The sequence below is a fragment of the Ammospiza nelsoni genome, chromosome 11, assembly GCF_027579445.1.
Source record: "Ammospiza nelsoni isolate bAmmNel1 chromosome 11, bAmmNel1.pri, whole genome shotgun sequence".
Taxonomy (NCBI): domain Eukaryota; kingdom Metazoa; phylum Chordata; class Aves; order Passeriformes; family Passerellidae; genus Ammospiza; species Ammospiza nelsoni.
In genome coordinates this window covers 10876486-11125916 of record NC_080643.1, presented here as the reverse complement: position 1 = coordinate 11125916, position 249431 = coordinate 10876486, and the positions used below count along the sequence as shown (strand labels likewise).

The following is a 249431-nucleotide window of genomic DNA, read 5'->3' as shown; positions in this document are numbered from 1 at the left end:
AGAGTGGGGCTGGGCCAAAGAGCAGCCTCAAGGTCCCCTCCTGCTCTCCCCTCTATTCACATTTCAGGACAATTGACTTTGTAAGGCTCCCCAGCCACTCACACTCCACACCCTGTGACAGCTGCTGCAGCAGGGCACAGACAGGACAGGCTGCTCCCGTGCCGGCCCTCTGGGCAGAGCCATCAGCAGCACCAGACCCAACCTGCAACCTTCATCAACTCATTTCATCTTCCTTATGCCTCAAGACCCTAAATCATGAGAAGAGTATTTGCCTTCTGCAGTCCTGTGCAGGCTCTGTGTCTGATCACACATTAGCTCTGGCCAAGGGCTTTGATGCCCATCAACACAGACAACAGGGGCTTTTCACCAAGCCAGCAGGCACACTATGCAAGTAAGGAACATCATTAGTAACAACATTTGCTTCATTTCAGGCAAGTGCACAGCTCTTTCTTCTGATATTTTGGTGGCTTGTTAAGCTCAGCACAGTTTTGAGGGTCACTGGAGGGTGCTCACCGTGGTGCTGGGACAGGGACTGAGCACAGGAGGGAGGGGACAGTCCCTCACAGGGCTGGGAACAGCAGCAGCCCAAAGGAGCCCTTTTGGTAGTGTGCACTTCTCCCAGTGTCACCAGCTGATGGCTGTTGAGCTGTCACATAGGTGGCCTTCCTGTTTTTAGCCTGTGCTTCTACTGTGATCCTGCAGGAACCTTGAAGCTTTTGCCTTTTTCTCCTCCCTCAGCCTGGTGTTATCCAAGGCTGGCTCTGGGGGTAGCTCCCAGCTGGGGATCAGCCAGGGAATGGTAAAGCAGGAGCCAGAGCAGGGTCAGGGTGTGGGGAGAGCTCCTTGGGAGTCCTTTCCAGCAAGGACAGAGCCTGCATCACCACTGGCACGTAAGACAAGAGGTGCCATACTCAGTCACAGAGCAGCAGGGACCAGGCCTCTGGCACCACCCAGGCCAGGCTCAGGCCCTGAGCAGGCAAAGGCTGCAGTTCCAGGGAATGGTGAAGAATTTCCATTCAGATCTGCTCAGCACATAACCCACAGTGCTTCACCTCCATTTGCTGCTGGTTGAGCATCACAGGAGGGAGCAGTGGGGCTGCACCCACTGCAGAGCTGCTGCTGGGGGTGAGCACGGACCTCTCCACCCTGCCTGGCGTCAGGCAGAATTCCAGCACAGGAAAAGGGAGATGGAGCTGAAGGGCTGTGCAGGTGCCAGCACACCACCAGAGACAGGGGTGCCACACACACTGCAGCCTGGCACCTGCTACACTCCTTTGCACACAGAAACAGGGTCATGCCCTCCCAACTTATCCATCTGGGATGCTCTTTCTCCTTCTGAGGGGGAAGCTGCTGATGTGGAGCTGCCACTCACCTCCCTGCTGCTCTCCAAACTGCTGCCTGATTTAGCCACAACTGAGCAAACACTGCAGAACCCACATCTATCTCCCAACAGGCACAAGCCAAACAAAAGCCTTCCCATGGCCACCACTCCTGCAGGGGAGTGGCACAGGATTCATTTCCCTTCTCTCTGGAGGAAACTCCTCAGTGGATGGAAACATTCCAGGAATTTAGATGAAAAACAATTCCTAAGAGATCAATTAAGAGCTTGGATAGTGCATGATATGTGCTATTCAAAGGGAACTTGGCAAAGAAAGCTACTTGGCCTGGGGGGGAGCTGATGGGAGGGCAAGATGTCAAGCATGGAAAACACTTGTCTTCTAAGAAAACACAGAGACAAGAATGGCAGAGGGGAAGGAATGGCAGCTCAGGGGCAAAGGACAAATGGTACCTTAGGAAAGTCCATGACCAAAGGCAAGCAAATATCTGCCAGGGCACAGTAAACCTTGGTGTGAGACAGAGCCCCAGGAAAAGCTGGGCTTCCCAGACCTCCCAAAGTCAGCAGCCTTTGTGTCAGCATCTTGTCTTCATTTACATTTAAAAAAAATAGATGGCAACACCAGCAAAGCTCTCTGCAGGCTGACACAGTGAACCCTGGAGCAGATTTTTTTTAGCAAATAAACAACCCACAGTTCCCCATACAGAGAAAAATAAAAAAAAAGCAGCTTTTCCCTCTGGCTGGACTGCAGGGTCAGCCTCATGCTGAAATGACAGTGAGCAGTGAGCATTCTCCCCGTGGGCTGCACAGGGCAGCCCTTGTCTTTGTCACATCAAAGCTTCCAGGGTTCACCCCATGCACTTTTAACACCAAGTCCTCTCCTCCCATGCTGAGCTGGTGCACATCCCATGCTGAGGCTGGTCTGTGCCAAACCCAGCCCTGAGGCCCTGGTGTGACTGGAGAGTGCTGGATCCCCAGTAAATGCCTGATGTGCCCCTCACTGCAGCACCACGAGCACTGTGCTCAGCAGAGACAGAAGCACTGACCCCTGTGTGCCTTCAGACTGGGAAGATTGATGTTTATGTGCATGCCTGATTGGAAAAGGTCACAAAACCAGGAAACAAGAAATACCATGTTCCCTGCCCCCAGCAAGAGAAGGTGCAGCCACCCCAGGAGCAGCATGGCCAGAACCTTGAACAGCTTTGGAGATGCTGTGCCTGACTGGCACTCAGGCCAGAGAACAGCACAGAAGAAAACAACTCACCTGAAGCATTTTCAGCTTCTCAAGAAGAGCTTTTCAAAACAGGGAGGAGATTGAACTTGCCACTAGCAAACTCCTTTTGAAACTCCTGGATAATTTTTAGTTTTAGATCCATGGAGAAAGGGGATGGAAGGAGCTCTGGAGAGCAGATTGCTGCCTCCTGTTACGGAAGCAAGCTTAAGAAAATTAATAGAAATATTGGTAGTTCTGCTATGCTGTGCCAAGAATGTGTTAAAATAAAACCTTCTGAGCACACAGGAGAGATACAATGTCAACTCAGCCTTGATATGAAAGATCAGCCTGCATCTCCTAAAGCACATCCCAAGGAGCAGTAACTAACACGCCAGCTTTCCTTCCCTTTCAGAGCAGGTCTGCACAGCCTGTCTCACACAGTTCATCACTGTCACAGCCTTGTACAAAGAGTACTGGGATGACTCTGGCTCACAAAGTTGTTATAAAAGAATAAAGAGGGAGGCATTTTTCCTTCCTGGAGTTTTAATGCTATCACAGTGCAACACAGGCCAGCTTGGTTTCCTCCATGGGAAAGCTACATCAAGTTATTTTGGGCCAAATCTTCCCTGAGCCCTTGAACAGAAGCATCTGGCCACACCACAGCACTTCCTTCAGCTCCTTTTCTCAACCCAACACACCAAAGCAACAGCCTTGCCTTCTGCCATACAGCAAACAGAGCAGGCAGACTGCTGCTGCCATGAGCCAGCAAATCCCACTTTCTAATCCTGCTCTTCCCCCTTGAGCTTGCTCTGCTGCTAACAGGAGGAGGGAGAGGCAAGCTCTCACACTCATTTTTAGAGCTTATTTTGGGAACTGGCAGCCAGACCCTTGGGACTGGAGCTAGTTGTTTGCATGGTACTGACTCTCTTCCAAGGTTTTCTTTAATCTGCTGAAATGCCCTTCAAAGCTTGTCCTGCACTTTTATGCTTACAAAGTTAACCACAACCAGGAAAAGCAAAGGGCATGTGTGTGCTCGTCCCCTTTGCCCCACATGCTGATCACATGTATCTGGAAGTGCACAGCTTGACTTTGCCTGAAGGATCTGCATGTCCATATCAGCACCCAAATGTGGCTGCCTAATTAAGTGCCCCTCTGCAGCCCTTGCCTTGGCTATTGCCAATAACCCACCTCCAATTTCCAACATAAAACCCTTGAAACCATTTGCAGCCTACAAAAGGGTTCTCTGTCCTTCTCCCTCAGCACTTCCTCAAGGCAGGCAGCAGTCCCAGCAGAGCCAGCACTTTTATTCAAAACAGGCCCCAACTATAATAAATGGTTTGCTGGTGTGGCCTCTCAATAAATTTGTTCTGTCAAATCTATTTTAGCTTAGAAGGTAAAACAAAAACCTGCTTCTCAACACACCATGAGCAGAGAACCACACCAAGCCATGGTTTGCCATCACCTGCTCCAGGGATGGCTCATCCCTGGGAGCTGGGCACAGACACATTCCAGCTCCCAAAGCTGTGATGGCTTTACCAGGCTGTCCACAGCAAGAGAGGAGAACAATGTCACCCTGAGCAGACGAGTCTGTCAACTCACACTGACTGCAAACTGCTGTGTGGGAAGTGCCATCTCCACTTTGACCATGACTGTACAACATGAGCAGCTCCAGCCTCTTGCAGAAGCTCATCCTTGACTCTCACAGCACAATGCTGCTCCTTGTGTGCACTGTTTGTCGAGTCCCAAAAACCTGATTAAGCCTTGAACTTTTCCAAGCCCTCCCTTCAACAGCATTAGTCATTTAGATGTTATTAGTATCTCCTCTCTGGAAATTTCATGTTCCTACACAGACCAACAAGGACAAGACGGATGCTCATTCCCTGAATGCCAGTCATGCTCTGAAGTCAACAGGGGCTGCACAGACAGCTCAGCTATTGCCTTCACCCAAAAGATTGTAGCCACCCAGGCATACAAGAAAGCAGACAAAAAACAAGGTTCCTGTGTCCTCAGAGAGGAAGGACTGCCAGACACTTCAGCAGAGTCACAGTTTGGGAGAAAACACAGGCTTCCAACCCCAGGAGTGAGCTGAACAAGTCAGAGTAGTTAAACACAAAGGCTGAAAAATCTCCATCCTTGCATACAACAGACAGCCATCAATGACAGGGGCACGAGGTGGCAAGAAAAAGGGAAAGACAACTTACCTGTTAGCAACAGCCCACAGCAATTTTCTGAGACAAACATCACCTCCCTGACAACAACCATGGCAATGACCAAGCCTGTGCCATGGTGCTGCTAAAGAAGGGGAAAAATCCTTGGAGAAAGGAGACAGTAAAAATGAGTTAGTGCTTTACTCACCTGTTCTATCAGGACTGTACACACTGCTTGGGAGCCACAGAGTGCAGAGCCAGTCCTTGGCCTGGGTAAGGGAAAATGAAGGAGCCCACAGAGCCCTTTCAAAACAAAACCCATGCTGATGTTGTCAGTCAGTAACAAAGACACCACAGCCAGAGCAGATATAGTGAAATAGACTATTTTATTGCTGCACACGTGCTTACACATTTCTTCTTAAATATAACCTCGCTCTAGTAAATTTTACAATCTTCTTGATTCAGCAAGTGGGTAGTAGTAAATAAAAAGGACAGAGGCAACAAAACACAGAAAGGACACTGGCAACAGAAGAAAAATCAGAAGGTTTTTATTTTGTGATAAAATTATTTGCAGCAAGAATAAAGTGAATTCAAATCTAAGATTTGTCCTGGCTCATCTTAATTAGAGAGCTTGCCTGCATGCTGACCATCTGCTTATGCATGCTTTTGGATAGCCCTATTTTGCCAAAAGGGATGGGGGGGAGCTAAAGGATCCCGAGTAATTGGACAATCTGACAGGCCTCACAGATGTGACCACTAAGTGCACACAGACAGATGAGGCATTTGCCTGGAAGCCCACGTGGACTTGCACTGCTGGGGAGGCAGATCAAAAGGCCAGGCTGACCTTTTCTCCCACACACACAACAGCAGCCTCACTCGCTCCACACTTAAGGAGGCAGGAATGGAATTATTCAAGAGCAGCCATATGGAAAATGCTTCCCAGCACTGCTGCTCCCCCTCTGCCTTCCTCCTGCTTTGCCCACTGCCAGTGTCCATTTGCTTTAGCAGCTGAGGCATCTGCAGAGAAAAGCATTAGCACATTCCTTGATAATCCTGCTCCTGCATCTCGCTCAGTACGAGCAGAAGGCAAAGGCCACGTCCTGTTCTCTGGTGGCTCTGTGCAAGCCCCACGGGCTGTCACAACCACTGCTGTGCAAAGCCAACTGCTAAGATGTCAGAAGCGGAATTTCTGCTGGAGGAGGAGAAGAGATATGATAAACTAAACATCCTGCTTATGTTCAGTGTTATCTTCAGCCATATACAGAGGAGAAACATAGGGGAACTGAACCAACTGAGTTAAGCTGCTGGTTTCTGTAGCAGATTTTCATGAGCCTGACACTCCACTCAGCAAGAAAACAAGCAGTTCTCCTTTCACCCTTCTCTCTCCAAAATATATGGGACTTCATATTAAAGCTTCCTTGATAGCCCTTCACCCTCCCCAAGTCCATGGGGATATCTTCATCAGTTGTGCTGGGCTCTTTGGTGGTCCTGTCAAAGACACACTGAGCTTAGAGGTGGACATGGAGGTACATTCCACAAATCACACAGGAAATGCACAGCTCCTCTCCATGTCACTGTCCCAAACAGAAGCACACTCCTGCTACTTCCTGCTTCCATACAGCAACCACTCCTGTGGAGGGACACATCGTCCATCCTCACCCTCATATGACTGCCGGAAGCAAACCACAACAACTCCTTGCACTTCTTCTCAAGGGTTTTCAAACAGAATTGAAGCCCACACTGCTTGATAGCTCTGCCACCACCATCCCCTACCCCAGAGACCTGATCTGCAAGAGACACCACTTAAACCCAGATGACAAAGTGCACAAGCATCTGGGGTTCAATCATATCAATGAACCTCATCCCTGCTCCCCCCACCCCAGCTCTATCCACAGCTTAAGTGCAACTCAATCGTGACACATGATTTTGCCAAAGCCTGGCTTTCCAGACTTTGTCCAGAGTCCCCTCCTCACAACTGAGTGCAGCCTGCCTGGTGCAGGTGGTGCCCAGAGCCTGCCCATGCACCTGCCAACAGCTTCAGTGCAGGAGAGGAGCAGCCAGTGAGGCTGCAGCCCCACTCTCACTTGCTGTGGGGTATCAGTCTCTCACCTGGTGAGATTAGCAAAGAAAAACCCATCCTCCCAATACATCCACACCTGAAGCAAGTCTCCTAACCCCTTAGCCATGAGAGGCACCCCCACCATTACAGAAAACAACACCCCAAAGCTGCAGGGGATCCTTGCCCAGCTCCCACATCACATAATAAAAGCACCTCTGGCACAGGTTATTCAAGCTCCTGGCTCAGGAATTGACCAAAATGATTGTATGAGGTGGTCACAGCAGCCCAGTGCCTGTGCTTCACTCAGTGCTGCTTCTCCCTCCCCGCAAAGCACAGCATGGGAAGGTACACCCAGCCTGCACCCTGGAGACTCTCCCAACACCATTCCAGAGATGCACAGCTCCAAGGGCAGCCTATCTGGCAAGGCAAGGCTATGCAGGGTTATCACCTGCTGATTAGTGCCAAGGACAGGGAACACCATTGCCCTCATTAAGAATCCAGGCAGACAACATGAGATAACATGACCTACTGCAAAATACAGATTCAAAAACATTCATAGGTACAGACAGTGAATTTCCTGGAGAACAATGAAGCTACGAGGCTCAAGGCTGAGCAAAGCCAGAAGGTCACAGAGTGGGACAGCAGCCCTATGAGAGCTCCAAAAGGGCCCTTTCCTTTTGAAAGAGATTTCCAGTGACCCCTCTTCCCAGACCCACCAGCAAGTCAGCCTTGCCCTACCACAGTGGACAAAAATAAAGGGAAAAGTGCTGTTTCCAAGAAGAAGGTGTTTCCATTCCCTCTTTAAGAGCTCTGCTCTTCCTTCTTTTGTGCATTGAAAGCTACTGCTTTCTAAGAATGGAAGGATTCTGGTCTCTACTGTATTCCCAAAGATGCTTGTTCAGAAAGCAAAGCTTTTAAATTCTGAGCACTTCAAAGCAATGAAAAGCTAGGGAAGACCTGGAAATCACTTTTTTTTTGTTGTTTTTTTTCCATCTAAGTACTAAAATAGCAGGTGAAGACAGTGCCTTCCCCATAGCCAAGTACCTCTCTGTCCCATTAGGGAAGCACTGCCCAGTTCTGCCAGTCCTATAATACTGACAGTGACAGTGCTGACCTCCTTTCCCATATACTTATTAAGACTTTAATCCAGTTTTCTTCCTCTGCTGCTGGCATAAGCCAGTTTCAGAAGTATGTTGTATTGAACCACAGAATGGGATGGGTTCTAACCCCAGGCAGTAGGAAGTCCCCAGAACAGCTCCTTCACCATTCCCAACAGCTCACAGTCTCCTCTCCACAGTGTATTGTACAAAGGAGCAGCTACTGACTTAGGCTGAGCTTTGGGAGTTACTTCTGAAAGGAGAAACAAAAAAAACAAAGTAAAACCAAACACAAACCAGAAATGCAAATGTCCAGACACAAATAAATTAAAAAGAAACCATGCCTGAAGGTGGATGGGAAGGAGGACAAAGAATGGGAGTGGGACATTCAGACTCAGATGTTCTTGCACTCCGAGCCAACGCAGTGAGGGCTGTGCAGGCTGCATATGACAGGCAGGGTTTGCACACATCAGCACTCGAGCCCTATGCTGGCCAGGAGGTTCTCTAGAGCTTCAAGTTTCTGGTTGGCTTCCTCAATGGCACTGTAAGTCTGCACGTTGCTGGTGATGTGGAAGCGGATGTCATCGACCAGGGGGATGGAGTCAGTCTCTTGCCGCTCCTCCACGGCCTCTGCGTTCTCCTTCACAGCAGCTGCAAACTCCTCCAGCTCCACCAGCTGCACCAGAAGGACAAGAGAACCATTAGGAATACAAGAGGACAGGTAAAGAGATGCAAAGGGTTGGGATAAAGGTCTCACACTGTTAAAGGATCCCACAGAAAAGAAAGGAAAGCTGGGATACAGAGACCCAAATCTTCCACTTGGAGATGCATCCTGCCATCCATCCAAAGGAGACAGTAATGCTCCAACAAGAAACAGTCTCAGCTGAAGGCAATCTGCACCTGCAACACTGTCCTGTAATACCCTCTAACTGAGCATCCCTGGTTCTGATATTGAGGCACATGCACATACACAATATTCCCCCCAAAAAGGCTCCCCAGCAGGAACCAGGAGATGCTGTCAGACACCTGGGCAATGTCTTCTAGCACAGAAGCCAGTGGATGCTTCTGCCCAATTCAGGACTGGGAGCCACATGTTACAGTTCTCCCTTGACTCAGGCCCATCACCACCAGCAAGGCAGCTGCTCTGCTCTGCACTCAACCTGACAGAATCGGGTCACCCATGAATGATTCTGCACCAGGTTCCCCAGGAATGTGTGGAGAGCTGAGGGGTGAGAGGCAGCTTCCATCTGTCTGTGCTGCTGAACTGTGTCTGGGCACAGCAGGTTGCTGAGCTCTGATCTGCTACCACACTGCCAAAATCTCTCCCTGCTGCCATCAGTGCATCTCCACAGGATGCTGGCAACCACTGATGTCTGAACATTAGCTGGGGTGGCTCTGTCTGTGCCAACACCCTTAAGAAGATACCCTGCCAGTGCTAAGTTCAAGGACTCCCACTCGAGCTAGAGAATGAGGAACACACAAGCAAAGTCCTCTCCTGATCACTACTTGGGATATTCAACATCGTTTAAATCCCTTTTCAGAACCCAGAATCTGGGTACATGCTGATGTCATTCCCAAGCTATACACTGAACAAAGTAACAGCCCCAGAACCATTTCCTTCGTTGTTTTCTCACACCAAAAATAATTTCACACCTTTTGAGCTGCAGGTGAAAATGTTACATTCCCATGTGAACTGCACAAGCCATTTATAAAGATGTCTCAGCATAAAAACCCTTCATAGGTTCTAGTTTATCCTCCATATGGTAACTTTCTCCACGAGTCCTGAGTCTAAACTATAAGCACTCAGGATAACACTTAAATTGAGCTCCATAAAGAAAACTTCAGTGTTAAATTCATTACTACTTGCTGATCATCAGCAAATTATCCACTGAGCAAACCCCTACTATTTGATTTGTCATCCTGGAGGAGATTAGAGTTTACATTGATTTTTCCTATTTAGAGCATTATGCCAGGAAGAATTTCCCCAGCAAACACTGAAAAACAAAGGAGAAACTCTATTTCCTGCACAGAGCTCTCCTACTCACCCCTTTGGTTTCTCCAGGCTGCAGCTGGTGTATTCAGGCAACACCACGGCTACTTGGGCACAGTGGCTGAAAGTTCAGTGAAAATCACCTGCTCCTGGTACCTGCAAAGCTTTCTGGGCAACTTTTTCAACCCATATTCCACAGGGATGTGCTAGCCAGGGACCAAAATCTGGCTTATTGTGGTGACATCAGGTACTCCCACACTCCTCCTCCTCTGCCCTAACTCACCATGTGCCTTGTTTAACTGCTGCTCATTTCCTGGAAGCACATTAACCCAGAGAGGACAACCATTAACTACAGACCAAAGTACAACCATTCAATCTGTTGTCTCTACGGCTCAGATACACAGACACAGGTGTATCTGCCACGGGGAGTGTTTCAGTACCTTCTCAATGATCTTAGCCATGTACTCAGTGCACTGGTCCTCGAGTCTGGTCAGCTGGAAGAGCTTTGCAATCCTCCAGATGCTGATGATGTTGTCCTCGTCGAGGATCTGTGCCAGGGTCCTGCCGCAGAGGCGCTTGAGCCCGGGCAGCAGGTACATGTCAGCCACACACAGCACGTCGTAGGCGTTCTCTGGGGACAGCTGCAGTGACAGGGGAGTTACTGCCAGTCCCCAGCATGCTGCCTCTCACTGCCAAACTAAGGAGCTGTTTGGCCATTACTGGAGCTCCTTCAGCCTGCATCTCCCACTCAGTTACCACAGAGGAATTTAAAGTGCAAGCAGAGAGTTTCTCATGCTGCAGGTAACCCCAAGGCAATGCTGAAACATCCAAGTGCACCTGGCTGCTAAAAAATGTTCAGTGTGACAGTGGTGGGTCACTTTTACCAGACATACTTCCAAGAGACAAACAGAAGAGGCTGGCAGGACAAAGAACCTTGTCCCCACATTTTCCCTCTCATTTTATACTGCTGGACTCACATTTTGTGAAAAATATGCAAAATTTTCTTAAGAACCAGCACATCCCTGGCATGGGGGGTACACTCAAGGACAGAAAACTGAACACAAACTGTAGGTGAGGCCCAGATGGATAAGAACATATTCTGCACTTCAAACACTAGTGGAGTTCTAACATGCGTTCAGAATGGACTAAATTAATGGATGAAAAAACTTAAACTGTTGTGAGCAGCCTTTAACATTTTAAGCCTCTTGAGCAAGAGAACCACCTTCCCATTTCCCTCTTGGATACTTGGAAGTGATCTGAGGATTTAAAAAACCCTGTAGACAAAGTTGGAGACACCATCTCCAGCTTCACTCAGTCTCTTCCCCTTGGCCGGGCAAATCCTATTTTTGTCACTAACCTGGAACGAGAGTTCTCTCTGTTCCTGCTGATGTGAACTGCAAAGAGCTCACTTACCCACATCCATTGTAACGGTGGATCTGCAGGACACTGCATGCCCTGGCTGTGGAGGAGGCAAGGGCCCTTGCATTTAGAGACAAAAGCCACTCTGGTCTGGATGGAGGAATGATAACTGGTGCAGCCTGGTCCACTCTCCTGATACCCAGTGAGCAGCAAGCACACTGCTGTGCACATCTACATGTGTGGTTTTCACTCTGACAACTGCAAACAACTGATTTTTTTCTTCCCCCACAGCTGTGTGCACCTGTGTTTGGAGAGACAGCTCCCAGCAAGTGACCCAGCTGTGTAACACCCTGCAGCAGCTGGGCAGAAGAATGCAAGATGCAGGAGAGCCATGCCACGAGGGCTGTGTATGCACATGGGGTAACAAAGCCCTTGGGATTATTAATCAAGTGCTGCTTTGTCCCCTCATAAGCTGTGGAAACCTCAGGAGTTGGAAGTGTTTCAACCAGTAGTATTGATGGCTACAGCTCCCAACTGCTTCATCAAGGACAAACCTGGCAAATGCTCCTCCAAGAACTGCCCTGGAGCCTACACAAGTATTCTCATCAGCAACTTGTCTTTGTGCCTGGAACCCTATAGGTCCTCTTCCCCACAACTGCAAACACTGTCACTACTGCATGGCAGAGAGACACCATAAATCCTTTGCAAAGAAAAACATGGAACTGAGAGTGCTGATACTTGGCTGGAGAAACACAGGCCAGGGAGAACACTCCACGTGTAAATGTAGAACTTGAGCTATATTCCTGTCTTCCTAACCATTTTTTCTGGTAGTTTCTCATGACAGGTGAACTCTCTGCAGAAGCTCACATCTTGGCTGCTTGGTTTGAAACCCAAGCCATGCACCATTCTGCACATGAAAATGCGAGTAAAATCCTTTTAACTCCTACACATTGTTGTTGGTCTGTCCTCCTGACCCAAGCCCAGACAGCAGCTGAGGCACCCCTTGGAAAGGAATAGCTGCTTGGGAAACATCTTTCCTGTGAGTCATCACGAGGAGAGCAGGCAGACTGGAGACATGCAAAGGAACAAGGTCAGGCTGCAGTGCAAGGGAACAAGGTCAGGAGATCTTCAAGCAGCTTCTTTCCCTCTCTGCCTGCCCTTGAAGAATCAGCTCTCTGGCATACCAGTATCAATCCTGCTCTTGCTGCCTGCCAAACATCTCTCCTCACTGCTACCCACAGGTGAACAGATCAGCAGAAACAAGGTCACAGCTGTATGCACTCTCTGCATGTGGCACCTAACCCAGAGCACAAACACTGCTTGGGGGAAGTGACACTGGCAGGTGCAGCAGCATCTCCAGTCACTGCCCTGATGCCAGAATGTGTTCTGGGATCTTGTAGAGAGGCCTGCTGAAAGCATTTGCCAGAAAACCAAAGCAGGAAGCTAATTAAACACTGGCATTTGCTGCATCTTCCATTAGGCTGAAAAGTGGGTTAGGGCTGTTTTCTTACTGCCTGCAATACTGAGCACAGCAAGGAACTGGTCTCACAGTGGAACCTTTGCTCACTCCAATAATAAATAACAGTAGAAATAATAACTTGCTACAAATAGAAAAGTCAGCTATGAGTATGGTTATTTGCCAAGAGTAAATAAGTAGAATCTCTCAACCTATCCAGATCTCCAAATGTGTTCAATCTGCCATCTACTGGCAGATGCTTCCCTCATCTTTCCACAGAGCCCAAGAGGGAAAGCTGCAAAGATCCTGTATTTATCATGGCAATAAACAGCATGCAACCTAATTTCCAGATTTTTATTGTGGGACAAAAGACTATGATTTGCTTCCTGAACATCATGCACATGAACTACAACCCTGCCTGGCTAACAGCATACCCCAGTATGTGGATTCCTGAGCCAAAAGTGAAGTAGCAGAGTAGTCAGTAAAATTTAGGAATATACACACACACCCTGCTCCAGATTTAGAAAAACACTGCTGAAAACACCTCAGAGCTCACCAGCACTGAAGGAAGGACCAATGGCTCACCTCTGTATCATCACTGTAGATGTAGTAGAGGACCCGGATGAAGATGTCTTCTGAGATGTTGTGCAGAGTCACCACAGGGATGCTGGGCTGTGTCTGTAGCTCCTCACTCTCACTGAAATGATCTTCAAGAAGAGCTTTGAAATAATCACTGCGACCACAGAAAAATGCCTGGAGAGGAATGAAAAACCAAAACACTGACACCTTGCTCACTGCACCAAACCAAAGGGCACTACCAACCAGCTGTCAGAGCAGCTCAAAGGTATTTCAAAGTTCAGACTCTGTAACTTTGACTTTCCCTACATTCTGAAGCTGTATCTCCAATATTTTTTCAAATCTTATTTTATCCATGCCTACCCTCAGAACCACAAATACAAATGGTGAACTCAAGAGATTCTAAATTAGCATGGCACAAGAGCAGGACCTTGAGTTGAGGTTGGATCTCAAAATTCATTCTTACTGCTGTTCATCTGCAGATCAAACATTCCTCTCTCCAGACACTGAACTCATAAGCCAGCAGCAGCAGATTCTGCAGCTGTGAATGCCATAGCTGAATTTATAAATTTATCTCCACACCTCTGCAAGAAAGGCAGGCTCTGCTGCTTTGTTAAATGTTTTAATGCAGTTTTCCAGCTGAATCAAAGCTGCTTCTGCAGAGTGTATCCAGCACAGAAGGAGTGGGGGACACAAGCAGACTAGCTTCATGGCAAAAAGGGAGGAGAAGGAAATACAGCACAAAGCACATACCTTATGGCACAAGAAGTTGTAATCTTCCACACGGAAACACACGTCAGGACAGCTGTTGAAGTTGTCAGTGCTGTCAAAGGGCAACTCCCCAAAACCAACCTGGGAACAGACACCAGAAAACCCTTCCTTTAATATTCCTGCTTTAGACACACTCAGGGTCCCAAGTTCAGACTCCTATGTTTTCCCAGAAAATGTCCATTCCCTCAGCACAGTGCAGAGCACCAGAGATGCTCTGAACACAGATTCCAATGTCAGGAAATGAAGAACTCCACTGCTTCTCAGAGATATTCCTGGTACAAGTTACAGCTGCCTCCTTTATCCATGGTAACTTCCTGACTCTCCATACACCTTTGGAAAGTGTTTCTCTGCCATCTAACAAGGCAGATAACTAGGTGGAGGTGAAGTTTACTTCATGCAGTAGGTATCATAAGCATACTGGATCTTAGGACCAGCCTTTTACTGGGTACATGTAATAACATATATATGACATCCATATATACACCAGTTTGAAATGGTTTGGCTACAATTATTGCCTCTCTTGAATAATCCAACATTGCTAGAGCACATTTTAGATTTTTTTTATTTGATTTGCAGCCAAAGATAATGTTGTTGCAGTATTAATACTCAAGTGAATTATTTTAACAACACACCTCCACCCAATCCCACATGGCAACAATGACAGCACACACCAAAAAAAAAAAGCCTGTTTGCCTTATGTTATTTTAAAGTGACACTTCCAAATATTTTCCCTTTCACCTTATTCTATATACAGTGTAATTCAATTGCAAAAAATAAAAAGTTTACATTCACAGTCATGTAGCCAGGACAATCTCTGAAAACAAAAGTTTCCCCTGGTTCTTGCCTTCCATAAACATGTGCCTGAGGTACCTAGGATAAGCAGCTTATTCCTGCTGTCTTTCATCCCAAGTTTGCACGCAGGAAAGCCCTGGCCTGACAATAAAGACTGGACTCACAACAGCAGACTGTCCATTTCCAAGCCACCTGCCTCCAACAGGGCTTCCAGCTCCACTGAGGAGCCAGATGCCTCCACCCTGCTGAGCTGAACAAAGACACAGACTGGAACACACTGGGTGGGAGCTCTCAGCCAGGCTCAGTGAGATTTCTCACAAAACACATTTTTGGATGTGGCAAGGCACCAAGCTGGCAAAAGCTCACACCACCACTGACCATGGCAATCTGGACCCATCCACCATGCTCTTTGTCCACAGCAACACTTGGCAGCTTCTGGTTCCTGATCACAAGAGAAGCCCAGTGTTGTAAATCATGCACAAGGCTGTTGCAGTAATGCTGGCTTCCATAGCACCTCTCTCCTGCAGTCCTGCTCCACTGGGCAACTCCTGTTCCAGAAGAGATGCAGCAATTCAAGGAATGTTGCCCACCAGATCTATCACCTCTTTTTCATATAGCTGCAATACAAAGGGCAACAGCTGCAATACAAAGGGCAGCACCTCATCAAAATGAGATGAAGTTGTCCCATTTGTAGATTCCCCAGGCTGCTATTTTACTGTTATCGATGTCTCATATTTCAAGGCTTTGGCTCTTTTCCATGGCCTGGGGATCTGCAGCCTGGCTCTGTGGCAGTGTGTTACAAACTCCAGTATCATGATGGAACTGCCTGCTCTGTCTGCCTTGCTGCTCTCCCCACCCTATGCCACAGCTTCCATGTCCTCTGCTACAAATTCTGACAGATATCTGAAGGCTACACATTTGCAGGCACATCGCAGGTAAAGCAAACCTAGAAACAAACTTTGACAAGATGACACTCTGTGGCATAGGAATTTTAATTGAGATAAATGCCACATCTCCTGTGTGTATCCTTTCTTTGCTCTCCTTTCATTGCCCAAAGGTAAATCTCTAAAATAAGTCCATCCCTCTGGAATGGATATGGGAGTTTTATTTGTCTCAGAGTTTATCTCCTGAATTATAAATTTCTCTGGGCTCAATTTCCTGCTTGTAGCCTTGCCTGGTCCCCACTCTGCTGCTCAGGTTTACAAGGTTGTTTTCAATTCCTACTACAAAAGCAGGTTCACGTCTTTGTTTCTCCTGTTCAGCATCAAGTGGTTTTGCAGAATTTCCCCTTTTAAGTCTCTACTACTTCTACTCTCCTCCCTTCTCATGCTTGAGGAATCTACTCTCCTTTCCAGGATCTTCCTGCAGAAAATTGGCTTATTCCTCCCACCACCCCTATTCATACAACCTCCTTCATGGGCCTCTGTCCAGGCAAAGCACAGCTGCCAAAGTCAAGTATTCTGCCCAAGGATCACAACACAGTCCAGCCTGCAAGGTCCAAACACATTCACAATAACTCAATCACTATACAGAAATACTCTGAATACTCTCCACCATCACACATGGAAGACCAAGTCTTTGCTGCTGCAAATTTCCTATTAGAGCTTAAATAGAAATGTTGCTGGAGGCAAAAACATAGAAAACAAATCAGTGGCAGCAATTTGTACCTTGGCCAGATTACCTCAGCAAGAAAATTGTAAATAAATTACAACACAAAATACAGGGGTTGGTGATCTAAGAGATTAGCAGCTCACAACCAGATGCAAGTGGATTGGATACAAAAAAAACCCTAAATTGGAAACATGTTGTAAATATTTCAGTTCATCTGCCTCTGCCAAACGGGCAAAGCAAAGCACACGAGTCACTGCCTTGGACAAGCACAGTACACAGGTGCAGACAGACAAGATGAACTCATCTACTTGTTTCAAACTGTTCTTCCTATGCATGACAAGATCTAGTTTTACCCCAAAATGGCAAATGGTCTCTTTTTTGCAGCCACACCACGTGTCAATATGGATGGAAAGAACAGTACTTATTTCATGGCAAACTCTGATCCTTTAAGTCTGATTTCATCTTGGTTTGGAACATAAGATCTCGGTTAAAAGGTAACTGGAAAACAGTTACAAGGAAACCCTGGAGTCTGTAAATCAGAGGTCACCTGGCAGACCTGAAGAACCAGGCAGACAGTGGGAAGCCACATGGTTTTTTACAGTTGCCTGGCTTTTCATGGTATTTCACTTAAATCTGTCACTGCTAACTTTTATTGCAACAAACTGAGGAAGCAGCTGTTGTGGACAGAGAAATCCTGGCCATTACTACTTTAAAACAAAGCAGAGACAACAACTACACTTGTAAGAGGAGACATTGGGGGAAAAAAAGGCTTTCAAGCACAAACAGGAAAGAGAAACAAGGTACCAGAATTATAAATGTGTTTGAGATTTCAAAGAATAGATAGTTCTCAGTCTAGAAAATAATAATGAGCTGTAACTGGATATCAAACATTCATTATATTTTTTAGTTGTGCAAGATACCACTAACCATGAAATTGAAATGCACAAAGTTTCATACATCATCCAAGTATCAAAGACATTACATGCAAATTATTTGTTTATACTGAAACAGAAAGCTGAACACATTCCCATTTCATGTAATATGGCATTACATGACATGCAGCAGCTCAAAATGTTTCTCGCCAAATTCTGGAAATGCAAGCTTTTATCCAGAATACAAATATCTATTTTGTTCTGCATAGGCTGGAAAAAAAATAATGTATGCTTCTCCTCAAAACACAGATGTCTGTGTGTGACTACTCACTTGTTCCTGACATTTTAGGTTACATAGTTTGTATCCTATTCCATGAATGGCAGCAAACCCTGCAAGAATGAGGATGTGCAATGCCTCTGTCCCAGAACAAAGATGCCCAATTCAAAGAATTTAACAATTTGAAAACATTAGAGTAACAGATAAATCGCAAACAAACAAAAAGGAACAAACAAAAAGTACCTAGAGAGAGAAAAATGGGAATCTTTTAGAATTTTTTTCAGGCTTAAACAAAGCACCCACACATGTGCATGGCACACAAATTCCCTAGTGAGCAGGTAAGCAGGCCCACAGCCTCTTCACTTGTACAGCTGTAATAACTCTAATGCTGCCTTCATTCCAATCTATGAACACAGCAAGAACACCACAGCTCACAACTCACAGCACTGTCAGATGATTACACCATTCCAATTTCCCCCTTTCCTTACAGCTCCTATTCTACATGAAAGAATTAAGAAGGAAAGTGTTTCTACCTCTAGAAGAACAGCTTAATAGGAGTATGCCATCAAGGTCTGGAATCAAGCAATCAAACAGTAAGTATTCTTTTTATTTGTGAAGCGACTTAAAATATATGTAAATGTCACTATTTTGGGGTCCATGATCCTTTTTTTTTAGTTCCTGGGGAGGTAATCTGAAGCTTACTCATAGTACCACCTCCCTTTAAAGCCTGAAAACACATTAAAAGTTACAAAAAAAATGTACAGTTATTTGGAGGAGGCAGGTTACACAGGAAAGATTTCTGAACTGGTAGTTGTAAACTTGATGGAGAATAAAAACTCCCTCTATAGTGAAATATATCTGAAAACAGCCAGCACAAAACATGTTGGCTTATGAATGTAAGAAACCTTATCTATGTACACACACAGACACACACACTCTGCACCAGGCAGGTGTATTTGGCAGGGGACAGAAAGAGAAAAGGCAATAAACCTTTGCTGTATTACTCAGTCATACAACCTCTGGGCACAGCAGCCACTTAAAATGAGTCCACATTATTAAATACAGTGGTTGGTATAAAAAAAGAGGACACAAAAAGGACATACATAAGACCAAAATCAATCTGCTAATATTACAGAAAGCACCAGATGCAGAAAGAGTGAAGATAACTAACAGTTATCGTGTTCTGAAAACGGGAGGAAGATCCACATATGTGATCCTAATTAATAATATGGATTTTTCCCAACTATGCCCCCAGGTTGATGATGACTGTGTTAAAATAAAAATATGTATTTTAACACAGTCATCATCAACCTGGGGGCATAGTTGGGAAAAGCATATCTACTGCCAGTCAATTAAATTCTCTTCAGAGGGTCTCACATTTCTGCTGGAAATATTTTCAGGATTTGGAAGCATTTCTTCATTGCAGTGTGTCAGTTCCTAGCAAGCAAGCCCAGTAAGCCATCCTTCACCTATATCTCTCTTTGGATACCAATGCCTGCTGCTACAACATTCCTAATTCTCAAGAAGGATGGCAAAGAGAAGAGCTGGGGGCCTTGTCCCATTGTATTCGATGGGGAAATCCCCACCAACCACATGGAAAGGCTTTTATTTACCAAGATCCCTGCTGGGGGAAACATCCAAGGGGAAAGACCAGCACCGACAGCCTCATTACACAATTTTACAGCACTTCCAAGTGATAAAAGCCTTTCAGCACTTGGAGCACCAGGAAACAAGCCAGCACTAAAGTCTGTACAGCAAAGATGTGACTGGACACAAGAGAGCAGACATCCCAGCCCCAGAGAGCCCAGGAGGAGTAGAAGTGCTCCCTACCCGCAGTTCAGCTGGCAGGGCGCAGTCTGCCAGGAGAGCCAGATCTTCCTGCAGCCGGCAGTTACCTGTGGGCTCAATGGTCAGCACTTTCACACAGGTCCCTGGCTTGGAAGAGACTGCAAGAAGCAAAAAAACAAAAGAGCAGAGATTCCTGAATTCCTCTACAAAACTTCTCTCTCATTTAGATAAAAGACGTGCCAGGAAAACCAGTATTATTGCTGTTCAGCTTTTACTGCAAAACACACACAACTCTTCTATGCACACACACATTCAGCACCCCTCAGCCCAACTTGCTCCTTGGAATCCATGTCATCAATTACAGTTAAGGACCATGGATCAGGCTGCCCTGATCCCTGTAGAGGCCACTCACACACTGCCTTCCCCAACTACTCCTAGAGCTGACAGTGTCACCTAGGGTAAAGCCCATGCCAGGGAGTTTTTAAAACTAATCTGCTTCCATGCCTTTCTGCTCTGACACGTGCTTTCACTGGCTCCCACTTCAGCTGCGCCATCCTGACTTCACTGCAAGGAACAAAGGGGTTTATTCTTGTTTAGCCAGTAAATTCAGTAGGTATGAGTCTGTCCTCTACTCTACATCCATGATCCCCAAGGCACAAAGACCCCAAAGTACCCAGACATGGCATGTGCCTGACCTAAGCACCACTACCACCAAAGAGCTCAAACAAACCATTCCGAAACAGCAACTTCATTTGCTTTTTTCAGACCTAGTGTGTCTTCCCATCTTGTCTTATCAGCCATCACAATAGAACAGCTCATTAAAGGGAAAGCAAAATACATGATCATACTTTAGAGGTCTTGCTATGACCAAAATTGTTGTGGAGCTCATAGAAGCCAACCCTAACTTCAAACAAGTGGCAGCCCAAAGCAGACCCACTATGATATGATGCCACGCTTGGCACAGTGTCTCTTGTTCTGGCTACTTTGCTCCACCACCTGAGGTTTGCTCCCAGGTCAGCAAGGTTTGGGGTGAGGACTGGAGCATGTAAGACATTCAAGAGTCCCTGGCATACAAGGAAGCATGTGAAAAAAGATAGCACACCACTGGAAAATGCAAAGTTGCGGTGAGGAAGCCTTAAGATACTGTTGGGAGCCAGAGCGACACAGAGTTAACTCCAAAGCATTCAGAAGAATTTCTGACAGGTATGATTCACCACATTAAAACCCCTCACAGGTGAATCACGCCACCTTGAGACCTCATTTCTCCTGACATTTCGCACAGCATTACATGAGCTCCATCAGATGACTCCATTGGGTCGTGGGCGAAACGAGACCACGATGTGCCACAAAACAAGATCTCCACCCCCTCCTCCACATCACTGCTGCACCCTTCAAATATCCCACCACTGTGCCTCTCCATAGGCTGCATATCCCAGAAAGATTGCTGGAAAGGGAAGGATAATCTACCAGTACAAAATAGTCAGGTACCATGATGGTTACACACAAAGCTCACCAGCAAGGAGACAGGCTGCCCTATTAGCACAAAATGCTACCCTCAGATAGATGACTTCCAGGGTAAATAAGCTAAGAGGAGGCCTGGCAACAACACAAACCAGACTGAGTGCATTTTCTCAAAAAGCCCTGATCACTTACACAACAGTATGAGAGAAGGAAATTCCTTACTTTGCAATTAGAAATTCTTCATGGTAGAGAGAAACATTTGTATTTCTGTAGTACTTATTGTAACAGTCACCAGGTCAGGCTCTCTAAGTGCTAATGGACTCAGCAAGTTTTAAGTCAAGGCAAAGAGCCCTTCTCTTGGGATCCACAGAGCATCTGTGAACTTCCCCAGTGACACAAAAGAACAGTGATTTTTCTGAGAAGCGAATCTATTCAGACACTGCATCTCAAATCCAAGGGCACAGCTTTTTGGTATCACTCAGAAATCTTTCCTAACAGAGACAACAAAAATCAAAGTTGTGAAATAGGAGTAAGTTGCTGGCTGCCAGCAAGGAGCAGGGACCATGAGAGAGGAATACAAGAATGGAACAGTGTCTGAAAAAAGCAACATAAACAATGCAAGGAGCTGAAGGGAATAACCAAACTGTTGAGATTCAGACTGGATTTCTTCCCAGTCTAGCACAGCTGTACAGCACTGAGCATCACCTAAAAATGAATCAGCTGCCTTGGTTTCCTGCTCAATATTTTTTTGCAGTCTTCTAGTTAAATTGAGCCAATGTACCACAAAACATAAGAGCCACAAATAAACCACACTAAACTCCCAAAACCTTCAAAATGTTCACACTCAGATGCATCTTCTTCCCTATGGCATAATTAGCTATAACCACAGATTCTGAATATCCAATGTCTTTTCTACAATGGTAAGCATCTCAAACCTTGCTCTCATCCTTTTTGAGCCAAAACTTGCTGAAGTAACTGCAGAATATTTATTTTTTTAATAGATGCATTTTTACAGGAAGGATTATGGCTTAATCTGGACAAACCGAGCTCTTCCAAACACTGCAATAATTTTTCCTTTTATAGCCACAATATACACACAGGGGAAAATAGGCAAGCATTCACACCCAAATCTATCTCAGGTGCAACAGAAGGCACTGGGTCATCCTCTTCCTGTACTACTGCCTGTGCATGCCAAGATAGTAAGTGCTTTTGAAATACTGATTAACTCTAGATAATGAGATTGCAGACACTGCAATTATGCAGTGGAGCTGCAGAGGCTTGAGTTCATCTTGTTTTCTTGTTTCAACTTCATAATACAGATGCAATACATGACCCTGCTCTGCAAACCTGAATCAGATGTCTGTTCCCCAGCACGCACTTGGAACAGGTTTCTAAAACACTCAATGAAACAAACACGCTTTGTCAAGTGCCAGACATGATGTGATCTAAGATCTTTCCAGAATGAAGTTTTCCTGGCTTCCACATGAGATTTAAGAAACAAACTTTTAACAGTTGTTCTATTTGTTTGAATCCAACCTGTCATAAATAAAAATCAAGACTAGACCTTCCATCAGTGCTTTAAACCACCCACTGATAGTCTTCTGTCAGGCCTCAAAATTGAAAAACTAGTCCCTCCCCAAAGAACAAAGAAGTTAAATTATTTGTCCAGTGTCATTGTATTTCCAAGCGGTGCTTTTATTTAAAACTTCCAACTAACCTGAAACTTTACTTCATTACTTTCCATCTGAAAACCCACCAAGAAATCAGCTTTTTTGCAGTTCATAGATTTAAGCACCTTCTTTTCCTTCCACAATATAATATGAGATTTTAAATAAATTAATTTAATGGAATGTCTCAGCTAGACCCTGGGAGAAAAAGATAAAAAGAAAAAAACAGATCTATGGCATCTTACTGAATTACTTTGAGATCAAAAGATGACACAAAATAATTTTGTTACCTGATTTCTGAGTAGCTTTTATTTTATATTCATTCACCACTCCCCTTTTCTGCCACTTACTTAATACAAACTGATACCTTAAAGTTTTTGTAGATACCAAGAAATGCATTTCTAATCTCTTTGGGTCCATGTTTACATTTGTGTTTACAATGCAGAAGTCAGACCTGTGACACAGCTTCCTTAAGGACTAGCACCCTGGTCTACATGGGAACAGCTGTAGCATGGTAATCTTGTACCCCACCACCTCCAAACTACTGCATATGTGTAAAGGGAGACCTGCACATGGTAATATCTTCCATGTGATTTGCAGATGAGGAATTTCTTGAGCCAGAAGTATTCTATCAATTATGTCCTGCAGCTTCAGGAGGCTGAATGAATAAAACTCGTGTTCAAAAGGAAAAGGTGGAACAGCTACACCCCTGCCTTTTAGATGAGGGAAGAAGATGCTATTGCCTCTAAACTTTAGAACGGAGTATCTTCTCAGAAAAAAATTAACTTGATTAAAGTAAAGAAGTTAACTCAGAGCACGGAATGAGAATCAGCAGCTTTCAGCCTGAAGGTTTTGTTATCCAGTAATTTTTTCTGCTTCGTGACTAACAGCACTTGTGCTGCTCTGATTGCTCTTCACGTGTGCATTAGCTCCAGCTAAGGAGATGAATGATCAACTCCAACTGCTGGTCTTCATGAAATAAGCTTTGGATAACAAAAAGTCCTTAAATAGAGGATTGCTTCACTTCAGGCTTGGCACATCCATGTGTTACTAATATACACATGCTTTCAGAAATACTTTGCTTTTAAAAAAGAGTTCTATCTCCCTCTGCACCCTTTTTGGGCCAATTATCAAATATTTTACTTTGGTAAGGGGTCAGATAAATGCAGAAAATTACCTCTAACTGTTTATATTTTATCTTTCTGGGGATTTAAATAAATTCCATGTTGGAAGGCACTTCCCAATATATGTTCCACTATGCTCAATTGAATGTCTGGCAACCATGGCAAAATCCTGCTTTCATATTCCTTTCTCTATATTCAAATTATATTGAATGCTTTTTTCCTACTATAAAGAAAGCATTCAATATAAATTAAACATGCATGTGTCAAAAACTACTAGAGCTACCCTACAGAAGGGCCATGACTGACAACTGTCATGCAAATGTGAAAATCCCACAACAGCATCATTTTCCAGAAGCCCCAAGGACACCATAAAACATCCACCATCACACTTTGCTGTTTCTCCGTGGAAGGGCACACAGGCACAGCAGAGACAACAGCAAGCCAAATGCTTACCAAATTCATAGACTTTTTTACATTTGGTCTCCAAATCATCAATGAGGTCCTGCAGCCGACACTGCTTGGCCAACCTCTTGCAATCACTGACATATTCTACATCGATATCCAGACGACCTGTCAAGAAGAAATGCAGTCAGCTCACTTAATCCACAGGATTTAGGTGTAAAAATGGCAAAAATAAGGATGAAAGACTTCACAGCACAGAAATTCAGTAATTAGATACACTGCCCCACTTTTCAGCATCCACTTACAACTCAGTCCCAGAAGTTAAGACTTGGTACTCCACCACAATCCACCACTTAAATCAATAACAGTTTGGCATTTAACTCACATTTCCACTCTCCAGGGTTTACCCTAATATCTTCATTCAAGAGTCCAAAGACCAAACAGGCTATACAAAACATGTCTAATTCCCTCAGAAAATCAAAAAACAGCAACACAACAGCAGCAGGCAGGACTGCCACTATTGAATATCTGGCTTTGGGTAAGAATAGACTTTAGGCTCACAAGTTTTCTTCCCAGGATCTTTCACAATCACTGAAAATGTGGCAAGGGACATTTCTGAACACGCTGTATTGGAAAAGAAGAGCCTTGAAGACAATGTTAATTTCTGGCACCACCTCCTGGCCTGAGATAGTTCAGCACTTAGCATGCCTACAATACAACACTGGGTATTTTCATAGAAGGTTTAGGATCAACTTCTGTTCAAAAAAATACTAGAAAGTAGTCAAAACATTCAGCACACACTGCTCAGGTCTGCCAAACTGAAAATGTCCTATATGAGAAACTGGCTTTTCACCACCTTATGAGGCTGTTACACCAGATGACACATTTTTCTTCCTTAAGTCAAAAATACAGTCTCCAAATCCATTCAATCAACCAACCTAAGCTGATTTTGGTTTTAATTGACTGTGTAATTACTGGCAGGACAACAACTGGCAAAAGGTACAAACATCTTGGAAGAGCTCGTGATTGTTCATATTTTCCCTTTCTGCCAGCAGAGAGGATTTGTTGGCAACTCAAGCACCCAAACACTGCTGAGTGCAAGGCTGTGCCACTCAGTGCAGAGGCACAGACAGCTGCCCACCAGCCACGTAAACAAACACCAGAGGGCAAGGTCATTTACCTGTGTATAGATACTGCAGAAGAGCTCCAAAGGCTGCTGGGTTAATCTAAAATAAAACAAGAGAAAGTTACATTTGGAATCACCATGGATTTAAAAATGAGTTAGAAACATGATCCTGAACAAGTAAGAAAAAAACACCCTTTAGTAAGAAATCACACATGATGATTTACTTGCTCCTCACATAACTAATGCTGCCACTCCACCTGGCTTACACAGCTCTTTAATGTTTCAACTGATACTAATCCCTCAGGTACCTCAGGGGACAGGACCTGACTAATGGAGGAACTCAAAAGACACAGTTGTAATACAGGTTCTGCAAAATCCAGCTTTTTACTGATCATAAACATTTCCACATCTTCCTAATTCCAGAGGAAAGACGTTCTTGTACAAAGAGAGAGGAGAGCAGTGTTCTGAGAAACTGGAATTATGTTTGTCACAAGAGGATTTGCACTGCCAGAGTCAAGTTACAGAAATGTGTGCCAGAGTATTGATGGTTAATGGATGGAATGCACTTATGGACTACTTAGTTCTTGCTGGACAGGCAACAAAAGGGACTCAATTAGTGGCAATTATGGAGGTGATGTCTTCACCACAGACCACCTGTCCACCAGGAATTAGACACACTCAACTCATCCCAGAGAGGGGTCATGATGCAGCTGGCAGATGGTAACAGCTACATGCTACTGCAATTAATTAAGATATGTTTGAGTCCATGACAGAGGGAACAAAGGGAAGGAATGCAATCTGCAGCTTTTTGTTATCTGAAAAAGATGCAATTTTACTGCATAAAGTGCGTCCACAAGCCCCTCTCCACAACTAGGGTCATTCTGAGCCCCAGGAGCTATTCACTGTGGAAGTTAACCCTCAAACTCACATTCCTCACCCAGCTGGAACAGCAAAAGAAAGAACTGGAAGCACAGCCTTGCTCACCAGTGGGTGCTTCAACACTATCATGTTTTTCCCCTTCCATTTGGTCTCAAACATCTCTGCAAAGTAGGCGCTGCGGGCACTGAGGATGCAGCGGTGGGCACAGAAGGATTTGCCATGGACGATGAAAACAATGTCACTCTGGTAACCCTGCTCCAGCAGCCTGTGAGGAACAGACACAAGGGAAACTCATTGCAGGATGAAAAAGGAAAGAATGGAGTAATGCTAGTGGGGAACAGGGTACAATTAGGGCTAAATGAACATTGGGCACTGCAGTCTCTCCTGCCCAACAGCAAGGCCAGCACGGGGGCTGGTGCTTCACAAGGAGTGGGGTCCCACTGCCTTCCATAACTCAAACAAGTTTTGTTAGGGCAACAGGGAGACTGCAGAATGAAATCTTCCTGTCTTAGGTGAACATCTGAACACAAGATTTTAAAGTGGAACTAGTTGCCACCAAGCACATCTTCAAAAGTTAATACGGCTTTTAAATTGTCAGATGTAAAAAAAAAAAAAAGCCCTGCAAAATGACACGCTTTCAAAAAGTAAGATGCAACTTTCCTGCTCTCTGGGCACTGTCGGTGTGCACGCTTTAACCATGTAACAAATAGGAGAAGACTTGATGTCCCCCACCCTCAGAAGAAGGAAGGATGTGACAGGCATGAAATACAGGCAATTACCACATCAGAGGTGAAGGCTTGTTTATGCCTGCATGCTCATACCTTCATTCTTCAAAAGGAAAAAAAAAACTGCTACTTCTACAGTTTACAGCAACCACCACCAGCATTTTCGAATGCTCATCAGTCCTTCCATATATATCCTCACAAACATCCTCAAAAGGTTAAATCATGTGGTCATCAAGCATCATACTCCTTCTAGAGAGCTGGACTGGTGCACAGAAAGGTGTGGAGTCACACAGAGATGTTGTCTGGGTCTTCAATGCCACTAGCACACCTTTCCTTCTAAGTGTCTTGCTCCAAACCAAACAGAAGCATGGGGTTTTTACTTTTTCCCCCCAACTGTTGCCCTTTGTTTCAATTTTAACACAAGCTCTATTTGAATGAGAAGCAGAAACCAGCACATTTAGGCTTTCATGTATGCTAAACCCTGCACATCTGAGCCACAGTCACCAGGGCAGTAATAAATCACCCTGCAAAATTCTGCTTCCCTGAACACAGAATTTGATTTTACTCAGATAAATGAGTTTCCTTCCTTCCCTTGCTTCCTATAGCTTCAGAAATTAGGGCACTGTAGTACTGGCAAGATTGTCAGATTTTTCTAGGACTTATTAACACTCCACTTTCAAAGACAAAAAAAATCCCGATGTTTTAACATTTGTAAGTCAGTCCAGTGGGAAATAAAAAGGAAAAAAAAACAACCAGCAAGTTTGTAATAACATCAGAGTTACCAAGGTAGAGAAACAGCAAGAAGAAAAGCTTGCAACTATTCCTCTACTCTGAGCAAGTTAGTCTGCCACTCAAGCTCTAGTACAATGTGGGACAGGCAATTTTCAGAAGTATCTTAACAAATTTTAATAATCAAAACTAAAGAACTGGACAATGTCACTGTGAATCAGTTTGAGGCTTGTTAAAGTGCTCTGTTTCACAAATGAAAAACATTTGATCAGTGTTGAAAATTTCAGCTTGCAAGCTATAGTACCTTCAGGCCTGAAACTTTAATTTCAGTTGACATACTATCCTAAATTGTTGATGTGGTTTTAGTGATCAGATTTTAGTTTGACAGTCAAGGATGACCGTCAAGGATGACAGTTTAGAACTTCTGCATTATAAAGACCAGCTTTCTGTGGACTCAAGTGTGTACCCAACTCACTGGAGGCTATGCACACACCTGGAGATCATCCCTTAGGGCACAGAGGAACATCCCCTAGGAAGCTCTACATGCCCAGGAACAAGAGAGGGTAGTGCTCAGCTGCCTTTCAATGGCAGCTGGCAACCCTGGCCAGTATTGCATTACATTCAGCTGCCTGAACAGAGAGCTGGAGCATGCAGAGGAGCTCAGGCAGGCTGCTGGCTGCTCTGCCCATGCCCATGTCCTCACCTCTGCAGGAACACATCATAGTAGTCCCTCCTCATGCACTTGGCTGTGATCTGCTTGTACTCCTTCAGCAGCCGGCGGATGGCGTCGCTCAGAGCTCCGTACAAACAGCGCTCCCCATCAAAAGTGTTCGCCTCACACTTTGCTCCTGTTAAACAGCCACAGGCCAGCAGGCACAGTTAGATCCTTCTCCAGTGTCCCCAAATGGCCACTAAACAGGTATGATTTCTGTATGCTGACATGATTTACTATGGTCCCCTCTGCTGACAAGCGTTTTGACAAAAACTGAGCTTCCCTCACATGTGTACAATCTAAAGCTGCTCTCCCACAGACAAATCCCTTTCTGAGGAAGTCGTGACTTGTTTAAACTGACCTGTGCAAAAGCCTCTCAGCAGGGCTCCAGCAGTGTTCTGGGAAGCCAAATCTCCCTGAACAGAGTGCAATCATTTCTTGGACTGTTAAGAACTCCTCCTAGTGAGTATTTCGGCTTTGTATAACTTCTTTAGGTTAGAACCTGCTAGAATTTTGGAGGGCATTTGCATTTTCCTATCTAGAATTACACAAGTGGTTGATTTAGATGCTGGGAATGAAGTAGAAAACCAAACCTTTTGAGATGTGACTCTGCACTCTGGTTCCTCTGGCAGAACACTACCAGTGCCTAAGGGAATCTGGGTGCTCAGAGCCCAATTGGCAGGCACTTGGCCTGAAGAACTGGTCTTGCTTTGTTTGAGATTAGCAAAATCCCTTTTAAGTCCTGCTTACAAAGCCAGGCTATCAGTAGAGTACAAGCAAGTTTTACACAGACAATCCTTCCTATGAGGTACAACTCTTAGATCAGCATATTCCCCACACCACTGCATCCTCACAAAGCATCTGCTGTGATTTCAGAAAGTTATGCTGCCTTGAGCCATCACAGACAGCTTTCTTTCTGTGCATTTTCAAGATTTCAAGCAAATCAAGAAATTTTAGGTGATTTCAAGAAGCAAATTCAAGCAGCAAATGGCCTGCAAAAGCGACCATAAAGGTGTGTGCAGGGCTCCCTCTGTAGCCTGAGATCACTGATCAGATGGTTGGTTGTAACAGAAGAAGTTTCCACAGGGGACAGCTAGAAGGACATACAATCCCAACAGACCAGAGGAAGATACTGCATCCTTATCAGGACACTTTGCTCACCATTGGCTAGAAGATAACGTACAAGCTCCTCATGTCCACACAGACAGGCGTAATACCTGACAATAACAATAGAACGAAAATTAGAGATGCTGTAGGAAGCAAAATTCAGTGTTTTGGCACATCACCACAAACAGATCACAGCACTGAGCCTCCCTGAGGAGCTTGGGAGACGACTCCTGATAGGAGTGAGGAATTGCTACCAAATAGCACAGAAGCCTGATCCCAGCAACAGACTAAGCAGGATCTGTTCCCAGCAATCCCAGGCACTGCAAGGAGATCTCAAGGTCCCAGTTTGGGTTCAGCATCTTCTGTTGCACCACCAGCTGCCAAATCCATCCTCATTTTAATGGAGATCATTTCATGGGCACTCAGCAGTCCACTGAATTCTCAAAAACACTCTGCTCCTTCTGTTGTCAGGCTGACTGCTGCATGCTGTGCCAAGGAGGGAACAGCACCCACACTGGGTGTACAGCAAATCCACCCCCTGAAAGTAGAACTTCTACTTCAATGAGTTTTGTTTTCTCTTTCACAGTCTAAGCCTTTCATGATTCTCCTTCACAGGGACTTCAAATTATCCTACAAATTAGAGGAGAATCCTGTAAAATGCATTGCAGCAGCCAAATGTTAGTCTACCTTTACTTTGGGAAGTTATTCTGTACTCTAAATATAATGCACATGTCTAAATGTCCTTTGGAATTGTGGGGAGGTAACAGCACATCCAGCTCACAGCTCACAGCACATCCCTCAGCACCCCCAGGGGGTTTCCTCATGACCTACTGCCAGACATACTGTGATCCCATTGTCAGCTGGCATTTCACCAGGCCAAGCTTTCACCCAAAAAGACATGCTGGAATGCCATAGACTTTGGTGAGGGAAAAGCCTCATCCAGCCAAGAGCAGAGTGCTTAATCCAGGTAATTTGGCCACAAAACCCCACTTGTCAGCATCACTACAGCAAGTCCCAGACAATTTGGGAGACAAAGACATTTAGCACAGCACCCACAGGGAAGAGAAGCAGAACTACATAGCCAAAGCTCCAAAAAAGCAGAACCTGAGACATCTTGTAACAGTGCTCATGGCTGCTGATGCAGAGAGAGTAAAGGAGCTCCGAGGCCCTACCCCCCGCCCAGCCAGTGCTCCAGGCTGCAGCACTCACAGGGGTGTACTGTCCCACTTATCACGGACATTGATTTCCACATCTCGCTGCTCAAGAAGGTATCTGCAAAAAAGGGGAGAGAGCAAAGTTATAACTTCATGCAGCTATTCACTCAGTCACATTCTCCTCTTTCAGAAGATGTAACTTCAAGTTCATAGAGTAACTTCCAAAGGTATGACAGGATCTTGCACTGGACTTGGGGAACTGTCAGCTGTGGCTGAAGGGGCATCAGCCAAATCTTCAACCCAAAGAGTGGTGTTCTACAGCATGGCCTGGAGCTCCCTTCAATTTTAAGTGGTACACATGGGGAAAGAGGGTGATCAAATGCATCTCTAACAGGGCAGCAATCTCAAAAAAAGCCTGAGTACTTCTGCAGCACCTTCACATTCCCCAGCAATGCTCCCAGCCTGGGTGCTTACAAATATGTGGCCAATTTTATGAAGCCAAGGCTGGACTCCCCTCCTGCTCGTTGTTTTTCCTGACAAAAACAACATCAGTGGCACTCCAGACTGCTCTTAAATCCTGCCACTTCCTTGTCCTGCATGTTTAGGCTGGATCCACTACTGCCAACACTCCCTCTCTTACACCTCTAGAAAGCAGACTTTGCCTTGCAGACCAATCTCCTGCACAGCCTGGCTCTTCTTAGAGCCTGTACTGCAAGAGCCACATGTAAAAGTCCCTCTCAGCCTTCACCAAGCCTTCTTTCACTCACTCCACCTTTGTTGTCTCAAACTTCAGGTTCCTCTGAACATGTTCAGCACACCAAGCAACTCAGCTCCTTCTGCTCAGTCCTGTGTGGTCAATTTGTCCCCCTGCTCTGACAGCACTCTCAGACTCTCATTTCTCCACCACTACTTCTATACAGGTCATCTTAAACCTCTGTAAGACCATCTCTCAGATCCCTCCTTCTGCAGTAAACCTGGAATTTAATGATTTAAACTAACACAATCACAACAAATAATAAGGTTCTCCAAACCTTATCTATCTGCACACTTACCCTTCACTAGCAGCACCTTGAAACAGAGGTTGCTTTGATTATCTGGCATATCACACATTAAGAGATGGAAGAATCAAACAGGATAAAGGGATGAAGAACAGTTTTAGATTCAAACCATGAGATGCAGGAAAAAAGCTTGTTGTAAATTCTGAACTTTGCATTCACCCTGCAGACAAGCCCATCTGTCTCCTGATCCGAAATCACTGCAGTTAAGCTGTGCTGCTCTGATACGAGCGAGGAAACTTGACCTGAAATTTCAGTACCCCATATTTCTCAAACATACTCCCGCAGCCTACAGCACAAAGCGTCTAAACATTTCCATGACGATTGCGTCCCAGGGATCCAGCTTCCTACCAACGCAAATACCATTTCCAACGGGAAAGAAGAGCAGCTGGAGAAGAGCCTTGTGCAAGGACACTTCCACCGGCAGCATCCACACCCAGGGGCACGCAGTGACCGTGTGACACTCAGACACCTGCCGGAACCGGGCACACCTCACCCCACCCTAACCCCGGCAAAGCCCCGCTGCACATCCAGCTCCTCGGGGGGCAAACAAGCGGCATTTCTGTGCTAGAAACAAACTGTGACAGCCGCCCTGGGAAGGCCTGGGACGAGCTTCAGGTGAACACGCCCCGACAGGCCCGGCCCCGCTCGCCCCGGTGACCGGGGCGGTTAAAGCAGCGGCGGGTGCGAGGGACCCGCTCCCCGGCCCGGCTCACCGCACGCGGCTCACGTCGCCCTTCTTGCAGCTGGTGAACAAGTCGCTGGTGTCCATGGCCGGGCCAGGCCGCGGGGCGGCGGCGCCGCATTGACGCAGAGAACGGAAAAGCGGCCGCGGAGCCGGGCCGGGCCGAGGGGCAGCGGCGGCGGGGCGGGCACGGCGGGCGCTGTAAACACGGCAGCGGCTCCGCCCGCCCGGCCCGGCGCCGGCCCTCCCGCAGCGCCCCCTGCGACCCGGAGGAACAACGGCCGGCCGCGCTGCGTGCGGACCCGCGGGCCGGAGCTCGGGGAAAGGGAACCGGCCCTGAACAGACCGGGGAACCGGGGCTCGGGAAAAGGGAGCCGGCCCTGAACAAATCGGGCTGGAACCGGGGCTCGGGTAAAGGGAACCGGCCCTGAACAAACCGGGAAACCGGGGCTCGGGTAAAGGGAACGGGCCCTGAACAAACCGGAAAACTGGGCTGGAACCGGGGCTCGGGGAAAGGGAACCAGCCCTGAACAAACCGGGGGAACCGGGGCTCGGGAAAAGGGAACCGGCCATGAACAAAGTGGGCTGGAACCGGGGCTCGGGAAAAGGGAACCGGCCATGAACAAAGTGGGCTGGAACCGGGGCTCGGGAAAAGGGAACCGGCCCTGAACAAACCTGGAAACTGGGCTGGAACCGGGCTCGGGAAAAGGGAACGGGCTCTGAACAAACCGGGGACACCGGGCTGGAACCAGGGCTCGGGAAAAGAGAACCGGGCCTGAACAAACCGAGCTGGTTGGGAAAAGGGAACCAGGCCTGAATAAACTGGGGGAACCGGGGTGGAACACCCCTGAGGAGGGAGCTGGCCCAGAATGTGGTTGGGATGGGGTCTGGAACATGTGGCAGGGCTCTCTCTGTGCTCCATGACTTGCGACAAGAGGGGTCTCATTAATCCATTCAAAGATAGCTGCCAAGAGGATGGTGCCAGACTCTTTTTGGTGGTGCCCAGCAAAAGGACAAGGAGCAAAGGCCATAAATCAAAACTCAAGAAATTCCACCTCAACATGAGAAAGAATTTCTTTAGGTTGAGGGTTGCAGAGCCCTGGAACAGCTGCCCAGGGAGGGCGTGGAGTCTCAGTAGATATTCAGGTCCCACCTGGACGTGTTCCTGTGTCACCTGCTCTGGGTGACCCAGCCTTGGCAGGGGCTGGGCTGGGTCATCTCCAGAGGTCCCTTCCAACCTGATAATTGTGTGATTCTGTGGGGGTCCAGGTGTGGAGCAGGTGTGGGATGGTGAAGAGTGGCATGGGACACACGTGGCACAGGGCACACAGGCAGGACTCTGCTGTGGAACAGAGGCTTGTGCTAAGCCACTCTAGCAGGAAAGGCATCCTGGGCTGGTCCTGTGGATACTGGAGGGGAAGAATACTCCATGGAAGAAGCCTGTTTCCATAGCCTGGGCACCTGGCAAGGCTCAGGACTTCCACAGAAATCTGTGAATTAAGGAGTGTACTGTGGGTAAGGGAGGTCAGGCTGACCCCCATCCTGGCAGAGAAACCCTGGCCAGTACTGCATTACGAGATGCAGACATGAATTTAGGCAGATCTAAGCAAGCAAAGCACTGCACTCAGGTCAGTGTTCAGACACCCAGAAGGTGTGTTTTATTGCAAAGAAAACAAAACCACAACCCTGCTATTTCCAGGGCCAGACACAAGTGTTTCTAAGTGTTCTCCGCAGCAATCCCGAGCAGCAGCCAGGGCTTGCAGTTTGTGTCCAGCAGGAATGAAGGTGTTGAGAACGGCTCAAAGCCCGGCTGTCAGCTTAGATGGGCCCATGAGGCTCTCATGAGCCAGCACAGATGAAGGTGCTTGTTGTGTCTGACTGTTGGAGCTGTCCCAAACCTGCTGAGAAGGACAGATGTGCTCCTGCATGGCTGCAAAGGCAGATGGGAACAGACAAGTTGCTGATGGCAGTGGCTGCAGTGGGACCCTGCTGCAATGCTCTAAGGTAATGCTGCAATAGTCCTTAGGATAGTGTTCCTTCATTTCACACCATATCCTCTGCCAGAGGGATCCTTAAAGTGTCTCTTGAACTGTACCCTCAAGCTGCATTACATCCTTCACAGCACAATTACTGGGTCACTCCTCATTGTTTCTTTCCACTCTACATACCCCAAGGCAGTGTGCAGGGTGCAGAGTCCCAAGACACGTTAGACTCCATGTTACAGGCACAGTTCCAGATCTCTGGGTGACACCTTGGAGTAATCTGCAGCTTGGCCATCCCAGATCCCACCTGGCCATGATCCCCCAGAGATGGAGAGCCTCTCTGTTCTTGGCCGTGCATCCAGACGATGCTATCGCCGGTGCTCCCCGAGGCACTGCACTCCTCACAACAGCACCTGTTGCTCTCTCTGAAGAACCATTTCCATTCCAGGGCAGAGTCTCTGCATTCTAGCTGTGGTCCCAAGGAGCAGAGGGAGCAAGTGGCAGACAAAGCAGGAAGATGGAGCTGAGACCCTGTGTTGCTACCCAGGGCCTCTATACTGGTGACTCCAAGGAATGTCCCATCTCACTACTTTGCAGACAAGGATGTCCTCACACAAACCATCCTTGACATGCCTGGTACAAGCCTCTCTGCTCACAGTCGAGTCCTGCAGCCCCTCATGAATAAAGCAGGTTATCCTAGGCAAGTCACAGGAAACAAATACCCAAAGCTAAGAGAAAAGTTCTCTTTTTTTTTCTTTTTTTTTTTTTTTAATTTTTTGTTTCCAATCCCAACCGCCACCAGGTGTCAGTGTGATCAAGCATTTGGTAGGTGGAATTATGGCGATGTCCGAGTTAGTTTTCCAGGAATTGCTTTGTCTCCTCCATCTGCTCTGTCACCTGGCACACTGCTCTGAGAAGTCCAGCTTTCACAGTTTTTATTAAAAAGAAGTTTAACTACATTAGGGTGATAGAAAAGCTTCCTGTTACAAATGCTAAGACAAAGGTTTTCTTCCTCTTTACATCCTCCCTGTGCAGAGCTGGAAATGCAAGCACTGGACAGAGTTAAGTGGGCTACCAACAGCCTCTCTACAGTGCTTCCCAGCCTGCAGGTCCCCAGAGATGACCCATCTCTGCAGGGCTGGCAGGAGAGGGACAACAGTGCAATCGACTTGACAAGATCAGCCTAGTGCAAAAAATGATACAGAGAAAAAACAAACTGTAAGAGGATAAAAAGTACCACCAGACTAAAGTGAAATTCTACCAACCAGTAGATTTCTGAAGCTAAACTGGGATCATACAGCCAGGTGCACCCTGTAAGAGACAGCAGAAAAGTGTCCTCAGCCTCAACAGCCACCCTTAAAGTGTCTCTCAGACTACCTGGATACTCCAGACAGAGAAGAGCATCTCTGGAAAATCCTCCAGGCCATGAGAGGCCAGAAGAGCAAATTAGGAGAACTTGCTAGCTGATTATTGAACCCATATAGCCCCTTGGTTTCTTTAAAGTTTGAAGACTTTACACGAGATTGGGAGGTGCTGAGCCCAGCCAGAAGCATTGCTTTATCAGTGCCTTGTTGTTTCTCTGAATTAGGATAGTGGGGAGAAAACAGGGCAGCAAAGCAGCTCTTAGCAGGGATATGCACCAAGGAAGCCATTTGTGGGTGAAATGATTCACATCTGATTGGTGGCATTATCTTTTAACAGCCACTGGGCATTCAAAACAAATTTGAGGAGGATTATTGGACTTGGAAAGATTTACACGGTGCAGCTGCCTAAAGGCCACGGGCATGCCAGGGCCCATTATGCTAAGTGCTATAAAATCTCAAATTTTAACTCCATGCTTTAATTTACTCACCATAACAACAATTTGCATTTAATCCTTTGAGCCCCAAAGTGCCTTCAACACAGCCAATGGACTTGTGCAGTTTTACTGCACAGACGCATCAAACTCAGCAGGAGCCACCCAGGGAGGGGTGGTCAGAGAGGGCCGTGTATGGCTGTCTGCATCCATGGACTGTCCCCCACTACCAACTGCTGGGGCAGGAGAAGGAACTCTGAGCATCTCTGCAACCCTACCAAGGTACAAAAAGAGCTGATGATCACTGTGTCCTACATAACACCAGGAAAGATATGGAGGCAGGCAAAAACCACTGAAAATTGGAATCTGGATAGGAAACCAAAGGTTATCACCTTTCTTGAATCCTTAATAAACTGGTATCAGAGTGGCCCTCCATCGAGGTGATCTGTGATGCAGTTTGCATGCAAAGCGCTACACAAACTGCAACAACAGACTCTGGCACCTTGACTTCAGGCACACCCACCGGGGGGAACATGCTAGAGGTCTCTATACCTACAGTGACAGATTTACAGGCTGCACATCTGGGGCCTCTGTGTACAAAGGTTCCCTTCAAGACCAAGTGTGAAGCTGCATCTCGCAGGAAGCAAGCATGCAGATCACCACCACTAGGGAGAGAAGTTCTGCCTCTGACCGAAGCAAGTTCCTCAGTCCCTCACTGACAGAAGAAACAAATGTTCTGGGATTTCAGGCTTGACAGTAGTTTAGGCAGGGCTCAGAGAACAATTACACATATTCACGTGCCTTGAGCACACATCTTCAGGGAGCTGGAGCCTCAAAGTTGCCTGAGGCATGCCTGAGAAACATCCATTGGGGAGCTCTTACATCCGATTCTCATCTCATCAGAACTGGCTCTTACATTGTTTAAATGCAGTGATTTTAAAGATGTTACCCCAATTTACACCTGTGGGGTATTAAACACTTCCACCCTTCCCTCAGGGCAAGATGCTGAAATTGAAACAAAAGGATGAGAACATTACTTGTTTCCCTATTTTAAAAGTTTCACATAGTCTTTATATTTACTGCAAAATGACCAACTGAAACGAAACTAACCTGTGAAATAGAACTCGAGTGGAAAAGGCCAGCCAGTGTTAAACTTACACAAGACAAGGGATATTTTCCTGCTATTTCCCAGGCTATTGTGAAAGAGGCATGTAAACACCATTTTGGAGCAACGCTCCAACCTAAAGCACATTTCCATCTAGAATGCTGCACCATGGCACTGAATTCTCTGCAATCAGTCAAGCAAGGGTAAAGTGCTCAAACTTTGCAAGCTCAGCTTGGAGTTGTGGAGCTGAAAAAAGGAGTGGGGCTGTTAGTGGTACCAGGGGTGAAATGAGATGACAGCAGGGAGTGGTGGGAGGGGTATTTTCCCCAAATGTAAACATCAGCTCTCATACAATTAGTAGCTGAATGCTAGAGCACTAAAAAACCTGTTTTTCACATGGAGAATGCAAACTCTGCCCAGAACATTGACAGAATCTTGGCTCCCCTCCATCCAGAATGCACAGGTTTTACTGCACCTGCATGGACTGAATGTGGTCTCAAGGTCAGTATTTGGAAAGTGAATTTACTCCCCAAATCTGGACTCTTGGTGGCAGGCAGCCCCACCATCTTGTTTCTCCAATCCAGACAGTCTCAGCCACTACCACAGAGCTACAGTAAGTGCATTTAAAGGTGATGAAAGCATTGGTGCTAGTGATAGGAACACACACACAGAGATCTATAAACCCACCCCTCCCGCTTCCCTCTGTTCCGTGATCCTCCTGGCTCCAAGCCTCAGATGCAGGCTCAGGACTTCCATAGGGAAAACTTGCCCAAAGACACGTTCAAAGGTTTTATGAAGTTCCTGAGAAGCCACCTGATCCCATGGTCCATCAGTCAAGATAGGAGAAAAACAAGTGTGTTTAAGAGGATGGTTCCCTCCTTTCTTTTTCTAAAGATGCGTGTCTTCCTCAAACACATCCACATCCTCGCTTGCCTGCTTATTGATCAGGACATCCCAGCTGTCAGGGCCATTGATGGTGTTCCCCCCGTTCACGCTCGGCTTCTTCTCCTGCATTTCCGACTGGCTGTCACTGGCCACATCCAGGGTGGGGTTGTCATGGCAGCCGTTCTCAACAAAGCGCAGCTCCTCGCCGTGCGACTGCCAGGGACGAGAGGACACAAAGGGAGACAGAGGGTGACAGCTCTTAATGCTGCTGAAAAGCACAATCACACCAGGCTATGAGGGTCACTGAGACCTTTGTGGAGTCAGTGGGAAGAGGTGGATTTATTCCCAGCCCAACCCTCAGAGTGGAAATGAGCTGTCCTAAGCACATTTGCATCTCTCTTACACCTGAATGAACTCCACTGCTGCTCCAGCAGTGTACCCACCTATGTCCCATAATTGGACAGGGGAAAACAATTGCCCTCCTATCTTCCCAATCTCCTCCATCCCAAGGCTAAGAGTCTGGCCACCTTCTCCACCCATCCCATGCTCACCATGTTCTTCATCTTGGGCAGGCGTCTCTGCCAGCAGTTGTAGATGAGCCCCAGGACGATGATGATGGCGCAGATGGAGCCGATGATCACCAACACCACAAAGAGCTTCCCATAATCACTGCGTGTCTGGTTAGGGTGAGACTGGCAGCTCGTGGTGGTCGAGTAGTTCTGGATACCAATCTGGAAGGAAGGAAGCAGTACATTAAAAGTCCTGACCTACAGGCAGATAGAATCCTGTTCAGACTTTCCTGGGTACAAGTACAGGACCATGAATGTGGGCAGAAGAACTGAAAGCCAGGGTTGGAGACTCAGGTTGTACACAGTCTTACATTACTAGAAAGCTCATAACTATACATAACACCATTTTCCATGAAAGCTGATGCATCAGCAAATGGGGCAGTAGGCAAAATTTTATTTTGCTCACCTGCACAAGGATATCACACCTTTGTGTAGGAGGCTTTCAAAGGAGAAACTGTCCAAGACTGAGAGTCCCCAAAACAAACTAGAGACCACTGACGTGTGCTTAGGCTTTGGTAACTGCTTGGCAGAGAATGTAACCCTAATAAATAGGTTTCCAGGAAAGCTCAGGTCCTAAGAGGGCATAGTGGTCTTTACAAGGTCTTGAAAGTGGACAGCTGCCCGCTGAGCCTAAAAGCTTAGGAATAGCTGCCCTAGAAACTGGCCCCCTGTGGCTGTCAGCAAACAGCCCAGGATGGTCCCAGAGACTTGGCAGATTTGAAGCAGGTTATGTATCAATTCAGTAGTAAATGTGACAGGTAAGAGAATATCCTCCCTCCTCCTTGCAATCTCATGCTGGTGCAAGGGCAGCACTGTGAGCAGAGTTTCATTACTGACAGAGCCAGAGAGCATGAGGCATGGGGCAAGGAGGCCCTGGTAGAACTCACATTAACACATGGCCACATTTGCAAAGTCAAACCTTGCATCCACACAAATCCTTCTTTCTGGACAGCTCTAGCTGCTGATACTTCAGTCACACAATTTCTACAGGGTTTGCTTTTTGCACTTTCTCTGGTGTAAGCCAATCAATACACCACTGAGCAGTTAATTTGCTTTGTCTAACTGCGCCAGTTTGTTAGGTCAGGGAAAAACCTGAGAGCAGACAGCCAGCAAGACAGTGGCTCAATCCTGCTGCTAAATTCAGCAAAATTAATCCAGTGGCTGGCACAAAAAACTCAAACAGAATAGGTCCTCAGTGCCTACATACCCTGTAGGACAAAGGGGCAAAGCCAAAGATTGTGGGACTGATTTGTCCTCATCTCTATCCTCTTCCAAGCTGCCCAGGGTTAGAAGGGAATATCTGAGGCCTAGAGGAAGATGGCAGAGGAGTCTGGCATCCACTGACCCAGGTCCTCTGCCTGTCCTTGTGAAGGCAGTTGTTTAAGGAGTGAAATGCAGACCCTGGAATCATAGAAGGTGTGTGAACATGTCAAGAGAAGCCAATGTGTGTAAAACAACTGGAGGGTGAGCAGGGCCAAATGTGGGGGCCTGCAGCACCCACACTGTATGGACAATAGTATGGAAGGGGTGACACTGAGAATCCCAACAAAACGAATGTGTGAAAAGCAGTCTCATAACCAAGCCAGAAAAGCAGGGAGGGAATAACCCATAGTCACTCTCTTAAAAAGAGCAGAAATTTGATGGCCTGGCTACTACCAGTGAGGGGAGAAAGGGGGTTTGCCAAGCATCTGACTCATCTGTTTGCCTGCTCTGGGTTCAGCACTTGGTTAGACTGAGAAAAGCAACTTGAAAAGTGGGAGCATATTTTAATTGTATAACTGGTCTTAACAAACGGATGCAGGCAGACAGGCTCTTACCTCAGCTAAGCTCCTCTTAACATCCCCCAGTGCCATGAGAACATCTTTTGTAGGGATAACACCTGTAAAGTAGAGGAAGAGATCAGTGCTGCTCTCAGCTCAGGTTACTCAGTCAGATGTATTCATCAGTATAAAATCCCCAACAGGATGGAGGCAGGGAAACACACATTTTGTTCATTGGTGTTTTATGTCAGGAGGCTGAAAGAACACAGGATCACAGACAAGGGTACCTCCAAATACTCTTTAAAGGAGTAAAAAAAAATCAGGGATGAACTGATAGCAGAGCAACCTAGCTACCCTCCCCAGCACCACAGAAGCTCTCAGGATCTGTGTCTGCTCTGGGAGCAAGCAGCAGCACTCAAAAACTCATGGAGACAGGTTCACAAAGGTCATAGAGGCCATAATGTCAACATTAGAAACATCTGTCACTAAGCAGGCAGGAAAAGGACCCCTGTACCAAAATGGGAATAAAGACATGGTAAAATGTTCCAGTCCAGCCCATGTCACTGTCAGCTTTTGTTTCTTTGGGGATGAAGGAGGGCACTATGAGGACCATCCTAGTTCAGACAGGACTTCAGAATTGATAGGTTAGGAAGTGAACCAAGAGCAGGCTGTCATATCATACCATGATGGGGAGTACATAAGGAGAAACCTGACAGATGCTCAGGGAAAGGCAATCCAGAGAGGCAGCAAAGCTGAAGGCAATGTGCAGAAGTGCAAAGTGCAGTGCTTTGTGCAAGCAGTGAGGGACAACCCAGAAAGCAGATGTGAAGAAAGTCTCAGTCTCTCTCCATACCTCAAGTCCAGTGAACACAGAACTGATGGGATTGCAATGGACTGGAAAGCAAAAGCTCCTTCCAACATTGCTGTGTACCTCCATTTAAACACACTCCCCATCACAGGAAGGCTCCTTCTGCCAGCACTTACCCTGTTCCCCTGCCAGTGTCATTAGCAAGTGCTTGTCATTCTCATTGGGTTTGCTCAGAGAGATGAGCCAGCGGTCCTGCAGCCCCTCTGCCTGCCTGGAGAAGGCATCCTCCACCAGTGCCAACAGCTGGGGACCCCTCTCCAAACGAAACTCCTCCTGCCACAAGAAAGGAACCTTGGTGAGTGCATGGTGGGGACAAGGCAGCTGTAGCACTGCAGGGCTGGCACAGCTGAGACCTCACACATGCCCAAAAACCAGCAGTGATAAACCTGGTGCCACACTCTGCTGCACAGTTCCTCAGGCTGGAGCCACAAACACCTCCTGATGCACCAAACTTCCTCCTCAGCTCCTGTGGCTGCCAAATGCCCCACACCAGGCTCTCCTGGCACACAGGGATCCTGAAGGAACATGATGGTGTGAGAAGGAAGCAGCCAGGCTCCTGGCCACAGGAGCCAGCGCTGGGTCAGGGGGTGCCGCTCAGCCTGACGTGCTCCGGCCATCCCTCAGCAGGCGCCTTTGCTGCTTTCTCACTCTTGTGTTTCTATTCTCATCTCCAGTTGCCATGCCAACCTGAAGGCCACACAGATGATTAATAAAATGGAGAGTTCTTGTTGCCATGGCAATTTGAAGCGCTCAGGGCAGGCACAGGCCTGTGCCAAAAATGGCCTAATTGGAGAAGACATCGATGACTGGAGCCTGAATCACAAGAGCCTGGCAGTGCCTCCTCTCATGAAATGATGGGTTTTGGTATGGGGAGGCAGGAAGAGCTGCATGAGGAAGCAGCACTGATGCAGCACCACGATGCTCAGCTGCAGCTCCAGCTCATGGTCCCACTGCCAGTCTGAGGCTCTCTGTTGGGGCATGCAGAGGAAAGGGGAGCAGCTGAGCCAGAAGCAGGAGGACAGAAGTGAGATGTTTCTGGTGATGGGGAAAGCAGAGGTTGCAGAGCACTGATCAATTCTCCATGGTGGAGAGGAGGGAGCAGTGAAGGAGCCTGAATGCACCTGTGCCAAGGTGGAGGTCACCTTGCATAGCCAGGTACCACTGCTGGGTCAGATCCTGCAGTCCTCACTTGGGTAAACTTTCCAGGTATGTTGAGTGAGAGATTTGCCCAGAGAGAGACTGAAGTGATTCCCTTACCTGGAGCCCACTGGGAAGACAAACAGGCTTCCAGCTAAACCCAGAAACACAGATATGATTCCTGCAGCAGGTAAAAGCCTGGTGCTATGAAGTGTAATGAAGCTCAAAGTGCAACCTTCTGGAAGGAGCTAAGCACACTCCTTGTCCCTCAGCTTTTCAGTGGGACTCAATACACACTAGATCATGGCACCAAAACATTGAAATATGTGAGGAATACCCACTCACACTAATTTAAACAACAGCACTTGCAACACAGGTTCTCCCTCAAAACCCCAGAAAACCAAACACCACAGAGTTCTGTTACAGACACCAAAAAACAAAAGAGACAGGCAGACAGTAGGTGAGGTGCACAAAGTGAGCAAATTAACAAGGGTAGGAAACAAACTGCATCATCTCCAGCGGAAAGATGAAGATCTTGATTCCAGCTTCACTCATGCAAAGTGGTAATGGGAGGCAGGGAATGATGAGATGCTCATGTTAAATATGTATGTCGACAAATGTCCCTTTGAATAAGGGGTAGTACAGCACAAATCATTCACTGGGAAATATGTTTTGAAACATGAAATCAAGTAGAAAAACAGCTCAGTCCTGCCTATCCCAGGGCACCATCTTCCTCCAGCAAGGCAGAACTGAGGATTCAACAGCAAAGACATAATTTGATCAAGAGACATCTGCACATCTGCTTTTCAGTTCTTCCCCTTACAGAGGTTTAAACAACACAAGTGACCACAGAAAGGAACTTACTACATATTACAAAATTAATTAGCATTTGAAGTCCACAGAGATGGGAGGGAGAGTGATGGGGGCATGAAGGAAACAGGGCAGAAGGACTCTGGTTTTCAAGGACTCCTTTTCTGCATTACGGTTGTGAACCATAGCAGAGATACTTAAAGCGGTCTGCACTGGTTTGCCTAAATTAGGAGGAGAAAGACTGACTTTTTATCTATTCTTAGAGCAATCAGCATGCTTCAGTGTGTATAGGAATTTCCCCATTTTCCCTGTCCCTAAAAAAGGTCACCTTTAAAAAAAAGCAAAACAAACCAACCAAGAACTCACCAGTAGTGGCAAGAGGTCAGTGCCAGAGAGCAACCCTGCAGTAACAGAAGCAGCTGGCTGTGCCCACAGCAGGAGCCCCACAAAGCAGGAGTGCAGATGCACGAGGCCAGAACACAATTCCTCAATGAAACATTTCAGTCTCAGGTTGTCAGGCTTATAATAATTTCTTAGAATTATGAAAGGCACCTTGACCCCAGGCCTTTCACAACTGGTTTTTAAGTGCCTGATTAAAGGCCCAGCAGAAGTGAACAAGCCCTTTTATCAGGGACTCACAACGGATTCTGGGGTCATGAATTAACTGCAGCTTTATGAGGATGGATGGACAGGCATTGGATTAGCAGAGCATGGCTGGTTAACAGACACAGATAACACACAAGATAATAGGGTTGGAAGAAGAGACCCTTAAGGAAGATTTAGTGATAACTGCTTGATACTTATCCATGCACAGTCCAAATGGGAGTCCCTATTCCTCTGAGCCATCAGAGGATTGTTACTATATGCTGGAAGGAATGGAAGGAAAATGAAGAGAAGGAAGGAGAACTGCATTCAATCCTGTAAGAGGTGCAATGTTAAAAGTTCTCATGTCTCATGACAATCCAGGTACTGACTGGCACAGACTAGCAGCCAGAAGTTAGTAAAAAATCCAATATGGAACTGACATGTGCTAGACTTGGAGCAAAATCATCTCCCTCCACCCACTCTTTTTCCCTTTTGGAGAACAGAAATATTTCTGTCCTCCCCTTCTCTTCACAGCCTCTATATGTTGAGATTTCGTGCTTTTAAAATGTTTTGTGGTGAAAGCAGACAGGAGGAGCTGTGCCTGCCTTCACTTTCCCAAACACCATTGCCCCTGTGCCATGAAATCTGTCTGGACTGACTTACACAGTCAATGTTATCCGACATATTCAGGATGATGTAGTTCTTTCCTGCAAGGTTGCTCCAGTCTTTACAGATCACCTGGAGAGACAAGACAAAGACAGCTGGGTTCAGGTGTGAATGTAATTCTGCTGCTGAAAGCACAGGGTACACAAGGGACAGGAGCAGGGCACTGTGCCATACTCGCAGAAGCACTTCTCAAAGGATGTGACTGTCCTTTAACTCTCCGTTCTAAGGAGCAATCACCATTTCAGTGCTGACATAAAACGGGGACAAAGCTGCTCTGCCAGCTTGCCACAGCTCAGCTTGACCTTCCACTTCTATCTAGACTCAAGGAGGACACAGTTTCTCAGTGGAAAACTCTCTAGCCTGCAGCCTTATCAGCACTTAACACAAAACCTAACCAGGAGCCTCTGTGGTCCTTAAACAAACTGGTGAGAGGGGGCAGCACTTTGCAGGCAGGATAGGATGCACAGAGGGACTAAGTCACTAAGTTCAGGCTCCTGAGTACCATGGGGCAAAAAGCAAAATTAAAAGCTTTGCTTGCCTTTCTCACCAGTCAGCTCCCGCTACACATTTTCTCTTAACCAGCTGCCAGTTTGCTGGATTCGGGAACTGCAGTTCACCCCTCCTCTTCACATCCTCACATATAACTGTACTCTGCTCCACCCGCTCTGCATCTGGTCCCTGCAGGCAGCAGTAGTAAAAACAGCACTTTCTTCTCACTCCCCTTCCAGAAATCCTTGGGGACATGTTTGTCCTGACACTTCCAATAATGCAGGCTGAGGAAACAAGGAGCTTTCTCTGCTGTTCATGCCCCAGAAGAAAGGTGTTCAGCTTCTGTTTAAGAAGCAGGATTTTGTGCAGCTAGGAAGATGTGAAGGGCCAGGGATGATGGATACCCTTAAGAACTACTGTGAATAACTCCCTGAAAATTCAGCTTTGACTGGGTGAAAAGAAAAACATACTCCCAGCAATCAGACTCAGGGATGGGCTTAAACACTCCCCAGGAGTGAGGACCCAAACATCCCCACTGCAACCTCCCAGCCCAGCCCCTGCTCCCAGTGCAACCTGTGCAGAGTCCCAGGGCAGCTCCGTGGGCAGCATGGCCATGCGGGCGTCCCCAGGCGGGGCTGACGAGCTCCTCCCTGCTGCTGCAGTCTCAGTGGCTGGCTCTGTGTCATTCCAAAGGGGATCCAGCTCAGGCTCATCAGCTCTGTCCCACAGAGACACAGAAGAGGGCTGCTGCTCACTACCAGGAGGAGTCTGGGTGCCTGGGGAGCTGCCTGCAGGAGAGGGTGTCCCCACAGGCGTTTCCACTGTCTGCTCCATTTCGGTCAGCACCGTGGGCTCCAGCATCTCCCACCCCACCGTGGGCTCTGACACCTCCTCCCTGGCTGAATGCTCTTCTCCACCAGCCTCCACTGTGGTCTCTGCAGGCTCTGCTCCTGTTGTAGCCACAGCCAGCTCTGAATCTGCTCCCCCAACAGCCCAAGTGTCTCCAGTTGTCACCTCAAGGAGTTCTTCTGAATCAGTGGGAGATCTTGCAGCAACTGTAGTAGAAAAAGTAGAGGGCACAGGTAGGAGACCTGGTCCCATGCTGCTCCCAAGGTCTAAGCCTGGAGAAACAGAGTCCTCTTCTTGCCCTCCTATGGCTGCCTCAGTCACAACACCTGGCCTGGCAGAGGCTGTGGAAAACAGAAGGGAGAAGGAGTCCTCTTGGTCCACTGGTTCAGAAGACGTAACCTCTGGCCCAGAGGTCTGGAGGCTCTCCATTCCTCCTCTTGAGTGGTCAATAGGGAGCAGCCCCTCTTCTTCCTCTAGTGTGGAGAAAGGAGTGTGTAAGTCAGGCTCCACAAATTCCGCTGGTGGCTGGACAGTGGCCATTTCCCAGTTGTCTGCTTGTGTCCCATTTTGTTTCGGCAATGCCTTCTGAGATGAAGCAGGAAAGGTATAATCTAAAAAGAGATCCAAAAGACTTCATGTTACATCTGAACTAAGAACTCTGAGAGGCAGAGAATATCCCATTATGTGTCCAGCCACAGGTGGGGGTCAAATGGCAGAGACCCTCCAAGGGCAGGTAGCCTGCCAGAGCAAACAACCATCCCATCCAATACGTGCATTTCTCCATCTACCTATCCCATCCCAGTAAACCCATATTCCCAAGGGATAATTTCCATCTTTGTTCTCTCCACACCTGTCTGTCCATAGGCACTTTCACAGACAATATTAAATAACAGTTTTGACACTTGGCATCTTTAAGTTGAGGTTATGAGCGTTATAATCAGCTAGAACCCACAGATTCATTTCAGATGGGACTGAGAAAGATATGGGGTGGTAGCAGCAGTCAGACACAAGCTAAATGGGAAATATTACAGGAGAGAAACTAAAGCACCAGAAAACCAAGTCCTCCTTCCTGGCACAGCTAAGTAATACCACCAAACCCTGAATCGACCTGGGCATATTTGAAATGCAGAATTTTAGTTTGTACAGCACTTCAGAGCAGAAAAGTCATCCCACAAACATCTGAATTAGTTTTGCTTTGCTACAGCATCTGAATCTAACTCCCCTCCCTCCAACTACAGTCCCTGTTATTCTGTGGCTCTGATCACGAATGAAAGTGTTGTTGCTAGACAAACACAGATGCTGAAGGAGATGCAGCTCACAAATATAAGGTCAGAGCAGGCTGGGGTTTCTTCTGGAAGCTAACAAGGAGCTGGGGACCCAGGAAAAGGAACTTATCTGTAAGTTCAGATATGTTTAGCTCAGGGTGGCAGGCACAAATCCAGAAAGCATAAATCAACCTTCATCTTTCTTGAGAAACTGCTCATACCCATGGAGTTCTGTTTCAGGAGTCTGCATCCCAATTAACTCCCTTTCTCCCCAAGCCAAGCATTTTCCCTGGGAGAGGTGAACATGAGCACATTCTCACTGAGGAGGGAAGGAAGACAATCCCTTCACAGCCAGAAATCAACCCCCTGCTCTGTCTATGGTTATTAAGTAAATGACTGTCTGAAATTCCCAAGGCTCCCGTCTCCTCTCCTGCCTGCCAAAGCAGATGCTCCACTGAGCACAGTGGGCAGCAGCTGTCTGGATGCCTTACAGAGATCTGCACAAAAAAACTCCACATATCCCTTGCTCGCTGCTGCCAGAGTGGGTGCAGGCTCCCAGGCAGAGAGGCCATGTCAGCATGCACACCCACTGCCCTGGGCATCCCCTGGCAATCAGGACTGCCCTGCTACTCCTGCCCAGCCCTCCTCAGCAGAAACCACGCTGTTCCATCCACCCCAGGCAGGAGGTGTGAAGATCCTCCTGTTCAGCTGGCCAGTGGCTTTCCTAACCCACAGCTCATTCCCTTTAAGGTGTCAGCAACTCCTCCCAGATGTTGCCCAAAGATGAGTGTTACCCAGCTGCTGACCTTCAGAGCCATGGTGTGGAGACTGGCTCCCAGTTCTGTCTGCAAAGAGGCCACTGGGATTCACTGCCCAGGGCAGGCGGAATTCATGTTGCTTTGCTGCTGTGTGTCACTAGAGAGCACCCCCAATTGACACCCCACCCAAAGACTCTGAGGATTAAAAGACTTTTGCTTCCCAACAGCCAGATGCTGATGCTTCCTCATAGGCCGAGGAGGCTGGCAAGAGCAATCAGCAGCAGCACAGACCAAAAAAACCCCATCTCTCCTCCACTGCCTGGCACTGATCTTCCCAACAGGTAACATCCCAGTGTCTGCAGACATGGTCACTGCCTTGCTTCATGGACGGCAGGAACAGCCACAGGCCATGGGATTGAGGAGGTTTGGGTGGGACTGTCTCAGACAGATAGTAAAGCTTAGTGCAGCTCCCAGGGCTCTGCTGCTCCTGCTGCTGCAGGGATAACTCAGGGTTTGCACCAAGAGCCCCCTCTGCCCTGACATGCTGGGGATGAAAAGTGAGGAGTTTACCCTTCAAAACAAGGCCCTGTCAGATATGATGTTGTTTTCAAGGATCAGTGATTCAATCTGCCATCTCCTTTGCCTAAAGACATTCTAAGATATTCTCAAGTCCTTTACACCTTCCTCTCTTTACATCTTCCTCTTTCCACCTGGAGCAGAGCACAAACTGACAGGCAGATGGGCACAGCAAAAAAACAAACCACAAAAAAGCAGTGTGAGGTTCATCCCACAGGACCAGAAATGCCCCCAGCCTGTCAGCTCTCCTTTGCAGTCACACACTCAACCTTTCCTTAGAGTGCTCTGCCACAGATTCATTGGCTCCCATAGGGGAAAGCCCCACATGGTGCAGCTGTGCTGCCTTTCCACCAACAAGATCTAAAGATCTCAGAGGAACTGCCGCCTCTGCCATCTCTTCTGGGCAAAGAAAGTTTAGCACCCATCCCACTCTCTCCCAGTAGACTTCTATCTTACAAGGCAGCCAAAGATTGAAACCTGAGCTGCTTCTCTAGGCCAACAAATCAACAGGGTAGAAGCAGACACAGGAATCCTCACACTTGCTACTAACTGGCTTAACATTCCCACTTGTCATCGTTTTCCCCACTACCCTGCATGTTAAGCTGGAAACATCCTTCTGTCTGGTTCTTAAGACCCCACTGATTAGAAACTCAACTCCTCTCAAACCCCGAGAGGGCTATTTCTCAGATTCAAGTAGGGAACCCGTTGAGGCACAGGGGTGCTGGATTGTGCTCCTTAAAACGAGAATCTCTCCATATAACCCCATTACCAAAGGGGTTCATCCCTTTCCCAGTTTAGGAAGGATCACAGAATCATCAAGGTTGGGAGAGACCTTCAAGATCTAGTCCAACCATCAACCCAGCAGCACTGTTATCATCCCTAAACCATATCCCCAAGTGCCACATCCAGATGCCAACTATGATGAGTCAATCCTTCCTTCCAGACTCTTCAGCTAGACAGTTCCTGTCTGGAATCAGCTCCTCCTGTCTCACTAACAAGGGCATCTGCCAACTTCTCAAAATCAGATTTAAGGCACTTTAAGGCACTCATATTTCTTTTCATTTACGCCCCTGTTCTTTGATTTGAAGGAAGTTTTGCACCCTGTCCATCTCCCTGGTATGATCCCAGCCCCTAAGCTGGTCCCAGCATATTCTTCCCAAGCCCCTATCCAGACCAGCTGGCCTGTCACTCATCTGTGTAATGCAGAGCTTGCCCATTTGAAGAGTCTTCTCAGCATTTCCCTTGATTCCTCTTCCCTCCAACCCTCAGGGGACTCAAAGGGCATCTCCCACTTTTAGCATCTCTTCCAGCATTCAGGTAGCAGCTCCCCTTCAGCTAGTGGTTTGCAACCCCCTTGGCTCACCTGGCTGTGCTCTGCCTTCAGCAGACCCAGCACACCTGGTTCCCATGCTCTGGGCACGTGGCAGTGCACCCACAGCCCTTCCCACCCTACAGTGCCAGTGCCACCCACTTCCCTCCTCACCACTTTTGTGGGGAGAAACAGCAACCATGGAGCAGAGAGGCAGAGAGACACAGCAGCCTGTGCTCCTGCTGCAGGAATGGGACAGTCCTCTGCTAAAGGAGACAGGTATCCTGGAGCTGGCTGCAATGCCAGATTTGCCTGGCTCCTTTATCAGCTCATCTAATCTCAGGAAGGAAGCAGAGCTCTGCCAAGGCCAAGGATGCCCAAGGAGGGAGGAGGCAGTAGCTGCACACACCATCAGCTCCTTCCCTGACAGGGTCTGCTGTCCCCCACCAAGATCAGCAGTAGGTTGGAGCACAAGAGGAGCTTGTGGCCACACACAGACATGGCAACATGTCCCTTTCCCACCAAAAACAAGAGCAGCCAGGCCACAACAGAGCCAGCCTGATCACAGAGGGGACAGCTCAGGAGAACCAACCACTGGAGTGATGAAACTGTCCCAGCACCTCTGGCAGACAGTCTAGCAGGGATGGACCAGAGGAGTGTAACAGTCAGACACAGCTCTACATCATGTACCCTCCCAGAGCTTCTCAGCCACACCATCCCCCTGGGAGTCTGGCCACTGATATGAAATTACACACCTCTGTCTCACCTCTTTACCACCACATCCTTAGCTTCACCCCTTAATGGCTTCCATCAGTGGTGATATTATGCATATTGCAGCATCCAGCTGCCCCCCACAATCACCCAGCTTTTCCTTTCCAAGCTCTCTTACAAAACCCCTCAGGCAGTATTTTTTAAATAAACCATCTTTCACAGCCTTTCCAAGTCTTGCCCTTTGCATCTCCAAGCAGACCCAGGTCTGGGTCACACAGATCCATTTTCTTTGCCAGGGGAGATGATTTTCCCTGGGAGAGGTGAACATGAGCTTCAAACCTCTGCAGAAGCCACCATTCAGGCAATGCCCTGCTTTCTCCAAAATCAATATCAAAACTTCCCTGACACCAGATGGACCAAGACATGGCACTGTGCCAAAGCACAATTCCCCAGCCAGAATTTAATTCATTAGATTTCTGCTTCTCTGCCATTCAGAAGAGCTGCTCTCAGTTACTGCCCCACAAGGTTCCCTGTATTTGCTATTAACTGTTTAAAGTAACTGTGACAACTCAGGAAGAGGGTGATCCTCATTTTTTTTAGTACATATAACCTGACCATAAGGTGTTTATTGGATTAAACTGGGAGATCATGTTAACCAGTGATTGCATTACTGATAACTAGAAGGTCCTGTAATAAAGACAAGACCATTCCTGGGTTCCAAACACGACACATAGCATCATTCACACTAAAACATCTGCCAACTTTGGGAATCACATGGTGCACTCCACTGAAAATGCAGCCAGGTCTGAAACTGTATCTGCTCTCTTTTTTTGAAGTACAGAACAATAAGGCTTACTGCAAAAAAGTCATACTCCAGCTGATTGAAACCACAGGGGGATTTCAAAGAGGCAAAATACAATTACTGGTGCTGGAATTAAGCCAGTTGGGGCTAATATACTAATCTTCCAGAAGTACTAGAAGAGGTTATTATCTGAGACTCTGAGACAAGTCCACACACACAAAAGAGATCACAGTCAAAAGAGAGACCCAAAGTAGCAAAGTGCTTAGGCCACATTATGGTTGAATTTGCTTGAGGTACAGACTGGGCACCAAGGACTGCTGTTCCCAAATAGCCTCATCCCTTATCCCAGCTCAGCACAGAGACCACAATAAAGGCAGAATAAGCCATCCTCACCCAAACACAGTCAGAGATAGCTGCACCAGAGTAACACCCTGCCCTGAAACCCTCTGTCACAGGTCAGCCTTTGGCAGCAATGTCTTCAGAGAGCTGGCTGGTCCCAAGATAGATCACCCCTGTCCCTGTACACTAAACCAGGGCATAAACAAGAGGCATCCCAGGAGCTGAGCTAGGGCAGGAGGCTGCTCAGCACTAAGCTGCTTATGGAGACAGTCTTTACCAGGTGCTTCATTTCATTAATGATTGGCTTGAAGATGGTATTAAGAACTGCAGATCTGCTGTCAGTCTGGATGAAGAGGCAGTAGATTTCAGTAAGGCTGAGAGATACCAGGATCTCTCTTGCCAGAGGCAAGTAATTCATCATGGAATGAAGTGAATCTCACTATCAGATAAGATGGAACATATTTTATTCCATTATCTGGTCAGAAAACTTACTTCTTCTTGAATATAGTCTAACATATCTGTCCCACTATCCCTCGTCCTAACTCCCCTGGGAATCCCTTCTGCTAATTGCTATGAATAATTAAAAGATTACAATTTGCTCCCCCATCCCACAAAGCACCACATGCTGTCCTAGGAAATCACCAATCTAAAAAACTAGATTGGATAGCTCCCAGTACAGTCATCCCTTGGTTTTCAACCACCTTGGAGCTAGAAGAGCAGTCCCTGGCTGTAATGAAGTGAGATTCATGCCAGCCCACAGTAACACTGGGAAATGGGATGGTGCCCTCCAACCCTTGAGCGCTCATCTGTTGGGCAGGGCAGGAGAGGGACTAAGTGCCCTCAAGCACGAGGCATTCACAAGTCTTGTGTCCATTTTCAGGAGCCCACACTTCCCAGCAATTCATGATTAGGCTGCCTCACACTCAAGCCTTCACTGGAAGAGAGGAACATGTGGGACAGTGAATCCTGACTGAGCCAAAGGAGAACTCTGAGAGCTGCAAACAGGGAGAACTCCAGGGTGGATACACCACCATGAACTCCTTCACCAAAAACAAGGGATTCAAAGAGACCTACAACCCTAGTGACTCCCATCTTCTAAAGCTGGATGAGATGTTTTACCTGCTGCCAAGAGCACCTGTGTAACAGCAGGAAACACAGGGGACTGGAAGCCTCCAGGCAAAACAAGATGGAGAAATGGGAAGAAAGCAAAGGAGAAGAGGAAGGGCCAGATGCAAGACCCTGCAGGTCCACTGAGCTGATCTGTGGCTCAGGCCAATTTGCTAAAGGTGAAGCAAAGCAGCCAAACCCAAACTACAACCAGAAGCTTCTGGGTTCCCTGGAAGCCTGGAGGAATGCAGAAGTAATAAGTTCACAGCTCCACTGAGTTGCTTTTTAGCAGCAGTACAAATCACACACTGCTTCTTTCCATAAGGATATAGCATCCACATTCCCACCAGACCCCTAATCCATCTCCTCCACATGTGGCTCCACTGGGTAGCAGCTGTGCATGGGGTGACACACATGCAAATGCACACTTCTGTGCACCCTCAGACAGACTGAGACAAATGTCAGGACCCTTCCAAAGGTTAGTGCTCACTGATGTCAATATAGAATCACTCTTCTGTAACATAAATCAGCAAAAGCACATTATTCAGGAGAACCAGAGCCCTAGTCTGAGCTGTGCTCTTCCACTGGGAGTTTGTTCTCACTTTTAATGGACTAACAGGTGGCCCTAGAAATGTTTTCTATAAATATTTTTAAAGGATGTTTTTTGTGCACTTAACAAAAAAAAAAAAAAAAAAAAAGCAGCAGCTGCAGATTGTTATTGCTTTTTAGCTCTTGCAGCCTTGAAGTCACACAAAGGCAGGGCAGTCTCCCCACCCAGAGTTCAGACAGACATAAAAAAAGGAGAGATGGAGATAACTCATACAGCTTTTGAATAGCAGGAGATATGGTCTATCTGCAAGATCCTGTACCTGGACCAGGTTCAGGCCCAATATCTTTGTGTAAAGACAAAAAGAAGCCAGCACAGGTCTCCTTTCATAGTAGGTAATTTTCTGTCTTTAGGAGTACAATAACCCTGTTCTGTGTCTTGATTGATGCAGTGTTTCTTGTGTGTGCCTGGGACAGAGCTATCAACTATGCTGCGTTACACTTCACTGAATGAAATCTCACATAAGGAAAACTTACACTATAAACTTTTTTTCCTTAAACAGCAGCTGTTTGAAACTGTTTAATGGGTTTATACGTTGAAAACAACCCAACAGATGTCATCACACAGATCCACAACGTATCACATGGCATCTGTCACACATGCAGCATGTAAGTTCCATCAGTTGGGTGCATCTCTCATACAGAGGCTTTGCATGACAGGAGAAGACTGCCCAATTTAGGGATGCTATTACAATATCCTTTATTGTAAAATGACACACGGCAGGTTTCTAATTAAATTTTAAGTAGAAATGTGCTCCCAGCTCTTGAATAATTCAAACTGTTCTATTAACCAAGGTTCTGAAATGCCATTGAGACATGAGCTCTGGACACAGCAACTGTCAGGGGAAGAAACAGCGCTTGGAAGCAGAGCAGTGGTTAGCTGGGCAGCGGATAGGGCAGGGTATGCATAAAGGACAGCTGAAAGAGCACATCTGCTCCTGCAGGAAAGAACTGCAGGCGAGAACGGAAGGAGAGAGCGGCGTGTTCCGCATGCAAATGGGGCGAGGCACGTGCAGGAGGCAAGGCTGGGTTCAGTACCAGCCATCTCTCCCTCAATGCACAAGCACACGCTGTTCTCCAAGTCACGTCCCGATCTGTGAGGACACGCAGGTGCCTGCTGGCACACCAAGAAAAGCAGCGCTGAGCGCTGCCAGCGCGCGGGAGCAGCTGAGCCACAGCGCGTCCCTGGGATGCACGGCAGGAACGGCGCCATCCCAATAACGGTGCCTTCCCAATGGCACATCCCAACGGCACATCCCAGAAACAGTGCCATCCCAACAGCACATCCCAAAAACGGTGCCTTCCCAACAACACCATCCCAACGGCACATCCCAAAAACAGTGCCTTCCCAACGGCACATCCCAAAAACAGTGCCATCCCAACGGCACATCCCAGAAACAGTGCCATCCCAACGGCACATCCCAAAAACGGTGCCTTCCCAACAACACCATCCCAACGGCACATCCCAAAAACAGTGCCATCCCAACGGTACATCCCAAAAACAGTGCCATCCCAACAGCACATCCCAAAAACAGTGCCATCCCAACGGTACATCCCAAAAACAGTGCCATCCCAACAGCACATCCCAAAAACAGTGCCATCCCAACAGCACCATCCCAACAGCACATCCCAAAAACGGTGCCTTCCCAAAAGTGCTATCCCAACAGCTCCATCCCAAAAACGGTGCCTTCCCAGCAGGTGCCATCCCAACAGCTCCATCCCAAAAACGGCGCCTTCCCAACAGGGCCATCCCAACAGTGCCATCCCAAAAACAGTGCCCTCCCAACAGGGCCATCCCAATGACACATCCCAAAAATGGTGCCTTCCCAACAGCACCATCCCAAACGGCACCATCCCAAAAACAGTGCCCTTCCAACAATGGCACTATCCCAATGGCCCCGTCCCAACAAAGGCCCCATCCCAACAGCGCCATCGTAACAACGGCCCCATCCTAACAGCCACATCCCAACGGATCCATCCCAACAATGGCCCCGTCCCAACAACTCCATCCCAACAAGGTCCCCATGCACCCCAGCACCACTGCATGGCACAGCTGCCCCACAGCCAGGCCTGCAAGTGCCCCCCGGCAGCCAGAGCACAGGCAGACAGGTTTAGCAGCACTGTCAGTGAGCGAAGGGCTTTGGAGACCTAAGCTGGCCTTGCCCTTGCCCCACATCGCGTGCGCTGTGCCCCAGTGGGCAACCCAAGCCACAGCTCTGCAGCTCTCAGCCCTGTGTGAGCACAGGTGTTTTTTAAGGTCACAGAAATAGGAGAGGAGATAAAACAAGACTTGTGCTTTCTAATTGCAGACCTCAGTCAGATGTGCTGAGAGCGATACTGCATAAGGGAGGAGGGATAAGGCTGAAGCCTGGCCCTTGGATAACACTTAATACATGCCCCACATGACACTTAAGAGAGGAGCATGTGAAATAATCTCCTAAGCTACTGGAAACCCTGCAATGCACCTCCTCCTTCCTGCCATCCCTCTCTTTGAGAGCATCTCAAAGCCAATGAGGGGCTTGGGGAGAGACTAGTGAGGGGACTCAGTGGTCTCAGAAAAACACTCCAGAGAGGAAAGCAAACTCAAATGCCGATGAAACCCATTTTGGTCATTACTTCTCAGGAAATAGCAGGACAGGATAGGCAACAGGACAGCTGCCCAAGGGACAAAACCTGCTATTTTCTCTTGAATGAAATCCCCACTGAAGTCACAGAGTGAGGAATCCAGAATTTGACCCAGGGAACTCAGTTCTGACTCAAATGCTAAGATGGCCTTTATCTCAGTCGGGCTCTTGAGACCTTAAAGTTGGGCTTAATAGACAGCAACAGAAAAAAACAAGAGAGAAGAGAGCATAAAGGGGACAAAGTGAAAGGAGGGCATGAGGCAATGGGAAACTAGATGGAGACAGTGCTTTTCCCAGCTCATAGCACCTCAGGAATAAAAAGCTCAGCTGTAACTTGGTTTCTAAAGCTTGTGCTTGCTCAGGGCTCATTGGGGACACATCAGGCACTGAGGTGAGAAAACAGAGCTGACATTTAACCTCAGGCCCTCTTAGCAAGAGTTGTGTCAAAGCAGGAAGATAGATCCCTGCATCCCTCCACTTCCCCAGAGTCCTTGCAGAGTGAGAGGAAGAATGGGGTAAAAAGAACTTACCTGTTGCTGGTCCCAAATCCAGGCTGGAGTCGTTGAGCTCTCCCCCATCTTCCCAGAAGTACTGTGGGGGCTGCAAGATCTTGGACTCCTCATTCTCCTCACTGGCAAAGCCTGACCCTGGAGCAGCATGCAGGGAGCCAGGGGCAAGGTCTGGCTCTGCAGCCTCTGGTCGGGTTTGCTCGTGGGAATTCATGGCCTCCAGGTGGGACATCATAGCAAATTCCAGCAGGGAGGTTGATGTGAGGCCATCGGCAGTTGGGTCCTCCGAGGAGGCGAGGCAGAGGCACACGGTCCCTGTATGATGACAGAAAACACACATCAGAGAGAGGAATGACACCCACTGGGCTTGCCTTCCCCTTGGAACCTATTCCTGCCAAGCCAACCTGCCCTGGAGATGGGCTGTGCTCTCAGCTGAGGAGGAAAATTAGGGTATTTTGGGAAATGTCCACAGGCATGCAGAGTGGCGTTCACATCCAGGGGGAGTCAGTGCCAAGCAATCATCCAGTGTGAGGCACCTCTTTCTGGGGTGATGATTCACCCTCTCTGAGGTGTTTTTGCCTCTGTTAAAGGATGAGGTGCCTTGTTAATCATGGAGAGGAGGTGGAATGTCATATAGTTCAGCCATGAAACTCTGGCCTTGTGAAAGCAATGACAGTTTCTATCAGGCTGTCCTGATCTACAGCTTTATTATATGCAGGGAGGCTGATTCAAACCAATATTATCTACAACGAGTATTGATCATGTTTTAAATCTGTAGGGTGAAAATCTATTTTTTGGTTTGAACTTCAGTGCAGTCACATTGTAGGTTTCCATAAGGAAGGGCTGACAGTTACAGGTAACAATCATATTGTGACAACAGCAAACATCCACCTAACACTAAGCAGGAGAGCAAGCTGCATTTTGCACTTTTCTATCATTATTATTTCCATTTTAACTATTAGAAGGATTGACTGACACTTCTTGATTCCTAGATGAGCCTTTAATTGTGATTTGTGTCAAGGTACATTCACATGCATATTGAACTCCAATCAAAATGCAAGAAAACAGCACCTGGGATTTGGCTTTATTCAGCTACTAAATACTATTATAAATATGGAGGCATAAGGAAAAAAATAAAATTACCAAAAGCTGTTTTATATTTACAACAGTTTTGTTAAGCAAGTGAAGTAACTAATTTGGGTGAACTGAACCATTTCTATCATTCAGCACATCAAAACTAAAAGAACTCATCCTCTCACAGCTGATTTTTATTCATAGATTAGAAGGAAAAAGGACAAGTTTTCTTGCTTTCTCAGCTCAGACTCAGTTCCTCAATTGTTAATGAAGTAGTCACTGAACTGAACTAATTGAATAAGCTGAAATGAAGACTAATTTGGTATTTTTCTTTGATAACTGATTTTCTAGACAACAGAAATGCAGCAGCTCTAATCCATCTGGACTTCAGTCAAACATCTGATACAGTGCCTCATGAGGAATTACAAGAGACACAAGAAAAAACACCTATTAGCAGAAAAACTGCAAGGCATTGGCTGTACAAAAAAATTACAGAGGCTTGTGCTGGAGGGAGGCTACCAGTGAAATTCCTCATGGTTTGTCTTTGGATCTGCTGTTCTATCACATTTTCCTAAGTGACCTTGCAACAAAAAGTAGGAAGGTGATAATGAAATTAGCCAAGGACAGAAAGCAAGGAGACATCCTCGCTGCACAGAAAAACCACAGGTACAGCTAGGTGATCTTGAGAATGGGAATAACAGAAATATTATGAAAAGAAATAGCATAAAGTGATAAGCCCCCTTGAGAACTAGCACAAAACATTTCTGATACAAGCTGGGAAAACATCCATCAGAAATGTCTTAAGAGGAGAAACTCCTGTATTAGGAACAGCTCTGAGATATCACTGGAATGCAGATGTGAAAATCCTTGCAGAGTAGTGAAGTATTAGAAGCAGAGATTTTACAAAGCACTGCTGAGGCATCACCTGGGAGCTGCACACAGATCTGGATGCACAAGGCCTGAAATGATTTAAGCAGAGCTGAACTGCCTTCAGGCAAGGGCACAGACGAGGCAACCTCCTGATGTTGCTACCCAGCACTGTGCCCTACAGCTCCACATCCCAGGAGCACAAATCCCAACCAGGACAAGTGCTATGATGAGCTGTGGGGCAATGGCACATGGGCTGGCCCTGGTGTGATCATTTTAGACATTGGCAAGTTGGCACAGAAAATTTGGGAGTCACTGCTCACCTGACAACAGATTACCAAACCTGTCCTGGGAATATAGGAAGCCAGAAATGCAATTGGAAGTCTTCTGCCTGCTCTGACCCTCTCCACCTTCCTCCACTATTCTCTGAACTCATCAAAATCAAATATTGGCTACCCTTTTGCATGCACACTTGGGCCAGGCTTCAGCACTTCTCAATCTTGTTTGTTTTGCCCTATTGACCCAATGCAAGATCAGCTGAGGCCTGAACAGCAACAAAAAGGGAATGGCAAAAGAGGCAGAGTATCAAAGGGGAAGGAAGCCACTGCAGCATCACAGAGCCAACCAAAACACCTCATGGCATCTCTAGGGATGTGCCAACTCCTGAGCCATGCAGGAACAGTGAAGTCCACAGCTGGAATGAAGAGCCTGCACACCCCCTGAGTGTGAGCACAGACCCAGGACAGCCCTGTGCTGGTTCTGGGGTGCTCAGCAGGCTCCAGTGTGAGCTTCCCCAGCTGACAGACAGCACCTGCATCCCTGATGGAGCACCAGAGAGAGCACTTGTCTTGAGGAGTTTGCAGCTTAAGCAAACATGACAGAGAGCAGCAAGGAAGAGGAAAAAAAACATTATTCTCAAAGCTATCCAGCAAAGGAGAGCAGGATAGGAAGAGACCATGGCAGGCCCAAGGCCACATGGAATATTTGGTTTATATGTGACTGCAACTGATTGCCTGGATCCTGAGCAAGCTCTTTATCCACCCCAATGCCTCAGTTTCCCCTGACTCCCATTCACAGAGACATGGCTGATGTGGCACCTCAGCTTTCCAGCCACACAACAAAGCACATCCTGGGTCTCCCCAGCAGCAAGGCAGTCTCAAAATGCACCTCTGTGCCAGCATCTACATTGCCTCAAACCTCTTCTCCACCAGCTACACTCTGTTAGGGCTGCCTACAGAGCTCAGCCAGAGCCCACGCCACCCCTTCTACAACACACATCTCATGGCAGGTGAACCTGGTAATCCAGAGAGCTATTTCCATCCATGTGGGAAGCTCAGATGCTGGGAATTTGTTTACCCTCCTTTAACTCTGAAGTGTTTACTCAGTTAAAACCCCCTAAGCTGCATTATCTGGTTTACTGGGCTGCTTTCCTCAGCCCAAGATAAAACTACACCACCTCATCCCTAGGAATGAGTCATGCACAGCCTGAGCAAGACAGGTGTCTTGTCCCTGGGCTGGATGTGAGTAACACTTTGGGGTCTGATCTACAGGCACGGGATGCAGAGACTGGTCTGGGGGATCCCTCTGTGCCAGCACCAGCCTGAATGCCCCAGGGCTTAAAGAGTCACCACACCAGGGTACAAATCAGTACCTCTCCAGACACTATCCTGACACTACTTCATTCATGCCTTCTGCACAGGCAGCAAAACCCCAAAGGTTTGGGGAGCCAAAAAGCAGCACGAAGATTTGCCATCTTCCCCCTCTCTTTCAAGCCTCTCATAAAGGAGCTCCACGCAGCTGTCAACTCCAAGGCAAAGAAAGAATCAAAGCATGAGCTGAGCTGGGAGGCAGGGGAGCACAGCCGAGAAAGGAAATCTAATGCCCAAGACCTCAGTTGCAGGCCATTTTCCTCCCAGGACGGGTAACAGGGATTAGACAACTTCTACCAGCCATCAGCCTCCCGATTTTGTATTCTAAAACGCAGATGAAGTGACAGGAATAAAGAAACAAATGAATAAAGACCTGCAACTGTAGATGGGAGGGAGCAGGGAACGGAGCCAGGGCTCACCAGCTGCTTCAATGGGGCGTTTGTCTCTCATTTCTATTTTTGCGGCACCTCTGCGTAACCTGGAGGAGACGAGGCTCTGCATGCTAAAAAGGGCAGGCAGCCTTCGGGGAAACAGCAGGGCTTAGAGCACGGGAGGGAAAACCCTCCCAGAGCAGACAGAGGAGGGGCCAGAAAGCAGAGAAAGTGGGAGAGGTAGATTGAGAGGGGAGAGGGAACAAAGGCGGGACGGGACGGGAGCTCCTGCGCTGGCTGCGCGCTGTCCTGCCGCCAGCAGCCACAGAGGTGATGCTGGAGCCAGTGCAAAAGGTGTTTCATCTCTGTTAGGAGCAGAGTGGGGCAATTCCAACAGCAGGGAATAATGCTGCAGTGCTACCTTTCTGAGGCCACTGAAGAAAAGCCAGCCAGGAGGATACAGATGAAAAGAGTTTGCTGACCCCATGACCGCTCAGAAAACAGCTCTGAGTCAAAGTGGTGAAGCTCGCTCTGTTCAGCTCAGCAGAGGATTCACAACAGCTCCAGACAAGGAGATGAGGGAGTTTCGCTCAACAACAGAAAAAAAAAAAAAATCTGAAGAAAGGCTATCTGCCATCTTTCTCACAAAGTGCTGTGAACAAAAGCAGTTTCCCAATTCTAAATAATTCTAAAAGAACCCCAAAGTGTTTTCTACATTGGCTGACCAAAAATCACTTCATCGCTTTGCCACAAAGCAAGTCACCTCTCCATGGGACAGGGCAGCTATTTAAAAGCTCCCAATTGACCTATTGAACAGGACTAGAAATTAAAGAGGAAATAAGTAATTTTTGTGTCCAGCTGAAATGAGAATAGGGATTTGGGGAGATGAAATGGAATCTAGCTGTTGAAGCTGTGACTGTGTTAAATAGCCTTTAAAATTTTTTTGCTTTTTAATTAGTAACAAGCAAACCTCAATTTCTCTCCAAGGAAACACACAATCATCCCTTAAGATGTCACCACCTCAGCTTGATCTCTAGAGGGGCTGGAGTGCTCATCAGTTTACCCAACAGAAGGTTGGTTTTACCTCTCCTTCCTGAGTGTTGTGGCTACACCACAGTGTCAAGCAGGCAGGATCAGCCTGATGATGAGAAGAACATTTGCCTGGGGCACACTCTGACTTACCAGTCACCACCAACTGGCAGAGCCAAGCACACTTGCACAGGGAGGGAGGTCAGAGCATGGTGGCACTGCCAATGAAGCAGCCACAAGAATGTCCATCTGGCCCTGCTACCGTTGACCTTCCTTTCAAGCCCACCCCACAGCCAGGAGCTACCCAACAATGTTATTTCCTAGGAGAGCTGGGTCAGGAATGGGTCATTTACTGATAATCAGTTAGGACAGAAGCACAATGACCAGATGAGGGAAGCATCTGCCAGGGATATTCCCTCCCCCAGGCCACTGTGCCTGGAAAGGCCCAGAGCAAGGCCCAAGGGCAGAGAGGAGAGAGGCCCCAGGGCAGAACGGTCAGGGCACAACCACTTCCAGAACATAACAGAATGCAGGGTAATTTAAATAACAAAAAGGGATCCCAACCATGGCCAGTGGAGGAAGAGGCAGAAATGTTGTTTGACTGAGGGATGTCCAAGCTGATTCCCACACAGTCACCTGGAGCCTCTGCACTGCAAACCCTCAACACCTTGCACAGGGAAGTATATGTGATGACCGAGTATGAAACCAAGTTCTTCTGGTGCTCATTCAGAGTTGCAGACCATAGCTGTTCTGGGACACACGACCAGGAGAACTCTCCCACTGCAGCTCCCACACTGCACTAGACTACTTACACACCCAGCCATGACCCTAATCTCAGAGATCATTTCCAATTAGGGCTTCAGAAAACAAGATCAGACTGCCATCCTCCTCTGGTACTGCCAGCAACCAGGTCCCTCAATGAGTGTCTCTCTAAAACCATCCACCTTCCCGTATCTCCAGCATGTTTTAGAAAGCAATGGGAAAAGCACTTGGTCTGCAGGGAGCACATACATACCCACCTACACCAAGAAGAGCAATAAGGCACTATGGAAGAAGCCCTTGCAATGGGACAGCTCTTTAGAGGATATTGTGCCAGCATCTTTAAGCTTTTACAGCTCCTTACAGCAAGCATTAATGAGAGCTCCAGCTCCACCCAGCTGCAGGGAGTGCGTGTCTGCACGAACTGGGTGGGCACCACCTCACAAAGAACGGCCAACATCTGCTCCCTGGGCACTTCAGCAGAGAACACCCACGGCAGGCAGGGCCAGGTACACCCATGGGAAACAGCACAGCACTGCCAGGGATGCACCTGCTTTTGCAGACAATTGCAGATGTGCCCTTGATCAGCATTGGGGCTGGTGTCCAGGACTGCTGGGCACCCTCACCCCAACGCCAAGATGTGTCAGGTCTCCTGTCCTTAGGATCTGTAGCACCCAGACTGCTCTGAACACCTCCACCCATTCCCACACCAGAGACTCCCTGCAAGCAGGAGACACTTCACCATGCCGGCCTGTCCTTCCCCCTCTGCTCAACCATTCATGCCTGGAGCCACAATCTCACTTGGTTGCAGTCTCCCAGACTGTTTGCCTTCACTCCCTCCCTCCCTGGATTGTCTCGTAGCCTTCACACCTCCCTCCTCTGCTGCCACCACGTCTGCTCTCCTCCTCAATTCCTGCTATTGACAATGGCAGCTCCCAGCTTGGGGCCAGGGGAGATGCAGCCCCTGGGAAAACAGCATTGGGTAGACATTTCTACACAGTACAAGTGAATTTTCTATCCTAGTTATCTTTCATAGCCAAATCTTTCATAGGCATATGAAGAGGCATATCATGCCCCTTCAAACAGCCCACAGGCCCCCAGGAGTTAACAGACCATGGGATGAAAGCCACTGATCTAAGAGAAAAACCACAGCCCACAGACTTCTTTGCCCTCTTGCAGGCCCAAAGCATTTCATCTGTCCCCTTGAGGTCTTAAGTGCCTCAAGTCCCCTTGAGGGCTTAATGTGGTTATTTCTGCCCCTGAAGCCTGTGCTTCCTCTTCTCACTCTGGCCCAGCCTGGGCTATGCACCCCACAATGCTCACTCTCATTTCCAGCACACCCAATAAAGGCACTTGCCTGCTTCTACTGCAGAGCCTTCCTGCCCAGGCAGAGCAAGCAATACCTCAGGTGCCTGAGGGACTTTCCTTGAGACATGGTCACCTATCAAAATGTAACTGAAACCTTTTACACCCCTTTTAAATCCCCTGGCATAACATTGAGCACAAAACACTCCAATCCAGCCCCTGCAGCAGAGCAATGACAACCACCCTGCCACACACTGCATCCCCCAGAGGCTCCACTCTCCAAACAGCCTCAGGTATACTAGGCAAAAAAAAAGCTCATGCAAAGGTTTGGTGGTCCCAGGGCACATATAAGGGTTCTGAGTACCTTCACAACACCAGGCAGGGCAAGAGGAGCCATGGCTGCAGCTGGCATATAGAGGGAGGGCTGCAAAGCTGCTTTCCCAGCACAAACAAATTGACCCCAACCAAGAATGTACATCCAAAGCCTGGTAACCACAACAGGGCTTCACCAGGCACAGGGACAGTCAGGCACTGCTCTGAGCCCCAGCAGGGTGCACCTTCCTTGCCAGCATCCCTGGCCCTCTGAATACACCAACACACGTGTTTTCTTGGCCTCGGTGCAGGCTGTGCTCGTGTGGCTGACAAAGAGCCTCTCTCCATTCTTTTGGGATTACGTGGTTCAGTAGTGCCCTGGTTTCCACAAGCAGCCAGCAGGAATGAGGAGCCAGTTCCCCAAGCACCAGCTGGGAGATTGGTGCACCTTCCTGCAGCCCCAGCCCTGCAGTGGGGCTGTCAGTGCTGCTGCTCCCCCAGGTACCCACACTGCTTCTTCCCAGGCAGAGTGAGTGGGAAAACTTCTGTGCACTCTGATCTGCAGCTCGTCGCCGGCAGCTTCCCCTTGAGGGCTTAATGTGGTTATTTCTACCCCTGATGCCTGTAATTAAATGAACATTTCCTTATGGCAGCGAGGCGGCCAAGGAAAAACTGACTACAGGGAATTTTCATTCATCCTGATCTATACTCCCTCATCTCTGCCTTGTTCACACAATGCTAACAAGACATCTTCTAAGCAGGCAGAAAGAAAAAAAAAGCCCTTAAACAGCCCACATGCAGACAGCCACCTGGGGAGACAAAAAGAGGAAGGAGACCAACTCCCTCCTTCTCCCTCTGCATCATTTTTACACTTGCAAAACCAAAGGGGCTCGGATACCCTAGAGCCTGGAGAGATGTTTGCAAACTCTGCCAACAGACTTGTGCTGCCCAGCAGTCTGATGGGACCCTGATGAGGGACATGTCCCATTTCAGCACATCCTGCAGGTCCATGGAGGCTCCCAGCCCAGGGAAACGTGGGGAACTGCACACAGTCAATCCAGCTCCCTTTCAGATATTAACTGTTCCTGTCCTGTGGGACTGGAGAAGTGAGGCCAGGGTGCACTGAATTATTGCAGATTGGAACTGATCCTGAACCACCAAGCAAAGCTACTACCCAGAACAGAGCCTGAGCTACAAATTCCCAGCAGTCTGCATCTCCACTCCTGACCTCCCATCTGGGTAGGAGCCCACTGGTCTGGGGAGACCTGGCCAGCCAAGTCCAGCCCCACAGTACTGCCACAGCCCACCAGGATTGCAAATTTCACTGGATTAGGAACTGAGCTGTCCCTGGGAGCTGCTCCTCACCTCCCATCCCTGTGCCTCTCCTGCTAGGACAGCAGGGAGGATCACAGGGAAAGCCAAGCACCCAAATCCTCTGTATCACAACCAGCTGGACAACACCACTAGAAAGTTTCCAGCAGCCTCAGCAAAATAAGAAGCATTTCCTCCCCTCAGCACAGCAGTACCAGTGGTGGTCCTTTTGGCTGCCACATTTTAAAACCACCATGTGGTCCCTCTCCTTCCTGTGCAAAGCAAACATAGATTTCCAGCTATGGGGATGGGGTCAACCCTTGCTGGCAGATTGGCAGGGTGGGATTGTGGCAGCTCCCCCCTCACATCTTACACTCTTCTCTGGAGGAGGCGGAGGCTTGGCTGAATTTGGGGACAGGGTTTCCTGCTGAGACATGGCTGAAGAACCCTTGCCAGCTGTGCCCAAGGTATTCCCTCAGTGTGGACAACCTTCCTGGAGGAAACCACAGAACTGGCTCCCTCCTCAGCTCCAGAGAGACTTATTGCTTCCTTGCCACAGAGTATTGGCACAAAACCCCAACAGGTTTTCAGATCCATTTTGCTCTTTAAGCTCACTATTGTTTGCAAACCCAAAAGGCTTTATCTCTTCTCTTTCAGGAGCCTCAGATGACAGAGACTAACAGCCCATAGACAGAGCGGCTCTACAGATGACACATTCCCCCATGAATATTTTCAGGAGATTGGGGTAATAAAGGAGATGTGCCAGGGGACTGGATGTCACTGTATCACAGCTTGGTCGTGCTGGAAGACAGTGACTGGTTGGTAAGTCAGCCCTTCCTTCCCTGTCAGAATGACTCAAGACAAAGACTCCCCCACACTTCAAATGTCCCCGTTCAGAACTCCTGTTCCACACTAACCAGATTTCTGTACAAAGGGATGCATTAAGGAGGAAGAGGACAATCTCAGCCTCATGGGTCTTTGGGGGATCCCTTTGTTGGGAAATTTCCCCAGACTATTTAAAAATAGAAGCAGAGCATTCATAACTATTCCGACTATAATTATTCCTGCACTTAACTGCCTTTTCCTGGCACCCTACCTCTCCTCCAAATTTCAAGAGGAGGCTCTTGGGGAATCGTGCAGCAATTCGCGGTGGCCCGTTCTTTGTATCAGTTTCACGGTAGTTCGCAAAATCACCACGACGCCAGACGAAGGCAGCGACACCCGAGCGGGCGGTGCGGGGCAGCGCTGCCGCAGCCGAGACCGCCCGGGCCGGGCCGAACCGGGACCGCCCGGTGCCCGCGGCTCCGTGCCGGGCGCCCCCTCTCCGGGGCGGGAGAGCCGGGAGAGCAGCCCACGTGCAGCCAGCCCGCCGTGCCGGGAGCGCAGGGGGTCCCGGGGCAGGCAGCGCTGCCCCAGAGGGCTCTGATGCCCGGGTAGAGGGCAGTGCCATTCACAGGGGGAGAGCTCCGGGGTGGGAGATGGGAGCCGCCGCAAGTCCCGGTACCCGGGTCGGTGGTACCTGCGGGGAACGGCGGGGTGATGGAGACCAGCCCGCCGCAGAGGTCCCGGCGCCCCGGGGCTTTGGAGCCGCGGCGCAGCGCTGTTCCCCGGGATGGGGGTGAGCAGAGCCGCCTCCCCCCGGAGGTCCCGGTGCCCGCGGAGGGAATGGACACCCACCCGCCGCCCAGCCCGTAGGGATGGCAGCGGCTCCCGCCGCGCCAGCCTCACTCACTCACCGGCGGCCAGAAGCAGCAGCAGCAGCAACGCCGGGGCCCGGTGCAAGGGCTGCATGGCGGCGGCCGCTGCCCTGCCGCACCGCCTCTTCACGGGGAGCGGGGCCGCCCCGCCGCCCGCCGGGCTCTGCCCCTCGCCGCCGCGCCCGCCCGCCGCCCGGCCCCGCTCCGCATCCCGCCGCCCGGCGCCGCCTCCTCCCGTCCTCCCGCCGCCGCCGCCGCTCCGGGGGCGGGGAGCCGCCAGGGGGGTCCGCACTGCCCGCCGAGCGCCGGCCCGGGGGCGGAGCGCTGCCCTCCGTCCGCTCCTAATTCCTGCCTGCGGAGCCGCCGCCCACCCGGCCGGCGCCCCCGGCCCCGGTCCCCGCACGCCGGCCCCGGTGCCCACAACGAGTGCCGGCGGCGCGGCTGCCTGCGCTGGGCGCGGGTGATCAGCCCCCGGGAGGGCAGCGGGGATGCGCCGGAACCCGCCCGGCAGCACGGGCAGAGCCCCGGGAGGGCAGAGCCCCGCCAGCCGCAACTCTGGGGCAGCGACAGCCCCCAAAGCAGAGACCCTCCGCATCGCCCGCTGACCTCTCTTTAGCTGTCCATGGGTAACGGAGCCACCGCTTCTCCCTCACCCCTCAGTTCCCACCTACTTCATCACCTAGAAGAACTTCTCCCCCTGGGCAAATTCGTTTCCCCCCTGTGGAGGCCATCTAGTCCGAGCCCCTGGTCAGGTGGGTCACCTACAGGCAGTTTCCCAGGACCATGACCAGATGGCTTTTGAGTATCCCCGAAGTTGGAGACCCCACACCTTCTCTGGACAACTTGTGCCACTGCTCAACATCACAGTAAAATGTGTTTCCTGATGTTCAGAAAGAACCTCCAGTGTTTCGGTTTGTGCCTATTGCCCCTGGCCCTGTTACTGGGCACCACTGGAAGGAAATGTGGCCCTGGATACCATCAGTACCTTTATGGTAAGGGCACATCACTGGCTCACATTTTATTTGGTGTTGCCACAACCCCCAGGTCCTTTCCTGTCAAGCTGGTTCCCAGCTGGGTGGCCCCAGCATATTTTGGTGTGTGAAATTGTTCCTCCCCAAGTGCATCCCTTTGAAACCTTGCTGGGCTGCAGGAGGTTCCTTTTAGCCCACTTCTCCAGCCTGTCGAGGTCCCTCTGGATGGAAGCTTGACTCTCTGGTTTATCAGCCAAATAAAGATATGCAGATCTGGAGCTCTTCCCAGTTTTATGTTGGGATCCTGAACTCCACCATCTCGTGGTCACGGCAGCCAAGGCTGCCTTTGACCTTCACAGCCCCAATGAGCCTCTCATTGCTGCTTAGAATGAGATCCAGCAGAAAATCTCTTCTTGTCTTTTATCACTCACTGCATCCTGAGGCTTGGGGTGTTGGCATCTGTTTCTGAAGCTGGGTCTGTGTTGGAGCCTCTGCCCTAGCAGGGACAGCTGCTTTGACACCTGCTGGGAAAACCATTCCATGGTGTGTCACCACCATACCCAAGGCTGTCACATTGATACTAATTCAGCTGACGTCCCCTCTTTGATGCCCTTCTGTGCAAACTGCTGTGTGCTCTATTAAAATTAAAAAAAAAAAAAAATCTCTATTGCAGCAGTTCTTGGGTTTGTAGCTCTTGGAGCAGTTGTGGTGGATAGCACAGCAGAGGAACATGCTGAATATCCTGCCGAAAATCATTATTACAGCAACCAGACCAACTGCTCCAATTACACTAAATTTCAAATTAAACACATCTTTAGTGGCCTCAGGGCACAACATTACAGCAAATGACTCAAGCAAGGGCTTTGTCAGACAGGTGTCCAAGAAACAAGGCTCGAGAGGTCCTGCATACCAGAGCAGTTGTGAGGGAACACATGCCAGCTCCCTGCTTCACCCCTCTTGCCAGCTGGATGAACTGCAGCCATCCCACTCCCGTCCTGCAGCTTGTGGCCCCTCAGAAAAGCTGTGCAACTCTTGGTTCAAGGCCACAAATATAACATGACTCCAAACCAAAGGACCCAAAAGGACCCAAAAGCATCCTGGTCCCTTCTCACTGGGCACTCTGCTCATGATTTCAAGTTTTCCTCAGCAGTGGCTAGGAACCTTTCTCTTTGGTTTCAAAGCAGCTTTCACACATTCTAGGAGGGCAGGGGATGCTAAAATCCAACATTGCAAGTTCCAACTGAGGAAACAGCTGTACTGTCATGGTCTCACCAAATGTCCTTGTGCTTGCAGGGCTTGTACCATGTGCCTGGTACTCTGCCTCTCCCACACAGCATGTCACTGAGACAGCAGGACATAGCTCTGAGGGTGATCAGGATTTTAAATTCAAGCATTCTTATCCCTTAAGGAATTGTTCATTAAAAACACCCCAGAGTCTTTATTTTCCTGTAAATAAATTGATTGTTTTGTTGTTGTTGTTTGAAGAGTGAATCTCCCGAAAGAAAAATTTATGGTATTTTTTTTTTCTGTCATGAACTTGCTGGTTTTCAACAACTAGAGAAAGGTGTCAACGTGCCATAAGCTGCTGAACTCTGTAATGAATCAAACAGCCACCTGAGAGTACTTGCTATTATTGATACTGACCTTAGCAGTTCCTAGCAGGCTGGCCCTGGCACATGTCACCCATTTGTGCAGTTGCCAGCCTCCTTTTGCCAGCTCTTTCTTTCCATCATCTGCCCCAGTGCTGCAACTTCCCCCAGCACAACCAGGGCAGGTAACAGACTGGCTGCACCCCTTCCCCAGCCTGGCAAGGAAAAGCTGACAGGCTTGGACCAAAGTTCTTGCTTTTGGCTTCTTTTAGACCACATCCATGCAGGGCTCTGAAAGTCCTTTTTATCCCAGAATCAATGCAGCCCTCAGCCCCCACCAAGCAGGAATTGCAGCAGGAACTACCGAGCTGTCGTTTACCCATTAGATGAGATAAAAACACTTTAGTGCACTGAGATTCTAGCCCAGGCATGGCATTTAATGAATGCTCTTGTCATTTTTCACTTTGTTGCTGGTAATTTGGCTGTCTTTGCATGCAGGTGGCTCACTACAAGTGGGTAACTAAAAGCCTTTCAGATCTCCTGACCCTGCCACATCCAGCTCCCAAATCTCAGAAGCTCATGGCGCTCCCTGGATTTATTTTGACATTATACATCAATCTCAGGCTGAGCAACAAAGGGGGAGTATGAAAGGAGAAGATACATCTTAGGCAAGAAAATTAAATAAAATTAGTGGCAACATCGATCAGCCAGGTCAGCGCTGCCAGTGGAGCAGAAAACAGCCAGCAGAGATGGGCAGCACCAGCTCTCTTTAAACAGCAGCAGCAACTTCCACCCAGCACAGCCCCTGCAATAGGTGCAGCTGGCTTGGCTCTCTTCTGAGGCATTGACAGCTTTATGGTCAAAGGCTTGTCATTTCGCATTTGATCTCCCTCCAGCCTCCCTACCTGGTGTATATCCTCATCCGATGTTCAGAGCACTGGTAAAAGAGGCTTTACAATTGCACTAAATGCTTTTTTTATAGCTGCTTCAAAGCTGTTCAGAAATTTTTCTTGGTATTACCATTATCTGTGCTTTTCTGTTCTTCTCCAAAATTGTTCAATTTCACAGTTACGTCTGTTAGGCAGAATCAGAAAGCAAGTGTGTATTTTAGGCTGGCAAAACTGAAAATCCTTCTGCTGTCTCCCCCTGTGAGTTACTGTAAAGGCTTTTGCCTTCAGGAAATTCAGCCAGCTTTCCCATTTCAGTGGAAGGGTCACATTTTGTTCCAAGATGCCTGCAAACAAATACTACAGAGGTAGAGGAATGAGGTGATAGCTAAGGGAAAGAATTTGGTGATTAAGGCTTGTCAATTAAAAAGAAATCAACCACAAATTCTAATCTCAGGGGAATTTAACTTATTTTGAAACTCCACATGAAAAAAAAAGCAGCAACTCATTAACTTGAAATATGCTGGTGAGATGTTTTATTGTCCTAAATACAGCAAAACTGAGTTCAGCTGCAAAGGTGAAAGTGATCTATTGCCTGTGCTCAGCAGAGCATAAAGTAAACAATAAGCAAAACAAATAAACAGTCAGATGTTAAGTTCTGGCAGTGTTACAAAATGCAAGATGTCACTAGCACCAAGGAAAGGGTTTAACCCTTCCTTCTTTGCCCACTGACATTTGTCAGGGCAACAAAAGGTGATCTGTGCCCATTCTTAGATCAGAAGGAAAAAATGGGCTGTTTCAATTACCTTGATTGCCTGCTCTTTGGGGCAGAGGCTGGGTGACACAGCAGGCTAGTGGCACACCATGCAATTTAACACAATCTTCTATACAGCCTTTTGGCATCTCATCCCTCCAGAAGAGGAAAATTCCCTGCCCTGTCCAGCCCCTCCTTCCTTAGGCACAAGGAAAGATTTAACCTCTCCCTTTTTCCAGAATATGTGAATTTTACTTCAGAGCCTCCGAAAAGCTTTGTATAAGCTCATTTGCTGACTTAGCCTTTTTAATTCTGGGACACCATGAAACCTTTTGACTGTACCAAGCAGGGGCAGGTACCTGCTCTATTCCTGCACTGGCCAGGCATGCAGCCATTCTCTGGGCAAAACACACAGGTCCTGCTCTCATCCAAAATCCTGCTGGGGAATATCTATAATAAACACTTCAAGAGGAGTGACTGGAGTAACTAATGCCTTCCAGAATAGGCTGTAATTAGAAGAGATTCTGCTCTGTTTAGAGCCCCAGCAAGATTTTCTCTATCAGTTTGGGACTTTCTTTATCTCTGCATCAGTTTGTTCCCCTTAAGGGACAGCACACTGCCCACCTGGGACACAGTGCTGCTGCCAGCCCTGCTTCTTTCCCATCCCTGGTGTCAAGTGCAGGGCAGAACAACCACAAGTTGTGCTTTACTTCCCCATTTCCACATGCCCCTGCTGCCTCCCACCCCTAAAGGTTCGTGTTTCTCTCCTCACTGAAGTGGAGCTGATTGCTGCATTAATAGCCACTCTGACAGCAAACCTCAGCGGATTCTTGGAGGGCAGAGCAAAGCAGAGCTCTACTGAATTTGATTAAGGGGCCAGAATAACCTTTAACAGAGTCACATGGGGCAAGGAGGCAGACAGCTCTCCAGCTGAAATCTCACCCAGGTTTCCTCACAGCCCAGGGGACAGGGCTCCTCACTTGAGGGGAATGGCAGCCAGCTCACACTGCTCTGTCACAGCTGGCACAGCCCTCCATTTACACAAGTCAGGAAGGAGAAAGGAGTACATCTCTTTGGGGCCTTTCACATCATCTAATCTGGACCTCTGCGCAGCTTAGAGAACCCCTTTATCTCTATGTTGAGCTTATCAACTCAGAGAGTAAACAAATTACTTTCTGGAAGGGATGAAAAATCTGCAGAAATGAAGATGTCATGAGGGCAGCAAGCCTCAGATCTTCTAAAGCTTTTAGCTGGGGCAGGACAAGCAAGATAAAGCCCAGTAAAGCCAAGAGGTTGATGACAAGGCACAAGAGGTTTAGTCTTAGCTCTGCTGTTTTAGAGATATGACCAGAGCCTGAAGAAGTTACTGTCAAAGCCTCATTGTACCAGGTTTGAGGAGCTTTAGAGATATGACCAGAGCCTGAAGAATTTACTGTCAAACTCTCATTGTACCAGGTTTGAGGAGCACACAGCGGGGAGCTGAACACAGCAGCCAGCAGGACAACCCCAACAGTACCCACGACAGATGCGCAGCTCAGAGATGAGACCCAGATTCAACCACAAGTCCAGATCCTCAGAGAAGGATGAGATGAAGCTAAACCAACACCAAAGCAGTCAGTCCCTAGGTCAGAGTCAAGGTCTGTAATGGCAGCCATCATCCAGGAATCACTTGGCAGTTCCACAGTAGTAGAAGATGACCAAGATCAGGAAGGCAGTCTATGGATCACAGCCCAAAGCAATAGGTGCTTTGAGCAGGCACAGGGAGACATACACCAATATTTCCCCTCTCAAAGCTCACAAAACCCCAGGCTGAGCTTAAATAGAGCACCAGGCCATAGGTGTAGATAGAGGCCCAGGAGAGCCTGGTCAGGCTTATTAGTACCCTCAGAGCCCAGATATAAACCTCTCTCCTTGAACAGTGACCTAAGAAGGTAAGGGGGAGTTCCTATCTTTTAATGGGCAAAGTATCTTCACTGGGTAGAACCCAGAGGTGGTTTATAACTTTTCTTACTAAACTGCAAAGGCTAATTTCATCTTCAGAAAAACTATTATAATAGCTGACTAAGCTGAAATGTGGGTATGTATTTTCAGAGTGGAGGGATCAGCCTGTACCTGAAGAGGGCTGGTAACTCTTGCCTCTGAGGAGAGCAAGTCACTGACTCACAGGCTCTACTGGTACTCCTACATATGTGCTTCTGTGGGATTTAATGGGACTGAAGCTCTTCAGCATCTCTTACACAGGACAGTTACTGTCAGATCGCCCTGAGCACTGGATCACCCAGAGAAGAAACCTGGCACTTCCTCTGGGTTCCTCTAACAGCTTTACCTCTCCTTTAGAGAGAAGTGACTTGCAAAATGAGCAGAAGGGAGCACAAGCCTTTCCAAGGTGCTTTTGCTGTAAAAATGCAGAGCTCAGCAGCCCCTTAAGGCTGCTCACAAATGTTTAGTAAGGCCGAGGGGCATGCTGGATGGCTGGAATCCTTGGCAGACCAGTGCTCCATGATAATGGAGACATTAAATCAGTGATGGCAGCAAGAACAGCATAATAGATGCAAAATACAGCAGAAGCCTGATCCAATTTTGGCTCTGCTTTGTTAAGTAGAAAAATATTTTAGGAGATGGAAAAATACTAGGAAGTTCAGAGTGCATCCTTGCTGCAGCACAGCAGGAGATGTAGCTGTTTGCAGTGACTCACCTGTATCTGTGGATACACATCTGCTGTAAACATATTCCCATACTGTCTTCACATGTTGAAATTCAGGTGAGTTGAGGTCAACAAGGGCAGAGCTGTAAGCACCTGAAACAGCCCTCCTGGCTGAACTAGACTGGGATGTCCAGCCCTCCTGGCTGGACTGCACTAGGGTGGGAAGATGCCACGAACCAACACAATGGCTGCATCCTCAGCACTGTAGCACTGGGAAAGCTCTTGTCACCCAGTTTTCAGACAGCTCTTTAGTAAACACAGTGGAGATGGACAGAGAAGCTTCCAGCCAAGGTCTGGCATGGGAGAAAGTGAAACACTGTGGGTCCAGAAATGCTGGATATGCTAATTTTTCCAAGAGGTTTTGGCATTAATTTGGGGAAAACCACACATTACTGAATGTAGACTTCACCTGTACAAGGGGCATCTGCCACTTGACAGGCAAACTCAGAAACAACCACTGCACACTGGATGAGCCCATGACTTGCAGATGTAGTGTGTTGCTTTATGATCACAGTAAAGGCATAAGCTAAACTCTGCTAGTATGAATGGAAAGCCCTTTCCTGCAAGCTCTGTCTCTCCCTTTTTCCCAGCTCACACATGCTGATTGATTAGCTGGTATCTGCAGCACTTGCTCATACAGCCCCAGCAGGTGCACTGTTTGTGTGTTTGTTCTGTGCTCAGCTCAAGTCAAACTGTTTATTATGAGATGCAGAGAGCCCTGCTGCTCTCTCAGGAGTTTGCACACAGCATGTTCAAACTAAACTGCATCAGGATCTGGCCCATCATGCCCTTTTCAAATCCAGATGCTCTTTCAAGCCTTTGCCAACAACCACAGTCCTAAGGGGAAGATGACCACAAGAAGGGACACCACTTGTCTCCATAAAGCCCTCTCCTTTACAGGGAGCACCTGTATTATCCTCCATGTGAGCCCAGGCACAGCCTGCTGTGAACAGACCTCACCTCCCCCAGACTCTTGCCTTTGCCCCTGGCTGCCAGGGGCACTGTGCAGTTTGAATCACAGCAGCAAGAAGCCAAGTGCACAAGCTTGGCTCAGCTCAAGGTTGTCAGGGGAGCAACTCCTCATTCCATGAGTGGGGCTTGGCTTGCTGAGCTCCAGAGCCCTGCAGCAAAACCCTCCCTACCTTCAGCAGGAACATGGCTCCTGGCAAGGCAGCCCCTGCTCAGAGCAGCATGTTTTCACCCATCTGCACCCCTGTCCAGACCAGACACCTGATGCTGTCAACAGTCAAAGCTTGCTCCAGGGAAGCTGAAAAGCTCAGTGGCCGTGAGAGGAGGAACATGCCTTCAGACTGGCATTAACACTCCAGTGAGCAGCTGATGCCAGCAGGAGTGAGGGCGCAGCTGCAGAAATTCATTGCACTGCTGGGTGCTGGCAGCACAATGGTGGGAGGGCACACTGCCTTTGTGCTGAGATGGGAGGCAGAGTGAGCAAAATGACAAACAACTGACTCCAGCAACGGCATCTCTCTTGTTGCCACTGCTCACTTCATGTGCCAAGTGAGGTGGGACCAGAGCACAGGAGGCAGGAGAAAGCTGTAGGGTAAAACTAATGGTGCAGTCCAACAGCAGGGCAAAGAGTTGGGAAAATCAGGAGTCCTGCCCCACTCCTGTGTATCTCTCATGGTTTGCAGTGACATGTTTGGCCACCTCTTTAACTGCAGGTCACTACAGGCATAGCAGAGGCTTCACAAGGTTGCAAAGGTTTAGGAAGTATTTTCTATTTCTCCAGTATGACACAAAGCCTATTCCCCCTCTTGCACCCGACATTAATTGACACAAACACACCAGTTTGCTTGACAAGCTTTGTTTCATCCCTTGCTGTTTCTGGTTTTGCTATCTCAAGGCCAGACCTTCCCCAGCAAGGTAGGTGGGGTCCCACAGAGCTGGGCACAGTGTGCAAGCACTTGCAGCTGCTGTCCCCAGGGACAGTCTCTGTGGCCTCTCGCACTGGGGCTTTGGGTGGTCCCCAGGTCAGGGCAGTGGAGCTGTGTCCTTGGGAGCAGGATGAGGGCTGGGCCCACAGCCATGCCCAGCACCATGGCTACTGAATGGGTAACCCCAAATCGAGGGCACACTGAGCTATTCTGGGCTGCCTGCTGGCCTGAGAGCATCTCCCATGCTGGGGATTTGGGGCTACAGCCCCCAAGATGGGGTCTCTTGCCATCCCCACACCTGGAACCAGGTGTGCAGCCCCTGAGAGCACTGCTGCCTGCACCCTTCCTGCTCTGCACCCTTTCTGCCTGCTTGTCACATGTCTGTGTGGGCAGGTTTGGCAGGATGCACCCCCTTTCCTTCATTGCCCTGGCTCTTTGTGTGGGACAAACTGCAAATTTGGGCTCTGGGGGTGTGGGGCACGAGCCAGAGTCCAGGATGGTGGAAAGGGCAGGGACAGGCACTGGCCCCACAGGCAGCATGGCAAAGGCTCTGTGGGTAGCCCAATGAGTGCTGGGGGGAGTCACAGCTGTCCTGGGCTGTTTGGGAGCAGGGGAACACTGCACATCCTCCCAGACTCCAAGCTGGGGGTGATGATTTATTTCTAGAAATGCTGGCTCAGCTCCTCTCCCTGCAGAGGGGACGGGGTGTTTGTCTCAGTTTATCCCTCTGGTTCAGCCTGGATGGCTTTGTTTCAGCTCACATTCCAAAATGATTGAAGAAAACAGCTCTAAGGCATTTCTAAAATAAAAAGATGTCAGCAAATTAACAGTGGTTTTAAGGCCCTTGTATTTCTGGGAGGATGAAACCTCTGTGCTAAACCCTCTGGGATCATCACTTGGGCTTCCTGTGTTTCTCAATCTCTCAAAGTAAAACTGACCCACCAAACTCGTATTTGTCTCAATCTTAATCCCTGCATCATCCTTCAAGTGTATTTCCTCACAATGAAATTGGAGTAGAAAATGCTTTAGGAAATGCTTTGCAGCCTCTTCTTCCCCAAAGGCCCAAACTGCTTTAATTAGGAATGCTCTTCAAGCACAAGGTTTGGATGCAGCCAGTGAGACTCACATTGCAGAAGGACCATCAATGGTCTGATAAAGACACAGCACTTTCAAGCAGGCTGCTGGGACTGAGGAGGATATTTGAAACCTGTTGACATGCAGTTCTAGCAGAAGTGCAAAATGAAATGAAACACAGAACTGGAAAATGAAATACTGTTAGACAATGCTGCTCCCCAAATTGGCTCTGCCTCGATCCAGCTGCCCTGCAGCACAGCCTTTATCCTCACTGCCCTCTGCTCAGGACCAACCCAAACCTGGGGCATTCAAACTCCTGTAAGACACAGAGCAGCTTATGGGCAGCAAATGCAGCCTTCCCAAAATGGCTGTTCATGGCCTGGTCTGCACGGCAGAGCTCTGGGAGGAGATGGCAGTCTGTCCTCAGTGGCTTTTCATGTGCTTTCTCTGCCATGCAGACACTGGCATGTATGGCATGGCTCTGTTTTGGCAGCCAGTCCCTTGGCAGGGCTGTGTGAGCACAGGGTGAACACAGGGTGAGCTCTCTCCTCCTTGCTGTGACACCTGGGCTGGCAGGGATGACACGATGACCTCAGCCAATGCTGCCTGTGCCATCACCTGGCACTGACATGTTTGATGAAGAAGCCTCAGAAAAGAAATGTAAACAATAACTATCTGCTGGCTGTGGAGTGTGCTCTGAACATGGATTACCAAAAGAGGCATCTTGGATTGGTCTCCTGTGGATTGTTTCTACTTGATGACCAATCATGGTCACACTGTACCAAGGCTGTGAGCAGTCACTGATTTTTATTATTTATTGCTTTCCAGCTTTCTGATGTCTCATTTTCTTGTAACAGAACAGATATCATAAAATAATATGATATCTTCCAAAAGGCGGAGCCAAAATTCTCATCTCTTCGCTTGTCCTGGGGACCCACAAAGAGCACCACACAAAATTAAATAAAAATTTTTTAAAATATAAAAGTTTAAAATAAAAATTAAATTCAAAATAACTTAAATTAAAAAACTAAATTAACTGAAAATAAATTTTTAAAAAAGGGAAAAACTGTAAAGTGCTATGAGGAGCTGTAAAGTGCCATAAAAGTTCTGTAAATTGCAGTAAAGCGCCATAAAGTGGCGCAAAGCAAAACTGTGGTAAAGTGCCGTAAAGCACGACTGTCGTAAAATCGACCGTAAAGCGCGACTGTCATAAAAGGTGCCGTAAATTGCAACTGTCGTAAAGTCGGCCGTAAAGCAGAACTGTCGTGAAATCGGCCATAAAGCGAAACTGTCGTAAAAGGTGTCACGAAGCGCGACTGTCATGAAAGGAGCAGTAAAGCGAAACTGTCGCAAAAGGTTTCGTGACGCACGACTGTCGCAAAAGGTGCCGTAAAGCGCGACTGACGCGAAGTCAGCCGTAAATCGCGACTGCCATAAAAGGTGCCGTAAAGTGTGACTGCCGTAAAGAGACTTTTGGACACAGGTGGATTGAGAACTTTAATAGTATGTCCCGCCAGGATCTGGCTGCCGCGGGGCTGGTTCCAGCTTGCAGGGCGCTGGTTGCTGCTAGGGGGTGCCTGCAGCAGCTGCCCTGCCTAGCTTCTACTACGGCCGGGAGTCTCGAATGGGACACCCCTCCACACCCCTCGTCGGACTTTACGGCTTTGCCACCCGCAGTCTTGCTCACTCCTGCCGCTTCACCCCATCGTCCCCAGCCATGCGCCCGGACCTCGCGACCCCTCCCATTGCTTTCGGCATGCCAGTCTTTGCCATCCCGTTGGTCCGTGCGGTCCTGGCTATGGCTGTTCCCGGCCCCCAGCGTCACCGCGGCCCCACCCCCTCCTGCCCCCGCTGCTTCCGCCCCCTACCCGCGAGTGCGGCCCCCCCCCAGTCACCCTCGCTCCCTTTGCCGCCCCAGCGCCGGTGGTGGCCCAGTCCCGTCCGCGTCCGTCGCTGCCGCCTCCAGCACCGCCTGCGCGCGTTGCCGCGGGAAGTCCCGCCCCCCGCCCTGCCGTTCAAGCGCAAGCAGCACGCCCCGAGCTGCCCGCGGGCCCCGCCGCAGGGCACACGCCCATGGTTAACCCTGCCGCCGTTTCGGCGCGATCCTCCGGTCCCGGCACGGCGCCGCTTGCGCGGGGACCCGGGTGCACCAATCCCCCAGGCCCCCCCCGTGCCGGCGCCTGCCGCGGCTCCAGCGCCGCCCCTGCCCGCGGGGCCGGCAGCCACCCCAGCCCAGGTTACGGGCTCCCGGCGGCTGCACGCCGCGCTCCAGCCGCCGCCCCGCCGCTCCCCCTGCCTCCCGGGTTTATCTCCCGCTGACGAGCCCGCCCCGCCGCCGCCCGTGGCCGCTTTCCCGCTCCTGCCCCCGCCGCCGCCCGCCGCCGCGGCCGGCCCCGGGCCGAGCCGTGCCTCTCCCCGCAGCCTCCCGCTTCCGAGCTGCCGGATGGCGCGGCTCCGCCGCCTCCTGCATGCACGGCCGGCCCGTCGTTCCCTCCCGCAGCCGCAGCCTCGTCTCGCGTTTCCGCAGCCGCCCGCCATGCGGCCGCCCGCGCTGACCAGGTGATATAAGCCACGCATGCGCAATTGCTACAACCCACGCACCACCAGCGATATCACTCCGCGTCCCCTCATCCAACCACAGCGCTGCTTCCGGGATGAGCCGCACGCCTGCGCAGTTCTATCTCAACGGTCCCGCCGCCGCCCTCCCGCCCCCCCCCCCCCCCCCCACTGCTTTCGCCGCAGCTTTGGTGCAGCCCGGTCCCGGTTCCGAGGCGCTGCGTGCCGCTGTCCGGCCACAGCCGGCACCCCCATGCCCGGGCACGCCGCTTCCGCCTCCACCGGGTCTACAAACGGCAGCACAGCAGGCTGACTTCGCAGCGTCCGCATGTATCCTTCCGCGTCTCTGCGTCTGCCGGACCTTGAGAGCCGAGCACCTTCGCATCACTGAGAGATCCCTCCGCAGCGCGGAGCCCTGCGCAACTGATGCCTGATGTGCCGCCGCTGCCACGTTCTGCACCCCCGCCCCTGCTTCCCTGCCTCCGCCACCGCATCCCGCAGCCGACCCGAGCAGCGCCGGATCACTCCCGCATCTCCTCCAACACCCAACCGCGTTTTCGCCTTCCACACTCCCGGCACCGAATGGGACTACTTTGTATCCCGATTCGTCCGCGCAGCCACATCCGTGCACACAAAGCGTGCGGCGAGGAGGGGGAGGGTGGGATATGACAGCTGCTTTAATAAATACAGCACAGACAGAGAAGTATTTTGCCCCTGCAAATGCCAACCCTTTGATCCCAACACAAAAGAATTCCGAAAAAGAACAACCCAAAATGAGACACTAAACCCTGAAAATCCGCCAGCATTAATCCAAAAATTAGAAAACTCACAAAAATCTTTTGACAATTTTCAGCTGACAGACTGGCATGAAATGAGATGCCAGATTTGCAAAGAAGAAAATCTAAATCCTTTAGCTATGCCTGTGCTATTCAGCCAGCAAGCCGGTGGTCCCAGAACATGGGCAGCTATCCCACCTCATGAGATAAAAAAATTGTAAAAAGCAATAAGGGACAGTGGTATCTGTTCCCCATGTTTTAAGCAACTGCTGAAAAGTACCCTGGAAGGACACAGACTCACATCAAATGACTGTAAAAATCTTGCTAGTATAATTCTCACAGACTCACAATATATGCTATGGGAACTCAAATGGAAAAGACTGCTTACAGGGGTACTTACAGCACGTCTGAACTCCCATTTTGCCCATCATTTACCCCAAAATACACAGACAGCAAAGGAGATGGCCAGATGGGCAAATAAAAAGGAAGCCTTACTCAGCTTTTCTGAGTATTTTCTCGCTGAATTCAGTGGACTTGGTGAAAGGAGGCAGCAAAGACCAAAAGGCAGGAGGGAAGCAAGATCAACAGCCACTGTCCCCAGAGCTGGAGGACTTTTCATCTCCAGGTCTAAAGGTCCTGAAGAACATGCAGGCTGAATTTGAGTCTGATGCTGCAGCTTATTTCTCAGCCGTGCTTGTCTCTAGCTCAGACACTGTATATTGCAATGGCATTACTCATTGTTACAAAGGCTGGTTTTCCCTCCAAGTACAGAGTAATGACGATTTGATTATTAGACAGCAGCATCATTCCCTCATTACTGTTTATGAAAGCAGCTGGAGAGAGACATGGATTCTGCAGTGTGGCTGACAGAATGGGCTGTAAACCTTCAGAGGGAAGGGAATCTTTCACTGTTTAGGGTGTCAGAGTCCAGACCTTAACTCTTCCTGGGCCTCAGCAGGGAGACCTAAGATCTGGAGCACATGTCTTTTGATATGAGCCTTAAGACTTAAAAAATTCCTTTTTGCACACCACCCATGGGGTGTTCCCCCAGGGTTAGGGTGCAAAAACTCCTTTTTGCACACCCCCCAGGGATGTTCCAACCAGGAATGTTCAGGAATTCCAACAAGGAATGAGCTGCCAGAAAAAGTCAAGGAATGAGTGCACAGCAAAAGCAATAAACCCTCCTGGCCAGGAGGAACACCTCTGCCTCTTCCCAAAGCTCTGCCTGCTCTCCTGGAATGGAAAATGCCATTTTCCATCCCTATCCCAAAGGCTTTTACGTTCTGTGTTTGTGTCCCACTGGCTCTCCCCCTTTCTACAAAAAGCATTCAATTAATCAGTGGTTCTGAAAGCTGCAGAGGATTTTGGCAGAGAGTTCTTGCACAATCCTCACACAGCAGGAAACCACACTTGGAACCACTGGAAATATGATTCTAGAGGAAGAAAGGGTGAATGTTGGACAGCACTGCAATGTGTGCAGAACCAGAAAATTCAGGCAGGCTCCAATTCCAAGATTTCCTTGGCTGCAGGCACGTCTCTTGGGATGAGTTTTGGATGTGGAGTTTTGGATGCTGGGAGTGTGATGATGCCTCACATCCAGCTCAGGTACGGTGCTAACAGCTGTGTCCCTGAGGAACCACACTGGAGCTCACCAGGCAGGTGCAGGCACACATCCCCAACCCAGAACTGATCCAGGCCCACGTTCAGGGCCAAAGGCTTTCTCGGGCAGGGAAGGAATACCAGCAAGTGTCTCTAAGGGCTGCCTGCAGAAAGCCCTGGTAGACAGAGAGCAGTGGGAAGGGGGAAAACCAGCCAAAACAGTTAAACAAATACACAGGAAGGAGCTGGCAGACCCACAGAGGCAGTTTCAGGCTGAGTCATGTGCTCAGCCCCCAGCAGGGCTCAGGCAGGGCTGGCTCCAGGCTGGGAGGACACACACACACACACATCACTGTGACAAACCCCACGGTGCCAGTGCTGGCAGCCAGGGACACCTCTGCTTGGCCAGCACACACACAGCTGCAGCAGCCAGCTCACAAATCCTCAGCTCAGGCTGGAGATGCCACAAGGTCCCACAGCTCCAGCCAGGGAAAAGCACATTCACTGCAGAGCTCAGCTGGGTCCTGCAGAGGCGTTACTGCTTCTCCCAGACTGGAATCCAAGTGGCAGCCAAGGCAAATCAAGGCTGTCTGGCCCAAGTGTGTGAAGGAAGGGAGGTGGGAAATACTGTGATGGGACAGTCACAATGGGATACAAACATAAACAGGGAAGGAACCACTGCAGGCAGGGCCTTGGTGGGCAAGGCAGCATTCACAGCATGGGCCAGGGCAAGTGTGTCCTGCTATCAGTCCACAGATGTGTCAGCTACAGCTGACAGCCAGCACTGGCCCTTCCTACTAACCTAAAGAGCAAACATGAGATGTGATTGTACCCAAACCTAACCCCACAAACTGCTGAGCAGTTCACACAGCATCCAGGTTGCTCACTTAAGCTCTTACTTCCACTCTGGGTGGCAGGAGTTATCAAAAGAGGAAATGCAGAAGTATTGAAAACAAATTTATTTAAAACACACACACAAAGAAAATTGCATGTGAACACTGAGCCCATCTTGTCCTCCCTGAACACATCCAGCTCAGGCCTCCTCCACTGCCATGCCCAAAACCAGCACCATGGGAACTTCACCCTCAACAAATGGGTGTGAGAAAGGGTGTTCAGTTTAGGTGTCAAAGGCAGCACATGGATTGAGCTGTAAATTCACACCTGCTGACAGCTACACAGAGGTAACATCCACTAAGGCAAGGGAAGCCTCTCCACTCTGGATTCTGGCTGGAGATTCCCCAGCAGGTACTGAAGGAGTTTCCAGTGCCCAAACAGATCATCATTAAGATCAGAAAGAGCTGTTTTGTTTCAGTTCTTATCTTTCCCTGTCTCCCCTTCCTCCCCTGCAGAAACCAAGCACAGGGTCAACCCATGTGGGCACCTGGGGAAATGTCAAGTGCCAGGCACAAAGGCCTGGAGCAGAGGCTGGCTGCTGGTTCATGGAGAGTTGAAAGCAGTTTCAATTATCACCCATCAGGCTGTACAGTCAGCAGAGATGGGAACAGAGAATCCCTGAGGGTGCTTGCAATCCAAAGCTTTCCAAATGCTCCCACTTGGTCCCTCCTGCAGAGGAGCCCATAACAACTAGTGACAAACAAACAGAAAACATGTCATGTAGAGGGCCAGCAATTCTCTCCCTGCTGTGCTTACCTACAAGGCAAAATAGTGAACAAAGTTGCTAAACAGATTTGACAGGGCATTTAACTACTTAATTCTGTTCTATTTACAAGGTCTTCAGCAGCTCAGCACTCCCTTAATCCATAAGGCACGAAGCAAGCAAGAGGATGTACAACCTAGTCCTTGTGGCTCAGGATCTCTGCAGCATCCTGGAGGGCTGGAAGATGGAGGTCTCATCTCACAGGAGCATGTGGCAGGCTCTGCTCCAGCTCAGAACTGCTGGACAATCAGCTTCCTCTTCACATCCCGGCTGAACCGATTCATCCTGAACACTTCACTGTCATAGAAGGCTGAGAGGTTGTGGATGTTGATCTGCCGAGCCTGGGAGGAGGAAGAGGGGAGAGGTAAATGTTTATTTAATCAAAGTAAGAACCATGTGGTTTCCCACAGCAGAGGCTGCATAAAATTTGACAGTCAGCAATCTCTGCTCTGCTCAGCAGGAACCAGAGCTGCAGTAGCAGGGCAGACTGCAGGTCAGGAGGAAGGAGCATTGGCAGTGCTGAGCTGAGCCAAGAGAGGATGCTGGCTCAGCATCTGCCTGCTCTCAGCTCGTCCTTTTACTTCCAGCAGAGACAGAATGTAACTCCTATCCAAAAGTCCCCAAAACCTCATCCAGCAGGAGAGTTTTGCAAGGGAGACATCTGACTGGGAGTGGTCACCCTGGCAACACTAAGATTTGGCTTTGGAAGCATTTACTGTGCACATCTGATGCAAAGAGCAGAAGAGCACTAAACCACACTGCTCTAGTGCCAAGCAAGGTCAATATTTTGCACAGAATGGCCAAGTCAGAAGTGCAACCTTTGGACGAGCATGAAGATGCATTAAGAAGGCAAGTAGCCTCAGGAGGGATTGGAAGGTTCATACACATCTGCTTTTTGCTTCTTCAAATGCAGATACCAGGGAACTTAAGTTCTCATTCATCTGCAAAAGGATTTACCATTCCAATCCCAAAGCTTTATGGGGGTGAATGAGAACAGAGAGGGAAGAATACAGAACTTCCAAACAAGAGGAGCAGATGCAGAGGAGACAATCCTGAATCTGGGTTATATTGATTAACACCAGTCTTTTTTATAGTATCACAATGCAGGAAGGGAAGTCAGAAGCCTCAGAATGCCTCTGGTTCTGAGGCTGCAGAGAGCACGAAGCAGTCCCAGAGGCAGCTGGCTCTAAGCCCATACCTTGTCCACCAGGTCCTTCTCGGGGACCTCGATGGTGTCCTGCTGGGCTCCGTAGCGGTTCCTCTGGTACATCACCTGCTCTGCAATCAGCTGCTTCAGGATGAACAGCAGCAGCTCGTTGTTGTCTCGCTTGAACGAGAGGTAGCGGGAGAAAGTCTGGGAGGGAGGGTGAGATGAGCCATGAGGATCAGAGCAGTGACACACTGCAGTGCCCAGCACCAGCCAGCCCCCTCCTGCCACAGAGCACACAGTGACACTGCTGTCACCTGTGCCCTTAGTGTATCTCAAGTGACTGTGTGCCAAGCTGCCACCTGCACATGCAGTGCCAGCCCTGTGACAGCCACAACTCCCCTGCTGGCTGCTTTTATTCCCATCTGGAATCTCTGTAGGGGAGCTGGTGCCTCTTGGGGGCTAGCAGTGCACTGCAGTGGAGCTGTGCTGCCCACAGGGACACAGCCATGGGAGGGCTGGCCCTGGGCAAGGCACAGAGCAGTTTCCCTTGACCCAGACTGCCCTGTGCCTCCCCAGCAGACGCTCATACTTGGCTGCCTGTTGGAGGCCAAAGAGAGAGGCCACGAGTCGTCCAGACAGAGGGCAGACACTCAACAGTGGATAAATGCCAGCGTGGAGCCAGCCAAGAGCTGTTCAGAGCCAGGCTCTGCTACTCAGAGAGCAGGGCAGACTGCACACTAACCCACAGTGAGTGCTGTCCTGTGGTTAACTGTACCCTGAGAGCCCAATAAAAACGTGAAGAAACAAACTGCCTGCTTGGCTTGATCACCTGGCAGCAGCAGCAGGTGCCCTGTGCCAAAATAGCAGGGAAGGTGTCAAAAAAGAATAGACATGGCAGTGCTTTTGAGTCAGAAGCTCAAGGTACACTTCCTTCTCAGACCCAACAAAGCCATTGCCTCAGCACACACTAATGAGGGGCAGTCACAGAACAGTGCCTTGTTTGGGGTCCCTCCTCAAAGGCACCCAGCTTGAGCTGTTATTGCACAATGATTGAATTATTTTAAGTATCCAGATGTTTGAGACTTTGCTATGGGAAAACCTGGGGTCAAGCTGGTAAGGAAACCTTGTCTGACTGTGAGTGTGGTGTGTGTAGGTCTGAAGTGGCCTTGGTCCCAGGTGGTGTTAGTGTGACTGCCAGAGGGGCCCCTGGATGGTCAGACAGGGAACTTCCTTGACACTTCAGACCCACAGTACTTACACAGGCTCAGTGCCTGTCTCCACAGGACAGAGCCCTGCAGAGCACGAAGTCTCTTCCCACAGCCAGGGCAGTACAAGGAGCTGCAGCTGAACCTCTGGGCCCTGGGTGGAGCTCCAGCCCCCAGCTCAGGTGGTGCCCAACTTGTGTAGGGGGATAAAATATAAGAAAATAAAGACAGTGTAGGAAGTAATCTTACCCCTAAGGAGTTGCAGTTATCAAAGATTAGGAACAGGCCAGACTTAACCAGGCCACAGCTGTAAGCAATGACAAGAAGAGTGCTATAAAAGAGTGGGGTGGTGTTGAGAAGGGAACTGGAGTCTGTTGGCTACTGTGACAAGAAAGAGTCAGTGCTCTGAGCAGCTGCCCATGAGAAACCCCAAGAAGGTGTGAAACCTTTGTGATGAGGAGACACCAGTATGGAGCCCCTGCGATAAGATGACACCAACCTTGCGCATGCTGCGCGTGACGCTGAACTTCTGCGTGTCGATGAAGCTCTCCAGCATCACCCTGATGGCCATGTTGACATCATCCTCCACCACGTAATCGCGCAGGTGCATGCGGGCGTGCGCCTCGGCCATGCGGATCATGGACTCGATGTGCCGCACCGTGATGGGGATGCTGCCCGTGGCCTGCGGGACGAGAAACACGGCACTGAAGGGACAAGACAGGGGCCTTGTGCCCAGCTCCTTTCACACTGCACACACTGCTCCTTTCTCTCTGCACCTCTGAGGGAGACTCAGGATAAGGAGGCTCTGCCACCTGCTGGCACGGCCACACAGCCTGGCACAGCTTCCCGGCTCATCTGAATTCAGCACAGTGCAAGGGGATGTTGTGGGGTTGCTCTGTGACACTGTTTAGGGCTTCTCCAAGACTACCAATCTAGTTTCCTCTAGTAAATTTTAGGAGTTAAAGAATCAAAAGGCCAACCAAAACAGGTATAGTTTTCCCAAGCTCCAAAAAATCTCCCTCACACCTCAACAAATTCCTCTCACCTTGAGAGCCTGAAACATCCCACTGACAAAAGAGAAGGGCATTTCTACAGATAATGGCTCCTTGTAATGTATCAGGAGCATGAGGATCTGAGAGAATGCAAACATCTCCTGTGGGCCTGCCAGACTGGGTGATCACAAAAGGACTTTGCCATGGCAGGCACTGTACATGTGTCCCACCCAACAGTCCAGAATCATCAACAGGCGAGACTCTGTACTTAGAGGAAGAATCATCTGTTCAGCAGACACTGCAGGATCTGCCTGTCTCTCACAGAACAGCAGCACAGACTTCTGTGATGGGAATGGCAAGAATGTGTCAACATATGCTGGAACAGTCTCAGGCTGATCTGCAGTCTAGATACATACAGTTCTTCCCTCCTTTCCTCAGTATTCTCACCATAGACTCCTTCCTGAGGTCACTGTACATCCTGGCCACCTTGTCCTGGTCCATCTGGTTGAGTTTGGGGTGGACCTTCTCTTTGGCATAGACAATATATTTCCTCAGGATCTCTTGAGGAATGGGCTCAACCCCATAGGTGTTGGGAAGGATGACCTCATTAGTGTCCCCATTCACTGCCTCCTTGCTGCCTGGGTGGTGCTTGACATGGCTGCCAACAACGAACCGGGCAAGCATTTCATCCTGCAAGAGAGCAGAGCACCGACAGACACTGAGCACAGCCAGTGGACAGAAAAACCTCAATGGGCAGCTGCAGCTGAGCATGCCAACAGCAGCACTAAGGCCCAGCACACACTCAGGGTTCCTGGTTCAGCCCCTACCTGCACTGGGTCCACCGTGTCCCTCACCACACACAGGATATCAAACCGGGAGATGATGGGCTCCGTCAGGTCCACGTTCTCTGAGAACGTCAGCGACGGGTCGTATCGCCCACCTGGGTCACAGGTCAATAATAATAAAAATAATAATTAATCCAGGTCAAACAGGCCCCAAGGCTGGAGCTCTGCAGGAAGGACAGACCTCCAGTAGGTTACTGAAGACTTTCCTGCTTGCTTGATCTCTGCTCCAGACTTGAATGAACTAGGCAGAGGGAGGGAAGCTGTGCCACAGCTCTCATGGCCGTGGAGTTATGCTGAGATGGTCCTGTAGTCTCTCAGCACTTACCTATGGGATTGGCAGCAGCCACAATGGTGCAGCGAGCTTGCAAGGATGTGACAATGCCTGCTTTGGAGATGGAAATGCTTTGCTGTTCCATGGCTTCGTGGATGCTGGTCCTATCTTGATCATTCATCTACAGGAAAGCAGGAATGATTTAGAGTGAAAATTTGTCTGTACCCCACTGCCAAACACACCAAAGAAAATCAGCTCCAGAAGTTCTGAAAAGGCAGCAAACTGCACTATGGACCAGCAAGGGCCTAAGCAAACTGCAGGTACTTGGGTCATCTGGGAGATGCCACCATGAGTTACAGTGTGTCCTCAGAGGACAGAGGCACAGCTGGTCATTTCACAGCTAATCTTTCACAGAGAGATGAAGCTGGGCTCACCTTGTCAAATTCATCAATAAGGCAGACACCTCTGTCAGCCAGCACGAGGGCTCCTGCCTCCAAAGTCCACTCCTTGCTGACTGGGTGCCTCTGCACGTAGGCTGTGAGGCCCACAGCAGAAGCACCCTGGCCAGTGGTGAAAATTGCTCTGCTTGACACCTTCTCTATATATTTAAGAAACTGTGATTTTGCTGTACCAGGGTCTCCACACAGAAGCACGTTGATGTCACCACGAACTTTGTGTTTGCCACCTATAAAAGCAATGGGAAAACCCTGTGGCAGCAGAGTGCATGGCTTGGCAGCAACCCTGCCCTGAGCACCACAAAGCTGAAGAAAAGACAACCAGCAGGCATGGCAACCAGCTTACAGGAAAGTTGAGGGGGAAAGCAAGTCAGTTATCTTTGTAAAACAGACTTTCTAACCTGGCTGACACATCCTTCTAAAGAGATGATAACAAATCAGGGTGCCAGAAGGTCAAACCTCTGAAGGAGCATTAAACATGACCTCCTAGAGGAGGGATAAAAACTTGCCTGGGTTTGCAACAGGAGCTGTTTCCAGTCATAGCATTTCTACTGTCACATCAGTTTTCAGTGTGATAGAAGAACCACTCACCTGGGTTTTTGGGCTCTCCACCAAAGAGAGCTAAAGCCAAGCCCCTCTTGATATCTTCATGTCCATAAATAGATGGGGCAATGCTGGCAAAAATCTGAAAGGGAAACCAGAGGAGTTGTCCAGGGAATACCAGTTTCCATTCTGAAGAGAATCTTGCATGAACATCAGCAAAGTGCCATATCTAAAGCTACTCTTAAGATATTGCTGTCTCCAAAGAGTGTTTTATTATCCAGTGTGAGGCCTTTTTCAAAGGTGATGACCCACCCACTGTTACCTAAAGGAGCTTCACAAAAATGGTGCTTTTGGGGCATGGCAGATTATTTAGTCTGGTGCTGGAAGCTGCTGCCACTGCCTCCACAACCCTGTTCTACACAAGGAACATCACAGTGCCTGTTATCAGCTCTTGTAAAGCTGGGGACCTTGATCAGAGGCTGACTCCCTGCATGTGATAGTACTTGAATGGGCTGTGCCACACATGAATTGTTGTCATAGTCCAATATTACAAACAACTGGCTTATTTTCTCAAGGGTATTCTGAAAATAACCTGATGCTGGAGACTACTCATGTTAAAACACTCCTGGTCCAACTGAAGCTGCTGCATCCACTGCAACAGCAGTCACTGTAACTACAGCACAGCCAAGGCAATGGAGCAAAGTCCCTCATTACAGAAGTTAAATCTGACCCAAGTGAGGTTGAACATACACCAGTCCAGGAGTTTGTTCTTTCAAGTACTGGATTCAGGTCTTAGCATAGAGGAAGCAAAGCTAAAATCTTAAAATCTCTACCACAACTTAAGCTAAGCAATAATATCGCCTTTAGGGGACTGGAGATGCAGTCAACTGGCCTCACAGAACACTTCTGCCACTTGGCTTTTAAAACACAGAGAGAGAAAACTGATCAGATGTAAGCACTGTCTGAGTGTGTCTCATCTGTCTTCTAGCCCTGTTGGGATGTAGAAGGATCAGAGAAGGAAAGGGAGAAGCAGAAAATTTTACCTCCAAAGGTACAAGGGAAGTTCCTTATTTACTTCCCTCCTATAACTGACTCTCACCAACAGCTGTCTGAGAGCTACAGAAGACCATTCAGAGAGAACTGGGATTTCTGGGTTCCTTTAACCACTGTTTGGCCAGCTGACCCATTTCATCACATTCTGATCCAGCTGCCAGGTGGCAAACTATCCACATGAAAAGAAGGGATATCTGAGGCTGACCCACCTTCTCCCCAATTTGCTCATCCTTGGACAGACCCACAATCACTTTCACATCTTCATCAGTCAGCTCCCCAACAGCCAGCTTGTTGTCCTTCTTGGCAATGTGGTTGGCCAGGATCACAGTTGCAAACACTGGGAACCCATTGGCAGTGTTCAGGGAGCCATCATAGTTGTTGTGGTAGATCCCTGTCAGCTCCTGGGAAGAAGGAAATGCTGTCAGTGCCTGCAGAGTCCCAAACAGCCCCTTCTCCATTCTAAGGTAAGGCTCAAATGCATCTGAGGACAACACCTCCATCCCCACAGATGTTCCTGTGAAGTCACTGTCAGAATTTAAAAATTTAATACCCTGTGCTCTCCTGAGACTTGAGCAATGTACTCACAATCTCATCTCCTGGCTTGCAGCTGTCCACCAGGTCAGCCAGGAGAATGGCATCCTTGGAGCGGGGCAGCCTGCCCGCCGCCACCTTCCCTGGGCTCTCCTGGATCTTGATGCGCTGGTAGTTCTGATACACGGTCTGCAGCAACAAAATCAGAGTTACCCAGCTGGTCCAGCAGGCACCAGCATGGCTCTTCAACCCAGCTGGTCCAGCAGGCACCTCAAGAAAAGGGCCACTCCAAGATTTCAGTTAGAGAATTATAGACATGGGAGGATGTGGGCTGTGAGGAGCAATTCCAGGGTGTGATAGGCAATAATGGGGACAGAAAAGCACTTTGCTGCATCTCACCACTGTGGTTTAGCCTCCACAGTGTTTGCCCATCCAAATACCAGACTAGTTCCTGAGAGAAGAATGCTCCACTTGTGATGGTTAAAGGTATCAAAGCAAAGAATGAAAGTCAGAAGTTCCACATCAATGATTTTGCTCTCTGGCTTATTTAGCTGACAGATCAGGACAGACTGACCTAACTGGGAAGGAGATCTGGACAGCGTGTGTCTGCATTTCTAAAATAGGGATAAGTAACTGTGTACCACAAAAATGATTGTGGCAAAAGATTCAATCCAAACACCTACAGTGTGGCAATAAATTACTTTTGGTTGATAAACTGAGTCAAGAGCAGGTCAAGAGCTCAAACACTCCTATCTTCACAGCTCCCTGGATATAGAAGACCTTTCTAGCCACAGCAAGCTGTTCAAAGGGCGGGAGTCAAAGCAGGGCTGTGAGGAACAGGCAGTGCAGCAGGATGAGCAGCCACTCTCACCCAGGCAAGCACACAGTCTCTTACCTCTTCCATGTTGATGTCAAAGGGGCCAAGAGACTGACACTCTGGACAGGAACCAGGTTTCACCTCCTGGTTCTGTGACTGGAAAAAGGGTCCTAGGATGAAGTTGCACTTGCTGCAGTTGTATTTGACCATGCTGAGCTGAGGCAGGACCCCTGTGCAGCTTGTCACCACTCCACTGGTCCGGATCAACTGATTCAAGTGCAGCTGCCTGGGAAAAGACAGAGATATGCTGGATGCCTGCAGGCACCAGAAGGCAAAAAACCCTCCAGAAATATTCCTGCTGCAAGGCACAAGTTTACCTCAGGGAGCTGAAAGCGCATCCTTAGTACGATTTCTCCCTGTGCTAAGCTCAGTTATCCTGTTAGACTTACCCAGAGGTTTAGCTCACAGGTGAGTCCTGAGCACCCCAAAGCCTAAAGCAAGCCCCAGAGCCACTGCTGGTAGCTCTGCTCTCACCTGAGTGACCGCAGCTCTTCCACCAGAGGGAGGTGGGAGATACGGACATGGATCTCCTGAGCAATGCGGTCGTACTTGGGGTACATGGCCAGCACCACTTCCTTGGCTGCTTCATCAAAGATCTTCAGCATCTCTGCTGGGGCCTCAGGCAGAAAGTAGGCAAGGACATGCTCCTGGGCTGCCAGATCCTCGTAGTTCACCACCAGACTCTCTCTGTTCTCTTAAGAAAAAGATGGGGTGAATTGTAATTAAAGCCTGTTCATTCCTCAAGGAGTTTGCAAAGGATAGCCAGAACATACAAGCCTGTATCTTGCAGGCTGCAGCTAACAGAACTCTGCACCTTCCCCAAAGTTTAGAGATTAACAATTTGAAAATGGGTGGAAAACTCTTTTAAATTTATTTCTCTAACAAATTCTTTATCAGTACCAAGCTTATGATTGTTCCTCTCCAGTTCTGCACAGATACTCCCCAGGCTCACTGTTCCTGAAATTCAAAAGCCTCAGCCCAATATACAATTTTCTCAGAGACCTCCAGGAAACAGAAGTTAATAGGAGAGACATTATGTGTGCTGAATGGTTGGCAAAAATCCTCCTGTGTCTTATGTTCGTGGAAATGGATGAGACAAATGCCTTTTATTTCCTAGCTTTACAAAATTGATCCTGTTCCACTGCTGAAGCTTCTGCTAACTATAAAGAATAAATACAACAAGCACAGCTACATGAGCTGTTCCTAGATGTGACAATTTCTGCTTTTAAAACTCATCAATGACAGCCTTAATGACCGTTTCTTCTGGCAGTGCCTAGTCAGAATACAAGGCTACAACACTGACACAGTTTCCAAAGTCACAAGGTCTATTTGTGTCCCCTTGCTGGATAATGCAGTTTCCAGTGTGAGAAAGTAACTGGTGCAGACAGCAAGCAATTGTTGTCTCTTTCAGATCACAAACTTGCAGACCACTGTCTGCTGCCCCACATATTCTTCTGCTAGCATTTCTACGAAATGAATATTAATGAGGAGCAGACACCAGGGGCCTTCTAATTAGTCAGCCAGAATCAAAGAAGACACTAGACATGTTTCCATTATTCATTTATCTCCATCAGCATCAGTCGTTCTTAAAGTGCTGATTCAATGTCTGGAACAAAGAGGGCAGGCAGCAAATACCCACCTCTGTACTGGATCACCACAAAGAACCATGACCCACATAAAGAGTGAGAGAGCCTCCAGTGACCCAGCCCTACCTTTGCACATGTCACTGATCCTCTCCTTGAAGACATTGTGCCCATGGTCATCCACATGGGTCTTCAGGAAGTTCTTGAAGCGGTGATAGATCTCAAGCCGGGGCGCTGCCATGGAAACCCACTCCCTCACAGAATGCCCTTTCATGTCCTCCAGGTTCTCAATGCTCTCAATCATGTCCTCATCCTCCTCCTCCAAGCCTTCGGCAGCCCGCTCCGCCAGCCGCCTCTTCCGGGCAGGGCGGTCTTCATCCTCATCGTCACTGTCTGGGGGTGGGAGGAAAAACTGCTCAGCATCTGGGACTCCCATTCCCACCCTATGGATTAGTCACAGTGGGATTGCAGAGGCTGTGCAAGTACAGAGGTCACAGCCTGGGATACAAACCAAGAGACATCCCAGGTCCACCTTAAATCCAGTTCTACACTTGCTCCTACATCTTCCACAATGCAGCCAAGACTTTAAGGGCGTTAATTTGAAGATTTGTATGCAACAGCACACATTCAAGTCTATTAATGCCCTGCCCAAGGAATGAGCTTGAAAGTGCAGCAAAGGCCCTTCCACCCTGTGACAGTGTTCACCAGGGTTCTTGAATGAGGGGAGAGATGAGAATGTTGACTCCATGTTCAGAAGGCTTGATTTATTATTTTATGATATATATAGATTACATTATAACTATACTAAAAAGAAATAGAAGTAAAGGTTTCCTCAGAAGACTAGCTAAGAATAGAAAAGAATGAATAACAAAGATCTGTGGCTCAGAGAGTCCAAGCTATCTGGTCTGTGGTTGGCCATTAATTGTAAACATTCAAGATGGCCCAATCACAGACAAACCTGATGCATTCCACAGCAGCAGATAACCATTGTTTACATTATGTTTCTGAGGCCTCAGCTTCTCAGAAGGGAAAAAATCCTAAAGAAAAGGATTTTCACAAAAGATGTCTGCAACACCACCCAGCCCACAAAAGTCTGTACAGGAGCACCAACACCAAGAAACTTGACAGCACAGCTTGGCAGAATCCCAACCCTTTGATACAGGTCCAGGATCCTTAATTTGTTTCAGCAGTGACCAAGACACCAAATGAACTCCCAGGAAACCCAAAGGAAAGGGAACCTGCATTGGGGAATCCAGCCAAGCCCACAGCCAGTGATTTCATTAAGAGCCCAGGCACACTGGAGCTCTAGAGACCTCCCTACTGACCTGAGAGTAGAGAGCCCAGCTCCCCCCAAGGGTGAGGTTTCTATCAATCCCCAGGGTGGCACAGCTCACTGCACCTACCGTAGAGCAGCCCCCTCCTCATGCGGCCCATGCCCTGCTCCAGCTCGCGGTCCCGCTGCCTCATCACTCGCTCGGCAGCTTCCCTCTGGCTGGCAGTCAGCTCCTCCACATCTTCATCATCCAGGGCCAGGCCCTCTGCCTCGTACACATCCAGCTCTGGGATGGGCCGGTAGTCCCTACACACACACACAGAGCAGGGAGTCAGGCCAGGAAAGCAACTCTGCAGCCCTTCTGCAGCTACTGCTGGGCAGGTGTCAGGACAGTTCTGCACAGATAGAATGGTGTTGAGCAGGAAGGCACGTCCAGGGGAAGATGCCCTGCAGTAAAAGGGCTCCAAGCACCACAGTTAGGAATGCAAAGAGCTCCAAAAGCATGATTGGGAATGCCAGCATTCAAGCCTTTGTGTTATAAAGTTCAGTTTGCCAGCAGACCTTGCTGAGTAAAACAACATCAAAATTCATGCCTGGAGAAGCAGAGCTGGGCTGAATGCACATCACACATCCAGGCAGATCCTGTGGGATCATGATGGCACTTTGCTCAGTTCTCCCAGGACTCAAATGACACCATGCTCTGACCTTTTTTTCCCCATTGCCCAGCAGCTCTTCAGCCCTGTCACCCCAGCTGCCAGCAGAGCAGAGGGATCACATAATGCCTGAGAGCTCCCTCCATGTCTCTGGCTGCCTGACATCCCCAGCACCCCATCGCCAGACACAGCGCCCCAGAACGATTTTCTTACCTTTCCATCCCTTCCCCAATGAGCTCTTCCCCTTCTTCCTCCTCTTCGGGGAGCCCCTCGGTCCCCAGGAGCCCTTCGGACTCATCCTCGAAGGGAGGGAGGTCCCGACCGGGGCTGGACGTGAGGGCATCGCCGCGGCGGGAGCTCCGCACGGGGCTGGTCACCGCTGCCTGCGACTCGGAGGAGTCCTGCGGGGACAGGAGGGCAGTGAGGGCAGGGGAGAGGGGGAGAGGGGGCTAGTGCCTGCAGGGGCCTGTGCCCGTCAGTAGGGGGGTATATGGATCACCCGTGAATTATAATAATTAACCCTCCTTGCAAAAGACAATGGAAACATATGGGGTGGGGGGATAGGGTGGGAGATACGGGGGTAAATCCACCCTGGCAGCACAGCCGGAGCGGAGGGAAAGGGTCCGATCGTGCCCCGGCCCGGCTCTCTGCTCCCAGCGCCGGGAACGCGGGAAAATTCCCCCGGCGTTCCGGGAGCACGGCCGGGCGCGCCCCCAGTGTCCCCCCCACCCCAAAATCCCCTCTGGACCCCGCAGCGCCAAGTGGCCGGCAGCGGGGAGAACCCGGGACCCGCACCCATGAGGATGGGACCCCAAATGATCGGCTCCCCCTGCCCGGCACAGCCTGGCACGGCCACTCACCGCCATCACCGCCGCTTCCTGCCCCGGGAATTCCGCGCGAAAACCAGACCACGTGGTCACGAAAGCGCGCGAAACCTCATGAATAATGGACAGTGGGCCCCCGCCTCCTTATGAATATGCATGAGGGGGCGGGACCCAGGGCCATCCCCCGGCCACGGGGGCTCGAGAGGCTGGTGAGTGGCAGGAGCAAACTTTCACAAACTTTAGCAAACATTTCCCTCTGGGCTTGAGAGGTTTCCTCCTCTCGGGAACCCGAGGCACAGGAGAGATCCCGCTGTGAATTCCCGTGCTCGCGGTGGCCTCTTTGGGAGCTAAAATCAAGCCTTGCTTGACCGGGTTTGCCCCTGACCCAGTTCAATCGTCTTTGTTCTGATTCTCGCTGAAACTACAAGAGATGGGAAGGAGGTTCTGGCATTTTATGGGGTTCTTTCTGGGGGGAGGTTGTTTGCTTTAGGGGTTTTTCTAGGTTTTTGGTGGGGTTTTTTTTGTTTGGTTGGTTCTTTTTGTTGTTGTTGTTTGGGAGGGGTTTTTTTTGTTTTTTTTTTGTTTTTTTTTTTTTTTTAATGCAAGCCTGTATGTGCTGCAAGTAACAGGGGGCTGATCAGAGCTATTCTGGAGAACAGACATATCTGTCTCTCCAGCTGTTCAGTGCAGTGAGCAAATGCCATTTGTGAGAGGAACCAAAGAAGAGCACCTGTCCCATAGAGACTGGAAGAGGAATTTAGAGAGACAAACAAGCAATGGGGCTGATGTTTGGCAAAGAGATGGAATGCTTCCTTCCAGGCCACAGGGTCTGTGGTTTGGATTTTGGAGGTCTGCATTCTCTGAAGAGTTTCTGACCACTATTTAGTATCAGGCTATTTCTGCTTTTGGCTGGACTGGGATGTGAGACAATGACCCTGAAACAGGAGACACCAGAAGCAAAAGTGCCTGAAGAGGCAGCTGACAATCTGAAATGGATCTTTAGGAGCCCAGCTGGATGATTCAGGCTGGTACTAATATAGCAAAGCAGGAGCATCATGATATAAATAGGAGAGTGGCTCAGCCTCTTCTCTATGGCATGTGGCAGGGAGCTGGCTGGTGCTCAGAGTGAAACAGACACAGGGACACCCCCAAGATGCTCCCACTTGTAGGTTCCTAGAGACCACCATGGGCTTGGTGATCTTAGAGGTCACAGAATCACAGAGCCACGAAGGTTGGAAAAGATCCTCAGGATTGTGGAGTCCAGCTGTTAAACCAGCCCTGCCAAGCCCACCACTAAAACATATCTCTAATCACCACATCTCCATGGTTTGGGAACACTTCCAGGGATGGTGAATCCACCACCTCACTGGGAAGCCTGTTCAATGCTTGAGCACCGTTCCAATTTCTTTCCTAATGTTCAGTGCTTGAGCACCGTTCTAATTTCTTTCCTAATGAAGAATTCTTTCCTAATGTTCAGTCTTCCAACCCAAGTGATTCTATGGCTTAAGGGAAGGCAGCCCAGGACCTGTCTGACAAGGCCCAGATGACACACTGTGATAAGCCTGTGTCACCACAGGGTGCCACTGTCTCTCCAGGCACCAGACAGCTGGATGGACAGACAGATTTTCTGTTTGTCCTTCCTGGAAGATCACACACTTGTCCATGTTTTTTCACTGCTAACTTTGAGTGCCACCTACAAGTGGTCCTATGCTTGAGCTGGGGTGCTTTGTCTCTTTGACAAGAGCTGAGCTTGGGCAGCTGAAACCACCCCTAAAATCAGGCTGCTGCCATGCATGGAATTCCTTCTGCTACACTAGAGACATGGACTGGGGATGTGAGAGGGCTGAGATGCAGATGGGGCCCAGACTGCTTGCTGGGCTGACCTCACCTGAGCACCAAACTCCTGAATATCCAACCATACCACTAGGATTTTGCAGAATTGTGGCTTCCTGCAGCACAGGAAGAGCCCTAGTGAGTGAATTCCCCTTGAAAAAAAAGGGCAGAGACACAGGAGTGCAGTCCAGGTTGTATCCTGTAGTGCAAATTTATGCCCAGCACTAGAAATCAGCAGGCTGGTAGAACAACTCTGAAACAAGACAGGCACATCTGTCCCTGCAGCTGCTCAGCACCTGAACAGCAAAGCAGTTTCAGATCAGAGGTAATATCCTGTTCAGTCAACTGATTTAATAAAAACTGAAAGAGTATTTGAGAGAGATAAAATGTCTCAGAAGAGTGCAATTTGGTGATTACATGAAGGTGTAATGCTGGACACCATGTCTGCATCTTCCACCTCTGGCACCTGCAAGGCAGGTGAGATTGCCACAGCACAACAGGCTGCAGCAGGTACAGCAACAAGTGCCAGCTTTCCATGGGGCCCCCAAGGTTGTATCAAGGCTGCTGAACATCACCTCTTGTCCTGCTTCAGCCCAGCAACACCAAGAGACACAGCAAGGACAGAGGGAGTGAGCCCTGCCATGTTTAGGTGCTGGCTGGAGATGAGGCACAGAGCAGCAGTGCTCAGCTGAAGTGGAAGGATGTGTGCAGGTGAGGACATGGAGCAGTCCTTGGAGGTGGGAAGAGGGGGGTTATGTTTGCCCACACCATGTGGCAGGGCTGGTTAATTCAAAGGAACTCCTGCTTCATACAAGCAGTGAGGAAGGCAGAGCTAAAGGTGTCACAGTCCTTGCAGTGACAACCAGCAGTCTCCTGACCATGAAACAGCTTTTGGATCTGGTGTCCCAAATACTGGGCTCTAGCCTCAAGCTGAATCAGATGGCAAAAGCAGGTGGATTGGAAAGCAAAATCTCTCCTTGTGACACAGTTATGTGGGAGGTAACACATTCAACTAGTTAGTGCCTGAGGCTACAAGTGAGAAGACATGGATTTTACTTGTCTGTTACCAAGGCACTTCTTAGGCAGAAACACTCCACCTCTCTCTAAACAGAAGTGTCCCTTCTATAACTCAGAGATCTTGGAGTCAGACAAGCCTTTGAGCTTGGATCCATAAATGGAACATGTCAAAATATTGCAACATATCATTAACCTGAGCGACAGTGTGAGATGATACAAGCTAAGGACTGGCTTCTCCAGATGTCATTCCAAAGGCATGACACCAGCATGAAAACCTGTTTCAACCCAGTGGAAAATCAGAAGAATAGGGCTGAGGCAGGCAAGTCTCCAGGTATAACTTCTTCATGAGGCTGGCTGAGGAAAGCTAGCTGGAAAATTTGACCTAAGAAGAGGATGAAGCACTATCTGTGTGTGAGCAGGGCCTGGAACCCTCTGTGTATGGTTTGCTAGAGCAGAACCTGCAAACTTGGCCAAGGTAGGGATCTTCTAAAGAGGTGTAGGCTCTGTAGAGCAAACTTCAGCATGGCAAAAGCCTTTCATTCCTACAGAAGCAAACCCTGCAGCCACAGGTGAGCCACAGGTAGAAACCCGTGCCACAATGAGTCCTGCTGTCCTTGCAGTGACTCAGATAAAAACCATTCTCCTTGAAACTTCTCTGTCACTCAGCTCTTACTGCTGAGAATAACGTACTGGTGCTTAGCTGGTTATTTCCTTTAATTTCCTAAATAAATCTTAGCTCATTTGTCCCAGTTGCTTCCTTGTTTACAATACCGACCGTCTCTTTTGTCCGTCTGGTATTCGCACCTTGAAATCCTGCTAATTATTGATTGCATTTCCCCTTAGCAGCTGCTGTCCAAGCTACGCCGAGTTTCTTTAGTCAGCTTTGAACTCTCCTCACAAGCCAAACTCCCAGGTTGTTAATCATTCTCCCCTGCAGGAATTATTATCGGATCTCCCTCAATTATTAACTGCCCTGCCTCGCATCCTGAGGCCGTACAGAGGAGTTGTACTGTGCTGGCTGCCCGGAGCAGCGTGACGGTGAGTGCAGGACAGCAGAGCACGGGTTCTGGGGTGGGATCGGGCTGGAAAGGACAGAGACTGCCCGGGATGGGACGAACCAAGACCGCCGGACCCGACCCGCCGAGCCCCGGGGTCACCGCCCTGCCCGCCACCACCGCTCCCACCCGGCTAGCGACCCACAGGTGTGTGAGGGACGGGGCGCCTTTAAAGCGTGGCGGACCCGCCCCCTTAGTCCCGCCTCCCGGCCCTTCCTATTGGCTGGCTCCGCTATTTCTGTCGGGCCCTTTGACAGCACCCGCTCTCTGATTGGCCCAGCCGCGGACCTCTCGGGGACCGTCTCTCAATAGCGCCCCTGGGCTCAGCCGATAAGCCCCGGCTGTGGCGGCCGCGTCTCCCCCTGGCTGCGCGGCGCTGCGCTCCGGCCTCTCTTCAGCGACGCTCCCCGGCTGAGGGGAGCGGCAGGGCCGGGGCTGGGATGGCGGGGCCGGGACCCCGGGACTGAGCAGAGCGGCGACGGCGGCGGGAGCGGGGCTGGGTACGAACGAGGCCTGGTGGGGACGGGCGGAGCGGGGCCGCGGGAGGGGGGCAGTGGAGAAGGAGGGAGAGAGCGACACTGCGGCGCCTCAGAGCGGGGCGGCGGGGCCGCGGGCCTCCGAGGGCCTCCTAGAGCCTCCTGGAGCCCCATGGCCGGAGCTCCGGGGCAGCCCTGGGCAGCTGCAGGCTGGGCTGGAACTGCAGCGGGGCTCGGCTGTGCCTGTGGCACCGGCGGCGCCTCCTCGGCAGCTGGAACCGAGTGACCGCGCTCTGCTACTTTCCTTGCGTGTTGTGCCCCCGCCTTCCACAGGAATCAAAACCAAAACAGAAAAAACCCCGGGATACGTATTTCTGAAATCCACCTCTGGGCCATGGTTCTCCCTCTCTGAGGGTTTAGGCTTAGTGTTTATACTTCTGCTTTCCGTATTTCTCTTTTTTTCCCCCCTCGTTGCAGTTCCTTTCTTTTTAAGCTTAGTTCAGAAGGAGATGTGAGAGAGAAGGTGGAAGGGAGCGCCTTAATTACTGAGGGAAAATCCCCGTCTTAAATTCTCAGAGTGAAATGAAAAATGCAACTGTTGTGACCAGAAGGGAGGGTTGAGGTTATTTCTTAAAAAGGAAGAGAGAGAACCGAAAGAAAAAAAAAAGCTATTTTTTTTTTGTGGTGTTTTTTTTTTTTGTTTTTTTTTTTTTTTTTTGTTTTTTGTTTTTTTTTTTGTTGGTTGTTGTTTTTTTACTTCTAGTGTTCTGGGGTATTTTTAAGCGTTTAAGTTACTGAAGTAGCAGTTATATTATTTGAGTAGGGATCTGGTCAGTGCAGTTTTTATTGCACAAATACAGTATCATAAGAAGCAGTCTTAAACATATCAAGATCTGTACTTAAGAGACTTTCTGATGCTGCTTGCAGAAAGACAGAAAAGTTTTGATTTTTTTATTACAGGTGCAACTTGTGCAGTTTGTAATTCATCTTTCTGTAGGTGGGCTTGGAAGGAACAGACACAATTGCCAATGATGTGAAGTCTGAATTTCATTGAGCTCTGATATTGTTACAGTGCCATGATTCAAGGACCAATAACATTTCCCTGAAGGTGCAGCAGAGCCCTGCCCAGTGCTCTGTCACTGCAGCCCAGGAATCATGCCCATGTTCTTAGTCTGAATGCAGGGTCTGGACTGAGGAATTGGCCTTCACCAAATCAGCCTGACTTCATCTGGAGTGCAGGAGAACATGTTATTTTGTGTTCTGGTGTACAGAGCTGCCTGCTGGATGAAAAGGGGAGACCATGATAGCAGCACTGGTTTCTTTCCCCGTGGCTCTGGGGTGATTTTACCCCCGATGGGCTGGGCTGGTTGAAGCAGGCAGGGTGTGGTGAGTGAACTCTTGGATATGCTCAGCTGACTGGATTTATTTAGGACCAGACAGGGCAAGGACCGTGTGCTGAAAGGAGCAGCATTGCTGATCCCTAGTTGGATCCTTTCCCTCAATTCTTGGTCTTGCTGCTGTGGGATTTTTTGCTGTTGATTTGGACAGGAGTGTTCCAGTTCTCAACATCTGTGCTGTAGACCTTAGCTTTTAGAAAAGCATGACCACAGTGCTGTCTGGTGGCCTTGGCTGCCCTCTCTTATCACCTTGGCTGTTCTGTTGCTCTGCTTTGTGTACACTTTATGTGGGGAGGAAGAATACAAGTACCAGGCTGTAGTGAGCAGCCTGGCTGAGAGGTGAGCTTGATTCTGCTTTGCCCTTTGAAACCTCATGACTTCTGTTCCATGTGGCCAACTCCTCTCCTTATCAGCAGCTGCTGTTGTGTGATAGTGGTGGCTTCTGGTGAAAAACAATGGAGCCTGCTTGCTCTTTCCATAAGAAATTGCTTTGCTAATGTAAATCTCTCACAGCTTTATACTTGAGCTCTTTTCAGTGTGGCAGGCAGATGGAATTATTTGTCTCAGAAGAGCTACTAGGAGGTTGTGATGGTTCACAGTTGATAATGTTATTCTGCCCATGGTCTGTGAGGTTCTTCTTAACTTTTCCCCAGCTTTTTAAAAAATCATGTGGAATTTTTTCTGTGCTGGCAAATGTGACTGTTCTTGACCTCAGCTCTACTGACATGTAGTGGTGTTACAGAGGAAAAGAATGGAGCAAAATTATTCAGAGAAAATTCTTCTCTTGGCTGTTCAGAGAAATGAGTAGCTGGAGGGAAGAGAGGACATTTCCAGAGAAGAGTTTGGAATGTGAAGGTCGTTTGCTGGAACCTCTACTTAGAATTTTTTGGCCCAGACTTCGCCATCTTGGCACAAAGCTGCTCCTTCCAGATCTTTGTGTTTATTTACTGTGATGCCTCTCATGCAGCACTGCATACAGCAGTCACAAAAGACAATCCCAGCTCAGGGAATATCTGTCAGGTTTGTTGGCTGAGGATGGGATGATTCCCTTGCCCCTTAGAGAACCTGGGAAGAGTGTCAGCCTCTGAAGAAAGAGAAAGAAGAGCCTATGACTGACAGTCTCAAGCAAGTCTCTGAAGAAGGTGCTACTGAACTCTGAAAGCTCAGCAGATGACACAGGGCTGTGCTGTTGCTTTCCAGCTGGTGACTCACTCAGAACCTCTAAGGGAAAATACCTTCTGAGCCCTGTCATGGGGCTGTCAGTTTGCACCACGCAAGTCAGGGCTGGAGTCAAACAGGGAGAATTTTTTAAAATAAATCCTGGATTAGCTATAACACACAGACTGCTCGAGTGCTGTCCCTGGCAATGTGCATCTTTAAGATGTTGGCTGTCAGAGATTTATCATTTCTGCATCTGTGGGTTGTCTGTGATCTCTCTTTTGGGGATTGTCACAAGGGGTGATTGGACCCTGTGTTTGTATTCAGCTTGTAGCTACTGAAGTACCTTAACAGTCAGGGTTCTGCTTTAGGGTGGGAAGAGAGTTGCTCAAAAATAGAATTGTTCTGGTGTCTTGCAGAGGGTTAGAAAAAGAAAGCTGCATGTTGGTTTTTGCCGGTGTTGGGTTTGAAAGGTAAAGACTGTACAGTCCCTTTAGGTGGGCCTATGTGAGGCTCCCCCTACTCTCAGACTTCAGAGCTGGTAACAGCAATGGGGTTTTAGGAGGGACCTTCATCTTTTCTTTGCACTATGAAATCAAATTACTGACTATCACTTCTTGATCTTGGGACCAAGAATAAATGTCCTGGTAAAGTAGGGGTTTTGTCTCTATCTGATGATGCCATGTATTGCTGTTAAGTCTTGATTTCTTCTAGGAATCTGCTGAAGCTCCAAGAATGACAAAATTTAATCCACATAGCACCATTTGAAGGTGCTTGTTACTCTGATATCAAAGTGTGGTTTTGTACTGACCACCCTAATGGCTGTACAGAGTTAGGGCAGGTGGCATTTCATTGTGTCATACAGTCTTTGACATGGTGATAATTGGCTGTAGCAGGCAGGAAGCTGTTGTGCAGGGGCTTAATGGCAAGGATGTGTTTTTTAGCTGTGACTCACAACTGATTTAATATTGCTTTTTTCCTCTGCTGTGGTTGTCTTGCTCTGTTTGATCTGGACCAGAAGGAGGACAGGATGTTCCAGTCCATGATGTCTGTGATGACATTCTCTGTGTCTGACAACATCACACATTCGACTGCGCTGGTGACAGCGCTGGATAATGTGACAACTCTGTCCCCAATGACAACGCACGTGACCAACGACACCAACATCACAGTGCCACACAAGTGCCTGCTGCTGCTCTATGAAGACATTGGGAAGTCCAGGTGAGCTGGAGGAAATGGTCTGACCCTAGACCAAGGGAAAGAGCTTTGTTTCTCATTTTGCTTGAGAAGGGATCAGGGCTGGTGCTTTCCTTTCTAGAGGCTGAAGATCAGGGATAAAACCTGTTTTATTTACTTTTTGCAGAGTCCGCTACTGGGATCTTCTGCTCCTGGTTCCCAATGTGCTTTTCTTTATGTTTCTCCTCTGGAAGCTGCCCTCTGCCAGGGCCAAAATCCGGGTCACTTCCAGCCCAATCTTCACTACATTCTACATACTAGTGAGTACCACTACAGCCTTTGAACTAATGAGCAATTTTTATTACCACTCTTGAACAATATCACTGAACTAGTGGAGAGAGCCTAGACCAGCTCTTGCAGGGATAAAACCTGCTTTCCCTGCTTTCAGTCTGCTAGTTGAAGGTGTACTACAAGAAGTAGACATTTTTTTCAGTGATTTAATTCAGCTTTTAATAGGTTCTGTGGCCAGATCTGCTGGATTTTGTTCTCCTGTGGTGATTTCACTTTTTCCTCTCCCTTTTTTCTTCTTTTCTTACTTTGATGTCTTGGAATGTAGTGTCTTAATCTTTCTTTGCTCCTTGCAGTAAGTAGCATGGGACACAAACCCAGCTTTCCATTGAGGTAGTGAAAGAAGAATAATTTGTGTCAAATTGTTGAAAAGCTTGGTCATCTGCTAGGGAAAATGGTTATGTGACAGAGTTCTGGTTAGTCTGGGAATGTAGAAACCCAACCCTCTTAGTTTCTTTCACATCATGTCAAAGTGGCCCTGACTTGATATTCTTTATCATTCCTTAGGTGGAAACAGAATATTCAGTACAGTTACAGTTCACAAACATCAAAGATCTTGCTGTTCTCCTCTCACCAGTCCCGTGGTGCCCTTTGATACTGCTTACAGGACATCATAAATGCAGCTAAGGACCTACCTGAATTTGTTTAAAAATACCATTCAGAAGCTTTTTGATATCCTGGCTTGCCCTAGTAGCCTCACCTGAATCTTTGTTGGCCCTTTCAAGCCAGGAGTTGGGGTTTTGGGCTTCTGCACAGTTTTGAATAACCAGGTATATGCACAAATGTTTCAACCTTTTAAAAATATTATCATCCCTTTCCAGTCTGGATTTAAACCTTCCTACATGTTTCCAGTAATGCACATGGTCTGTAGAGGTTTGTGCCAAAGGCTTTGCAAAACAAAACTATTGATAAATCAAAGGGAGGAAAGTGAACTGACTTCATGCTCTGGATGGCAGCTCAGCCCCACACAGCTGCTCTCTCATTCCCCCTCACTGGAACAGGAGAGAGAATCAGAAGAATAAAAGTGAGAAAACTTGTGGGTAGAGATAAAGACAGTTTAATAAGCCAAAGCAAAAGCTGTGCACACAGAGAAAGCAAAGCAAGGCATTCACTTATCACTTTCCGTGGGCAGGCAGGTGTTTTGCTGTTTCCAGGAAAGCAGGGTTCCATCACATGTAATGGTTACTGGGGAAGACAAACACCATTACTCTGAAAGTCTTTTCCTTCCTCCTTCTTCCTGTCTTTATGTGCTGAGCATGATGCCACATGGGATATTCCTTGGGTCAGCTGTCCCCTCTTAACTTGTGCACCTCCAGCCAACTCATTGCTTTAGTGGGATGAGAGGCAAAAATGTCTTGCATTCTGTGTAAGTGCAGTGCAGCAGTAATGAAAACATTTGTGTTATCAGCACGGTTTTGAGCATAAAAATCCTAAACACAGCCTCATACCAGCTGCTGTGAAGGAAATTTCCTCTATCCCAGCCAAATCCAGTTCACAGTGTTAGAGGAAAATGCTTTAACTCAGTTTCATACTCGTTTCTTGAGTATGTTTTGGGAAATGAGGATGGAAGTGTGTTCTGTGAGGTCTGTTTGTCATGTTCTAGAGGAATGCTTTCTGTGGACTTGGTGATTAATGTGGAGGTAACAGATTGGGAAGAGTCTACCTGCTTAGAGAGGAAACAAAAAGATGTGTGTTCCTCTCCAGTGAGCTGTTGCAGCTCTACAACACCATTATATATCTGCAGGCACCCATCTTTTTTGTCTTTGTTTTGTCATGGAGTTTTCCACCCCAGGAGGGATTATTGTAATCTTCTTTCTTGCCATTGCTGTCTCTTCTTCCTCTAAGAAAGAGAAACTCATCTGTGGGTCACTTATTGGTCATTTCCATTCTGCAACCACCTTAGAATCAGCTTGGTTCTCTGATAGGTTTGGCTGTCTCCTACCTCCACCATTAGGATCAAAGTGACATTTAGAGAATTTTATCTGGAAAACTCCACTTTCTTAGAGTGTAAGTCTGCACAGTGGAGTGTAGATACATCCAACTGAGCTCTTAATTGCATAGTGTGGCTGTGACAGCACAGGGAAACTAAACCTCACTGAGCTGTCATGCTTCAATGGTATGTGAAGTGAGTTGGGGATCTCTGTGTTGCACTCTGCAGCAGGGCAAGATGTTTTAAAGCTGGTGGCTGCAGGTGACTTTTCCTCTGCATTCCTGAGCATTGTCAGTATGGAGTGAGAGAGCTGCAGGTTTAGTTTTGCCACAATTGTATAGTTGGTATTTAGTGGTTTCTGTTATCTGATGTGATTGGTTTAGTCAGGCATACCAACCATTTGGTTTTGTAATTCAGAGGTTTTGTAATGTTTTTTCTGTCTGTTTCTTTTTCTCCTCCCCTGCCCCAGTGGAATGAAGGGAAGACTAAAGATACTGTTGTAAAGATTGGGTGAAGAACTCTTCAGAGCTTAATCTGAGACAATTGTTCCTTCCCAAATTCCAAGGCACTTCTCCTATCTAATGGGTCTGAGGAATCTTTTGGAGGAAATTAACTCTAGTCTGCTACAGGAAATTCTTAGTACACATTATCAGCCTGGAAAGCTGACCTGAAAGTGGTGTTCCAGAAGGGTTTCTGATCACTACTGCATGTGTGCCTTTTGACACAAGCTCATTTTTGCTCATTTTTGCAGGTATTTGTGGTGGCTTTAGTTGGCATTGCCCGAGCTGTTGTCTCCATGACTGTGAGTGCCTCTGATGCTGCCATGGTTGCTGACAAGGTAGGTGCAACACTGACTTTAGAGGCTGTACTTTGTAAACTTCTGATCACAGCAATCTGCTCTGGCTTCCCTCTTACATGTGTACAAGAAGAATGTGCTTTTTTTGCAGTAGGTATGTGTACTGTGGAATCCTGTTTTGATAGCTGGATCTAAATCATCACAACATCCAGGATGGTAAAACAATGGATTTCCTAAAATAGACACACAAATAGTAGCAGCAAAAGTTTCCTGTTACAGGGATTAAATGGGTCCCTTTTGCAAGAGGTGAACATTCAGATACCTTTAATGGATAGGCAAGACCTGGCCTTTGTTACTCTTGCAGTATTCCAGTGGCTTTTGAAAATGTTAAAATTTTTGTATTGAATGCAAATAAAACCAACTTCCCCTTTGAAGCTGACACCTGAATGTCCTTGCAACCACTCTGAGCACAGGGTGAACCTTTAGCAACGAGGAAATATCTTTGTATGTGCTGTTCCTTTGCATTAATTTGACTTGTAGCAAAATATTACTTAAAACAAAAAGCTCTGCAGTGCTTGAGCTGCTAGAGAAAGAGGAGTCACCTACAGAGTGTAGGTCTTTGGGCATTATTCTCTGGGATCAGTGTTCAGAGTAAAGGGTTAATAAGCCAGAATCTGGGTGCTTGTTCTAGGTTTGGCACTGATTTATTGCATGACTCCCTGAAAAATTGCCTTACCTGCTTTTTATGGGTCTTGTTTCACCAAATAAAACATGAGGTTGCAACTGACAGCTGGAACAGGGGGTGCTTTTTACTTGAATATGCTTTAGATGTAAGGACCAGTGGCTTTGGAAGAGGGCAGAATACAGAGTTTGTTCAGGCAGATCTACTGCTTTGAGAACTGGCCTTGTTTAGTATTTTACTTTTGAGGTCATCATGGGCTTGTGCTCTTCAGGAGCACAGCAGCAAGAACACATCTGAAACAAGTGACAAATCCTCAACTGAGGCAAACCATGGCCACTTCCTCTCTGCAGAGCTGCTATTTGCTCCTTCCCTCACAACTGTTCTGTTCCACAGGCAGGAACAGGGCTTGGAACCAGCATGTGATCAGTACCCCTACAAAGCATGAGAAGGGTTTGTGGAAATGACCAGGCATTCAGAGGCTGCCATCCCCTGGAGTTTTGCTTTATTAACTTCAAACTGGTTCCTTCAAACACCTAATCATGTTTATCTGGTCTCTGTTATCTCTCAGATCCTGTGGGAGATCACAAGGTTCTTCCTTCTGGCGATTGAACTGAGCGTGGTGATCCTAGGCCTTGCCTTTGGTATGTGTCAGGAGTGCTTTGATTATTTCCTGTTGCCTTTCCTTTCACAGAGGTTGCTTTTGTAAGTTTGTGGTGATGCTGATGCTATAAAGTGAAAAGACCATAGAATAAATACAAAGGGTAAATTGTGGAGATTTAGTTAGAAGTGGCTGAAGGCCTCGTTACACTTACAGATCTATGGTTTGTGTGATATAAGGGTTTATATGTGCTTGGTTTGTCCTGCACCCATACAATAGAGTGTACAGCTTAAGTAAGATTTTTATGCCAAGATCAACAGTCTGATCTTTGTTTTAAGCTCATTTTATTTGAGATAGTCCTGTTGGGGGCCCTTCAATCCCCTTCATTCCATCCTTAATTGGTTTGATCCATCCTGGTTGCATTCAAATGCTTTATCTTCAGTTTTTCATTTATATAAGTGAAAATGCCTCTCCCTGTGGATCAGAGGTAGAGGAAAGGGTGGGTGTCACTGTTGCACATGTCAGTGGGGCATGTGAGCACTGCATTTTTCATCTTTTGAGGGCTCGTAGAATAATTTAGATTGGAAGGAGTTTCTGGAAATTGCCTACTTCAGTATATTCCAGTACAGATTTCTCTACCCCAGCCTCCCATAAACTCTTCTTCCTGAGGAGCAGCTTTATAATATCTCAGTGTACTTGATGCTGGAGTAATTACTTTTTTTTTTCTTTTCTGCAGAAGGACTTAGTTGTTTTCTCTTACTGTGGACAGGAGGAAAGCAAGTTAAAATTTGTTGTTTCATAAATAGGATTTTTGCCTGTGAAAGGCTCAACTCTCCAAACAGGGTTTAGTGAGCTTTAACCTTTCCTTGAAGGCTTCTGGAAATAAAAGTGTTTTCCTTTATTGCTTCTGGAAGGAACTGTTTTTAACCAGTGCTGGGATTACATCCCGAGTCACTTGCATTCCCCATAATTGCAGGTCACCTGGAGAGCAAGTCGAGTGTGAAACGTGTGCTGGCAATCACCACTGTGCTGTCTCTGGCATATTCTGTCACCCAGGTGAGTACCCTGAAGCAGAATTTGCAAAAGAAGGAACTTTGCTTGAAGTTAAGCAATCAAGTGTCTGACTCCTCTCTGAAAGTGGCAGCTTTGCTCTTTAAATGAGGTTTTGGAGGAAAACTGAATGTTTGTGGCAGTGTATAAGCAGATAGTATCTGCTTATCTTCTTTGCTGCATAAACACCTCAGGTAAGGTGAAGAAATGAGGTTTGGGTGGATTGCATTGTTTAGTAAATCTGGGAACAAGAGTGAGGTTTTCCACACCTGAACACAAGTTCTGGATCTGGCCTCAAGGGCCATGAAAACCATGTGCTTGCCAAGTAAGGGCACTGCAGTGCCATTGTCTGCTGAGTCTTTGAGAGCTGGGAGCTCCTGCTTCTCTTCAGATGAGCAGCTGGCTTGCTGGCTCAGTTTATTAGGCATGTCTTCATGTCCCTGAACAATGCAATCTGTGTCTGGGTTCATTCTCCTCCTCAGCATGTCAGTGGTCAGCCCATGTCTCTGTACTCAGGGCAGCGCCAGAATAACACACACAGCTTTGTTCTGGGACCAGGCTCTTGGCTGCAGAGGCAGTGAGCTGATCACTACCACATGATAAAGCTGGAGGAGCCTCATAAAATATCAAGTGTTGGAGCTATATCTGGGTTCAGTAGTGCTTACAAGCACTTTGCTCTCCACTGTCTGTATGAGTAGCTCCTAAACAAGACAGTGTCCTTTCCCAAGCTAATTATATTCTGGATGTTTCAGCAGAAAGGTCTACTTTAAAGATGGAAATGATGCTCTTGGTCTATTTTAGACAGGAAAGTGCTTGCATCCTCTGTCCACCTCAGTCTCTCTTCTGTAATGTCACTGGTGCCAGTTTCCTTCAGATGTAGATTCCTGTCACTCTTTCTCTCCTCACTTCTTGTCTTTAGCTTCTTCCTCTTCTATGTGAGTGTAACTTGGTCTAAGTAGGGCAGGGCTTGGTTGGGTTGGGGGTGGGGGGCAAGCCAGCTGCTTTCTGAACTTCTTTAAACATGGTGTCCCTTGTCCAAATATGCATTTAAGTGGGGATACTGCTTGTAACAGAGTCATATTGGTGCCACTTCTCTCCTAGGGCACCCTGGAAATCCTGTACCCTGATGCCCACCTCTCAGCAGAAGACTTCAATATCTATGGCCATGGTGGGAGACACTTTTGGCTTGCCAGCTCCTGTTTCTTCTTCCTGGTAAGTACTGAGAATATGTTATGCACTCTGATAGCTTCTTTGTATTTTCTAATTGGAGCAAGGAGGATGATCTGAGTACAATAATGCCCCAATCCCCCTCCTGCAGCACAATAGTGATGCTTCTCATGTGGTGGGGAAGCTGAAGCAGTCAAGGTGCAGTGGGAGTGCTGAAGCTGTATTCCAGCTGAGCTCAGATGTTCCTCCCTCCTGTGTTTCTCAGCTGTTTTTTGCTGATGGGGGAGTTGTGGGGCTTTCATTCTGTAGTGTGTTTAATGTTAAGGGTTTGTGCCTCTGCCCTGAGACATGTAGGGAGTGTATAATACCACACACCATCCCTGCAAAGATGGTCGAGTTGAGTTGCCAAGCAGCCATGGAACTGTTGGTTCTTTGTCTCAACAGGTCTATTCCTTGGTGGTGATTCTGCCAAAAACTCCTCTGAAAGACCGGATTTCTTTGCCCTGTAGGTAACTGTAGTGTTTTCCATAGCAGCAGGATAAAGCATAGATGGGAGTAGAAGGTTCCTGTGTGTGTTTGTGCTGCCAGTGCATTCCACATCTCAGAGTTTAGATAACAAGGCAAAGGACTTATCCCTAGAAAAATTAGTATGTTGTGTCTTTTGGAGAGCAGAGTAAGACCAGTTATACTGCTACTTTAGTAGCTAAACAATTACATTAGGAAAACAAGACCTACTGCTCAGATAATGATACAGGTATAATGTAATGTGTAATCTTCTGAGAGCCTTAAGAAATGGCTTCTTAATAACAGCTTCCTTTGAAATGCACACATAATGTTAAAGTGTGTGTGCTAGTCATCCCCTGGGAAGGGAAGGCTAAGTGGGAGATGCTCAAAAATTTTTATCTGGGCTTTTACTTTTGTAAGTAAATGCTTCTGTTAGTTTGGTTTTTGCTGTTGTTGCAGAATATCTGCAGCTCCTGAATAAAGAGAAGCTGTTATTAAGGTGTTTGTAAGCTCTTATTAAGCTTATTATTGTTATTAAGTCTTCTCTAACCAGTGTTGGCATTGCTGTGTGGGTATCCTGAGGGAGGGGATATGGATGTCACATGTCACAGGTCCTGTGATCTGCTTGCTGTCCAGCATACCCTGCTGCTCCTGTTGAGGTCTCCTGAGCAGTTTTCTTAGTGCTGTACATTGGAAGGGCACAGCTTCTGGTTCAGCTGGGTTGGTTTTGTTCAGTTTTCCTTGCAGTCAGTTATGTGACTGACACGGTTCCAGATGCTTGCAAATTAAATCTTTGCATGTATTGCTGTAACATTGCTCTCAAAACCCATCTTGTGTGTGCACATACACATGCAGGAGGGTCTGGTTTAGTCCATTTTACCACCATCAGTCCTGCCAGCATGGTGGTTAAATAAAAAATAAATCTTAATTCTTCAGCAGTTCTTAGAGGCAAGGTGGTGAGAAGCTTCTGTTGGATTTGGCATCTCCATCAAACAGATTTCCATGGGTCTGGTGTTTGAGGTTGAGCTTCATGTGTATCCATGTCTTTCCCACAGCCAGGAAGAGTTTTTATATCTATGCTGGCATTCTGGCACTGCTGAACCTGGTGCAGGGCCTGGGCAGTGCCCTCCTCTGTGTGGATATCATTGAAGGACTGTGGTATGTACACTGGGGGAGGAGGTCTGCAGCCCTGGGTCTTGTGTTGTATTTGAGTGTCCTTTAACACTGCCCCTCCCAAGAAAACTAACCTATGCTGTATTCCTGAGAAGGAATAAACCTTCTGGTGGTTCTGGTTTGTGCCAAATGACCTCTTAAGTAATCAGGAAACTCCCCAGTGGAGAGGTTGTGGAGCTGTGTGTGCTGTAGTTGTCTTGATGTGGTGAGTGAGAGTAGTAGTGTGAATCCACTGATGACTGGCCATTAGTAGGTAATAAGAGAGGAAATTGTCTGTTTGTTAGAAATATGGAGACACCCTTATACCTGGAGTCTCATTCTGCAGGGATCAGTGTCACATCTGTGAGTCAAAATTGGGAGTACTGAGACTATGCTCTTGGTCAGACCTTGTGTTTTGGCACAGTTCCCCTGAGTGTCTAGAAGCAGTGACACATGTTGATGACAATGACTGTAACTTTGCACCAGTTTAAATTTGTTTAGCATGATTTTCCTTGATCTCTGAACACTTTGGAGGGAAATTGGATTCTTTGGGAGGGTGTGAGGGGTGTTATTCAGCTGTATTGTAATGGAGTACTAAATCCCTTCATGTTCCCTTTTGTTCTTGACAGCTGTGTTGATGCTACCACGTTCCTTTACTTCAGCTTCTTTGCACCTCTCATCTATGTGGCATTCCTGAAAGGCTTCTTTGGGTGAGTAGCCAGGAACAGGAGTTTAGAGGGGTATATATTGTCATTTAAGTGTTTTGTGCTCAGGTTCTCTCCATCTACAACTACACCAGTTAGAGAACCAGTCTTAATTTCTGCCCTTGAAGAATTTCTGTGACCCGTGGCTGCTCACTTCTGTGTAGGGCTCCCTTTGTGTGCAGAGCTGATGCTGGATTCCTCACACGTTTCAGAGGATCACTTCTTCAGCATCAGCATCATATACAAAATTTTTCTGCTGAAGTTGATAGCTGAATGCTTAATGAGGAATTGAGTCCTGGGGGCTTAAATGGCCTTCTGGGTGGGTTTTGGGGTAAATTTGTGGAAAGGATGAGGGAGTTCGGTAACTCTTCAGCCGAGGGCTCTGCCATGGGCCCAGAGCTCGCTAGTGAAGAGCTCTGGGAAGGTCGATTCTCAGGCCGGGGTCGCCGCCGTGTGGCCATTCACAGGAACTGCACCTTGGTGGGAAAACGAGTGGTTTAGTGTGGGCTTTAGTGTTTGTTGGTCATTAGCGAGAAACAGCAGGCTTCAAAATAAGAAGATAAAGTGCTTTTAAAATATAAAAATATACCTCTGCATCCCTTTGGAATTAGAAGGATACATTGTCTGGAGTTAAAGATGAAAACTGCTGATCTAAAAGTATATTTTGGTTTTCATGAGGTGCACAGGTAGAACTTGAAGTGTACTCCTGTTCTGACTCATTTTTGTGTCAGCAAAAGCTCATTTAAAGAGTGTTTGAGGTCTAAATGCACAACTTGTTAACACTGATGAGTTTCAGTTAAGGATAGGTAGCTGTGATACCCCATTGGTAAAACATGCATCTTAAATCTTTCATCTCTCCAGGTCTGAACCGAAGATCCTTTTCTCCTACAAGTGTCAGGTGGATGAACCTGAGGATGTGGATGTGCACCTACCCCACCCTTATGCTGTTGCTAAGAAGGAAGGGATGGATGCTGGGTTCTACTCAAGCACTCAGATTGACACCACAGCCTATCTGGATGATGTGGCCTCTATGCCATACCATGTGGGCAGCATCAACAGCATAGACAGTGACCGCTGGAAATCCATCAATGCCTGAGGCAGGGCACCTCAATCACATGAGGCCTCACTTCTTTCCTTCCAAACTTCCTGATACCACAGCTCTTAGGATGTTCACTGGAAATCTGTCCTTGGCTACCTGCTGTGGCTTTCCTCTTGTCCTTAGGATTTCCAACACCTATTGTGGAACTAAGTTGGCACCCCAAACCCTTTTGGGAAGAACACTTTCTGTTGCTACATGAGAACATTGTAGAGTGGTTTTGTTCATAAACCTTTAAACACTGAACTTTCCTGATCCTCCATGTTCCAGATGTGAATATGACCCAGAAGATAGCCCTGGCTGGCACCTTTCTTATCAGTGGCTGAAAGCACTTGTTTCTTACTTAGAGCAGTGGTGTTTAGGGATGGTTTGACTGCTGTATTGTACATAATTAGAAAGATTTTGGTGGTTGAAACCAAAGATAATCTTCCTGGGCTAAGCAGCATGGCTGCCTGCATCTTGCCAGAATGCAACAGCACAGGTGGTGATAGTGTCTGATGAGGGAAGCTGGTCACTGGGGCTCACTCTTGGTTTCAGCTAACACTGTTGAAAATTGGGAGTTGGAGTTGTTAGTGGTTAAAAGGAATGTTCTCAGTGTATGGGGAAAAAGAGGTATGAAGTGGAATGAAGTGTTCTCTTGCCCAGAGAACATTTGGGGAAGGCTGGTAGCCCACAGCATGGATGTGAAGTGACTGAACAGTAGGGAGACAGAAGGACAAACAGTGCTGCTGTCTAGCTGAGCTGAAGGAGCTGTGAAGCAGTCTCTGGGGGCTGTAGTGCTGTGCATTTGAGCTCACAGGAAAATCTAAGTAACAGCACTGAATCAGGGCTGAGTTTCAGGAGTAAAACCTGTGAGGTAGGTGTGTTTTCCATCTGCACCCTGCTTCATGGCTTTGGCAGGGGCTCGGAGAGTGCTGGAGGAGGAAGGTGACTCTGTAGATGAAGGCTCCAGAGATATTCAGGTGCTTGAGGCAGAGCAGAAGCCTATGATGAGTCTGAGCTGTCAGAATTTAGTGACTGGAAACTCAAACACCTTAGGTGTGCTAGAACCAAGCTGGCTGGTGTGTGGTGTGCTGCAGTGGGAGGTGGGTGTGTATCTCTGGCACTGTCCTTCCCTTACATTGCAGTTCAGATCCCCAGACTGCTGCTGGTCTGTGTAGGTTTTATGGCTCAATATGTTGAAAATGCTGATGTGCATGTGGGGAGCAGTCCTTTTAAAGACTTCCTGGAACTTCTTATTAACCTCTTCCCTGCTGGAAAAGGGACTCCTGTTGCCTGAGCTGTCTGGCATGCAGGTTCAAAACGAGGTGTTCCAATCCAGCAACTGTTCCTATAAAGGCTGCATCAGTCTGGTTTCTGGGATATCCTGTGCTTTCCAAGGGTGAAGGTGTGTATTCCTCTAAATTTGGGGATGCTTTCCTACCTGAGTCCTCCAGGTAGGTGGAGATCTGCTGTAAGCAGCTTTCCACTAGGGATGGTAGAAAGAGGGAATTTGCAATGTTTGGGGATTGTGTGAATCTTTTGCCCCAACTTACTGCTGTTCCTGAAGAGTAAAGTAAAAGGTAGCAAGGTGCAGTGTGGAGGGGTTGGTTTGGATCATTAGGTGGAGGATGGTGTTTGCTACCAGGTGTTCCCACCACAGGGAAAGAAAATGTGGGTAAGAACATGAAGTTCATATTGGTTGCCAAAACTATGCAGGCCTTTGCTTATCTTATTTTGCTAATGAGCAATGCAGCTTCTCTGTCTGCCTGGGTACTTTGCCCTGCAGGCCTCTAACTAGCACTGGCACCTTGAAAACAGTGCCCCAACCCACCCAACCCCTCACCCCACTTTTTTATTTTTATTTTATTTACTTCTGGGGGGAAAAAAGGTTTCCATCTGTCTGTGTGCTAGAGGTGAATAGTTTCTTGTAGGTCACAGCCTGTCACATTTCCATTTCATGCAATGACTGCAAGGGCTGGATGAGGAGCTGGCCAAGTCAGCCCTTGTCACGTTAGAGAAGTGTTCCATGCTGCTGTGTCACTGCTGTCAGTCAGCCTGAGCCACACTGGACTGCTTGCTGTAAAAGGGATGGATGATGAGCTGCCTGAATTGCTGTGCTGCTGCTCCTGGTGCTGCTTACAACTCTGATCTGAGCTGCTGTTGGTTAGAAAGGGTGGGAGAGCCACCAAAGCTTCCCTGGGCCTTGGACAGAGTCGAGAGAGATGAAGATTTCAAAGCAGTTGAGAACTAAAGGAGCAACTGCTTTTCCATCCTAAGGAGTATTTGTTGATTTCCAACACCCTGAGTGAAAGGAATTACTTGCCCTCCTTGGTGATGTGAAGAGCCTGTTATGAATTTGCCTTTTTTACCATCTGAATTCAGTGCTGAAGGATCACCTGTGCAGGTTGTCAACATCCATCCTGTCTTTTCCTGGCAGGACTCCAGTATTTCTGTCCCATGTTCTGCTGCTGAGGAGCTTCTGCACTAGGTCATGGACTGACCTTCCTCCTGTTATGTATTTATGTATATAAATCTTTGGGCCATCTTAAAGTGGTCCTTGAGCAAAATGTGTTATGTGGGGGGGGTGGTAAAAAGAGAGAAAATACAGAATAAATGTATATTTTTGTCTGTAAAATAAATAAAATTAAGTTTGGCATAAATAGTCATGCTTTATTTCTCAAATGAGACATATTAGGGAGGAAAAATGACTTTTTCTTAAATCCTAAAAAATGAAGATTTAAAAAAAGAATTGCAGAAATGCATGGGCACAGGTGTGATGTGGTTTTGTTTGCCTTTGCCAGCTGTCCTTCCTGGATCTTTGCAGGTGATGTCTGCCACCTGGCTGGGAGTGTGCACCTGGAAAGGCCTAGGGAAGGATGACAGGAATGATCACAGTTATGGAAACACTTCTGGAGGAGTAATCTCATGGTTGAGAACTCACCAGCCTGGAAAAGCAATGGTGTGAGCCTGTGAAACCCTTGGGGAGGACAGAAGAGGGTGAGTAAGGAATATCTGTTCATGGGCTCTTTTCAGCCCAAAAATCAGGTGCCATCAAGTGAAGTGAGCAGGTGGCAGATGAGAAATGAGCAGGAGGCAGGTGAGTGCTCTGGGAGGGAGCTTCAGGTACCCTGTGCTCTGCCTGGCTGGTGCAGACAGCTCAGGGTGCACAGTGCAGTGCCCTTGTCTTGAGAGCTCAGGCAATGGGCTGACTGTTCAGCACACAAGGTGCTGCACAATTAACCAAATATTCCCTGCTTCCAGGAATGTGCTCTAGAAGAGCTCTGAATATCCAGGAAGGATCTGGGGGTGCAGAGTCCCAGATAGTCCCTTAATGCTGGCCCAAGTCCTACTAAGAGGCAAAGTTCTGGTTACCACATTAACTGCTGTGAGGAATCAGCATTAAACAGTTAAAACTGCTCCCATGCACTGCTGAGCAGCAGTGGGCCAAGTAGATAAGTAACAAATTGATACCAACTGGCCCTTATTTCTGGGAATGCAGAAAGCTTGTTTGAGGAAGATTCTCCAAAGCTGTTATTTCTTCCTTCAACAGCCTGTGTGTTGCATTATCTCATTCCTTCGCTTTAGGCTGTTGGATCAGCCATGCTTGGTAACAGGGGCTGTATCAGCCATGGCCTGAGTTGTGCAGAACCCCCCGTGTGTGTCAGGGCAGGTGGCGGCACCGTCTGGTTTGAGCAGCGCCACTGGAAAGAGCGGACCTGAATTCTGCTCCCAGCGCAGCTGCTGTGTCTGACGGGAGCTCATCCTCCCTCAGCTTGGGAAAGCCCCGTGACTTAACGTGTAGCAGTGGAAGTTGTAGGGGCAGTTTTGATGCCGCGTTCGCTGCCGGGGCGGTGTGGAGGGCGGGCTCACCGGACAGGAGCGCGACTCTCCGCTATTCCGGTGCCCTGCGCTACCCCGGTGCCGGGCCGCCGGCCCGCTCCCCGCACAGACTACATCCCCCAGCGTGCACCGCGCCCGGCCGCCAGCACCGCGCCGCGCTATTGGCCGCTCTGCGGGCGCCGCCAATGGGGAGCGGACATATTGGCAGGCGCTGGCAGGGCAGAGGCGCTGCCGGCAGCCGGTACGGGAGAGAGTGAGCGACGAGGATAAGGCGACCCCCGACGGCATGGGCAGCTGCGAGAGCAGCCCGGCGCGCAGGAAGGTGTCCTTCGGGCTGGACGAGCAGGACCGAGTCCGGGTGCTGCAGGGCATCAAGGTGAGGCGGCCCGGGCTGCCGTGGCGCCGGCTGTTGGGGGCCGGGGCGCAGGGAGCGGGGCTGGGGACGGCTCTGGCCGGGAGCTCAGGGGAGCGAGGCTGGGAGGGACGGGTGGGGCAAGCAAGGAGGAGGGGAGGGACACCTGGGCGGCTGAAGGAGGAGGGGGCTGGAGAAACGATGGGGTGAATGGTGAAAAGGAGGGCAGGGGGCCTGGGCATGGCTGTTATCCAGCGGGGCACACCAGCACCAGCTCTTTATTTTCACTTCCAAACTCTGCTCCCAGCCCTCTCTCTGTCTCTCCTCGCTGCTCAGTGACCTCGTTGCGCCCCTGCCTTGTGCTCTGCAAGCGGTTTGATGCTAACGGCGCTGCCGGGCTCGGAGGGCGTTCAGGAGGGCGCAGCTCTGCCCTTGCTCACGGTGCCAGGAGCCTGGGCAGAGTAAGCAGGGACGATGAGAGCTGGAAACAGGGAGCTGTTCCTGGCAGGGACACTGGGAAACTGCTGCTCGACCTTGGCTCGGAAATTGACAAGTGTGTGTTGCGGAAACAGGCCCTGGACAGTGGTGGTGCTACCGTTAAGGATTTCCCCCGTTAAAGTTTTTCTTTGTTTTTTTACATGTTAGTTTTGGGTTTTTTTATTACTACCATAATTTTCATTGCTCTTGCTTCTAGTTCTTGATTTCCTCCTAAAATTCTTCTTGATTTGCCCCTAAAATCGGACAGAATTAAATCTGCCACTTAACATTTTGGCTCACACAGAGTGTGTGTTGCTGTGGATACTTATTTTTCATCCCATTTTGACTAATTATTTTACAAAAGTTAGCTGACATTGTGCCTATCTCCTTGTTGTGTTTTGATGGAGATAAAATTGTCTTTGCCTAATTTCTCTTAAAAGGATATAGACAAGGATTTGTGTCTTTAAAATCAGGAATTGGGCATGATAACAATGTAAAATGATGGTATTAAAAATGCTGTTAAGTTGGGTAGTAGTGGTATAACTGAAAATATGTCTTGTACTGTGGCAAGTCTAGGTGGGGAGCAGCCTCATTTTTTGTTCTGCAGCCAGACCCTCTGACCTTGGCAGGAGAAAGGGGTCAATTTTAACAGTGCTGTGAGAAGCCTTTTGGACTGAATTGTCAGAAAACTTCAAGTTAACTTTTCTTTCTTTTTCATGGGTTTGAACCCAAGTCAGGTAGTGAAAATGAAGTTGAGATTGTAGAAGTGTTTGCAGCCTTATGAGGGTGGGAGGCTGCTCTCTGTCATATGGGTTGCAGCATGTCTGCCATGCTGAGCTGGGTTAGCAGGTGTGGAGCAAGAAGAGGAAAAGATGGACTTAAAACCTGTTTAATTAATTTCCTTCCACTTCTGGTAGGTTTCTCCCTGTACAAAGGGTTGACTTGTTTAGGGGTGCCCTCCACCTTTGGTGTTTGTGGAAGATTGTCTAGTGAAGCTTTTAGGGTCAGGCAGCAGATTGGAGGTTTTGTCATTTAGTGATAGGGTTTGGGTTTTAAAAATGGCATGTCAACATACGAGTGCTGACTGCCTGGACTGGAGGGACATTGCAGTGAGGTAACTGACAATACTATCATAAAAACTAACAAATGGGGAGGTTCACAGTGAAATACACAGCAGAAACTGACGTGGCTGGTTCTGTGTTTCAGCTCACTGAAGATGTAGTGAACCGGATGAAAGGATCCTCTCCAAGCAGAAGGGAGATCCAGAGGTCTCCCCGTGCCTCCAATGGCACAGCTCCCTCCTCCCTGGCTGCAGAAGGGAAACCCAGACCTACAGGTACGCAGGGATGCTGCTACCACTCCATGTTACAGGGTAGTTTACAGTGCTATCCCCTTGTGAGAGGAGCTCTTTGCTTACCCTGTGTCACTCTGGGATCATTTATAGCATTTCAGATCAACGTGCAATAAACAAGGCAGAGATATTTTGCTTTTCATTTCTGGCAAGCTGCCTTGTTGTCTGCTGTACATGCACAGGGTGTATATTGTGCATGGGTGAGGGAAGTGCTGCTTTTTATTCTTTGGAAAGAAGCTCCAAGGGAAAGATAACCTGTCCAAGCACAGCTGGCTAAGTGGATGATGATAACTTGGTTTCTGAACTTGTCTTTATTTACATGTCAGAAAACTGTTTGATTTCTGTTGGTTCCCAAATAGGTTTTGTTGATGTATATCAGCAGTGTGGGTTTGTTTAAGGCATCCACACTAAAATGAAGTTGGGGAACTAGGCCTTTGCTTTTAGGGATTTGTTTGCTGTCAGCCTATGTCTTTCCTGAATGTAGATGTAGCTTTATGGGTGGCCTGAACTCCATCAAATAATTTCATCTTCACTTCTGGAATCCCTTTTAATTACAAGGAGAGAAGGAGGTCAAGAGGAAGACTTGCTGGAACTAGAGGAAGGAAATGGAAAGTAGGTCTACAACCATGCTCATATTTCATTATATATGAGGGTTTGAGGAGTTAATATCCTCACAGAGTTTTCTGTAGCATGGTTTATTCAGTGTGCCTGTTTGAAAATGATGCTGTTGGTGTGTCTATTTCATAAATTCAAACTCTATCCATCAAACTTAAATTTTCTTGACTTTTGTTTTTCTCTTGATGAATAATATGAAATTTTCCTAAAATAATCTATGATGTGATGAAGGACTACATTTGTAGTACTATTAGTTGTCACGGGTTTTTCTTTTCCTTTCTAGGAATTCAGGCACCAAAGGAAAGTGACTCTTCTGCAGAGCAGGAACTCTACAGGAGGTGAGGTGAAGCTCTTGAAAAAGACAATAATTTAGCTCACTTGGGAATATATCTATGTATGCATATGTTTGTGTTTTACCTCAGCATAATGAGTGTGTGTTTGACAGCAGCTGAGCATGAGCCCAGGTGGCCAAGAAGGCCAGTGGCAGCCTGGCAGTATCAGTGACAGTGTGGCCAGCAGGACCAGGGCAGTGATTGTCCCCCTGTACTGGGCACTGCTGAGGCCACAGCTCAAATCCTGGGATCAGTTTTGGGCCCCTCACCACACAAAGACATTGAGGGGCTGGAGTGTGTCCAGAGAAGGGCAAGGGAGCTGGGAAGGGGCTGGAGCACAAACCTCCTTGGGACTGGCTGGGGTGTTTAGCCTGGAGAAAAGGAGGCTCAGGGGGACCTTATGGCTCTACAGCACCTGAAAGAGATTGTAGCCAGGTGGGGTCAGTCTCTTCTCCCAGGTGTAACAAGTGACAGGACAAGAGAGGAAGCAGCCTCAAGTTACACCTGGGCAGGTTTAGGTTGGGGGAAAATTTCTTCACTGAGAAGGTGGTCAGGCATTGGAACAGGCTGCCCAGGGAAGTGGTGGAATCACCATTCCTGGAAGTATTCAAAAGGCCTTGGATGAGTGGATGTGGCATTTGGGGACATGGTTAAGTGGTGAACATGGTGGCATTGGGTTAATGGTTGGACTTGATCTTTTCCAACCTTAACAATTCTATGATTCTGTTTTATGATTATGTTTTAATACCTGAGAATCCCCTTTGAAGCCTTTTTCAGTTCAGGGCTGCTTCTCTTAGTGTTGTTACTGCATGCATTTTGTGATTTTTCTTTCCTGTGTAAGAGCCAAAGAGCAGCATTGTCAGCCTGGCTGACTCCTTTTGTTGTTGTATGTCCCTTGATCTTTTCCAGAGCAGTGTCTATTTGTATGGCTAACTGCTTCCTATTTTCACTGTTTTCAGGTGATCATTAAGTACTTAATAGAGCTAAATATAGCTCAAGTATAAGCTTATGTGGTGCTATGCCTGCTGTTGCTGCCAGAGCTGTACCTCACTGGAACTGCAGGTCATATTTAAAGTTTGGTGGGCTTTTGAATTCCTGCTGATGATGGGATTGTGAGCAGATTCTGTGTCAAATTCTGGATTTGTGTTTTGGCTCTAAGCAGGGATACTCCATGACCAGCCATGACCCTGCTGCTGCTGACCTTCCCTCTGCCTTGGTGCTCTCACAGGTACTTGGCAGAGCAGTCACTGGTCCAAGAGGAGTTGGTCCGGCTGGTCAAGAGAGAAAGGGAAGCAGCCTGTGAGGCCAAGGAGAGGTCTGGCATTATTGAGGAGAGGCAGAGAGCAGCCCAGCTGGTGAGTAACAAACCCCTTGCTATGTTTCCAACCTGCTAAAATGGCTCTGCTTGAGGGCATTCATTTAATGTCATTTGTGTGATGAGTTTAGAAACTTGTGTTTGGGCTGAAACATTCCTCATCTCACTCATCACTTAACTTTTGGCTCACAGTGCAGCTGCAAGCTCCATGTCACTCCATGCTGCCAAGGCATGAACAATGGCTGTGCTGGGGACAGCTTTACCAGTGGCAGGGAATATGGTCTGTGTGTGTATGTGGTCCTTGTCTGGCTACAGAGAACTCTCTTGAGCTCTCAAGTGTATGAAATAAATGTTCCAATATAAACAGGATCAAATTCTGCTGACCTGATATATCCTGAGACTTTGCTCTGTTTTTTTCTAGAGTATAATAGTGCATGCACACAAATTAATAAAAAGTAATAATGTCTTCATTTGTTTGAGTCTTTTATAAATCTGGTAACAGAAGAACTCTTATAAAACTGTCAAATATTGTAACCTTTTGAAGAAGGTTTAGGATTGATTTTTAGGGACCAGGAAGCATAAACCGTTTTTTGACACACCGCTGACTCCCAAACCAATTTGTTCTTGCCCAGCAGGCAGACTTACTTTTGGGGGCTTCTTGCTGCAGCTTTTACTATTAGTCAGGCACCTTGGTGTTATGATGACCCATTAGGTTGCTGTCATACCAGTGCTGAGAAGAGCAGTGCTGGAGGCAGAAGTACAGCGGGATGAGGCTGAGTGGAGCAAAAGGCTTTTATCAATCACTGCAGTACACTGGGATTGTCATTGGTGCTTAATATTAAATGACATTATTTTATATTGTTTTCTTTTGCACACTGCCATTCCTATGGTGTACTGTCTGTAACCAGTGCAGAGTCTTACTGGAGCTGCCCCTTTTTCCTGACCTGCAGTGGTGTCAGGGTGTGACAGCCAGGTGGGGCCATGCTTGCCCCACTGAGATCAAACTGCCCATTCATTTAGACTGTGCTGTTAAAACTTTATTGGGAGAACTAGACCAAGAGAATTCTCCTTGCCTGGTGCATGCTGAAAGGATGGTTTAGGGAAAGGACAGACTGGAGTATGGATAGTCTTTTTTTGTGGTTCTTTCATCCTTCTGTTCTCTAGCTTAACCAGTGTGTGCTTGATTTAAGCAAAGAATCCAATGAGGTTTGAGGTTTTTTTCTGTATGTTGGATGCTAACAGCCCTGGTTTACCCAGGGAAAATGTGAAGCATTTAGAGGTTATTATACAAAGATGTTTTTGGGGACCAAATAAATAAAATTTATGTAAGAATGGTGACAGTGGTTCAAGGAAAAGGTCTTTGTAGCTGCAATCCATCTCTGACAGTGATCCCTAGCAGCTGCTGTGGAGAGCATGAGAGCAGAGCAGGTATAAAACAGTATTTCCCACCTATACCCTTGCAAATTCTGATGTTCTAAGAGGTAGAGGCTTTGAAAGCAAGAGGTTGTATTTTCACTTTGATGGTTAACGATCTTTAAGGAAATTCTTTTCTGTGAATTAGTCTGTTTGTGGTTTTGGACCCAACTGTACTTTGTCTCCATGATAAAATTTGTGTAGGATTGGGTTGGTAGGTGGCTGAGATTGCTCTCCTGGATAGATACAGCTTGTGAATGGCTGCTGTGTGGCAGGAAATTTCCTCTTGGCAGATTGGATCCTGACCATGGGGTGCTGGATGATTGCTCAGCTTCAGAGCAGTGATGTCTGAGGCAGGGGACTGTTAGTCCTCTGCAAAGGACATCTGCAGTATTAACACTCTTTTCACTAGAGAGAGAATATTCTCTTTATGAATGCAATTAACTGACTTCTGTAAGAGCAAAGGAAAGAAGTTGGTGGATTTGTTGTCCAGTCTAAAGATGTGAATTTGCTTAAAGTAGAACTCTGCCCTCCTACAATGAGGTGGAGTGTAATCCTGAAAAAATATGGCTAGCAGAGTCCTGCAATATTTGTGAAATGCAAAGAGGACACCTCTAAAATGAGTTGGAATCTGGCTGCTCACATACAAAAGCTGTTTTATTATCTGAATTAGCTTTCAATCCTGTAGTGTTGCATACCCAGATATTATGTACTTGATGCTCTGTAAAAATCTGAGTAGGGTCCCCTTGTGGTAAATAGTGACCATGGTGTGTTGGCCCAGAATGTGGTGAAAGAATGAGGAACTTTTAAATTTCATTGCTCTTTAACTATCTCTAGATTAGTCATAAATTTAGGATCCTTAAGAAATGGGATAGTCTAGTCTGTCATTGCAAAGATGAGGACAGAGCTGTTGTCAGCTTCTAGATACCTTCCTAAAAAGGAGCTCTTGTGGCCAGGCTTAAATTATTGGGATCCCTATCAGACTTGCTTTATCTCAGCTACTGTTTCCCTTTGGGCATGGTTACCTTGTTGTATTGTATTGACTCAATCCTACTCAGACCATGTCTGTCCCTTGTCTTCTGTTATTCTCCTTTATTATGAACAGGCTTGAGTGTTTCTTGCTCTTCTGCTTTTTAGCCCCAGCAAATGGGGAACATACTGGGTATGAGCTGCTCATCCATGTCTTGTGTCAATCTTCTCTTTCAGGTAGAAGAGAGTAGTGGAACTCAAGGTATCGAGGGGTATTCCAGGTACAGATAGCAATGGAAGTTATCCCTTACATTTATAAGGGAGAAACTTCCAGGGTTGTTTTTGTTGCTGTTGTGACCTATTAGGGAAATGAGATTAAAAATGGGGCAAGTCCCATGAAAGCAATAACAAATTAATAATTTGCTTCTTAAGCAGCACTTAATTTGGTAAGAATTGAAAGCCATGCCATATATAATTAGAAAGTTTTATTCATTTTTCTAGTATTTGCATTAAGATCTTGAGCTGCCCTGTGCTCTTAACATATCAATAGTTCAGTGATTAGTAGCTCTTTTTTGTACTGTTGTCTGCAGCAGTGCTGGAACATTCCCCTGTAACCATACCACTTGTATAAATCCAAGTACCATAGCTGTATTTTGAAGTGATTTCATTGTGGTTGTGCTGAACGTTGCATGTCATTTAATCTGTTCTCTATGGCTTTCACTCACTGACTTTTATTATTGGAAATATTGCTGTAAGCACTTCAGTGTTATTGTATGGTGCACACAAAGAGAGGGTGGACTAGAATTAACCTTTGATATGGAACTTGCTGTCAGCTTCTGGGGCCAGTTACTTGATTGTTTATGGGGCAGGGTACAGATTAAAACTTATTTTATTGTGGTTTGTATATTTTGTTTAGCTGATTTTTTTCTCCTTGAAGTGTTCTGGTTTCAAGAGGGATTTAGAGTTAAGTACCTGGGTCCTTTTCTACATTTTTGTCGTGACCTTTCTTTTTCTTTTAATGACTTTGAAGAAGGTACTTAGCTTCTAGATACCTTAGGTTTTGTGTAAAACTCCTTACAGCTTTAGTTTAAGAAGCAAAACAGCTCTGTAAGTAATAGTGCAGCATTCACTTTCCTCTTTGAGTGAATATGGCTTTTTCATTAACCCTGGGGACTGGCTCAAATGGAAGTAGTCTGCTAAGCTGCTGTAGAAGAACTCTCCCCAATTTGTATTAGAGATAAAATGTTTTATTTGTTTGTGCAGCACTGCAGGATCATGGTGCTGAGTGGACTCTTTGAATAATTTAATGCTGTGGGTACTTACAGCACAACAAGGATTATGTGTACAGTGTTTCAGAGCAAGGCCTAGGGTGTTTAACTAATGCTGGTGCCATGCCTTAAGTCTCATGTGAAATACCCAAGAATTAACACAGCTATCTTTAAATCCTTTTCTATTTCTAGCATGAGGAACTTGCAAAGTTGTCAGTCAAGTTATTTAATTGCTTGACTATGTTGTGAATAGTCTCACCATTCCCCTATGCGAGCAATCTTTCTTTTTTTCATTCCCAATTAATCAAAATGTCTTCTCTTAACTTCTCAATTCTTTCAGGTTTCTTTCTTCCCCCTCCTTCCTTCCAATAAAGGAAACTTTGCAAACAAAGCTGCTCTTTTTCCTCCTTTTTGCTTTTGTAATCTCTGAAGGTTGAGCAGCATGTGCAGCATATGCATCAGGAGCCTCTTGGAGCCAGTGACTGTGTGCCTGATGGTTTTCACTGAGACCTTTAAGACAAATCAATGTGGAATGGGGATGGATAAAAGCAGAAGCTGGGGGGGAATAAATGTGATTAAGCAAAGACATCTCATTACTACTCTAGAAAGGGAGGATTATAACTTATAAAATAGGAGGATCTCATTTAGAGGCCATGTGCACTTGTGTTATCAGGACAGAGGGAGAGCAAATAGAATAAATGAAATTAATACTTTGAAAAGAAGCATTACCCGGATTTGAGCATTGAACTAATATGATTTGTTCAAAGCCCTGAAGTTCTTATCTCCCCATTAAATACCCCAAGGATAATGGCTTTGTCAGAGTTATTGACCAAAAGTTGTCATTTTCCCTCTCACTTTGAAAGAGGGAGTTCAGAAATGGGGTGATGGTAGGACAGACCTTGCACTATGACCAGCTCTTTCAGGCAAGACTGACGGGCACTGGCTGCTGTGCGAGAACAGGGCAGAGAATTCATAATTGCTGCAAAGTTTATCCTGCAGTCCATGATGGATGACTGGCTATTCCCAGTATTTCTGATCATGCCTGCTCACTCGCTTGCTGGATGGGAACCTTTACTTTCTGGTGGTTTCAGCATTGGACTGTTGTGGCTAGCATGGCTCAAATGGGTGTGAAGGGAAATACAAGAATATGAGTTTGTTTCAGGTTGTTCCAGTAGTTCATTATAATTGGTCATAGGCTGTTGAATTCTTTCAGATGATTTCTTGCCAGATATAATCTCTTTGTTTTTCAGAGCCTCTCATCTTCTCTTCTTGATTCAGGAAAGATGGGATGAAGGAAGAATGCATGATTGGGAATGCCTTTGGTCAAGCGTGGGTTTGGATAATGGTGTCACCTTGTGAATGTGACATTATGAACCCTTGGGCTTTGCTGTGGCATACTTTGGATACTTCCACCCTTGATTTAGTGTATATTGGGCTGCTGACATTTTAACTGGTATGTTTTCTTCTCCATTTCAAAGATTGTGGAAGTAAAACTGCTTAAAATTGCTGTAAACAGCATAAATAGCCAGTTCATAGATTGGTACAATGGAAGAGAATTTTGGTGTTGAGGGAGTGATCAAATACTTTCTTTTTCACTTTGTAGGGATGGAAGAATGATCAAGTCAGCCCATTTGTGGAAAGTTTCCTTTATATTCCTGATAATTGATAAAGCTTTAAGTGAATCTCGTGGGCTTTTTGCTGTGAATTGCCCACTGTTGTTGATTAGTGTCAGCAATAGATGCAGCTGAGCTGGTACTGAAGATTGCTTTAGAAACTGTGCTGAACATGATTTAGTATGTGAAGGCTTTCATTTACTTTGTGATAAGCTGGGGATCAGCTTCATCCTGGCTGATTAGCCATAGGTAAGCATTCCTAGATTAACTGGGGTTTTGTTGTGTGTAATGTCCTGCCATTGTGACAAGCTCTAGTGACCGGATGAGGCCCAGCAGTAGCATGGTGTTTGTTGGAACTGTGACAGTGTGGAGCCATCAGTGAAGTGACTCTGCTGCTTTCAAGGTCAGGTCTCTATTGTCAAAACTTGCCCTTTTTTTTGTCCCTGTTTATCTGAGTTGATGTAATGAAAGGTATTGTCTCTTTGCAGTATGGTTTGGAAACTGCTCACCTCAGGGACAGTTTATTTGGTCCTGTTGGCTCTACAGCTAAAACACAGCACACTGAGCTGAACCCTTCCCTTTGTAAAGTTGTAAACCTGTGTGTAGAAAATAGGTTGGTTCTGGGAGGTGACATGGCTAATGCATGAGATTTGCTGTTTCTTGGCTTTTTATATTCTGTAAATAGTTCTTGATTGAAGTTTTTTATGGGTGACGCAGAAAACATTGATTGAAATCTGAAAGTATGGAGGCTTGTTTTAAATAATAGCGGAAAATGAGGAAAAAGCTCACTCAGTTTGATTTTCATTGATGTTGCAGTTGTTAGCAACAGATATCTATATGTGTTTATGAAAGATTATTTTTTTTAGATTGCTTTTTATGTTTTCCTTTAGAGAATAAGTGGTGCATTAAGTTATTAGAATCTTCATTCCAGCCTACAGCGTGGGTGACACCAGTTGTGGGGGCAGCACCTCCTTGTGAACATGTTTTGCTGTGGTTTGGCTCTTTGCAGAGCATTCACAGGCTGTATGTCCCAACACCCAGACCTGCCCTCAGTGCCTGCAGAACAAGGCAGGGTCCTAACCAGGTTACCAAGAGTGGCGATGTCTTGGGCTGGAACTTGGAGTTATTTTTGATTGCTCTCACTAATTGACAGCTAATTCTTTCACTAATTAAATAAAGCTGCCTTTTAAATATGTTGATACAAATGGAAAGATGTATTTTTAGGTTTGAGACTTAATGATTTATTACCAAATGTTGCAAACTATTGACAGGAGGATTTAAATAGCTTCAGTCCTTGTGCCTTGTATCCCTCTTAGTCTTGCTCTGAGACACTCTTCCAGACTTTCTCCTGAAGAAAATATATTAGCATGTGGAGACTAAAATTAGTGGTCTGTTATTCTATAGTCTCAGGCCAGAACATCCCTCCTTTTCCCTACAATTGGGCTCCTCTTTGTCTGCTACCCTCTACTATAAAAGTATATTTCTTCAGTGAAAGAATTACTTAGTGAAGCCATTAAAACATTAAACATTTAAGGGATCCCTATAGAAAATAATATTGAAGTGTTAAATGATGGACTTTGGGAAGGTTTGCATTAAATTTAAGCTTGGCATGGTGAGGCTCTATCTACATGTCTTCCACCTCCAGCAAGCTAATAACTTCTGTTCTCTAGAGCATCAGTGAGGTCTAAATTTAACTAAAGCAATTTTGGAGAGTGTGCACTACAATAAAGGCAGAAATTGAAAACACAGCCAACGCAAAAGAGAACCTCCTCTTCTCTTGAGAGAAGGAGAAGGTGTTACCTGGCTAAGGGTAAGATTCTGCCTATGCACTGCTTATTTCCCTGCTACTGCTGCTCTGATTTGTCAGACATTTATAGCATTTTTTAATAACTTTCAATTTCTGCAGCTAGTCTTTTATCTCCTGACTGAAGGTTAATTTGTGTTTGGAGAGTTTTTGCAGATTTCAGCAGCTGATGGTTGTTTGAGCTTCTCATTTTTGTAGTCTCTTGAGCTAAGAGACCTTATCACAAGGTTGGCCTTTTGTAAAATCCAACAGCTGCAACAAATTGAAGTTGTCTGGGGTGCTGTCTAGCTCCCCTGTCTTGCCTTCAATTTTCCATGCCCATATTTCACACTTTTTTTTTTTTTTTTTTTTGTCTACCAAGTTTTTATAACTTTTATAACTCCACAGAAACTTCTTCAAGATTCATTTGTTCTGGCTTAGGATTACTGTAAAGCCTAAGAAGGCTTTACTTTTTAAAGTAAAATATAAGATTAGCCTTCATTTTCCCTTATGTATAACTACAAAAGATTAAATTTTTATAGAAATAGGATAATAATATGTTGTTATTTTTCTGTGACTGGTCCGGCAAAACTAGTGCTGAGTCTTCTTATTCTGCTGTCAGAGTACTGTGTAGTAGAGAATTCTGCTCTAATTTACAGCTCTTTGAGGGGGGCATAAGCAGCACAAGACACCCAGAGGCCATTCTGTATCTTAACTGTTCCATGGATCACCACCTATTCCAGGCACTGTGGTGTCCCAGTAGGAATGACTGCATTCCACCTCTTCATCCACATACAATTTACCTTTCTCAAGCATAGGTTAAGTTACAGATTAAATTGGCAAACTCTTCAGCTGATGGGAAGATTCCTGATGGGCTGGAATGTGTCTGTGTGATAGCACCTGTCAGTGCACAGCACAACTGGCATGGGTATTCCAGTGGGAATGCACCAGCTGCTCATGGTAACACATGGGCTTCTCCAGCTGCCAGAGCCAGGCCCAGCAGAGCAGCTGTGTCCTGGTCCAGATCATGTTTCCTCAAATACAGTGTCTTCCACAAGTCCCAGTACAAATGGCTTTGTAGGATGATGCTAGTAGATCAAACTGAGTCTAAATGGTATGGTGTGAGTAATCACAATAAACACTGATGTAACTTTTTACTTCTCACCTTAAAGAACAGTTAAAGTGAGCTGATACAAATACCAAATTTCACTGAGGTTTTTTCTGGTTTGTTTATTCCCTCTGCTATGGTCGGACATCCTCAAACCTGCTCTAGTTTGCTGATGTTTATTTTAATTCTTGCTTGCTTCCTTCTTTCTCTCTCCATCCTTTTACTTTCCCAAAGCTGCAGGATGGTTTGCTCCTGCTGCCTCCCCTCGTTGTTGGTGTTATCAGGCACGTGTGCAGCGGGTGAGATTGCAAACGCCGCTGTTCTCCGGGATCCTGAGCACCAGACAATGTTTTACACGGCGTCCCATTCTCTGGCTGCCTGGTTGGACATGATGTTGGTACCTTATCTTCACGCTGACACACACTGGACATTAATAGAAATACATTGCTGAGGCACATGTGTGGAATTTCAAGCAGCCTTTCTAGCTGTGCTTTAGATAGTCTATTGTGTGCTTAACCTCTTGGAAGAGGTTTTGATGAGAAAAGCGTGATGTTAACTCTTGGATGGCTGGCTGGGTTCTCTCAGAGTTCCTTATTATAGTCAGCATAATATCCTCCTAATTGAACACTGCTTATCTATTTTGGAGTTTCAGCAGGTTTAAACTTATCTTCTATGACTAGTATTCCTCCTTTCTAATGCATATTTTTTAGGGAAGAAATAACTGTGTTTTGCACATGAGGATGAGGTAGAAAATGTGTTGCTGCAGAAGGAACTGAGTTGCCAGCACCTTTATGTAGCTTTGTCTAAAGTCTGTCCCTTTATTATTTTCGGCTCTCTGATTGCTGTACATCAATGAAAAAAAATAACCTGGATGCAGCTGCTTCTATTTGCCAGGAATTCTTTCTGCTTTTGGAGCACGTCAGAATTTTTATTGTTTTCTTTCTGCTGTATCTGTATACTTTCTCTGCTTGTTTGTTATGGCCATCTGCAATTATCTGTATTATTTATGAGTGCTGAGTAAAACATGATGGAAAGTAGCTTCTTAAAAGGGACTGTACTAAGGGAAAGGAAATGAGCTGATGACTTTGATTTTTAGACAATGAAAATAGAACACCTGCAAGCTTATGAGGAAGGGAAGGAATTAGAGTTAGCTGCATTTCTTTTTTCCTGTCTGTGCAGTACATAGGGGGTTTAGAGCTTTTTTAGCCTTGAAGACTTTGTGATAATGGGCAAACTTGAAGGATGATACAGTAGGAATCGAGTAAAAATTGATCAAACAGACTAAGCAGGGCTATGTATAATTACTGTACAAAAGAAAAGAGCTTAAAAAAGTTTAATATTTACTTGAATAGAACATTAGACTAAGGATACATTTGTTAAATAACAGGTGCTCTTCCAATTAGGGCTGAGAGCTTGCCATTTACATTCACTGCATCTTCAGCCTAACGCTTTTGCTGTGGAAAAAGTGGTTCACTGTCTGGTAGATGATTTCAAGCCCCTTTATTTTTTCAAAGATACAGGTTCATGTGTCTTCTTTTCTCTCCATCCTCTGAGCAGAATGGATTTGTTCCTTGGTTCATCTTGCTGTAGCTGTAATTGGCACTGTCAAGCTGAGACTCTGGCTGCCCCCCACTCCCGGCTTCCGAACTTCCAATGCACAAAAGGTTCCTTACAAAAGCCGCTCCCTTACCAGCTGAAGACTTGAGTAATCACTCATTTTTGTATTTTCATATGATATTCTCTCCTAGTTTAACAGCGAAATGTGGAAAAAGGGATATTGGAAATAAAGATATGTTAAAAAATGCCAAACCAAAACAACCAAACCCTCAAAAACAACAAACCACACAAAGCAGCACACTGAAAAAAAACGAATCAGAAAAACTCCTTCCAAAGCAACAACAATAACAACAATCTCTATACTAGCTGAAAATAAGCTTGCATGTTTCTTAAACCCTTTTTCCTAATGTTTTAGCATAAAAGAATTTCAAGTACAAAACTAGAAAAAGCATGAAAGCTTTAAACTGCAAAGCCAGCTATAATTTAAAAGATAATGAACATCAGTCCAGCCTATAGTTTTCTATCATGTAAAAAGTTTTCTCCCCAGCTGCTGTGCTGTTTCCTGTTCAAGACTCAGCATTTTGTAGTGTAATTTTTCAAAGCTTTGTGTTACTGGAGGTTATCATAAAGTTCTGTTAAAAAAGCTGCTTGCCTGTGATTTCTTGTTAAACAGTGATCTGCAAAAAGAGGTGGTTCCATAGTCAAGTAAGATTTTGATGCTGTTCCTTTCCTGGGAACAGAAGTGGGATGCATCAACACCCTTTCCCATCTGATGGCTCTTGAGAAGCCACATCTCAGGTCACTGCCCTTGTTCCAAATTGTGCTGAATATCTGAATGCAACCTTGAAGCTGTTGCCAACCACTTGCATTTTCTTTTTTTTTTTTTTTTTTTTACACTAGTTTAGAAGTAGTCCATCAAATTTAATGCATCTAGTGTAAAAATAAGAGTTTTCATTGTAATTAATCTGGGTAGAGTGTCAATTTGTGCCCACATTAAGTGGGGACCATTACCTGTGCTGATGCTCCAATGTCATCCTGCCATAGCAGGCTTTTTTTCTGAGCTTAATAAGGAGTGTGGTAAGGTACCTGCAGGGAGAGAAGCACTAATGGTCTTAGCTGCCATTCTCCTCTGTGTGGATCGGACTAATGTGGTTGATAAATACTTCCCTGCCTCAGGCCTTGCAAGTGCAGGCTGCTCCCTTAGGAAAGAAAGCAGCTCCAGGCGTTCCATGGGTGTTTTCAGGTGTGATTAAACCAGCTAGACAGAAGAGATTTTCTCCAGCACAGGGGAATTTTAATTCCACTTAATTTCAGTGTTTTAGTATGAAGTATCTTGGTGAGCAGGTAATGGTAGATGATAGGTTTTTCTGACCACATGCAAGTTCAGGAAAAATTTTACCTTTTACCTGTTTAAAAGGTACATCTGCTTTTTGTACAAGAAATGTATCATAGTGGGCATTCTGAAACTGTAGCAGAAGTTCATACGTTTATAAGGAGTAACAAACTTTCATGTGATCGGACTAATTTCCTCTAGTTGCTTGTTGCCCAGCAGATGTTGCTGTTGAGCTTGGTTAGGGCGCACTGTGCGGGTCATGGAGTCATCTGCCTGTTCTAAGAGCTATGATGCAGTGATTGGGAGCTAAGTTTCCTCCTTGAAAATTCATGTCATCTACTGCTCAGTCAATACACTGTCCAGAAGCTTAAGGTGCATCTTGTGCAGGCGTGTGTGTAAATAAATAAATGATATTAGAAAGTCTTTTTTCACCAATGCATTATATTTTTCACTTCATTACTGACACTGAATTCTTATCAAACTTTCTGCTTCCATTACCAAAGCAGTTTTGATAGCTTGGTTTTTATAATTATTTTTGAGGGAGATTGTTTTTTGGCTTTTCAAGTGAGCCTTTAGGATGTGGTGGTGCAAAGGGAGTCTGATAAACAATCCACAAACAGCATATCCTCATCAATATCCCTTTGAATGTAGGATTTCGGAAAATCTATCACCTGCCTCATGCAGAATCTGAACGAGAGATGAATTACGCTTCATATTTGGGATCAAACCCACTGCTCAGTCCAGCAGCTGCTCTGTGTATTGATCTTGCAATAACAAGCACATCTGTGCTCAGCTTTGCAGTTCTTTGGGGTGTGATTCTCGTTGTAATATCCTTATTTTGGAACTAAAATGTGTTTAATGTGCGCCTCAGTTGCCTGCCAGTGATGATGCCTTCGCTGAGTTCATACAATTTTCCAGCAGGGTCGAGAGCATTTGAAAAGCAGCAGTGAGTATTTCCTGAAGGTGGCACTGAAGGGACACCATGAAGTTTCCTTTCCAGGGGTGGAGCAGGAACTGCTGAGCCCTCAAATTGCTTGCATACCAATGAAATGTCTCGAAGTTTTTGCTTATTTGTTTTCCTTCTGACTCTAGGAGTTCTCCAGGAGTTACCATAATATTTTTCTGGATGAGTTTACACTAAGTTTTTGGAGTTCGTTGCTTCCTACAGAAATTGTACAATCACAAAATGGTTTGGACTGGAAAGGACCCTAAGGATTTTCTAATTCCAGCTGTCCTGCCATGGACAGGGATTTCATTCTCTAGATCAGGTTACTTAGGACTCCATCCAACCTGGCCTTGAATGTTAGCAAGGATGGGGTGTCCACAGCTTCTCTTGCACAACCTGTTGCAGTGCTTCATCACCCTTTGAGCAATGAATTTCTCCTTAACATGTACTCTAAACCTGCACACTTTCAATTTAAAAACATTGCCCCTTGTTTGTCATCATTTGGAGTTGTAAGGCCACTGTGTACTGACATAATTTACAAACCGCTTCTGTCTTTTATTTTCTGACCATGCCTGGGGTTCTCTTTCCTGCTTAATGCACAGATGTAGAACTTGTGACATTGCTGCATGTTCAGGCTGCAGAGGGGAGGACAAGGCTGTTGTGAAGACAGAGCAGGTTTTCACACAAATGGTGTGGTATGTTCTCAGCCACCTCTGATTGCTCTTTGTTCTCCAGTTGGTTTCTAGTAGTGCTTCTTGGAGGGGTGGATAACAGCTGTTGAGAGCAAGTTTGATTTTGGAAGTTGTGAAAGAGAGTGGCAGATGCTGTCCTAATCACATCTTATGGTTGCTATTGCTGCCTCCATTCCTCAGATCCTCTTTAGGATTTCCTAATTTGACCTACACCCTGGCCTTCTAATGAGACACTCTCCAAAACCTGCTCTGTAAAAATTTCCTGTTACATCTGTGTCTCTTTGGCTCTGACTGCCTGCAATTAGACTGTGTAGATTGAGAAGGCCAATAGTGAAGAAAAATGGAGTTTCTCTCAGCAGAAGTTTGAAATGTATCTGCAGTACTTGTGTAAAGGTAGTATTTCAGCTCAGTCTTCACTGATATGGTTTCTGACTGATTTAAGTAATTTGGAGCTTAAAAACATAAAGATGATCTAGCTGGCCTTGGCTGAAATGAATTATTACTTTTAGCACAGAATCCTCTTTTGAGAGAAGCTGGTGGTTGACTGGAATTCCTGCAGATTCTTAGGCAGGAGATTTGTATCTTTTCATCTGTTTTCAAGAAGGAGAAACAAGTCATAAAAACCACTTAAAGGTTCAGTTAAGATTTATTCTGCCTGCATAACTGCCTCCCATAATAACTTTAATATGCATCATCCTGAAACTCCTAATTGGCCCTGGTGTTGGCAGGGCTTTCAGGCCCAGCAGAATCTCCACTGTTCAGCATCTTTTAGGAAGGAATGTAGCCAGAGAAGCACAAAAGATGAAATGGCTGCCTTATAAATTCTGACTGACCTCGAGAATCCTTGTTCTAACAAGCAGGAGGATGCTGTTGGAGCCATCTAGATGAGCCCAGTGATGGGAATTGTGAGTAGGTGGGCAGTTGGTGAGGCAAGAGGGGAGGTTGGGCAAAGGCCTCATGGTTTTGGTGGGAGGAGGTGGTTTCATTGTGGGCCATGTACCTACTTATCCTGTTGTTTCTGTTGTTGGTTGGAGTCTTGTCTGTACTGACGCTGATTAATTTTTATTTTTCTCATGGGTGCTTGTGGGGTTGGGCTGTGGTTTGAACTAACTCATTTTGTCAGAGCTGGTTTATTTTCTTAGGAAATTACCCCAGTCAGTTGTTCCTCTCTGCTTAGTGACTACCTGATCCCTGTGTGGGTGCTCATCAGATAGATCAGAGCCTGACTGACTGAGAAGGTTGAAATTTTCCTTGGCTTCTGCTCTGCTCTCCTTTTACCTGGGTGGAGGTGGAAGCCTGCCAGGCTGTGCTGGGGTTGTGTGGTTTCTGTGAATCATGGAAGACTGTCATTCTTGCTCTCCTGGGCTGTCAGTTGGACACCTTTTGCAGACCCTAAATTCACTTTAAAACAAAGCATTTGGCTTAGTTTATTTAATTCCATTAAGTAATTTCACTGCTAATGCATAATTATCTACAGCAGTGACACTCGTCTATGCTTTAATTATCACAAAGCTGCACAACTCCCCCTCCCCCCTGCCTGGAAGTAGTCACTTGTGCAGGGTGGTTTTGCAGAGATAAGTGTGTAATACATGGCAGTGCTTTGGGTCTCACAATACTCAGTTGCTGATTGCTAAATGTAGGCAATAGAAGAGGCAAGGATTTTGGTCTCAGTCTTCTATTAGTGGTTTTTATCTGTGTGGAGTGAGAGACGTTGGGAAGGAAAAAGCTTATCAAAACTTCATTATACTGGCTTGAAGATAAAGATGTGAGCAAGTGCTGATTGGAGACATTAAGTTTACAGGGATTGGGGAAATTTGGAAGTTTTAAGTGTTTGTTTTCTTTTGAAGATGTGCAAGAAATGAAGCATAAGTGATCCTGGGCAGCAGCCCACAAACCCTGTTTGTGTTTAAGGAAGATTCTTTGTATTTATCTTTTTTTTTTTTTCTCCCCCTCCCTGCTTTGTTACTGACTCTTTTTGGTAAACACCCTCTCAGAGTGCAGAAGAGCCCAGTAAAAATTATTGATTCAGCCAGTCATTGTGAGGAAACAGAGATTCAGGACATTTACTTCTGAACTGGGAGAAGATGCGTGCTTGAGTGAAATACCTGCTATTTCTTAATTCCACACACTTGTTTGTTGAGGAGTGATTTTGTTAAAGAGGGAGACAAGGTCAGCCTGATCTGAGTAGAGGTTATGTGGGCAATATGATACTTGTGTCATTGAAAGGTAAAGGTCTGTTTGGGAATAAAGTGATCTATGAAAGATTTCTAAACCCTTGCAAAACAAAGGCAGAAAAAGCCAGAGGGGGCTCATAATTGTACTTCTCTAGTTTCACAAAGCTGAGAGGACTGGGTTGGAGACACCTCATTTAACTTGCAATGATGCGCTGAGGTTTGTGGATGAAGAACACCTGGAGCCTGTGTCAAAGAGAGAGCAAATCTTGAGAGGGACCTGATAGAAATGAGGATAGTGTGAGGAAGCGCAACCTGTGTATTATCTTATAATAGATGGAAATGAGGCCATTTGTTGGTGTTATCTGCTGGCAGAGATGTTCTGCCAACTCCCTTTGTTTGGAACTCTGGCCAAGACATGTAGTGTGTAATTGTGCTCCAACTTCTATACTGACTGCATTCTTAGGATTAAAATTACATTTTTCACATACAAAAGCACTGAGTTTTTTTCTTTTGTATTGTTACGGTGAAGGCAATTTTTGGTTGCTGACTGTCAGGAATAAGGAAGGGAGGACTGTAGAGCTTGTGTTACAACATGCATTCTCAGTCTCTGCTGCAGCTGGCTGGCAGCAGTGACACCTGTTTGAGCAAGATTCCTTTGGCCTAGAAGTATGTTATGTATTTTCTTTGGCCCAAGGACATAGTGTTAAGTATATCACTAGAAGACCTTGCAGCTTGCTAAGCTCTAAATCTTACCATCAATCTCGTACTTGTTTTCTGTGGTACTCGCAACTATAGTGGTTCATGTACTTCCCAGATAAGAAGACTGGCATAATCTGGTGGTCAGTTTGGCTTTCTTCCTCTCAGAAAGAACTGTACTTCCTAAAGAGGTTATATACTCACCCTATAGTAATTTAGTCTTGGATCTTTATTTTTGGGAACCTCAACACAATTGACAATTTCCAAAAGTCTCTTCTCTAAATGCTGTTGGTTGAAATACTATTCATATCAGACAATGGGTGCTCATCCAGAAAGAATTTAAAGTGTCAGAACTGATACCCAGAACAGTTGTTGGGTTTTTGGTTTTGTGTACAACTTGCCTGAAAACCTTCCCACAGGAGTAGAGAAGTAAACACTGACTTAGTGGCTTTTCTGACTCATCTGATAAAATCCACTTGCCAGGTTTGATGTTTCCATCATCTGCCTCTGTTATCTGATACTCTGGAGTTGTGCTCTCACCTTTGTAATTCACTTTCCAAGTAAAACTGGGATTGAGATGTCACTCTTAAAAATATATATATTTAGTTAATGCAAAGATACAGAGCAAAACAGGGAAGAAAACTTCATGATGTAGGTGTTGGAGTTCCATTGCCTCACTCTTGGCTGACATGAGTGAGATGCAATGTGGAAAAGCTTTCCTTATCCACATGGCAAAGGAGATTGGTTGGTCATTGTAAGGGGACTGTTGCAGGAAAGGGTGGGATACTTATCCCAATGGGGCAGGCATGGGAGAAAAAATAGTAACAAACCCCATAAGCCTGGGATTGGGGTAAGAGGGAGAAGGGCACTTCCTGGCTTTGTGCACACGTGATGCTTTTGCCTCCTGTGAGTTTGTTGGCAGGTGTGGAGAGAAAAGATCCCAGCCAGGCAAGTCAGCCACCAGTGTGGCTGATGATTAATTGCCCTTTTTAAATTGCAATTATGTCAGTCTCAGAACCCGTGAATATTAATTCTCGATTTGCTGCTTGAAAAAGTGAGCGCTGATGAGACGGGTCCATTTTACTGATGTCTCAAAAGAGGGATCAGCAGCCACTGGTTATTACTGAAAAGAAAGGGTGCTGTGACTCTTAGCTTTGCTTTGTGTCTGTCTTGCATCTTCTTTTCCAGTGTTTCTGTTCCCTTGTTCAGAATCCTCTCAGTGCTTGCACTGGATTTTCCACACTGACAGTGGAAGGTGGCAGGCTGACACCCAGAGTGAGTTAATCACTGCAAGCAATATGAGTTACCTGGTTTGGTGGATGGCTTTCCACCATTCCTGCTGCTTCCTGAATCCCTTAGAGACTTCACAACGAAATAGGGATTGCTTTTTTGCTGCCCCAGCTCTTTCCCTTCATCTCAAATGAGTGTAACCATTCATTCCATTATACTTGGATCTTTTGAGATAATTTTCTGATTGTGCCCTGTTGGAAGGATATTTACAGGAAAGCATCAGTGCACCATGGCTGTTTTCCTTTTGGTAATCTGTTTGAATACATGGGTGATGAAAATCTTGGTTTCTTCTGTGGTTTGGGTCTCTCTTATCAGTCCTGATCCTGTCTAGTATTTTCTGCATGAATCAGGACAAATTTTTGCACCTTGCTTGTGCTTTAGCTTTATTGGAATAGTAGTTATCTCAAAAAATCTTGTCATGTGTTGATTTTCACTGAGATCTTTGAAGGTGAATAGCATGGTATGTCTTTAGTAAATAAAAATAAAGCCCCTCAGAACCCTCTGGTGATTTTTTATGCTTTTTGTTTTTTAAAGATTCCATTTAAAGCTCTTCCAAGCTTTCAGTTATTAGTAACTTTAAATACCTAGTTATCTCTTTGTTTGCTTGTGGGGCTGGTATATGCTGAGTTATCAAAATGACAAACAATTTGTAAAAAACAGAATTAGATGGTGGAAGTTGTGTAAGTTACCTTCCCTGATTGTTCTTCTTTTAGTTCTACATTTTATGTGGTTTTTATAAGATGAGTTTTTCCTGAAAATTTTTCAGAATAGGAGGTATTAAAGATCTGAAAGTATTGGGCATATGAATGTCAACTAATTACTTTAGTTGGTGACTGTAGTTACTGTCCTGCTGAATTAAAGGCACTGTGTGATAACCCTTCAAATGCAAGGGATGTGACTTGCAGGCAACAGGAGTGTTCTTGTAGTTGTGTCAGACTGCCCATGAAAGGCTAGAGGAGAATTAGGTGCAGCAGAGAACAGAAAAAATATTTTCAGTTTTCGCTTGCTGTGGTCCTTTTCTGGAATGCCTCTAGCAGGCAGTTAAGCATATTTTGGTAAAGACTTTTTTACCAGCCTGGGTCAGCATCAAGAGCTGGTCTAGAACAGTAGATTCAGTATATCATTCTGGCTTTTCTGTTTTCCCCATTTTTCAGTTCGTATAATTGAATGGTAAATCACTTGTTTTCCACTGATCCTTTATTTTGAAAGGCTCCAAGCAGTCTTGTATGGCTACTGTTGCCCTTTGAGGTGAAAATGAAACATTTTGTTTTATGGAACAGGCATGTCTATTAGTGCTTTAACAACCAAGTTAGCTTTTTATCACTAATTCTTTTGGGTGTTTTTTTTTAATTCTCCTTCTCCTTGCTGCTTCTCTGGTGTAATTTGTCTTTACCCTGGTGCAGTAACTGCTTTGTGCAGTGCTTAGCTGATGGCATGTGAGCATGGTTGTCACAGGACGAAGTGATCATTTTCATGACTGCTCTGAAGAGGTGTCAGAACTGCCAGTGCCTCTGGCTTCCCAAACTGCCATTTATTGGTAGGGAGACTGCACTTAGAAACCTGTTGGCAAAATGCAGAGTTTTCAGTAGTGTCTGGCTGATACAGAAATTTCCATTGCATTGTAGGACTAGAGAAATCAAAAGCTTCAGCCTCCATTTCTGTTTGGGTAGTGTCTGTTTTCCCAAAAAATGCTTTGAAAGCTTTGTTTTGTTATCAGAAACTAAGCTTTAATTTCATGTTGCTTGTCCTTAGGATAATATTCCCTAGCTAAATGGGAACTCTGAACATTGATTTTAATTAATTGAGGGACTTTTGAAATATATATTTTTTGTTCTTGAATTGTTTCAGTAGGATTTGTTTCTGTAGGACTGTAGCAGCACACATGGCAAACCCTCCCTACAAGACACTGCCAAGCCACTCCCTGTTTGAGGTGGCACCTGACAGACAAGTCCGTAGCCTGCTGCTCAATGCTGAGAGCTGTGTACACTCCTTCTGTTGACACAAGGTGCAAATATCAACTCTTCATCAAGAAATGCCAAGGAAAAGTCATGTTTAAAGACTATGCAGTATTAGAGGTGATTTCTGTCTTTAACAACGTGTCTAATTATCCCTCACAGGGGAATGGTATGATACTCCAGTGATTAATATTGAAAAAGAGTTTAAAGTATCGGGTCAGCAACTAGATATTTGTATTCAGAAAGTTGAGGTGTTTTGGAACAGAATATGCTGATTATTACTGTCATGTCAGTATTTGATTTTTGGGGACTGAGAGTGGAAACTAAAACCTGCAATGGCTCTTTGTCTTGTTGTAAGAAAGGAAGATTTGTCTGTAACTTGTAATGTGACTTGAGAGAAAAACTAATGTTGTGGAAAGCTTGGAAGGAGAAGGGAGTCTGCCTTTGTGTGTTGGTACGCTGTTTGGTGTGTGCATGTTTCTTCCCCAATACCATGTTTGTAGACCTTGTCCTTTTTACTTGGCAATTCCAGTGCTTTGAGCTCCAGGTAGGCTTTTCTTCCTTGGAGCCTGTGGTCTGAAAAGGATCCTGCATTTACAGCTTGAGCTCTGTGACCAGCCCTGTGAGGAGGAAGGTGGGGATGGAGGAAGGTCACTTCATCTGCTGCCTGTCTCATTTCTGTCAATGTAAAGAGCTTTACAGAGACAAGTAATATTTTGCAATTGAGTTTCTCTTTTAAAGACACTCTGATGCTAATGTTGGTTTAATAAGGTTCTCTCATTCTCTCTCCTTGCTTAATTTGAAACGTCTAATTTTGTGCTTCACAGTTCTGAACACAGAATTAGTGAGGGAAGAGGAGCCGGAGGCAGGAGGAGCACAGTGCCACACCAGAAGTTGCCAGGGGAGATTGATTCAATAGAGTGAAAAGGTGCAAAAGGTTATATGTCCACAGTTCAGAGCAACGTGATGGTGGTACTAATGAGAAGAAGAGCTTGATCCTTTAAAGTGTTCTAAGATCTCTGTGGCTGTATAACAAACATGAATTGGAAAAGGGAGCATTAGAGTGTTGGTTTCTTTGAGTGGATTTTTCTTTTGATTTTATATGTATGTAATATATAATATATGACAGGCAGGAAGGATAATATTCTGAGATAAATAGACATTTTAAGGTTTTTATTTTAAAGGTTGTTTTGTTAAGAATGGCATTTATTTTCAGAAATGCTGAGAGGTTATGAGAGATTGTGAATTTGACCTGGCTAATTTATTTTGGCTGAACTTGAATGTGTGTTTTTCCTGCTAGAATTTTATGCTTGTGGAAGAAGCTATTGACATGGACATTTAATTCCTTTGTCCTGGGGATAAATGTAAACTCCCCAAAACCACAGTGCCAAAAGATTATCTAAAATATTGTACAAATAATAGTGGTAGTGAAAGCTTTTTCTTTGCCTCCTGCTTTGTTACTGTGCCTTTCCTCTTCCTCATAGGAAACCACTCCTATGCAATGGAGTTCAAGCCTAATTTGCCTCTTGCTTGAGTTGGATGACAGCTCTTCACATAACTGAGCGAAGAGTAAAAGGAGTACAAGATGTGTTCAGCTTAGTTTTGTGATAAGCTGCCAGCATGTTTCTTTGAAAACCTCATTAAATTGCAATTAAAAATTTTAAAGGAAAAAAAATAGGCCATTTCAGTCAGTACTTGATAGATGAGTTTGTGGTTTTCAGTGCTGGCCAGGGGCATGAGCTGCTTCTTGCAGTTGGAGCTCAGTGAAAGGTTTGGTGAAGTCTGACCACAGAATCACCAAAAAACAACTGGCAGCACTGGAAACTGTGAGTGATGATTCTCTGCCTGAGTTTCTTTTATGCCCTTGGTCAGAGAGAAATGTCTGCTTCCTGATTAAAGCTATGTATAAGACCTCCACCCCCTTTCTTCTCACATTGTTTCTGGTAATAGGACCTGCTTCTACCAATTGCTTCTGCTGAATTTGATAGCTAACACTGGATTCTGCAGAGTTATCTCAAACATTTGGCTGGAGAGTGCACTTGACCATGCAGGCCTACATAAGGAATAAAGCTTTAGGCCCAAATGTTAGCATAGATTCTAAAAGAAGCCTGAACTGGCCTTTGAGAGTTTCTTTTCTGCTGACTTTCAGCGCCTATAGTGACTGGACTCCAGGAATATTTATCAGATCACTTGCCTGTCTGGTTATTTCCAGTCTATTGCACTGGCCAACTTATTTGATCAATAAATCAATCAATCAACAGGTTCTTAAAATTACTTTCATTGACTTTGGAGGTGTAACATACAAAAGGAGTCTACAGAAAATAAATGATTGTATGTGTCCCAACTATAATTACAGAGCAAACAGAGTGGAGATATGTTTGTAACTAGTAAATACTACAATAAATATAGCAATCTGTCTTTAGGGTTCTGTGATGCTATGTTGTATTGACTCTTTAAATTTGCAAACTCATAGACCATGAATCTTGGCTCTCTCAGGTCATATGACTGCTATAATTAGAGAATACCCTATTTAAAAGCTAAATTTCAAGCTTCTTGCTTTTGATTAAAAGGTCCAGAAATAAATATTTTTCCGGTTCCTTAGCATGTGCCATAATTCTTGAGACTTAGGAGCTTCGTTGACAGCAAAATGTTTTCTTTTCTTAAGGAAAATTTCTCAGACTGCTTAACTCTTCCTGCTGCACCTGGTCTCTGCCACCTTCTTCTTGATAATGGCAACACCTGTTTCATGATCCTTGTTGATAGGCTTCCAGGTACTGCTCCTTCAAAGAAAGAGAAAATGCTCTCCTCCTCAATTTTCCAAGCCATCTGCCTTAAGCAAGAGTGTGTTGCATTGCCCAGTAAGTGGTCATTGAATTAGTTTTGAATTCTTGTAGTTTTTAGAAACATTAAGCGCTTGCACAATGGGAAGACTCCTCTTTGCAAATTGTCCTATCAAATGGAAATCAAAATTTTGCTGGCAGTGACATAGATTTGTGAGTTGATCTTGATAAAATCATGCCCTGGAGATTGCAATGTTAAAATAAGGAATGCAGTTTGACAATAGCCTGAAATCCTTGTTGTTGCTGAACCTACACTCTTCTTTTTGCAGATGATTTCATTATGATATACTTGGAACTTCATTAAAATATGCAACCTTGCAGCATTTTCTCTTATCACAGCCTTGAGAGGAACCAGTGTGTGTGTATTTGAGAGCCAGTGTATTCTCTTCCTAAAACACACAGTAGGTTGCAAGTGCTTTGGAAGCAAGGATCAGAGTCTCTAGTGGACATTTTGTCCGTAGCTCAAAACCACAACTTAATTGGCAGCCTTTTCATAACAGTGACTGTGGCTTAGGATGTGGGGGAATGCTGCAGGGGAAGATGGAGGTACCTTTGCAGAATTGGTTGTAGGGAAATTTAGTGCTGACTGCCTGTGTGTCTTAAGTGATTGGAGAAATAAAGGAGGTTGAGATCAAGTTCCTCACTTATGTGCTTTTAATTTCCTGGGTAGTCTCTGATTATTCTTTCCATGTGTTTTTACTTCATAGGTAACACCTTACTATAAGTGTGATTATATATATGGACTACCCCAGACCATTTATTTTGAGTCCCCTGTACTTTAAATGGTCCTTCCAAGGCTTTGGAATCCACATGATTTATACTAAGTGTTAATTACTGTATGTCTTTCCCACATGCACCTTGGCAAGTTGGTAGCTTGGAATCTGCCCCCAGAATGATACTGACCTTGTAAGGGTGTGTAAAGTGTGCTTTGTGTATGACTGGGATGAAGGAGCAGGGAAAAGAGGAACATTCACAAGGCTGTCAAAGGAGTAAAAACGAGCTGTGTTGTTTGAAAGTGCACCTGATTCTCCACCTGCTGAAGAATTCACAGACAGAGGATGCATGACCATTGTTGAAGGCTTTCCAGAATTTTCTTAACAAAGTATGTAATTATGACAGTCTCTCTGTATTAAAAAGCAGCCCCAAAGTCAACTGCATTTCTTTGAAACTGTATAGTATTTGCAATAATAACTTTGGAATTTAAAAAAAAGTTTCTAATCTGGTAGCAGGAAATTTGTATTCATTTTACCGTGCTGGCCTGTATCTATTGGCTGTGCCTGCAAATATCTGTTTTTTTCAGGGGCAGGTAAAAACTGTGTGTGGTGTCTGAGAGCAAATATGGTAAGGAAATTCCATCTGAACACACAGGGTTCGTAAATTTTACTGCTTGGAGACACATGGGTTGATTATGAATGCCATCTTGGTTTTTTTTTTCAAAACAGTGGTGGTATGTGAGGTACTATGTTTGACTCCAAAGCTAATATGTTTGGTATTTAGGAATCTGGCAGGAGAGAGCTCTGTCCCCTATGCAGGCACAGCAGTGAGATGGGAGGTAGGCATGCATAACTGTTATTTTCCCCCGTCTGTCCTATCCCTAGAAAGCCATATGCCACCCTTAGGCTAGTGTAATGGGAGTCTGCATTAATGATTATGAGCTAGAAATAATCCAAGAAGAGTTGAGTGGCCTTTGTTTCTAGTTTTACGAGAAATACCTCATTGACTCAGCCTGAAATATATGCTGGGATCAAAAGTCATATTTAATACAAGGTTTCATGATGCCCTTTCTTGAAGTTTTTGGTTGCTGGTTTGTTTTTCTTGTCCTAAATTGGTCAGGGAGTTGGAGATTCTTAAGTCTAATAGGCAGAGTAGGAATTTAAGCAAGAAGGTAAAAATTTAGAGCAAGTTGTTGACTCAACTACTATCAAAAATAAGCATCTTGAGCATACATCTCTAGAGAACCTATGCTCTGTAAGATTTCTAAAACCATTGAATGCCTTGTCTGTTGGCAGCCTGCAAAATAAAAACTGTATGTGTGCATATATAGAAGTGGTGATGGGAAAAGGAGAATGTGGAAATGGGCTGGAGTATTAAAGCAAGCAATGAAAGCAGATGGTTTTCTTTGGATTTTATAAAATAGGTTTATCTTAATTTTGTTTTAAATGAAAACCATGAAACGTCACCATTGCAAAGCTATTTGTAGCTGTGCCATAAGCATTAAGATGCAGTTGTCCTTAATCATAAAAGGGCCAAGGTTTTTTTGGCTCTTCCCATCTTCGTGTTTATAGAATTGTGCATGTCTGTATGCATTAGAGTTGAGCAGTTTCATTACAGCCTTTCCTCAAAATTGATTGCTGTTCAGTGACTCTTCCTTCTCCCTCTCCATTGTCAGTTGGTTACATCTCAGACTCTCATTGCATTTAATATTGATACTGCTTCAATTTTTCACTAAACTGGAAGAGTTGAAGAGTCTGGAGTGGATACTGAATGTCTAGATATATTCTTTAAATACTTGAATTCCTATCATTCTGGACCATGATAAATTTAGAGCTCGATTACTGCTTTAGGAAGAAGTGACTGTTTGCTCATTCAGTGATGAAGTCTGGTCATCAAGATGTTGGAATATGTGCTGCAGAGTTCTTCAGATACTGACATGAATGTAAAAGCTGTTGCCAACAGCTGCCTTGGGTTTTGGGCACCTGCTGCCTCTCATTTCTTGCATCTCCCACTCTATCTTCCGCTCCTGAAGCTGGCAGTGCCCCTAAAAATACTCTCTGTTGAGTTCTTAAGTAGGAGATCTCTACCAAGCTGGTAGTCTGGATTCCTGAGTCATTGGTCACACTGCAGTGCAGTCTGTTCTGTGACAGTTCTTGACTGTGGCAAGGAAATGGACTTCAGGGGGAAGCTGGTTCCAGTCAGGTAACAAAGGCATTGTCCTTCCAAAGGCCACTGCCCTGTGCTGATCCTTCCTCCCTCCCTGCCAGTCACAGAGCTGTGTTTTGATGCCTCACTGCCATTTTTACGTTTCCCCAGAGTGTGACAGACTTGAGTGGTGTGCATGATGTGTAAGGCTGATGTAGTGCAGTGAGTCTGGGAAAAGTAGCTGGAAATTGCCCTTAGGAGTGAAATACAATTTTGGCACTGTTTTCTTGATGCCTTTGGAAGTTGGACTGTTGATACAAACATGGGAATGAATAATCAATGCTCAAGTGTGGAATTTGCAGAAGCACAGATGTATTACTCATATAGTTCCCATATCCAAATGTCTGTATGAATCCCTCGAACAGAGGCTGCTGCTTTGGCCTGAGATCCTGTTCCAGTAACCTTTTGTTTCTGATACAGTTAGGAGGAATATCTTGGCTGGGTTTTGACCTCAAACAATTAAGTCCAGTATTTATTCTGGTTCCTGTGGTTGCTGTCCAGTGGGTTACCTGCAAGAGAAAAAAAAACCTTTCCAACAGAAGAGTTCAGGAGTATTGACCAAGAATGTTGAAAGATGACTTGTATCCCAGGGCTGGAATTATAAAACTTGTAAGCTGCCATTTGGGAGCTGGAAGTGAAGCTCACTTAGGGAGCAAGGAAACCAGATATTGCTCATTTCTTAAATGGATTGCTTAAAGTCCAGTTAGATTAATGGATAGGCTGGGTCTGTTGTTACCAAGGTCTGCAAAGGCATCTTGGCACAGGACTTAGAAGTCAGCAAAACTTAAACCAGTAGCCCTCTTGAGCTTTCCTTTTTATATTATTTTATTAGTGTATTTTATTTAGTCAGGGTTTGTTTTTTTTTTTTTTTTCTCCAATGCAGCAGTATGTACTACTACACATTCTAATTTTCCTGTTTCCATTCAGTGGAGTGTATCTATTCCTATTCTTGGAGTAATAATTTTTCCCTCTCCTGAAGGTTGACAGAATTAGAATATTGGCAGCACTGCAGAAGAGATGCTCTGTGATTAGTAACAGCGTTATATTATCTAAAACTCTGATTCTGCTGTGTGCATTATATCTTATGGGGCACATATTGGTGAGAGGGCTGTTCCTTCTCCTTGCTCTCATTTCTCAGCCCCTGTCCAGTGCCACTGAGTTAGTACCTTTTGTTTATTTTGTCGTGTGAGTGTTTGTCCACCAGCAATGTGTCATTTCATGGCTCAGGCACCCAGGGATGACAGATGTACATCCAGTAAAGAGTTAGTGGTGTGCATGACCTACCTGCTGAAATAATAGCAGGCATCATGAAGAGTGCTGTGTTCCTCCTGTCCATCTGCTGAGGATGGACAGACCTGTAATTGCTAAAATGTAAAAACGAAATTAAACTCATCTATCCTGGCTGTAAAAATCATCAGGAAGAAAAATGTTATTCAAAGCAGGCTTTTGTCAAGATTGGTCAGTGATTACCAGTAAACACCTGTTGTGCATTGGTTTGTTTGGCCAAGGACTTGTTGCTGCTATATCAAACCTATCTGCAGAAAGGGGGAATTGGCTTCCCTCAGTTGAAATGTAGATGTTTCAGTTCCAACCCTCTAAGCTGGTGCAAAGGATGAGGATGGACGACAGACATATCTCATAACACATCATCCCTCAGTTACATGAAGCAGTCTCTGTGTGCCATTAAAATGATGACAGATCCCATAAAAACACTACCCTCCACTGTCTGCTCCCTCTGGCAGTGAACTATGACCAAGAGGAAAGTTCCTTGTGCCCTTTCAACTCCCCTCAAATAAATAATCATAATGAAAAAGGGCCAGCCATTCTGAAGTTCCTGCTTAGCTAATGTGCTGCTGATTGAAGGTAGCCCTGAGAGGCAGGGAAGGCTTGCAGCCCTTGACAGCAAAGGAGAGCTGTGCCTGCCTCATAAATGCCTTGGCTTCAAAAGGAGGTGGTTATGGGCATGAAATGTTTATCATCTTGTACTTGCTTTGCTGCTGCTGGCTTTCTGTGTAAGTAAAAAGTAGTAACAAGTAAAGAAGAGGCAATACCGCAGTCTGTTTTATCTGCTTGTCTGCACACTTAAATAGGCTTGTGGGCAAAAGAAAAGGAGCAGGTGGAGGCAGCTTGGCTTTGACAGAGGTTTGGACTCTGCACTCAAGAGGTTTTCAGTTGCCTATGAAGGGGAATCTGGTTGGGAACCTGATCAGACAACTGGCTTTGTGTTAGGAGTCACTCTGAAATTGTCCATGGCAGAAGATGACTTGCTATGTAGGTCAGCTTGTGCATTCAAAAGTGTCCTTTCAAAGATTACTTGTTCTTGGCATGTAATTGGAAGCAGCACAGTTGTTGACCACCTCCTTTTGAGTCTGCCCAGCACTGGCACATTCACTGGTACACGTTGTGTAACAGCATCTCCAGCACATGCAGCACCCTGCATGGCTCCCTGGAACTGGCTGTTTCTCAGCTTCCTTTGCTTAGCTCCCACCCTGAATGGGGGTCCTGCAGCAGGCTGTGGGGGCTTTGCTCTGGTTTTAGTTTAGGGCTTTTGTTTTGCTTTAACAGCACAGTTCCCAACAGGGGACAGCACTGCATTGCTTACGATGCTTGTCATTTTAAAGGAACTTTTCTAAACTTGTCATCTTAAAAACTATAGTGCACAGCAGCAGGCAGCCTCCAAAAATCACTGATTTCTCTTTTTCTTCTCTTTCCCTTCCTTTCTATCTTGTGCTGTCTTTATTCCAAGCCTGAGGATTTGGATGCCTGGGTAAGCTCTCTTTTTTTGTCTGGATCTTGCTCATTCCAAGTGTCATGTTGTTACTGTGCATGTACAGATTGTTATTGCTGAGCACAGATGCAGGATTTTATTTTCTGTCATTACATTTTAAAAGGTGTTCAGCTAGAAAATTGCATATTATTTCCTCCATAAAGATTTTCACTGGTTCCTTTTGTGTAGCTTACAGCTGCTGAAACCAAACTTGATCTGGTGATGTGTATTGTTGGCTAAGAGAGTAGCAGAAACAGGAGGAAATGAAGGTTATACCTGTATTGCTTTTTAAGGCCACGAGTTGCATCTGGTTTCTAAAATAGAGCCTGGTCACCTGCCTTCAATAGAATGAAAGGTAGGACAAAAAGCCAGTGATTTTGTAGGCCCTGTGTCTGGAATAGTGATTGCAGACAGCTCCACAGTAATGGTGATATTTCTGTTGATGCCAGTGGAGGTTAAGTCAAGGCTCCCCCATGGCTACTTGTTTGGTACAAGCCTCCCTGTAAAGTTCTGCTATTCAGTCTTGGGTATGAAGTACACAAATTGCCTCTTACTATTTCAGTGTTGCCCTTTCAGCTCTGCCATTCCCTTTAGACTTGGCCAGGAACATGCCAGCTAGCTAATTTTGGAGTTAGCTCTGTTCCTCAGTGAATTTCTGTCAATTCCTTCTTCTCATCTTGGAGTCCTTAATAGCATTTGTTTTTCTCCCCTGCCACCTGGACTGCTACCAGGACTGGAAGAGACTTGGGAAAGCATGAGGTATTAGAATTTGCAGTTGTGAAGTGTGGCAAGCTGAGGTGCCCAGCCAAAACATCTCTGCTGTGCTGCTGCAGAGATGTAACTGTACCTTTGGGGGAAGCTGATAGTTCTTCTCAGCAAAGACAGGATGATGTAGAAACTAGGCATTTGATAGACTTGAGATCCTTTGCTTTATCCTTAGCTTATTTCCCTGTGTTGCTTCTGACTGATTATCTAGGCATCATCTTGCTAGTTTGTCTGTGAGTGGTGGAAGTGCTTTGCCAAGAAGATAAATATTTTTGCAGTAATCTTGCCAAGTGCTGTGTCTTGCTTTTAGGAAGTATTCATAGGCTGAGGTTTGGACCTTTCCTTCTAGCTTGAGTTGCCCTTTGTAGAGAGAGAGTTTTTGGGTTTTCTGTCCTCCAGGAGAGTCTTCCCAAATCCCAGAACCCAAACACTAATGAGGAGAGAGACAGCCCGGTGGTAGCTGTCAGCTGTGGGCTGTTCTAACACTGGATTTTATTCCCAGGTGCCACGTTCCTTACCATCATCTGACCCTGCCAATAAGCTTTTTTTTTTTTTTCCAAACAGATTTCTACCCTAGTTTTCATTTTTAACAAGGTGATGAGGTGGGACTGTGATTAAAAATAATAAAAATGTGGTAATACTTTGGGGCGCAACAAAGCCAAAGCTAATCTGGGAATGGTTATAGCTAGAGTGAAGCTCAGCTCTAGATCAGTTGCACAGTCTGATGTGTGGCATGTTAGTGTCAGTTCAGGACATGGCTAAGAGTGTCTGGTTTTGTTCATAGAGAATGAACCAATAATATTTCATTACCTCAATTAGGAGCTTGTAAAATATTTCTTTTGGCCTGTCTGTCAGCTAGCAGGCCAGTGCTCGAATCCTTTAGTTGTACCAGTATATAATGTATAGCTTTAGAAATGTGCTTGCACTGTTTGTTTCTAAATGGGTTACTTGATAAAGGGAGAGAAAGAGGCAGAGGATCACATAACTCTGCCCTGGCTCTTTGTCACTGTTCAAGGGAGCACTGAGATAACCTGAAAAACCTTGGGCTGTAGAAAAAATGTGAAGATAAAGCAGAGGAAAAATTTGAAAGAGCACCCAACCAGTCCATGGATCCATGCCCATGGAAGCTGTAGCAGCATGTTAGTAGTATGCCTTTGCTGTCCTTTTGTAAGAATATAATAAGAATATAATCCTTGTAAATTCTGACACCATCACAGGGGATTCTTGAGTATTTCTTGAATACATCTTATATCTAGCTTTTGTACAGAGGGCAATGGCATACATATAAATACATCCCCTTTTCTAAGTTTTGGGTGCATTCCTTTGTTTTACAGCTGAGTATGCCCTTTCTTGCTGGTCGCTATTTTGGTTCTGTGTTCATACTTCTTGGACATCACACTACCTGTGTTCTACACATCCTAGATGTCATCTCTGGCCTTTGGTCACCTCTTGCACAGTATGTTCAAGTTCCAGCATAACTGTGCAGCTTGGAAGTGAAATGCAGCTTTCTGATATCTGATTTCCAAATCAGTGTGTTATCATGCATGTTTTTCCTTCTCCTTCCTTTTAATTCTAAAGGCCTTTTTTCAAAAAGTCTAGTGATGCTTTGTTTAGCACTTGCAATTTCAATCCCCTGTGAAATTGTAATCATAGCAGCCAGTTCTGTCTGGGACATCACAGGCTTCTAACTTCAGGTAGGGAATAAGCAGCAGGACTAGGGGAACTCTTAGTAAATATCCTATATTCATTCAAAATGTCCCTAGTTGCCTAACCCAGTTTGGAACAGTGAATATTTCAGATGACACATGCTCTACTATACCGTTTGTTCTTCAAACATCATCATAAAGTGCACTAAAGTTTTTAGTAATAACAGCTGGGGATAGAGGAAAACAGAAAGCAACTTTGAAGCAAATCTGTCACAAAAAGAGTGTTTCTCTGCATACTTCAGTGCACCGAAACAGCAGCAGATCTTGAAAACAAGCAAGACATTGAAAATACGTTTGTGTTGCAAGTACAAGGTTTCTCTGTAACCTCTAGTTCATCATGCATTATGGGTGATAAGTGGGACAATGGGGGATAATATGGGAGAAATTACTTTGAGGGAGTACTCTGAGGTTACAGTCTGCAGTTAGGAGATTCAGTTTTGGTTCTTTGACCTCAGTTTTGCAAGACCCTGGGGAAGTGACTAACAGAATGCCTGTGTGCATGGCTGTGGAGGCATTATTCACTGCTAGCTCCAGTGAGGTCAGCTTGGCAGCCCAGGGTTGTCATTGTGCAGAGCAGCACGCCTCTAACATGTCTGCATCTCAGCACCTTCTTTAAGAGATCAGGTGTTTGGCTTGTGTTCCCTTCCAGAGAAGTTGTAAATATAAATGTGCTGGATTTCTTGTGCATGATGTCAGGCAAAGTCACAGGTTGGAAAGTTGAGTGAGTGTGTGGGTTTGGGATCCATGTATTGCCAGAAACAGAATAAAGCCTCTTGAGCACTAGTATTGTTACATTATTGATTTTGTACTTCCAGAATATCCACCATCCCTGGAGACTAGCACAAATACATAATTATCTAGATTAAACAGTAACTTTCCTTAGTTTATAAGAATTTATTGTTTGACTCTCTTTTGTTTCTTTTTTCCATCCATCATATGGTACAGCTTCCATCTGAATCATGCAGAGGGGTCAGTACTGTCTTACTCTTCTTTCTCTTCCTTACTTATTTTCCTCTTAAGGAAATACAAGTCACTTGTGGAGTAATCTGATTTTATAAGTGTTAGGAAGAAAACCTGCAGGAGAATTTGGTTCTTTTGGTCATCCACCAAACCACCCCACCTTACATCTGCTTCATTTTATTTGAAATTGCTTAGTTCTGTTCTGTGTAGAAGATTGGCTCAAAGGAGCAGCTGTGGTTCTCCTACCAGAAAATGGTTATAGTTCTGGCACTTAGAGAGCGCCCATCGGTGCCCCTGTTGTTGCTGTGATATCTCTTTTGTCAGGATGCATGTGTGGGGCAGCTCATTCTCATCCCTCTCCCCATCCTGTTCCAGCAGGTGGGAAGTAGTATAGCAGCTATAGGTTAAAGCACAGCCAGAGATTTTGCTTTTAATCAAGTGCCTTTGAGACAGAGAAGATTTAGTTATGAGTCTCTACTGCTTGTGCCTTATCCTGGCCCTGTTTTCTGGGATAGCAAATATGTAAACCAAAATATTTCTTTAAAAACAAACAAAGAAACCCACATCACCACCACACCCCTAGAATCTTCCTATTTCATATAATCCTTTTTTTCTTGCTTATCAACCACCCTCACTGCCTAGATTAAAATCTCTTCTAAGCCTTATTATACCACTGTATTTCCATCAGCAGGGGAGCAGAAAGAAGGACACGCACAGCAACTTGCTTTCAGATGTAATTTTTCTTGTTAGCAATGGCTTTTGGCCATAAAATGACAGGTCTGAGCCCATGGGGATATTTCTGTCCCAGCTGCTTAATCATGTTGGACCAGCATTTTCTGTGGTTGTGCCATCATTAGAAGTTAAGAGAATGTTGCTGGGATGCTATGGCCTGGCAGGGTTTGTGTCCATGTTAAGCAGGCTAATCATTCTGGTTTTGAAAGGTCTTCTGCCTGCTGCTAACTTCCATGGCCCCAGAGATTTTTGAGGTGGGATGGGGGATGTGGAAAAACTGCCATCTTTTCTTGCTGTTGCAGCTTGTTATTTTTAAACTTGAAAAGTTGGATTCAGTTCCATCAGTGTCATGTTTTCTTAATACTAGTTCAGTTTAGGGGTAGGAATGTAATTAAGTGGTGCTGGCTGTAAGGAGCTAGAAGGCTACAGCTGTTGCTGTGCCCACACAGACTTTTTTAATTGAGCACTGTTTAGCTGATGAGTACCAGATTTACTGTTTTGATAGTGCCATGCTTATAATTTGTAAGATAGAAGAGAAATTCTTTGACAGCCATCTTCCCTCTTGCAGCACCAGCCAGAGGAACTCTGAGGGTACTGATGGGGAATGCACAGAGAGCATGTGGAGAGGGTACTTAATTATCTGGATAGTCCTGTGTATGTCTGTTATAGGGAAGTATTTAATCCTTAGAAGCTTTTGGACACTCCAAGGGGCAAGGGTTTATAAAGAGGAGGATTTGAGGGGATTTGGTTGGTTTTTTTTAAGGTAAGGGGAAGAACATTTGAGTAATGACTGTCATGATTCATGGAAAAACAGACATGGATAAGATAGGGTTCTGAAAAAGGGAATGGGAAAATGTCACCTTTCTATTATTACATGTTTTCATTTAATAAGAAGTGTGAAACCAAGGGTTTGAGTTTGAGTAAGATGCTAATAAGAGCATTTCAAATGCTGGGGGTTAACCAAAAATGAGCTGCAATTCTTTAGGTATGTACTTCCACTGAGGGGGTTCCTATGCATGAGTCCTGAGCAGTGATTTTTTTTTTTTTTTTAGTCCCTTTTAGTCTGTATCTCATGTGCTTTCCTTGCACTACATTGTTTATTATTAATTTCTTCTTCTCCTGCTGCTGTTTTGTTGTCCCTGCCAGGCTGTGGAGCTGCAAGGCTGGGAGGCAAACCTGAGGCGACAAGAGGCCTTCTACCAAGAGCAGCTGGCCCGCATTGAGAGGAAGGTAGGGCTGACTTGTCTTCATTTCTGGCCCCTGCAAGGGTAAGACACAGATCTGTGTGGATCCAAAAGATACACAACCAAGATGTGTTGTGCCGCAACCTGGCACTGTCAGCTGACAGTATCCTATCTGCCCCCCAACCCTTATGTAAGTGGTGAAAAAGCTGTACAAATCTTTTGAGCAATTTGTGTTTGAAAGATAAAGGTTTTTTTAACTGGATGATTTTTAAAAAGGATTTCTGGTAGTTCAAACTCTATTATCTTTTTTGCCATGGGATTTAGGTGAAAGCTAAATTGAAAAAAACAAACAAGTGTCCTGGTTTTTATTCCTTTTGTTAAAAATCCTTTCCTTAATAAAAAAAAATTATCAACCACTGCAACATAAATTTTGCTGTAAATATGATTTAAAGTTGTATTAACAATTTTTCTCTAGGGAGCCAAACAGTTCAAAGAGTGGTGCTGCAGTACACTGCCTGCTTCTTGCTGGATAAGCCTTTGAAATAAACGTGATTTAAAGAGACACTGTCAAGCATCTTTTAAGCCTGAAATGACCTTTGAAAATCCATTTAGGGATTTGAATCTCTCCCCTAAACGTGGGATTTGCTTCTCTGCTTAATTGTTTACCATGATGAGTTTTTAAAAATTGATGCCATAAAAATAGGAGCAGCCATGCTGTTCCTTATGAACTAATGTGTTCTTCACTTCCTGGCAAAATGAAATAATGTTATAAGTAGTCTTTATTTTTTAATAAATGTGGAGAATAATCTTCTCCAATTTGAAGCAATTAGACCTCCTGACAGGGAGTTGCATACATTCGACTTGTAGTTGTGTTATGTGACTAAAAAGAAGTGCAAACAATGAAAAGAGTGGGTTGTAAAGAGACTGGGAAATCAATCAGTTTTACTACCAATATGTAGCAGGATGGTGCGTATGGAACATGGGAAAATTGTAGATTATAGAAACGGTGGGGAGCTGTTGGCATATCTATTCCTCTTTTCATTCCCTCCTACTGTATGACTGTCCATGCTGCATTTTTTGAGCCATCAGTGGTAAAACATGCCTGTGAGCAAATTCACACGATACAATTTTGCAACACTTTAATCCGTACAATTCATTAAAAATAAACTATTAAAACTACCACTCAGTGTTGCATTTGTATTTTAAATTCTATTTCTAGATAATGGGGATTGTTCAGTGAAATTGCAAACAATCTAGCAGCTATCGTTCTAATTATCACAGTTGTCCATATGTTCGTACGCAAAGGGAATTTTTGCAATTTCTTGATCCCATGCTGTTTGCTTCTATTATGTTCTTCTCTCCAGATCTGGTTTCGCGAAGCGGAAATTACAGGGGAAACCTGTGAGCCTGTCCTTTATGGACAGTGGAGTGGGGAGAAGTCTGTGTCCAGGCTTCATTGTCCTCTTTTTGAAATCTTTTGTTGTCGTTTGTGTTTTCAAGTCCACGTCCCTTGCTACAGAGGCACCTTTATAAACATCGTGATGGGTATTTTAGTGTGGGATCTTCTTGGGGGAGTAGGGTGAGCTGCCCATAGTCCTATTCAAGCTGCAGAGCTACAGAGAAACTATCTTCTAGTTGTTATGTGTACAAAAGCAAATAGATAAAAAGAACAGGTTTTCTTTCCTCTCTTGAAACACTGGATAGTTTCTGACCCTTAAAGACTAGCATTTTGCTGGTAATAAAATAGAAGAATGCCTCCAACCGTTAGTCTGGATTGGAGTGGGAGGTGGTGGGGGCTAGAAGGGAAAGGAGAGAAATGTACTTGAAACAGTGTAATAAAGCTTAATTGTATTAGTTTTGAAAAAGGTTTTTGATCTTCTCTGAGGATAATTTTATTCCTATAATGGTTGGAAAGATGGAAAATGCAGCACAGAACAATCTTTTTTATTAGCTGTTGCTTTTATATAATTCTGCTTTTATTTGTTGAATACACTCAGACCTTGACATTTATTTATATATTTTTCCTTCCGCTGTGCTAAAGCTTTCCAACACAGGCTTAGATATATTTTTATATATCTGTGTATGTGTATGTCAATATTAGAAAAAAGCTCTCAGTAAGGGGATGGTGGGAGAGAGCTCTGAAATAGAAATTTGCTTTCTCTGCTGTTTTAAAAGGAAATAGTCACTTGAAGTGTGGTCACTGGTAGTTCAGAGGTGTTTGGCTGGGAGTGAATGAATATGGCTCAGTGTGGAGTTAGCAAGCTGAAATTTCTCCTTCTAAGGATCAGGCTATCAGGAATTCCCCTCTCTCCTCCCCTGCTGTGCCCAGGTTGGTTTTGTCCCCACTTCTGCATGATAACAGGATTCAGCAGTAGGAGACTTAAAGATTTGTTTTTGAAGGATATTTTGAACTATTGATGTTAAAATCTCAGTACCTTCCCAGTAGGATGCTAGGAGTAATTGTGTTGCATACTCCTTACAACAGAAGAGCTGCTCAGTGAATCAAACACAGAGACTATCCTGTTTCCTCTGACAGTGGTCAGTTTGTAAAGGCTTTGAAGGAAGAAGAAAAAAAACATAACCAAAACAAAGTGACAAAAAAAATTTTTGGAGAGCAGCTTTGAGAAGAGTCTTGCTAAATGTTGTCAGTTGGAGGCAGACACTTGCCCTGCTGCACAAGAGTTTATTTTCATTCAGTATTTTTATTCATTGAAAGTTGATTTAGTGCCATTGTTCTTCTGTGCATCTCAGGCATTTTTCCTGTAGTCCTGTTTAGCTCTGTTCCTCCAACATCATGTGGCAGTGTAGGCCACAGGTTAACTTATATACTCTATAAATTCTCTGTTATCAGTTTCAAATATTTTTTGCATTTAATATCCTTTATGTGAAAGAGATAAAAGAAATCCTCCTCATTATTCATTATCTGCAGACTTCTTTTCCCTCTTTTACCTTTCCATTACACTGTGCAGTCCTTACCTTTTCAGCCTCTGCTTGTTGAATGATTTTTTCCAGGTTTCTCATTCTACTTGTTTGTCTTTTGGCTCTTTCCCCCTAGCAGCTCTGTCTTTGAGATGTATTGACCAGAATTGAACTCAGTAGTTCTCTTGAATGCAGCAGATTGTGTGAATACATTATCCTTTTATTTGGTAATCTTTGAAAGAGTACTGTAATCTACTGGACAGAGCACAGAATTGGAAGGAAAAACCTGCTCATTTTCTAATAGCCGTTTCTCTTTTGGGAGTTGGAAACAATTATTTAGTCCATCTATCTCAGTTATTCCATCTATATGATGGAATAGCTTATAATGGGAGGGCAAAGTGTTGTGAAACAGTAAAGCTATAAAAATGCTAAAAAGGCTTTGCCTTTAGTTTTGCATGAGGTGAACTATAGATGTACCTTATTTCAAACAGATCTTGAGAAACTCAGTTTCTCCAGACAGTCTTATTAAAATTTTCACGGGAAAAGGCATGTATGAAAAAATGATTGCAGTATTTCAGCTCTTGGGGTTTTCCCTGCATCTTCTACTAAAGCACCGGGAGAAATGAGACAATGAGTGCAGCAGTTCTGTGTCACAGTGAGGATCCATCTAGTTCAGTGTGCTGCTCCTGCCTGTGACTGAATGTCCAGGGATAGCTGTAAGAACTGAACTGATGGGAAAAGAGACTGTGGAGTCTCTCTCCTTCGCTGGAGACAGGGAGCATCTGGACACATCCCATGTGCTCTGGGATGACCCTGCTTGAACAGGGAGGTGTGGGACCACGTGCCCCACTGTGGTCCCTACCAACCTGACCCCTTTTGTGATCAAAGCAAGGTTATGGGGTATTTGCCCCAAATGCTTTGACCATCCTGGCCAGTCATTTTTGGAACTTCTTCTCAGAGGGCTGTGAACCAGGACTGTGTGCACAGTGCTGGGGATGCAGGGGGATCCTGAGCATGTGTGGCAGCTGTGTCAGAATCACTGTTTGGTTCTCTGTTTCTTTGTAGTGCCTGACACTTGATTTGCACTTCTGACTTGTGTTGAGCAAATGCCACACACTGCTGCTACTGGCAGCATTCCTCTGTTTTGAGTGCAGACTTGAATATATACAGTGGGTGTAGTGGGATTAAGGCAATGCTGGGATTAGTTGCTGGGCATATTCTTCCCACTGCACCATTCCTTGTCAGTTTGTCAGGGGCTGTGTGTGTGGGAAGGGGTGGTGGGCTTTGTTCTGCCTGCAGTGTGGTGCATGCTTCTTAGAGATTATTTTAATCAAATTTTATTGAACAAATTCCTTGCAGAGCATCATTACACCGGGAAAGCCCTTCATCTTCCTCACTTTAACTCTGATAGTGTGTTGTAGTTGTGTGTTTCTGTCTCTTGAGTCACATGTATGTTTATGTTTTGGGGTGCCTGAAATATTTTGGTAGTGAGGAAAATGAGAGGGAAAAGCTCCTTTGAAATGACTGTTTCTTGTATGACTGGGTGTGATTGCAGGGTTGGAGCTGGTGATACAGACATTCCATTCCACACCTGTGTTTCCAATGTGACTGTTTCATCTCCAATCAGTAATCCAGTAATGAGACCTGGCTAATTTATTATAAGTGGTTAAACTTCTAACTCTGACTTGTTCCAGTAATTTCACACTCATCCATGTAATTTGAATTATTTCATAAAATGTGTGTCTTCTCTCAACTGTTTTGAATGAGGTTTTGTACTGTAGTGTTCCTCTGGGTAGAAAGAATGAGAGTTAGACTAATAATCTGTAGGGAGAACCTGAGACACACTCAACTTGAGAAGCTCAATATGATGTTTTTTCATGCATTTATTTGTTACTGAGAAGCAGGGAGGGAGATGGAGGCAGGTTGTTGTAAATAGGTACCATATGTACTGCTCAGAACTGGGATTTTTATTAGGGATTCTGTGTATGCTTTCTCTAAGCTGTAGAAAGGTCCTTAAAAAAATATTGTAAGAAAGAAGTGCAGTCTCTCCTGGAACCCTTCAGATGCCAGGAGATTTCACTTAGCATATTAGTTGTATACTTTCTCCCAAGTAAATATTTGCTTTACTCGTTTTGCTGTTTGGCCTCTTGCTGAGTTTAACCTGACAAAAGCTAAGGGCAGTGCTACACTACAACAAAAACATGGGCAGCACTTTGGAGTGGTGTAAAACAGCAGAGAAAGGCTGAAGGTAATCTTGGAAGATAAAGTGAAACTCCTTGCTGTAGATGATGCCTCCTCTTTGTTTGGGTTTTCCTAAGCTCCAGCTCCCACGTTATCTCTTGTTAGGCGGCTGTGGACTGCTGTGAGCACTGGCAGCATTAATATGCAACGTTTTTCTGCTTGTAGTTTTTCAGAGCGGTAAGTAGCACAAGAGGTATTCATAAGCTGTAGAGTATTTGTGCAAGTGGGAAAGGAATGCATTGAATACATACCTTTTTTATTAATAAGGTTGGCTGCACCTTTTTCTCTGCTTGACTTCACAAATCTTGTAATTTTGTGTGTGGCATTCATCTTGTTTGGTTTGTTTAAATTAATCTCTTTTTGCCCTTGTATTTCCCATTTAATTCATGTTTGTAAAGCATTTAGGATATGTAAAGAATGGGAGGCAAAGTTATTTTTGTTTGTTATTCCTATTGGCCTTGGTACTTCTTCTTGGAGCTGTCTCCCAATTTATTGTCCCAAGGTCACCCCTACATGCAAGTCCACTGTCATTTTTGGTTTATGGCTGGTGACTTGTCTCAATATAAATTTCTGCAGAAAAAAAGTGATAGAAGCCTGAACAAAAAAGCCTTCCAGAACAATACATTCATTATCTTCATCATCAATTTTAAACAAACTCTGTGGGGCTGCACAGATTGATGTCACCTGGTAAATATGGGGAGGGATTTCTGTTGAAGGGGATGAGAAATCCATTCCTTGAGTTGGGATGCCAGGCTTGTCTGTATCCATGAGACCTAGGGATCACTTGCCTACCTTTGAAAAAACAAGCTGTGTTGAGGTGTTATCTCCAACCAAACCCTCTGCCCTCTCAGTGGGAGTTAAAGATTCAGTGCCCTTTGATAAATGAGTTGATATGTCCTGGCAGGTGTCACTGACACCATTTGCTTTCTCCTGTAATGTCTTGGGGCTGTGTGTGAGCTATGCCATGTGTGTAAGGGCTGCTTTGTTTGCCTCTAGTCACAATCTTGCTCTAGCCAGTGCTGTGGGTACCTGGAGGAAGAACAGCTAGTGTGAAATGAACTTCTCGTCTCAAAAAATGTGTCTCCCTTTCAGAAGAATTTCTTGTCCCCATCTCCATAATTGAACCTTAAAATATTCTTTAGAATTTCATTTTCATTTTTTATCCAATTTGTTCAGTTCTCTGTTCATCCCCAGCCCTTCCTGCAAACCCTTCCTCTCACAAACCCACCAATGCTTTCTTTGAACTTTCAACGTCTATGATGCAAAAAAGCAGTTTGCCTTTCAAGCCAGTAGAGCAGTACAGCAAAGCACCCAGTTCATCAAACTGTTGATTTAATCTTCTGAGCCCAAGAATAATCCCCAGTGTCATTTTCTGAAATAGGTTGACAAGATCCATCCTAATCATTCAGATACTTCCAGTTGCTCAGGTTGCCTGTCTGTGGCTGCTGCTCTCAGGTGCCAGTGGCTCTTATCAGTCTCCCAGGGCACAGCCTTTGATGTTTGGAGAATGGAAGATCCTGTCTTGTGTGTGAATTAAATTTCTGAATGTGAGCAAACTGAATCTGAAATCATCATCTGAACCAGTTCCAACCTTCCATCCTCTTCTCCTTTTCAGTTGTTCTGAGACATTAAATGTCATGCTGGGGTAAGAGCATGACAGGGAGGGCAGCATCCCTGATTTCTGCTGTCTGCAGGCATCCATTAAGGCTGAAGAGCATCTTTAGAGGAGGCTAATTCTCCTTGTAGTCTCCCTGTCTGCAGGGACAGGTTCTTTCCTTGTTGCTGGTCGCCAACACAAACTGATTTCCAGTACCTTGTGCTCAATTCACCCATTTAATGGCTTTTTTGCTGAAAGCTTGTGATGTTTAGTAGTTAATATACCTCAGTACACAGCTTTTAGAGATCAGATAAATTGATTGGTAATTTGATGAACTCAAAGAACATCTATAATAGGGTAACTAAAATGTGTTAGATGTCAGCACAGCCTCTCTGCCTTCTCTGCAGTGTGTATGTTCTCCCTTCAATATGTGTTGACTGCTGTACAGTACATTACATCAAATTACAAGCAGCCTCTATGCAAACAGCAGCTAAGTGTTTGCTTCCTCTTCAGCCTGCAGGATTAGTGCAGAGATGCCTTTGCAGTCTGTGTGCTGAAGGGTGAACTGTCAGAGCCTTACGGTGATTTTGTTTCCCTGGCATTTAGAGTATCTCTGCAGAGGGAGAGAATGATGCTTATGGGCTGCTTCATCTTGGAGGAATCCATCCTCAGGCTCGACTTGTGAAATAAATGTGGCAATGTGTGGTTTGAACTTAGTGTCTTAACACTGAATTTAGCAGCTGAATTTAGATAACAATCTGGTATCTGGTCTCATCAGTGTATCACTATGAAGACTTGTTAAAGGCAGAACAAAAAGACCTGGAATGTGATCTTGTCTCTTTGTTAGAACTCAACACTGGAGCATTTGTCAAGTCTAGTCCAAAAAGAGCAAAACAAGAGATTCTTTTGTCTTACTTCTGAGAGCTTTCCCCATTATCTAATATTTCTGATATCCTACCTTGGCATTTTTTATTCAACCCAATTTTCCCTTAATTTCATTCATTTTCTCATTGCCTAATAGTTTAAATTTCTGATTCCTCCCTCTTTGTGCTGTTTTCATGCTTGTCTATGAGCAGAATTGGTATTTATAAATATGTGTATGTATATTTATACAGATAACACTGTTACCAATAAAAGCAGTGCTACTTTTCTAATGGAAAGCAGCACTTGCACACACCCCCCCCTCTGTCTCAGCTGTTTTTACTGAGGTGCAGTTGTACCTCAACAGCAACTACATCACCCTGCTGCAATAAATACCAGTGCTGCCTGTTATTTCCGTGTAATTCACCAACCAGTGTACAATTAATTTCTGACCCTGTTATTGCACTATTGGCTATTTTATGAAGCTGTAGAGAGTTAGCAGAGTGAATTGATTAAATGTGTTCCAGACCTTAGGCTGGATTCAATGTGTCTGCTGGGATTTCGATGATTGAAGCTTGTGCTTCTCTTGGGATATTCCAGATTTAGACTTAGTCTTGGAAATTGGTTCAGGTAGACAAAACTTCCCTGTGTGTGGAATTCACTTGCATAAGAGCCTGACTTTGGGGAATCTGAGATATCTGTTTCAGCTCACACTGGTCCTTCCACATGTGGCAGGAAAAAGGCATTACTATTGTGACTTAAAAATAAAGCCAACAGTGGGATTCGTTTTGAAAAGGTCCTTAAAATTATGGCTCTGCCCTTACAGAATATGCTGTCATCATGTTAACGGAAAATATGGCTAATAATTACTCTATAAATTGTCTCCCTGGAAGATCTCAAATTTGTGCTGAATTAAGTAGTCCAAAGATCAGACTTTAGAAAGGAACTACTCCATATTTACAGCGGCTGTACCTTCTGAAGTGTTTAGTAGTTTACTGTGGGTGTGTTAAATACATGTTTCATGACAGCCTGGGGCCACTTCTCTGAAGGTTTTTTCCCCATCTGCCAGTCATTTTAAAGAAACATAAATAAAAGAGCTACTCCAATTTCTTGAACATATAATGCACGTTCCCCAGAGACCAGGGTGACTCAGAAGTAGCTTGTAAATAACATGTTCAATGTTTTTAAATAGATGTGTACCATCAGGCTCACAGTGAGGTCTTCAGCCACTGAAAACTTGCTTTGCCTGTCACAGAATCTCCTGGTTTCATGAAGATGAGGGGTGGATTTTTGTTTGTTTGGTTTTGGGGTTAATTAGTGGTTTGCCCAAGCCACAGTTTGCCATTAAACACCTTGGCTTAAATGAAGATTTCCTGGCTCACCCATTTGCATTTTAGCCTCATTGTAAATAAATATAAAATAATGGCTAGTTTTGTTTTGTTTTAGTTAAAAATAGTAAACATACATCTCATATGCAGTAGAACTGTGTAGGAGTTGTACCTCACAAATGTGGAAAGGAGATTGCTCTGGTAGGTGTTCAGCAGTGGAGTGGCCGGCAGGTAAAAGATGTTGCCCTGCACAGAGGACAGCAGCAGTGAGGAATGGCCACAGAGCCAGGACATGCTGAGAAGCTGCTGAATCTGTGCCCATCTCCAAGAGGCCACAGAGGAGCAAGAGATGGGAGAAGAAAATGTGGGAGCTGAGATAAAGCTCTAAGCCTCTGGCTTGAGGAGACTTGTAATAACTAGGTTATTTTATGAGAAGAGCTAGCTTTTCTTTTCCTTCCCAATTACTGCGTTTCGGGTCTTTTAATAGGAAAACCACCTTAATTCCTTCTCCTTTCTTCTGCCTCCCCATTCTTCTGAACAGAAGCCAAATTTTTTCTTTCATAATTTCAAGCTGCAAGGTTGCTTTGAGCTTGCACGCCTGGGTCAATTGAGGAGTGCCTGGGTTGTGGATTTTTTTTTTTCCCAGAGATGTCTCATGATGTACTGGGCAGTACACAGAAATCATCTTAATTTGCCCTGACACGCAGCAAGCTTTGAACTGGCTGGACTGTGGTTCTTGATCAGAGAAGACGACTCATATGGGCGTGTAAAAATGCTGTATTGTGTGTCTGTCTGTGCATGGATATGCATTTTTTTAACCTCATTTTTCATAATAGTTATGTATACCACAGAATTTCCTTTGGCTGTTTAGGGAATTAAATGTAGTGGATGAGACCTCTCACCTTTAGGTCATTTGTTGAGATGCAGCAGCAAAAAGCCATTTTGCCTGATGGTTAATCACTCATTCGTGTGGCACTGAGGTAACTCTTCCTGCAGCTAGAGACAAGGGTTTGTTGCAGAAAGAACAAAAAAAATCCCCCATAATAGTGTCCTAACTGTTGATTTCTGTGAGAGCATCCCAGGGAGGAACACAGGATTTGTCCTTGCTGGCTGAAAACAGAACAGTGCTGGGTTTTAAGTTTGTGTGTTCATTTTTTTCTGTGGAGAGAGGATTTACCTCCAGGTCTGAAGTGTTTGTGGTATTTGCTTTTATTCCCTCCTGTTGTTCCGCAGCAAAAGCATAGTTCTGTCCCTTCTTTGTGTTCCTGTTGTCTTGAGCTCAAGCTGTCTCTAGTTGAAGAGCTTGAATTTTTTTGCTTGGTCTTGTCCAGATACAGGTGAAATACTGATATATCTTTTTCATGAGCCTGAAAAAATATCCAGTTATAAAAACCACTGTTTCCCCAGCCTCTTTTTCTTACAAAGTTTATCAGCTACAGCAACAAGCCCCTGATAATTAGGATGCTTATACCAAAATGTTTCTTCTGGAACTTTAAGCCTACCTATATTTCCTTTTTATTTCATGCCAAGTTCAAGGTCTATTGTTGCTTGTATGCAATAATCCTTACTGTCAGACTGTGTTTAGAGATTAAATTCTGAGTAGATTAGCTTGAACCTATGAATGTGTGGTACACTGTGCATGTGACATTCTTCCATTTATGTTCCTGAGAAGCCTTGGCAGCAAGACATTGTGAGATTTTTCAGGTTTAATGTTAATAAGTAATTATTCCTATTATTGTTTAATAGGCTAAAAGTGAGACCTGCCTTGTTGCCTTTCCTGTGCCTGGATTCTGTAATGAAAGTTCCATAACTGAGCTGGTGGTGCCCAAAAGCTGTGTGAGGCCAGGGGTGACATCCTGCCCCAGGGCTGTGTCCAGAGGGGTCCCTGCCAGAGATGGGAATGAAGGAGTTGTGTGGCTGCTCCTGCTCTCTGTGGGTGTTGGATTTTCATGCTAATGTTTACAGCTTAATAGCCCTGCTGTGAAAGTGCCTCTTTCCATTGGTTGGAGCTCTGTGGTCCTTCTGGGCTCCTCTTTGGAGCCTTCCCTCTTTGCCAGCTGCACAGGTGTCTCTTCAAGGGCCCTTTAGAGGAAGCAAAACAGCTGCACTAAAAAACAGGTGAAAGAGAAGATTGCTAAAAGCAGGGAGAATGAGACTGTCAAAAGATGGAAATTGCTTACAAATATTTTCTGATTCCTTTCTTATCCCTTCTGTCATCCTTTCTCCTTTGTCCTCCTTGTGTTTTATTTTTATCTTAGGATAAACATCTTATTTATTTTCTGTCTGCTGTGTGCCGAATTTCAATCTTTTGAAGGGTAAAATATATATAAAAAGATACTAGTATTCCTTTCTCTGGAATCACTGATGCCTTGCAGGGCAAACTAGAGGTTATGTGACAGTGATATTGTAAAGGCAGGCCAAAGGAATCTGTGTTAATCCATTTTCTTTTTCTTGTTATCAATGTTTTGTTTTATATTTTATTTTCCTTTCTAAATAGTAATCAATATTTATTTGTAGAAATAGTTTAATAACTTTTTTGCCACCTGTAAAACACATTGTTGCTTTATAATGTTTGTCCAACTATCACTAATAAGGGAGAATGACATAAAGTCATCCTTTGTAATACTATTTTTGAACTGTGGAGCTAGGGACTTTTTCCAGGTATTCATTAACTGAGGTTTCTAGCTCACTGGAAGATAAGTGAACATTGTCCCCATTTTAAAAGTGAGACCTTAATGCTTTAGGTTAGTATTTTCTATAATAGCTTTTTTCTCTTCACTTTTTGGTTATCTGGGTATGGTGTATTTCTTCAGATGTGCTGATTACCCATAAGTTGAGCTTGAAGTTTTGAATAATGAGCTCCTGAGCATCTCCAGACAGAGCCATGAGCCAGCAGGCACTTCTGAAAGTGTGGATTTGTCTGTGTCATTAACCGTGTACAGTGACCTGTGAAGTCCTAGCAGTCTTTTTGGCTGTAATCATTAAACCAGCCTCTCCTACAGGATAAAATGGGAAGAGAGCCTGCAAGCACAGTGAGAGAACCTTGACTGAAAATACAAATATCTTCAGAAAATGCTCTGGGAGTAATAGTAATAAAGAAAAAGTACAGTGGCAAAATAAATTGCTGCTGATACAATTTTTCTTCCTCTCTCAAGTTTGCCTCTAGTATGGCAGATTTTCTCCCTTCGATAAATAAATGCAAAGATGGGAATTGCTGCCAAAAACTGTCACATTTCTGGAACTTTCAGCCCCTGATTATTCACATTAAGCCTCTCCCCCCACCCCCCAGCAGTACAGTATTCTGAATATGTACACCCACCATTCTGTCAGATCTGTGCAGTCTGTGTCTGGTTCATCTTCTGTGTCTTTGATGTGCTCCATAACGTAGGCAAAGAGAGGTCTGATAGTCTCTCTAAAAACCTGACAGTTTGTGTGACAATCTGTCCACAAATCCACAGGCTCCTTGTCAACCAAATGAGCCTTTGAATATCAGAGGTTTCAGAACAGCGCTTGCAGCATTGCATATGCACCAAGGGGAGAGTACAACAGGCTTCCTTGTAACCTGAGAGATGTCTGCCTTTCCCTTAATCATTCCAGGGACATCTCATCATTGCTTGTTGGCTGGTTCTCAGCCCCACACATGTCGGGGTTATTTAGCAAAGCTTGATTTACTGGGAACTGCACGTGGAGAATAATTTGTAGTTGGGAGTAGAGGAAAAACCCCGGGAGGGGGTGGAACTTCCAGGCTTTGGCTTACTTCTGTTTTTCAGCGTTTTTTTGTTTGTTTCTTATAGTGACTCTCTTCCCTGCAGTTCCTTTACCCATGCAAGTGTATGGATGTGATGCATTTTCTTCAGTATTCTCCAGTTCTCTTGTGCATCCTCTTTCCTTGTGTTCCTCTATTCTGCCTTTCTCTGGGAACCCAGTGTACTGCATTCCTTAGCTACCTGTTGTGTAAAAGGATGGGGTCATGAATTTAACTCAGCTATTTTTTTCAGCTGGGACAGGAACTGTTAACTGGGCCAGCTGCTGCAGTTTATAAATGGGACTTTGGGATATTCTCAGCAGAGAGATGGAAGTTATAGCTGCAGCATGACTGTCCGAGGTGGTGGGAGTTTTGTTGGAGGCTCTGTCAAATACCAGCTTTGGCATGGTGGCATTAAATCTTAGCTAAAATGTTCCTTCCTTCCTTTCTTCCTTCCCAAAATAAGCTCCTGTGACAGGCCTGACAGGGGAATGTGCTTCGTATCTTTTTTATTGTATGACAAGTATTTGATGGCTGCCAGTTTTGTTTGATGGAGTTTTTTTTTCCCCTCTTTATTCCCCCTTGAAAGTGCTGGTCAGCCTTTGAGTGAAACTTCCGCCTGTATTTCTTAGCACTCTTGATATTCTGGCAATTTCTTTCTTTTTTCTGTTTCCCTTGGCATCGATTTCTCTGCATTCCTGTCACTCTCTCATGGACAATGCTCAGTTGTTTGAGGCAGCATCCTGTGATCTTGGAGCTCATCCTGATTGTGTGGTGGAGCTGCCCAGCACAGGTGCCGGGGTTTGCCAGGGGTGCTGTGCCCTCCGTGCCATGGGCACCACGTTATCCCTGCAGGTCAGGCACGTGCAGGACTCCTCTGAAGCAGATGCTGAAAACTCTTGATGTTTAATCGATGCCTGGGAAGCCTGTTTACCTGCACTTGTCAGGTGTAATTGATTTGGGCATTTACTGTGAATTCCTCACCTTAGCTAAACTTCCAGCTGGGAGGAGAGCAGGGTGATACTCCCCTGCAGCAGTACTGGCATTAATCTGGGCCTTTCACAATGCTGCTGCTGTCCTTTCCAGAAAGCCTGAGTTACCTGCTGGAATTTTATGGCCTTTCTCTTTGAAGCCACTTTTACTTTCCAGAGTTTGTTTAAAGAATTGGCAGTGCTTTGTTTGTAGTCTTTCAGAAGGGTGTGCTTTAAAGCAACCTCATATAAACACAATGTTTTTCTCTTTTCTCCTTCTTCCCCTTTTAATTGCTTCTGTAGTAATAATTTCTTTTCTGACTTGAAGATAACATAAGGCTTTTCTGCCTGCTTCCAGTGAGGCACTTGAAGCTTTTGGAAGTCCCTAAAACCATTTTGCTGTGGGGTACCTGTTTTTAATTAGACTCTTCCCAGGGTACCTTCATAGACAGCCTGATTCTGGTATGGGATCACAGCCTGGGTTTGTAAACCCATTTTCACTCGGATGGAGTATCTCGGTGTGGGACCCTGGTTCTGGGAAGTTCTGGGATGCATATTTTTATTTAAGTCACCATGTGCTTTAGGGACTGTAGCTTAACCTTTTTGTACCTAGTTATCCTGTGTTATCCACAAGGTAAACCCAGCCATGTTCCTTCTCCCCAGCTCTGCCTCCCTCAAGCTTTGTGGAGATACAAAGTGTTCTGTGGGATTTTATCTGTGAGAAGTTTTCTAGATATGCTACAGAATTAATATTTTGCTTTCAACTCGGGATAATATTGCAGACATGAGAGGATCTGTTCAAAGAGGAATGTACTTCTGCTCCTGACTAGTTTAACTTGTCTGTGTTCTTACTGTGGACACTACTCTCTTTATGCTTTCTCTGAATCTTAATCCAAAATTTATGATCTCACAGCTTATTGCCGAAGGAAAGAATAGAATGGAACAAATTCAATGCTCTCATTTCATTATTGGTCTCAGCGGGAGGAATGGATGAACCCACACATGAACAGCAAACAACAGAGCTGTGTTTAGAAGTTGGCTTTGGCTGAAAAAAGTCTCTTTTTTTTTCATATCAGCAAGCTGTTTGTAGTTCCTTGCATCTTTTCTCTGTTACCTTTTAAGAAAAAAAGCATATGAATTTTCAAAAAAGCAGTTTAACCCTTAACTTCTATGCTCTAGTGATATGCTCTATAGGCATGTTTCTCTTCCTTGTTAATTGGCTTTTATTTTTATGTGCATTTGATGGGAAGGAGGAAATGTGAATGATCTAACTGCTTGCTGATACCAGCAAATGGGCTGAGCAGAAACTCCAGAGGAGTGAGCTCAGGAGGTGAAGAGATTGTTTCTTGCAGCATATTCTGAAATTCCCAAACTCCCTGTTTTGGACCAAAGCTGATAGCAGTGATTGATTGTGTGAGTTGATTTTAACACATCCACAGGGTCATCCAGTGAACAGATTGGTTTGGCTCATCTGCCTCTGTACCTGAGGGAGGGATGCAGGTACATGGGGTAATTTTTCAAATCTGTTAGGAGCCGTTTGCGTGAGACTTCTGAGTGGTGAGAGTGAGCAGCCTGATCTACAGCGCGTGTGAAGCAGTGACCTGCTGAGGTGCGGGGACCCTGGGTGCACCTTTGCTGCCCTGAGGCACTGCTGGCAGCAGAGCTGGCTCCCAAAGCTGGCACTGGCCCGTGTTTCTCTGCAGCTTCCATGGCAGCAACTGCATCCAGGGCATGTGTGTGCTGCCTGTCCCCAAGAGCATGCAGGCAGGCCACAGTTGTACTGCTCCTCAGGATGGTGTGAGGTCTTATTTCTGGCTTCAGAAGCAGCTGGAAGCAGGAATTTGAATGTCTTCCAGCTGACATTTGATATGCAAGAAGTAATCTTTGCTTTCCTTACCTATTTCTCTCAGAAATTTGCGGTGCCCTTGTGGCACACACTGTGTAATGCCCCACTCCACAGCACTGCCTCTTGTGCTCTTTTGGGTTTGAGAGGGGCTTGCAAAGGGCATTTTGATGCAGGCTGGTGAGCGTGGATGTCAGGAGAAGGGATGGAAGCAGCACGTCTGTCAGGTGCGAGGCAGATTGCACCATCCAATCTCCGGCTGTCGTCTGCAGCATTTGTCAGGGCCTCCACTGCCCTGCTCCCTTTCATCACAGCTATCACTGGCATTCATCTAGGCTGGCAGCATTTCAACAGCTGTTAATCCTCTTTGTATCTCTAAACACTGTGACCACTGACAAGCTTCTGTACTCTGAGGTGTCAAAATATCTCAAGATATCTGTGGTGATGGTGGTTGGGTTTGTTGGTTTTAAATCAAGACACCTTCTAATCTATTGACCCAAACTGAAACGGATGGAGAAATCTTTGTCCCAGTGTCAGGTTTTTAATGCTGCTGCTTGATGCTCACAAATAATTTCACATGAAATCTGATTAATTTTGATTTCCTCTTGCTTGTTTTGATCAGTTTTCTGTTTTACATGTTACTGCAAGTAGCACATGTTTCACTGAAGTTGTAAGGAATGCGGTTTAATGTCAGTGTGAGAATGAGCTGGCAGGGTTTTCTCTTTATGTTTCAATTACTTTCCCTCCAGAAATAACCCTGAGAACTCAGTCTTCTGTTATTATGTCTTCTTACTTTCTTTGCTATATGTTCTGCAAAGGGCCTGGGCAGTGTAGTGAGGTGTAGTAGTGAGTGTTGGAGTTTCTCTGCATGTTTGCAGCCAAGGAGGAATGCTGAATTAAAATTACTCCAAATTTAGCTCTAAGTTTTAAAATTGATTCCCTTTGGAAGGGAATTTTTAGCACAAGGGTGTTTTGATGAGTGGAGAGCAGGGGTATAGCAGCAAATCTGTTGTAGAAAAAGAGCAGAGTAAAGGAAAGTGGTTCTGTTGCACTTTAGGCTCTGGTTATGTATTTTTACGATTTCTTGGTGTTTTTATTATTTGCTACGAACCATCATTTAGTAGCAGGGAAAAATCTTTCAAACTAACATTTCTTTGCTTAGTTTGTTTGTCTTCTCTGGAGAGCTCTCTCCCCATATGACAAAGCTCTGATGTTCTGAAGTTGACTCCCCTAAGGCTCAGCTTTATTGAGAGAAGTGAAACATTTTAGGTGGTTCATTCATTCTTTCTGTGTCTTTTGTTATTTAAGCCCTTATGGTGTCCTTTGGTCATGTTTTTAAACTTATTTCTGCAACTAAAACTGCCAGGAGCTTTATTTAATAATAGTTGAGGTCTCATGTTCAACTTTTTCTTTGTGAGCTGCCATTTTATCTCAAGCATCAAATAATGTGAAAGTAAATTAAAAGCAGTGTTCATGTCTTGTAATTTCGTGTGGAATGTTCTGTCTTTTACTGTACCACTGAATATCGTTTTATGAAGATAAAGGACTTCACTAAGACTACAGGCAGCTCAGACATTGTTTCAAGTGCAAATACCACACCTTGATCCTGCTGAATAGCCCTTGTGTGGAGACGACCCTGCTGAAGCTGGTGGAAGTGCTCAGGTGGTTCCTGGCTTAGCTCCTCATTTGCAGCTATATTATAAAGCCCTCCAAAGTTCTAGGCCACTGGAACATTCTCTCCTGCCATAGTGTAGTGGGTAAACTGCTGAAAATGAAGCAGATCTTCTGTTTGAAGTAGTATAGATGAGAATACTTGGAAAATTATTCTCTATTAGTAGAAGCCCCAGATCACAGAACCTGCTGTGTCTGTGCCCATGCTGAAAGGCCCTTCTCTTGCCCATTTAGCCCATTTGTTTCTCATTTAATGCTTAGGACAAAAGGGAATGTGGCTTTCCCAAGGTTGGAAAGGGTCTAAAGGCCAAGGAAAATGTATTTTTAAAATCTCCTTGTTGAACAAACTCAGATTTAAATTGCAGCCCCCTGTTTTTATTACTTGGGGAAGTGTTTGAAGGTACTGACTCATAGCATTAGAAATATTGTTTTATTGGGTTTTAGAGTTTTTGGAGAGGAGAGGTCTCGACCAAAAGCAAGAGGCCCAGTTGGATCATAGGGAAGGATGTTTCCTTTTCATTTTTAAAACTCAGCAGCTTTATCTGCATGTTGAAGGGGTTCTGTGCCCCTCCTCAATCTTTGCATGGTGCCTGGTGGTTGCTTTGAGACCAAGCCTTTCCTCCTTCCCCTCACTGAGATCCTTGCCTCTGTTCAGGCTCTCACTTGCCTGCTTTTAGCACCTTCAGAATTCAGAACTAAAGCCTGGGTTCCTTTCCCAGCTATTTTTGTCCATGTGTGTCGCTGATGTTGTTGAAGATGAGCCTGACCCAAGTGCTGGGCAGTTGAACTTTAATAAAGTAGGTAAGGTTGTGCCACAACCACTTTAATCAACAGCACATCCAGCAAATGATTCTGTTGGCTATTGTCACTTCCTTCAGGTGGGTTAAACTCGACCTCATGCTGGGGCTCACGTACAACAGATTTGTTCCTGTTTTCCTCTCCTGCTGCTGTTTCACTGCAGAGTGCTGCAGGCTAATAGTGTCTGATGGGACTACTTCCTATTGCCTGAAAAATGTTTAAATTTGCTACCTTGCTTTCTCTTTTTCCCACTTTCTCTCATTCTGATCTCTCAGATCCAGTCCCTTTGAGAAATCAGACAGTATGAAATATGAAAATTGCTCGGGTAGTAATTGGAGAAATGGTGAGACCTTTGAAGCCCAATGGAGATAACGCTTACATCTACTTATTCACATTATTTAATTTTTAATGGCAAATTTAATTAATGAAGCACAGGTCTTGTGGTTTCATGTGTGAATAAGTAACAGCAGGGAGCTGTAAGTCATGAGGTCTGTTTACAGGCCAGAGAAAAAGGTACCATTAAAAGCTGAACTTTTCAATATAGGAAGGAGAAAAATGGATTTAATAGCATTGAAGTTTGACCACTCTGTAATAAGTAAGTAAACAAAAACATTAATGATAATTTGTTGGTAAAATGCATTTTGAAGTGGTTAGTCCTTCATGATTCCTCAGTTTAAATCTGTCTCCTAGGTCAAAATTTGAAAAGCAAAATCTGTTCTGTGTTTCTTTTGGTATGTAACATAAATTCAGGCACTAAAGATAAAACGCTTATATAGCACCTTGAAGCCCAGGTTCTGAAAACCTTTATAAACCTTTCAATTAGCTGAGCTTCACACAACTTCAGAGATACAGGCAGCTGTTATCCCTCACTTGCAGATGGAAAATGGTGACTTGCCCAAGATTGCACAAGTGGCAGAACCACTAATAGAACTTGAGTTATATCTGTCCTTTCCTTTTTCCAACCATTGAACAGCGTATGTTGGCTCATCATGTGCAGGACCAGCTGCATTTATGGGAAAATAAATGAAGAAGGGCAAGAATAGTATTCTATATAAAATGACCAAATTTGGGGAGAGACGAGATAGCAGCTCGAACCGGCCCTAAATGAATAGCTGTCCTCGCTTTCAATACCATTTTGTCACTTTTTTTTGATTGATTATTGCATATTTTCTGCTTGTGCCTTTTCAGAGTAAGAGCCTTGCAGATGAGCTTTGTGCCAGGCAGTTGCCAGTGGAGTCCAGAGGCTTTGCCTAAAGCAGCTTTATCAGCAGCTTAGTGACACAGACCTGTAGTGCACTCACTGGGGGAGTGCAGCCCTTCCCTCCTGCTGATTGTGCCTGGGAGGCTCCTCAGTGCAGCCCAGAGGAGGAATTCATCCTCCACATTCAGTGACTGAGCAGTTGTGAGCTAAAACTCTTTCTGTGCAAGTTCAGGAGAATTTAATGCTGCAAACCTCTTAAGCCCTGCAGCAAGACACTCAAGCCTGTGTTTGGCAGCGCCTTAGCTGAGACCTGATACACCTCCCTATGTTGTTAGAAGGGAAACAGGCTGCATAATTTTCTTTTAAAGAATAAGTAACATAAGTAGAAGCACTGAAATGTAGAATGGATTTTCCAGTGTTAGCAGCCAGTTTTGATACTTGCATGTCAGTGACTTACAAGATCCTTCACAGCAATTAATGAAAGTAGAGAACAAAACATGACCAAACTCAAAATAGCTCTGTGCTGGAAACACCTTGTTTTAGTGGTTGCATGGAATAACCAAAGCTCATGGTTGGTTGGTAGTGACCTTTTCCCCCTTTTTCCTTTGACAAAAGTGAGCCTTGGAATGAGGGATGTGTTATGGCCTTGATACATTTTGTTGAAAATAAAATCGACTCGTAAGTATTTCTGGCATTCTTTGAACTGAATATTCTGTTTGTTGTTGGAAATTGTTATTAATTATAGAAGATGACTTTGTGACAAGATAAGATAAGATCTGAGATGCCTTTAATTTTTAGAGCTGAGCATTCTATTCTTTGTTTCAGAATGCAGAGATCTACAAGATGACATCTGAGCAGTATCAGGAGGCAGCCGCCAAGGCAGAGGAACGGATAAAGTGAGGAACCATTTTTGTTCTTTTCAGCAGTTCCAGTTGCATTTCATAACATTTTGTGTGTGGCTTCTGGATGTTCCTGTAAACACAGTGTGAAGTTACCTCCTGTCAGGTACTGAGGGGGCTGAGGAGGTGCAAGCTGACATCTTCTCTTTCTGTGCTAAGCTTGCAGGGTTTAGTATAAAGTTGATAGATCTTGCAAGGAAGCATGAGGGAGAAGAGAGTGACTTAAAAAATTAATATTAAATAGGAATATTTACTAGGGTTTTCAGAATAGCAATGGAACATGTTTAATCTGTTCTAACTTTGACCCATTGTACTTAACCCACACACTGTAGCACTGGGCTGGTGCATGGGTGTAGGAAGAATGGCACCACTTCTAAAGTTTTCATTGTCCAGGGGAAAACAAGATAAACAGTCTAAATCTCATCCCTGTTAGTTTCAAATTAGAGTTGTAATTTTCATGAATGTTTTCTTAGAATGGGTGCAATGATTTTTCTGGTCTTTTTTATTTGCCTTAGTACAACAAGTAGACCTTTAATGTTGCCTTTTTACTGTGAGCATATATAGTGTTTAAATTATGTTTGTATTTGTCAGTAGTGTTATATAACTTATTGTTCCACATGCACTAACAGCTGCCCAAGAAAAAATATTTTCTATAATTCTTAAATATTAATGAGGCTAAAGCAATTACGCTATCAAGAGCAGCACTCGAATCTCAGTTGGGTAAACAGTTGGCCAACATGCAATAAACTGGAGTAGCAGCATATGTAGTCCGGTTGGGTCCAATCCAGACTCTACAATACTTAATTGCATAAATAGATAATATAGTAGTGATGAATATATTAGTGGGGTGTGCAGTATATTGTGCTGTCTTTATTCAAAATTATGTTTAACTGCCAAACCGTCACATAACCTGTTGTAATTTCACATTTTTGTTTGGACAGTCAAGCAATAAGTTGCTAAAGAAGCCAAAACAAGGCAGCTAACACATCATTTGCATTTCCATCCTGTTTTCCATAGCAGAATTTTAAATTCTCTTTTAAAATAAAATTTAAAAAATTCATAGGACATAACTTTCTTATAATCTTTCATCAATGGAATATTTTCTTGGATTTGCTTCTGCAAATGTGTCATCAGTTGTTGTGAACTTGTGTAGTGGTGATTTATCCTTGTGACTTGGTAAAGGAAGTAACTGGGACCTGGGATTGTGTTCTTCACTTACTAGTACAGCATGTAACTACCTTATTTTTTTATAAGTAGTCTGAAGGTTGGTTCCTGACGTTTCAGTTTCCTTTGGTCTGTTCTGTTTCTTGTGGAAACAAAGACTGGTAATGTAGGAAATTCAGGAATGCAACCATTTCTTGCAAAGGTTAGTGGCAGAGACCAACACAAATGCTAATGAATTCTTTCTTTCAAGATTCAGAGTGTGTGCTTGTGGTCTCTTAAGGGTGTCTTCCCCTTTTCTTTGAGCCCTTATCATCCAACAGTCCCTGGCTTCTGGCCTTATTGTACAGTGCTCTTGAATTTGATGGCACTATGAACTTGAGCCATTATAAAGGGAGAGATTCTTTGCAGCAAAAAGAGGCACCTGCCCTAATGGAATTTTGTGTGAAAAAATAACGTGGCTGGAGGTATCTTGAAAAGGGACAAGATGAGTGGCGCGAGTGAAGCTGAGGGTGAAGTTGAGTATCTTGCATTCTAGTTCTTCGCAATAGAAATTGCCAGCAGTAGCCAGGATTGCACTGAGCTGAGCTTTGGAGTTCATGGTCTGGGACTGATAATGCCCTTTGATAATTGTACATGCTGGAAGAATCATTGCTTTCCCCCATCAGCCTGCAGTGTGTCACTTCCATCAGCATGCAGTGACCCTTTTCAGATTGCTGCTTTGTGTACAGCACACTGTACAAACACTCCTGAAATGTTCCTGTGCCTCACACCTGGGTCATGATAGGCTGGGACAGGGTCAGGGGAAGGTTCCTTCCTACACTGGCATCCATGCTCAGCTGGTAGGACTTGAAGTCTGTGAGTTGTGAGGTTCTCTTGTCAGGCATCCTACATTCAAGTCATTCTACAGCCTGCTTATTGTAAGAGCCTACAAGATCCTGTGACTTCACTGGAATGAGTAGTTTGCTTATCCTCTTTTGCACTTTCATATTAGACATACTAGCACAGTTGGTGCTAAGATAGGTTAGACTGATTTATGCAGATCTAGTTCTTTGGTTCACAGGAATAAACTGACACTCCTGCAAAACTTTGTGAAGTGGAATTTCAGCCAAAGTATGAATGAAGTACAGGTCTGCCCCTTTCCAGTGCTGGACTATGATATCTCCTTAAGGAAAGGAAGCCAGGAGTTGCACTTTCTCCAACTGCAGAGAGTCCACATCCTTCACCACAGTGTCTCTTCCTGAGCTTCTGTTATCCCTGTTACACTGTGAAGACCTGCCCCTGGCACTTGTGCCCTGTGAGACCAGTCTGTATTTGCTCTCTGCCAAGGTGTATCAGCAGAGCTGATGGAGGAAAAGGGAAATAGGGCTGGGGCTCTTTCCACAGTGAGTACTCTGTTTTCCAGAATCTGTGTCAAAGCAAAAAGAAATATCTGAAACAAAACCCCAGTGTTTTCTTGGCATTTAATGACTTTTGTAATTCTTTTATCAACACTTACAGCTCTGCACAAGTGGTCAAGCATTCCATGGACTGTTTCCACTCCTTAGTGGTTTGTCAAGCATTGCAGGATTTAGGAATATTGTACACCTTTCCACCAGTGACCCTTCACAGCATGCCTGAGAGGTAGGCAAGTAAACCTTCCTGTCTCCCTTTGTATAAAAACAGAAGTGAAGTACTTAGTGCTGAGCTTCATATTAAATCACTGACACAGTCATTAGCTCTTGGTTTCCACTTCAAGGCTTGATGCCTGCATGGCCTGACTTGTGCAATGGACTTTGTTCCTCATCTCTTTACCTGAAGCCAGCCTGCTCTCATCTCCACATACCTCCTATCAGAGTGTCTCCTTCTCCTTTCTTCTGGGCTCTGTCTAACCTGTTTTATTTCCTCCCAGCAAAAAGATCTTAGCAACAAGATACCACTGAGCACAGCTTTCAGCGCCTTAAGCAACTTGCTCTTGTTGCTTCTCTGCTGTGGTGAATTGGACAGTTGCCATGGACATATTGTCTCAACTATGTTGTTATAATTGGTGCATTGTTATTTTTCTCTTTTGTTAACTAACAGAATTAAAGTCAGGGGACCTAGAACTTCCCCTGCCTTCTTTCCCTGTTTAGCAAACTATGCACATCAGTAACCACCCACAAAGGAAGCAGCGTGTAAATAAAAAGCCAGTGCTCCCCACCCTTCCCTTCATTCCACATCCTTTTCTCAGTGTTCATAGAGCCATGACTCAGACTGGGTTTAGAGAAGACAACTTGCTAATCCCCTCCCTGCTACAGAGAATAAAATGGCATTTCATTCCAAGCTGTATTAATGCACTCGCTCCAGGGATAAAGCAGGACTCCCAAAAGGCAGTGGCCAAATTTTCTTTCTGTTGCGTTGTCTTTGTCTTCTTTTGAGTGTTACATTTAGATTAGCTTCTGAGGATTAAATGTTATTACAGTCCCGAATCTGTTAAGGGGAAGGAAAAAAACATCAGTAAAGAGGTTATGGCTTAGTGCAGCACTCTAGATTTATCCTCAGTATGCTGGTTTGGGGTTTGGTTTTGTTGGTGTTTTTGAGGGGGTTTTTTTGTGATTTATTTTCTTTTGTGAAGGTTGTCTTATCACTTCTTAAAAAATTATTTATTTTTTGTAGTTGTTACTTTTAGATGCAAGAATTGGCCTGGGTGGGGGTGTGACTCTAACAGGTAAAGCTGCAGGAGTTGGGTGAGGGGATTAGGAAGCTGTTAAAAGATAAAATTGTTCTGAAGCTGAGTTTCCCTCTGAAATCTCCCTGTAGCTTTCAGAACTGTTTCTGAAGCTGCTTGCTGATGACTCTGTTGCTTTGCATGTTGTGCTGAGAGGACTGCATATGCTTTGTGCTGTTATGAAGGAGTGCATAAAGAATCTCAGTTAATCTTATCCTGGTGGAGATCAGCTGTGAATCCAAGGCAGCTTTCCAATGGAGAAACTGCCAAAGAGATTTACTCCATGTAGGACCTACTATGTGAGAGTTTCATTTAATGGTCCTAAGATCTTTAAACTTAATGGACATGAGTATTTAAAGTGATTACATTAGAGAAACCAGCAAGCAGTAAGTATCCTCCTGGCTGAATGTGGAGTAGAAAACCACACTGACTCAGTGAGAGTGGGGGAAGAAAGATTATAGATGGATTGTCTGCTGGCAACAGGGAATGTATGGCTTGCTTTCAGTGCTCATGGAAATAAAGGTTTTATTGAATTACACAAGATTTTATGAGGCTGATGGCCCCTCAGAATGGCAAGATTAGCTGGAACCTAGTGAAACTACCTATTTTTGTTTCTTTATGTAGATATGGAAAGTTTATAAAGTAGTCATGTGAGTTTATATTGAGTTTGTTAATCTTGAAGTCTACTGTGAGGCTTTGGGTATTTCAGCAGAGGACTGTGTCCAGGAGACAAGGTCTGAAACAGTTATTATATGGACAGTTGTGAAGCCAAAGGAGAAGGGTAAAGACATCATAGTTTTCAAACAAAATTGCTCTGGGATTTCTCCTATCATTAGATTAGATAAATGATTAATTTAGTGTTGAAATTAAGAACCTCTCCAACAGGGATTTAAGAGTTTTCAGGAGTAAGAGATTGATTATTGCTGAAAGCTTATCCATAGCCTTACCTCAGCATAGTCCTTTTGTGCCCTGCAATGATGATACCTTCACCAAAATTATTTGACTTCATCCCAGTCCTGTTCTTCCCTTGGTGCTTGGTTTGTGCTAGCTGTTCCTTCTTCTGTCTACACTAAGTCTGTTTCATAATCTTCAAATAAAGAGATTGGTTATTAGTCAAAGCTTTTCTGTTTCTCACTTTTATGAAGTTGCTCTTAGTAGGAAATTAAAATATTCTCTAAGAGATTATAATGCATGAGTTTCCTCAAATTTATTTCAGAAGAGGGCAAAAGTATATGGGTGAATTTTGACTTTGTGTCATTTTACCTGGTGTACATTTTACTGGAAGTAAAAGTTTCTGGCCACTTTCAGTTCTGCTTCACACAGCTTTTCACTCATTTTCCTTATGAATTCTGGGAAGCCTATTGCTAACGAACTGCTTGTACCAGTGCATTGATTTCCTAGCAACATATATTCCCCTACAGCTTTAGGAATACGATATGCGGAAACAGAAGTTGAATATGTGCAGTGGATTTGCATAAATTTTCCAGTTGGGCCAGATTATTCTTTTTTTGAACCAAATTTTAAATCTTGAGAATTTATTAGATTGTGTGCTTTATCCAAGCTGTTGAATGTTCTTTTTGAAGTTCAGTCTTGAGGATTACTAAGATGCTGCTTCTAAATAAGATTTTTGTTTTGCCCAGTTAGTAAAATGAGTAACATTCAATCTAATATTCACAGTATTGTGATTCCTCTCATGCATGATGAGGGATGAGTCCAATGAACTGAGATTGCAGTTCTGTTAGGTCTGAAAAACTGGTGTCTCTTCAAAACTGCAGGAGCATTTCTTCACTGCTACATGGGTGGATACTTGGGCATTTATAAAATAAGATCTGAATAGCAAGGACTCAAATAGCAAAGGAAGAGGTGCCAAAAACTCCATGTAGTCTGTTAGGGATGTTTCTGTTGCTATCGATTTTTACAAGAAAAGCACTTGTTTTCTGTAGTAATGTTGCCTTTATAAAGCCCTTAGATCAGGGTTTGTTGGCAGGCCAAATCCAAATTGTTTTCAAAAGCATGGATATTTGTGCAGCTGTTAAAACAAACCTCAGTCATACTTTGTGCATCAGAGGACATGAAATATTTCAGTTCACAGCTCTTTATTGTGGAGGATACAGTGGAAGTAAAAGCAGATCTCTGCCCTCACATTGGGAATTGCATATTCCAATGTGTACCATGGTGAAAGCAAGATTTCTCCAGGTTTCATAGTATCTTTTTATGTATTTACAAATTATGGCAGATCCACACCAAAATCCAGAACTTTTTGTGCCTTTGGCCTTCCCCTCCCCTTGGCTTGAGTTGGGAAAGGTGTAATGAATAGTAATTAATGACCCAGCTTAGCCTATTCCTGCTGTGTTTTTCTGCCTGTCTTCAGTGTGTGTGTGGTGTAGTGTGCTGGTGGTAATGGTGTGGGGCTGATCTATAAAGGACTGAGGTTAAAGTTGTCTGGGGAAGCTTTCCATAAAGAGTGGTGAATTAAAGATGTCAGAAGCAATAATGCCTGAGAAACCACTTGTTACCAGTGAATTAATGACTTGTTTGCTAATTAGCAGCCTGAGGCAAAGTTGAGGTAGCACTCTAACAATCTGGTCATTAATTCAGTTGCAACTGATTTCAAGGGCAATGTTGCTATTTTGAACAGTAATTGTATTCCTGACTCTGGATTATACACTCTGTGTCCTTGCTGTTGAGTCACTCTGCTCCTGAAATCTTGGAGGGATGGTAGAAGACACCAAAGGCAAGTCCCAGCTGGGGAAATTTCAGGGAATAGTTTGTTATATAGGTCAGAGCTTTTATATTTTTGTCTTCTGAGGAAATAAGGACTGTGGCAGGACTGCTGTGGACACCTTGCATCTTGGTGATGCATCTGCACAGAGGAAGTTGGTGATGTTTAATGCTGAACTGATTAAAGTCCATTTCTCCCTTATAGAAGAAAAAAACCATCTGTGCCATCAAATTGGGCTTCAATAACTTTAATTTATTATTTATTTATGTGACTTTTGTATTCTTCTTGTTAGTCCTGGCAGTTGCATGTCTGGGACATATACTTACCATACCAACTGCAATTCAAACTAATTTGACCCAAAAAGCTGGCATTTGGAAGGCAGGAGCACTTGTTCAGGGATGGATGAATATTGTTTCCCTGGAGAGAGCTGGTCAGTGTTGTGCTGACTGTGAGGGCCACCAGCAGCACACTGGAGCAGCATCAGGAGGCACCTGAGATGCTTCATGTGCTGTTCTCCAGACTTAGAACCATGGTATCTAAATTGTTTTTTATAAAGTTTTTTTTCTCTTTTCTGAGGATTTCTTGAGTTAAAATATTCACTTAAAAACAAACAAGCAAAAAAATCCCAACCTCCCCCCAAAAACTGACTTGTAAGACTTTTTGTATGTGCTTGCTTTGAAAGCACCATTATTGATGTTCTGTGAGGGATGAGTAGCTGCTTAATGGGGATCTTTGCTGAGTCAGTGTTCAGAATTGCACAGCTTGGTAAAAGGGGGCACTGTGGTTTTGAAGTTCAGAGAATGTGGGCAGAAGCAAGGGAATTTTTTTAATAAGGTGAATGTTTAGCTTCAGATCCCACCTGAACTTTAACAATGGCAGCTTCAATCTCCTCTCTAAATTTATTTTGGTATCTTTAGCAGGATGTGCCACTCTGTCAGTGCACAATATACTAATGGACTCATATTTTTGTCCATCCCTTTGTAGCATGAAGTAAACTGTAGGATCCTAGTGCAGTACCCAGTGGCATTTTGGAAAAGTGATTGCTGTTCAAATGGGTAGTCAGGGTTTTCTTCTAAAAAAAGAACATTTCGTTTGCAGTGTGACATTATTATAAGATCATCTCACACAGGAGACATTTACTGAACCTGCTGCCCCTCATGTCTTGTGGTTATATGAAATCAGCATATCACTTCTTCAGTTACCTTCTTTAGAAGACTTTTGAGGAAGGTATTTAATAGACCAACAGTTTCCCAACTAATTCCCAGACATTATAGCACTGTCACAACCCATATATTCTTAAGGCTTGTGCTGCATATCTTCTACAGACTGCAAGCCTTCCCTTCCTGACCTGAGATCTTAAACAGTTTTTAGATGATGTTTTTTATCTGAAGAAAGAAAATCCCTATTCGGGTCACTTGTTGGGCTGTGTGTTTTCAGATTCAGTTATTGCTTGCTATATTGCTTTTCTGCCTTGTGGGAGCTGAGCCAGCTTCCTTTCTGATTCAGAGAACTCCTTCCAGCAACAAGATTCTGACTCATTCCTGCTTGGCTTCCAGAGACTGTTTTGCTGCTAACTTTAGGCTCTTCATCTTTGCTAGTCAACTTTTAGTAGCTTGGCATCTTTGGGAAAAAATGGTGCATGGCTTTGTGGGCAGGAGATCCAGTTCTGTTAACTTCTGTATCTCTTGGCAAGCGAAGGAAGAGGCAGTAGTTTTCCTTTCATCTTCCAAACTGGCAGTTTCTCATAGCTCAGTATTCTACCATCATGATAAGTAAAGAATTTACATCCAAATGTACATTGGAATTATCCACTTGTGGGCAAAAGTCTCTCATTATTCTAAACCACTTGCCATCTGCCATGCAAAATGTTAATAGGGGTGATTAGTTATTGCATTTGCAGGTTCAGTAGAATAAGGATAATATTTTTTTATATGTTTTAGTTCAGTTTTTTGCTTATTTCTACCCTTCTGCTCCCTCAGAGACCCACAACCCACTACCACAACCCCAGTGCCTGCAGCTTATGGGGTCTAAGGAGGCCAGTTAAATTTGGTTGAAACTGCACTGGGCAGAAGACCATGAAGTATAAGTGAAAGTCTTTGAGGATGACCCATTGATCAAATGGGAAATGAACACTTGTGTGTGGGGATAAAACCATGTAGGAGGACTGGGGAGTTTGTGACACACTGGAGTAAGTCAGGTGGAGAGCTGGAACCAGCATTGCGTGGGTCACACAATCTCTCTGCATCAATTTCATGATGGAAATGAAGAAGTTGTTGTTGATTTCCAAAATTAGAGGTTGTTACAGAAAACTGCTAGATTTTAGTCACTTTCAACATCAGTATTTATGTTCTAGAGTTTGGGTTTTTTATTTTGTTTTATTTTTGGTGAATGAAATGTGGTTGGGGCAGGCTGTTTCTACTGAATTCAGTACAGTGACACAGCAGGTGGCTGACACTTGAGACTTGGACTTCTGTGGCAACTTTTGTTCTCAGTTATAGAATCTAATTACTTACACAGAAGATGATTTCAGAACAGCTTCTGCCTATCTCTGATTGGAAGGAAAGGAGGTGTCTGTCCTGGGAAGAACAAGGGTGCAGTGAGTGCATGAACTCCAGTGGGGAACTGGGTGGCAGTTTCAAACAAGCTGTCAAAACAGGAATTGAGATTGGGAAGTATTTGAGTGACAAATTTTGTAGGATCACAGAGTCACCCAGAAACACACAGTACTTTAAAATATTCATTCATTTGGCACTTCATGAACAATGTATGGAAAAACAGAGTGGGGTGACCTGTTATTAAAATGCAGCTGTCAAGAGGAGAAAGAGAGAGGGGAAATAACCACAGGTGTGCAGGAGTGTGCTGCTGACAGTGTGGCAAGGCATGTGAGAAGGATTTAGACAGGAATACAGCAGCTTCAGCTGAAATTTGGGGGTAGCACCCCTGTTCTTCTGAAAATTGTCATGAGGCTTCACCTTTTCTTATAGTCTGTCCCCTCTTGCTCTATACTGTATGTCACTTCTGCAAGCTTTCTATTGTACCTGAATCAGTGGCAAAGCCTGATGAGCAGTGTTTTGAGTACTTGAGGCTGATCAGAAATACTTCTTTTCTGATTATATTAGTTTAGCCTCATGAGACTGCAGTTTGTTTATACTGTGCTAGGTTATGTAGCTTAAACATTACTGATTTTTTAGTAGACATTTGGATAATCTATTAAGCTTCTTCCATCTCTTATTTCCCTTGCCACACAGCTGTAACACAGCTCTTACCTCATCCATTCAAACCACGTTATCAAGCTGATGTGCAGGATCAGGGAATCCCATAGCTTGTAGTGAGGGCACAGTGCTTTCTGATAATGCAGCATCCTGTGCTGAAAGTTAGCTTGCCTGGCTGTTTGTTCTGTGCTGATGAGTTTGTTATATGTGAATGAAATGCTTCAATTGTGTTTAATTTTCTGCTGTAAATGTCAAGGATGCAATAATGAGTGAGAATGAAACCTTGCTATGTGCTGTGTACTGCATCTGTCTGGAGTAATTTTTTCTGACATGTTAGAGAAGCCATCAGAGCCAACTGCTACCCAAGGGAGGAAGCAGTTTTACAGGTCAGTTAACCACCTATTGGGTTTTATATATGTACAGTGCAGCCTGGCAGCACACCGCATTTATGTGACCAAAGCATCACTGAGCTTGGTCTGAAACGTGTGTAATGGACCCTGGATATATAAACATACTAAGCAGCTATACAACGTGTCTGATTCCTTCCCAACATGCAGAAACTGCTGCTGTGTGCCCTAGGATTTACTGGCAGTGCTGCCCATGCATCTCATTGCTGGTGTCTGGGGCTGTCTCTGCTCCAGTGACCGTGGTGACTAATGGGGTTTGCTCAAGTTGGTTCAGACACTGGTCTTAGTCAAATAATGCAGCAGAAAGCAGCTAATCCAGTCACTGGATTTTGTGGCCCACATGAAATTCCAGATTACTGGCCCATTTAGGTTGCTGCTTGCAGCTGTGTGCTGGAGCCAGCTACTTTTAAGTTGGCTTGTGAGAGACCTTGTGTGTCTTTGCTTATCAGTATCTGACCAGAGGTATCAAAGTGTCTGAGTTTAGAAACCATCAGCTTCTGTCTTGAGTTTTTTGTTCAGCTTGAATGGTTTCCCAGAGTAAAATGTAAAAATAAGATCTTGCTCTTAACTCCATCTGGAATTGCTGTTCTTCCCAGTAAAGCCAAGTGATGCTGTGTTACTCACTGTGGAGTTACTGATTTTGCACTAGGCTAAAGAGCTGCCAATTCCTAAAGAACTGAAGTTGCATCTCTGCTTGGGTAGTCTGATCTTGAGCTGGGTGGAAGGACCAGCAAATACATAGAGCTTTTCCAGCTTTCCCTTGCTTTCCAATACTATATATATAGTATAGAGTCTATAATTCTTTTAAAAAGGGAACCTGTCAGCAGCACCTGATAGTACACAGTGCTGTGTTTGAAACCTTCTGTCTCTGGGTCTGTATCCTGATGATATGGCCTTAATTGCTTTTTGCAGTGAGTTTGGGTGTTTGTCTTTGGAAACTGTTGCTTCTTGATTAATTGATGGACATTGAGACTGGCACTTCTCCTTCTAGTGCTGTGCTTATGATAGAAATTCTCAAAGTACCTTACTTTAACCTCCCAGACACTTTGTACTTCTTCACGGGGTTTATATCCATGTAGAAATGAATTTGCCAAGACAAATGAATGCAGTTATTGACTGAAGCAGCTGTTACCTGCTGCTATTGAACAGTTAGGAGAGGGTTAAGAAGAAAACCTCTTCTGAGCCACTAGATTGGCCCTGACTAAGATGAATGTCTAATTCACTCCCAGCGTCCTTACTGCTGCCAGTAATAAAAAGCTTGCTTCACATATTCACCCCACTGCAGACGTTTCTCTTAAATTAAATATCAAGAGGACATATAATAGCACGATTCCACGCCAAGCCAATATTATCAGATTGATGTCAGCAGTGATAATAGAAGAAGGATAAGTTGATGAGATTTCATTTATTAAATAAAGTAAGGGGAATTCGCAGTGATATAAAGGATTTGGTAACTCTCGGTGTCAAAATGCAGCAAGATCGTGCTCATTCTGCCTTACCTCAAGGGATAGTGGAGAGAAGGATGCCCTTTGTTTCATTTTAAGAAAACCTCTCCCTTCTTTTCTAGACAAAGACCTGATTTAAATATTTAAATCTCTCCATGGGAGGGGGAGAGGAAGTTCTGAAATCACAGATTTTATGTGTATGTGGCCTTCCTGCCCATTGCATACTGACCAGGCAAATCCTTTCTGTGATAGGGAGGCACTGTTAATGAATTTTATTTCTAAATCCATCTTTTACTTTTTGCAACCTTTCTCCTTTCTCCTTTCCTCCTCCTTTAGACAGATGAGAGTGTGTTTTATTGATTTAATCTTTCCTGTTCTGTATGTCCTGCATGTATTTCTTTCCAAAGTATTGTAAGAGCTTGTCTTCCATACTTCCATCTGCAGATATTGTGCTGTCACTTCCCAGCCCAGCCTTTCTCTCCTGCCTTTTTCCTTACTGCTCTAAATGAGCCTCTTACACCTGTTCTGATAATAGTTGGAGCAGTTGCAGCATATTTTATTTTAGACAGAGGCCAACTGTCTACCTCATTTGGTGGTGACATATGCTTAAAAGTTTGACCCTCTTCAGGAGAAAGGTCAAAGCATACAAGGCTTCTCATAGTTGTGTATATACAAACCTCATCCCTTTTCCACCATTTTCCTTTTTTTTATATGAGAAATAACAGTAAAAACCCTCAGTGGCACGTCAGGAGCAGTGTGATTGGGTGGCCAGAAGATGAATTTTCCTAGTTGGTGCCAACAGCCTTGAGCTAGGCTGAGGGCGAAGGGAGATAGTTGATAAAAGTCCACCTCCTTTGGAACTAACCCACAATGTCATTGCATTCTGCAGATGTGTCTGTAGTTGGATGCTGCTGCTTTAATTCCTTTTTGTCTCAGATATGCATGAGGAAAGTCAGACACCTGTAAGGTGCAGCTGTTTGTGCACAGGGCTGCAGTTCCCCCAGTGTGCCAATGCTGCAACCTGAAGCTGAGTGTTAATGTGAGTGTTAATGTGAGCAGGAGAGTGGCACCCCCTGATTCAGGCTGGGCAGGCATTGTGGCTGCTGTGCAGGGAGGAAGGATCTCAGGCAGCTGTTCACCAGAGCACTTCAGGTACCTCTTTCCAGTCCAGATGGGTACCAGAACTAATCTGCTGGATGTGGATAACTTGTGTACTCCCACATTCCACAGTAACTGGTATTGATAATTACCTAAACCAACTTTGCAATTTGTTGATTAGCGTCTCTAAATCTGTTTTGAGAAGCTGGTGCCATTGATGCATAACCACAGCTTGAGGTTTTGTTTTGAAGAAATAAAGGAGAATAATCTTGTTATTTTGGGTACACGGTACCAAATAAATCCTCCCCGTATTGTGGGAGGTGGTGTGCAGGAATGCTGGTTTAAATACTTGCTGGGCAGTGCATACTGGTCTGTGCTGATTGATCCCCTGCCTCTGGTAGGCTTTAGGCAACAATACTCTTTTTTGGTGGCTTCTTGCTCACCACTGTGTGGCTTTTAAATATCCCTGTGGGCTGAGCACCAAGGGTCTGTTAAGGAAGAGGGCCACAGACTTTGCAGCACTGTCTGAGCCCACAGGGGGGTCCTAACTTCATAATTATTCTAGGCAGTAAAGGCTGATACCATAGGAAGGACAGTGATCTAAAGCAAAACAATTCCTGTAGCTCTCCCTGCTGACAATGATAACCTCTAAATATTTCTATGATGTTTGTACCATGCTCAGTTCAGATTAATACAAACTGGTTTGTGGTGTGCTGTACCTTTTAGCTCTTCCAGGTTTCTGTACTAAAATTACAAAATGCCCTTCAGTTTAACATCGCTGAGTTTAAAAAAAACTAATTTTAAAAGTCTTAACTTTTTCAATGAATTGAGGGATTTGGTGGTATTTCCTGACCTGGTATTGTTTGGTATCATTTCCACAGTCTCACTGATTTGATTAGAGTGATATTAAAGTTAGTGACAAAGCAAAATGCCAACATTATGAGTTTCTGAAGCTCTCTCTGGGTTCTTTTCTATCCCAAAATTTGAAGACTTTTTTTAGAATATGGAATTTTGAGGCTTTAAAGGTGATTTGCTATATAACATAGAAATTAAAAATGAACACTAACCCTTAGGGACTGTGCATGGAATAAGTTTCTTCTAAAAGCTGTGAGATTAGTGAAGAGGTAGAAAAAGAAGTCTGTATAGTATCCTTGCTGGTTTCTGATCCAAATCTCAGTGTTGTAGTGTGGCTGTCATTCTGATAAATTCCTACTCTCTCCATGTATGTTGGTAGTATGACTGAGGGCTGAAGAAGTATCAATTAGAGTATAGCTCAACCAAATTATTGCAAGAGTGTGCCCAGGTTGCTGATATGGAAAAATAAAATTGTTCTTCTTTTGGTGCTTCCACTTCTTTCCTGAGCACCTTTCACACATGTGCATGATTTGGAAACTCATGTCTGAGCTCTCCAAAAGCATTTAGATTTTGGTTTAAGATTACTTGTTTTCTTTGAAGTCTCTTCCACCTGAGAGACTGTGACATGCCCAGGGACAGGTCATGTTTTCCTTCTCTCTGCCTTGCTAGGAAGCTTTTGTGCTGAATGAGTGCCTGTTGTTCCTGTGGAAATGAATACATCATAGCAAGGCATTAATATCTGCCTGTAGCATCAAGTGCTTGGGAAGGAAGAGGTGTGTTTGATATTTGGGCACAGATCTCTAAGCATATTGGAGCAGGAAATGCAAGGAATTAAATGGATTTATGGTTTAGGAGACGACATCTGAGGATTGCTACACCTAAGCATATGTTCTCTTACTCTCTGGTAAAACATACCATGGCCATGGTGCTGTGAGTGCCTGCAATTTGTGTCTGCCTGTCTGTGCAGCTGATGTCACTGTCATTACTGTGTTTGTGCCATTGTTGCTGGGATTGTTTTACAACGACCTTCCCCTTTATTGGTACTGTTGCTGATGATGTGCCATATGTACACATGCACATTAGAGTAAAAGAACATCATCCTTAATTGTTCCTGGGTAGCTGTCAATGCCATTTACTGAGTATGAATACTAATTTCTGCAGAACTACAAAGAAGCACATATCTGGTCTTGCTATTATTCTGGGTTTTTTTCCAGTCACTAGGAGAATTGCAGTGCTTCCAACCATGCTGGATTTCTTGTAGTGTTTAAATAGATGAGAATTCAATAGATTGAGGTGGCTCATTCAACAAGTCTGTTCAGTTCCTTGTCAGGCTGTTACAGATCTAGTGCAGGCCCAGCCAGGATTTCTTGAGTTCTGCCAAAGATTTTCAGTGTGACTTGAGAAAATCTTGGACTTGGGGATTTTTTTCCCCCTGAATGCAGAGGAGAGATGATGTTTTATATAAGGGTGAAACAGCTTCTACACCAGCTAAGAAAGATCATGTTCCTTCTTTTTGCTAAGTACCCTGGATTTTTCAATTGAAACACCCTGTTGGTCATTTGACTCACTTTGGTGATTGGTGCTCCCACCAGTTTCTCTATTAGGACTACATGACTCCAGCATAAAATTAGTATGTGTGTTGCTGGCAAAGTGGTAGTAAGTGGTTGAAAACTCCTCTTCACACATCATTCTGTGCTTGTTTTCCCTGCAGGAGGAGGAATGCTGATCCTATCTGTGCAAACCTGCAGTCTGAAATTCTGAAGTGCTACCAGGAAAACAAAAGTGAAGTGCTCAAATGCTCGGAGCTGGCGAAGGAATATCAGCGCTGTGTTAGTGCAGCTCAGAAGGTAACAAAAGCTTCTCTGTTGTACTGGCTGGCTTTGCTGTCTTGTTTTGCATGGTGCTTTCCTCTGAGAAGTGTTTTTGAGAGCTGTGGTATCTGTTAGTCAAACTGCAATCTTCACAGGAGACAAATCTTCCTTGGGATCTGTTTTCCCACATTCATTCCACATTTCCCAGTCACACAGTGTGTCCCAACTTCATTCCTGTCAGCGAGTCCAAGCTGCCACCAAAACAGTAGAACCAGTGCTCCCAGGTTTCAAAGCCAGTCAATGATTTTCCCTAGTTTTACCTTCTTGGATGTTGTATACTGCAAATACTAAGTAAATCCACTTTGACAATGTCTGCAACATTTTCAACAGGCTCTTAGAGATAGGGGGATAAACTCAGGATAAACATCTCCTGTTATGGGACTTTGCAATTGGAGATGTTCCTTCTTTTCATTACTGCATGGGAAAAGGTTCTGTACTGTGGACAAAGCTGCTGTCTGTTAAGAAAATTCCATACTCCTAAAAACTCTTCATCTTGTGTGGGAAGCCAGGAAGCCTTATGGCTCTTCCATCTGAGATGCAGAGTCCCAGTAGGTTCTGTTGATGCCTTAGGACAGTGCTGCTCAGTACCTTGAAAGAATTTCTGGCTATTGAAACAAATGAAGGGGAAAAGAAAATGAAGTATTTGGACATTACAACTAGGATATGGTCCTGGGCCATGAGAGAATTCAGTGGGTCAGGTGTCCCTCAAGGGCAGACTTTTCTGGTTTGTTTTTTGGGGTTTTTTTGACAGTAGAAAATTCTCTAAAAGGTGCTGAGCATATACTAAAGTGGATGTAAGGAAAAGGATGGTGATAGAAAATTGAGACTTTTCTCATGGGATTACTAAAGCAAAAGGTGGGGGAGAGGTGGGTATTTCATGGAAGCAGACTTTCTCTGCATTAGCATTGTGAGGGGAAGCTGTATGCCTGATTTAAGTATAACATGAAACAAGCTGCCAGCCGGCTCCCAGAAGAAGCCCGACAGAAGGAGATGGGAAAATTGTCAGGATATATTAGACCAAATGTTGTTGCTAGTCCTAGTGGAATTTTTTTCCTTCCTGTTTACAAAGAAGGTCTTTGTATGTCTGCAAATCAGCAAGGTTAAAGCTGCCAGGGAAAGGGCTTTTCTCTGATATCTCAAAATCCCCAGCTCCCAAAACATGTGGTTTCTTTTTCTTCCCCAGCTTTAAAGTAAAGTGGTGCCTGTGCTGCTGCTGCACAATCCGTGCCCCTGGTTGCTGTGTGCAGAGCACTGCTGCATCTATTGCCAGCCTCTGTTATCCTCCTTGCCTCCCCTAAATCAGGCTTGTAGCCTTTTCAGTGGAGTATATCTTTAGGAAATGCATTTACCAATACATCTTTATTGCATGCAGTGCAGGCAGAATGTGATTACCAAAGAAGACAGATTGCATTAAACTCCAGCATATTTGCAAGCTGCGGCTCCAACCCGCCTGAGAAAGGGGCTGGGATGCTGCCAGCCCTGAGCCCCTGCCCAACATTATTAAAGAGTAAATTGGGAGCTAAATGACTGGTAACAGCAGAGGGCAGTGAAAGATCCTAATAACTTCCATCTTTTTTGGATTTGGTGGAGGTTTTGGTGGGTTTTCTTTATAAACCAAAAACTGGTTGTCTTCGTTCCCAGAGTCTTCAGTGAACTTCAGAATTTTTTTCCCCACTATTATTAGAAACTACCTGGAAGCAGAAGTGCACAGGACATTAATTTGTTGTGGATGATGACAATGTGGCAGAAGATCTTGCTATGTTTTAAGAAGGGGCTTGAAGAGAGTAAGGAATAGGTAACTATCACCTTTCAGCTAGAGGTAGGCACTAGAGGGTTCTGCAAGTACAAATTCAAATACAACTTTTGCAGGGCAATATGTCTTCTGTAGTTTCCTTTTGTCCCATCAGCTAGAGGTAGGCACTAGAGGGTTCTGCAAGTACAAATTCAAATACAACTTTTGCAGGGCAATATGTCTTCTGTAGTTTCCTTTTGTCCCAGGACAGCTCAATTCCCTGACAATTTGCCTCACTGCTCTTACTGACTCTTCTGACTCCTGAGATTCATGTAGCAATCACAAGCTGTTGTTTTATCATGTAGGATTAAAACTCCCTCCTCCCTTCCCCTTTTTAAGCTGTTATTTTTCTTTAAGTTTAAATTAGCATCTTATACCAAATGGCTTTGTCTCACGCATTCCTCTTTCAGGAAATTCAGGTTGGAGAAAAGTGGGAAAGAAAGGCCAGAATCACTTAATTTCTTCCGTATTTTTTACCTTTTTTTTTAAAAACACAATTTGTTTTCCAGTTCAGGAGGAAATGTAATCAAAGTTAGATGTGTGACTTCATCTCACTTGCATGGTGGTGATTTGTTCATTTGCTTTTTACTAAGGGTTTTATAAGGCTTGCTGAACATTCTTTAATGAAGCATCTGCTTCTCTGCAAGTTCCTTTTGATGGCTGGTACAAATGTCTGCAGGGCATGGTACACATTAGACTCAGAGAAAGCCAGCTCTAGATTTCTAGACTGAAAATTACAGCTTACAGTGGATGAGAATGATTCTTTGCCTCTTCCCCTTTACTATGTTTGTTTGAGACCGTTCCTTTGGACACCCATTTCCCTTTCCCTGTTGTGCACATTTCTGAACCAGGAGCTGAGATACACCCTCAGTTATTTCTGCCCCATGAACAAATATGTTAGGTAATCATTCAATGAGTTTTAAAGTGGATTTTCTATTGGTTTTCTGTACAGTTCCTCTTCCTAGAAGAGGTTACTTTATTGTGGTGCATGGTAGAGATATAGCTATTGTTATCTCTTTTGTATATTTTCTGGCTATTGGGCCATCTCTTGTAGTCAACAGAGAGAAATAGGCATGTGCAGAGTGTGATGCATCTGATTCTAAAAAGTCATCAGGAACAGGCAGGCTGAACTGCCAGCCAGAGACGAGTTTTTCCCTCTGCCTCTTGGGAGGTACATCCAGAGCATAGACTACAAAGCTGGTGCCTGTTCTGGGATGCTCATGGTTATGGGAGGAGGATCCTGCTCTGGTTGTCTGCCTTTGTAGCCAGTATGCTTTCAACTTGCCCTGCCTGACCTGCTCGTGAGCTTTTCCATTGATAGCACCCTGAATGTTGAGTTTTGGGTGCGTCACCGTTGACTCAGTGCAGCATCGCTGCGCCGAGCGTTGACTCATCAGCCTCTTTAGGCTCTGGGTTCCTTCCTGCATCCCCTGCTTTGCTTATGTGGAACTTCTCTGACTTCAGAGGATGTTACTGTGACAGCTCCTGTTTAATTTAGGAGTGTTTTATCTTTTCTGGTGGTCTGTTTCCATGGCTGTGCAGAACTTGAGCTACAGCATAAAATTGCTGGCTTTAAATCTAATAAAAGCTGGGATAATGGGACAGCTGTAGGAGGGGCAGTTCCCATTGTGTCTTTCAAAATTGTCTGTAGTTTATTGACCGCAAGTTTCACCAAGAACTACTGCTGTTGTTAGATAATGAGAATTGAAAATTGCTGCTGCTGTTTCCCCAAGGTTTTATCTCGTACCACTGAGAAGGGGGTGTGGAAGGAAAAAGAGTGGGCAGTGGAAATCTGCATAATTTCTTAGTTTGGGTCCAGGTGGAAGCGGAAAACAAATGATTTTGTTTTAAAAAGTCTGAGTCCTATTAGTGAATTACTTCCCTCCCCTGTACAAATATGCACTCGCAAGCTTTTCAGAGGGTTTGTGACCCATTCTGCTGCCCTTGCATTCTGTTCACACCAATAGGCAAATGTGAATTGAAGGCGAATTTTAGTTGGTTACTTTGTTAAGTAATTGGTGGTTGTACCAGGGAATCTCCAGCCAGCTGCCACTTGAAAAATGAGGCCTCCAGTGACCAAATATTAATGTGAGTTGAGATTTCTAACAGAACCTGCTTCCTGCAATTGTGTGCAGAAAAATGTCTGTTAGAGAAGAGCATGTATTCCTTCTTTTCAGCGGTTTCCTTTCTGTCTCTAGGTGCTTGTCTTCCACAGAAGGACCAAGGTGAAATTTTTGTGCACTAGCTCCTGGCCAAACCAAGCTATCAGGAGCCATGTACTCAGACATGTGTTTTCCCTTGTCAATAGGAGCTGTATACATTGAGCTAGGAGCCATTCATAATCCTGCACTGTTCCTCCCTGTGCTGTGTCCAGCTTTTCACAAATCTGCTATTCATAACAGACAAAGGTAGACCTACTTCTGTCAAGGCTTTAGGGCTTGTCTGTGTAAGGAAATTACAATGCAATAAACTGGTGAGTTTCTCTGTATATGAACATTCAGGGTTTGTAATGAAAGTGCAGGGAAAATGCACACACATTTACTGTGAGTCACTCTGCTGTGTGCAAACAAGCCCTTGCTAAATACTGATTGACTGAATTCCAGTGAAGGGAGACTTTTAACATAACCTTGAGTTGTCTGTATTCTGCTTTGCCCTTGACTATAATAAAAAGGAATATGGTCAATTTATTGTGTTTATGTTTCCAAGTGATCCCTGTGAAAGCCCAGTTCCCTTCTGGCACTCAAAGCATTACACACACTTCTGCTGGAAGTTTGTCTCTAATCTGTGGGCAGGGACTTATACCTGCAGCATCCTCTCAGCAATCTTTCTGCAGTTCCCATGCTGTTGGAGCAGTTTTGCTCAAGCACTCTTGATCCTGCTGAAGCGTGGCCTGCTGGGAGCTTTAATTTCTGTAACTTGGATCTAAAGAGAAACAGAGTTGGATGCCATGGGCTGCACTGCAGGTATCTGAGCATTCTGGATCATCAGGCCTTTGCTAAAGTGTTGTTTCCATTCTGGTGGATTTCAGGGTACTTTATAGACAGATTGTGTACTTATCAGGATAGAGAGGAGCAGTCAGTGTGTGTGGCTGGAGAAAGAAAGTTTGAACCAGGTATAGCAATGTCTGTGTCTGTGCTGTAGAAATGCCAGGATTTCTCCTCCCCCTGGGATTCTGCAGAGGTGGATCTTGGCTGTTGAAGCCTCATTGAGATGATCTATCACATGGTATGCTGCTTGAAATACAGTGTATCTAACTTGAAAGGCTTTAGGGTTGTTTGAGCTTTCTGGAATTCAGGTTTGTAGTTTCAGGTGAATCTGTGTGTTTCCTGTCTGGAGGATGCTGTGCCCAGCCATCCTCAGCCAGGTACACAGCTGTCCTGCCTCCCTTTGTCAGTCAGTCCTCGCTCAAAGCAAACATATCTGTAAAGGGTTTGTCTTGCCTTCTCTAGAAAGGAATTTCTCTCTTTTTTTTTTAATCTTTCTTTCTTTCAACCTGTATTTGTGCAAATGCTGTGGTGATAACACTATCAGAGGAGTTTGACTCAATAAATGGCCCCCACCAGGGAGTTGGGGGAGAGCTGCAAGCTGCAGGCAGCTGCTGTTTGTTTAGTCATGAGCACAGAGGAGCAGTGGATTAACTGTACCCAGGCATACCCTGACCTGGTATTTGCAAAGGTGAAGAGGATCCATATTTTGCTTCTAATTATGAAGTTATTGTTTTGATTTTCAAGGCAGCAGTTGTAGGTTCTGGCGAGTCTTGGGTCTGTACATAATGCTTCTTATCCTCAAGAGTTCACTGTGGATAAACTAAAAATATAGAGCTGCCTGAAAGGACATAAACCACCATCTTAATATATGAGGCATGTTCCAGAGTAAATGCTGGCCTGCTTAAAATGGAAATGTCTGCTGTCTGTACCTGGTATTTATGAAACTGGAGGCATCATAGGTTCTTTATTTACTCTGTATCTCAGCACTTCATGAAGCTCTGATGTTCCCCACAGCCTGGTGTGTTGTGAGCACTTATTAACCACATGAACAAATTCTTCTCTCTGTCTGCTCTTTTTAGTCCCTATAAAGCCCAGACATCCTCAGGTTTATAATTTTTGAAGAAAATGAGCAGAAATAAATTTAAAATTCACTTGGCTGTGCTTCAGGGCTCCTCTTTCAGTGATACTTAGTCCATATGCTATATCATCTTCACATATGAGGTTCTTGTATCCATTACCTGATCTGGAGGGAGGACTTCTGACTGCATTTCTCTTCTCATAAAAGGTCTGTTTTCTAACAGTTCATCACCCAGTCCCTGTGCATATTTTTTGTTTTTGTTTGTTTGGAGGTTTTGACATTGTTACAGTGAGGCATAATTGCTTTTGAGTCTAATTTCTTGCTTGATGGTTCTGATTTCAGATATATTTACAGGTAAAGTTAATCTAAATATGTATGTTTTACAGATGATTTTGAAAGCAACTTCTGTAAAAGAGGGAAAGAAGTCAGTATGACTTCTACAATTTCTGAAGTTGAATTATTTGGCATTTTGTTACTTCTAAAATGTGGTCTTGCTACAGTTCTTGTTTTAAAACCTGGTTAGCCTTAAAGTATTTAAAAATAGTCTAAAATTTTTGTACAATAAAATACTATAAGAGTTAGCTGATCAGGAATGAGACATCTTCACTGACCTGCTGCTCTAATGAGGTCTTTGAGTGTGTGTATTTGAAAAGTCTCATTAGACTTTGGTATCAAAATTTTACTCTTTGTATTCTCTCTCTTTCTTTTCAAAAATTATTTCTCTTTAGGCTTAAATTAGTGGGACTATATGGATCAAATGTTTTGTTTTGTTTTGTTTTGTTTTTTTTGTTCTGTGTTCTCTGTAGGGTGTAGTAGGCAGCATTTTCCTGAGAGCCGTAGCCTGTATTCAGTCAGGCTTATCTAGTATGGAAAATAGTTGCTTGGGGGTGAGAGACTGTTGTGATACATCTGGCTGTTTTAATGCCAGATTCTTTCTCAAAAGATTTGTAGCACTGTTGGCAAGTGGGAAGTGGAAATTCTTACTCAGATTAATTCCAGGAGACTGATGACCAAGCAGTCTTGGACAGAAAGAAGTTTATTTCCAATTTTTAAACTATGTGTTTTGCTGCTGAAGTTAGATTGAACCAGATCCACAGAAATTGCTGTCGATAGCAGAGGCTGGTTAGAAGCACAAGGTCAGTGGTCAAGTGCTTTCAGACTCCCAGGAAGTTCCAAAGTAGCCCTGACTTCCATAACTTCCATACTAATTTTAGATCCATTCTCTGACAACTTGGCTATAACTTGGGAAATTTTATCATTGATGCCAAAGCCTTCATGACAAACTGGGGAAACCAAAGATTTGTTGTGCTCTTTGTTGGTCATAGCCTACACAGGATGGTTTCCTGCTGTGTGCAGTTTGCAGTCTCCACACCACACACCATCCATCAGGTATTTTTGTCACAGGTTTTGGGGCTGTATTCTTTGAGGACTAGTAGGATTTAAAGCCTTCATTGCTCAGCTGAATGTGTCTGTGTGGGCAATGTGCAGGGGTTATTGTGGTGGCAGTGGTCCCATTCAACTGGAGGAGTTGCTCCCAGGCAAGCAAGCCTGCTCTGAGTAGCCCTCTCTGGAAGTTAGAGAATGACAGATGAGCCCTCCTGTTAGTGGGAAACCATTCCTTGTCTCTTCAGAGCTGTGGCATACTGCAGGAGGGGATTTGCAGAAGTTGCCCTGATGCTGCTTGCTAGTGTTTGTTCTCTCCACAGAGCCTCCTCATCCAAAGCTGTTAGAGCATTCATCTGTTACAAAATCCAAACTTGGAGGGAAAGTTTCTTTCTGCATCGTGCCTGCAGTAATTGTTTGTGATTTTCACCCCTCTGTGACACTGTCTGCCCAACAGGCCTCCTTGTCTGGAGATATTTCCTGACAAACTTGTGATGCTTCCAAAACTATTTAAAGCTTTCAGTCCTAGCTAAACCTTTGCAAGCCAATTGAAAAAAACCTTTCTGGACACCAGAGCTTCAAATACAGGACCAGGACATGTTGAAGATAGTATGTTACAGTGATCTGAATACAGTGTTAGAGTTAGCTGTGCTGCTGATACTTCCATCTCTGGCAAGAAACATTCTTCTGGTTATAACATCCTTTTTGATTAGAGGCCTTTACTGGGGGCTTTTAGGAATTGGTGAAAGGCTTTTAAAGACCTCTGCAGTCACAGAAAGTATCCAGAAAGACAACATTTGGTATAATTAAATTGTTACCTTTGTAACACAAGGGAAGCAAGAAGAGAAGCCTTGAGTTAGGATGGTGCTCAATGTCTGGTGTACCTTGTTTCTGAAGCTGGAGAAGTGCTGCTCTGCTGTGTTGAGCCCGAGTGTGCATGCAGAAATGCAGACAGAATTATTTTGACAATGTGTTCGCTCCTTGTCCCTGCTGAATGCCTGTTTGTCCTGTATAAATGGATTTCAGGATCAGCCAATCTCCAGCTCTGAATTAGTCTAATAAGGCATGGTGCATAGGGTTTAAAGGTCATTTTGCAAGCAGCTGGCTTCCTGCATATATTAGGGGGAATGGTTTTTTAAATAATGGTATTGGAAAGTTGTTGATTTAACTTTTAAAATACCTGTGTGCTGTAAAATTTCAGCTCTTCTGCCTCTGTCCTTCAAGCACTCTGCTTGCCCTCTGCCTGCTCATCTTTCTGTCATTTCTGATTACCTCTGCCCATCTGCCTCTGCATTTTCTCCCCTTAGGTTTATCAGTCCACGTTTGCTGCCCACAAGGACTTGGCTTGTATTTCTGAGGAGCTTATCTCTTGGGTTACTTCTCTGGGCTGGGAACAGAAAGCTCAGGGTTCCTTGGTTCAGGCTGTTAATAAAGCAATATTGCACTGTTCTTTTATTGCGGGACTGGGAGCTCTCAACAATCACTGCATTTTTGTGTCCCAGCAGGTTCCTAGTTCCCTCCTCAGGATGAATTTAACATTGGTGAAAGAAGATTATAATTTACTCTTTTTCTTAAGCTCCTGAACTGCTTGAATCGTGCACATTGATTATTCCAGTTTCCTCTCTGTGGAGGGTATACTTCAACCTCAACCTGATCCAAGTGTTTCGTATGAAAATGGAGGATGTTTTTATTCATTTGCTTGTTTCCTGGATTCCTCTTTGAGTTTGCTGATGAGTATGGTCTGAAATGTTCTAATGACTTGTTAAGTGTGGACACTGTCTTAAAAGCTGAAGGGAGCACCCACATGTCTGGGTCATGCAGGCCTTTATCAGGTGGCAGTGTCCTCCTAATGTGAGATGGCACCTTCCCATTGCAGTTACTTGTGGAGAATTCTGCATCTTCAAATGTTCTTTCTGCTTGTTTGAAGTTTTGTTCACAATATATATCCTCAAGAAATCAGATAACTGGACAAGAAGCAAGCTTAAAATTTAGGGGGATGACAGCAGCTGCAATCTTTTTTCTTCTTGCATTCAGACCAAACTGCTGGGAAACTTTTACATTTGTCTTATTTTCTTAAGGATGTTTCCTTCTCATGACTTGCAGTTGTTCTGAGTTTGTTCTGTTTTTAGTACCATGCAGTGCCCTGACACAGCTACTTAAGCAGTCTTTGTCTAGGACATACCTTTCTTCTTTTGATATTATATTAAAAGCATGTCCTTTCTGTTCTTGAAGTGGTTTTTTTCTCTGTAGCACTCTTCTGACTGTTGTGGAAATAGGAGAGTGATACAGGACTGAACTGAGTTGTGGGTTCTCTCTGGCTGCCTGTAAGGGCTCAGACAAGCAGTGCCCAGGTGTGTGATGGATCCCTGCTCAGCTACTTTTTAAAAAATACTCTTTAAGTAAGAGTAAAACTCTAACTAAGTTAGAGGTTTTTTGCTGATAGAACTGTAAACTTTGCAATTTAGAATAGTATATTAGCATAAGATTTAAAAAAATCCTCAAGTTTCTAAATATCAAAGAACTGAGATTTTTATCTTCTGTGTGAGGCAGTAGGGCAAGCAGTACACTGTGTTTCAGTTACCTACTTGATAGCTTTAGAAAATAAGTTATTTGACAAAATAGGAGGGTTTCAGGTTATAGATACTATATAGAGACTTGTTGATCTCTCCAAAGGATTTGAAAAGGTGACTGAATTACAATTTTTTTGTTTGTCCCATCTCAATGCCATCTTAATTCCACGTTTGAGAACTTCTGCTGATTCCTTTTCATGGGTGGAAGAAGGGAGGAAGTGTATCTTTCTTTAGAGGCACTGCCTGCAGCTAAACATGGTGTGCTGGGAAGTTACATGGGGACTTCTAATGATCCTCTGGGCTCTCTGGCACTGTCTCTCCATGGATTCAGGTGTGTACCAGATGGTGACTTTGAACACAGGAGTTTCCATCAGGCCATATCAGCAGGAACTACTGAAAACTTGTGTCTTCAGTAGTGCTAAATGCAGCCTAGGATTACCATCATTTAACAAGCTCTGTAATATTCCTGGGCCCCTGGGGTGTTGTCAGTACTGTTTGACTTCCTGTGGCACATCAAGGTTGTATTTTATCTTTTGGTACCAAGCCTAAGTGCATTTAGGAGTATTCTAAGGCTTCTTCTCAAATCTTGTAAAAGTAGACAGCCACTGAAAAATGTATTGGATGCTGTGATCCAGGTAGGAGTGTTCCCAGCTGTGTGTACCTTGAGCTGACAGGATGAAGGCACTGTGGTAGAGTTGGAGTGCACTAGAGAAATTTTTGTGGAGAGCTTGTATGGCACCAGTGATCACTGTATTTTTCTACAAAAGCCAACTTAAATTTCTAAAGCTTGTCTGGACTCCAGATTGACCTCTGGAGCAGAAGCAGGTTCATTGCTGAAGGTAGGCTGGGTGTAATGTTCTAATGCATTTCCCTCTTTCCAGTTTTTATCAAATGTCTTGAGGCACATGGGCTTCTACTTGGTTCAAAACCAGCAAGCATTTTAATTTCACAATTAAAAGTGAAACTCATACTTTATTCTTGCAGCTGCTGATGGGTGGCTCGTGTGCACACAAAGCTGTGTTGTGAACTTGAGACAACAGAATGCTCTCAAGTTCCTTCTTTAATCCAGTATCAGATGAGTGCTGGTTGGGAATGAGCCCAGGCTGTGTGAGACCCTTTTAAGTGCCTTCTTGTTTTGCTGAGCCTTGACATCTGCTACAATAAAACGCCATAAAATGCAGGAAAGTCTCTCTCCAGTCAGGTGAGTGTATTTGCAGGCTTCTTGCACTGATGGATTAGAGCCAGGCTGTGTTCAGTAAATGTGGCTAAATAATAAAAGGTGAGATTGTGTGCAGTGATCCCAGGTCTCCTTTCTCCAGCTGCTGCCTCCTGTCTGTTAGCTGGGAACCTTTGCACAGGCAAACTGCTTTGCTTGAGAGAGCAGGCTATGCACTGTATTCTGACACAGCCAAAGGTGGCTGACACAAAGCCAAAGGAGAGCTTCTCTCTGAGGGACTGAAATGTCAACAAAGATGTTGTACTGCCTTGCAGAGCCCTGACTTGCTTTGTATAAAAACTGAGCAGATGTTGGTAGGTCTGGAGCTTTGCCATATACAGAGCAGACCCTGGAGAGCAGGGCAGAGCCTGCTCAGGTGACACAAGGGACTCTGTCCTGGGTTCAGTGTGCCAGCATTCCCCTGAATGTGGGGCTCCCCCCAAGCCATGTCTGGAGCTTTGCCCTGCTTAGGGAGGTGGGACTCATGTAACCATGCTGTACATGCATGAGCCTTGTTCATGTCCCACTCTCTGCTTGCTCTAACGCTGCTGGTGAGTTGCAGTGGTGTTCCTCAGAAGCACAAAGGCTCTGAAGTAATAAGTTCCTGTATACCTTGTGAAAACAGGCAATTAGGTGGAAGGAAGGGACCCCAGTGGTGCTTGTGCAGGGGGAAGGATATTGACTCACTCTTTATTAGACGTGAGTTTGGTCACAGAGAAATTTAACGTTGAGACATGGATCTGGAGGAATCCAAGTGGCTGCTCATGAACAACCTATTTCCACTTGAAGGCTCTGGCTTGCCTCAGTGTTTGAGGGGCTGACTGCTGCTTACCATTGTGATCACCTTCATTGGAGAGACTCAACAAGGGTGGCACTGCAGCAACTGAGAAGATTTGTCCTTTGGAAAATGCCTTCTCTAGGTATTGATTTCCTTTTTGCCTTTTGAGAAATGGGAACAAACTCCGTGTTACAAGAGAAGGCTACAGAAAGCTTTCAAAAGTTTATAGCTTGATCCTCTAAGGCCTGTTCTTTTACTTTAGGACGAGATAAAAGATAGAGAATTAGGTGTAAGCAGCCTGGAAAAAGAAAAATGCTTGTGGATTTAAGGTAGCCTCTGGTCTTGCTTCCTGCACCTCTTTTTGTGTTGCTCAGGCAAATGTTTCATGCTTGGAAAATCTGAGCTCTGGGGATCAGAGCAACTGCAGATCCTTGCTGGCCTCAGCACTTTGTGCTGATGATGAGCAGGCAGTTGTCAGCTCCTCAGTAGCTTGTTTTTGCTGCTGTGTGTTGAGGCAGGACAGCAGCTGAGATGAGGGAAGAGGAAACTTTGCAGTGTTGTAGTCCTGTGTCCAAGGACTCATGAGACAGACATCTGTGTGTGAATGGAACAGCCTGTCTGCCAGCTCAGTGATGGGTGCTCAGTGTGGCTGTTGGTTGTGGCGTGGCTGTGCTGTCACAGCTTGTTCAGAGGTTGGTCACAGGCTCAGTGACTTTGGGCTGGGTTTTTTTCAGTCCCCACTGGTCATCCTTGTCCATCTATTATTAAGCCCACTTTGGCATGGCTGGCAGGAGCTTGTTCCAAAGCCTGATGGAAGCAAGGTTTGGTAGTTGGGGAGCGTGGGCATTGAGGAATTGGTTGTGTCAGCAGGTCTGCAGGTGGGCTTTGGACAGGATAGCAGGGGTTCTTATTTATAAAGTTTTCATAGGCCCCTTGAGTCCAGTGATAGGCTTTGAAGCATGGTTTCCTCTGAGCTCTGCTTCCCCACAAAATCTTCAAGCATGATCCATCAAAGAGTGTGAAATATATTCTAAATCCCACTGCTGCCTTTTTCTCAGTCAGCAGGGTTGTGCTTTCTTCTCCAGTCTGGAGTTGTTTGCTGTTGAGAATAAGCAGTCTCTTTTCTTGTGATTCCTTACCTCTCTTTGGGACATGATGCCATCAAGAAAACCAGCTGTTCCAATCTGAGAGCTGCCTCTGCCTGCGTGCTCTCTTGTCGATTGTGTTGAATCAATGAAGTGCTGCAATACTGTAGAGAAAAGGGGGAGGTGAAGAAATGAAGAGGGAGATCACACAGAAGGAATATACAGAAGAGGATTCATATCCTGTCCCATGGTTCACAGTGGCTGTGTCTGGAACTAGATCTGCTATAAACCAGAAATTCCCACATGAAAACTTGAATCCCAGGTCTGAATCCTTGCCTCACTAAGTTGTGGGATCTGAGAGTCCCACATGGAGAAGAGAGCTAGCTAATCTCAGCATCTTGGGACACCTGATAAGTCCTGACTGTTCCTGCTGTGAAGGTGGTAGCTTTGATAAGTGTTACAGGAAAAAATGTTTAAAGGAGGGAAGTAAGAGAGATAATTTCTGGATGCCAGCTGTAGCAGGAGGATAATGTTTAAAATATTCCTATTGAAAATCTTGCAGATTGCAATTCTGACTCCCTTCAACTCTTGAACCACTGTCTCGAACCTTTGTCAATACAGACATTTTTCCTGCTCAGCTTCAATGGCATCCCTGTTCAGCCAAGAAAACTGCCAGGTTGTGCTTTGACTTTGCTTCCAGATGTTCAGTGCAAAAAGGTTTCATTGCTGCTATGGAAAGCTTTTCTTAAGGGACAACATAAAGCAGGAATGTTGTGGTGCTTGAAGGCTGAAGTAAGCATCTTCCCTTGAGAAGAGTCTTCTGAAGCACAGATGTCGGGTACAGTCATGAGGATAAAAGGTTATAAGGATTATGTGTTAATCTGCAGCTGTTGATCTTCCCAGCAGGTTTGGTTCCAACTGATGTTTGGACCCACCAGCAAGGTATGCAAGAGAATTTCTTCAGGGGCTCTGAACTGCTCCTCTAGGCTGTAACTGTTCATCTGGGTCCTGCCTGCCCTTCCTTGTGATCCTTGGCTCTTGCTTTGCTCTCTCTGTTGGTGTTTTCTTTGGCTTCATCAGTTTTGATTGGTGTGTACCATGGTACCTCGTCCATCCTGACAGCAGGATGGTAAGTTCACACCATACTGTGTGTTTTACCTCGGGCAAGTTTGTGTTCTTCCAGATAATTGCTTCAGAATCAACAGTTGGAACTGTTTCTTGATCTTAGCGCGAATTTCTCAAGTACCACTGAAGTTCCAGTGAGTTTCTGGAAGTGCACATTGTAGAGCTGTAGGAACTTGCCCTCCTGATTCCTGACTTGGCATTTCTTATTTGCAAATTTGCATCTAGGTGAGCCCTTGATTATCTGTTTGGGTTTTGGTTTTTTTTCAATAGACTGACTATATCTTTTTATGGTTTTTAAACCTGTTTCCCTGAGGTTGCTGCTTGGAATCCTTCTGTTAAACTTAAAAATACTAGTAATTGCCAACCCTCTTGAGAAGGATGTGGAAGGTTCAGGAATCCCCATTTTGTCTCACTGGCACCAGGATCAAGTGTTCTATAGTGCTGCCAAGTTATTTTCTCTGTTGTATTTTTGGTTTGTTTGATTTTTTTTGTGGTGTGCTGAATTCCAGATGGTTGCAGTGCCACACTGGCACTGGGGTTGGTCCCCATGAGGTCAGGACAGTTCATAGCAAATGTTTGAGCTAGAAGCAAGGTAAATTGTTCTAAAACTCTTCTGTGATGTTCTGTGATTAAAACTCAGACTGTGAGTATTTTATGTATATTTTGTGTGTCTCACTGGTCTCCTCCTCACCACTTAGCTCAAACAGTTCTTGGCCATGTGTAGGTTTTTCTTGTAGTCTGAACAAGCGAGCTACAGATATGCTGTTGCCTGGGTTTGCTCCCTCCTCTTCTTCCTCCTCCTCCTTCCATCTCTTTTGCTCACCCATTTCTCATCTGGGCTCAGATTTTTTCTTTTCCCTGTCTTCATTTTTTCACCTGCTTCCTTCCAGTGTCTCTGCACCTTCTCCCTCCCTCCTCTCCTCTCCTCTCCTCTCTTCTGTCCCCTTGGTTTGCATTCCTTTCATTTCAAAACCTATATTGGAGCTGACACCAGGCTGCCTATTCCCTGCAGCACTGAACTGGCAGTTTGGAAGGAGGAGGCTGCAATTCCCTCAAGGGGCAAGGCAGAGTTCAGTGTCTGTCTTATTTTTAAATATGCATCTGAACATGGCTGATCAGAGGAGCAAAAGAAATCTTCAGGTTCTGAGTGCTGGAAGCTCATAAGGACATAGTATAATCCTCTGCCTCTCGCTGCTCCTCCTGCACTCCTCACTGAACATGAAAGCTGCTTGGCACGGGGGACTTTGACTGCAGGGAAGATGGGTAAGGATCAGAGACCCCATGGAAGGAGGGTAGGAAGGGATGGGTGCTTTGCAAGCCTCATACCTTCTTTTTCTATTTCAAATTCTTTTCATTCTGTCAGGTTTATGCCCTCTTTTGAACCCTGAAGCACCCCAGAGTACCTTACCCAGCTATAGACCAGCTTTGCAGGGTGCTGTTTGACCAAAGACTGATGGCTGGTTGTCATGCTGGTACAGTGAGGGGACAAGCTGAGATATTCCAGTTCTATGTCTTACCACAGCCAGTGCCATGACAAGGTACCAGAGATGGATCTGTAGGTTTCCAGTAAGAGTAGGAGCTCTGCTAAGGCAGATTTTGTACCCAGCTGGTGAATTTCCTAAACGATTGTGCTGTGCAGCTCTAGCTGCTGGCATCTGTTCAGGCAGCACAGTGATGAAGTCACCTAAAGGGCAAAAAAAAGGCAGGTGCTTACTGGTCCAACAGCTCCTGCCAGCAGATTAGGATCAGAAGTGAAGGAGAGCATATTGAATTGAAGCTGTAATCATAATTTCAGTTTAGACAAAATGTATGTAGCTTGGCAGAATACCAGGGCCCTGACTCTTGTAAAAATGTGTCACAGGGTCCTTCAGGACCTTAGGAAGATCAAGACCTTTATTGAAAACCTTCTGTCAGCTGTGTTACTTTCTGTGGCACAGGCTATTTTGGTTTGGCATAGGCACAACTACTCCCTTCTGCAACATGTTGGACACTTCTGGTCCTGAAAGTGATCTAACCTGGTGTAGGTAGCTAAGGGTTCCAAGGTGATTGCAGTAAGTTGTATGGGGGAGGCTGCAGGCTCATCCTCTTTGTGTTTTATTTTAGTATCTTGCCCAGTGAGCAGCCTAGCCCATCAGAGGAGATACCTGACAGCATCAGGTACCAGATGATTGTCAACTGAAGTATGTTGACAGTGCTGAGGGTAGAGTGAAGTAGGCTCTACTCTGAAGGGAGAAGGCTGAGGAGGCTGTATCTTAGTCCTTCAGAAATGCCAAAATCATCCTGGAAAAACCAAATGCTTTTGATTGGAGAAAAAAATCTTGCAGGAGGATCTCAGTGTTTATGTTGTCTAATTTCTTCCTTTAGAAAGAAAGAAAAATAGTAAGAGTTAAGACTTTCCAGTTGCAGACTGGTGAAATGATATGTGAGAATGAATGATAGAAAAGTTGACTGCTGAGGTGGATGGATTTGGCCTTCTGTTCTGATTCTTCCTTTTTTTGCCAAAGGATCCATGTTTTTGGACTCTGATGAGGTGTGTTCAGTTGCTGTCCTTTTAACAGTTTGGACAGTGTTTATGTGGAAGAGGTTGTGCATTTGCAGTGGGTGAGGAATGGAAACAGGAGCTGGCACTGTACAGCTGATTCCTTCTCTACATTGCTGCATATTCAGTTGTCACTTTTTCTCTACTTGCTGGAGATTTTTAGTTTCTTGTTTTAAAATAGCTTCTAGAGAGAGAGAGGATCGATTGCCTACAGGGATAGCCGGAGCCAAGTGGCAGATAAACCTCCCCTGGCTGCATTTGTTCAGCTCCTCCCTGGCCTGGGGATGGCTCTGCTGCAGTTGTGGGTCCCCTGGATGTGTCTCTCTGTGTACCCAGCCCTGATGAGCAGCATTGTGTACTCTGTGGCTTACACACTGCAGTCCTGACTGGCATTATTCTTCCAGTTAGACCTTTCTTGAATAGCAGAGCTACTTCTAACAGACTGCCTTTTTTCCTGAAAAATCACCCATCACTGCATTCTTGCCAGGGCAAGGTTATGTATATGGGGGAGCCCTAGATAACAGCAGTCAAACAACCTCAGCTGGCTGCTCTGATTGCACCATTTGCTGATGTCATTGGGGCTGGAAGAATTCCTTGGGAAAGGAAACAAACTGCTACGATAATTCCAGCATGCTCCTGTGACCTTGCTTTTGCTACAGTGGAGAACAGTTTCCAAAAAAACAGTAGAAAGAATATGCCCAAAGTCACTTTCATGTGTAACTTAAGTATTCAGGATTTTACCCTGGGTCCCACAAGGTAAAAGGCTGCTGTGTTAACCCCAGCTCTTCATCTCTTGCCAAGTCTGGAAATCCGGGTTCTTAAGAGGAGCTGTTACTTGTATGACCTTCATGTGTGGAACAGTTTCTCTTTTAAAATGTGTTTTCCCCTTTATCAGTTATTCATTGAAGAGTCTCTTTGCATCTGTAGAATTTTGAAGGGTAGCTATTATTTTACCATTTTAATTTTCCCAGCTGTTCAAATAATTGTTTTAACCTCTCAGTGCCTGGAAGTGCTTTTCACATCCTGATAGCTTTGCATTGTATTTCTTTGGTTTCATGGTTTAAATTGCCAGCAGTTTTCTCCCTGTTCCAAATGGTTACTCTGTGACTTTCTTCTCTATAGCTTTAAAGCCTGCACTGTTCTGAGCACCACTGACAGCAAGACACTTTTGAACTTCCACGCTGGGATACCAAGCTCTCACATCCTATTTTGGGGTTTGGGCTTTTTTGTTGATGTTCTCCATACACACAGGTACCCTGCAAAAAAAGAACTTCAATATTTAAAGATATTAAAACCCCATTAAAACCAGAACAAACTGGTTATTCTGAAAGGTCCTGCCAGTGGCCTCTCTGGAGTTGCATTTCACTGTATGCAGGGAAGGGGCTCTGACAGAGACAGCAAAGCCAGCACAGAATACATTGTCTTCATGCAGTTTTACAGGGAGTAAAGTCAAAGCATTTAATTTGACAGTGGTTTCTGTAGCCCTGACACAAGGCTGTGATGGCTGAGGACAAGGGAAAGCTTCCTGCTGGTCTGGCAGAGGACATGGCTGATTGAGCTGAGCACTCAGTTCCAGGGCAGTGTTCCCAGCCCAGGGTGATGCTCAAAGGGGAGGGATGCATCTTCTGTCCCACCTGGGGCAAAGCCCTTCCACGTGGGAGTACCTCCAGACCAACAGTGTCTCATTTCATAGCTTCCCTTTTCTTTTTGATTTTGATATTTATATTTATTTTCATTGAGCATTGCTTTTCTTGAGTATGTCTTTAATGGCCTTGCCATAGGGACAGAGGTAAAATTTGAAAGTAGGTAATTACATTGTGATATTCTGGACATATTGTTGTAGTTTCTCTTATGTGTTCTTCTCACATGTTCTGAAAGTTGCAAAAGGTGATTTATAATTCATCAAACTAAGCATAAAACATCTGACTGCAAAGCCTATCAATCTGATCCCATCTCTTTCCAGCCCTTTAATTAGGGAAGCCTTGCTGAAAAATGTACCCATCAGCTACTGAGAAATAGTGCATTTCTGGACCCTCAGTATAGATCTTGAGTTATCCAGGTGCCAAAATCCTGTCAGAACTGACAGATCTTAGAAAATACACCCACAGGCAGAACATTATCCATTATACCAGCAGTGGGCAGCAAGGAAAAATCAGCAGAGAATGTGTCTTTATAAACTTTAATTGGCTTTTCCCGTTGCTAAAAATCCATGTATCCGGCAGGGGAGAGAACCTATCTAGCAGTTTGATTTTTCCATCCCAGAGCTGAAGGGTGCAGTCCATCTTCACTGACGTGTGATGTGGACCTGTCTCAGCACAGCTCCTGGCAGTGCAGTGGAATCCAAGCCCACAGAGCAGGCTGCCAGGCTGTCCTCGGTGAGTGACCGTGCTTAAACAAGTGTGAAGAATGAATTACTCTGGATAAGTTGGATTTCATCTGTGCTCCCGTTGCTCAAAATTTGCTTCAGACAGAGCCAAACTTAGTTAAAGTTCCCTTTGGATGCTGGCTGCTAACTGCTTCTGGAATACAACTGGCTGGGGTGTGGAATCAAGGATCTGGGCAATGGATATGCTGATCAGAAAGGAGGCAACAGCCAAAGGAAGCAGGAACTTTGCCAGAGCTACAGGAAATGCAGAGATTTGGGGGGCAGAACAAGCTTCTTTTGAGTTGTTTGGCACTGCAGGTTTTCGTCAAAGGCAAGGGAAACAGCAACTGTGTGGATTTCTCTTGGGAAGGCTGTTTTGACACACTGTTGCAGCATCTTACATTTACTGAACTATGTAAAATGTTTCAGTTCTTCTTCGGTGCTTGTGTCTTGTTGCCATTAGATTTATGACAGTTTTATTAAATAATCTATTCAAGATCATTGCAGATCTATTATTATACTGTTTTTTTTCCTAATTGATTAATGAAAACTACTGATTTCTTTATTTGTGATGTGTCACTTCTCTTGCTAAATTCCACAGAATTTCTGAAAGCACTTTTATTTTAACTTTCTATTCAGCTAAGTCAAGCTTCTCCATCTCATTTCTATAAATACTAGAAAAGAGAAGTATGTTCACTCACAAAAGGCAATTTAGTTGTGAAATGCATTAGAAAAGTTTCTTTTTCAGAGTTCTTGGAGGTCTTAAACTGTAAGACCATCACAGTCTTGCAGTCATATGAAGTAAGTTTAACCCTTGTGCTTAATAAAATTTTTTAAGAAAGCAAATTGTAAAGTTTTGTTGTTACAACAAATGAGGGAGCAGTCCTTTATCCAAAGCCTGCTCTGTAGGACCCATCCTGCTTTTGGCAGAGATCACTGTGATGGTTTGGAAGGCATCTGCTGAGCTGTGGCAGAGCAAATGGAAACCCCTGTCACCTCCCTGAGTGTGAGGGTGCAGCAGAGGGGCAGGGAATGTTCCAGGGCTCATTGCTCTGGCTGCAGCCTGAGCCTCTGCCCTTGCCAGGGCTGCTGCAGGGCCTGGCACAGTCAGTTCCCTCTCAGGATAAACTCTGCAGCCTGCCCTGTACAAGCTGTAAGAATACGATGGACCTTATGGAAAAATAAGTGTTGATTGTGTGGTTTTTAATTTTTTATTTCTGCTTATCATATGGCCGTGAGAGACACAGCAGCTTCTTGTGCTTGGAAGGTTTCTTGAGAAATTTGAAGCAAGTGGGAGGAAGGGATAACAAAGTCTATTCTGTTCCTCTAATTCAATCTCCCTATTTACGAGCCCAACTCGTCAATATGTTGTCACTGTTCTTTGCAGCAAGAGAAAGGCTGAAGCCTTAGAACACTTCTGGAGAATATCTACAAATCCATGTGAATAGCCTGAAACATCATAATTCGTGTGGTTTCCATGGATGCCGACCATGCTGCAGTTAGGGCAGTTCTGGTGTGTTGCTCCAAATGCCACAGCAATTTTACCAGGATGCAGAATTCTTTACTGCTGGCCCTAAACTCTGGTAGTGTTGCTGTCTGCTGTTAAATAGCTGTCTTGTGCCTCTGTGAAAGAAGGAATTCCTGCATGTGCAGCTTGAGGAAGTGGTAAAGAGTTTTATTATGTACTATAAAATAATTATTCCTGATTAAATCAAACTGCATAAAAAGATCAGGATTTTGACATCTTATTTTGAGATGGTTAAATGCTTCTTTGGTGGTCTAGAGTTACTAAAGGTGTTGCTATCCTTGATTCTCAGTTTGCCAGTGCATAGTGTAAATGTGGATGGACAATGCCTGGCTCTGGCTCGGTGTCAATCATTCCCTAAATGCCTGTTGGCACCTGAGTGACCAGCTCCTCCTGCTTAAAAGCAAGGCTGCACGATTCTTCCATTTTTCTAAACCATTTGCTGTCTTTAATTGAGCACTGGGAGCCATTTTGTGCGTGGTGCTGCAGGATCCTTGTTGTGTAAGGGCATTGATAAATATGTATTGTGTTGTCAAGTGTTCATAGCTGCTCTGCAGGTAGTGGTGGAGGAGTGAGCTGCATACAGTTAAGAGTCCTTGTGTCTTTGGGGTCAATAAAAACAAGATGGCACAGGGAATTGTGGGAAAGGGAGCCAGGATAACTGCCTTCAGCATCACCTGCTAATAAACCAGCTATTTATAGATCAGCTGAGGCTTTGTCAACCAGATTGTTAAATTAGTATTTACATACTGCGCTCATGGTCTTCCATAGAAAATGTCATTTGCATTAGTGCTTGGGCAGAAGTGCAGCTTCCTGTGCTCCAGACACACAAGTGTGTTTGGTCACAGTCCGTGGCTGGCAGTGTGTGTGTGAAACCATTCCTGATAGATTCTTACCTTGCAAATAAATCCTCTTCTCCCTGTAGCATCATTTTCCCATCTTTCTGTGCCTCTCATTTCTTGCAGAAAAGCTCACCTTTGTTCCCAAATGTCCGCAACTCATCATGAGGCTGATCTCACTAGAGAGAGAGAGATGAGCAGCATTTCTGCATAGCAATTCCTAGTTAATCTCTGCCTCTCAGAGAGAGACTTGAATTGTTGATGGCTTGTGGGTAATTTAATAACTAGCAAACAAATAAGATGTGTAGATTGTAGCAACTTAGCCCAGATGCAAAATCCCCACACCTATTTGCATCTGTTTGAAAGAATTCTGTTATGAAGGTTTGCTTTTTTACATTTTAGCACCAGTGAAACAGCATCAGGAAGAGTTGCTGCTCAGTGAAGCTGCGTTGATCACAGCAGGCTCCACACCTGGCTAAGCAGTTTCAATCCCCTGTGTGTGTGCCTGTGTGCCTTTCAAAAGGGAAGAGTAATCTACTTGCTAGACGTGTGTGTCTCGTAGTCCTTGGACGACCTTGAGCAGTCATTTAACTTGTGTTTATTTGCCCATCTCTACCTGGGCAGATATTACTTCTGTGGTTTGGAGTGTGGAGGTTGAATGGATGCCTCGGCTTCATTATGGATGAAAAGTGTTACTGAAATGTAATGTATTCATAGTGTCTCTTCAGACAGCTGATCAGAGTTCAGATTCACCTTCCTGTCTTGCTGCTTCTTGCTTCAAAGCCGTTTGGACACTTGGATTGTGCGGGAAGTCGGAAGGCAGTAATAGCAGGGCTGTGATGCAGACAGGTGTCACAGCCTTCGCTCAGATTCGCTTCTTAGCACTCGCAGGGCTGTTGATAAGGTGCTGTTATGCTGGTATTGTATTATTCTTAATCTGTCTTTGGCCTGCACAGGGTCCATCAGCATCAGTTTCTCTGACACCTCGGCAGGCTCTCTGGGCACCTCATTACTCTTTTCAGGAAGAGAGCATTGCAATCCTGCTCCTGCATCCGCAGAGAGCAGAGCTCACCTGCCTGTGCCAGCCCAGTTACTGTGAGGTGAGAGCTCAGAATGAGGGCTGCAGTTTCTTTCATCAGGTACATCAAGCACATAATACCACAACAATAATAGAATATTTCCTGAAACTGTTCACCTTTTATTTATTCTGTTTAAGACAGCAAAGCCTTGGTTTCCTCCCCTTCGATTCTTCTCTTGGCCCACAGGAGAGGGAGTGGGAGTGGGTTTCCCAAACCCAGCTGTGGGCTATGGGTTTGGGAAACCTGGAAGTTGATTCCTTGGTGCATCAATTTAAGTGACTTGGCTGTGCTTATTTCACCATTACCTTTCCATTTTAACTTTAATCCTTGCTGTAGGCAGCACCTGATTCTTACATTTTCAGATCTACCAGGTTTTTTTCTGCCTTCTGCTACTATTCAGGGGAGATGGGGGTTGGGATGTGGTATTCTGCAAAATGTCAAGGTCTCTTCCTGGAGAGCTGACAGCAAAGGTGTTTTATATGTACATGGGCTATCAGGATGAGACATTCCTACTCAGAAACATTGGCTGAGACAGACAGACATTCCTCCTGCCACAGAGAGACAGGCAGGCTCACTGTTGCCAAGCCTTGAAATATTTGGCATGTTTTCTATTGCCCTAGTTTTGTGGAGTTGTACCTGAAGTTTTATAAGTACATGAAAATTTAGTTCTGTGTTTTTACTAAAAAAAAGAAAAAGGAAGGAATAAATAAAATACAATAAACTAACCCTCCTGCCTAGACAGAAGTGGTGTGAGAATGTGACTCAATTGCTTAAAACTAGAAGACAAATGAAATAACCCTAGTATATTTCTAAGTAGTTTCACAAGTAAACCTTGTGGTTTTGTGGGATTTTCTGAATTTCCTCTTAGGTTTTCAATATGTGAGGAGTCTGCAGCAGGGCTTGTTTTCTTGAGTGAAGGGATATTTGCAGCTCTCTAGGAGTTCACGCATCTGCAGTGTCCCCTGCAAGCAATAATGAGCTGACCAAAACAATCAGTCTCCCTGAATTAGAAGAGCCCTGCATTCTTCACATTTTCTTTGCATTCTAATTTGTGGTTTTTCAGTTGTTCTAGCTTTCAAGCCTTTCTTGCAAGCAGCAGGATCTTGAATTTCAAGTGGAAGCCAAGATTTCTTGTAAGAACGTGGTTCAGGGTAGTGGTGTTTTGACATTTTCACAGTTATGTCATATATCATCACACCTCTCTATGAGCTGGCAACGCCGTTTACACGGAGATGAGCGCAATTATTCACAGAGGGGCCCTGTTAGAGCTTCGGACTCCCTGGCTGATCTGCAGGAGACCAACTGGCTCTGCAGGTCTGTGTCTGTCTCCCATGGGCTCACAGCAACATGCAGCTGCCTGTGCACTCTCACATTGGCTCCGGTGCCAAGGCACGCGCTCCTGCAATCACCAGGGAATTCAGCGGCTCCCACTCGCACCTCTGCGTGGCCCGAGCCGAGGGACACATGCAGCCAGGCTCCCACAACACAAGGGTTTCCAATAAAGCTGAAACACAGAGTTATTGTTTGTCCAACCACTGGCGAGTGCACAGAGCCATTGTGTGGGTCCTGAAAGCCTGGGCGCTTTATTCTCTGCAGACTGAATGGCAGCCGCGGGTAATAATAACACAAGATTAAAAAAGCCAACATTATAGGGGCATTTACAGCCCGCTGAGAGAATGAAATCGCAGCAAGGCTGAGCTGAGTCTCCAGCGATCCTAGGTTTTTACTGCTTGATAAGGAAATGATGGGCAGCTCTGGAGAAATGGCCACCACAGAGCAGACAAAGGGGGAGCAGGTTGGCTGTTTGAACGCTGCAGTAAGTAATGGAAAAGCTGTCTGCAAATCAAGTGACCAGCCCGTCCTTTCCCGTGCTGGCTGAGCTGGGGGGGTGTGTGCAGGCACACTGTTGCCTTCCCAGGCAGACATCAGTGGCACCAGGATTGGTTTCCATAGTTCAGAGCCTTGTGCTTGGAGGTCTTTGGTCAGCATCATCATTGGTAGCTGTTAGCGGGTCCACTCAGGAGAATTTACGTGTGAGAATGAGACTGACTGTGGAAAAGAGATGGAGAAATTAAATTTCTACCTGCAGGAGCAGACAATCTTTCTGTCAACTTAAATTTAGGAAGACAATAAATATTGAGTGTCCTGAATGCAAGTTCCAGTTCTAAGTCACAGTAATGACAACTACCTGACACAATTTGAGTTCATCTGACACCTTCTTACACGTGGAGTTTTATTATTTTCAAAACTAAAAAACCCTACTCCACAAAAAAAAAAAAAAAAAAAAAAAAAAAAAGAAAAGAAAAGAAAAAGACCACTTTTAAGGAACACCTCCTTGTCTTAAAAAAATCAAGTCTTTAATTCAGTGCCGGTTTTAACAATTCTTTAACACAAATGTCTTACAAAGTTCTTTGTAAACAGCTTTGTAAGACCCACTTTCCCCTTGCACACATGGAAACTGTTCTTGGTAAGTCAGAGACAGAGTACCAGCCTGTAGCAAGATCCTCTCAGGATATGACCAGGCTCCAGAATAATGATGGCAGATTAAGGCAGCCCTAACCTTGCTAGCCTGGAGTATTACCAGCGGGCTAACCCTGACAGTGCTGAGCCACAGGAATTTGTACCCACCTGTTCAGACAGGTTGTGCAGCTCTCTGCTACTCAGCAGGTTTCTGAGGCAGCATCTTACATATGTGACCTTGGTCTTTGGCATTAATGATGCAGTGAGTGAAACAATGAGAGGTAGTTTAAAGTAACAAAAGATGGTTTTGCTACATGGCTAGGGCAGGTGTGTTTAAAAACTGTACTTGTCATTTCTAAAATCATTCTCATCTGTTTAACTCTTGCTTTGCTTGTGCCAGGCAACATGGCATGGAAATTGCTGGGCCCTGGGTGCTGTTTCTAGTGTGGGATATTATGGAGATTCAGAAATTCAGAGTGCTTCATGGATTCATTTACTTGGATTAATGAATCTGTCTCTGCCTCTGTTTCCCCAAGAGTAATGTGAAGTTACTTACGTCAGAGGGATTTATGAGCTTTTTTCTATATTGGCCATTTTGCAGAGAGTGAAATTCAGCTTAGAGGGCTCTGCAGAAGGACAAAGTATTTGAGTTTATTCTCTTATAATCCTGGTTACAGAAAATTGGCAAGTTCCTGTTTAAAGTCTCTTGAAACACAAAGTATAAGTACTCTTTGGTTTATTTGTCCTCTTTCTTTCTTCTTGTTTTTTTTTTTTTTTTTCTCTCTCCTTCCTTTACTTTTTTGTTTTTATTTAAAATGTTCCCTTAAACTGCAAACTGTACAGGTTGTGACCTGAAGGCTCCTCTGTGCTGGCACAGATTTGCAGAAGGCAGCTGAGGGCTTGCTTTGTTTCCACTGGTTGCAAGTGTGAATTAAATGTATGTTAGTGGTGAGGTCTTTGTGGGCAGAGTGTAAAGAGGTGTTGAGTGACAGTAGAAAAGAATGGTCTAGGAGGGGGGCAGAGAGGATGTAGCTTAAACTGAATATGATGCTTGCTTTTTTCCAGAACCTTTACAGGAGAAGCATGAATGTGTTCCCAGTCCACGACTCCCTTGTCTCTTCCTTCCCCACCCCACTCCCTTTTTTTTCCTCTCTCACCCTCTGGGGCTGCTGTTTTAGGATGAGTTGGTTCCAAACAGACAATACTTTCCAAGCAGATAAACGGACACCTAAGCAGCTGCACTGGTATCTATCATGAACAGACATGCTGTACAGTGAGGAAAATTACAAGATGGGACTGGCATCATTTGTCATATTATAAAAAAAATACAAAGCTCTCCCTCCACTTGAGCAGCATCCACAAGACAATTGAACAACACACTTAAAAACTGTCACTTTCTTTTCCAGTCTCTGAATACATTTTCAAATGCTAACGTTAAACATTTCACCTTCAGGTCCTCTGTAAAGAATGTGTTTTAGACAGATGGAAGCAGGTCTGTGTCTTGACACTGATGCAGGACTATAAATTTGCAGAGGAGGCAATAGGAGATAATTGTTTAGAAGGCTTTTGTGGCTTATTCCAGCATCTGGTATTCTACCGGGGTGTCCTCTGAAGAGGGATAGGGACGGATGGAGCTAGAGAAATGCTGAGCTTGTTTTTCACTAGGTAAAGGTTTTTAATCTTGAAAGAAAGACTTGGAATTTACACAGGAAGAGACACTGAGAAATCAAGATGCATCTCCCAGAGTTCACCATGTTCCCTTCATTAGCTCAGACCCACGGTTCAGTTGTAGGGCATTTTATCTCCTGGTCTCTTCATTGCACTGGTGGAGCTGGGTGCCAGCTACTCAGAGCAGATCCCTGTTGCCCAGGGACTGACTGTGACAGTGCCATGCTCAGGGCAGCTGAGCTTGCAGCTTCCCCTTCCGTGGTTGGGCGTCTCCATCTAATCTCCCAGCCAAGCATCTCCTGATGTGTTACAGCCTCTCCATCCCCATCCGTGGGTCATGCCCGGCAGGAACACCCAGAGCTCTCCAGCCTGGGCTGCACATTCCCTGCCCAACAATTCCCACTCCTTGATCTTGTCAAAGGGGAGTGGCACAGTGAAATGTTTAGTGTTTCTTGACTTCTGAAACCTCTGGCCAAGAGGTGTGGCTCAGTGATTTGACTGTCTCCATTCAAGTCATTAACATTTCAGAAGGGCTGTTAATTCTGTCTCGTTGCCTGAACTTGGTAGAAGATTGTCTAATTGGGGCTTGGTGAGGGCCAGCCAACCAGACTTTTCTTCCTTGAGATCTAATCAGATCTTGCAGCTCCTGGGACCAGATATTTCAAGATACTTGAAAATTGGCAAGAGTTAGACATATAATTAATTCTTTACAATCTGATACTCAAATACTGTAAATGCTCAGTCAGCAATAAGCTTCTGGTGCAGGAGAGTTCAGTGCTGAGTCAAACAGGCTGATTCTGCTGAAATAATTTCAGTTTCTGGTTTGTACCTGGGTAGGGGAGGATAGTTTTGCAAAATAATTATTTTCCTCTATTTAATTTTACCTGTAGATGCCCCTAGTGTTTGCTAGGTGTTTGACAAAAACAGGTAGGAGTCAAATCTCACATCTATCTGCAAACAGACCTGAGAATTCCCAGTTTTCTCTTGACTATCATTGCTGATTTTTGCCTCTTCAGCCAGAAGAAAAGGAGAGCGACATCTACACCCATGTGGGTGAGATGAATACAGCTATCACACAAATAAAATTACTGGCTGCCGAGTAGCAACAGCTTAATGAAAATGTGAAGTGTTAAACAAATAAAGCCAGTCAAGCTCATAATACTTCTGTGTGGAATTTCTCTGTATCACTGAACAAAAATAGAATTAGTCATAGAAAAAGGATATCTGGAGAAGTCTCTGCCTGCCTCTGTTCTTGGTGTATGAAGGCAGACTATGCAGGATTGAGCCATGCTTTAAATGCAGACATGATGCCCTGACCCAAAGAGGAATTCTCTTTATCCAGAGCAGGAGCCTGCTAAAGCAAGACAGAAGGAAACAAGATAAAGCACCAGATTTCCTCTGAAGCATAAATGCAAATTGTACAGAGGAATGGATCCCTTGAGAACTGAATTTTTGCATTTCTTTAGCATCTTCTCTTGGTGAATAATTATCATACCTCTGTGTGGTTGGTAAGTGGGATTAGTTTTAGGTACAGAAAGGGAAACTGAGATGGGGATTTATTTCAGCTGCTGGAAGAAGTTGGGAGGTTACTGACAGTAGAGCCTTGGACTGGCTTGTGCACTCTAGGCAGTGCTCACCCTCCTGGAGTGCACAGAGAAACTTCAGGGTTTAATAACACTGGCAAGCCCCTGGTGAACTCCCCAGTCTGAGAATTTAAAAACAACCATTGAGAGCCCGTCTCAGAGGCACAGACAGTGTCATACCTGAGGTGAAGTGTTTTCAGCTCTTCTTTGCACTCTACCCAAGGACTGGACTTTCCTGTGCTTCCATCTTCATGAAAATTTCTGGAGTTAAAGACATGCTCATTAGAACTAGTGCAGGTTAGTAATACATCCTGGGATGAGTTCTGGAAAGACAAAATGCAGTATGTAAATCTGGAATCAGCTTGTGAAGAAGCCCTGCAGCCAAGGAGCTGCTATATTTGCCTCCAAACAAAATTACATCCTCTTTCCCTGGCTTCTCCCATCTGTCTGTGTGGGGCTGTGAACAGCCAGTGAATGGGATGGGATGTTCCCTAGGATTTGGGAGGACACCTGGGGCTGCTCCCTCCATCTCCTGTCTCTCTCTCCCTTCACCTGCTCCCTGATGGCATTTCTTCACAAATAAAGCACACCTCAGCTAGGCTTGGTCTCAGGTTGTGTGGAGTCACTGGTGTATTGAAGGTTTTGTGTCTGGGTCACATGGAGCTTTAATACACTGGGGAATTAGAAATGTTTTGGGAGTTTAAATTCTAAGTGCCTTTATTTTCCTGGGTGACCTTGTGAAACTTCCTTGCACCAGACCTGTATATTGCTGTCCTTCTGCCTTTATCTAATTTGTTTTCTTGTGTATGTTACTGACATCCAGTGAAGTGTAATTTGTTTGAGAAGTGGCACTTATAACAAGGATGCTGCTAGTAATCCCTGCATTGAATCCCTATATACACAATGTTCCAGGAATAATTAAAGTCACAAACTTCAATCTTGAGGGATGCACAGGGGAAACCTATCCTGAAATGAGGCTTGCCATATCTGACTTTTCTACTTCCAGTGCTTTTTAGCACTGTAGGATTTGCTATTTTTGTTCCAGGACTGAAGTAGATTTAAGAGGAAGTCTGACATCCTGAATTTACACGTCCTAACAACAGTGTTCATCAGTCAGTCTTCTTACCATGTCCTTTCTCTACCCCTTCTCTCTATTAATTTTCCTCAATAGTCTGCAGGGATCATTTGCCAGCCTGATTCAAATTCCTGCACTTCCCTGGCATCTTGTTTTATAACATCTTGCATCATGTACTTTCCATTTCTGTAATCCATTTAATCCAGGATACTGAGATGGCTTTGCAGGTATTTATTGCATTTCTTTCTTCCTCGTGTAAGGAGGTAACAGGTCATTTATACAACTTAATCCAAAGTCTCTTGGCTTCTGGGGTTATTTTTTCCTTTTATTTTCCCACTGATTATTCTGGAGGCTGGTAGCAAGAGAAGGATAGACAGTTATGGAGAAGTTGCCAACATTTGTGTCTATTGTTTCATTATATTGTGCCCAGAGCATGGCTTGGCAGTTCAGCAGTTAAACCCCTGCAGCCAATGTCCCCCAGCAAATAATGCTACTGTTGCCTCTCCTTAATTTTTGGAAGTGTTGGGCTTAGGGTTTGAAATAATGAAATGCTGTTGCATCAGTAAGTGGTTTTCCATTCCTTTTGGCTCTGGAAGCGGATATTCACAGTTGGGTGAAGTTCATTTTAATCCTCACAAAACCAGAGCTGGATTTGTACAAGTTGTCATTGTTCTGCTTTAGAAACACTCTGTACCTTCTGGATCCCTTTATCCCTCCCAGGGGCTAATCTACAAGCTTGCAAAACATTTGGGGTGACTCTAGTTGCAGGATGGAGGGACATCCAGTGTTATCTCCTTTGCCTCCTGCATTGCCTTCTACCACTCAGTCCAGAAAGGCACAGGAGTGTTTGGAGCGTGCAGTTTCTGATGTGTGCAGATAGTGGGATGTAATTACCTTCCTCTGAGATACAGTCATTACACTGGCTGTAAAGAGAGAGGGTCACAGTCCTAATGGGAAATGATTTTAAAGCAATCTTGACCAAGTCTAGTGGAGCCATTTCAGAGCACTTAAAACTCAGCCAGTCCTTCATGGCACTTGTGATATGTCCACTTCATGCAGCGAGAGGCATTGGGATTAACACTTGTTGAGGGATAAAGAAAATCCATGATAAACTGCAGCATTGGCTCTGGGCAAGCATTGTGTGCTGCCACGGGGGAAAGGCACAGACAGAGCCTGGCTTTGATTATTATTGTTCTTGATACTGATTTGGAAAAACGCAAGGCTCTCACAGAAGCAATAAGCCAGAAGTCATGAAATCTGCCACCTTGGGCTTCCTGTGCTACAAGAGCTGCTCCTCTGTCCCCAGGCTTGATTCCTGCAGAGGCAAGAGGATTGTTCCCATTTCCCAAGCAGGTAGCTGGGCAGATAGAGACACAGTCCCCAGATCAGAGCCAGATCACTGGTGGGTGCACTGTTGGTTTACCTGGGAAGTTCAGGCTTCAAAAATGTTCTGTTTTATAAGGCAAATTTGGTCAGAGGTTGTTTAATAGCAAATACTAGTTTGTATTATGTTAGACAGGCTTCAGCGTGCTTTGGTGCGTGCTGGGGTTGTGCTCAGTAGCAAGGTGAGGAGAAAGATTTCAGCAGAGCTGATGGAAGGTGGCAGTCAGCAGTTGTAGGTCACATTGAGGGGCGCTGGCAGGTCTGTTGGGATCAGCCCAGGACTAAAAAGCAAACACCACTTCACATAAGCAATTTTCTGTATCTCAATCCTTTACAGAAGCACAATAGCCGAAGCTGTGCAGGCTAGCAAAGCTCTAAGCTGGTACCTGGGAGAGCAAGAATATCTAGTAGTGAAACACTCTATGTCTGATTTTCATCCTTTGAGCTCCTCTGTAATGTTAGTGGAAAACAAAAATTGTTTAAATAATGGAGCAGACCTGATGAAATTGTGCAGTGATGCAGAAGGGGTTGAGGAAGGGTTATTCCTTTCTTTCCATTACTTTTCTCCTGCTGCCTTGCCTCCCAAACGTGGGTGGAATCTTCGTGTCAGGCGTTAGCGACATCAGCCTGGCCCGGTGGCTTTTCTTAATGGCAAGAATGAGATTAAATGCAATTAACATCGATTGAGCAAAAACTGCCCTGGGTTTGTATGTGGATTAATTAACACTCATCCTTTCAGCAGCAGCCCTTTGCAGAGCTGTGTTTGCTCCTCCTGGCCCCACTCTTTTCTAGCACATGTCCAAAATCAAAAGCACTGAGCTTGTTTCCTACTGTGATGTCTGGGGTTACCAGCTCAGCAGGGAGATGCAGCCCCCCAACCAGGATGATTTTTTTGTGCAGTCTGCTGACTGCAGAGCTGCTCAGTCAGTGGCAAAATATTTCCTGTTAAGCAAGGCTAATGACGGGAGCTCTCTGCAAGTTAGAACAATGATCAGAACAACTGTCTGGAGGAAATCAATGTTATAATGCATGAACAAACAGGTGAGTCTCAGAACAGCTGGAGATTAGTTGTGCTGCTGGTAAATAACTTTGCATTCGGGTGATGCAGAGCAATGGGGAGGTGTCGAGGCAGAGCAAAGCAAGCAGTGGCTCTTGTGAGCCAAAGGAGAGGGAGGAGGAAACCAGAAAGACTCTTTCTGTTCCTAGCACTGTGTTGGTGGGGTGTGTAGACCAGGAGACTTCCATGTGAAAGCACTTTCTGGGGTGTTCTGACAAAGCATCTGGTGAGTTTTCTGAAAAGCGTCTTTTCTGCTGTCAAGCCAACTTTGAAGACACCATCTGGGGACGTAGCCAAGAAGTCATTGGGTGAACTTGCCTGCTTTGCAAAACTATTAACACCAGTACAGAGAAGAGGGAAAACAAAACTCTCTTCATAGCTTTTTGAATTAATGTTTTTTGTTGCTGCCAGGCATGCTCCTGGCCCTCCTTATTCCAGTCCCAAGGACAGCAACTGTTGGACTCCTGAAGGATGAGAGAGACAGAGAGGCTTTTCTGTGCAATAACTATATGGCACAGAAGTGCTGTGATCCATTAGTCAGCACAGCTGCTCCACAAAATAGCCAATACTCTGAGTGTAACAGAACAAATTGCACATAACCAAAAAATACCTACAGCATACATCAAACCAAAGTGACTCAAATGTCCCTTGCAGTGCTTTGGGGTGCTAATAGCCCTGCAACAAATGCCTCATCCAGTGTAAAGGCCTTGAACACCCATCTCAGGGCAGGTCAGGATTTTTGTATTTTGTTTGTGCCTCTTTCCACACTAACTGAGATGAAAAAGTCGTGTGGTCACGTTGCTGAGGTCTGCTGTGTGCCAACAGGTATTGTGATGTTGAGAGCTGCCTGCACACAGCAGGCAACTAGGAACTATGGAGATTAATTTCTACTTTGTCACTGACACTCCAAATGTACCAAGTCATTTATCATGGGGATCTGCTTTCTGATTTCTTCATAGCTGCACAGTGCCCATATGTGTGAGTGCTGTGGTGCAACTGCTTAAAGGGATGTTAAAACAAAGGCAGGGCACGTGGTGGAGGGAACTTGCAGGGTTTACCCTGTGAGACTAACACTGGTTAAATAAATATGCCTTAACACAGCTGAGGCTTGGCAAACAGTGTCTCTGGCAAACAGTGAAGGAGGAGGTTCTTCAGGGTCTCGCTTTTCAAGGAGGGAGATTCCTTTGTTGGCTGAGAGCCTCCAGCAAGGCCCAGAGCTGAGGCACAGAGCTGGCCAGCCCTGGGGGAGGTGGAGAGGATGCTGCAGATCCACCAGGCAGCCCCGAGCTTCTGCACTGGGAACAAGGAACAGGACAGAGGAACAGGTGCATTAGAAAATCTTGCTGAAGCTTGCTCGCCCCAGTGCTGGGTCCCAGGGCCTCAGCTCTGTTAGAGGACAAGGACTGTGTTGGGCATTGACTGGACTCCCTTCTCAGCAGGGGTGATTTGTGGAGCAGATCTACTTGCAGAGCTCAGCCCTTTCTCCTCACTCAACTGGAACCAGAACTGGAGAGCTGCTGGCTTTCCCACAGGGGCTGCAAGGTGGCAGGCTGTGTCAGCTAAGCAGCCCATTTTGACTGCAGTTAGCTCCTGAGCAGGGTGCCACAGTGGTGGAAGAACATGAGTTAGTGGCTCAAAGGTCCCATTTGTTGTGGGAGGCATGGAAGAAAACAAGTGCCATGTGCCCTCCAGCTGGACTTGCTGTCAGGACTGAACAGATTGCCATCCTTGTTTGTGCTGATGAGGAATTTGCCTTTGCATGGACTCTGTTTTCATATGTAGAGGTGCTGGGCTGGAGCTCATCAAGACTGGAACCTGGTCTCTACCTGGATTGCCTTGGCAGTGGCATTAAAAATAACCTGCCCTCCCTATGCAAGAAGGGCTCTGTTCCCTCATCAGACTGAGGGTGTGATGCACTCTCCAAGGCTGTTCATCTCTGACTGCTTGTTCTGCTAAGACTGCAGCAGAGACCAGCTAATGCCAGCTGTGGGGCAGTCATTTTTTGAGGAGGCACCAAAACTTTTCAGTCTGAGCCTCAAGTCCATTAACTGGGAGTATCCTGTCTGGTGAGAAGAGTGATTGCAAAGCCTGGGCTTGTTGCCTGTTCATCGTGTCTGGTGCATATGCAATGATAAGGGCATGGAGAAGAGGTAAAGCTTCTCCTTCCCTTTCCTGGCTCCTTCTGCTCGAGGTAAGTGCTGTAGGAAGTTGGTAGCATCTTGCAGAGAGGATTCCAGGTTGGAAGAAAATGAAAGGGTGCCAAGTCTGCACTGGCATGGTTTCAAAGCTATGTGGGCAAAGAGTGGGTTTAGTCTCAGAGTTAGGGTGTCCCTCAGCCCATCAGTTCTGGGTCCAGGCTCACTGTGCAAAGGATTTTGAGGAGGTTTAGTCATCCAGAGTGAGATGGAACCTGATGTTTTTGCACAAGGAATGTTTGTGAGCCTCCAGCTCAATGCATACCTGGTATGTGGGTAGGTTAGGGTGGAAAGCATTCATTTGGGTTAAGAACTGGCTGTTTTCATTTTTTCCTGAAATAAGTTAAAATATCATAGAATCATATAATGGTTTAGTCTGGAAGGGACCTTAAAGATCATCTATTTCTAGCCCCCCTGCCATGGGTAGAAACACCTGCAACTAGATGAGGCTGAAATATGTAGTTATGATTTTGAACATGAAATTGTGTAACTCTGATATTCTTCAAAAAGTCTTTAAAAAGAGAGGTTTTACCCTCTTCCAGAAGGGTTAACCACAGAGTAGGCACCGAAGTGATTTTGGTTTGTTTTCTTTTTTTCACAAAATGTAGCATTCCTGGACACTTTACTGAAGTGTTACAATGTGAATACAGCAAATTACTTCATTGCAAAATTGATCTTGAGTTGTTACTGCTTCATTCATTGCAATTTCAGTGAGTGCTATTGGAGTTTTTAAAATATATTGCTCTGTGCATAACTTTTAAGTCACTAATGATGAGAAAAATTACCTGGGAAATTAGAGTCAGTGGAGTATTATTGATGGTTCATTTGTCAGATTTCTGCATAACCTTTCTCTAAATAATTTGGTGTACAATTTTCTCTTTATTCTTGAGTTCTTTGAAGCTTTTCCAGTTCATTGTTGTCAGAGATGGGGCTGTCTTTAGAAATTCAACGCCAGCATTTTCAGTCTACGTTGGCCATGTGTCAGCCAATATCAGCCTGCTGTGCAGAAGCAGCCCAAATGACATCCTCACCACGTTCTGACAGACAGTGCCAAGCATGCTAGCATCATTATTTTGTGATGTTTTCCATTCTGATTTACACTAAAGAAAGCTCAGCTCCTCTCCTCAGAAAGGCAAATATCTGGAGAGTAGAACTGAGCTCAAATACAGCCCTAATAAAAACGGGCAATGAGACTGTATGCAGTGAGGTGTTCATTTATCTTTCTCTAGTTGGCTTTAGCTGGGTCCTCTTAACATGGATCAGCACTGTCTGCTCTCCCAAAAAAAGGGACCTGCACATATCCAGAGCATGAGAAAGAAGCAGCCTGTTGGTGGGCTTACCCTCTGTGATCCTGCTGTTCCTGAGCACTGACACAACCCTGCCATTGCTGTTGCAGGAGAGCCGATTGCCCACACTGGGATCCAGCGCTGATTTCTCAGATCCTCAGAGGGAGAGGTGCTACAGCTGGTGTCATGTGTGTTCTCATCCGCTGCTGGTGGCATTGTTGATTTCTTTGACTTGATTGATGCCATAAGATAAAAATAGGAAGAGACCACAGCAGACTTTGCAATCTCCATCCTAAAAACTTCCTAATTTGAAGCTTTCTGTCTTACAGTAACCTTCAGAAGTTCACAGCTCATATGCAGATACCTGCAGGATCTGAGGAGGTACTGCTTAGAAGGTTTCTGTGGGGACAAAGCAGATGTGATTTTGCTTTGAATTTTGGGACGGCTTGGGTCTTAATAGGATAAAGGCTGTCAGATATGTCAGGAGTTAGGGTGGTCTCTGGGTCCCCCTTTTTCTTCTTCTCACTTCTCTGGTGGTCTTATATTGATCCTGTTCCAGGATGAGAGAATGGGGAGCATATGTGTGTGTGTGTGTTTGATGGCAGCTAATCAAAGTGCTCCTGTGTCCTCCTGTGCTGAGGCAGGACTTAGTGTGGGGTTGCACTTACTCACTGCTCCAAGGCTTACCTGAGGTCACAGCTGTTCTGTCCCACTGTAGGCCAGTGGATCTACAATCCTGATTGTTGCAACTGACCATGTGCTCTTGATCACAGCCTCATGTTTGGTATCATGAGCTGCTTTCTTCCTTCCACACTCTTCTCCCCTTGAATATCTTGTATTTTACAGTAGGTGAAACCTGAAGATTTTTCTGAGGGATTTTCACCCTGCCAGTGCTACTCTTTCATTTCTGATGTTAACATTCCCATGTCAAGAGCTGCATAACTAACTTACTGTCTTTTCCTTTTGTCTCCTTTTTTCTCCAGGAGCTGTTAGTTAATTCTGGATAAACATCATCTGCCAAAGAGCAGAGGACAGGGACCACAGACACCCTTGGAAGCTCCAGCATCCTTCTGGACAGACACTGACAAAAACCAGTGCCTTCTGCCCTCCATCACCAAGACAATACAACATGATTCCTCTTCTAATGCCTGCATGTATCAGTCTCAGTGGATGTTGCTGGGGGTGGGAGAAGGGTCCCAGGAGGGGATGCTATAGTTTCTTTTCATTGTTTTGCAATGTAAAGAATTGTGTTGGCCCCAGGTGCTTCCAGCATAGCTTGTAGCTTAGGGTCTTGCTCCAACACAAGCCTGGTTCATCCAGCTCTAACTTCAGTTTCACCAACCTACATGTGAGTTTCAGGAGCTGTTGCATCTGTTTGCTCTGGAGAAAGAGGTCCCAAGTATTTGGAAGTAACCCTGAGTAGCTTGTTAGGATTAACTGTTCCTAGCATGCTCCCATTGGTTATACCAGCAGGCACATTCCTTCCCTTCCAGGGTTCCCTCCTAAACAATAAAGTGTTTAACAGTCACTGTGTGCTGTGAGATATTTCAGTCCCATGAGTTTGTCAACTGCTGTTTTCTGCCTATTGCCAATGCCAACAAAAACTCCAAATGAGTGTGAGGAATAGCAGTATTTCAAGTCACAGTTTATAAATCACAAAACTTGTTCATTTTGGTCCCAGGATGACTGCCTTATTTGAAAGTTCTTGGTTACAAAGTTCTGGCTGAAGGGAACTGGTGGTGTGGAATCATACTGGAAAAACCTTTGCCTGCTGGCTGCAGAGCCCAAATTTTCTTTCTTTTCACAAGCTCTTGTGTGCAGTTCCTGCTGTGTCTGCCATAAACCACTGTCCCTTTCATCCTTGTGCTCTGTGTTGAGCCCTCTCCTCGCTGCATGAAGAATGGAGGATGCTGGATGCCTCTGGAATCTTATTCTCGTGGAGGTAGGTGTGGCAGAATTGCAAAAGGCCTGTCAGCAATCCAGGGGAGCAGGTCTGGTTTGGTAACCTGATTCCTTTTCTCTGGATACAGCTTCTCTGTCTGGCAGCATTAGCTTCCTCTGTCCTCCCTGACTGTGTCTGACAGTTTTTGAAGAATGTGAACATGGATTTTTGGAGGTCGTGTCAGAGTTTAATGCAGTGTTTATGAAAATGGATGAGGGGGGTTGAGAATTGTTTTCTGTGTTATATTCTGCTTCGTCTCTTTTTTCTTTAGACAGCAACTTAGTGCTTTACATCTCCATTAAAGCAACAAAATGCCTTTCCTTCTTATTGAGAGCTGATGCCACAACACTTTTCATCCTCAGAAGTGATGTTTGCTTACGCATGGCTTATCTCCGTTAGTCTCAGATCTTGCAAAAATTCCAGCTCTGCGTCTTTGTGTAGGTCAAACCTGCTGTCCCTCAGGGAAGAAGAGCAAGTTTTCCAAAACAAAGTAGGACAATTAGTGCCCTCAGAACTGTTGGAGCAGGACTGGGTGGGCTTTTGCTGCTGCTGCCATGCCAGGTTTTGGATCTGCTTGGGATAGCCACAGAACTTCTGACTCTGCAGGCAGAGATTTAGAGCACCAAGGTCTGTCTCTGACTAGGTTTGAAATTATTGTTGGTCTGAAGAGAAAAGTATCTATTTTGTCTCTTCCTCATTTTCCTCTTGCCCCTACCCAGCATTGCCTTGCATGAGTAATTTGCATGTTATTATTTCAGTTGCCCTAAATTGGGGGGGACTGTGATGCCAGGGCTGATTATTTGGCGGCACTGGGCAATTTTCTCTGTTAGGCAACTGTAATACATTTTCATGTTCTTTTATAATGAGCTTTATTTACCAAATTGGCAATTCCTCTGTTGAGAAATAACTGATTACAGCATTCAGGGAGTTGCTGTCATCTCAAGATACACAGGTGTCTGTGGAACATAAACAGATGTGATCATTCAGACAGTGAACTCAATGGGGGTAGGGGGGAATCAGCCATAAAATCATAAATGGAACAGCTACAGCTAATGTTGGCCAGGTGCACTGCTGCTGTGTGCAGCCCAACAAGGACAAAGTGGCACTCAAAGGCCATCCAGTACCTCCAGATGAGGGACTGCTTGATTGTTAGCTGAAAATGCACCTCTTACCTGTCACTGCACTTCAATACCGGCTTGCCTAACTCCGTCTCCAAAAGTTTCTGAGGACAGACATTCATTTGTGGCATAGCCTTGAAGTGAAAAACTCCTCTGTCCTGCTGTGTGTTTGGGTTTGATTTTAGCTTACTCTGTGCTAAATGTCTACAAACTTGTTGGTGATCATGTCCGTGGGGACTGTGGCCCCATCTGCCTTTCAGGCAGTCCTGTTCCTTTGGTGTTTCCTAGTGCCCAGAGGCAATTTTGTTGCTGCTGTTGCCCTAATCACCAGCTCAGACACCTGAGCCTGGGGGAAAATACAATCACCAGGGATGTCAATAGGAAACTGCTGAGGATGAAGTTCAGTTGCAGAGTCTCAGCTTCTATCCAAGTAAAAAATGTGCAGGTAACAGAGCTTCTTGAGTGAATGCTTTCTCTTCCCCCTCATCTTTGCTGCTCCTGTAGTACCAAGGCCCTTGAAAAGAAGTAAGAAGCCCTGCACCTTCTCCTAGGCTCCCTCTCCTTGTTTCTCCTTGACTCCTTGTGGGATTTTCAGAGCAATTTTCTTTCTCTGCAAGATGGTGACAGCAGGTGTCAGTTATGCTCCAGAGTGGCAGAGATCATTATTCCTGGAGCCTGGTGTCCAGTGTTGAATGGATGTCCTTTCCACACCGCTACCACCACAGCTGGCACTAATGGAGAACAGGGACAGCAGGACAAACAAGGTCTGAATCCATTGTGGAAGCTGAATTAGAGGCAGTTTCCTCCAAAGGCAACTTTGAGGTGGGGTAGAGGCGGCCATCATGCTGCTGTCTGTGCTGCATGTGCTGGATAAAAAGCAGCTCTTTTGTGGCCAGGAATACCTGTTTCACCAACTAAAACCAAACCTTCCTGTGGCCAGTGCAGCACAGTGCTCCCTTCAGCTGAGCAGTGCATGTCCATTTTGCTTGCCTGCTTATTGCAGTTCTCTGCAAGCTGGGTAATTTTGTGTACAAATGCATCCGGTGATTTGGATGCAATGCACACAATTGGGGTAATTTCATGTGAAAATACAGCTTGCGGAGTGCCTGCTTTAAGAGTATGAATTGTTTTAAAACTTGCCAGATGAATGGAAAGAACAACCTTTTTATTCATGCATAATTTCTTAGCATTGCAGGAAGGGAAAAGAACAAAACCAGAGAAGTAAGAGAAGATACAGGAAATAACAGAACTGATAAAAAATTTCCAGTGGGCCTCAGTAGCTCTGTAAATGAAACATTCAACAAGCAGCACTTTGAGATTCCAGTGTGCGAGAACATCACCGGCACTCCAAGCACCAAATTTGTGATCTTGCATAAAAACTCAGCCCGTTGCCTCCTGCTGTTAATATTTCACACTTGGCTTTGCAAGATGCTTTATCTAATATCCTCTCTGCATTTAGGCAGCTACCTTCTCTGCCTTGTCCATAACGGGGGAGGTAGGAGGAGGAAGGCAATTGCCAAGTCTGTCTGTAATCTATGTAGGAGGGTTTTGTGTAGCTGTAGGGGGAGAAGAGTAAGTCTCATTTCCTATTTTATAGTCTGCTGAGTCCTGTGATCTCATGCTGTGTGCTCCTTTTCCAAGCAGAATTTTTCAATTTGTCTTTCAAGTTCTTGTTATTTTTTATTTCCAAACTGGTTAAAAGTGTTTGTCTGTAACTTGTTGATAAATTGTTTGTGTCTGACTCCCTCAGGTGCTTCATTGCCAGTCTTGTATGTGTCTCCAGACCACCTTTTTCTTCTCTTGTCTTGTGCCCCCCCAGTGGGCTGTTATCATCCCTTTTTTGGAACCCCTGGGAGCCTGAAGGGCTGTTCAGGGTCCTGTGACATGTAACCCCACACCTGCTCCCATTCATGTGGGTTTTATCCTTGTCCAAAGCTGGATGTGATATTCCTGAGCTGACTTACCTGCCTTGCCAGCCCTATCACTCTGCTCTTGGTGTGTGTTGGATTCTCCTCACTTTCCCTGTTCTTGATTCCTTGGGGGAGTGAAGGTTGGTGTGGCCTGGAGTGATTGGGCTGTATCACCTTTGAGCTGAGGCTGTTCAGGCCAGTCATGCTGCCCCTCCATCTCCCACTCCATTGTGTAATTGTGCTGGCAGAATGGTGGTTTTGCAGCCTGGGGCAAAGCCAGAGGAAGCAAATGGAGCAGCCAGTGGTCTCAGGAGAGCTCCCAGTCAAAAGTGTGTCTTGGATTTAATGACACGTGTGCTCTTTCAGACTTTTTATAGAGGTCAGAGCATGGCAGGGAACTTTCCTCTGTCATCTTCCTAGGGAGAGCAGCACACAAACTTTTCTTTCCAAGTTGAAATCAATTGTTCCCTCAGGGCTATGTAACAAACTGCTCCTGTAGCTGATTTCCCCTTGTGAATGGCCTAAATTAGATGCTCTCCCTGGTTGCCCTCATTGGAATAGCTTGTGCTTTATCCAGCCATTTCGTTTGTGCCATTTGCTACGAGATGTTGATAGCACTTGTCTGGTTCCTGCTGCCCTGTGTTGTTCTGTATGGGAGCTATTGCATGGCAGGCCTGCTGTCCCAGGGAGTGCAGGAGAAGAGGCAGCAGGGACTTGGAATCTCAATTTGATTCCTACTTTGCATCTTCCTTTGTTTTCAGAAAGTCTGTTTAAAAATAATTTCTGGTATCTTTGGAGCAGGTTTGCTAGTTGACATTAATTGAAACAAAGCCCTTAGGCTTACTTGGATCTTTTTGAGGAGTTAGAATCTATTCACCTCCTTATGGATCCCTGAGAGTTTAGTTTCAAAATCCTTTCTGAATGCTGAGTTGATATTGGGGTGACAGCTGCAGGGTAAATTGTCTTCATTCCCATCTAGTGCTAACATTTTTGGCAAACTGGTGCATGCAGTTCAGTCCTATACACTTCCTACTGCCTGCTCTACAGAATTAAAAAAAAAACAAGTTACCTTCAGTGTTTAAGACCAGAAAACAATTTGGAGTCAACCAAAACCTCCATCTGTGCCTTCTGCATGTGCATCTGTACATGAGCAGCTCTGCTGGAGTCTCTGGGTGGGCATCTCCTCCTTGCCAGTGGGACAGGGCTTTTGTGATATTTAGCCCTTGAACAGTCTGAGTTAATCTGTCTAATGGCCACCAGTGGAGGGCATGAGCGCCACTCCCTCAGGAGGAATGAAAAGGATATTACTTTTTCCCTTCTGTGACCTCTTGAACATCCCACTGTTCCCATTTTCTTGGTGGTAGGAGAGTCCACCATCATAGTGAGTTTGATTTTTATTTTCTGCGAGTGGGGAGTGCCACTGTAAGTCAGGATTAGCTAAACATAACATTAAAAATAAAGCACGGCTATTAATTTAATGGCTTCCTCGTTACAACCATCATAAAACAAGTAAACAGGAACTCTGCCAGTGCTGCCTGCAGTCCTCCTCCAAGTGGCTGAACCAAGGGAGAGATTTGAACTCTTGCCATTTGATAAAGCCATGTGTGAACATGGCTTTTTAAAAATTAAATCTTTACTTTTCCTGTAGTAGCATTTGAACTGCTGAAGAAGCCTGGCCAGTGACTGCAGTGGAGCTTTGCAGCTCTTAATGAGACAGAGGGGAAATGGCAGTTCAGGACTTAGCTTAAATCATACCAGCCAAAATAAAAGATTACAAAAGGCTGGGAAATTGTTCTTTGTGGACTGTCTCACTGAAACAGCCTTTGTAGTCCCTTTAATCCTTACTTATTTTTCTTTTGCAAAGGAAAATAAGTAAATTCTGTGTTGGGACTTGTTCCCCTCTACTCTATCTTCCAGAGTGCTCTTGGCAGCTATTGGCAACTTGCTTGGGTTGGAATTTACTGGATTAAATGGGTCACACTGGGGATCTGTGGTGGTCACATAGACTGGGTGCCTGCTCCCAACTATAGTTCTGTCTCTGCATCTCAGTGGGGTGTACAGTGACAAAGCACACAGGGCTGTCCAAACAGTGGAATTATTTTGTGTGCTGGGCTTTTTCCAGACTTAAATCAGGTGCTTGTGCAGTGCTGTGGGGTCTTTAACTTAAAGAGGTTACAAAAAGAGAAAATACTCGTCCATTTGTTTGAAGACTCCATTCTAGTTATTTTCATATAGTGCCTTCTGGTATCCTGAAGTTCACCATTCCCAAACTGGAGGGTGGATTACAAAACAGAATATCCACAGTAATGTATTTAATATTCAGCTGTGAAACCTCAGTGCCAGCTGCTGGTTCCACCCAGCCACTCATTGGCCACCTGTGCCTGTGCTAGGAAAAAGGAGCTTTGCTGTCTGAAGGAAAGGGTTGCCATTCAGTCTGTGGCCAAACAGATAAGGAGGAGAGTTCATGCTTCAGAGTCTAAAGCTGATTATCTGTGTGAAAGGACCCTCCGCCAGCAGGGTCTGGCTCCTCAGCTTCTCAGAAAACAAAGCAGATGTGCTCCTCCGGGGCTGCAGGTGGTCCTGTATTGCTCACTGCTGATCCAAAGCTCCGGGAGCTTTATTGGAGGCTACTTTGAGGCAATGAATGTGATTAGGTCCCTCTGGGTTATAGGAATCCAGTGTTGAGGTGACAGTATCCAAGTGTAGCAGCAGGAGAAAGAGATACATTTGCTTCTTGGTGACTGATGGGCTCATGTTTCAAGGTCTGGTTCTTCTGCTGGGAGAAAGAACTTCATTCAACACTGCAAGGAACTGCACAGAAAAATGAGACCCACGTGCATGCCATAAATTTAAGGTGATCTGTATCATTCTTCTGGCTGTGAACTTGGTCAATGCTAACCAGTGCTTACCTCATGGGGTTGGAGGTCCAAACTCAGCTCTCTGGAAATACCAAACACACCCATTACAGGGAGGTTTTATTTATTGTACCCAAGAGAATTGTGCTCCAGATCTCTCTGCAGGCAGCCCTGAGGCTGGGAGCTCCAACACTGCTGCAGATGGCAGCAGAGCCACAGCTGTTCTCAGGAGGGCAGAATTCTGCCATTCTCAACTTGAAAGGAAATTGGATTTTAATGGGGAGTACAAGGTGCAGACTTCTGAAACTTGGAAGCCTTTCACTATCCTTTCACTAGCCTTTGAGAATGTGGACCATGGAGCAAAAAGCATCAAAGGTGGCTCAGCCCTGCTCCTGCCCATGGGGCTACCCTGGGGAGAGCTCCTGGCTCTCTGTGCTCTCCTTGCTCCATCTGCTCCACAAGAATTAGATCCCTTCCATCCAGCCTTAGATTTTAGGGTTAAGTAATTTATAAACCAGTCTGCAATATTTCTTCTTGTTGCTGTATATCCTTACATATTCTCCCAGAAGTCCTTTCCAGATTTTTAAAGTTATATCAAATCTCTACCTGCAGACTGCAGGAGAAGCACCTTCCCTCTCCTGGTGTCTGTATGTCCAAGGAGGCTGTGCCTGGCCCAGGGTTTTCCCTCCTGTGTTGAGCCCTGGGGATTGAGTAGTTTATGGGAGTGAAGTGGAAGTGCTCAGGGAAAAGGAGTGGTTGAAAATGTGTTTTAACTCTTAATGTGGAAACTTAACTAATGGTCTTGGTTCAGGTTTTCTAAGGATTCTCCAAGCCCTGAAAATTTGGGTGAGTGAGTATGGCAGGTGAGTCTCAGAGCTGTACAATAAATTAATGTACTTTTCCGTGGACCTGTGCACAGTGTATTAAGTAGTGTAATGGTGCTCTTAGTCCAAACTTCTTATTGCAAAGTCATCAGTGATTTTGTAGCCCCTTACTGTTAGCAGAGATACTCCCTACCCCAGGAGTGAGACAGGGACATGGAGAAGCCTTAGGTACTTTCTGCCTTCCCTAAAGCACTTTGCAGGGCACCGACTGTGGGCACAGCTGTGCAATCTGAAAAGCAAACTGATCCTGCTGACTCTGCCTCATTTTACTTCCCCTGACAAGTAATTGAGTGGTTGCACTTTATTAATGCTAATGACTTTCTAGTTTGAGCTGTTAGTGTACAGTTTGATATTTATATTTATTTATTTGTAACATCCAGACTTTGTACTGTCTGGATTAATCCTCGAGCTAATCTGATGCTGAGCCATTATTGTGACAATTGAGTCACAATACAATTTGACATTCATGCTGTACCTGGTGTAGCTAATTTATGTAACTCAATTTATAAATTACATAAATAGGTTTCATAATTTACCACATACCTTGTACACTTCACAGTAATATTCCCAGCTTGCAATTTAAACAATTTTTATGCTGAGAATAATTTACACTGAAGACTCTTGAATAATTTTGCAATCTATTCCTGGACAGATAAGGAGTTGTGTTTGTTAAATAAACACTTGCTGGTGTTGATTTTAACTTACTAATCACCCTGTCCTCCTTCCCAGATAATCTGTAGCCTGTCCTGGGTGATGCTCTGCTGGCAAGGCCAGACCTCTGCAGAGGTCCATGTCCTCAGCTTCTGCCTTTCAGGAGCTGCTTGCCTGGGAGTGATGAATTTTTCCCTCTGTCATCCAGCTGAAGCTTCAGTGCAGCTGGTCCTTGCTGGAGATCCAGCCCTGTTGGTTCTCCAGCAGGGCTGGTTCTTCTGCAGCCTCCCCAGGAGCAGAGCCCTGGCTTCACATCACCCACCCGAGCACCTGTGTGATGGTGATGGAGTGACCCTGGTGAGGTGGGGCTGGAGCTGAGCAGGGGGCTTTGCACTCCTCTGGGAGAATTTGTGGTGCTGGGCCAGAGGACACCTCCATGGGCAGAGGCACGAAGATGTTACATGTCACAATCCTTGGGAAGTTTCTGCCTCACCCAGCTGGTGTTAGAGACAGGTCCTGCTCCTGACCCTGTGGCACCAAGGCATCAAAAGGAAGCAGTGGAAAGCATCGTGTAACCTGCTCATGGCAGTGCCTCCCTGGCCCCAGAGCTCTGTGCTTTCCTCCAGGAGCAGCTCCTGAAGCAGCCCCAGCACGGGGACCCAGAGGAGGAGGATGGTGCTGTCCTTCACCCCCTGTTGGAGAGGCCACAACCCATTTCCATGGCTCCTGGTCCCTGGGGTTGTGTGAGTGGCCATGAGTGTCACTGTGCTGCTGGCAGGTGTAAGCCTGGGTGTCTGGCAGTGCCCAGAGGCAATGCTGCTCCTGCAGCTGGGTGCAGTGTTGACCTGCTGGTAATGTTTGCAGAGGTCCTGCTCTCCAAATCTGTCACTTCCCATCTTTAGGAGTCCAGGCTGTGGCCAAACAGTTCCCGTGTGGCCAGCAGTAGAGAACAGAGGCACTGGAGCAAGGACCTGGAGGCAGGTGCTCATGCAAACACCAGCATCACTTTTCCTTTCCTTGTCCTGTCACTTTTCATCCTGCTACCCCTGCCTAGATCCTCCACTTTCCCCAGGAGGGGCCAGTGGTGACAAAGATCATTAATTTTGCAACAGCTGCTTCTAAACCCCATCAGACCCCCCAGCTGTCACCCTGTCACTGATGCCTCCGAGCACCACAGATATCAAACCTGCAAACAAGATATCTAGGAGTGTGGGGATGGATGTTGTCTCACAGCCCTGGCAGCCACCATGGCCACCAGCAGTGATGCTCAACCCTGTCCCCTTCCCCATGGCCCTGCTGGGAGGAGATGTCCCCTCCCTGAGCTGCCTGGCATCTGGGGGACCACAGCTCTCCCCAGCTCTGCCTTTGCTCCTCCCAATCCATGTCCCAGTCAGAGGCAACAAATGAGCTCTTATGTGCACACAATCCCAGGACGTGCGTGGCCAGACCCATGCACCCCAAACCCATGTGGGCAGACCCTGACCTGGCTGGCTCCTGTAATTATCTCCTGCAAGGCAAAACAATTAGAAGTTTCTGCTCTCCTCTCCCTCCCTTCCCCCTTCCTCTTCATTGTTCTTGGCAAAAAAAGGTTAATTAAACTCGGAAAATATCCCTTTTCTCCCCCCTCCTAAGCATGAGACTTAATTTTCTCTTTATATTTGTATTTAATTAATTCCTGCAAAGGCTCTGACTATATTTTTTTGGTATTATTTCTTTCTTTGTCTCTCTCATTGTTAATCCTTGCATATTCAGTTTTTCTCCTCCCTTTTCCCCTAGATTTGAAATTCTATTACCATTTCAGAAGGCAGGCGTTTGAAGAGAAAATTGAATACCCGTCCAGTCTTGATAAGAAGGGACATTTGGTACTAACGGTAATTTGTGAAGCAGATTGCCTCACACCCCGTGCTGGGCCCCACCTTTCTCCCCGTGTTTGCTGCGGATGATGTGCGTGTGCCACGGGGGCGTGGGGATGTCACAGCACTTTGCAGCCTTTATATCCCCGGATTTCTGCGTCAGAATGCCCTGGCGGCCGCGTGTGGGATGGGTGACATGGTGACACGGTGACAGGCTGTGTCTGACACCTCTGATGCGCCCTCACACCCCTCAGGAGCCCACCCTGCACCCCCACTTTGCTCTTTTTGCTCAGGGGTGATGCCCCATCGTTTTGTCCGCATGGTTTTAGGGGGAAGCTGTGCTGTTTTCAGAGGAGCTCCCGTTCCCAGCTCCAGGAGAATCCTCGGTGTTAGCAGGAGTGGGAGCAGCTGCCCTGAGCCCCCTGAAGGGTCATCCTCGGACTGTGGCTGTGGGAATGCTCTGGCCTGGGTAACGCATCCACACCGGGCTGTCGGGGCTTTGGAGCTGGACTCCTGCAGCTCCTCCGTCCCGACACGGCCCTGGGCACAACCGTGCCCCTTGTGCCTTCCCCGCCTTGTGGGGTTCACGGTGCTGAGCTCCGGGCATCTGCTGACGCTGGGAAAACAGCTCTGGGGGATTCATGGTGACCTTCTCCCCCTGCTCCGGGCTCGCTGTCACCTCCTGTCGCCTCCTCCATGCGGGACATCCCGCGGGGTCCCCAGCGCCCGGCGCTGCCTGGGGATGCGGAGCGCCCCGAGCGCGCCCGCGGGGCCGGGTCCGTGCGCGCCCTGCTCGGTGCCTGGTTCCGTGCCTCGCTCGGTGCCTGGTTCCGTGCCCCGCTCGGTGCCTCGGTCGGTGCCTCTCTCGGTGCCCCGGTGCCGGCAGCAGCAGCAGCAGGTGGCACTGTCGGCCCGCGCTGCCGCCGCCGCTTCATCGGGCCGGGGCCGGGCGGGTCCCCGCTGCTCTGGGCGCATCTCGGGGAGGGTCCCGGCCTGGTGTGGGACAAGCAGCGGATTCCGAGTGTGCTGAAGGGATGGAACGGGCTCCCGACATTGTCTGGGTGATGCCCATGACAGCTTGGACTGAGCCGAAGTGAAATATTCCCTGTTTCCTTGTCCGAGAGAGAGAGACTCCCTGGGCAGCTTTATTCCACTGCTTGACAGCCCTTTCAGTGAAAAAATGGTCCCTCATATCCAATCTAAACCTCCCCTGGCACAACTTGAGGCTGTTTCCTCTCGTCCTGTCACTTGTTACCTGGGAGAAGAGACTGATCCCCACCTGGCTACATCCTCCTGTCAGGGAGGTGTAGAGACAGAAAAGGTCCTGGTGTTGCTGCCCCAGAAGTGCCCAACCTGAGCTGGACAGCCACCACTGCGGTCACTGGTGTGTCTGTGACTCCAGAGAAGCCCTGCACACAGGGCTGGGTGTTGGGTCCTGTTTGGTGGGTCCTGGGTCCCAGCAGGGCAGGACCATGATGTCCATGGATCTGGATGTTCCAACAGGAGCCCCAGGGAGAAGTCCCCATCCTGGCACAGCATAACCCTGGAGTGGAATAGGTGGGACATGATCGGGAGCTGAGACGGGATGTGAGAGTCTGGAGAAACCTTTTAAGTCCAGGGGCAGCAGCCTGGGGGTGGAGAGCACGGGGGTGAATGGTGAAGCTGCAGAGCCCTCAGGGAGCAGCATTCTCCCCACCTCTCTCACTGCTGGGTAAATCATGACGGCTTGGACTAAGCTGAAGTGAAATATTCTCTGTTTCCTTGCCCAAATCTGTAGTTTCCTTCTGGCTCTGAGGCTCTGGGCCATATTGCACATTTGAATTTAAAAGCAGACTTGTGCTTGGGCTTGTTATTTATTTATTTATTCTAGAATTGTTATTTTCTTTAAAATCAGGGTCCTTTTTGCCGCAGTTTCGTGGTTCCTCTTGGAGCAACGACTGATGGACCAGGGTGCAGAGGGCTGGGGACACGAGTCAGAAGTTGGTCCCTGGTTGTGTGGGGTGTCCTTGGGGATGTCTGGAGCTGGCAGGAAGGGAGTGGTGGAGGGGAGAGCCTGGGAGCCTGGTGCTGGCTCCCAGCCCTGAGAAGGGAGATGCAGAGTTAAGGCGATAGCTGGGGGTGCTAATGGGCACCCCTCTTCCCCTCCCTGCTGCAGGATTTGCCATCTGCTGTGTGAGAAGCGGCATTTGCTTGCTTCGGGGATGTCACACTGGGGATGACACGTCCCTTCTCAGCATTGCCGGGCTGTCCTGGCTGGGCTGCACTCTGCCCATGCCCAGCGAGCTGCTCAGCGTGGGGCCCCGGGGGTGCCCTTGTGCTTTGTCACGTCTTTGCCTTACCCCTGTGGTCCCTGAGGCTGTGGTACAGCATGCACAAGCCCCGGTGTCCATTGCAGGGTGCCAGGTGTGGCAGGCAGGGACCAGCCCCGCCCCGGCTTTGGGGATGGGAGCGGTGCCACGGAGCAGCTCCGGAGGAAACGAGGATAACTTGGGATAGAAGAGGGGAGGAGGTGGGACAGGGGTACGAGGAGTTGGCAGAGAGGAGGACACTGGGGAAGGAGGGGTACAAAGAGGGAGAGCGCCCCGCTGCAGGAGCACCACCCCGCAAGCCCCGCAAGCCCATCAGTGCTAACGAGGATTCAGTGCCTGCTCCGGGCTCCGGTGCGGGGCTGCAGCCGCTGCCGCCTGCCCTCGGTGCGGGTCCCCAATGGCTCCGCGGGTAATTTACGGCCACATCGGTGCAGGCAGCTGTTCGCAGGTTGGCAGCAGCGCGATGGGGGCCTGTGTCTGGTTTGAGGCTCTAAATAACCCCATCGGCTGCGCAAACCATCCCAGCCGAGCTGCAGGGAGGAGAGGGTGGCAGTCAGACATCGCTGCTCTGTCCCCCACAGGCACCAGGGTCCCCAGGCCGGGGGAGCAGATGGCTGCAGCCAGCTCCCGGCAGCGCTGTCACAATGGGGTCCCTTAAATACCGATACCACCATTAATTGGGATTCACTGATCACGGCTGATCCTCTGCCTCGCTGCGCGTGGGGCGGGTGCCGGCAGCCGGAGCGATGCCCGGCGGAGGCTGAAGTGCTGCTGGCATCTCTCTCCGTGCCCTGGGATATGTGTGGAGACATATGCTTCCCCAATCTGCTCCAGCCTCGCTGTGTTCTGACCATTCCTTGCAAATGGCCTCAGAGGGTAGCTGGGGAAGGAGGTGCCAGGGACACTGAGGCAGTGAGATGGTGGCTGCCCCATGGCCCCGTCGTGTCCTGATGGAAAAGGCTGGGAGAGGGAGGAATATTTTGGGGTACAAGAAAAGCCCCAGGGCTATGCGATGGGTATTTTTGGAGATGTTGGCTCTGCTAGAGCTGGATCTCTGTCCTAGGGTGATTCAAGTCACGCTGAGCCTAGGTCAGCACAGCCAGAGGTATAACCCAATCTATAATCTTTTGCCTTCAAGGATTTAGAGTCTCTTAAGCCTTCTCCCGGCCCAAAACAACTGGAAAAGAAAAGTGGAGCTTGAAACCACCTCCTCAGAGTGCCCTGGCTGCTGTGAGCACTTCCAACATCATCTCACTGGTTTGCAGGTCAGGAGGATGTGACCTGAGCTGGTGCCTGCAGCTGGCATCACCTCCCCAGGTGAAGTGGCCACCGGGGTGCAGGGGAGCACAAGGCTTCCCTCAGCTGCACCCAGGGCAAGCCTGGGGCCATGCTGGCTGCTGGCCTTGGCCACTGGCATTTTGGGGTCCCTGGGGGAGCACCTCACTTGCTGGCTGCCCTGGGACTGGCTGCTGTGGCTCTGTACTCCAGCACCTTTGACAGGGCACAGAGGTGATTGTTTCAGGTGTGCTGCTCCCCACAAGCAGTGATTTTGCTTTCCAAGGGGTTCCCTCTGTGTTCCTGAGTTTGCTTCCCCTCCTCTATTCCTCAGGTGCTTCTGCCTCAGACAAATCCAAGTCCCTGGCATGTGGGCTGAGGCTCATGGGGAGAGCAGGGCCCAAAGGATGGGGAGAGGCATTTGGGGGTCCTGCCAGGGTTGAGGGAGGTGGGAGAGCTCATGGGGCTGCAGGGACCTTGGGAAGGGACAGCAAAGCCCCAGCCAAGGGCCAGGGAGGTGCATGGGCTCTAGAGGAGGTTTGTGTCTGCAGAATGGGGTTTCCTTTCCAATGGAGTGGGGTTCTACAGCCCAGTGGGATTGCAGCAGGCACGGTGTTGTGCTGGGGTTTATCAGGAGCCAGTTAATAACTCTGTACTGGATGGTTCGTTAAGGGAGTTAATTTACCCTGGGTGTTCTCTAATGTGGGCTGCAAGGCTGAGCTCTGACCGTGTCAGGCTGAGCCTCTGCTGCCTCCCTGCCCCGGGATATTGCCCTGCAGCCTCACTGCCAGCAGCAGGGCTGTGGGCCGAGCAGTGCCAGTAGGGATGGGCTGGGTCCCACAGGGTTTCTGCTGGCATCCCCCTCTAGGTGACCCCCAAGCCCTGGCTGGGATGGCAGCTCCCCCTCCCCACCTGGGTGTCCCATTCCTGCCATGAGGCACCAGCAGAGCCTGGCTGGGCTCAGGGACCTGCCCTCCCTGGTCACCCCCAGGTGGCTGAGCTTCCTCATGACACTGCATCGGGAAAGTGGCTTTAGGAATACGTATTGACATTAAAAAAGGCCCCTTTGTACCTATTAATTGAAGTCATTAAATTTAATGGGATGGTTATTGCATGTTAAATAAATACTGGCTAATTATGAAAAACATATTTGCCAAGGCTTAACTATAGAAAGGATGCCTCAATTACATGGTTATTAAACCTAAAAAATATACACTTTTAAAAATGAAGTGACATTTAAATAACATACATTAACTGTCTTATTAAATGTTGATTCTTTTCATATTTGAGGACTTTAATTTGGAATGTTTTCCCTGGCACTAACTGTACGATGCATCATTAGCTGTCTTTCACTCATCATTTTGTAAACTTTTTTAGTAAATAGGCTGAAGTGTTTGTATTTGCTTTTGTTTTCCTAGCTTCCATCTCTCTCTTCAGGCAGCAGGGATGTGCCAGGGGTTTGTACAGGCAGAGCAGGAACTTCCAGGCAGCTTCTTCAAATCACTAAACCCTTCCTAAAGATGGTAAACCCTTTCCTAAACCTGTCATCTGAAAATAGGCAGGCAGCCAAGCTCTTCAGGATTTTTGACACATCCTTATGGAAAGGACCACTCTGCCTCACTCTTGGTTTTCCAGATTGAATTAGTTTGTCAGAAGTACCCAGGAGATGGAGAGAAGGGTAAGAGCAGGAGCTCAAGGCTGTAGTGGAAGCCCCATCCTGGTACAGCATTCTGTCTCTATGGCAGAGACAGAATGGCACTAATCCTTGGAAAAGTCAGTGTTTTGGGATGCCTGCACCCTTCCCAGGTGTGGGGGAGCCTGCTTGGAGAAGGATGCTGTGGGGGCACATCCCCAGGTGCTGCAGCAGGGAGCAGGGAACGTGGGAATGGCGTGGAGCAGCCCAACCCAGGGCAGGCAGGCTCCTTCCTTAATGCATTTATCGATTGCAGTGTACACGTCAGGATGTAATTTAGAAATCACTCTCCCAGAATCAATTAAAGACCTTACTGGCAGCACAGGCATCTCTTCTAGTTAAAGCCTTCACCCTTCCCTCAAACGCTCACCCCACCGTTCCTGCTCAGCTTTTGGGGAGTTCCTGCCTCCCTCCCAGCCATGTGGAAATGTGGGTGCTGGGATTACCCTCTGGCAGAGCTGCTGCTCTTGTGAGAGCTGGTGCAGCCTCAGCTGCCTCCCAAAGCAGCCATCAGTCAGGGGCTGTCAGGGAGCCAGGACCTCTCATCCTCCGCACTCATTCTTAATGTTCTGCGTTCACAGTGGGGTGAGTAATCTGTGCTGGGGAGGCCCAGTGGGCAGCACAGAGGCACTCAAATTAATTATGGAGGAGTTAAGTCCCAGGGGGGCTCCTGGGGGAGCGGGGCTCAGAGGTAATCAGCCGTGCTGGTGCTCTGGGCAGGGGCTGCCCTCGCCTGCCCTGGGGCTGCTCCATCCCCAGAGGAGCTCCCCAGCATCACACACAGCTGGGCTCGGGAGGAGGGGGCTCCTCAGGGGCAGCAGGTGGGGGTGGCACATCCTCTGGCTTTCAGGCAAATGAGAATAACCACTGTGGGAAAGGGGTGTGCCAGCTGCTCTGTGCTGGCTCCTGAGGGCTGCATGTGGTGCCTGTACCCCATGATGGCTTTTTCCAGGGCACAGCCAGGGCTGCCTGGTACGTGGGGATGGTGTTGGAGGTAAATGGTCTCCCCAGCCCATCAGCTCACCCATTTCCCTCCCCTCCTGTTGTGCCATTTGGTGTTGGCAGGTAAAGTGGGGTGCAGCTCCCAGACGAGTGGGTCTGGGACCAGCTGGTGGTGACCCCAGGTCCCCTAATGCAGGGAGGCACAAGGTGGGGATGCTGGACCCACATGAGTGCAGCTGGTGGGGCAGGTCCAGCAGGGTTACAACAGTGTGGGATCAGCAAAGCAGAGTCTGGACTTGTTTCTTTGGCTGGAGAACCTGTAATTCTAAGATGCATCTTGAACTGGGATGGCACAATTATTACTCAGGATTCCTGTGCTGCAGGGTAGGGGGCAGTCAGAGTGGGCTGCTGTGGTGAGCATCAGGTTTTGTATCCTGATTTTGACTTGGTTAATGTTACGGGGTTTGTTCACAAATGGGAACTGAAAAATATTTTTACACTTGTCATCTTTCTTCCAACACGTAGACCTTTGACCATGTCTAAAAGAATTTCCCTCTTTCTCTTCCCTCCCTTGGCCCTTTTCTTACTGTGAGGATGAACTTTCATCAGAACACTTGCAGGCTGGGTTTCAATTCAGTAAAAACCACTTTAGTCAATAATAATTTTTCCATGGAATTCTGGGATTTGGGTCCTGTCTTTGTGCCCTCTCTCCCAGCACCGTTACAGGTGCACAGCCTGAAGTCAGAGCCAGAGTGGAACATCCCTGCTCCATCCCAGCACCATTATGCTCTCAGCAGTGATGCCAGGATTGCTCTGGCAGTGTTTCCAGAACAAACCCAGCTCAGCTCTTCCTCTGGCTGCCTTGGGGGTACCAGGCTCACCAGTTCCTGCCACCCCAGGAACAGAAGGAGCACAATGGATACAGACCCACAGTGTCCTGCTGCCCTGGGGTGAGGCTTGTGGTGCTTGGTATTTCACAGGCCTGAGCATTTCTCCCTCACCAACGCTCCTGATGCTCCTCAAGGGATCTCTGTGCTGCAATGTAACATCCCTGTATAGAGAAATTTTCTTAAGTAATGGTTTCTGCAGATCTTTTTAAGGTATATTTATCCTATCTTTTATCAGAATAGAATTAAAGCAAAATTAGAAACTAAAATAACTTTAATTACGAATTTCATGATTCGGTATGTTGTAAATCTCTCAGCATAATATTGTGCCATAAAAATGCTATTTTGTGATAATTATTATTATTATAATTAATGTTCCTTAATTGCTGATGTCGCAGGCACATGCTATCTCCCAGGTTTTCCTGCAGAGTCTCTGGAGGAGCTCTCCAGGGCGGGGGAGACGCAGAGGATCTGGCTGTGTGCACACGGGGGGTGCCCGAGCCATGCTGCCACCTTGTCCCACCCTGGGGATACTGGGACACACCCTGGGGATTGCTTCCAGCACTTCCCAGACAGGGAGGATGCTGCAAGCTGTGAATAAAGCCTCTGCCCCTGACTGTGCTGTGATTGTGGCCCCGAGTTCCCTCCCACAGGGAGATGGGCTGAGTGTGGCTGGGTGGCTCTGCCTTCGGGCCAGTGAGAGCACCCAGGGTGTCTGTCCTGTCAGGGGCAGGGGCAGGTACTGCAGGGCATGAGCAAGGGGAATGTGTGATGGAGAGCTAAGATGGCAAGAGGGAGGTGGGAAAAGGCAGTGGGATGGATGCAGTGGCCAGACCAGGGCTTGGCAGTTCTTGTCTTATCCTTTATCAGCTCAGAGGACGCTGCTGGGGTCTGAGAGGCAGTGACACAGAGAGGGTCTGTGGGCCCAGGTGTGAGGGAGGAGCAAGAGCACGGGGATGGAAAACGCCTGATGCCAAGTGTGTGAATTTTTCATGTGACCCTGAGGCCTCACTTGTGACAGCATGGGGCTGCCCAGGCCCAGCTGAGAGAGGGAAGGCATCAAAATAGCCACTGAAACACCTGCTTCACAGTGGTGAGTGTATATGGGATGAAGCTGAAACCAGGATACATTTTTAATGACTCAGGAAGGGCTGGGTTTCTTTAAATAAGACTAGACAATGAATATGTGCTCCCAAAGCTGTGTAGTGCACCATGAATGCATTATTTACAGCAGCTTCTTCCTTGTCCATTTTAATTTTACATGGGTACTCGAGAAAGGGAAGGGACTCCTTGATGTCTCATGGCCACCCACTTGTTCCATGTGACAGAGGTGAATTTTTGAGCCACCAGAGGATTTGGTGTTGATCTTTCCATGACTTGATGGCAAAACAGCCATCCTAGAGATGGAGCCTGGCACCCAGGAGTGGAGGGAGCTACAGCCTGAAGTTTTGTCTGACTGATGCATTCATTGGTTTTGATAGTGACATTTTCTGCCTTCTGCCCATGGATGAAATGCAGGGGGGTGTTCTGCAGCCCTCCCTTGTGCCCACACATGCTGAGCTCAGAATCTCTGCTCCCTGCACTGGTGGAGGACCAGAAAACCTTTGGGAAGTGGGCAGTGACACAGGATCCTAAGAGTGAGGAAGGAGGTGAATGTGCTCCATGGAAAAGATCCTCAGCTGGCCCTGGCAGGGAGGGGATGGAGCAGAGGGAATGAACAGCAGCACAGCAGGCTGTGCCAGCGCAGGGAGGAGTCCGTGGTTGTGCATCTTGGAGACTTTGTGGGCCTGGGGAATGGGGCAGTGACTTTTCCCCCATCTTCAACATTGACCTGACTCAAAACCTGTGCTTGGTGCAGGGATGTTGGGCTGCCAGGGGAAGCACAAAGTGGCTCCAGCACTCCTGAGGGGCTGCTGAGGTGGGATCAAAGCCTGGGAGCTGACGGACACCAGGCTGCTTTCCCCAGCACTGCCAGGCCTGGGAGGGTTGGGATGGCAGCTTGACGGCTTGGAAAATAGGCTGAGATGAAGGAATATCAATAGGAGAGCGAGCTCTTCCTGCCGAACAGCCCCAGGGCAGCCAACGTGAAAGGCTGGTTGTCTCCGAGGAGTTGACAGGTGTCTGCATCAGGCATCCTGCTAATTAAGCACCGTCATGAGTCACAGGGCTCAGGGATGAAGGCGCTCAGCTGGAGCAGGTATGGCCAGAGGGGATCTCTGCAGGACCTCCCTGGCCTCCGGGGATGGGCTGGTGCAGGCATGATTTGTGGGCTGGTGGATCATTGGGATGGGCTGGGGGATCAGCTTTGGGAAGAGCAGAGCCATCCCACTGCCTGTCTGTCTGTCTGTCTGTCTCCCCCCATTGTGGCTGTGTGTCCTTCCCTGGCTCCCATGTCCAGAGCAATCTCCTGTCACAGGCCTGGCAGGGGCCCCCAGAGCCTCTCCCAGCACCCATCCCACCAAAGCTCTTCCCAAATCAAGGAGTGCATCACTGCCAGCGACAGGCTGAGAAAATGAGGATGTTCCCACGCTTGTCTTTCTCCTGACCCTCTCCAAGAAGATCTTCTTGCTGAAATGAGCAGTGGTGCTGCCAGCTCAGCAAATCCCCAGGAACATGAGCATGGTGGGCTGGACAGAGGGGCTGCTTGCCTCTTTGTGGGCACTGATCCAGAGGGGGCTGTAGCAGCAGGCAGAGGGTGAAAGCTGCTCTGGCAGACAGCAAAGTGCCTTCCTTTCCAGCAGAGCCAGGAGTGAAGGAATGCTGCCACCCTGGTGCCAGCCCCTGTGCCACCCTGTGTCCCAGCCCCCTGTGCCACCCTGTGTCCCTGTGCCTCTGCAGCACCTTCTGCCCACTGCCCTTCATGCAGCTGCAATCCCCTGAAAAATGGCTCTATTCATTACCCATCTTAATTCCACCCTGGATCCCCAGAGGTCCGCAGACACAGTTTGTTATCCTGGCTGTCAAGGAGCTTAAAGAGCTGCTGGTGCCTCCTGGAAAACTTTGACAAAGCCTCTGGTCAGAGCCAGTGCTGCTCCCCAGCCTGGCTGCTCATCCTTTCTGCTCCCGAGGCTGGATTAGCAAAGACTCTGTGAGGGTGGGAGGAGGGAAAAACCCCATTGCTGCCATCTGGGCACAGTGGATCCCTCCTGGTGCCCATGCCCATCTGGGCATAGCCTGGCACCATTTGGGCACAGCAGAGCTGCAGAGTCTGGCTGGGAATGTCCCCAAAGCCCACATTTGGATTCCAGACTGTTCTCTGGGCCAGTCAGATTTCACAGCCTAAAAACCTTTGGGCTGAGGCCACTGGGTTTCTTTCATCCCTGTGTGTTCAGTACAGGGGGTTTAAATGGGGTTGCAGGTTCATGGGGATTCATTTCCTGAAAACTTTTCCACCTGTGGGTGATAACCAAGGGAAGTGACATGGCCTTGACTCCTGCACTGTGCAGAACTCTGCCTTTTAGCAGAATCTTTTAGCAATCAAAAACTGCAAACAGAAGAAAAACTGTGAATTTTTCTGATTATTTTTGGTCCCTCACCACAGACTGGGGGAGCAGAGTAGAAAATCTTCCCAATCAGTAGAAAATCTTCCCCATCCCTTTGGGCTCTCTCCAGTGCCTTAATCCTCTCCCAGTTAGCTTCTGGTTTTGACAAAGCAGTTCTCAGGCTGCTTTTAGAGAACAAGATGCCTTTCAGTCTCTCTGCTAACACACACAAACTGCCCCACACACCCCAGGAGTGTGCCTTGATGTAATTCTGGTCGAAGCTGGGTAAGAAGTGAGTTTTGCACAGAGAACAGGAGTGGGGTGAGCCCCTCAGCTTTCATCCCTCATCCCTCATCCCTCATTGCTGGGTTTGAGTCCAGCTGCCTCCGGAGTCATGCTCAGCCCCAGCCCTCCTTCTCAGCCATCCTCAGCCCCCATCCATCCCTCTCAGCCCCATCCATCCCCGTGAGCCCCTCTCAGCCCCCATCCATCCCTGTGAGCCCCTCTCAGCCCCAGCCATCCCTGTGAGCCCCCCTCATCCCCCAGCCATCCCTGTGAGCCCCCCTCAGCCCCATCCATCCCTGTGAGCCCCCCTCAGCCCCCATCCATCCCTCTCAGCCCCAGCCGTCCCTGGGAGCCGGGAGCGCTCTTCGGTGCCGCTCCCGCCGGTTCCTGTCAGCCCGCAGGGTGAGGATGAGGATGAGCAGGGGGGGCTGTGGATGAGCACAGCAGCCCCCTGGGAGGCAGGATAAAAGCCAGGCTCGCGAGATAACGAGGCTCTGTCTGCGGGTGCGGTGCCCAGACGCGGGGGATGCCGTGTGAGTGACAAGCGTGTCCCGCTGGCCCGGGCGCGCTGTCCTTTGAGCCACCGAGCAGCTCCGCCGGTCGCTGCAGCCCGAGGCTGTTTCCCACCCGACACAAAGCCACAAAGCCCAGTGTCCCCTGCCAGCTCCCTCCTGACCCTGCTGGCCACGGGCATGGCTGGTTCTGGGATTCCTTTTCTGGTTTATTTTCTATTTTCCTTTCCTCCCTTCTCTCAGGGCTGGGCCCTCGGTGCATCAGGCAGGAGCACTCTGAGCCAGGTGCCCGTTCTTTCCTCACCACTCTTTCTCTCTCTTTTCTCCACCACCTTGGTTCCCCTTGTCACTGGCTGTATGTGGACAAATACATCTTGCAGCCGAAATAAATGGCTCCAGTTTCCCGTGCCAGGGGAAATGGCAGCGCCGGCCCGAGGGCAGGGCTGCTGCATCCTGCTCCATGCAGGGAGAACTCATCCCTCTCATCCCTCTCATCCCTCTGTGGATGAGATGGCAGCCGTGGGACCAAGGTGCCCCGGCAGCGGCCCTGGGAGAGAGCGGATTTCAAAGCAGTAGTGGGAGATTGCCTGAATATCTCTCCCTTCTTTTTCATTCGTTTAAGAGGTTTTGCTGTCTCGGTAACTCCCCCGAGAGACAGGAGCAGCAGCCTCTTTGGATGTGAATACCTGACAAGTTTTTAATGTGAAAGGTATTCACTAAATTTAGTCTCATGGAGGAAGAGGGGGAAGAAAAAAAGAGAGAAGTGTTTCTTTCAGTCTGGGGGAAGTGATCCAAATCCCAGCCACTTCCCTGCCGGCAGAGCTTGATGATGTCTCCTCTGTCTGGAAAGCTTTTAAGCCTGGGCCCCATGTGTGTCCCTGCACAAACAAGAGGTGGGAGAATGGCAGCCCCCGATGCTGTGCCCTGGGGGAATGGGGCTCTTCTCAGCTCCTCTGGCCTCCTGGATGCTGGCGAGGGCGGGATGGGGAGATAAATGAGAAGAAAACCTTGTTGTCCAAGTTGCAGGGACATCATCTGGGCTCTCAGGTGGGCTCTGAGCGAGGTGTGAGCATTGAGGTGCTGGGGGTGCTGAGGGGAGTGCAGCTCTGCTGTTTAACTCAACCAAGTCACCCCTTTTCTCCTCTATTTTCCTTCCCTACTCTCACTTGAACCTCTGAAAGGTCCATTTTCTTCTCTGTTCTGGTACCTGAGATTCACCTGTGCCTTGTGCTCTCATGTCCTCTCCCAAAGCACCCTGTGCTGCTCTCCACAGCTTTGGAATTCTGTTCCTCCCGTCAGAGAGGGCAAGGAGCTCCTGTGGGTTTGTAAACACACACCTGCTGGGATCTTGCAGAGGGCATCCACACGTGTGCCTGCACAAGGTGAGCACACACCTTCCTTCAGATGGGGCAGCTCCCAGACTCCCACGGCAGAGTGTAAAGGACAAAGTGTCAAAAGGACAAAGTGTCCCTGTGCTGAGAGCTGGTGGGGCTAAAGGTCTGGCTGGTTGCAGCCAGGGAACCCTGTCTGAACAAGCCAGCTTGCACCGACTGCCCCTGTCCTGCAGCAAATGGTGGGGTGCCAGGGAACCACAACCATTTACAGCTCCATCTCCTACTGGGGAGCTCTGCAAAGATCCACTCCTGTCATTTCCATCTCAAAGGTCTCTTCTGACATCTGTGGAGGTCCCGATGACAAACACTCTGTTTATTCCTGCTGATTTTTATAAAGGTCCCTTCTTTGGAAAGATGATGGAGCATTTCATTAGGGCCTCACCAAACACAGGACAGGGCA

General features: G+C 45.9%; 5 protein-coding genes across 7 annotated transcripts; 2 read left to right on the top strand and 3 right to left on the bottom strand.

The window, feature by feature from the left end:
* Window positions 1-5063: 5063 nt before the first annotated feature.
* On the bottom strand, window positions 5064-32358 carry ABTB1 (ankyrin repeat and BTB domain containing 1). 3 transcript variants are annotated; one of them, XM_059479971.1, is made up of 12 exons: window positions 32202-32358; window positions 30486-30548; window positions 29331-29386; window positions 28161-28305; window positions 26109-26268; window positions 25179-25224; window positions 24050-24166; window positions 19387-19502; window positions 13987-14085; window positions 13243-13410; window positions 10283-10483; window positions 5064-8528 (listed from the first exon to the last, which is right to left on the bottom strand). In XM_059479971.1, the coding sequence occupies exons 1-12, from the start codon at window positions 32255-32257 to the stop codon at window positions 8322-8324; spliced, it is 1434 nt and encodes a 477-aa protein (XP_059335954.1). In that variant the 5' UTR covers window positions 32258-32358; the 3' UTR covers window positions 5064-8321. The 3 variants fall into 3 exon arrangements, with proteins under 3 accessions (XP_059335954.1, XP_059335956.1, XP_059335955.1); XM_059479973.1 differs by lacking the exon at window positions 32202-32358 and adding an exon at window positions 31849-32112; XM_059479972.1 differs by lacking the exon at window positions 10283-10483 and having other exon boundaries at window positions 32202-32357.
* Window positions 32359-36103: 3745 nt separating this feature from the next.
* PODXL2 (podocalyxin like 2) lies at window positions 36104-66744 on the bottom strand. The gene is made up of 8 exons (XM_059480347.1): window positions 66690-66744; window positions 56298-56591; window positions 45395-46281; window positions 44330-44404; window positions 41251-41407; window positions 40324-40385; window positions 38489-38668; window positions 36104-38150 (listed from the first exon to the last, which is right to left on the bottom strand). The coding sequence occupies exons 1-8, from the start codon at window positions 66742-66744 to the stop codon at window positions 37941-37943; spliced, it is 1920 nt and encodes a 639-aa protein (XP_059336330.1). The 3' UTR covers window positions 36104-37940.
* Window positions 66745-82399: 15655 nt separating this feature from the next.
* On the bottom strand, window positions 82400-95433 carry MCM2 (minichromosome maintenance complex component 2). The gene is made up of 16 exons (XM_059480091.1): window positions 95404-95433; window positions 94757-94944; window positions 94021-94196; window positions 92747-93010; window positions 91509-91728; window positions 91053-91260; window positions 90212-90346; window positions 89836-90027; window positions 88622-88715; window positions 88010-88260; window positions 87630-87756; window positions 87287-87399; window positions 86907-87149; window positions 85967-86149; window positions 84311-84466; window positions 82400-83453 (listed from the first exon to the last, which is right to left on the bottom strand). Exons 1-16 carry the CDS (start codon window positions 95407-95409, stop codon window positions 83343-83345), a joined length of 2667 nt encoding a protein of 888 aa, XP_059336074.1. The 5' UTR covers window positions 95410-95433; the 3' UTR covers window positions 82400-83342.
* Window positions 95434-99628: 4195 nt separating this feature from the next.
* Window positions 99629-116148, top strand: TPRA1 (transmembrane protein adipocyte associated 1). The gene is made up of 11 exons (XM_059480053.1): window positions 99629-99772; window positions 103322-103524; window positions 103667-103799; window positions 106509-106595; window positions 107804-107876; window positions 108810-108889; window positions 109985-110095; window positions 110495-110555; window positions 111610-111712; window positions 112336-112416; window positions 113272-116148. The coding sequence occupies exons 2-11, from the start codon at window positions 103334-103336 to the stop codon at window positions 113504-113506; spliced, it is 1155 nt and encodes a 384-aa protein (XP_059336036.1). The 5' UTR covers window positions 99629-99772; window positions 103322-103333; the 3' UTR covers window positions 113507-116148.
* A 1365-nt stretch (window positions 116149-117513) lies between these two features.
* Window positions 117514-226567, top strand: CHCHD6 (coiled-coil-helix-coiled-coil-helix domain containing 6). The gene is given in 10 exon segments (XM_059480175.1): window positions 117514-117582; window positions 117585-117704; window positions 119364-119493; window positions 120407-120461; window positions 121684-121810; window positions 149073-149093; window positions 154403-154486; window positions 174441-174511; window positions 189812-189947; window positions 226023-226567. Coding segments are annotated over 10 exon segments (837 nt in total). The 3' UTR covers window positions 226047-226567.
* Window positions 226568-249431: the final 22864 nt, after the last annotated feature.

Bases quoted from the DNA above. Each gene is read 5' to 3' on its own strand.
- TPRA1 (XM_059480053.1), top strand. From the start codon at position 103,334: ATGTTCCAGTCCATGATGTCTGTGATGACATTCTCTGTGTCTGACAAC. The intron at 110,096-110,494 runs GTAAGTACTGAG...TTGTCTCAACAG, and splicing joins GCTCCTGTTTCTTCTTCCTG to GTCTATTCCTTGGTGGTGAT. The intron at 111,713-112,335 runs GTATGTACACTG...TGTTCTTGACAG, and splicing joins GATATCATTGAAGGACTGTG to CTGTGTTGATGCTACCACGT.
- PODXL2 (XM_059480347.1), bottom strand. From the start codon at position 66,744: ATGCAGCCCTTGCACCGGGCCCCGGCGTTGCTGCTGCTGCTGCTTCTG. The intron at 40,386-41,250 runs GTAAGTGCTGGC...TCTACTTTACAG, and splicing joins GACACTGGCAGGGGAACAGG to GTGTTATCCCTACAAAAGAT. The intron at 38,151-38,488 runs GTGAGCATGGGA...CGTCCCTGGCAG, and splicing joins TGCCCAAGATGAAGAACATG to TCGCACGGCGAGGAGCTGCG.
- MCM2 (XM_059480091.1), bottom strand. The intron at 91,729-92,746 runs GTAGGGCTGGGT...CTTTTTCTTAAG, and splicing joins GATCAGTGACATGTGCAAAG to AGAACAGAGAGAGTCTGGTG. The intron at 88,261-88,621 runs GTGAGTGGTTCT...TTGCTTTTATAG, and splicing joins TGGAGAGCCCAAAAACCCAG to GTGGCAAACACAAAGTTCGT.
- ABTB1 (XM_059479971.1), bottom strand. From the start codon at position 32,257: ATGGACACCAGCGACTTGTTCACCAGCTGCAAGAAGGGCGACGTGAGC. The intron at 30,549-32,201 runs GTGAGCCGGGCC...CCTTTTTTGCAG, and splicing joins GGCGACGTGAGCCGCGTGCG to ATACCTTCTTGAGCAGCGAG. The intron at 14,086-19,386 runs GTAGGGAGCACT...GTCTGTTCCCAG, and splicing joins CCCTGCCAGCTGAACTGCGG to GTTGGTTTTGGGGAGTTGCC.